This window comes from Rousettus aegyptiacus, unplaced genomic scaffold, assembly GCF_014176215.1.
Source record: "Rousettus aegyptiacus isolate mRouAeg1 unplaced genomic scaffold, mRouAeg1.p scaffold_m13_p_5, whole genome shotgun sequence".
Classification (NCBI taxonomy): domain Eukaryota; kingdom Metazoa; phylum Chordata; class Mammalia; order Chiroptera; family Pteropodidae; genus Rousettus; species Rousettus aegyptiacus.
Window position 1 is genome coordinate 24,191,297 of NW_023416308.1, and position 254,553 is coordinate 24,445,849.

The 254,553-nt window shown below is 40.1% G+C and overlaps 13 protein-coding genes, 1 long non-coding RNA gene, 1 other non-coding gene and 2 pseudogenes across 29 annotated transcripts; 10 read left to right on the forward strand and 7 right to left on the reverse strand.

Moving 5' to 3' along the window:
• The first annotated feature begins 15,755 nt into the window (after positions 1–15,755).
• Positions 15,756–16,697, forward strand: LOC118602882 (olfactory receptor 8B12-like). Its single transcript, XM_036221220.1, has one exon. It carries the CDS (start codon positions 15,762–15,764, stop codon positions 16,695–16,697), a length of 936 nt encoding a protein of 311 aa, XP_036077113.1. The 5' UTR covers positions 15,756–15,761.
• Positions 16,698–20,494: 3,797 nt separating this feature from the next.
• LOC107505947 (olfactory receptor 8B12-like) lies at positions 20,495–21,433 on the forward strand. The gene has a single exon (XM_016136378.2). It carries the CDS (start codon positions 20,498–20,500, stop codon positions 21,431–21,433), a length of 936 nt encoding a protein of 311 aa, XP_015991864.2. The 5' UTR covers positions 20,495–20,497.
• Positions 21,434–29,749: 8,316 nt separating this feature from the next.
• LOC107500057 (olfactory receptor 8B12-like) lies at positions 29,750–30,688 on the reverse strand. The gene has a single exon (XM_016124876.1). The coding sequence runs from the start codon at positions 30,683–30,685 to the stop codon at positions 29,750–29,752; it is 936 nt and encodes a 311-aa protein (XP_015980362.1). The 5' UTR covers positions 30,686–30,688.
• A 17,878-nt stretch (positions 30,689–48,566) lies between these two features.
• Positions 48,567–49,627, forward strand: LOC107500052 (olfactory receptor 8A1-like). The gene has a single exon (XM_016124861.2). It carries the CDS (start codon positions 48,698–48,700, stop codon positions 49,625–49,627), a length of 930 nt encoding a protein of 309 aa, XP_015980347.2. The 5' UTR covers positions 48,567–48,697.
• Positions 49,628–80,324: 30,697 nt separating this feature from the next.
• Positions 80,325–87,890, reverse strand: LOC118602823. Its single transcript, XR_004950858.1, has 2 exons — positions 83,430–87,890; positions 80,325–82,681 (listed from the first exon to the last, which is right to left on the reverse strand). It is a non-coding gene; the product is annotated as an uncharacterized LOC118602823 (long non-coding RNA).
• On the forward strand, positions 82,448–88,707 carry PANX3 (pannexin 3). Its single transcript, XM_016124917.2, has 4 exons — positions 82,448–82,663; positions 83,899–84,041; positions 86,196–86,410; positions 87,855–88,707. The coding sequence occupies exons 1-4, from the start codon at positions 82,483–82,485 to the stop codon at positions 88,492–88,494; spliced, it is 1,179 nt and encodes a 392-aa protein (XP_015980403.2). The 5' UTR covers positions 82,448–82,482; the 3' UTR covers positions 88,495–88,707.
• A 3,264-nt stretch (positions 88,708–91,971) lies between these two features.
• On the forward strand, positions 91,972–99,877 carry TBRG1 (transforming growth factor beta regulator 1). Its single transcript, XM_016124916.2, has 9 exons — positions 91,972–92,278; positions 93,882–93,952; positions 94,573–94,805; positions 95,364–95,500; positions 95,783–95,929; positions 96,483–96,580; positions 96,844–96,954; positions 97,370–97,512; positions 98,177–99,877. Exons 1-9 carry the CDS (start codon positions 92,129–92,131, stop codon positions 98,320–98,322), a joined length of 1,236 nt encoding a protein of 411 aa, XP_015980402.2. The 5' UTR covers positions 91,972–92,128; the 3' UTR covers positions 98,323–99,877.
• Positions 99,878–101,149: 1,272 nt separating this feature from the next.
• On the reverse strand, positions 101,150–134,049 carry SIAE (sialic acid acetylesterase). 4 transcript variants are annotated; one of them, XM_016124912.2, is made up of 10 exons: positions 133,938–134,049; positions 130,224–130,385; positions 124,079–124,254; positions 115,492–115,630; positions 112,003–112,180; positions 110,498–110,607; positions 109,791–109,924; positions 104,911–105,068; positions 103,767–103,962; positions 101,150–102,385 (listed from the first exon to the last, which is right to left on the reverse strand). In XM_016124912.2, exons 1-10 carry the CDS (start codon positions 134,002–134,004, stop codon positions 102,134–102,136), a joined length of 1,572 nt encoding a protein of 523 aa, XP_015980398.2. In that variant the 5' UTR covers positions 134,005–134,049; the 3' UTR covers positions 101,150–102,133. The 4 variants fall into 4 exon arrangements, with proteins under 4 accessions (XP_015980398.2, XP_015980399.2, XP_015980400.2 ...); XM_016124913.2 differs by lacking the exon at positions 133,938–134,049 and adding an exon at positions 130,644–130,794; XM_016124914.2 differs by lacking the exon at positions 133,938–134,049 and adding an exon at positions 126,653–128,513 and having other exon boundaries at positions 130,224–130,315.
• A 132-nt stretch (positions 134,050–134,181) lies between these two features.
• Positions 134,182–147,033, forward strand: SPA17 (sperm autoantigenic protein 17). Its single transcript, XM_016124856.2, has 5 exons — positions 134,182–134,273; positions 135,351–135,528; positions 139,899–139,969; positions 141,943–142,011; positions 146,723–147,033. Exons 2-5 carry the CDS (start codon positions 135,375–135,377, stop codon positions 146,858–146,860), a joined length of 432 nt encoding a protein of 143 aa, XP_015980342.1. The 5' UTR covers positions 134,182–134,273; positions 135,351–135,374; the 3' UTR covers positions 146,861–147,033.
• A 7,765-nt stretch (positions 147,034–154,798) lies between these two features.
• Positions 154,799–155,831, reverse strand: LOC107500058 (annotated as a pseudogene).
• A 4,238-nt stretch (positions 155,832–160,069) lies between these two features.
• LOC118603611 lies at positions 160,070–160,188 on the forward strand. Its single transcript, XR_004951230.1, has one exon. It is a non-coding gene; the product is annotated as a 5S ribosomal RNA (ribosomal RNA).
• A 15,403-nt stretch (positions 160,189–175,591) lies between these two features.
• On the forward strand, positions 175,592–175,707 carry LOC118603450 (annotated as a pseudogene).
• A 9,119-nt stretch (positions 175,708–184,826) lies between these two features.
• Positions 184,827–191,424, forward strand: NRGN (neurogranin). Of its 2 annotated transcripts, XM_016124931.2 has the most exons (4): positions 184,828–185,009; positions 189,711–189,937; positions 190,167–190,184; positions 190,613–191,424. In XM_016124931.2, exons 1-2 carry the CDS (start codon positions 184,995–184,997, stop codon positions 189,930–189,932), a joined length of 237 nt encoding a protein of 78 aa, XP_015980417.1. In that variant the 5' UTR covers positions 184,828–184,994; the 3' UTR covers positions 189,933–189,937; positions 190,167–190,184; positions 190,613–191,424. The 2 variants fall into 2 exon arrangements, with proteins under 2 accessions (XP_036077107.1, XP_015980417.1); XM_036221214.1 differs by lacking the exon at positions 190,167–190,184 and having other exon boundaries at positions 184,827–185,009.
• VSIG2 (V-set and immunoglobulin domain containing 2) lies at positions 191,089–196,646 on the reverse strand. 2 transcript variants are annotated; one of them, XM_016124930.2, is made up of 7 exons: positions 195,682–196,646; positions 195,112–195,275; positions 194,338–194,545; positions 193,415–193,573; positions 192,829–192,948; positions 192,568–192,712; positions 191,089–191,666 (listed from the first exon to the last, which is right to left on the reverse strand). In XM_016124930.2, the coding sequence occupies exons 1-7, from the start codon at positions 195,740–195,742 to the stop codon at positions 191,612–191,614; spliced, it is 912 nt and encodes a 303-aa protein (XP_015980416.2). In that variant the 5' UTR covers positions 195,743–196,646; the 3' UTR covers positions 191,089–191,611. The 2 variants fall into 2 exon arrangements, with proteins under 2 accessions (XP_015980416.2, XP_015980415.2); XM_016124929.2 differs by having other exon boundaries at positions 191,089–191,878.
• Positions 196,647–196,770: 124 nt separating this feature from the next.
• On the reverse strand, positions 196,771–204,961 carry ESAM (endothelial cell adhesion molecule). Of its 2 annotated transcripts, none has more exons than XM_016124926.2 (7): positions 204,748–204,961; positions 201,079–201,266; positions 199,848–200,049; positions 199,497–199,652; positions 198,227–198,349; positions 197,844–197,970; positions 196,771–197,631 (listed from the first exon to the last, which is right to left on the reverse strand). In XM_016124926.2, exons 1-7 carry the CDS (start codon positions 204,815–204,817, stop codon positions 197,316–197,318), a joined length of 1,182 nt encoding a protein of 393 aa, XP_015980412.2. In that variant the 5' UTR covers positions 204,818–204,961; the 3' UTR covers positions 196,771–197,315. The 2 variants fall into 2 exon arrangements, with proteins under 2 accessions (XP_015980412.2, XP_015980413.2); XM_016124927.2 differs by having other exon boundaries at positions 202,116–204,960.
• Positions 204,962–208,947: 3,986 nt separating this feature from the next.
• MSANTD2 (Myb/SANT DNA binding domain containing 2) lies at positions 208,948–237,635 on the reverse strand. 9 transcript variants are annotated; one of them, XM_016124921.2, is made up of 4 exons: positions 236,926–237,618; positions 215,623–215,722; positions 213,814–213,874; positions 208,948–210,467 (listed from the first exon to the last, which is right to left on the reverse strand). In XM_016124921.2, the coding sequence occupies exons 1-4, from the start codon at positions 237,613–237,615 to the stop codon at positions 209,615–209,617; spliced, it is 1,704 nt and encodes a 567-aa protein (XP_015980407.2). In that variant the 5' UTR covers positions 237,616–237,618; the 3' UTR covers positions 208,948–209,614. The 9 variants fall into 9 exon arrangements, 7 of the variants coding, with proteins under 7 accessions (XP_015980407.2, XP_015980406.2, XP_036076821.1 ...); XM_016124920.2 differs by having other exon boundaries at positions 215,623–215,878; XM_036220928.1 differs by lacking the exon at positions 236,926–237,618 and adding an exon at positions 235,739–236,910 and having other exon boundaries at positions 215,623–219,336.
• Positions 237,636–240,430: 2,795 nt separating this feature from the next.
• On the forward strand, positions 240,431–241,538 carry LOC118602945 (thymosin beta-4, Y-chromosomal-like). Its single transcript, XM_036221496.1, has one exon. It carries the CDS (start codon positions 240,889–240,891, stop codon positions 241,099–241,101), a length of 213 nt encoding a protein of 70 aa, XP_036077389.1. The 5' UTR covers positions 240,431–240,888; the 3' UTR covers positions 241,102–241,538.
• The last annotated feature ends 13,015 nt before the right edge of the window (positions 241,539–254,553 follow it).

Below are 254,553 nucleotides of genomic sequence, written 5' to 3' on the forward strand. Positions count from 1 at the left end.
TGCATTGCTCAATGATGCACTCTTCCAGAAAATCCACTTTAAATATAAAGACAGGTAGCTAAAATTATAAGAATGGAAAAAGATATACTATGAAAACATCAATCAAAAGCAAGCTAGATCATCTATGCCATCATTCGGCAAAGGGGACTCCAAAGCAAGGAATATCACTAGAAATAAAGAGGGACATTTCATAATAATAAAGGAACTAATTCATCAAGGTGACATAATATTCCCAAGTGAGTTCGTCTATTAATAGAGTTTCAAAATACAAACTGACAGAACTGAAAGGAGAAGTAGACAAGTTCACCATTAGTTGGAGATTGCAATACTCCTCTTTCATTAATTAACAGAACTAGTGGAAAAATTAGTAAGGACATAGAAAATATTCACAAATTGACATTTTTTAGAACACTCCATCCTGAAGCAGCATAATACACAATCTGTCAAGTGCACATGGAACATTGTTCAGGATAAAACCTATTCTAGTCAATTAAATAAATAACCATACCTTTAAAAAGTTGAAATTATATAAAGTATGTACTCTTACCACAATAGATGTAAACTATAAGTAACTTATGGAGAGGTCCCTGGAAAATCTTCAAATATTTGAAAATCAAACCACATACTTCTAAATAACATATGGGTCAAAGAAGAAGTCACAAATTAAGTTAGCAATTAACATTTTGAATTGAATGAACATGAAGACACAACAGTGAAACTTTTGGGAATGCCGCTAAAGCAATAGAGAAACTTGTCATTAAATGAATATTTTAGAACAGAAGGAAATTCCAAGATCAGTAATCTAGGCTACAGAGAAGCATGGAAATCAATGAAATAGGAAACAGATAAACAGTAGACATAAATCAATTAAACTAAAACTGGTGCCTGAAAAACATCAATTTTATATATCTTTTTATATTATGTTATGTATTATATAATGATTATATATTATATACTTAGATGCGGAGAGAGAAAATGAATTATGTAACACATAGAAGAGCAGAAATAAGATGAGACATCTTGCTGACAATACTGGGACCTAAGACAGAGGGGATTTGACACAGGAGATCAGCAAAGAGAACTCTAGGCTGACAGCCTCAAGTCTGTAGAGTAGTCCAGAAAGGGCAGAGCACAGAGGCCAATAGGAGAGAAATGAAATTGGTACATTGTCCCAAATGTTTGGGCATTTGGAGAATATTGTTAATGGGTATTCAACAGATACTAGGGAGTGTGTGAAAATATAAAGGAGATACTTAGTATTATTGCAATTATTATAATTCCAGGCAAGATTACAAGTGGTTCAAATACTTAAACATAATCAAAAGTACAAAATTCGGATCTACAGTGATGATTCACTGTAAAATTAACAATGATAATGAAGTCTGCATTATCATAGTTTTAATACTCAGACATTAAGTACTGAGAATCAAAAAAATATAACTGTTTCAGGTGAAGAGAGAGAGAAATTTGGGGGAGGAAGAGTTGATAAATCTGTACCTATGTTAAGTGAAGTCGTTCGGCAAATATTTATTAGTAACTATTAAGAGCTAAATCCTCTTATAGGCTACAAGAATGTCTAAATAATGAAAATCTAAAAGAGCACTATGAATATAATGGAGAAACTAGAGGCCAGTACCCGAGGAAACAGATAAAATATTTGAAAGTTTCCTCCTGGCAGTAGAGTTGGGTTTGGGGATGCTTGTCGCAGGTAACTTACATTTTATTATTAAACTTTTAGTAATATTTGAATTTTAAACTGTGTGCATGTATTATTTTTTAAAAATAAAATTGATTAACATACTGTATTCTGTCATATTTTTTATTAGTAGTATTAACAGATCATATTTTTAGATAATGAAGCATAATTGTGTTAAAAATATCTTTGACAGTGAATGTGGTAGTTAAATGTGGAGACTCAGAAGTCAGGCAGAGCTAGGTTAAATTTCAACTCTGTCTTTTACTCTGTGATCTGAAGCAAGTTATATGACCTTTCTGCTTCTAAGCATTCTTGTCTGTAGACAGGGAAAAATAATATCTACCTCATAGTGCACAGTCCCTAACACATAGTATCACATAGAGTATGTGGTTGATATCTATTAGTATTAATTATAACCACAGGTAATAATATCAAACCATTGTTGTCATGGAGATGAAACACAAAAATAACATACCTCTCAGCAGGCATGCACTAATATGTGCAGGAGATGATATTTATAGATATCCTATCTCTGAGATGTATTTCTAAGATGAAAAAAGTAAATTCTTGCTCATTTAATTTCTTCCTCAAATAATTGCTGACATTTTTGTAATCCTTTGTGTACACAATTCTTTCAGAGACCGGTCTCATGTCCCACTCCTGAAATCTTCAGGAAAGGCAGGAATGTACTTACAGCAGAATTATTATTCCCATTTTAGTAATGGGAAACTAAAGTGCCAAGATTTTAGGACTTCCTTAAGGTCACAGACCTTGATAGCGTGTGACTCCGAAACTCAAGCCTTATTATGCTGTCTCTGAATCTGTGCTTTTCCCTCTCCTCTGGTGTGTAGCCTTGTAAGTCTGCTCAGTTATGGCTCTAGGCAATAGGTGGCTGCACAATATTGAAGTTCGCTCTTTATGATATGGGGGTGGGAGGTGGGGGAAGAGGGACGCTACGTTATATTATCTACTCTCCAGGATCGGGGCCAGCAAGATCCAGCCTGCCACCTGTTTTTATGATAAAGGTCCAATGGAACAAGGGTACATCCCTTCCTTTATGCGTGTGGATGCTGCTTTCCTATTGAAGTAGCAGAGCTGAGCAGAGGCAACAGAGATCTTATGGACTGCGCGGCCTAAAACGCATACTGTCTGGTCTCTTCTGGAAACACTTGCCAGTGCCTGTTCTAGGAAACTGAAACTCAGTTACACTGTTACCCGAGGTCACCAGGCTAGTAAAAAGCAGAACTGAGCCTAGAACTCAGGATTTGTGATTATAGGTCTGTTTCATCCTCCACCATACCATGCTGCCTTGCTATAACTTTTCTTTCTGTGACACTTTATTCTTATATTTTAAGTAAACTTAATTTAATACATTAAGGCCAAGGTGGGATCTACTGCTATATTTCCAGAAACATTTTTTTAAATTAAAAATCCAATATGTCAGCATCGTAGAAAAGTAAACATAGAAACAGGCGAAAATAAAATAAGCATATTCTAACTACCAAGAATCAGAAACTACTATGTATATTCTAGCAGATCTTTTTCTTTGTATATATGTGTGTACATATAAAGGCATAAATATACTTCTTTTTTTAACTCAAAGTGAGCATACCATACATATTGTTTTATAACCTGTTTTCATGTCCAGCATTAAAAGACCGACTCAGCAACAACAATAATGTTCCTTGTACTTGTGATACTGAAGACGAGGAAACCTGTGCTATCATAAACTTTATGCCATTAATTACTGGCATGGGGATATTTAACTTTTTAATAACTAGTAAGAGCAAGGATTTTGAATTGCATTTCAATTTTTGAAAAAGAGATACCCTATTATCTAGATAGTGATAATAGATTTAAAAGTTATTTTACATATCTCCTTCCATCAAATCTCAGTCTCCTACAATGATAAGAAACAGAAAATCTACTTAAAAGAATCATTACCAGCAATCAAAATTTGTTATAAAACAGAGTACTGTTGCCAAGCAGAGTTTGTTCTTGCCGTTTGGTGTGAACACGTCTTCTATTGCATAGAAAATTGTGGGCAACAGAAAGATAACTTTTATTCCGGCAATCTTCCAGACAATTTATACATGATCCACAAATTTCATAGCAGTTGCTAAAAATCTTACCAGTGGTTTTATCAGGTTTTCCAGAAGCTCAGAATTGCTGCTCATGGCTACACTCGGAATTACATAGTCATATACAATTATATTTCTTTTTCAAGGGAGGAAAAGGCACTGTGAGAAGGGGGCATATATGCTTGAAAATATCAAAGATTTGCATTACAAATGGGAATTCATGGAAGACATTTTGTTCTCATCTCACACAATTGCTTTAAGACTAGACTTGAATACCTCCGTTGAGGAAAACTGGAACACCGTTACCTGGAAATCTTAGGTGGTACTTTGTTTTCAGTGATAGAGAAATAAATATCAGAAAGTAGGAAGCCACGAGGTTTACATCTATTTCCAGTCAAGGGGCCAACCCAGTCAGAGAAACGGGTCGCTGAGATTGGGAGCTCTGGTTTGTTTATATAGGGACGGAACCTCTCCTGGGATGTAGCCACTCCAGAGACCGTGTTTACACTTGTGTTCCAAAAGATGCTTTGCTTCCCAGGTGTGCTCATTTGTCTCTGTTGGAAGAGTTACCCTGCAACCTGGGAAGCTCGGTGCCTAATTCCAGCCCTGGGACATCTTTAGCTCCATCATCATTATCATCGTTACCATGACCACTTTAGTCATTACCATCAGGATCTTCATCACCTTCACCAACATCATCAACTTTGTCATCAGTCACCACCATCATGGTCAGGGTTTATCATTAGTTTTTGAACGTTACGTACAAGAACTATATTTGTAATCTTTATGACTCTATTTTACATCTTTGTGTATTGGATATTTCTCCAAAAATTGTAAATTCATTGAATTTACAAAACAGAAACCTGCTAATCTTTTTAACTGTTCTGTTTTATTGGAACAGATGAACTTTATATTAAAAGAACATAATAAAACATGCTTAGTTTTATTATTTCATTTATTTTTTCAGCCTTATTGAGATATGAGTAACAAAAATTTTATGTACTTCAGTTGTGTATGTGATTTTTTAAGGGTACCATGTAATGATTTGATATACATATATACTGTGAAATGATTACCATGATCAAGCTAATTAACATATCCATCACCTCAGATAGTTAACGTTTTCATTTTACTTAACTTAAATCTACTCTCAGAGTAAATCTTAAGTATACAAGAGTATTGTTAGCTATAGTCACCATGCTGTACACTAGATTCTGAGAATTTGAATTCTTATAATTGTACGTTTGTACTTTTGAGCAACATCTCCCCCATTTCCCCCATCCCATTACATCCCTGGAAAGCGCCATGCTAAGATTTACAAGGAAATAAATATTTAATGCTACCTATGTCTATTTGGTAATTTTGGTTATCTGATGCTTGATGTCTAATAGATTCCTTAGGAAGATCATGGCAAGAAGATCACCTGAGTTTTTACCAGTTAATAAGCAGTGTGTCTTCAGCTTTTACAATTGAAATCATATAAGCTATATAAAAATTAATCATCCTTGGTTCATATTTAATTTTTTTATTGTCTCAAATCTATTATTCCATTTTCTTCTTCTGCAAAGCATTGTTGTCAAAACATTACGATTTTTCCCCTTATTCGTTAATTGGTATTTTTGCATGGGTGCCCAAAGCTCTTTACATTTTCTTAAAGGTTCGATAATTTTATTAGAATATAGTTTGCTGGTTTTCATTCTGAGTCAGTATTCTTTTGGTATGCTGTGCTCCTCGTTGGTACATGCATCAATCCTTTTTTCTTTCTTTCTTTCTTTTTTTTTTTAACTCGTGAGAATTTTCTTAAATTCTACTTTTTAGTATTTGTTCTGTTCCCTTGCTTTTGTTATCTTTTGGGGTCTGCTATTCTGTATATATTGGATTATCTTTGTCTAACTTTGAAGTTAAAAACTTCTCTTGAATTCTTTCTTTTCTTTTGATTTTAAATTGTCCCTCCTTTTCCACGTGTTTTTTTCTTAAGGGATTATTTATTTGTTTATATCCTCTTCTATTATTTTAGTTTAGTCTTCATTTCCAAAATATTTTTTCTTTAACTTCTAATTATTTCCAGTGTTCTGTCACCTAAATTATGAGTTTTTGTACATTCTGATTTATATTGCTCTTTCATATCTTGTAGTATTTTTCTAAATTATTTTAGTGCACTTTGAAACAACGTTGGAGTGTTCATGTGTTTTGTAGGCATGTCTTTTGACTATACTTTTCTTTTTCTGTCTTTTTTCTTTCCATTTATATAACTTTTTTCTGTTCTCTGCTCTCTCCCCTCTCACTCCTATTTTTTAGAAAATTTTTTCTCACATGCATATTTTGTCATAGAATAACTTTATATTGGCATTGAAAACCTAGATACTTTTGCTCATTTTAAGAATCTCTCTATTGTCACTGTGGTATGTAGTTTGGATTATATTTTCAGAAATTTCTTATCAGTGTGGGGTTTTGCGCTGGAGAAGAGTTGTGGATGATTAGACTTGACTTGTGAGGCATAGACTGCTGCAGCCCCTTCAGACCTGTCCTTGGGCTCATACTCACCTGTTATGGGAGTGTGTTAAACCCCTCCCAGTTTCTGCTGCAATTCTCAGTCTAGCCTGCTAAGATTTCCTATGAATAATTTTTAGTCATTTTAGGAATTTCAAGTTTGTCTGATGCCGTCTTGCCTTTTTTGTTTTCTCTTGCACAATTATTGATAGCATGCATATTTTATAATTTTTGATTGTTTATTTCTATCTGCTGGCATTTTCAGACTCATGGTCTGATTACAGGAAACATGGTAGCGTGAAAGACGTCCCCAGATCTCTCCCCTTGAAACAAAAATGAGCTGAACATCTAAAACTCAGTACAAATAACACCCAAACTGCACACCAGCATGCCTGAGAGTGGGATCTGTGTATAAGAACCACGGGTCAGAATCCTGGGTGTTGGGAGGTGGACTGGGAGCAATAAAGAAGCTGCCTTTCACAGCCTCCGGAGCTCCCTGCAGGAGGAGGAGGAGAGAAGAAGGAGCGGTGAATCCCCTAAAGAGCCCTACCTGGGAGTGCTGTGAGCTCCCCGCGGCCGGTGGCGGGGCCCAGTCATCAGGGCAAAAGACAGAGAAGTGGGATGGCAGAAAAACAACAGTCGATTTTTACCGGCCGCGGTTGCAAAATATGGCTGAGCCACAGGCCCCAACCCCCAGCCCAAAGGACCCCTCCCCCTTATGCCCTCCGAGACTAAACACTGCGGAGCCCAGGGGGGTCTGAGCAAATGCTACCGAAACTGTTGCTAACACTGACTGGGACTGAAACTGAGGGTAGATGAACAGAGCAAAGAGATTGAAACCCTCAGAAAGAAGCAAATGGACCTTCTGGAGATGAACACCACACTACAAGAGTTGAAAAATGAAATAGCAATCTTGGGAAAAAGAGTTGACTGAATGGAGGAAAGGATCAGTATATCGAAGATGGAAATCTAGAAATAAATCAGAAGGAAGACGAGAGAAACCAAAGAATAAATAACAATGAAAGAGGAATTTAAGAACTAGCTGATACCATCAGGAGAGGAAACATAATAATGGGCATCATTGAAGGCAAGAAAAAGGAATACGGACTAGAAAGCATTTTCAGATAAATAATTGACTAGAATTTCTGAACTCTAAGGAAGGAGCTGGAGCTTGGGATTCAAGAACTCAATAGAACACTCAATTATTTCAACCCAAAAAGGCCTTCACCAAGACATATTGTATTAATAGCATCAAAAATCTACGACAAAGACAGAATTCTCAGGGCAGCCAAGGAGAAACAAACAGTAACTTGCAAAGGAAAACCCATTAGATTATCCTTGGACTTCTCAGCACAAACATTACAAGCCAGTAAGGAATGGAATCAAATATTTAATTATTAAGTGAAAGGAACTACCAGCCAAGAATAATGTATCCCGCTAAGCTCTCCTTTAGATACGAAGGAGAAATAAAGATCTTTTCAGGCATACAAAAATTGAGGGAATTCTCCACTATGAGGCCTGCACTACGGGAAATACTGAAAGGGGTCAGCTCACCTAAAACAAAATGACAAAAAACAAACAAACAAACAAACAAAAAACATAATTAGGAGTAAAGTGACTATCAGGCAAATAGAAGCAGAGGAGTGCAACCCTGACTAAGAACAAGGCATTATAAGCTTAAATAATAAGAAGAGAATTGCTATGGCAATATAGTAATGAAGATAGTTCAGCATACATAGGGACAAATTGAGATAACAATGACTGAAAAAGGGAGGATTCCAAGATCCAGATTCGCAAAGGGGAATGGAGATAAGGCATGTGCAGAAGAAAATGGATTACTGTATATATATAAATATTCTTCACATATTCACAATGGTAACCACACACCAAAGATTTAGACTAAAGTATAGAACATAAAACAAGAAGAACCAGAGGCAAAGCCCACAGAAGCCAACCAAAATAAAGAAAACAGAAACACAAGGACAAGGAAGCAATGGAAACACTGAGTTACCAGAAAACAAAAGATAAAATGACTATAAGAAGGGCTCATTTTTCAATAATCACCCTAAATGTAAATGGACTGAACTCACCAATGAAAAGGCGCAGAGTTGCAGAATGGATCCAAAACCAAAACCCAACCATGCGCTGCCTCCAGGAGACACATCTCAGTTCCAAAGACAAATGTAGACTCAAAGTGAAAGGGTGAAAGATGGTATTTCAAGCAAATGGCATTCAGAGAAAAGCAGGAGTAGCGGTACTAATATCGGATGAAACAGACTTCAAAATAAAAAAGGTAAAAAACGATGCTGAGGGACACTTCATAATGATAAATGGAATCACGCACCATGGAGACATAACACTTATTAATATCTATGCTCCCAATCAGGGAGTCCAAAATGTGTAAAGCAATTACTAACAGAACTAAGGGGAGAAACAGACCAAAAGACTATTGTAGTAGGGGACCTAAATACCCCACTGTCAGATATGCACAGGTCATCTAAACAGAAAATCAATAAGGAAATAGCATGCTTAAATGACACATTAGACCAACTGGACATAATCATGTGGTATTTGTCTTTCTCTATCCTATTTATTTCATTCGGTGCAATACTCCTGAAGTCCCTCGAGGAAATATCTTTTTCCATCCCCTTCCTTTTAGTCTGGCTTTGTGTAGTAGGTGTCCAGAGGCACAAGTCTGAGAGGGGTTCAGCTGCAGGTCAAGTGTCTTTTAGCTGAAGTGAGTCTCTTGTAGGCCGCATATGTAGAGGTCTTGTTTTCTTATCATTCAGTCACCCTGTCTTTTGGTTGGAGCACTTAATTCTTTTCTATTTGCCTCCGATAAGGAACAAATCCTCAAAATATACAAAGAACTCATACAACTCAACAACAAAAGAAGTAAACAATCCAATTAAAAAATGGGCAGAGGACCTGAACAGACATTTCTCCCAAGAAGACATGCAAACAGATCTATGAAAAGATGCTCAACTTCATTGGCTGTTAAGGAAATGCAAATCAAAACCACGATGAAGATCTGGTATCGACAGGACAAGGAATAACAAATGTCAGAGAGGTTGTGAGGGAAAAGGAACCTTAAAGCACTGCTAGTGGAAATGTAAATTGGTACAGCCGCTATGTAAAACAGTATGGCAGGTCCTCAAAAAAGCTAAGAATAGAATTACAGTGGGACCCAGAAATTCCTCTTCTGGGTATCTACCCCCCAAATTAAAAACATTTATCCATAAAGATATATGCACCTCGATGTTCATTGCACGTTATTCATGAGAGCCAAGACATGGAGATAATTGAAGTGCCTTTCATTATATTTTTGGATCAAGAAGGTGTGGAACATATATACGATAAAATATTACTCAGCCATAAAAAAGATTAAATACTGCCATTTGATACAACATGGATGGATCTTGAGATTACCCTGCTAAGCAAAATAAATCAGACAGAAAAAATCAAGAACCATATGATTTCACTCATATGTGAGATAAAAAACTGAAAGCAACAAATGAAAAAGAAAACAAACAGACTCATGGACATAGACAATAGTTTAATGGTCAGCAGGGGAAAAATAGGGGAGTGGGGAAAGAAGATAAGAGGAAAACGGTCAAATATATGGAAACAAAATATGTCTGAAAGTAAAAGCATCCAGTCTCGAGGTGGCTTCTTGCGGGTGTCCGTAGTTGTAGGATTTCTGTTCAGTTATTATCACTTTGCACGGCATTGTTCCACAGAACAGTGTCAGTGCCACTGAAAATGCAGCACTCATTTACATTATGGCCATCTGATCGCATTTATATTCCAAGAGGAAACTTTCTTTTTGTATACTCTAAAGGTAAAATTTGGGGGATATGTTTTAAAATGTATTATGTACCTGGGGTTTCAGAACTTTTTACAGACTTTTTAAATTTTTCATATAATAATCCAATTGGTAACATGATCTTAAACTTTTTTATCAGATTTTGTATGACGTGATGGCCTTCTATGCTTCAGTATGCCTTGTGATTGATGTATTATTGTGAGGAAACAAAATATGTTTAAAAATAAAAAAACCCAGGATATAAACCCCTTTTCTAATGATAAGTACATTTGAACCTGAGTGTTATCACAGTATTTTCGTCAGGATATGTTACCCGCTTGTTTCTTAAAACTCTGTCTTCCAGGGGAAAAATAATAAGGTTGAATCATCTTATTCAAAATATTTCTTGAGAAAATAACTAAGCATCTGAATATTAGGGATATAAAAATTTAGATAATTCATATCTCAAGGAATATTTGAATTCAGTGCCTTAGTAGTATTCTCAGAACAGTTGACTTTTTCTTAACATACGTAATTTTTTGTACTTAAATATTCTAAAGAAAGCTGACATTTACTCTTGACAAATAAAACATATCTACATATTTACTAAGAAGTGTTTAAATCGCTTTAACTTTTCTTTTTACAAATTTTCATTTTAAGAAACATTTTATCAAAATTAGTTCATTTAATTATACATTTGAATTATTTTAAGACAGGTAAATTACCAGTATTTTTCATACAACAAAATGTTTAACTTAGCCTGTGTCAGATTCGGAACTGTGTTTTTTAAAGAAGTTGTGTAAGTTGCAAAGAAAATCTTTCGTTTCATAGCACAGTCTATCTGGACAAATACTTTACATTCGACATTAGCATTTGAAATTCACAGATGTCTTAGCCTTTTGAAACTTTAGTAAAGTAATAAGAATCACAGAAAAAGCCCTGAACTTTCTTCTCAGGATTAGTAATGCCCAAGTGCTGGAAGGTGAAAACAGGAGTCAGCAAGTCCCCGAAGGCAAGTAGCCTGTCAAGCAGAGCCCAGCCAGTGCCACAGCCTTAAATGCTAAGCAGGGAGAATGTCAACCCAGAAGCTCTGTGATGCGATGCGATGCGATGCGATGCGATGCGATGCGATGTGATGTGATGTGATGTGATGTGATGTGATGTGAGTGGTGGATTTTTATGGCCACAACATATCAAAACTCTGTATAAAACAGCTACCCTACCCTTTGATAAAGTTACTTTTAAATGCCAGATTAGTTGTTGGAGTGTTTTTAAAAATCCCTGGAATTATGGGTTTGCAATGTGGATTATCATCGTTCTATGTTAAATGCCAGCACATTGCATTCAGCAAGTTCTTGAGGAACATCTAGAACTTTTTTCATCATTCCAATAGGTGTGAGAGTGTTAGTGTGCCCAAAAGCTATAGGATTAAGAGCTTCCTTTGAAGAAACTTTTAATCTGGTTGGAGTTTGTGGATATGGTCTTGAAATAATCAGCGAATGGTATCAGGCTGTATGAGGCTAATGACGGTAAGAATAATATAGGAAAATAAGTGAATAGGCTTGCAAGAGAACCCATGAGCTTCAGGGAAGTATTTAGTCTTCCCCTCTACCCCCCAATCCCTTGGGCCTTTGGTAACGTTATTTATTCCTTATTCTTGAAATTTTCTCTACCTTTGACCCGTGAGACATTTTATAAACTCAACTAGTATTTACTAACACTGGAGTATAATTTCGTCCTGCAAATTTGATAGTGTTATCATCCTGTTTTTTAGGTTGGGACACTGAGTTTTAATTAGTTTAAGTAACTTTTGTAGTTTCACACAGGAAATAAGCAATACATTTGAGGTTTAAGTCTACCTTTGTTTTCTTCAATTTTTGCTCTTAATTGCTATACTTGCCTTTTTTGACATTTTCCTTCATCAATTTCCTTCTTCCATTACCCACTTCTTAGCATTTTTAAAAGGTTCAAATCTTACCCTTGACTACTCTGTCTTTAAACACTCGTGCTTGAAGCAATTTTCCCATCTTTCTGTGATCACCTCTATTCAGATAATTTCCCGGTTTGTATCCTAATCTCTTTCACTGATCTCTGAATTTTAATTTTCTACTTTTTGTTCTATGTGGTTTGGAAGCCCTTGCAGCATCTAATGATCTTGTCTGAATTCTAGCTCTTTACCCCTCCTCCTCCTCATTTTTCCATATCTCTCACCCTGCACCAGTTTCCTTGGGCATGAAAACTTAGCCAGATTTGATTTGTGTCTCTCCCTCTCTGTTGTTCTCTTTCAAACCGTAGAGATACAAAATCCTGTTTGGCATTTCATCATAATATCATAATATATGGTCCTGTCCATCTTTTTCTGTTTCTACTGCTTGTGTAAAGTTTTCAGTTTCTGTTCTAGCCCATTCTGAAACTACTCTTATCCGAGGATATAGGTAAGACTATTACTATAATAAATAATGTATTGTATTTATTTAATAAAAATTAAAGAATAAAAATAACATGCATAAAGCATGTACTTTAAAAACAATGATAATAATTAATAATAATAAAAAAGAATTGCTTTTTGTATCCTCTGCGTGCCAGAGGTGCATGATTTACTCATTAAAACAACCCTTGAAGTTGAAGTTATTTTCCTCATCTTAAGGTTAAAAAATTGGAAACTCATAGAAAGGTTAAACACATTTCCCAAGATCACACAGATCCCAGGTAGCAGAACCGAGATTTCTGCTGAGGTCTATCAGAGTCCAAAGTTCACGCTCTGACTACTACTTCTCCTTCAAATAGGATATATATCAGGGTGAAAAGGGAGCTACTAATTTTTCTGGGATAGTAGGCACCAACTGGGACTGCCCTAGGAAAACTAGGACTCTGAATAACTTAATGAGTTCTAGATTTTGCTTCCTCATCATTGGTTGTACCCCGGTAAATAAGGGAGAGGTAGAGAGCACATCTTCTTTTGGATAAAGGAAAATGTGTTCGCCCGGGGACTCCTCTTTGAAATATTCTGAAATAGGTTGGATACTCAAGAAAGGGGCTTAATAGAAAATGGAACTAAAGACATAAATTTGAGTCGTTTACATGGTGGGATTGCTGAAGACATGAAACACATGAGCTCATCAATTATTTAAGGAAACAGAAACAATATGGAAATTTAAGAACCGAACCCTGAGAAATGTGAAATATATAAGGACGGAAATAGGAAGAAGAGCCTATAGACTGTAATCTTCTTTCTGGCATGAACCATGGTTGTGTGTGTGTGTGTTTTCCTGAGCCTCACGTATTATATTGCCAAATACATTTATTAAAATCAACTCAACATTAACTATTATACAGATCCATATGACTCTTTAAAAATGAACTTAATTCTACTTTCTTGGGAGGGCAGCAGACCTCTTTCACATGAGCCCTCTCAGCTGCCATTTCTTCTCTCCAACCAGGTTTGTGCTTCTTAATGAAGCTGAGAATACTGTGATATGTGGGGATTAGTTTGGTCCCATACTTGTGCAACTTCAGTCATCTACCAAAAGTCTCAGCCTTAATGCATATATTTAAGACATATGTGCAAAATCTTCTTATCAAGTGAACATCTTCACATGTCTCATAATGTGACATATATATTATATAGTTAAAGTTAGAAATAAATAAATAAGTCATTTTCTAGGGATTCGAGATTTGGAAATGTGACAGCATTGCACAAATGCAAAGACAATATAATTTTTGTTGTTGTTCTCCGCATTTACTAGAGCAAGGCATCAGATAACATGACTTTAAAGAAGACCTGCTTTATTAGTAGTTATTAAATAAAATACCTTCCTGAGAACTGTTTTGACAATGTGTGTAGTTTACAGAAGCCAGGACTGGCATCTGGAGACAAAATTGGGGGATGTCGGTAACATATTAAGTACCCGTAAAGTTTGGAGTTGGAGAAACCAGAGTTTGACTCAAGTTTCCAGAACCTATAAGCTGTGTGTGCTCCTCACTTTTAAAGTGGAGATTAACAGGTCTAACCTACCAGGTTGTGAGAAATAAATGTAAAATTATTCGTGCATTCACTTTGTATCCTTCAGACGAGGGTGACGAGTCACAGACTTTGGTATACAGTAAGTGCTCAATAAAAGATAGCAAAAAGTATGTTCCCCCCAGTACTTGGTTCTTAATTGTGTTTAAAATGATGTAACCTGGATGAGAAGATAGGGCATTAAAAGCCCTCTCAAGTACTATCAAGGGCATAAACAAACACTTCTTCCTTAGGGAAGGTGGTCTCTGGAGAGGCGCTCCTAAGGGAGCCTCTGTAACTAGATCACCGAGGTCTCCAATCCAGAAGAAAACTTTCCAGTCTCCGGTTATCCATGAGTGTTATAAAGATGCTATCTCATCCGTGGGAACTGCACAGGAGGCTCATGACAAAGCCATTGTCAGAAATCATTTTCTTCAGCTCAGCAGGAGAACCAAGGCAACCGAGAGGTTTTGATTTTGAAAGGAGGAAAGCAGAAGCAGAGAGTTCTGAGCTCTGAGTCTTCACCTTGTTTTTACCAGGACCATTGGAGTCCCCATGAAAGAGATGGATGGGAGCCAGTAGAGTACGTAACTGTGACTCCAAGCAGGAGGGTGAGTGCTTGCTTGGCCTGGTTTGTCCTGTAGCAGAGTGGTTAAATCTCAATCCCCGAGAGCCAGACTGCCCGAGTTCACCTTCTACTGTAACTTAGAAGCACTGCGTCTGGTGCAAGTCCTTAGACCCATAGTCCTCATGTATAAAACGGGTTTAATCATAATCCCCCAGCGTGTTTAGAACGGTGCCTATTGCATAGTTAGTGCTCAGTAACTTCCTTTTGTTTTCTTTTTTCTTAGCTTTAATGAGTTTATATTATTACTCCAGTATAATAGTTTTTATTTTATTTTTCGATTATATTTGACATAAAATCTTGTACTATATTATTAATTTCAGGTGTACTAAATAGTGATTAGACATTCATACAACTTTTGAAGTGATCACTTCAAGAAATATGGTACCCATCTAACACCATACATAGTTATTGCAATAATATTGCAATATTATATTTCCTATTTGTACTTTACAACCCCATGGCTATTTTGTAACTACCAATTGGTACTTCTTAATCTCTTGCCCTTTTTCACCCTGCCCCGCAACCCACCTCCCATCTGGCAACCATCAAAATGTTTATTACTCCAGTATTACTTTAACTTAATAATTCTACAGCCATTCCAGCTAAAGATTCTGGGCCACACGAGTCCATTTTTCTGCTCTGACCAGCACTGACCAAAGGTGGAAGGTCTATGCAGGGTTAAATGGCTTCCACTTCTCAACAACGCTCGGAGAGGGGCCCCAGGCCTTACAAACTTGATCAGGGTTGTAGAGGGCAAGAAGTACTTACTAGAAGAGGGCCACAGTGAGGTGGCAGGATCATCCCAGCTGAGCTTTCTGAACATCCTCCTCAGTTGGACCAGCCCTTACACTGGAGGAAATTGGAACTCTCTTCCCACAGACAGTTACTAGGATGGATGGTTCAAGGCACTTGGGACCGTAGAAACAGATGCAGGTACGTGGAAATCCATCTTCTTTAAGTTCAAAATTCTCTGTTTAAATGCCATTCTCAGGAATGGGTTTTCCCCCCTCTTCCTCTGAGCAGTTCTTTTCTTTTTCCCTCCCAGATCCTCCCAGAGGAGAATGGCTGCAGACAATGATTCCTCTGTGACAGAATTTATCCTCGCAGGCTTAACGGACCAGCCAGGACTCCGGATCCCCCTCTTCTTCCTGTTTCTAGGTTTCTACCTGCTCACCGTAGTGGGGAACCTGGGCTTGATGACACTGGTTGGGCTGAACTCTCACCTTCATATTCCCATGTACTTTTTTCTCTTCAACTTGTCCTTCATAGATTTTAGTTTCTCTACTGCCATCGTCCCCAAAATGCTTATAAGTTTTGTCTCAAAGAAGAATATCATCTCCTATGCAGGGTGTATGACTCAGCTCTTTTTCTTCTGTTTCTTTGTCATTTCTGAATCCTTCATTCTGTCAGCGATGGCATATGACCGCTATGTTGCCATCTGTAAACCACTGTTGTACATGGTCACCATGTCTCCTCGGGTGTGTTTATTCCTTTTGTTGGGTGTCTATGGGATGGGGATTTTGGGGGCTACAGCTCATACAGGAAATATAGGGTTTCTGACCTTTTGTGCTGACAACCTCGTCAATCATTATATGTGTGACATTCTTCCCCTCCTTGAACTCTCCTGCAATAGCTCTTACATCAATTTACTGGTGGTCTTCATTGCTGTGACCATTTGCATTGGGGTGCCTATTGTTGCCATTTTTATCTCTTATGGTTTTATTATTTCCAGCATTTTTTACATTAGCTCCACCGAAGGCAGGTCCAAGGCCTTCAGTACCTGCAGTTCCCACGTAATTGCAGTTTCACTTTTCTTTGGGTCCGGAGCTTTCATGTACCTCAAACCGCCTTCTATTATACCCCTTGACCAGGGAAAAGTGTCTTCTCTGTTCTATACCATTGTCGTGCCCATGTTCAACCCATTAATCTATAGCCTGAGGAATAAGGACGTCAAATGTGCCCTGAAGAAAACCTTAGGCAGAATAACTTTCTCTTGAAAAGAAACAATATTAGAAGCTGAGAGAATGGATGAGAATTTTTTAATTATAGTGTTGTTATTATTGTTACTATTTTTAATTAGGAATCCAAACTTCTTGCTTTTCTACACTGTGTATAGAGGAAATTTGAACTCTCTTCCCCAAATCGATTTACTCTCTCTCACCCTCATCCCCCGACTGTTCCTTCTTTATTTTATGAAAATAGTTTCTATAACTATAGGGTATCCAATATTGAATATGGCTTAGGAATTATTTAACATAGTGCTTTTATATAATACTCACTCCTTGAAGACTGAGAAATATTTGCATGTTGTTCGAGAATATAAAACTACCTGGTGACAGATCTGGGACTGAAATCCCAGCTTGAATCCCAATCCAATTTGTCTTCTTTTATGTCGTGGTTTCTTGCCTCATCATTTTTTGGGGGAGAAGATTTCATTTCACACATTAATTGATATAGCACATCTAAATTATGAATATAGTCACGGTAATTTCATGCTACTTTTCACAGGATAATTTTACTACATCATATCTTGCAAGAGAGTAGGAGGTGAAATTTTTTGTGAAGTTGGTCTTGGCAAAATGGCAAGATCAGTATTGCATGAATTTTGTAGTGTGCAAGTGAGAAGTTTATTAGATTTCACATAGAGGCAAGTATGGTGACCACTGATTTGTTAAGCGGAGCACTAGGGACACAGTTTAGTATATTAGGACTTCTAGGGTAGAGAAGTGTAATTTTATGGGGAATAAAGATGTTGGCTGAGATAGAATTTGAAATCTTATTTCAAGGGTTATCTTGGATGTGGTCCAAAATAATTGAGAGCTGCACTATCCAATACGGTGGCCACTAGCCATATACGGTACTGAGCATGTAAAACGTGGTCATCCAAGCGGAACCATACTGTGAGTTGCAAAGTTAGTGTAATATACACACTGAATCACTGAAGAATATAAAAAATGTAAAATACATCATTGATGCTGTTTTACTTGATTATATGCTGAAATGACAACATTTTGGATCTATTATGTTAAATAAAATACATTAAAATAAATTTATCTGTTTAGGTTTTTTTAAAATCTATCTATTAGAAAGTTTAGAATTATGTATGTGGTTTGAATTCTATTTCCGTTGGATGACACTTGGTCCGGAGGATGTAACAAGAGCACCAGATGGTTGTGGGTACATAATTATCAGGGCAGCCCCAAGTCATTGCTTATTAGGAGGCAATTGAAATAGAATTTTCAGGCATCGCAGATAGCATTGATATCCTAATAATGGGGCTTATGGTGAAGAGATGATGATCTCAGGATAAGTTCATAAAACGACCATATGAGGTAATGGGAAATAGGGCTTTATAGTCAAAAATCAAAAGAACAATTTTTTGTCTAAACTCAGTATCATTGGTAAAATTTATTTGAGAAGCAATGACATGTGAAGTGCTGAGGAAATGTTCTGATTTACACGCTTTTCCTTAGGAAAGTTTACATCTACTGGGAAGTAGGAGAAGTTTGAGAAAATGTTTAGTTTTGACTTTTGATTCTGTTCAATGTTGCCAAAAAGAAAAGAATAAGCATCAAGGGGGAGGATTGGGATCAGCTTGAGTAGATTCCTGATTTCGAGGAACGTAGAATTTAGGAGCGGGGTTGATGTGCTGGATATGCGGTACAATGTAGGTATGAAAGAAAACTTCTTTTGAAAATTTTGAAGTCTAACTTTCATATAGCAAAGTGAACAAATCTTAAGTGTATGGCTCATTAAACTTTTGCACACATGTGTAACTGCAACCTAGACCAAGATGTAAAACACTTCTATTTACTTTAGAAGTTTTCCTCTTGCTCCTTTCCAGGAAATACTAGAGCAAGGCATCAGATAACATGGCTTTAAAGAAGACCTGCTTTATTAGTAGTTATTAAATAAAATACCTTCCTGAGAACTGTTTTGACAATGTGTGTAGTTTACAGAAGCCAGGACTGGCATCTGGAGACAAAATTGGGTGATGTCAGTAACATATTAAGTACCCGTAAAGTTTGGAGTTGGACAAACCAGAGTTTGACTCAAGTTTCCAGAACCTATAAGCTGTGTGTGCTCCTCACTTTTAAAGTGGAGATTAACAGGTCTAACCTACCAGGTTGTGAGAAATAAATGTAAAATTATTCGTGCATTCACTTTGTATCCTTCAGATGAGGGTGACGAGTCACAGACTTTGGTATACAGTAAGTGCTCAATAAAAGATAGCAAAAAGTATGTTCCCCCCAGTACTTGGTTCTTAATTGTGTTTAAAATGATGTAACCTGGATGAGAAGATAGGGCATTAAAAGCCCTCTCAAGTACTATCAAGGGCATAAACAAACACTTCTTCCTTAGGGAAGGTGGTCTCTGGAGAGGCGCTCCTAAGGGAGCCTCTGTAACTAGATCACCGAGGTCTCCAATCCAGAAGAAAACTTTCCAGTCTCCGGTTATCCATGAGTGTTATAAAGATGCTATCTCATCCGTGGGAACTGCACAGGAGGCTCATGACAAAGCCACTGTCAGAAATCATTTTCTTCAGCTCAGCAGGAGAACCAAGGCAACCGAGAGGTTTTGATTTTGAAAGGAGGAAAGCAGAAGCGGAGGGCTCTGAGCTCTGAGTCTTCACCTTGTTTTTACCAGGACCATTGGAGTCCCCATGAAAGAGATGGATGGGAGCCAGTAGAGTACGTAACTGTGACTCCAAGCAGGAGGGTGAGTGCTTGCTTGGCCTGGTTTGTCCTGTAGCAGAGTGGTTAAATCTCAATCCCCGAGAGCCAGACTGCCCGAGTTCACCTTCTACTGTAACTAAGAAGCACTGCATCTGGTGCAAGTCCTTAGACCCATAGTCCTCATGTATAAAACGGGTTTAATCATAATCCCCCAGCGTGTTTAGAACGGTGCCTCTTGCATAGTTAGTGCTCAGTAACTTCCTTTTGTTTTCTTTTTTCTTAGCTTTAATGAGTTTATATTATTACTCCAGTATAATAGTTTTTATTTTATTTTTCGATTATACTTGACATAAAATCTTGTACTATATTATTAATTTCAGGTGTACTAAATAGTGATTAGACATTCATACAACTTTTGAAGTGATCACTTCAAGAAATATGGTACCCATCTAACACCATACATAGTTATTGCAATAATATTGCAATATTATATTTCCTATTTGTACTTTACAACCCCATGGCTATTTTGTAACTACCAATTGGTACTTCTTAATCTCTTGCCCTTTTTCACCCTGCCCCGCAACCCACCTCCCATCTGCCAACCATCAAAATGTTTATTACTCCAGTATTACTTTAACTTAATAATTCTACAGCCATTCCAGCTAAAGATTCTGGGCCACACGAGTCCATTTTTCTGCTCTGACCAGCACTGACCAAAGGTGGAAGGTCTATGCAGGGTTAAATGGCTTCCACTTCTCAACAACGCTCGGAGAGGGGCCCCAGGCCTTACAAACTTGATCAGGGTTGTAGAGGGCAAGAAGTACTTACTAGAAGAGGGCCACAGTGAGGTGGCAGGATCATCCCAGCTGAGCTTTCTGAACATCCTCCTCAGTTGGACCAGCCCTTACACTGGAGGAAATTGGAACTCTCTTCCCACAGACAGTTACTAGGATGGATGGTTCAAGGCACTTGGGACCGTAAAAACAGATGCAGGTACGTGGAAATCCATCTTCTTTAAGTTCAAAATTCTCTGTTTAAATGCCATTCTCAGGAATGGGTTTTCCCCCCTCTTCCTCTGAGCAGTTCTTTTCTTTTTCCCTCCCAGATCCCTCCAGAGGAGAATGGCTGCAGACAATGATTCCTCTGTGACAGAATTTATCCTCGCAGGCTTAACGGACCAGCCAGGACTCCGGATCCCCCTCTTCTTCCTGTTTCTAGGTTTCTACCTGCTCACCGTAGTGGGGAACCTGGGCTTGATGACACTGGTTGGGCTGAACTCTCACCTTCATATTCCCATGTACTTTTTTCTCTTCAACTTGTCCTTCATAGATTTTAGTTTCTCTACTGCCATCGTCCCCAAAATGCTTATAAGTTTTGTCTCAAAGAAGAATATCATCTCCTATGCAGGGTGTATGACTCAGCTCTTTTTCTTCTGTTTCTTTGTCTTTTCTGAATCCTTCATTCTGTCAGCGATGGCGTATGACCGCTATGTTGCCATCTGTAAACCACTGTTGTACATGGTCACCATGTCTCCTCGGGTGTGTTTTTTCATTTTGTTGAGTGTCTATGGGATGGGGATTTTGGGGGCTACAGCTCATACAGGAAATATAGGGTTTCTGACCTTTTGTGCTGACAACCTCGTCAATCATTATATGTGTGACATTCTTCCCCTCCTTGAACTCTCCTGCAATAGCTCTTACATCAATTTACTGGTGGTCTTCATTGTTGTGACCATTGGGATTGGGGTGCCTATTGTTGCCATTTTTATCTCTTATGGTTTTATTATTTCCAGCATTTTTTACATTAGCTCCACCGAAGGCAGGTCCAAGGCCTTCAGTACCTGCAGTTCCCACGTAATTGCAGTTTCACTTTTCTTTGGGTCCGGAGCTTTCATGTACCTCAAACCGCCTTCTATTATACCCCTTGACCAGGGAAAAGTGTCTTCTCTGTTCTATACCATTGTCGTGCCCATGTTCAACCCATTAATCTATAGCCTGAGGAATAAGGACGTCAAATGTGCCCTGAAGAAAACCTTAGGCAGAATAACTTTCTCTTGAAAAGAAACAATATTAGAAGCTGAGAGAATGGATGAGAATTTTTTAATTATAGTGTTGTTATTATTGTTACTATTTTTAATTAGGAATCCAAACTTCTTGCTTTTCTACACTGTGTATAGAGGAAATTTGAACTCTCTTCCCCAAATCGATTTACTCTCTCTCACCCTCATCCCCCGACTGTTCCTTCTTTATTTTATGAAAATAGTTTCTATAACTATAGGGTATCCAATATTGAATATGGCTTAGGAATTATTTAACATAGTGCTTTTATATAATACTCACTCCTTGAAGACTGAGAAATATTTGCATGTTGTTCGAGAATATAAAACTACCTGGTGACAGATCTGGGACTGAAATCCCAGCTTGAATCCCAATCCAATTTGTCTTCTTTTATGTCGTGGTTTCTTGCCTCATCATTTTTTGGGGGAGAAGATTTCATTTCACACATTAATTGATATAGCACATCTAAATTATGAATATAGTCACGGTAATTTCATGCTACTTTTCACAGGATAATTTTACTACATCATATCTTGCAAGAGAGTAGGAGGTGAAATTTTTTGTGAAGTTGGTCTTGGCAAAATGGCAAGATCAGTATTGCATGAATTTTGTAGTGTGCAAGTGAGAAGTTTATTAGATTTCACATAGAGGCAAGTATGGTGACCACTGATTTGTTAAGCGGAGCAGTAGGGACACAGGTTAGTGAATTAGGACTTCTAGGGTAGAGAAGTGTAATTTTATGGGGAATAAAGATGTTGGCTGAGATAGAATTTGAAATCTTATTTCAAGGGTTATCTTGGATGTGGTCCAAAATAATTGAGAGCTGCATTATCCAATATGGTGGCCACTAGCCATATATGGTACTGAGCATGTAAAACGTGGTCATCCAAGCGGAACCATACTGTGAGTTGCAAAGTTAGTGTAATATACACACTGAATCTCTGAAGAATAAAAAAAATGTAAAATACATCATTGATGCTGTTTTACTTGATTATATGCTGAAATGACAACATTTTGGATCTATTATGTTAAATAAAATATATTAAAATAAATTTATCTGTTTAGGTTTTTTTAAAATCTATCTATCAGAAAGTTTAGAATTATGTATGTGGTTTGAATTCTATTTCCGTTGGATGACACTTGGTCCGGAGGATGTAACAAGAGCACCAGATGGTTGTGGGTACATAATTATCAGGGCAGCCCCAAGTCATTGCTTATTAGGAGGCAATTGAAATAGAATTTTCAGGCATCGCAGATAGACTCGATATCCTAATAATGGGGCTTATGGTGAAGAGATGATGATCTCAGGATAAGTTCATAAATCGACCATATGAGGTAATGGGAAATAGGGCTTTATAGTCAAAAATCAAAAGAACAATTTTTTGTCTAAACTCAGTATCATTGGTAAAATTTATTTGAGAAGCAATGACATGTGAAGTGCTGAGGAAATGTTCTGATTTACACGCTTTTCCTTAGGAAAGTTTACATCTACTGGGAAGTAGGAGAAGTTTGAGAAAATGTTTAGTTTTGACTTTTGATTCTGTTCAATGTTGCCAAAAAGAAAAGAATAAGCATCAAGGGGGAGGATTGGGATCAGCTTGAGTAGATTCCTGATTTCGAGGAACGTAGAATTTAGGAGCGGGGTTGATGTGCTGGATATGCGGTACAATGTAGGTATGAAAGAAAACTTCTTTTGAAAATTTTGAAGTCTAACTTTCATTTAGCAAAGTGAACAAATCTTAAGTGTATGGCTCATTAAACTTTTGCACACATGTGTAACTGCAACCTAGACCAAGATGTAAAACACTTCTATTTACTTTAGAAGTTTTCCTCTTGCTCCTTTCCAGGAAATACTAGAGCAAGGCATCAGATAACATGGCTTTAAAGAAGACCTGCTTTATTAGTAGTTATTAAATAAAATACCTTCCTGAGAACTGTTTTGACAATGTGTGTAGTTTACAGAAGCCAGGACTGGCATCTGGAGACAAAATTGGGGGATGTCAGTAACATATTAAGTACCCGTAAAGTTTGGAGTTGGAGAAACCAGAGTTTGACTCAAGTTTCCAGAACCTATAAGCTGTGTGTGCTCCTCACTTTTAAAGTGGAGATTAACAGGTCTAACCTACCAGGTTGTGAGAAATAAATGTAAAATTATTCGTGCATTCACTTTGTATCCTTCAGACGAGGGTGACGAGTCACAGACTTTGGTATACAGTAAGTGCTCAATAAAAGATAGCAAAAAGTATGTTCCCCCCAGTACTTGGTTCTTAATTGTGTTTAAAATGATGTAACCTGGATGAGAAGATAGGGCATTAAAAGCCCTCTCAAGTACTATCAAGGGCATAAACAAACACTTCTTCCTTAGGGAAGGTGGTCTCTGGAGAGGCGCTCCTAAGGGAGCCTCTGTAACTAGATCACCGAGGTCTCCAATCCAGAAGAAAACTTTCCAGTCTCCGGTTATCCATGAGTGTTATAAAGATGCTATCTCATCCGTGGGAACTGCACAGGAGGCTCATGACAAAGCCACTGTCAGAAATCATTTTCTTCAGCTCAGCAGGAGAACCAAGGCAACCGAGAGGTTTTGATTTTGAAAGGAGGAAAGCAGAAGCAGAGGGCTCTGAACTCTGAGTCTTCACCTTGTTTTTACCAGGACCATTTGAGTCCCCATGAAAGAGATGGATGGGAGCCAGTAGAGTACGTAACTGTGACTCCAAGGAGGAGGGCGAGTGCCTCCCTGGCCTAGTTTTTCCTGTAGCAGAGTGGTTAAAAACTCACCCCCTGAGAGCCAGACTGCCTGAGTTCACCTTCTACTGTAACTTAGAAGCACTGCGTCTGGTGCAAGTCCTTAGACCCGTATCCTCATCTGTAAAATGGGTTTAATCATAATGCCCCAGCGTGTTTAGAACGGTGCCTATTGTGTAGTTAGTGCCTAGTAACTGTTCCTTTTGTTTTCTCTTTTTCTTAGCCACTTTATCTTTTTGCTTCCATTTTTTTTCCCCCTTGTATTTATGTTTGTTATTTTAGTTGGTGGCATTCTATGATTTTTCTCTCTGTTCCCTCTTTATTTATGTTAAGTGTCCTAGTTCTGAATTGTTTTGTGTGGTTTCCATTAAGTTTATGCAAAAGCCATTTCATATACAGAGTAGTCTTTTTTTTTTTCTGTGCGCATCTTACCTCTATTCTCTTTTGCAAATTCAGACCTTTACCCTCTCCCCTTTTCTGTTTTTGTTATCTCAAATTACCCCTATTTATGCTGTGAGTTCCTTTCTTTGTCACAGTAGCTATTTCTCCTTCTCTTTTAAAAATGTTTTTACCTCCTTTAACCATTATGTAATATTTAAGTTTATAATACCCTATTCTAAATAGGGGTTGCAATTTCCTGTTGCTGCCTGTATGTTAGTCATCTGACTCATTGTTTGTATCTTTTTACTTTTTTGTTTCAGGTAGAATGATCCCCGTCATATTTCCTGTAACGCACACCTTGTGTTGAAAAATTCCCTCATTATACTATCACTATAATATGATGCGTATGCCTGGAAGTTCATTAAGTTCATCATTATAACAATCTGAATTCTGGGAACGAACATGTGCAGAAAGCAAATGATGAATCACATTATAAAGCTTCTATAATTCAGACAGTGTGGTGTTGGCTTATGAATAGACTGACAGATCAATAGAACATAAAGGCTAAACAAGAAATAGCCCAAGTACCTTGAAACTTAGTATGTAATGAAGGTGGCAGGTCAGATCAGTAGGGAAAAGATGGACTTTTTTATAATGGTGATAGAACAATTGGACAACCATATGGAAAAAGATAAAATTAGATCCCTTTCTCACACCATACACTGGTAAAATGTCTAAAAAGATCAGATATCTAAATGTAAAAAATAAAATCATACATTCATTGTGAAAAAAGTGAATGACTTTTTTTATAACCTGAGAGGAGAAAAAACAGTTCTAACTATGAATTAAATACCAGAAACAATAAAATATTAATAAGTTCAATTAAAAAATTTTATTATAAGAAAAGTTAAAAGCCAAATCACAAATTAGGAAAAAATATGCAACTTATACCTCAGACAAAAAAACTAATATACCTAATATACAGTCCTCCTAAAAATTGAGATCAAAATCCAACAGAAAAGTGGAAAAGGTATGAAGAGACAGTCCATATAAGGAGTAGTAGTAATACCAACAATCATTGAATACATGAAAACATACCCCACATTGCTCAAAAATAAATAAATGCAAATTACCACAATACTTAAAAAAACAATTTTTCAAATTTGGGTCAGAAAGAGTGACTCCTTCCACCTGGTTGGAAAATTTGAAAAAATTGAGCATATACCATGTTCGAGAGACTGTAAGAAAGTAGGCACTCCCACTTGTTTTCTGAAGGGAAAATAAATGTCAATTCTTCTCCAAAGATCCACAGATTCAGTACAATCCCAGTCACAATCTCAGCAGGATTTTTTGTAGGAACTTATAAGCTGATTCTAAAATTCATATGAAAATGTAAAGGGTTAAATAACCAAAACAATTTTGAGAGAGGAGAATGAAGGTAGAGGACTTATACTAACTGATTTTGAAAATTATTATAAAACTATAATAATCAAACTGTATGGTATTGTCAAGATAGACAAATAGATGAAAGAAACAGAATATAGAGAACAGAAACAAACAGACACAGATATAATCAATATACTTATAAACTCTTATGTATCATCCAGGAGAAATGAAAAGATATGTCCATACAAAGACTTGTACATGAATGTTCATAAAAGTTTTGTTTGGGATAGCAAAAACAACCCAAAACAACCCAAATATCCATCAACAAGTAAATGGATAAATAATAGTAGTATATTCATATAATGGAATATTACTCAGCAATAAAAAATAATTACTAATAGATGTTACAGCATGGAAGAAACCGAAAATACTTATACTAAATGGAAGAAACAAGACAAAAATGAGTACATACTGTATGATTCTATTTACATAAAAATCTTGAGAACGAAAACAAAGGAGTAACAGAAAGCAGATTAGTTGTTGCCTAGAAGGGTAGAAGGGCTGGTGGTGGAAGGAGGCAGTAGGGACAAAATTTTGGTGATAGTTTTATGAGTGTACATATGTCAAACTATATCAAAATCAATACTTTGAATATTTGTATTAAAATATGTTAATTATATCTTTTTAAAACTCTTTCAAAAACATAAAATAGATAAATAAACAAATACATGTTTATTGACTTAAAAATACTTGTAATCCTAGAAACTTCAGCCTCAAGAGTTCTGCCCCTACAAAGCATCAGCCGAATAGAGGTAGAGGTAATTCACCCATAAGGTGAAGCTGGAAGATTAGGAGACCCCAAATGTTGGCAGAGCCAACTGTCATGGATTCGCTATGTCATCTTTCTCTTCTTTTTGCTTCAGAAAGAATAGCAAATGATCTCTTAAATAGGACATAACACGAACTATAAAAGGCAAAGTTGATAAATCAAACTTCCTTAAAATTAAGAACATTGGCTATCAAAAGATACCGTTAAGAATAAGCAAAGCATAGTTTGGGAGAAGGTAGATAAAGAGAGATAGAGATGGGGATGGAGATGGAGATGAAATAGAGATATCTGTGTGAGTATGTATATATTATCAATAGATACACATACGTTGTATATAAATGCACATGTACATACACAATACACATATATGGATGTATATATGTATTTTTAGTTTTATCAAATCAATAGGGAAACAACTAACAACCCAATTTTTAAAATGGATTTGAATACATACTTCACAGAAGATATCTAAAATATATAATATATAATATAATAAAATATATAAATATATCAGAAGTTGTTCAACATCATTACTCATCAGGAAAATAAAACAAAAAGACATTCTACTTCACATATCAGAATTAAAAAAAAATATTTTTTTGGTATGGGTTAAAACAGGGTTAAAAATACCAAATGTTAACAAGGATATCGAGCAACTGGAAACCTTGGACATTGTTGATAACAATGCAAATTAATCTAACTATTTTGAAAACAGTTTGGTAATGTTTATAAAAGCTAAACAGGATACTTTATTTTCCAACAGATCCACATCTAAGTATAATCTGAAAGAAACGTTTGCTTACTTCAACCAAAATACACGTTCAATAGTATTTCCAAAAGCTTTATTAACAATAGATAAAAACTTGAAACCATATAACTAGTCATCAACAGGCTAAATAAGTACATATTTATATAAGGAAATATTCCACAGAAATATAAAATAATAATCTATCCATATATACAGCCATGTAGATGAATATAGTAGGCTTTATGCTGAGGAAGAGAAGCCAGGAACAATAGAGTAAATGTTTATATGAAGTTCAAATACAGACAAAACTAGTCTATGATACTGTACATCAGAATAGTGGATAGTTCTGTGGGAAGGGGATTGAGGGCCAGTAGTATTTCCTGGAAAGGAGCAAGAGGAAAACTTCTAAAGTAAATAGAAGTGTTTTACATCTTGGTCTAGGTTGCAGTTACACATGTGTGCAAAAGTTTAATGAGCCATACACTTAAGATTTGTTCACTTTGCTATATGAAAGTTAGACTTCAAAATTTTCAAAAGAAGTTTTCTTTCATACCTACATTGTACCGCATATCCAGCACATCAACCCCGCTCCTAAATTCTACGTTCCTCGAAATCAGGAATCTACTCAAGCTGATCCCAATCCTCCCCCTTGATGCTTATTCTTTTCTTTTTGGCAACATTGAACAGAATCAAAAGTCAAAACTAAACATTTTCTCAAACTTCTCCTACTTCCCAGTAGATGTAAACTTTCCTAAGGAAAAGCGTGTAAATCAGAACATTTCCTCAGCACTTCACATGTCATTGCTTCTCAAATAAATTTTACCAATGATACTGAGTTTAGACAAAAAATTGTTCTTTTGATTTTTGACTATAAAGCCCTATTTCCCATTACCTCATATGGTCGTTTTATGAACTTATCCTGAGATCATCATCTCTTCACCATAAGCCCCATTATTAGGATATCAAGGCTATCTGCGATGCCTGAAAATTCTATTTCAATTGCCTCCTAATAAGCAATGACTTGGGGCTGCCTTGATAATTATGTACCCACAACCATCTGGTGCTCTTGTTACATCCTCCGGACCAAGTGTCATCCAACGGAAATAGAATTCAAACCACATACATAATTCTAAACTTTCTAATAGATAGATTTTAAAAAAACCTAAACAGATAAATTTATTTTAATGTATTTTATTTAACATAATAGATCCAAAATGTTATCATTTCAGCATATAATCAAGTAAAAAAGCATCAATGAGATATTTTACATTATTTTTTATATTCTTCAGTGATTCAGTGTGTGCATTACACTAACTTTGCAACTCACAGTATGGTTCCGCTTGGATGACCACGTTTTACATGCTCAGTACCATATATGGCTAGTGGCCACCGTATTGGATAGTGCAGCTCTCAATTATTTTGGACCACATCCAAGATAACCCTTGAAATGAGATTTCAAATTCTATCTCAGCCAACATCTTTATTCCCCATAAAATTACACTTCTCTACCCTAGAAGTCCTAATATACTAACCTGTGTCCCTACTGCTCCGCTTAACAAATCAGTGGTCACCATACTTGCCTCTATGTGAAATCTAATAAACTTCTCACTTGCACACTACAAAATTCATGCAATACTGATCTTGTCATTTTGCCAAGACCAACTTCACAAAAACTTTCACCTCCTACTCTCTTGCAAGATGTGATATCGTAAAATTATCCTGTGAAAAGTAGCATGAAATTACCGTGACTATATTCATAATTTAGATGTGCTATATCAATTAATGTGTGAAATGAAATCTTCTCCCCCAAAAAATGATGAGGCAAGAAACCACGACATAAAAGAAGACAAATTGGATTGGGATTCAAGCTGGGATTTCAGTCCCAGATCTGTCACCAGGTAGTTTTATATTCTCGAACAACATGCAAATATTTCTCAGTCTTCAAGGAGTGAGTATTATATAAAAGCACTATGTTAAATAATTCCTAAGTCATATTCAATATTGGATACTCTATAGTTATAGAAACTATTTTCATAAAATAAAGAAGGAACAGTCGGGGGATGAGGGTGAGAGAGAGTAAATCGATTTGGGGAAGAGAGTTCAAATTTCCTCTATACACAGTGTAGAAAAGCAAGAAGTTTGGATTCCTAATTAAAAATAGTAACAATAATAACAACACTATAATTAAAAAATTCTCATCCATTCTCTCAGCTTCTAATATTGTTTCTTTTCAAGAGAAAGTTATTCTGCCTAAGGTTTTCTTCAGGGCACATTTGACGTCCTTATTCCTCAGGCTATAGATTAATGGGTTGAACATGGGCACGACAATGGTATAGAACAGAGAAGACACTTTTCCCTGGTCAAGGGGTATAATAGAAGGCGGTTTGAGGTACATGAAAGCTCCGGACCCAAAGAAAAGTGAAACTGCAATTACGTGGGAACTGCAGGTACTGAAGGTTTTGGACCTGCCTTCGGTGGAGCTAATGTAAAAAATGCTGGAAATAATAAAACCATAAGAGATAAAAATGGCAACAATAGGCACCCCAATCCCAATGGTCGCAGCAATGAAGACCACCAGTAAATTGATGTAAGAGCTATTGCAGGAGAGTTCAAGGAGGGGAAGAATGTCACACATATAATGATTGACGAGGTTGTCAGCACAAAAGGTCAGAAACCCTATATTTCCTGTATGAGCTGTAGCCCCCAAAATCCCCATCCCATAGACACTCAACAAAAGGAAAAAACACACCCGAGGAGACATGGTGACCATGTACAACAGTGGTTTACAGATGGCAACATAGCGGTCATACGCCATCGCTGACAGAATGAAGGATTCAGAAAAGACAAAGAAACAGAAGAAAAAGAGCTGAGTCATACACCCTGCATAGGAGATGATATTCTTCTTTGAGACAAAACTTATAAGCATTTTGGGGACGATGGCAGTAGAGAAACTAAAATCTATGAAGGACAAGTTGAAGAGAAAAAAGTACATGGGAATATGAAGGTGAGAGTTCAGCCCAACCAGTGTCATCAAGCCCAGGTTCCCCACTACGGTGAGCAGGTAGAAACCTAGAAACAGGAAGAAGAGGGGGATCCGGAGTCCTGGCTGGTCCGTTAAGCCTGCGAGGATAAATTCTGTCACAGAGGAATCATTGTCTGCAGCCATTCTCCTCTGGAGGGATCTGGGAGGGAAAAAGAAAAGAACTGCTCAGAGGAAGAGGGGGGAAAACCCATTCCTGAGAATGGCATTTAAACAGAGAATTTTGAACTTAAAGAAGATGGATTTCCACGTACCTGCATCTGTTTTTACGGTCCCAAGTGCCTTGAACCATCCATCCTAGTAACTGTCTGTGGGAAGAGAGTTCCAATTTCCTCCAGTGTAAGGGCTGGTCCAACTGAGGAGGATGTTCAGAAAGCTCAGCTGGGATGATCCTGCCACCTCACTGTGGCCCTCTTCTAGTAAGTACTTCTTGCCCTCTACAACCCTGATCAAGTTTGTAAGGCCTGGGGCCCCTCTCCGAGCGTTGTTGAGAGGTGGAAGCCATTTAACCCTGCATAGACCTTCCACCTTTGGTCAGTGCTGGTCAGAGCAGAAAAATGGACTCGTGTGGCCCAGAATCTTTAGCTGGAATGGCTGTAGAATTATTAAGTTAAGGTAATACTGGAGTAATAAACATTTTGATGGTTAGCAGATGGGAGGTGGGTTGCGGGGCAGGGTGAAAAAGGGCAAGAGATTAAGAAGTACCAATTGGTAGTTACAAAATAGCCATGGGGTTGTAAAGTACAAATAGGAAATATAATATTGCAATATTATTGCAATAACTATGTATGGTGTTAGATGGGTACCATATTTCTTGAAGTGATCACTTCAAAAGTTGTATGAATGTCTAATCACTATTTAGTACACCTGAAATTAATAATATAGTACAAGATTTTATGTCAAGTATAATCGAAAAATAAAATAAAAACTATTATACTGGAGTAATAATATAAACTCATTAAAGCTAAGAAAAAAGAAAACAAAAGGAAGTTACTGAGCACTAACTATGCAAGAGGCACCGTTCTAAACACGCTGGGGGATTATGATTAAACCCGTTTTATACATGAGGACTATGGGTCTAAGGACTTGCACCAGACGCAGTGCTTCTAAGTTACAGTAGAAGGTGAACTCGGGCAGTCTGGCTCTCGGGGATTGAGATTTAACCACTCTGCTACAGGACAAACCAGGCCAAGCAAGCACTCACCCTCCTGCTTGGAGTCACAGTTACGTACTCTACTGGCTCCCATCCATCTCTTTCATGGGGACTCCAATGGTCCTGGTAAAAACAAGGTGAAGACTCAGAGCTCAGAACCCTCCGCTTCTGCTTTCCTCCTTTCAAAATCAAAACCTCTCGGTTGCCTTGGTTCTCCTGCTGAGCTGAAGAAAATGATTTCTGACAGTGGCTTTGTCATGAGCCTCCTGTCCAGTTCCCATGGATGAGATAGCATCTTTATAACACTCATGGATAACTGGAGACTGGAAAGTTTTCTTCTGGATTGGAGACCTCGGTGATCTAGTTACAGAGGCTCCCTTAGGAGCGTCTCTCCAGAGACCACCTTCCCTAAGGAAGAAGTGTTTGTTTATGCCCTTGATAGTACTTGAGAGGGCTTTTAATGCCCTATCTTCTCATCCAGGTTACATCATTTTAAACACAATTAAGAACCAAGTACTGGGGGGAACATACTTTTTGCTATCTTTTATTGAGCACTTACTGTATACCAAAGTCTGTGACTCGTCACCCTCATCTGAAGGATACAAAGTGAATGCACGAATAATTTTACATTTATTTCTCACAACCTGGTAGGTTAGACCTGTTAATCTCCACTTTAAAAGTGAGGAGCACACACAGCTTATAGGTTCTGGAAACTTGAGTCAAACTCTGGTTTCTCCAACTCCAAACTTTACGGGTACTTAATATGTTACCGACATCACCCAATTTTGTCTCAGATGCCAGTCCTGGCTTCTGTAAACTACACACATTGTCAAAACAGTTCTCAGGAAGGTATTTTATTTAATAACTACTAATAAAGCAGGTCTTCTTTAAAGTCATGTTATCTGATGCCTTGCTCTAGTAAATGCGGAGAACAACAACAAAAATTATATTGTCTTTGCATTTGTGCAATGCTGTCACATTTCCAAATCTCAAATCCCTTGAAAATGACTTATTTATTTATTTCTAACTTTAACTATATAATATATATGTCATATTATGAGACATGTGAAGATGTTCACTTGATAAGAAGATTTTGCACATATGTCTTAAATATATGCATTAAGGCTGAGACTTTTGGTAGATGACTGAAGTCGCACAAGTATGGGACCAAACTAATCCCCACATATCACATTATTCTCAGCTTCATTAAGAAGCACAAACCTGGTTGGAGAGAAGAAATGGCAGCTGAGAGGGCTCATGTGAAAGAGGTCTGCTGCCCTCCCAAGAAAGTAGAATTAAGTTCATTTTTAAAGAGTCATATGGATCTGTATAATAGTTAATGTTGAGTTGATTTTAATAAATGTATTTGGCAATATAATACATGAGGCTCAGGAAAACACACACACACACAACCATGGTTCATGCCAGAAAGAAGATTACAGTCTATAGGCTCTTCTTCCTATTTCCGTCCTTATATATTTCACATTTCTCAGGGTTCGGTTCTTAAATTTCCATATTGTTTCTGTTTCCTTAAATAATTGATGAGCTCATGTGTTTCATGTCTTCAGCAATCCCACCATGTAAACGACTCAAATTTATGTCTTCAGTTCCATTTTCTATTAAGCCCCTTTCTTGAGTATCCAACCTATTTCAGAATATTTCAAAGAGGAGTCCCCGGGCGAACACATTTTCCTTTATCCAAAAGAAGATGTGCTCTCTACCTCTCCCTTATTTACCGGGGTACAACCAATGATGAGGAAGCAAAATCTAGAACTCATTAAGTTATTCAGAGTCCTAGTTTTCCTAGGGCAGTCCCAGTTGGTGCCTACTATCCCAGAAAAATTAGTAGCTCCCTTTTCACCCAGATATATATCCTATTTGAAGGAGAAGTAGTAGTCAGAGCATGAACTTTGGACTCTGATAGACCTCAGCAGAAATCCTGGTTCTGCTACTTGGGATCTGTGTGATCTTGGGAAATGTGTTTAACCTTTCTATGAGTTTCCAATTTTTTAACCTTAAGATGAGGAAAATAACTTCAACTTCAAGGGTTGTTTTAATGAGTAAATCATGCACCTCTGGCACGCAGAGGATACAAAAAGCAATTCTTTTTTATTATTATTAATTATTATCATTGTTTTTAAAGTACATGCTTTATGCATGTTATTTTTATTCTTTAATTTTTATTAAATAAATACAATACATTATTTATTATAGTAATAGTCTTACCTATATCCTCGGATAAGAGTAGTTTCAGAATGGGCTAGAACAGAAACTGAAAACTTTACACAAGCAGTAGAAACAGAAAAAGATGGACAGGACCATATATTATGATATTATGAAGAAATGCCAAACAGGATTTTGTATCTCTATGGTTTGAAAGAGAACAACAGAGAGGGAGAGACACAAATCGAATTTGGCTAAGTTTTCATGCCCAAGGAAACTGGTGCAGGATGAGAGATATGGAAAAATGAGGAGGAGGAGGGGTAAAGAGCTAGAATTCAGACAAGATCATTAGATGCTGCAAGGGCTTCCAAACCACATAGAACAAAAAGTAGAAAATTAAAATTCAGAGATCAGTGAAAGAGATTAGGATACAAACCGGGAAATTATCTGAATAGAGGTGATCACAAAAAGATGGGAAAATTGCTTCAAGCACGAGTGTTTAAAGACAGAATAGTCAAGGGTAAGATTTGAACCTTTTAAAAATGCTAAGAAGTGGGTAATGGAAGAAGGAAATTGATGAAGGAAAATGTCAAAAAAGGCAAGTATAGCAATTAAGAGCAAAAATTGAAGAAAACAAAGGTAGAATTAAACCTCAAATGTATTGCTTATTTCCTGTGTGAAACTACAAAAGTTACTTAAACTAATTAAAACTCAGTGTCCCAACCTGAAAAACAGGATGATAACACTATCAAATTTGCAGGACGAAATTATACTCCAGTGTTAGTAAATACTAGTTGAGTTTATAAAATGTCTCACGGGTCAAAGGTAGAGAAAATTTCAAGAATAAGGAATAAATAACGTTACCAAAGGCCCAAGGGATTGGGGGGTAGAGGGGAAGACTAAATACTTCCCTGAAGCTCATGGGTTCTCTTGCAAGCCTATTCACTTATTTTCCTGTATTATTCTTACTGTCATTAGCCTCATACAGCCTTATACCATTCGCTGATTATTTCAAGACCACATCCACAAACTCCAACCAGATTAAAAGTTTCTTCAAAGGAAGCTCTTAATCCTATAGCTTTTGGGCACACTAACACTCTCACTACCTATTGGAATGATGAAAAAAGTTATAGATGTTCCTCAAGAACTTGCTGAATGCAATGTGCTGGCATTTAACATAGAACGATGATAATCCACATTGCAAACCCATAATTCCAGGGATTTTTAAAAACACTCCAACAACTAATCTGGCATTTAAAAGTAACTTTATTAAAGGTTAGGGTAGCTGTTTTATACAGAGTTTTGATATGTTGTGGCCATAAAAATCCACCACTCACATCACATCACATCACATCACATCACATCACATCACATCACATCACATCACATCACAGAGCTTCTGGGTTGACATTCTCCCTGCTTAGCATTTAAGGCTGTGGCACTGGCTGGGCTCTGCTTGACAGGCTACTTGCCTTCGGGGACTCGCTGATTCCTGTTTTCACCTTCCAGCACTTGGGCATTACTAATCCTGAGAAGAAAGTTCAGGGCTTTTTCTGTGATTCTTATTACTTTACTAAAGTTTCAAAAGGCTAAGACATCTGTGAATTTCAAATGCAAATGTCGAATGTAAAGTATTTGTCCAGATAGACTGTGCTATGAAATGAAAGATTTTCTTTGCAACTTACACAACTTCTTTAAAAAACACAGTTCCGAATCTGACACAGGCTAAGTTAAACATTTTGTTGTATGAAAAATACTGGTAATTTACCTGTCTTAAAATAATTCAAACGTATAATTAAATGAACTAATTTTGATGAAATGTTTCTTAAAATGAAAATTTGTAAAAAGAAAAGTTAAAGCGATTTAAACACTTCTTAGTAAATATGTAGATATGTTTTATTTGTCAAGAATAAATGTCAGCTTTCTTTAGAATATTTAAGTACAAAAAATTACGTATGTTAAGAAAAAGTCAACTGTTCTGAGAATACTACTAAGGCACTGAATTCAAATATTCCTTGAGATATGAATTATCTAAATTTTTATATCCCTAATATTCAGATGCTTAGTTATTTTCTCAAGAAATATTTTGAATAAGATGATTCAACCTTATTATTTTTCCCCTGGAAGACAGAGTTTTAAGAAACAAGCGGGTAACATATCCTGACGAAAATACTGTGATAACACTCAGGTTCAAATGTACTTATCATTAGAAAAGGGGTTTATATCCTGGGTTTTTTTATTTTTAAACATATTTTGTTTCCTCACAATAATACATCAATCACAAGGCATACTGAAGCATAGAAGGCCATCACGTCATACAAAATCTGATAAAAAAGTTTAAGATCATGTTACCAATTGGATTATTATATGAAAAATTTAAAAAGTCTGTAAAAAGTTCTGAAACCCCAGGTACATAATACATTTTAAAACATATCCCCCAAATTTTACCTTTAGAGTATACAAAAAGAAAGGTTCCTCTTGGAATATAAATGCGATCAGCTGGCCATAATGTAAATGAGTGCTGCATTTTCAGTGGCACTGACACTGTTCTGTGGAACAATGCCGTGCAAAGTGACAATAACTGAACAGAAATTCTACAACTACGGACACCCGCAAGAAGCCACCTCGAGACTGGATGCTTTTACTTTCAGACATATTTTGTTTCCATATATTTGACCGTTTTCCTCTTATCTTCTTTCCCCACTCCCCTATTTTTCCCCTGCTGACCATTAAACTATTGTCTATGTCCATGAGTCTGTTTGTTTTCTTTTTCATTTGTTGCTTTCAGTTTTTTATCTCACATATGAGTGAAATCATATGGTTCTTGATTTTTTCTGTCTGATTTATTTTGCTTAGCAGGGTAATCTCAAGATCCATCCATGTTGTATCAAATGGCAGTATTTAATCTTTTTTATGGCTGAGTAATATTTTATCGTATATATGTTCCACACCTTCTTGATCCAAAAATATAATGAAAGGCACTTCAATTATCTCCATGTCTTGGCTCTCATGAATAACGTGCAATGAACATCGAGGTGCATATATCTTTATGGATAAATGTTTTTAATTTTGGGGGTAGATACCCAGAAGAGGAATTTCTGGGTCCCACTGTAATTCTATTCTTAGCTTTTTTGAGGACCTGCCATATTGTTTTACATAGCGGCTATACCAATTTACATTTCCACTAGCAGTGCTTTAAGGTTCCTTTTCCCTCACAACCTCTCTGACATTTGTTATTCCTTGTCCTGTCGATACCAGATCTTCATCGTGGTTTTGATTTGCATTTCCTTAACAGCCAATGAAGTTGAGCATCTTTTCATAGATCTGTTTGCATGTCTTCTTGGGAGAAATGTCTGTTCAGGTCCTGTGCCCATTTTTTAATTGGATTGTTTACTTCTTTTGTTGTTGAGTTGTATGAGTTCTTTGTATATTTTGAGGATTTGTTCCTTATCAGAGGCAAATAGAAAAGAATTAAGTGCTCCAACCAAAAGACAGGGTGACTGAATGATAAGAAAACAAGACCTCTACATATGCGGCCTACAAGAGACTCACTTCAGCAAAAAGACACTTGACCTGCAGCTGAACCCCTCTCAGACTTGTGCCTCTGGACACCTACTACACAAAGCCAGACTAAAAGGAAGGGGATGGAAAAAGATATTTCCTCGAGGGACTTCAGGAGTATTACACGAATGAAATAAATAGGATAGAGAAAGACAAATACCACATGATTATGTCCAGTTGGTCTAATGTGTCATTTAAGCATGCTATTTCCTTATTGATTTTCTGTTTAGATGACCTGTGCATATCTGACAGTGGGGTATTTAGGTCCCCTACTACAATAGTCTTTTGGTCTGTTTCTCCCCTTAGTTCTGTTAGTAATTGCTTTACATATTTTGGACTCCCTGATTGGGAGCATAGATATTAATAAGTGTTATGTCTCCATGGTGCGTGATTCCATTTATCATTATGAAGTGTCCCTCAGCATCGTTTTTTACCTTTTTTATTTTGAAGTCTGTTTCATCCGATATTAGTACCGCTACTCCTGCTTTTCTCTGAATGCCATTTGCTTGAAATACCATCTTTCACCCTTTCACTTTGAGTCTACATTTGTCTTTGGAACTGAGATGTGTCTCCTGGAGGCAGCGCATGGTTGGGTTTTGGTTTTGGATCCATTCTGCAACTCTGCGCCTTTTCATTGGTGAGTTCAGTCCATTTACATTTAGGGTGATTATTGAAAAATGAGCCCTTCTTATAGTCATTTTATCTTTTGCTTTCTGGTAACTCAGTGTTTCCATTGCTTCCTTGTCCTTGTGTTTCTGTTTTCTTTATTTTGGTTGGCTTCTGTGGGTTTTGCCTCTGGTTCTTCTTGGTTTATGTTCTATACTTTAGTCTAAATCTTTGGTGTGTGGTTACCATTGTGACTATGTAAAGAATATTTATATATATACAATCATCCATTTTCTTCTGCACATGCCTTATCTCCATTCCCCTTTGCGAATCTGGATCTTGGAATCCTCCCTTTTTCAGTCATTGTTATCTCAATTTGTCCCTATGTATGCTGAAGTATCTTCATTACTATATTGCCATAGCAATTCTCTTCTTATTATTTAAGCTTATAATGCCTTGTTCTTAGTCAGGGTTGCACTCCTCTGCTTCTATTTGCCTGATAGTCACTTTACTCCTAATTATGTTTTTTGTTTGTTTGTTTGTTTGTTTGTTGTCATTTTGTTTTAGGTGAGCTGACCCCTTTCAGTATTTCCCGTAGTGCAGGCCTCATAGTGGAGAATTCCCTCAATTTTTGTATGCCTGGAAAGATCTTTATTTCTCCTTCGTATCTAAAGGAGAGCTTAGCGGGATACATTATTCTTGGCTGGCAGTTCCTTTCACTTAATAATTAAATATTTGATTCCATTCCTTACTGTCTTGTAATGTTTGTGCTGAGAAGTCCAAGGATAATCTAATGGGTTTTCCTTTGCAAGTTACTGTTTGTTTCTCCTTGGCTGCCCTGAGAATTCTGTCTTTGTCGTAGATTTTTGATGCTATTAATACAATATGTCTTGGTGAAGGCCTTTTTGGGTTGAAATAATTGAGTGTTCTATTGAGTTCTTGAATCCCAAGCTCCAGCTCCTTCCTTAGAGTTCAGAAATTCTAGTCAATTATTTATCTGAAAATGCTTTCTAGTCCGTATTCCTTTTTCTTGCCTTCAATGATGCCCATTATTATGTTTCCTCTCCTGATGGTATCAGCTAGTTCTTAAATTCCTCTTTCATTGTTATTTATTCTTTGGTTTCTCTCGTCTTCCTTCTGATTTATTTCTAGATTTCCGTCTTCGATATACTGATCCTTTCCTCCATTCAGTCAACTCTTTTTCCCAAGATTGCTATTTCATTTTTCAACTCTTGTAGTGTGGTGTTCATCTCCAGAAGGTCCATTTGCTTCTTTCTGAGGGTTTCAATCTCTTTGCTCTGTTCATCTACCCTCAGTTTCAGTCCCAGTCAGTGTTAGCAACAGTTTCGGTAGCATTTGCTCAGACCCCCCTGGGCTCCGCAGTGTTTAGTCTCGGAGGGCATAAGGGGGAGGGGTCCTTTGGGCTGGGGGTTGGGGCCTGTGGCTCAGCCATATTTTGCAACCGCGGCCGGTAAAAATCGACTGTTGTTTTTCTGCCCTCCCACTTCTCTGTCTTTTGCCCTGATGACTGGGCCCCGCCACCGGCCGCGGGGAGCTCACAGCACTCCCAGGTAGGGCTCTTTAGGGGATTCACCGCTCCTTCTTCTCTCCTCCTCCTCCTGCAGGGAGCTCCGGAGGCTGTGAAAGGCAGCTTCTTTATTGCTCCCAGTCCACCTCCCAACACCCAGGATTCTGACCCGTGGTTCTTATACACAGATCCCACTCTCAGGCATGCTGGTGTGCAGTTTGGGTGTTATTTGTACTGAGTTTTAGATGTTCAGCTCATTTTTGTTTCAAGGGGAGAGATCTGGGGACGTCTTTCACGCTACCATGTTTCCTGTAATCAGACCATGAGTCTGAAAATGCCAGCAGATAGAAATAAACAATCAAAAATTATAAAATATGCATGCTATCAATAATTGTGCAAGAGAAAACAAAAGAGGCAAGACGGCATCAGACAAACTTGAAATTCCTAAAATGACTAAAAATTATTCATAGGAAATCTTAGCAGGCTAGACTGAGAATTGCAGCAGAAACTGGGAGGGGTTTAACACACTCCCATAACAGGTGAGTATGAGCCCAAGGACAGGTCTGAAGGGGCTGCAGCAGTCTATGCCTCACAAGTCAAGTCTAATCATCCACAACTCTTCTCCAGCGCAAAACCCCACACTGATAAGAAATTTCTGAAAATATAATCCAAACTACATACCACAGTGACAATAGAGAGATTCTTAAAATGAGCAAAAGTATCTAGGTTTTCAAAGCTGACATTAACTTATTCTATGACAAAATGTGCATGTGAGAAAAAATTTTCTAAAAAAAATAGGAGTGAGAGGGGAGAGAGCATAGAACAGAAAAAAGTTATACAAAGGGAAAGAAAAAAGACAGAAAAAGAAAAGTATAGTCAAAAGACATGCCTACAAAACACATGAACACTCCAAACTTGTTTCAAAATGCACTAAAATAATTTAGAAAAATACTACAAGATATGAAAGAGCAATATAAATCAGAATGTACAAAAACTCATAATTTAGGTGACAGAACACTGGAAATAATTAGAAGTTAAAGAAAAAATATTTTGGAAATGAAGACTAAACTAAAATAATAGAAGAGGAAATAAACAAATAAATAATCCCTTAAGAAAAATACACGTGGAAAAGGAGGGACAATTTAAAATCAAAAGAAAAGAAAGAATTCAAGAGAAATTTTTAACTTCAAAGTGAGACAAAGATAATCCAATATATACAGAATAGCAGACCCCAAAAGATAACAAAAGCAAGGGAACAGAAGAAATACTAAAAAGTAGAATTTAAGAAAATTCTCCTGAGTTAAAGAAAAAAGAAAGAAAGAAAGAAAAAAGGATTTATGCATGTAGCAACGAGGGACACAGCATACCAAAAAAATACTGACTCAGAATGAAAACCAGCAAACTATATTCTAATAAAATTATCGAACCTTTAAGAAAATGTAAAGAGCTTTGGGCACCCATGCAAAAATACCAATTAACGAATAAGGGGAAAAATCGTAATGTTTTGACAACAATGCTTTGCAGAAGAAGAAAATGGAATAATAGATTTGAGACAATAAAAAAATTAAATATGAACCAAGGATGATTAATTTTTATATAGCTTATATGATTTCAATTGTAAAAGCTGAAGACACACTGCTTATTAACTGGTAAAAACTCAGGTGATCTCTTGCCATGATCTTCCTAAGGAATCTATTAGACATCAAGCATCAGATAACCAAAATTACCAAATAGACATAGGTAGCATTAAATATTTATTTCCTTGTAAATCTTAGCATGGCGCTTTCCAGGGATGTAATGGGATGGGGGAAATGGGGGAGATGTTGCTCAAAAGTACAAACGTACAATTATAAGAATTCAAATTCTCAGAATCTAGTGTACAGCATGGTGACTATAGCTAACAATACTCTTGTATACTTAAGATTTACTCTGAGAGTAGATTTAAGTTAAGTAAAATGAAAACGTTAACTATCTGAGGTGATGGATATGTTAATTAGCTTGATCATGGTAATCATTTCACAGTATATATGTATATCAAATCATTACATGGTACCCTTAAAAAATCACATACACAACTGAAGTACATAAAATTTTTGTTACTCATATCTCAATAAGGCTGAAAAAATAAATGAAATAATCAAACTAAGCATGTTTTATTATGTTCTTTTAATATAAAGTTCATCTGTTCCAATAAAACAGAACAGTTAAAAAGATTAGCAGGTTTCTGTTTTGTAAATTCAATGAATTTACAATTTTTGGAGAAATATCCAATACACAAAGATGTAAAATAGAGTCCTTTTAATTATAAAGATTACAAATATAGTTCTTGTACATAAAGTTCAAAAACTAATGATAAACACTGACCATGATGGTGGTGACTGATGACAAAGTTGATGATGTTGGTGAAGGTGATGAAGATCCTGATGGTAATGACTAAAGTGGTCATGGTAACGATGATAATGATGATGGAGCTAAAGATGTCCCAGGGCTGGAATTAGGCACCGAGCTTCCCAGGTTGCAGGGTAACTCTTCCAACAGAGACAAATGAGCACACCTGGGAAGCAAAGCATCTTTTGGAACACAAGTGTAAACACGGTCTCTGGAGTGGCTACATCCCAGGAGAGGTTCCGTCCCTATATAAACAAACCAGAGCTCCCAATCTCAGCGACCCGTTTCTCTGACTGGGTTGGCCCCTTGACTGGAAATAGATGTAAACCTCGTGGCTTCCTACTTTCTGATATTTATTTCTCTATCACTGAAAACAAAGTACCACCTAAGATTTCCAGGTAACGGTGTTCCAGTTTTCCTCAACGGAGGTATTCAAGTCTAGTCTTAAAGCAATTGTGTGAGATGAGAACAAAATGTCTTCCATGAATTCCCATTTGTAATGCAAATCTTTGATATATACTATTTTCAAGCATATATGCCCCCTTCTCACAGTGCCTTTTCCTCCCTTGAAAAAGAAATATAATTGTATATGACTATGTAATTCCGAGTGTAGCCATGAGCAGCAATTCTGAGCTTCTGGAAAACCTGATAAAACCACTGGTAAGATTTTTAGCAACTGCTATGAAATTTGTGGATCATGTATAAATTGTCTAGAAGATTGCCGGAATAAAAGTTATCTTTCTGTTGCCCACAATTTTCTATGCAATAGAAGACGTGTTCACACCAAACGGCAAGAACAAACTCTGCTTGGCAACAGTACTCTGTTTTATAACAAATTTTGATTGCTGGTAATGATTCTTTTAAGTAGATTTTCTGTTTCTTATCATTGTAGGAGACTGAGATTTGATGGAAGGAGATATGTAAAATAACTTTTAAATCTATTATCACTATCTAGATAATAGGGTATCTCTTTTTCAAAAATTGAAATGCAATTCAAAATCCTTGCTCTTACTAGTTATTAAAAAGTTAAATATCCCCCTGCCAGTAATTAATGGCATAAAGTTTATGATAGCACAGGTTTCCTCGTCTTCAGTATCACAAGTACAAGGAACATTATTGTTGTTGCTGAGTCGGTCTTTTAATGCTGGACACGAAAACAGGTTATAAAACAATATGTATGGTATGCTCACTTTGAGTTAAAAAAAGAAGTATATTTATGCCTTTATATGTACACACATATATACAAAGAAAAAGATCTGCTAGAATATACATAGTAGTTTCTGATTCTTGGTAGTTAGAATATGCTTATTTTATTTTCGCCTGTTTCTATGTTTACTTTTCTACGATGCTGACATATTGGATTTTTAATTTAAAAAAATGTTTCTGGAAATATAGCAGTAGATCCCACCTTGGCCTTAATGTATTAAATTAAGTTTACTTAAAATATAAGAATAAAGTGTCACAGAAAGAAAAGTTATAGCAAGGCAGCATGGTATGGTGGAGGATGAAACAGACCTATAATCACAAATCCTGGGTTCTAGGCTCAGTTCTGCTTTTTACTAGCCTGGTGATCTCGGGTAACAGTGTAACTGAGTTTCAGTTTCCTAGAACAGGCACTGGCAAGTGTTTCCAGAAGAGACCAGACAGTATGCGCTTTAGGCCGCGCAGTCCATAAGATCTCTGTTGCCTCTGCTCAGCTCTGCTACTTCAATAGGAAAGCAGCATCCACACGCATAAAGGAAGGGATGTACCCTTGTTCCATTGGACCTTTATCATAAAAACAGGTGGCAGGCTGGATCTTGCTGGCCTCTATCCTGGAGAGTAGATAATATAACGTAGCGTCCCTCTTCCCCCACCTCCCACCCCCATATCATAAAGAGCAAACTTCAATATTGTGCAGCCACCTATTGCCTAGAGCCATAACTGAGCAGACTTACAAGGCTACACACCAGAGGAGAGGGAAAAGCACAGATTCAGAGACAGCATAATAAGGCTTGAGTTTCGGAGTCACACGCTATCAAGGTCTGTGACCTTAAGGAAGTCCTAAAATCTTGGCACTTTAGTTTCCCATTACTAAAATGGGAATAATAATTCTGCTGTAAGTACATTCCTGCCTTTCCTGAAGATTTCAGGAGTGGGACATGAGACCGGTCTCTGAAAGAATTGTGTACACAAAGGATTACAAAAATGTCAGCAATTATTTGAGGAAGAAATTAAATTAGCAAGAATTTACTTTTTTCATCTTAGAAATACATCTCAGAGATAGGATATCTATAAATATCATCTCCTGCACATATTAGTGCATGCCTGCTGAGAGGTATGTTATTTTTGTGTTTCATCTCCATGACAACAATAGTTTGATATTATTACCTGTGGTTATAATTAATACTAATAGATATCAACCACATACTCTATGTGATACTATGTGTTAGGGACTGTGCACTATGAGGTAGATATTATTTTTCCCTGTCTACAGACAAGAATGCTTAGAAGCAGAAAGGTCATATAACTTGCTTCAGATCACAGAGTAAAAGACAGAGTTGAAATTTAACCTAGCTCTGTCTGACTTCTGAGTCTCCACCTTTAACTACCACATTCACTGTCAAAGATATTTTTAACACAATTATGCTTCATTATCTAAAAATATGATCTGTTAATACCACTAATAAAAAATATGACAGATTGTGGTATGTTAATCCATTTTATTTTTTAAACATAATACATGCACACAGTTTAAAATTCAAATATTACTACAAGTTCAATAATAAAAAGTAAGTTACCTGTCACAAGCATCCCCAAGCCCAACTCTAGTGCCAGGAGGAAACTTTCAAATCTTTAATCTGTTTCCTCTGGTATTGGCCTCTAGTTTCTCCATTATATTCATAGTGCTCTTTTAGATTTTCATTATTTAGACATTCTTGTAGCCTATAAGAGGATTTAGCTCTTAATAGTTACTAATAAATATTTGCCGAACGACTTCACTTAACATAGGTACAGATTTATCAACTCTTCCTCCCCCAAATTTCTCTCTCTCTTCTCCTGAAACAGTTATATTTTTTTGATTCTCAGTACTTAATGTCTGAGTATTAAAACTATGATAATGCAGATTTCATTATCATTGTTAATTTTACAGTGAATCATCACTGTAGATCCGAATTTTGTACTTTTGATTATGTTTAAGTATTTGAACCACTTGTAATCTTGCCTGGAATTATAATAATTGCAATAATACTAAGTATCTCCTTTATATTTTCACACACTCCCTAGTATCTGTTGAATACCCATTAACAATATTCTCCAAATGCCCAAACATTTGGGACAATGTACCAATTTCATTTCTCTCCTATTGGCCTCTGTGCTCTGCCCTTTCTGGACTACTCTACAGACTTGAGGCTGTCAGCCTAGAGTTCTCTTTGCTGATCTCCTGTGTCAAATCCCCTCTGTCTTAGGTCCCAGTATTGTCAGCAAGATGTCTCATCTTATTTCTGCTCTTCTATGTGTTACATAATTCATTTTCTCTCTCCGCATCTAAGTATATAATATATAATAATTATATAATACACAACATAATATAAAAAGATATATAAAATTGATGTTTTTCAGGCACCAGTTTTAGTTTAATTGATTTATGTCTACTGTTTATCTGTTTCCTATTTCATTGATTTCCATGCTTCTCTGTAGCCTAGATTACTGATCTTGGAATTTCCTTCTGTTCTAAAATATTCATTTAATGACAAGTTTCTCTATTGCTTTAGCGGCATTCCCAAAAGTTTCACTGTTGTGTCTTCATGTTCATTCAATTCAAAATGTTAATTGCTAACTTAATTTGTGACTTCTTCTTTGACCCATATGTTATTTAGAAGTATGTGGTTTGATTTTCAAATATTTGAAGATTTTCCAGGGACCTCTCCATAAGTTACTTATAGTTTACATCTATTGTGGTAAGAGTACATACTTTATATAATTTCAACTTTTTAAAGGTATGGTTATTTATTTAATTGACTAGAATAGGTTTTATCCTGAACGATGTTCCATGTGCACTTGACAGATTGTGTATTATGCTGCTTCAGGATGGAGTGTTCTAAAAAATGTCAATTTGTGAATATTTTCTATGACCTTACTAATTTTTCCACTAGTTCTATTAATTAATGAAAGAGGAGTATTGCAATCTCCAACTAATGGTGAACTTGTCTACTTCTCCTTTCAGTTCTGTCAGTTTGTATTTTGAAACTCTATTAATAGACGAACTCACTTGGGAATATTATGTCACCTTGATGAATTAGTTCCTTTATTATTATGAAATGTCCCTCTTTATTTCTAGTGATATTCCTTGCTTTGGAGTCCCCTTTGCCGAATGATGGCATAGATGATCTAGCTTGCTTTTGATTGATGTTTTCATAGTATATCTTTTTCCATTCTTATAATTTTAGCTACCTGTCTTTATATTTAAAGTGGATTTTCTGGAAGAGTGCATCATTGAGCAATGCATTTTATCCAACATGACAATCTCTGTGTTTTAAGTGGAACATTTAAAGCATTGGCATTTAATTCTATTATCAATATGGCTGAGCTGAAGTCCAACATCTTGCCATAGGTTCTCTATTTCTACTGACTGCTTTTATTCCACTTTTTCCTTTTCTTGCCTTTTTTTTTTTTTTTGGACTGTTTTTGACTACTATATTTCGTCCCGAGTATTGGATTGTTAACTATAGCTCTTTTTCATTACTTGGCTGTTCCACGCTTTACAATATTCATCTCTTCTGGATTCGCTTCCCGGAGTGTGGCATGGAAGTTCTAGGCAGGGAATGTGGTGCAATCATTGGGCTCCTATTGTTTGTTTTCCTCTTCTTAGGAATCACTTAGGTGCCGCTGTTGTCAAATGCATTGAAAAGTTTGTTTCAGACACTTTGTCTGATTTTCTAGTTGTTGATGCAAATACAGTTCCAGTCAAGTTCATTCCTCATGGGGAGAAATAGAAATCCACTCACGACCTTTCAATTATTTTGAATGACTATATTTTTGAAATCCTTCAGATTAAAAAATTATATTTTTCACTCATATGGAACTTTTCTTTGATCTCCCATGAGTTAGAATAATAAAGACTAAAGATTAGAGTCATTTTAAGGCCATTCATCTAATGACCGATCTTGTTTAGAACTTGGGAAACTTCAGCCCTTGTCAGGCAGGTGACCTGCAAGGGGCTTGCACTCACCACCAGACAATTACTCAACGGAATCTCCCAAATTACTTCTAGCTAGCTACTTATGAGAAGCAAAATACTACCTGCTTATTAAATTATGTTTTCTTCTGTTTTGTTTTGTTTCGTTTTTCCTTATTAGGTAGAAAGGACAAATGAAGGAAAATCATCACAAGACAATGCAATACCCAGGGACAGGAGTTGCTTCTCAAGACCAACTTTAAACTGCCATTTTGACTTAACTACACCAACATTCCTGTCAGGGAGTTACTTTGGCATCTACGTATAACTACGATCAGCTACACATCTTCTCTGCATTGATTATAAGTTGACTCTAAAAACAGATATATAATAAGTAGTAACTTGAAAATCAACAACAAAGAAATATGGTGAGGCAATAAGAAAGACAATAATTATTCAGAGGATACATTTGATGTGAGGAGTGAAAGTGGCCACAGTTAAAGTGACTACTAAGGACACCTGGATTTAAAGGTATGCAAACAGGGGGATGAGGTAAAATATCCATTTCCCACTTAGATCATTTTGCTCTTGATTTGTAAATTGCATTATATTCTAGTTCTACTTCTACCTACTTACTCCTAATCCTGATCCAACCTGAACTTTTCTTCCTTCCTCTCAGCAATCAATCTCGAACTGTTTATTTCTCGGTAGCTTTATTTTTTCTCAGGACAAACTGAATCTAATGCCTATTTTTCAAGCTACAAAATAAACATAAAATTTGAAAAGAAAATCTCACTATGAACAAAAACCAAACCTTCACTGTCTTTACTGAACTTTACCACCTGCCCAGAAACATAGAGCTCAATGCCCAGAAAATGCCATGAATCAATAAATCAGAATTACTATATGTAGGAACCTGACATTATTTTTTCAAGCTTCCCAGGTGACTATCATGTGCAACTCAAACTAAGAATAACTACCCTAGAACCCCAGATGCAGTAAAATATTAGGACAAAGTCCAGATATCTAATGAAAATTCACATTTGTGTAGCAACTGAATATTTGGAAAATATTTCCATGTATATTATTCCATTATATATATATACATATATATGTGTATGTATATATATATATTAACTTTGGGAATTGATCTTATAATTCCATTTTATTCTCAATGTGGAAATTGATTTGTCACTCAGTAATATATTGGTTTGAGATAAGGTGGCCACACGTTTTCATTTTATGGGTAATATTTTGGGATTGTCTCGATGGCGAAGGGGAGCTGCTTTCTCAAACCTATAAATAAAACATATTAGTACTCGACTCTATGATACTTGAGGAACAGGAAGGTGATAAAAGCTCCAGGAGGGGCCCTCTTTTACTTCATTTCCTCTAAACCACACCCACATTGTCTGAATTCTAGAAAACATTAGAGGGAGTACAGAGACAAACAATCAGGAAAGAGTTCAAGATCACTCACTCAGAAACAGAAGTTGGTAACTGGCCTCATCAGAGAAGCTCATATATAGCCTTTCATAGGCTCTTCTCTTTTATCCCCACAGGGCTCCCAAACAAAAGACAATGGCTGCAGAAAATCACTCCACGGTGACAAAATTCATTCTCAAGGGATTAACAAATCGTCCAGAGCTCCAGCTCCCCCTCTTCCTCCTGTTCCTTGTGATCTACTCAGTCACCATGATAGGGAACCTGGGTATGATAACACTGATTTGTCTGAATGCTCAGCTTCACACCCCCATGTACTACTTCCTCAGCAATCTGTCATTCGTGGATCTCTGCTACTCCTCTGTCATTACCCCTAAAATGCTGGTGAACTTTGTGTCAGAGGAGAATATCATCCCCTATGCCGGGTGCATGGTCCAGCTCTACTTCTTCCTTGTGTTTGTCATTGCTGAAAGTTACATGCTGATGGTGATGGCCTATGACCGCTATGTCGCCATCTGCAGGCCTTTGCTTTACAACATCATCATGTCTCATCACGTCTGCTCCCTGATGGTGATTGTGGTCTACCTCATGGGGTTCATTGGCTCAACAATTGAAGTTAGCCTCATATTAAAACTGCCCTATTGTGAGGTCCTCATCAGTCATTACTTCTGTGACGTCCTCCCGCTCATGAAGCTCTCCTGCACCAGCACCCATGATATTGAGATGACAGTGTTCTTTGTGGCTGGATTTAACGTTGCAGTCACCAGCATAACAATCATTGTTTCCTATGCCTTCATCCTCTCCAGCATCCTCCGCATCAGCACCACAGAGGGAAGGTCCAAAGCCTTTAGCACCTGCAGCTCCCACCTTGCAGCTGTGGGGTTATTTTATGGGTCTGTTTCGTTCATGTACTTAAAACCCTCCACAGCCAGTTCTCTGGCCCAGGAGAATGTGGCCTCTGTGTTCTACACCACAGTGATCCCCATGCTGAACCCCTTCATCTACAGCTTGAGGAACAAGGAGGTAAAGGCTGCCATGCAGAAAACACTGAGGAGAAAAATGTTTTGATGCAAATGTCTTGATTCTTTCTCAATTTTAAAATTAAGTTGTTATAAATACCAACAGGAAGCCCTCCCCGTGAGTGCCCAGCCATGGTTGGGAACAATCACACTCTCTACACGGTTGGTTAAATATCTCCTTTTCTTCTTCTCTCTTCCTTCCGCCTCTCTCTCTAATCTCATTGCTGTTTGAAGCCCGTTGATTTCCAGCTCATCTCTTCTTTCATTTGGGATCCATTTTCTGTATCTTGAGCCCTTTGGTGAACATTTACTAACTTAATTGAAATTTAACATAAATGTTAAACTTTCAGCATTGAGTTTGAGAGTCATTCATTATTTCTCAACCCAGTTCTTACTTTTGTGCACTTAGGCATGCACAAGGCAAGGAGAGGTGATTTTGAAAGTCACCAAGAAGTAGTAAACAGTCCCTTTATCATCTAGACTCTTCCTCGTCTCTTTCATTCCTTTCTACTTATTCCTGCCCAAGAACTTCTACATGATTCTGTTATGTAATTTTCTTAGTAACAATAAAAATACTACTAGCTGCTAACATGGGTTTGGGTGTTTATCCTGAGTCATGTAACTCTTGTAAATGCTTTATATGCAATATTTCAATTATACCTCACAACAAATTGGTACAATTGCTATCCCCATTTCAAAGACATAGAAACTTGGTTTAGTCACTTGCTCAATCAGAGCTGCAAAACAAAGACACTAAGATTTAAACCCAAGCCTAAGTGACTCCAGAGCCCATACTCCTGGCTCTAAATCATGATTCACTTTGCCTTTTGAGCAGCTTGTTCAGCCTGCTTAATTATTCTTTTCCAATTTCAAATGCTTCTTGAAAATAATTTCTCAGACCCTCATATTTTATCAACCACCCTAGCCTCTTCCCACATACAGGCGACTTCTTCAAGATGACTAAGGAAAGATTACACTAAGGAAAGAGTGACCAACTCGATCTGGTTTTAGAACCGAAAGCCCCACATCTTGGGAAACCCCTCAGTCTCAAACAAACCAGGATGCTTGTTCATCCTATATTTACACATGCTGCAGAAATCTCTTGTCCTGTTTAAATAATTGATAGATCTACTGCCAATAAAGTCAATGGTATGGGACAGTTTCTCCCTGCTCTCTTGTTTATAAGGATATCAAGGATACTTGTTTTAGACTCAGCTGCCGATATAGTGCAAAAGAATTGATGACACTCTCTTACCATTTCTAGCTATTTTTGGTATACTATTGTATCAGTCAGTGGTTTATTATGGGAAACAGAAATAACTCTAGTTTCCTCAAGTAGAAAGAGATTTCATACTTGCTTACAGTTTTTGAATGATTGGTGAAGGAATGAGGAAGCCCCCAAAGTGATTCCACAATAGATATGAGCTCCCGCTGCCACTGTGACCCCTGCTACCACGAAAAATGCCTCTCACATTCACAAACCTGGTAACTAGACAACAGAACCCTGGTTTGAGCATCACATGGAAACTTGTTAGAAATGCAAATTTTGGGACCCAGTTCCACATCTACAGAATTACTGGGTGGGGTCCAGCAATCTGTTTTAAAAAGTCCTCAGGTGATTCTGATACGTACTGAAGCAAGAGAACCATCTCATTGCCACCTTTCAAATCTCACACAAATGCATTCAATTAGTGCTACAAGGCCACAAGAGATAACGTGATTTTTAGCTTTTTGACCTGACTATGAAGTAGGTAGAAGGGATATTGAGAGAGCTACTATATCCATTTTTTTTTTACTGACCTTCCTCCAGCAAGAGCTGAAACTTCTGCCACTATAGAGTCCTCTAATTAGAAGAATATGTAGGAAAATACCTTCGTTATCTAAAGAGTATAAAAAAAAAATTAGGATTTTTGTTCAGCAAAGGATAGCAGGGATAGAGTTAACAGAAATATAACAAAATAGAAGAAGATATCTAACTAGCATGCATATATTAGAAATTTCAACATCAACAAAAAATAAAATGGGCACGGTATATAGAACAATTTATAAAAGAGATACCCTAAAGTGCTACCTAGCATATGAGGAGATGTTCAAACTTTTTACTAATCAGAGAAATGCAAAATAAAACAGAATGTGTCTTTATACCCACCATTGGGTAAATAGGTAAACTGTAGTGAAGAATTTGCAGCAGTTAGAAGCAAAGGATTAGCTATAAGCAACAGAGCTTAGCACTACAGTGCTATGTGAAAAAAAAAATTAGAAAGATAATGAGATATAAAACACACTGATACTTACGTATATTAAAGTTGCATATATACAAACCAGAGGGGAAAAAAAGCATATTTAGAAAGAAAAAAACAACTGATAAAATACACATTAGGAAGGTTAGAGTGATTACTCAGAGAAATAAGATTGAATGGAAGTAGGGAGTGGGAAAAAGAGAAACAGAAAAAAATAACTTTTCCAGCCCCACCCCAGGTACATACCAGTCAACACACCCAAGAAGCCCTGAGTCAGAGCTGGCCACTGATCTGCTGGACAGGGAGACCAGCAGGCCTACCCTCAACATTGTGGAGCCTGGGGAAAGACCCTCTAAATATTTAGAAGTTAAAAATCAAGCTAACAAAATGCTATTTTTTCTTCCTACCTTGACAAATATACCTTCATAAAAGTAGAAGGCCCCGTTTAAATTTAGAAATCACAGAACTCTAACAGCTCCATACCAGAACTCAGTACGAATGTCAATGTAAGACTGTCCAAGCCTGCAGAAAATGTTTACGAGTTTATTTGGGCCCAAACTGACAATTGCCAGGAAGCAAGGTCTCAAATGCTCCTTTGTAGTTTCTTTTATGTCTTTGATATTAAGGAGGAAATGGTAAAACAGATTACAGGAAGGTGGGAGAAAGCAAAATGGGGATTGGGTTACAGGACAGTTAACAACATTATGTGCAATCTTGAGGATGGTCACACCCTTGAGGGGTATTACTTTAGACTTTTTAAAGGTGTGTCAACCTAGATGCACAAAAGCAATGGAGAGAGCTGGCTTAAACCTTTCACTACAGATGTTATAGACGTGGGTAGGGGGAGTACGGGGCCAGCGGGGGGGGGGGGGGGGGGGGGGGGGGGGGGGAGGGGAGGCACGGGGCATGACTACTCACCATGACAGGCCCAGTTAGGAATTTATGACTTATTACAGCATCCCTTTTTCATCCACACTCTCATATTACAGTTCAAAAAGCATCTTTTTTTTTCTTAGAGTGAATTCAAATTTATATGCAGAGGTCCATTCTTTATGGGAAAGTCATATTAAGTTCAAGACAAATTTTATTTCAGCCTTAGGGTTTCTTTTCCCCCTTATTATGAGTTTGGCATAGTGTTTTCTTTAAAAAGAGAGCAAGGCTATGTGAGTGTGTATTTCGTAAACTTCTTATTCAGATTTTATTTCAATAAGATACGGGCACAATGGAGCATTCTCTCAACATGTGTCCTCTGAGATGTATACTCAGTCTAAACCTCAAAGGACCGCTTTCTTTTTTGCCTATTTTAGTTTACAATACTGTATTGTATACTTAAAAATTTGCTATGAGGGTAGATCTTATGTTGTGTTCTTATCACAAAAAAAAAAAAAAATCTTTTTTTAAAATAAAAAGACCAGGAAGAAACTTTTGGAGGTGATGGTTATGTTTATGGCAAAGATTGTGGTGATGGTTTCGTGTGTATATTTATCTCCAAACTCACCACACTGTATACCTTAAATACATACAGCTTTTTGTATGTTAATCATACCTTGATTGTGCGGTTCTTTAAAAAAGAAGCATCTTAGCATTCAATATCAATTAATGTTCACAATCTTGTGAGGTTATCTACATACTCTTTACAAATAAGAAATATGGAGCTAAATGATTTGTCCCAAAATGTGGAATAGATAAAGACCACGAACAGGCAAAGGCTATTTATTCAGAGCTTGCCATATAGCAAGGGAGCTGGCCACCTTGATCTTACTTGCCTTTGGCAGAGACTCATAAACAAGAAGAGTGTTGGGAAGAAAGGGAAGCTTCAGGTGTACTAGGATGGCAGGTTGCTAACAGGGAAGCAGGAGGTGGGCTGAAATAGGGGCATCCTTCATGATTGCTCTGGGGAACATATTCTGCTTCCTCTGGTTGGTCCCAAATTGGAAGTAGGGGCAAAAAACAGGGAAGCTGGCAGTCAATGGGGAGTTAAGCCCATTCTGGCCTAATTATTGCAGAGGTTTGGCTTTACAGGATGTTTGCTCTAGAGGTCATGGGTAAGAATTCTATTTTTACACAAGGTCTAGCTGTTATTTGTTTTCATATTCAGTTTCCCAAAAGTCACACCGTGAAAAACTGGTATTACCATTCCTGATATTTTGCCTGCAGCTTTCAAATTTTGTGCTCTTTCCATTTCTGTACATTACCATACATTCCAGAGCTTGTCTGAAGGATCCAATGTAATTGAAATAGCTTGGGAAAAGTCCAGGGAGAAGGCACAGGAAGGAAGGCCTTTAGCATCACTGACTGCACAGCAGTTTGGGAATAGGAACTACAGTCCAGAGCTAAAGCTTTCATTGGGAAAAAGAATAAAATACAAGTGTAACAATTCCAGGCAGTCTAGGGGCTCCATTCTCATTCCAAACCACAAAATGAGAGCTTTCTGTATATTTAGGCCAATGCTGCACCAATTACATAATGTTGCTGCCCACAGCCTGTTTCCCCATCACCATGCTGGGATTTTCTCATCTGTGAGAGTTTAGCACAAAGCAGTGGGGTTCCACTGGCTCGGGGACAGCTCAGGGTAAGCAGCCCAGTACCAGTCTCAGTTGAAACAGGATCCTCCTCCAGCAAAGACCACCTCAAAGCCAAGTTCCTCTTGAATAAGCAGGGCCTGGCCAGTTATTTAAAGAAACATCTCCTGTTCCTGGCTTAGATAACTGCTCAGAGCTGGCTGCCTGAAACCCATTGGGTCCTGGCCCTGCCCGTCCTGGGATCCCTCCTGCTGTCTTTGTCCCACCTGCAACCCCAGTATCTTGTTGTTAGTACACACAGCTGCAGAGCACATGTCCTCAGAGGCCCTTGTGCCCAACGAAAAGTCTTGTTCACAGCGGTGGGCTTCCCTCTGCTGCTGTTGTCCCTGGCCCAGGAGTTCTCCAGTGTGTTGCTGCTACTACACAGTGCAGTGGAGGGGCCTCCACAGCCTGATTCCTCCCTCTCCATGGGGCTTGGATGTTATTAGATGTTTCATTACTTTGGGCTGGTCTGGGAGCAATGAAACAAGCAGACAAAGCATGTGCTTAGGCACCAGCCAATCAGGGCACCAAAAAAATTTTGAAAAACACTTCCAAAGTTTTTAAATAGTAATAATAATGATTTAAAAAAAAAAAACTAGAAGAAAACTACTTTAATTGCAGAACGTATGTAATCTTTAAGACATTTCAAATTTTAAAACTTTATTTTGAATTTCATATGGCTGATGGAGAGTTATCTTTGTAATGGTTTTAGGGCCTAGGACTCCAATATAATCAAGACAGGCTGTCAACCACACTCTGAGAAACACTGCTTTAGATAAAGGGTGTCCATGTAAACTGCTTTATCGGTATGTATAATTTTTTAAGATTTGCAGTTTCCCCAGGAAGTCCTCCAACCTCCTAACAAAAGAGGGAGAAAGGAGCGCACGAAGAATTTGGCCATGAGACTGGCTGCCAACATTCTAAGAAGCTGACAGAAGAGAGAGCATCGGGGTGTCACAATTTAGTACACACACTTGTACTTAATCCCCATCTTTTCAAAAGAGAACTTTCTCAATGGTGCTTGGTGTTCTGAGTACATAAGCTGCAGTTAGTATAGCTGTAGGTAATAGAACCTAGCAGCAGCCTCCTATAGCTCAAACTGTATGGGCTTTGCAGCCAGACTGCCCTAAATACAAATTCTGATGTCTTCATTAACTGCAAAAACGAAGAGGTGGCCTGCTTGGTACTTCCGCTGTAGAGTAAAAGTGTTACCAGTGTCCATCGCCTAAGGGACAAGTGGATTCTCATGCAGGAATCCAACCTCGTAAGAAGAGGAGTGCAGATGGAGACAGAGGACCTGGCTTTCCTTTCTGGACTTTGAGAGTAGACATGTCTGAGAGTGGACATCGAGGGTAGAGGAAGGCCTCTGCCACAGGAGCTGGGTGTGGAAACCGCTGAGGGGATCCACAGCTGACAACTTTTTTACGTTATCCCATAAGACATATTCTGTAGACATGCTCCAAATTTATTTCCCTTTGTCATCGCCTAGCCTTTAATACAGTCGTGCTGAAACCTTCTGGCCTTATCTCGATGTGCACCATAGGGCAATATGCTATTGTCATCTGTCCAGTGTTGAGGGAAAACTCAGGGCCTCATGCGTTGGTGGATTGACATTAACGAGAAGAGCCAAGGGAAGAGAGGGAAATCTTCAGGACAGAGTTTGGGTCCTTTGGTCCAATGACCTCTCTCTACTTTGATAGTCAAACTCAGTTCCAAATTGAATATGGTGGGTTTATTTTAGGAAAAATGGCTTTTCTCCCTTTCCCCCTCTCCCACAGAAGATTCATGGAGTACATACACAGCAATGACAATGCAGCACTTGAAAACACTATTCAGCTGTAAAAAAGAAGAAAATCCTACCATTTGTGACAACATGGATGGATAGAGCTCAAGGGCATTATGCCGAATGAAATGTCAGAGAAAGACAAATACCGTGTGATCTCACTTATATGTGGAATCCAAAATTAAAAAAGCAACAACAATGAGCTAATAGACACAAAGAACAAACAGACTAGTGGTTGTCAGAGGTGGCGGGTGGGGTGAGGGTGGGTAAAATGGGCAAAAGGGGTCAATAGGTATAAACTTCCAGTTAAATGGGGATGTAAGTACTGAGCATGGTGACAATAGTTAATAATACTGTATTGTATATTTGAAAGTTGTTAAGAATGTACTTAAAAGTTCTCATCAAAGAAAAAAATTGTAACTATGTGTGATGATGGATGTTAACTAGACTTATTGTGGTCATCATTTTGCAATCTATACCTATATTGAATCATTATATTGTACGCCTGAAACTAAACTGATGTATGTCAGTTATATCTCAATAAAAAAAATTTCAATTGTTAAAAAAAAGCACATGAAAGAAAAGGAAATATTTCTGTTTATTAAGATAATTATTAAATCATCCATTCATTAAATCATAAAATTGACAAGTATTTATCAAAATCATTCTTTCTAGCTACATGATCAGAAAAAAGTTTTCTGTCACTAGAGACACATAAAAATAGTAGATAAATAACAATAAAGCAACTTTTTATTAAATGGTATGGTTGGCAGGAAAGTTGCTGTGAGAGCAAAAAAACAATTTAAGAACACAGGAAGCCGGCAGTGTAAATGAAGCTATGGCGTAGGCGTCCGGTGTTGACTGGGGGTGTCTGCCACTCCCTGGAGGCGGGAGCCTCTGTTTTCATAGGTGAGGGGCGAGAGACAAAGCCTGGGGCCCAGGCAGCGTGGAAGGTGGGCTTCAAGGCCATGTCATCTCCCCACCTCCCTCATAAACCTGTGCTCAGAGACGGTGAAATCTGTGTGAATGAACTAGAAAAGTTTCCCCACACAGAGACATGGTGAAGCTGCCAGCTGGTCCCAGCCTTGGCTCCTGCTGGATGGAGCAGGGGACAAAGAGAAACCCTGTCACTGAGGGTCCCTAAACATAGTCTGCACTCACATGTGAATGGCCTGGAATTCACACTGCCTCCTGATTTGTGAAACCCCGTGCCAAATATTTATTATAGAGAGATCCTAGGTGTTATTGTTTTTAATGATTTACAAGTGTCAGGGCTCCAAAGGGAAGTCAGGGTTGTGTGAAAGCACTAAATGGGGGAAAGTGGAATGAGTTTCCAAGGTCAGGGACAGCATCTCGGAGGGGGTGAGATTCAGTGATCTGTAGGATAACAAGGTATAGTCTATATTTGGCTTCCCATCTTCAGAACCTCCTTCTCTGCCTAGAGAATCTGCCCTTGTTTCTTAGTTGATCCTCCACTCCCTCATGGTAGCTGGTAAGACCAGACACTTGCTTCCTGGGCCCCTAAAAGACTGGAGGGACACTCGACCTCAGCCAATCAGATGCTCCCACTCAAGACTTTATTTCTGAAGCAAGTGGTACAAAGAAACAAGGAGAATTTTGCGTCCACAAGGGAAAGAAAGAAGACAATATCTTGCAACCAGTTGTGTAACATAGTGGTGTCTACATAGGAAATGTCCGAACTTGTAGAGAATTTTAAAAGTTTATTTGGGCCGAACTGATTACAATTGCGGGAAAGTGAAATCTCAATGGATTAAGAAAATGCTCCAGAGAATGGCAGCCTTGCAGCTTGTTTTATACATTAGAATCAAAGAGGAGATGTAAGGAGGGTTACATGAAATCACTGGTAGTAGATTAAGGGGGTAGAAGAAAGCAAAGTGGGGAAATATCTGGGCTGGATAAAATGTAAAACAGAGAGACACATACTTCTCTTACATTAGTGGATACAGGAGAGTTATTAATTCATGTTTACAGCACATAGAGATCATCTGTGGGGCACAAGATAACCATGAGGGGTTCTGTGGTCTTGGGCTCTGGTGCAGTGGGTTATGCTTGGAGAGGTCTGAAAAGAAGGGGTTACTCTGATGTCCCATGAGTATGTTATCTTAAATGCAATGAATGAATGAACAAATGAATGAATGAATAAACAGGCTTACTTAAGGTAAAGATTGACCTTTGTCAAAAAAGTTACAGGCCCAGCATGTGACTACCTGCCATGACCTACTTTTAGTTTAACATTTTTATGTTCAGACCATTCTTATATAGTTAATTGTGGTCCCTGAGTTTGTAGGGCCTGCTATGCTGGCCTCCCCCGAGTTTGTCAGGTTTAGAGTATGGCCTTTTTCTCATCCACAGCAGTGTCAGGTGGGGCCAATGGTAATAACCAGTGGCCGGTGCTACTTAAAATGTTATATTCCTTACTTGCAGCCTTAGCTGTGATTCTAGCCACCTAGCCTAATTTCCTAAACCCAGTTCTCGAGGCTTCTCTACAGTTCTGTGAATTACCCCATCTTGTCAATAAATTTCTTTCCTGCTGAAGTTAACTGGAGTCATATTGTTTTTCACAGCTAAGCACCGTCACTGGCTATAATAGAAGCTAGCCAGATGGAGCTCCAGAGGTAAGGGTGTGGGGAGAAGAGGATCCCAGGCAGGAGAGCAGCTCTCTTATACCCTGTGATTGGTCATAAATTCCTCCATCATCTTCCTGGAAAAGTAATAACAGCCCTTTCTTCTTGCATCCACGATAATACGCAAAATTTACAAGGAACCTTCTTAAATAATTTAACACATCCCCCAAATTATTTCCAAAATCAAATAAAGGAATGACATTATTAGAGTTTATATGTGTAACATGTGGTGTAGTAAACAGTCACTGTTAGAGACCTTTCATGTGACACACCTGCACACACACTCATGTGCACACACCCTTTGTTGTCTTTAAGGTGCTTTATGTAATCAATGCAGGGAGTAACTCATTGCTCATTTTATAAAATTTATTTTATGGTTTTGTTTTTAAATGATTATAACTTATAACAAATTATGTACCTTTGCTTTTAGACAGAGAACTGGCCATACCTTTACTTATTTTATACTCAATCTTCAGAAACCATGTCTTATTTTTTAACATCATTGCTGTGGAAATACATGATCAGGTTTATAATATGCTAAGAACTCAATGTTCTGAGTCCTGAATGGTAAGTATGGTAAGCAGTAGAAGACGTAGGGGGGTTTTCAGGCAGAGAAGAAAACATAAAGAAACAGAAATGGAGGTAGAAAAAAACAAAAACCCATATTTATGGAAAGGTAGGTGATATGGTTGTGCTAAAGACTGAAATAGGAGAACTTTGGGGAAGGGTGGCATAATTGTTCATTTTATGTGTCAATTTGGCTCTATCCTGTTAGGTGGAAATGTGGCTTTGTTATCTTTATTTGGGATTAAGTGTGGTTCAAGGAGATGTGTATGTATGCCAAGCTGAAAATGGGTGAACTGTGACAGTTTGGCTAGGCAATGGTATCCAGTTGTTTGGTCAATATTAGTCTGGCTGTGGATGTATTTTCTAGCTGTGGTTAACATTGATGACCAGCTGACTTTAAGTAAAACAGATTATCCTTCATAATGTGAGTGGACCTCGTGCAATCAGCTGAAGGCCTAGACAGCAAAGAAGTTTCCCTGGGGAAGAAATTCTGCCTCAGAACTATAACACAGAATCCTGCCTGAGTTTCCAGCCTGCTGGCCTGCCCTATGGGTTTGAGATTAAAAACTACAACATCAACTCTTACCTAAACTCCCAAGATGCTGGCCTGCCCTACAAATTTTAGGTGTACCAGCTCCCACAATCACGTGAGCTAATTCCTTAAAACAAATCTCTCTATAGATAGATATATCCTGTTAGTTCTGTTTCTAACTGATACAAGTGGTTACAGGTGATAAATAGCCAATCTCCCCTCCACACCCTGAGTGGGGAATGAATTGAGAAAAAAGACAAAAGCAGGTAAGATCAACCTAAATACTGAAGAAGCAGATAGGAGGACATAGCCTAGAACCGCAGCTACAAAAGAACCCTAACTCCCTCACTGACTTCCCAGATTAATTTACCAAACTAGACACAACAGAGTTGGCAGCAGTAGGTCTTACCTACAAAGGGAGAGCACTCTGCAGAGGAGACTCCTGAGGACAGGCCTGTCCTAAAAAGAGAAGGCTCAGTGGGCTAGGCCATACTCCACCAGGGCTGTCTCCCAGTCTTAACACTTGGGAGTCACTGTTCTCTCTTGGGGATGTGAACAACAAAAAAAAGGTGTTCTTCTATTCACCATTCTGGGGCACAGAAGAAATAGGTATCCAGTGATACAGAACTGGTCTGCTTTTGGCCGGAGCTTATGGGCCCATTCACAGATGGAGCAATCATTTGCCCACAGCAGATTCCCTTCTTGTCACATTTAAAAGACTTGCTTATAAAGTTCTACTAAATATAATTAGGTGTTATGTTACTACTGAGCGACACCTTTAATTTTTAAAGCACTCCCAAGAAATAATTAGGAAACCTTAAGACACATCTTCTAAAAAGGGCCATTTCCCTTGTGGCCTCGCTGCTTCTCTCTACTGGGCAAATTCGGATCTGCTGCTGGAGCCCATGTGCAATTTTGAGGTAAATATGCAAAGGGTGTCTCAAGTCAAGAGCAGTCCAGAGAACTTCCAGCCCAATTTGGGAGCCTCTTGGTGGCTTGCTCTCCAAACAACCTAAGTGACCTCTAAAAGATGAAGAGTGGGATTTCCAATCAAGATGACAGAGTAGGTAAATACTGTGCTTGCCTCCTCTCACAGTCACATCAAAATCATAAGTAAACTACAGACAGCCATCATTGAGAATCTCCTGAAGTCTAGCTGACTAGAAGTCCTACAATTAAGGATATACAGAAGAAACCACTTTTGAGACCTGTAGGAGGGATGGAGACATGGAAGGGGCTGGTCCCATACCATGTGTGGAGGTTAAAAATCGAGAGAGATATCTCAATTTGCAGAGGTTTCCCCAGAGAAGGAAGGGGTCCCCGCTCCACACCAGGCTCCCCAGCCCAGTGTTTCAATGCTGGGAACAGAAGTCCCCACAACTTGTGGCTGTGAAAACGAGTGGAGATTGCAGCTGAGTGAGACGAACAGCTGCTGGAATCCCAGACAGCCCTCTTAAAAGGCCCACAAACAGACTTGCCGATGGACTCACTTACTCAGATCTCCAGAGCTGGGACAGCAGCTCAAAAGGCACCAGGGACATACAAGGAGGAACTGAATTGTCTGGCTTCAGCACAAGGGCTGGAGGGGCGATTTTCTCCCAGACAGAAGTGCTGGTAGAATCTATTGTTTCTTTGTTGAGCCCTCCCCTCTCCCAGCGTGCAGTCACAGGTGGCCACCATATATGAGTCTCCATGAACCTGGATAACACTAGTTGTCCTACCATGGTGATTCCCTGAGACTCTACCCCACTCAACCTGTGGTCCTACCCAAGCTGTTTCCAATAGCTTTTCCATACAAACCTCCTGTCTTGGCTCATGCTGATGACTTTTCCGAAAGCTCTCAAAGGTTCCCAAACCCCAAACAGGTAGCATCTGGCCTTGGAATGCTTGGTACTCTCCCTGAGCAGACCCAAGCCTGGCTCTAGTGACAGCCAGCCTCAGTTTATGGCTTGGCCTCTCTAGGCACCTCTAAGCACAGTGTGACTGGCAGCCATCTGGGATTACTTGGTAGCTCATCTTGGTTGGCCCCGGGAAGGGCATAGGCTGCAGCTGAACTTGAACCACTCTTAGGAGGCCCTGGAACCTCCTCATACTCTTACTCAGTGGCCAGCTTTCGACCCAGCCAGAGGACCACCCAGGGCTGTATCTGAGGTGAACACACACAACGGGCAGACTGGGCAGGCACCAGAGTCCTGCTAAAGGAAATGCTGCTCTGTAGGGTCAGCCCTTCACCAGTCAGTCTTCACGACGAATCAGCCCGAAGCTCAGTTACTTTAAATGAAAAAGGATTAAGTGCTCCAATCAAAAGATAGGGTGATCAAATATGTAAGAAAACAAAATCCTTACATATGCTTCATACAAGACACTCACTTCAGATTGAAAGACACACAGAGACTGATAGTAAAGTGATACAAAGGCTGTAACAAGAGACAAAGAAGAACACAGTAATCCCACTTCTGGATATTTATCTGAAGAAACTCAAAACAATACTTGAAAGGGACACATGCATCCAAATGTTCATTGCAGCATTATTTACGGTGGTCAAGATGTGGAAGCACTCTGGCTGTTCACCAATGGATGAATAGATAAAGAAGAGGTTGTATATGTATACAATAGAATATCACTCAGACATAAAATAGAATAAAATCTTGCCATCTGCAACTATGTGGATGGACCTAGATGGTATTGTGCTGAGTGCACTAAGTCAGACAGATAATGACAAAATAAACAAATAAATAAATCAGAAACAAACTCATAGACACAGAGAACATTTGGATGGTTGCCAGATGGGAGGGGGGATGAGGGAAGAAGGTATAAAAGGTAAAGGGATTAGGAAGTACAAATTGGTAGTTTCAAAATAATCTTGAGAATGTAGAGCATAAGGAATATAGCCAATAATATTGTAATAACTATGTATGGTGTCAGATGGGCAAATGAGTATTAGATTTATTGGGATGATCACGTTGAAAGTTATATAAACGTCTAATCGCCATGTTGTACACCTGAAATTAATATAATATTGTATGCCAATTGTATTTGAAAAATAAAAAATTTAGAAAAACAATTTTAAAAATAAATAAATAAATAAATAAAAGAGGAAGAGTGGAAGCCGCTCTGGAGCAGCCCATCAGCATTTCCTACTTCTAGGAGACCTCAGAGCTCAGAGTGAAGACACGGCGCATTGCTCCACCGCTGTTTGTGGGAGAAAAGAACAGTGATGTGGACCTACCAGTCTGAACATCCCTGTCCCGTGGGCTGCTGGGAAAGACAAATACACCAGACCTCGGCAGATGAGTGTTTAGTGCCCAGGACCCATAGGGCAGAGCAAACCTGTATTTGGTGAGTCAGGGAGGATAAGGAGTCCTCACTATGGTGAGTGAAGCATGGGAGCTAGAAAAGTAGAGGCAGGAAGGAATACATGGAGTGAGGCAGGAATCATTTTCCTGCTCCCTGGTGACCTTTCCATATACAGTTGGGCCACAATTAGTGGCTGGCGGGAAATAAAAACAAGATTGAGCTCCCAGATTTGGGGCTGGTAAGAGGCAAGGTTAGAGTCCGGGTCAAGGAAATTGAGGGTTTGCCGAGAAAACTAAGACAATATTCCTCAGAGTTCCAGTAGAAACCAGCACATTCAAATCACATGATTTACTCTAGAGATTGCAAGAGAATTTCTGAGGTACGTGAATGCTGGAGAAGAGGGGAAGGGTGAGCAGGAGAGAAAAAGAAGAAAGAGGAAGAAGAGCAAGCGACCAGAATTAAGTGGAATCTGCAGGTACTGAACCTTTTACCTGCTCTCATCAAAGATGACATTTAGGCTGATAAAGTGAAGGAAAACATGTGCTAAAGATCCTGAGACTGGGAACTACAAGGTGAACGCCCATGACTACAAAACTCACCAGCTGTGGCATAGGTGCTAATTTAGGAGAGAACTGGGGGAAGGCTCACCTATAAAAGCTCACGCTGTTGTGATCACAAAACTTGGCCAGTCCACGCCTCCTGGTCAAGCCATGGCTCTAGCAAACATTGTAACACAGGAACCAAGAATGAGCAAAAAAGAATCCTTTTAGAATGAATATAGCCTCAATAGTGACCATGGGCCACTGGTATCAAAACACAATGGTCACCAATGACAAAGAAAAGAATAAATAAAAAAGATCTAAGTCACGCACCTCACATAGATGATGATGATTAAAATTTCCATTATCATTTTGGGTGAAATGAAAAATGAATGGAAAAGATCTATGAATGACAAGCTAAGATTAAAAAAGAACACTGGGCATTGAGTGACTCAGGAGTGCTGAAGCCCTGGCTTCCTAAGATCAGGAAAGAGTATCCTGTGGCTCTTTTCTGTGTGTGAATGGAGCAGAAAACTAGTAGTCATGACTGAGCCATCATCTTCTGGAGAGTTTAGAGAAGAAGAACCTTATTAGATATAGAACCAGTTCCTTACTTCCAGAATGAGAATTTCTATCACCATATCAAGAGAATAGCTAGTCTTCATGTGAGGTGGTAATGTCTATCTCTTTCCACACCTAAGACTGCCCTTCTCTTATAGATTCATCTGCAGGTTTGAAGTGTCCACAGGTTCTCAGCCCCTCAGCGCATAACACCAGTCCAGGCTGAGCTGCTATAGGCTGTGCACAAGAATCCAGTCCTCACAACATCTCAGAGAGATTCAGTAGTTACTCAGACTGCTCATAACTTGGCCTGAACCAGGCACAAAGACTAAGTCCTGGGAAGAGACCGAGAGACATCATGATCTCCCCTCCCCTGATTCGGTCTCCTCCACCCCAGATCCAAACAAGGGGAGAGGACAAATCCAAACCAAAGCCCAAATTTAAAACATTCCACTGTATGAATCTAGGTGAATAAGGAAAAGAAGATACATGGGATACAGCCACTCTCTCACTGGCATCATCAGAGCTGGGCCTTACAGTCCCTTCTCTCCTGAGCCTAGAAGAGAACAAGCTTAGATACTGGAGGAAGGGACATACTGAACTCAGGTCTGTCTTTTCTCTGTTAGGCCAGGAAAAGAAAAGCCTAGTCCCTTTGTTTCTACATTATCCTGTCAGGAATTCTGAGCTAAACACCACAATTTCTGATGAAGGCTGTGCCCAGAGGATCCTCTCCAACTGAAGAAGGGAGGCATCATTTGTCCATATCATCGTGGCCATCTTAGATTTTTAAAAGAGTCTGATCTCACTTGTAGGTATACCAGAGGCCTAAGTAGTAATCAGGAGGAGGTTCTCTTGAATACTCTCCTAGAGTTTTAGAAAACAAGAAATTGTGGCCTTTGATTCATGCATGAACCACACTATAATTACTACCATGCATAATTTCACTTCAGCCCTGGCACTGCTTACCCTGAGAACAGAGGAGAGAGGCGTCTACTCTATCCCCTCCCCCATTTGGCTCTGGAGCCCAAGATTGGTGCTGAGAGTTTGCATGAGGGCTCTTTTATAAAGATGATCAAAATTTAGTAACACAGTTTGTGAACCTGGAAATTGGGCAGGGTGTTAACATTCTCCACATGACAGAGTCTAGTGCTCGCTTTTCTTTTCCTTTTGAAAATAAATATACATATATTACATATAAATATGTATGTATATTATATGTGTATGTGTATATATTCTTCCATTAAATTGTATATATGTGTATATATAAATATGTATATCTATATATACATATTTACACATAAATGTTTCTAATAAAAAGGAGATAGCATTTAAAAATCAAAAAAATCTATGTCACCCCAATAAATTTAATTTTTAAAAAATCGGCAAAGACCTAAACATCCTCAATGTCAGTTCAGACAGGATGACTTCTTCAGCTACTGCCACCTGGTGGCGACATGCCTGAAATTCAAGGACAAGAATCAACGTGCTCAGGCACTCCTAGCTCAGGAAAGATTTGACAATAGGACGGCAAATTCTAAAACACATAGAAAACTCAGATTTTGATTTACAAGTACACCTGTACAGAACTTGTGTTGCGGTACTAGGCATAAAGAGAGAGATGGGCAAGAAATGATATAATTTATTTTAAAACGAAGACCAGCCCTTGAATATAGACCGAAAGAGAAGACGTAAGTATACATCACTGTTTTAATTTTTTTTTAAATAAAAGAAATAAGAGAGAGAAAGGGCATTGGAATATTTTAAGGGTAGTGAAGGTATGCTTATGTTTGTACAATGAAGAAAAGAGTTAGCAGAGAATATTGAAGATACAAGAAAAAATGTAAATTTGAGAATTTGAAATACCTGAAGGGATAGGAGGGGGCAAGACCAAGAAGACATGAAAAGACACTTAACCAAATTCAATACTATTCATTATTTTAATATATTAAATGAAATAGAAATTAATAGATAATTATTAGCGTGACATTAAAACATGTGTTAATAAAAACATGTGTTGCTGTTATGGGCTGAATTGTGCCCATGCTCCCAAATTTCACAGGTCAAAGCCCTAACCTCCAGTACCTTAGATGTGACTATTTAAAGACAGGGCTTTTAAATAGGTGATTAAGTTACAGCGAGGCTGTTAGGAGATCTAACAAACAGGAAGACATTACATATTCTCGGATTGGAAGACTCAGCCAAAATATATTAATTCTATGTTTGTTTACAAATATAACATAATAAAAATAGCAACAGTTTTTCTTCTGGAGGAATACAAATTGATTATAAAGTTTAAATGAAAGAATAAAGAAACGAGAATATCATGGAAGCCTGAGGGGAAAAGCACACACAATGCGTAGAAGCTAACCAACCCTAACAGATTTGAAAATATTATAAAGCTCCCATAATTAAAACAGGGTGGTGTTAGCACATGAATAAAATGATAGACCAGCGGAAAAGAATGTAAAACTCACATACAGACCTATGAACAAGTAAAAATTTAATATTTGATAAAGGTAGCATCTTAAATCAGTAGGGAAAAAAGTTTTCATTTTTTTAATTGGTGATCGTACAACTGAATAGCCATATGAAAAATAATAAAATTAGATCCATTTCTTACACCATAAATAGTATAAATTTCAAATATATTTAAATACGTATATTTATATCTCAGACAAAAAGCTAGTCTTTAATACAAAGAGCTTCTTTAAAATGAGAATAAAAATACCTACAACCCAAGAGGAAAATGGGCAAAAGATATGAATAGAAATTTCAGAGAAAATATAAATAAGGATGGTTTTTAAACATATGAAAAGATGCTCAACATTTTTCATATGAGAAATGGACAGTAAAACTACAGAAAAGATATTTCAAGAAAAAGCCAGTTGAGATTTTCTTTTCCAACCATGAGAGAATTAACAAGGTTCAGACTTCACCTCTGCTTTTAAACAACTAGAAAAATAGACTATATAAAACAACTATTTTCAGAGATTGTCAAAAGGAACGAAAAGACTCTAATTCCAGGGGAGAAAGGAAAACAAACATGATCACCCTGACTTTCTTCCTAGAAGCATTTTAAACAGGGAAGCAGGGTAAAGGGAAGCAACAGAGCTTGGGGGTCTCCCTAAACTGAGAAGGGGGATGCTGGAGGAGGGAGCCCCAATCAGACAGAACCTATGAAGCACAGACAAAACCAGTTACCAGGGAGCAATAAGCAAAACAATTCCAGAGTCACACAGCCTGGCATCATTTAAATTCTCACAAGCCAGAGTGAAGAAATTCCAATAAATACACATGGCACACCCTGGGCTATTCTAGATATACCCTATAAAAGCTTTTTAAAAACTTCAAAAGGATCAAACTAATCCTCAAAGTGCGTAAAAGCCTACCAGATGAAAGCCCAACATACTTCAAAGGAATACAATAAAATCCAGCACTAAACAACAAAGAATCTATAATATCCACATCCAATGAAAAATTAATTGATATGAAAAAGCATGAAAATGTGACTTATAACCAGAAAGAAAAGAAGTCAAGAGAAACAGTCCAGAAATGACAAAAAATAATAAAATTGGAAGATAATGACTTTAATGATTAGCTATTACAAATATACTCAATATGCTCAATAATTTAAAGAAAAAAGGAAGATAATGTTACAAGAAATGGAAGATATAAAAAATCCAAATGGAACATCTAACTATTAAAAATATATAATACCTTAGTAGAAAAAAATCACTTGATGATATTAATATCAATTAGACATTAAAGAAGAAAATATCAATGCGCTTGAAGACATAACCACAGAAACTATCTAAACTGAAATACAAAGAGAAAAAAACTGACAAAAAATGAATAGAGCCTATGGAACAATACCAAGCAGGTGTGATTTGAGTCTCAGAGTGAAAAAGAGGGAAAGAGAAAAACATTTAAAGAAATAATGGCTAAAACTTTTTCAAATTAGATAAAAACTATATACCCAGAGATTCAAAAGTTTCAATGAATCTACAAGCAGAATAAACACAAATAGAACTACACAAAGCTATATCATAATCAAATTGCTGAATATCAATTATAAAGAGAACACTTTAAAAGAGAACACTTTTTTAAAAAAAGTGATGCAGCAAGACTAAAAAAGCATATTAGACACAGAGGAACAAAGATAAGAATAATTACAGACATATCATCAGTAATAAAATAAAACAAGTAATAAGATAATGGAATGACATCCTTAAAGTGCAGAAGGAAAAAAGTGTCAATTTAGAATTCCCTATTCAGTGGAAATGTTTTTCAGAATTGAAGGTAAAATAAAGGCTTCTTCATCCAAACAAAAGCTTAGAGAATCTGTTGCCATATCACTGCACTCTAAGAAATTTTAAGAGAAATTCTTTAGGCATAAAAAAAAGATAATAGATGTAGATTTGAGGAGCCCTTGAAATTGTAAAAAATAACTTTTGAGATATGATATAAATGTAAACTTGGAGGGCACCTAAAATTGTAAATGTGTGGATAAATATAAAGATTATTTTTCTCAATTTTTAATACCCTTAAAAAATCTGAATAATATTTACAGTTAAAACTATAGAAACATTAAATCATTATTTAATCAAAATTATAATTGACTATATTAGAATGCTATTAAAAGTAGTATTATAGTGTAGATATATATGGAAATATGTAGAGTGAGATATTTAAGAGAGTCATATCTTCCATAAAAGGAAGTACATAAAAAGCAGGAAGCCAGTTACTTAGTTAATAAAAACAAAAGAGGTGATACCATAAAAAGAAAAAAAATGAAAAATATTGAAAATAGTTGTCTCTGATGAGGGGGATTTGGAATGGAAACAAGAGGCAAAAACGATTATTTTTTGTTGCAAGTCTTGTAAAATTATTGCTATTTGTACATGCATAATTTTGATACTTATAAAAAAGTATAACAATTTTAAAAACAAAATATAAAAAATAAAAGCCATATGAAACTAATAAACTCAATGACCAAAGTTATGTGGAAGATGGAAGTCAGTGGATATCAAAGAAGCTAAATAATGCTAAGTTTATTGAACTATTTGAGAAGATGAGGAAAACACCGAAAAAATTTAGACCTTGTTAGAAAAGTATTATGTACATATGTATTAAAATGTTACCATAATCAATAAATTTGTAGAAATACCAAAAAATCGTAATAATAAAGCAAGGAAAGATGGTAGAAAGGGAGAGGTATGGACTGTAATTTTAATTAGAGTGGTGAGGTTAGCCCTCATGATGATGGTGATATTTGTATAGACACTTAAAAGAAAAGCTAGAGTTGTGCTCAGTAATATGAACTACTCTAATGTCGTATTGGGCAAACATGAAACATCCCTCCCAGGCAATACGTTTTATCATGCACTTTAGTAACCATACCTTAACCTGAAGCACTGGCTCTAAGGGAGAAAATTTCAGATATAGTGAGAGTTTAGAGGAGCTAAAGGCCTTTCTGAGCATTTTAAGGAATCCGAAGTCATGTAATGAAGGTACCTATGTACATCAATTCTGTTTTCCAAACACCTAGCTCTGGCTGCCCTAAATTCCATTTCTTTTGTAATTGGCTTCAGAAAAGGATCTGATGAACTTATTCCTTCAAGGATGAATAAGGCTGGTATGTGACCACCTGTACTCCAGATTCCATGTTAGGGATACTTTTATTTTAATAAGGCAGGCTTTTTAGCCAAAGCAATCTCAACTTGAAGAAATTCAACCTTAGTGAGCAAGAGGGTTAGATATATTTTCAGTCAGAGTTAAGGGCTAAAGTCCCCTTGGAGAAGTTACAAAATCATAACATAAAGGCTGAAACCCATTTTCTTCAAGGCCTATTTATGAATATATGTACACACATCAATAATTGCTGGTCTTTCTCTGTAGCCATTCAACCATGACTCAGCAGTGATGGTGCCTAGCTTATAGATTTTCACTTAGAATTTTAGTACATCCTTCAGTATCATTAATAAATACCATCCTTGTCCTCGATCCCACTGCTCAAATTTTACAAATAGAGGAAAACAATTCATTAAAACTGACTTCAAATAAGCCCCATAAGGCAGACTCTCCTTGGGACTCAGATGCAAGTAAGACCTCAGGGGTTCATTAAAAGTTGACTTTTCTCTGAGAACCATCTTGTCCAGATGATGCAACACCAGCAAAAGTTGCTCTGAGTTGCTGTCTCTTCAAAGATTGTGCCATGGAGGCTGCATTTCGAATACATTTCAAAGGTATTAAAGCACTCCCTTTTTAAAAAAAAAAAAATTATTTTTACTTTTTATTGAAGTAAAATTCACCATTTAAGCATTTTAAAGTATAATGCTATGACTTTTAGTACCTTCACAATGCTGTACAAACACTCACATTATGTTAATTCAGAACATTCCAGCATCTCAAAAAGAAACCCCATGCCCATAAGCAGTCACTCCTATTCCTTCCTAGCCCCAGTCTCTGCAACCACTAATTTGCTTTCGGTCTCTATTGATTTACCTATTCTGTCATTTCCTATAAATGGAATCATACAATAATATATGGCCTCCTGTGCCTGGCTTCTTTCACACACAATGTTTTCAAGGTTTGTTCATGTCGTGTCATGTATCACTACATCATTCCTTTTAATGGCTGAATAACAGTCCATTTACGAATATACTCCGTTTTGTTTCTCTGTGAGTCAGTTGATGAACATTTGAGTTGTTCCAATTTTGGAACTACTAACAATAATGATGCCCAAGGTCAGCCAGCGGTGAGAGCTTAGGGTCTCCTCAGCGTTGTGCCCAGGGGATGTGTGTGGCCCTTTAGGTTCCCAGGAATATGTGTGAACTTATTTCCCTAAGCATCTCATTCCCTAGTCTTTCCACCTAAGCTTTTGGTTGTTTGCCCCAACCGCTACCCCTTGTCCCAGGTGGCAGTGACTCAACACATTTGCCTTTAAACATTTTCAACAAATGGCCTTCTCCCCTGTAGCCAATTCAGCCCTGGGAGAGTTCCAGGTTAGGCAAAATAGAGGCAAGCCCTTTGAGTGGGTCTTTCAGAGAGCCACCAGAAAGGTCAAAACAAACAACCACCATTCTTGGAGGATAAGGTCTGTGGTGCTCCCTTCCGCACTGGCGCTTATACCAGGAATGCAGGCTGTTGTCTCCAAAGCCAATACTTAGCTGGGAGCTGGAGATGCGTCCAGGATAAGTTAAAATGCCACAAAACTCTTACCGAGAGTCAGCTTTTTTCCTTGATTGTGTTTTCCTGGTTGCTGCCAGCTTTTAATTAGTATCCAGAGTTCCAAGAAAGTTGATTTTGAAAGGTCTTGCCAGTTTGTTCATTGCTTTTCTGGACAGAAGGACTTTGGGAGGTCCCTACTCTGCCATTTTGGCTGATGTCACTTTCAAATCATCCTTTCACTCAGAAATATCCCAGTTGAATGGCAAATTATATGGTCCCACTAAGTACTCAGAGAATAAACTTTGGAATCAGTCTGATCTCAATACAAATCCTGGCTCGGCCACTTCCTAGCTGGATGACAGGCAGTGGTAAAAATTTTTAACCTCTCTCTGAACTTCAAATCTCTTATTTTAAAATAAGGATAATAAATACAACTCAAAGATTTGTAGTTATGAATAAATGGTGTGATTTATGGCCATTTATGGCACCATAATTTAAGGCATAAAGTTTATGATGCAACGTAAACTTTTCTGTCTTTACTGCTAATTGGAAGTCTAAAGAACATGGTTAGGGCAGGTATTATTGGTGGGGATGGTGGGGGAATCATACGAAACCATGTATTTAAAAATGCAGTATGAAAAAGCAAGTTATAAACAGTATATATAATATGGTCTCATTTCAAGGTCAGTGAAAAAGGGCCTAGGGATTAGGAGTACAAATGGATAGTTACAAAATAAACATAGAGATATAAAGTATAGCATAAGGAAAATAGTCAACAATGCTGTAATAAATATGTAAGGGGAAAGAGAGGTGTAGATTTAGTGGGGTGATCACTTTGTGAGTTACATAGATCTTTAATTACTATGCTGTACAACTGAAACTAATATATTATTGTATGCCAACTATAATCGAAAAAAAAATTCATTGAATTGTACGATATAAATACGAGCAACTAATTGTCCATTATGTTTCAATAAAGCTGTAAAAAAAATAAAATAAAGAATTCCACACAGGCAAGCCCTTAAAAAAAAACAAAAAGGAAGAACCACTGAGCTAGAGGCAAAGTAAAAAAAGCACAGGCTCTTCGGGTTCAAGTTCCAAGTCACCTCTCTCAGTTTCATGTCCTTGGGCAAATTTCTAAATCTATCTGCACTTGAGTTTCTTCACCAATTAAAAAAATATATAGTTCTTCCTAATAAATACCATCTGCCCCCAAGATTTTTATGAGGATTAAGTGATTTAAATTTGTGAAAGGAATGCATAAACTCTACTAAATTATGCAAATAGCATTAATTATATAAGTTAAGCAACTAAAGTAGCTTGAATTTAAATTATTTTTATTTTAGGAAGTACACAGATGTCTGTCAGTTTAGATTCCCAATAATGAAGATCCATGCTTTTACAAAGCATGTCTGCAATTTGAGTACTTTGCCATTGTGGAGGTAATAATGCCTTGGTTAAATACCATGATGTGAATATGTAAATAATAATAAACAACACAAGCTTTAACATTTATTGAATACTTACTATTTATCAGATATTGTAATAATTTAAACCTCACAATCCTATGAAGTAACTGCTGTAATAATTCCCAATTTGGAGCTAAGGAAGCTTACCCTTCAGATGGTCAAATAACTTGTTCAGGCTCTCACAGTAAAGATCAGAAGCAGGGTTTCTCAGTAATATATATGCAATGCTATTTGTTGATTCATCTAATTTAGATATTATTCCTTGATTCAGAGCCTGGAATAGTATCTAACCCATAATAGTTATTATGAGTTATTTGCTAAGGGAATTAATTACTGCCAATTAGATTTGACTGGGATTTAGTTTACATTCCCGAACCCCCATTTCTTCTCTCCTTTCTTCCCAATATAGGTACATCACAATATTCATTTCTCAGTGCTTAATATTTACTGTATTATAATTATGTTTCTTCACTTGCTCTATTTTAATTTTTCCAGGATGAATACTGTCTCCATAACTTTCTATGTGCCTCTTAATATTTCTACAAAATCCATTTTCCAGAGTAGACTATAATACGAGAAAAGGAAGTTAAGGACAGACTTCTTGAGACCCCAATACAAAGGGTACACAGAGAAGTGGGACCTAGTTCTCCACTCAAATCATTTTCTCTTTTTATCTGTAAGAATGTTATATTTCTAGTTCCACATATTTCTAACCCTGACCAACCTCAATTTTCCCAAGGTCCTCTGAGCACAGAAGGAGCAATAGAGCTCATCTTTTTTTTTTCCTTAGTTTTCTTATTTTACTCAGGATAAACTACATTCCAAGCCTAATTTACCCAATTTTTTAAGCTACAGAATTATTCTGATTCCCCAGTTTTTCAAGCTACAAAACCTTCAGTCGATATAATCTAATTGTTCTTTAGTAGAACACTGCCTCCTGTCTAGAGTCACAGATGCTGGCTTTTCAGCAATCGGGGCGTAAGCCCAACTACCAATCTATTGGATTCAATTTTATGTGTAATGTGAACATAGTTATTGGCTTAAATACACAAAGTGCTAGCTCCTATTTCTTTTCCCCTTTTGTTTTCAGTACATATACCCACAAACATATATACATATAATTTTTCATAAGTACATAACTGTAATAACATACATTGGTTTTTTTGTGGGTGTTTACAATTCCATGTTCTTTATTCTTTCCCTTCGTCTTTGACTACATTGTACCTGCACCATACACAGGCCACATGTAGGCGCCTAAAACAGTTTCTTCATGGTCTTCCAACTTTAACATCTGTGTGCATTAAAGTTCAATTAGTCAAGTTCCACTGATACACATTGCCTGCTGGGGTGCACACTGTCATCCCTTTGGAAAGGTTTCTCAGGAACCACCACAAGATGCTCTCACCCCAACTACTGCCCTTTGATTTAGCTGGTAACTAACCTCCCCAAAGTGGGAAGACATCTGTTTTGTTGGATCATAGAGCTTCAAGTCCAGTGAAAACCTAGAGTCAGATTCCAGATGCCTGATGACAACTCACATTTCTATAACAACTGAGCATTTCAAAAAATATTTCCGAATGCATTATCCCATCCTGGGCTTACAAATACACCTTAGGAGTTGATATTTTTCACTCCTCATTTTCTAGAAGAACATGATTTGTCATTTAGTGAGTAGTATAATCACACCTTAGATTCGGGATAATGTCAGCTTCACATTATTATGTTCCAGTGAATATTTTGGAATTGCCTATATGAATAAGTTTCTGAAGCAAAATACATGTCCAAACCCAAGAAGTGAAGCACAAAAATTTTATCTCTAAATATATGAAAAAGTTGCAGGTAGTAGAAACTATAGGCATTGCCCATTTCCTCTAACCATGCTGATCTCTGAAACATTGCCTGGCTGGTCTGACTCCCGAAAGACATTAGCAGTAGTAAGATGAGTAAAAAAGGAAACAGTTAAGTTGGGAGAGATACTCATGCCTGGCCTGACTGTAAGCCTCCCATCTAGAAGAGAATGGCTGCAGAAATCGCTCTACAGTGACAGATTCTCAGGGAAGCAACAGGCTCCAGCTTTCCTTCTTCTAGAGAGCACCATGGTAGGATGCCTGGTCTTGACTGCTCTAAGTTTCCTTAAGTCTCAGCTTCACACTCCTATGTACTACTTTATCAGAAATTCATCATTTGTGTATTTCTGCAACTGCTTTATTATAATCCCTATAATACTGATGAATTTTTTTGTCAGAGAAGAACATTATTTCTTTTGAGATGGCATGTCATAGCTATACTTCTTGCTTGTATTTGTCATGGCTGAGGGTGACATACTGATCAATGACTACTATGTCATCATATCTCATCAAGTCAGCTCTCTGTTGGTTGTAGTATTTGTAAGGGAGCTGATTGATTCAATAACAATGTGCCCTGTATTAAAACTGTCCTTTTGTGAGTTATTTATCAGTCATTACTTTTCTCATCTATTAGTATATATGATATTGATATGACAATTTTCTTTTTGACTTGACTCCACATTGGAGTTACTAGATTAACAGTCCTTGTTTCCTATGGCTTTTCTCTCCAGCATCCTCCAAATAAGCTCCATAGAGATCAGGTCCAAAGCACTCAGCAGAAGTTCTGGGATTTTTCTATGGGTCTGATGCATTCATGCTCCTCCCTGTTCTCTCTCAGATCGCTTGCTCTAGGAGAAGCCAGCTGCTATGTAGTGAGAACACTCAATTAGCTCTATGGAGGGGGTTATGTGGTGAGAAAGTAAGGCTGTCTGCCACACTGAAGACTTTTTCCAACTGTCATGTGAGTGATCCATCTGGGACATAAATCCTCTAGCCGTAGTCAAGCCTTCAGATGACTGCAGCCCCAGCCAATGTCTTGACTTTAACCTTGTGAGAGATTCAGAGCCAGAGCAACCTAGCTAGGCTGCTACCAAGCTCTAACCTGCAGAAGCTGGAAGATCATAATGGTTATTGCTTTAAGCTGTGAAGCTTAATTTTTTACACAGAAATGATGAATGCACATACAAAGAGAGACTCAGCTCATTAATTAGCAAGAAAAATACAAGTTAAAATAACAATATATGACTTTACACCAATAGCTCTCAAACATTTTAGTCTCAGGACCCTTTTTCATTCTTAAAAAAAAATCAAGGACCCCAAAGAGCTTTTATATATGTGAGTTATATCACTTTGTATTTATCATGTTAGAAATTAAAACTAAAAACCTTCAAATATTTATTCATGTATTTTAAAATAAAAATAATAAACTGATTACATGTTAACATAAATATTTTTGTAAAAAACAAATATATTTTCCAACAAAAAACGTGTGTGTGCATGTGAGAGAGAGAGAGAACAAGACAAGGATACCCACTATCACTACTTGCCCTGAAGGTCTTAAGCAGTGCAATAAGGTAAGAAAAAGAAATAAAAGGTATAAAGATTAGAAAATAAATTGTCATTTTTCATAGATGACATGGTTGAGTAGCTAGAAATCCATAACAATTTACAACCAATTAGAATCAATATATGAATTTAACAACTTTGCTGGATAAAATATCAATATAAAAAGTCATTTATATTTCCAAATATTAGCAACAGACAATTAGTTAATCAAACTGTTAACAATAGTAACAAGAAACATCAAATATAGGAATAAATCATAACAAAAAATGTATGATACCCACACTGAAAACTAAAAATCACTAGGAAAAGAAATTAAAGACCTAAAGAAATGAATATATTGTGTTCATGAATTTGAAAACTCGATACTGTAAGGATATCAATTTTCCCCAAATTATGCTATAGATTTTACAGTTCCAAAATTTTTAGGGAAAAATTTCCCCTAACTTTGTTAAGCTGATTATAAAATTCATATAGGAATGCAAAATGTCAAGAATAGCCAGAACAATTTAAAAGAACAATAAAACTGGGACTTTTATACTACATGTGAAAAGAGGTTAATAGTAGTTAAGATTATCTAGTATTGGTACAAAAATAGACAAATTGTCACTTGATTTATAAAAACAGCAAACTGTATCACAATGAGAAATAATGATCACTTTAATAAATTATCCTGAGTTAACTGGATATCACATGGAAAATAATGTAGCTTGACCCCTATCTTATGTGTCTGTTACATCTATAGAGTTGGCTCCATGAATGAGCAATGTCCACAATGTCCTATCTTCAACATCCCTGCTCAGCTCCTGTAGGCTCAGGTCTATAGCTTCTTTTCTGAAGTCAATCAATCTGATATTTGGTCTTCCTCTTTTCCTGCTGCCTTGTTTTTTTTTTTTTTTTCCAGCATAACTGTCTTTTCCAAAGAACACTGCATTTTCATGACGTGCCTGACATAGGGCAGTTTCAGTTTTGTTATGTTTGTCTCCAGCAATGTTTCATAGTTAATTTGCTCTAGAAACCACTTTTTTGTCTTTCTGGTGGTCCAAGGTATCTCTGCCAACACCGTACTTTAAATGAATCAATTTTTTCCCTATCAACCTTTTTCACTGTCCAGCTTTCACATTGTACATAGTAATTGGGAACATGAGAGTGTGGATGATTTTAGCCTTGAACGCTAATCCTTTAATTCCTATATAATCCCTATTTCTAGTCTCTAATTCCTATCTCATCCCATATGTTAAAAAACCAATTCTAAATGGACTGCAGATCAACATGATGCAGGTAAAACAAAAATATTTTAGAGAACAGCTAGGAAAAACTTTTAAAACATTGGAATAACCAAAAGTTTCTTAAATAGGATATAAAGCACTACCCATAAAAGAAAAAAAAAATTGATATATTGACAAATTTATGAATTTCTGGTCACTAAAAGACACCATTAAGGGAATGAAAAGTCAACCAACAGAGTGGGAGAAAATACAAATAAAATATATATCTGGTAATGATTTCATATGCAGACTATAAAAAGAACTTCCATAAATCAATAATCAAAAGACAACTCAACAGAAGAGCAGAAAAATTACTTCAACATACACTTCATAAAAGAGGATATCCAAATGGTCAAGGTGGCCAACTGCATTCGTCATCAGAGAAATCCAAATTAAAATTTCAATCCAATGTTATTACATACTTTCCAAAATGGTTCATTTTTTTTAATTGGAAAAACATAATGGTAAGGATGTGAAGCAAATAGGACTCTCACACGTTGTTGATGAAAATGTAAATTAATATAATCACTTGGAAAACTAATAAAGATGAACATATGCAAAGAATTATGGCCCAGCAACCCAATATACCGATTCTCACTGGTATATAACCAACAGATATGTGTACATATAGTCATCATAAGACACAAATTAGAATGTTCACAGTATCGTTATTTTGTAATAGTCAGAAACTAGAAGCCCAGTTGTCCATCGGTTGGTGAATGGATAAACAAATTGTTGTATTTCGGTACAATAAAAGAAATGGAAATCTGATATACACAACAACATGGACAAATCTCACAAATATGCTGAGCAGACATGAATAGGAAGAATTACAACATTAAAATATCCATACTACCAAAAGCAATCTACACAGTCAATGCAATCTCTATCAAAATATCAATGACATTTTTCACAGAACTAGAACAAACAATCCTAAAATTTATATGGAACAAGAAAAAAGAAAACACCTAAATAGCCAATGTAATCTTGAAAAAGAAAAACAAAGTTGGAGGTACCATGCTACCTGACATCAAACTGCACTACGAGTCTATAGCAATCCAAACGGCATGGCACTGGCATAAAACAGACACATAGATCAACGGAACAAAATAGCTCATGAATAAGCCCACACCTATGTGGTCAATTAATTCATGAAAAATGAGACTAGAATGGGGTAAAGACAGACTCTTCAATAACTGGTGTTGAGAAAACTGGGCAGATACATGCAGAAAAAGAAAAAGGAAACTAGACCACTTTTGTACACCAAGAATAAACTCAAAATGGATTAAAGACTTAAATGTAAGACCTGAAACCATAAAACCCTTAGAAGAAAACAAATAGTAAATTCTTTGACATCACTCTTTGTAATTTTTTTTGTGTGTGTGGGGGGGGGGGGATATGTCTCCTTGGGCAAGAGGAACAAACAAACAAAATAAACAACAGGACTACGTCAAACTAAAAAGGTTTTGCATAACAACGAAAATCATCAACAAAATGAAAAGACAACCTACCAACTGGGAGAAGATAATCGCCAATGATACAAATAACAATGAGCTAAGACTCAAAATATATAAAGAACTCATATAACTTAACACCAAAAGGAAAAAAAAAAAACAACAACAATAAAAAAATGGGCAGAAGACCTGAATAGACATCTCTCCAAAGAGGCCATACAGATGTCCAATAGACATATGAAAAGATGATCAAGGTCACTAATCATCAGAGAAATACAAATTAAACCACAATGGAATTTCACTTCACAGCTGTCATGATGGCTATCATCAAGAAATCAACAAACAACAAATGTTTGCGAGGAATCAACAAACAACAAATGTTTGCGAGGATGTGAAGAAAAGGAAACCATCAGGCACTGTTGGTAGGATTGCAAATTGGTGCAGTCGCTATGGAAAACAGTATGGAGATTACGTAAAAAATTAAAAATAGAACTACCATAAGACCCAGCAATCCCACTTCTGGGTATTTATCTGAAGACACTAATTCGAAAAGATATATGCATCCCTATGTTCATTGCAGCATTATTTACAATAGCCAAGATATGGAAGTAACCTAAATGTCCATCAATAGACAATTAGATAAAGAAGATGTAGTACATATATACAAGGAAATATTACTCGGTCACAAAAAATAATGAAATCTTACATTTGTGACAACACAGATGGTCCTAAAGGGTATTATGCTAAGTAAAATAAGTCAGACAGAGAAAGACGAATACCATATGATTTCACCTACATGTGGAATCTAAAAAACAAAATAAGCAAAACAGAAACTTATACATACAGAGAACAAACTGATAGTTGCCAGATGGTAGGGGGCTGGATGAAAAAAATGAAGGGATTAAGAAACACAAATTAATTGTTACAAAGTAGTCACGGGGATGTAAAGTATAGCATAGGGAGTGTAGACGATAATATTGAAATAACTATGCATGGTGTCAGGTGGGTACTAGACTTAGATAATATTGAAATAACTATGCATGGTGTCAGGTGGGTACTAGACTTATCGAGAGGATCATCTTGTGAGTTACATAGATGTCTAATCACTATGCTGTCCACCTGAAACTAATAGAAAATCAAATGTCAACTGTAACTGAAAAATTAAAAAATAAATAATAAAAGTTCCACATGAATTAGCAGGAATTGAAAACAATGTTTGTTGAGCAGAGAATACAGACACAAAAAAATGCATACATGTGATTTAATTTACATTAATTCCAAAAACAAGCAATAAAATGCATGATTCTCATAAATATGATATAGAGCAAAAGAAGTCCAACACAAAAGAATGTATACATATGGTTCCACTTCCATAAAGTATAATGAGGCAAAACTAATCTATACTCTTAGAAGTTTAGGTAATGATTACCCTTTAGGAAATGTTATTACAAAGTTATTACAAAGCAGCACGGAGGTAGCTTACAGGGAGTTAGTAACATTCCATGTCCTGATCAGACAAAAATTGATTGAACTGTACACTTATGGTATGTGCATATGACTGTATGTATATTATACTTCAATAAAAATGTAAACTAATTTTTAAAAACAAAAGAAAAAACATGCATGCAAGCTAATAATAAACATTTGGCAAAAACACAGATAATGAAAAGATACATAAGTGAAAGTGTGGAGGGGATAAAGGAGAATGAAATAAAGGATCCCTTCTCCTGCTCCCAAGCCGGGGTCACTCCAGTTAGCACACTCAGGGCGGTTCTGCATCAGAGTTGGCCTCTAGCCTAGAAACGGAGAGAGAGGCAGGTCTAGCCTAAATATTTGTTGGCCTAGGAAAAACAGTTCAATAGAGGTCCACATACCATATATCTAAACAATTAAACATTATAAGTAAAGCTAGCAAAGTATTAAATATGTTCTATCTACCTACCTTGACTTATTTAGACACACACGTCCCTTCATAATGATCAGGAATGCTAGGTATGAATTTAGAATCCTGACTCCCCAAGCCCCTTCTTCTCAATCCAGCTAAGTCCCATGTTGCAAGAAGCCTCACAATCGCATTTACAGGCACCCCAGAACTTCTAAATTCCATCCAAACCTCCACAATGAGCCACTCCTTAGTCCCAGGGGTGCACATCAGCAGCAAGATCTGCCCATGGGAGGATGCACCTGAGGAAGAGGCCTGTTCAAGCCTTGGATGTAGGTTGGGGCCAACTAGGCAGGGAATTACAGCATCCCATCTAGACCAGAGTGGTCTAGAGCAGGTATGGAGGCTCTGAATGGGCACATACCCTTGGCCCCATGGGCTCTTTACCTTGTGGGAAGGCCACAGCCAAAGAGGACCAGTGTGAGGGAAAAGGTCAGGGACTCCTTTGCCATGTCTCAGGGCAAGTGCCCTATGCCCCAGTGTTTGTTTTCCACTGACCCAACACCATCGAATGGAAGTAAGCGTTGATATTTGCCATACAATGTACAGTTTACAAAGTGTGTTCACATATTACTCTTAATCAATCCTCACAATCTTGTAAGATTGCAGTATAATGCCATTTGAGAGATAAGAATACTGAGCTAAAAGTGACTTCCCGAAGTCACACAATAAAAGCAAACCAAAAAACAGAGTACTGCTAGGTCTCCAGTGGAAGATGTTCCCCTCCAAATTTCAAAGGTCATGTTCTTTCCACTACTCAATACTTCCATCCATCCCTCAGCCTTCTAAAGAACTGATGGGCACTAAAAAAAAAAAAAAAAAGAAAAAAATTGTAAATATATGAAAATTGTAAATATGTGGTTAAAATATTTTAGAAAAATACCAGAGGCAAGGAAGGAAATTTAACACCAAATACAGAGTCCTTTCTGGGAAAGATCCTGGGCCCAAAGCGAAACTCATCACTGGAACAAAGAAAATAGTATACAGGAACAGCAATCCTAGCTGAGTCTTGGGGATTCCATTCCCACTCCAAACCACAAAATTAGGGCCTTCAACACAATTAAGCAACCTCCACCCAAATTCCACACCAATTACATGAGGGAGGGGCCCTTCTCTCCACCACCCCACCAAAAATACTTTATTAATGAGAGGGCAGCATAAAGCCACCAGCCTCCATCTGCTCAGGGACAATCCAGAGAGCAGGCTGGCACCAGCCCCAGCTAACATTCGACCCTCCTCCAGCGAGAAACCACTAAGCTATGCCTCCCTTTAATTACTAGGTATCTGGTTCAGAGTTTGGACAGTTATTTAGAGAACCAGTGCCTGCTCCTAGTACAGATGTATGCAAGGCTGGGGCTGCAGGCACTATCTGCTCAAAGCCAGCTGCCTGAAGCTGCATTCTCCTCACTCTACCATCTGGGGACCCATCCTGCCACCTCTGCACCCCAAAGCTCAGAATCATCATGTCGCTCGCACATACAGCTGCAGAGTACATGCTGTCAGACGCCCTGCTGCCCGATCGCAGGGGCCCCCGCCTCAAAGGACTGCGCCTGGAGCTTCCCTTGGACCGCATGGTCAAGTTTGTAGCTGTGGGCTTCCCCTTGCTGTTGATGTCCCTGTCATTTGCTCAGGAGTTCTCCTCCGGTAAGTGGCTTCCAAGACCTAGTGTATAGGAGAGACTCCGCTTTGTTTCACTCTTTACATGGGCTCCAAAGCAAGGCAGCCCCCACACTGTCTAGGTATCATGACTGGTCTGGGCGCTCATTACCCATGAGTTTAGGGCACCAGCAAAAGACAGGTACCAAAAATTTTTAAAGTTTCCAAATATTGCAATGAAAAAGTTTAAATTTCAGTATTCATATATTTTATGTTGCTGCAATAATTAAACTTTAATTTTGATTTTACACAAATGAGAAAGATTGGGGCCCCATAATCTTTTCAGGACCTAGACCCTCTAAGGTCTTGGTCATCCATGCTTTAGATAGGTCTCTTATCCTCTTACAGCCTTCCTCCAGCTCCCCACCTTAAGTTATTGACTTAAGAATATATGTTAAGTGCCATGACTTACATGTTTCAGACCTTCTTTATAGGTGCTGAATAAACTCATTCCTTCCTCTCCACATACACAAATATTAACAAACACATGTAGGAAGTGTTCTAGGTGCTATGTTAACTCAGCAACTCTGCCACCTCTATTAAAGAGAAGGTGGATTTCCCAATGTATTTTCTGGCTGTGTGATTAGCTTACACATTTCCCAAGGAAGTATGTCAACCTCTCAATTGCCTCTTCATTTACCCACAAGATGGGGAGTACTGGTTCCCATTTCTGCCTCTTTCTAGAGAATGATGGGAAAACCAAAAACCAGAGAATCTCCTTCCCACACCCACCTTTCCTTCTAGTATCACTCACCCATCATTTTTCTTGATTTGGGCTCAAAAGTCCAGGCAATTCATCCTTTAAATTTTAGAACCTAGGAGACATCACCACCAAACTGTGAGCCTTCCGGTGCCAAACTGCAAGGGTGTAGGATGTCCCACCCATCACCTTCCCACACATACTCCCACTCCCTACCCACTGCTGCCTGCCTGACTGAGTCCAGAGGGAGGGGCTCACAAAGAACTGGCAGGCATCAAAGGCAAGTAAGTCAGTGCACAAACAGGCCTGGGCCAAGGACTGGAGTGCTTTCCCATCATGCCTGTCCTGACATGGCATTGCCAAACCCAGAAAACGGGGGCATGAGAAGAGGAAAGTGGTCCCAGGTACAGAAATTGGCAGAGTTGTGGAGGGGATGCCTAGAAAGCTCTTAGCTGAATGTCCCCGAATTCTCATTCGTCACTCCAACTCAGAGCGCTGCCTCAAAGCTGTATTCCTGTTCTAGGCTCTCCCATCAGCTGTTTCTCTCCTAGTAACTTCAGCATCCGACAGGCTGCCTATGTGGACAGTTCCTGCTGGGACTCACTGATTCACCATGAACAGGATGAGCTTGGCCAGTACAAGCTGAAATCTCTTTGGCCTCACAAGGTAAGGTAGGCTAGGACTGTCAGGCCAGCTTGATGGCCAAATGGAGTGGGATGGAAATGCATCATTATATTCCCTCTTGCCTCTTTGCTACCCATCCCCTTTCATATGGTCATTGATTTACATGTTTCAGACATTCTTCAAATATTTTTGAGTTCCCACTTTTATTGGAGTATAAGCTTTGTGCTGATAGATGATGTTTGTTGACCAGCAGCCTTCAGTGTAAGGAGGTTCCTTGGGTCATTTCATGGGGGAAAACCTCAATTTATCAGTATCTGTAATCCTTTCTTTTGGTCTGGTCAATTTTCCCAAGATCCTTAATTTGTGTGGAGGGGGCAGTTGTTATTAAGCTTTGCTACCAACCCAAGTGCAGAATTACACTGGTTTAATGTTTCCAAGGAGTAAACCACAGCCTTCTGCCAGGGGAGGAACAGGGTAGTCGTGTGAGTGCACCATGTTACAGAAAAGACCTGCTGGACTGTTGCTTCAATATTCCTGTTTTCAGCCCCACCTGCAGCCCCACTTTCAGATGTACCTGATATCTCTAATTCCTGAGTCTTCCTGGTTCTTTGGCACAAAACGGTCTGCTTGCTCCTGCCTCAACTCCCCCTCCACTCTCAGGCTGGTATCGTCTATCATGCAACTGCTTTCCAGTTTTCAACATTTTGTTGCTCTTGTCTCCTTTCCTGTTCTCTTTGTCCTTATAGGATTATGTTTTGTTTTGTTTTTTATCTCATTGTCATTCCAGTGGGGTTTCATGAGGGAGCAGAAGTCATACATATGTCCAATTCACAATGTTTAATCAGATGTCACTGATAACATTGTAATTATGACAATTTACAAACCTCAAAACACCACAGTTCTAGAACTCAGACAAAACCAGAGACTTAAAGCAAAAAGTTCACAAGGTCTCTGTCACTGGAAGTATGTAAGCAGGATCTGGAAAGGCAACAAGATCAAGATATTGAAGAGGGAATTTATATGTCAGAAAAGAGTCAAATCTCTAGGGGTGAAGAGTTTGTTTTTAAGGAATATCATTTTATAAACAGGTGCAAAAAGGTTCTAGATTTCTCTAGCATGACTTTCACCACCTCTTTTTAGTTCAGAAGCGCGCTCTCTCTCTCACACACACACACACGTGCGCGCGTGCACACACACACACACACACATCTCTTTCTCCTCTACCTTGATACAACCAAATATGTGTCCTTCCTCTTTTTCTTTAAACTCTCTTCTAAAATACAAAGCACTCCTGGTTCAGAGAATCTGTAGCCAAGTAGCCAATAAGGGAATAAGTCCCAAAACAAGACTGCCAAGTTCCAAGTCCTCCTCACTCATCTGCTAGATGTGAAATCCTGTGTAGGTTAATATTGTCATGCTTCAGTTTGATTGTAACATAGAGACACTAACAGTACCTACCTGATAGCACCCTTGTGAAGAGCAAATGAAACAATGCATGTTAAGCACCTAACACAAACATAGCTTTAAAAACTGTGGGCAGAATAATACACCTTACTCCATTAGGTATAGTATGATGCAGAAACATAATAAGTCCCTTATCTCAGGTAGCACAGGAGAGAAGGCAGGGAAGGAAATGGGATTTGGCCTCTTCTCTGGAAGGTTTGAGTAAGTCAGCAATGTTGGGCCCCTGGTTGGACTTTGAAAGCTAATAGACTTTGAATGTCTGGTGATGAGAACAGTCAGAAAGAAAAGTGAAACACTGAGAATAAACACACTCTTCCCTGGAATACCATGACCACTGCTGGCCATGATTTCTATGGCTATCCAGGCTAACATGCATAGAGAATGGGGAACACTCTCGCTCTCTCTGTGCTGTCCCTCCCTCCTTCCCTCTCTTCCCTCTTTCTTGCCTTTCTTCCTTCCTCACACTCTCCCTCTCTTTCTGCCTCTTGCCTCTCCTTCCTGGGTTCCCATATAGACCCCAGATCAGAAAAATGGAGGTAGGGAGCATGAAGAGCCACCATCTGTCCTCCTGGGCCTCATTATATTAAGCCAGGTCAGTTGAGAGTCTTAGGTCCTGGGCCTGAGGCAGCTCATCCCCCTTCTGAGGCAACAGCCCTTCACGAAGGGATCTCTCCATCTCCGCAAGGCCCCAGCACCCTGGGCCTCCCTCCTCAGCTCACTCTCGCCCTACAGGCCCTCCCCTATTCCCTCCTGGCCCTGGCCGTGGTCATGTACCTGCCAGTTCTGCTGTGGCAGTATGCAGCTGTGCCGGCCCTCAGCTCAGATCTGCTGTTCATCATCAGTGAACTGGACAAATCCTATAACCGCTCCATCCGCCTGGTGCAGCACATGGTGAAGATCAAGCTCAAGAGCTCAGACCCCCATGTTTTTTGGGATGAACTGGAGAAGTGAGTTGTTTCTTCCACTCCTTTCCAAAGGACTCCATCAAACATTAAAGTGATAGCCGTGCTGAGTGATCTTTAAACTATCCTCTATACCAACCTTCTCACGAGTGTAAAGTGCTTAACACATCCTCTCGTTAAATGTCTATGATTTCCGTACAGAAGAGAAAGGACTCTACCTCCAGTTTACAGATGAACACACTGAGTCACACAGGGATTAATCTCTCTACTTTCACATGCCATTCCCCTGCTCAGAAACTTTGAATATGTCTACAGAAAATATCTATGTTCTCCCAAATATTTTTCCAAGGCCTTCTATACAGTCACCAACTGCTTTTCAAACTTCTAATAAGTGACAGAAATTTCCCACCCTACCTAGACAGTCTCCTTTTCTCCTGAACAAGTCATCCATCGATTTTAGCATTCATCCATCATTTTTGAGTCCTAGGTACTGTTCTGAGTGCCTTAGATACGTGTGTGTATGTGTAGGTTGGGTCGGGGCAGAGGGGGTTGTGCCAAGATGAGGAGGAAACGAAACTACACCTACCTATGTGAGGCTTATACTCTATCAAGAGAAAACAGACAAGAGAAATCATAACACTTAAATGAATTACATGGTATGAAGGGGGAAAAAGTAAAGCAGAACAAGATGGGGTCGGGCAGGAAAGCTGAGAGGCTATAAAGTGGTGCAGTTTTAAATAGGGTGGCCAGGGTGGGCCCCATGAGGAGGACAGTGGAGCTAAGATTTGAAACCATATTTTGGTTTCAATCTCGTGTTTATGTACTCTATCTTTCTGAACCCTATCTACCTTTTAAAGGCCAACTCTAAGACAATGTTCTCCATAACTCTAGCCCACAGTTATCCTCTCCTAACTTATAACTACCATGGTTTGTATTCCTCATTTTAACATCAAATCAAGCCCAATATTAATGTTTGCATCTTTTATCTGCCTCTTCTCCACAAGCCAGACTTTTTCTTAAGAGACAGGCTTACATGTACCTGAACACTACAGCTCTCGACAAATACTCGTTAGCACACTTACTTTTATAAAATTGAATTTGCCTAAAAACCATAGAGTATACAGACGAGAACCAGAATGGGTTTATTTAGACTCCCAATCCATTGTTAACTTAATAAGCCTTACTGCTTCCTAAGGATCCTACTTCAGCTTACAGGTTTCATCTTCTATGATGGGCAGAAATCCAGTATGACCATTTATTATTCACTGACCATTCACTGGTTTTAACGCACTGCACTCACTGCTTGGAGAATTAGATATACTGACACACCTTTTGGGAAGAGGGTGGTTATGCTCAGAGAAGGCAGATAGATTTTCATGAGTTGAGAATGACATGCTGGATACACAGATTCTGTTACTTTCCACATGGCTCTTTCAGGATATGATTCTGATATGGTCCCTCCTCACCTTGCATTTCTTCCCCTGCCCAGGGCTCGGAAAGAACGATACTTTGAATTTCCGTTGCTGGAGCGGTACCTGGCATGTAAGCAGCGCTCACATTCACTAGTGGCCACCTACCTCCTGCGGAACTCCCTCTTGCTCCTCTTCACCTCAGCCACCTACCTGTACCTTGGCCACTTCCACCTGGATATCTTCTTCCAAAAAGAATTCAGCTGTTCTGTCAAGACAGGGCTGCTAAGCGATGAGACCTACATCCCTGATTTCATCACATGCAGGCTGACCTCCCTGTCTGTTTTCCAGGTTGTCAGTCTCTCCAGCATAGCAATATACACCTTACTGGTTCCAGTGATAATCTACAACCTCACACGGCTATGTCGGTGGGACAAACGACTCCTGTCCGTCTATGAGATGCTCCCAGCATTTGACCTCCTCAGCAGAAAGATGCTGGGGTGCCCCATGAATGACCTCAATGTGATCCTTCTTTTCCTCCGAGCCAACATCTCTGAGCTCATCTCTTTTAGCTGGTTAAGTGTCTTATGTGTGTTAAAGGACACCACCACCCAGAAGCACAACATTGACACCATGGTCGATTTCATGACTTTACTGGCTGGCTTAGAACCCTCAAAACCTAAACACCTCACTCACCAGGTGTGTGATGAAAACCCATAGTCGAGACATCATGGAGCAAGAAATTTTATGGAAGTAAAAATCTCTTGCCTTCCTTATGAGCCTCACACATTTATACAAAAATGACCATTTCAGAATTGCTAAGCTTGGATTCAGCTGAATCATATATCCTCTATCATGTTCTGAAGGTTAAAAGATACAATCAACACATGGAAACCAATCTGAAAGTTAGATCTGAAGAGTCAAAGAACTAAAAAGTTAGGTCTAGAAAATAATATGAAGATAGAAGAAAAATCTACAACTAAAATAAAGTTTAGAAGAAGGAAGATTTCTAAATAAAGAAGGTTATAAAGGCTATTTATGGAGGCAGGTTATTCTCACTGTTCACTCCATGGCCACAGGACACGCACTCAGGTTATCCTGAAGAGCAAGTGAATTTATTTGGTAAGAGAATAAAGATATGAAATCTCTGGAAACCCTTCGGTGAGGCCTGACGTCTTACAAATTTGCCCAGCTTGCTATGTGGAAAACATCAACCTTGCTCAGGCCCTCTGTGGCCTGCAAAGTGGGCAGGAGATAATGAAGGCAGAAACTTGTATCTGCAATTTGGGCTTAAGGACGGTGTAGAACAAGGCCAGGCCAGGCATCTGCCATGGAACCATGAGGTGTGCAGATATACGTTTCATTTTCATCATCTAAATCAGGGACTCCCTCAACCAAGGGTTGGGATTATGAGCTGTAGACTCCTTCACAACTCTTAATGGACCCAGGTGTGCTTTTAATACACTAAGCGGGGCTATAACTCGACTTGCAGTCAATCACTGGAGAGCAACCACTTAAATACTGTTGAGTCCCTTCTCTCCTCTGACTCACTGCCCCATCTTAGCTGCTAACTCCCATTCCTCTGTCTGTGTTTAAGGGAACCCTGATCTGACTCCAAAGGCCACATTCAGCCCACAATACCATGCTGTCAATATTTCTTTTTAGTGGTGCACATTATTACATTCTTTTTCATGTAAGTAAGTAGAAAAATTATGTTGCTCCTAACAAATTTAGATTAATTTACCTAAAATGAGCAAAAGGGCAGACACACAGGCATTCATCAATGGCTTCCTATTGTTATTGGGTAAAAGTCAAACTGTTCAGTTGGTACACAAGACCTTTCACTATTCAAATACTGCCTACTTCTTCAGTCCTCTTGCCTCTCTCCACATACATTTTTCACTCTAATCAACTACTTGCTATGCTTCTCATGATACTAAGCCTTTGAAGATGCTGGCCCCACTGCCCAAGATGGCCTCCTGTTCTTCACAGGACTGACCACTACCTCTCCTTCAGAGTCAGCCTAGGCACATTTCTTTCAAGAAGCCTTCCCTCTCTCCTCCCCACCTCCCTAACTGGGCACTGCCATATTATCCAACACCTACCTCTGAGATAAAACTTATTACACTGTATTAATACTGCCCCTTTATTTGCTTGGCTTTCCCTCTTAAATAAGTTTCCTAAACATTCTGCCATAATAAGCACTAAATAAATATTCTTCTGAATAAATAACTGAATGAATGAGTTGCTTGGTAATATTACATTGTGTGGAGCCTATAAATAAGCCTGTATGAAAAAACCTTTGGGCACAAAGATGCACTTTGCAGCAACTGATGATCAAAAGGTCAAACATGAAAAGAATTATGTAAGATTATTATGCCTTAATTGAAATATTAAGCGGCCATTTTAGATTGTTTATAAAGAAGTCAAAATGACATTGCAAAATACCTATAGTGAGCCAAATAGAAATACTATATTCAGTATGATCTAACCTATTAAAGATGCATGAAAGTACACATACTAACATGTTAAAAATGGTTCACTCCATGTAGCAGCATTATGGATTTTTTAAATCTTTGTACTATATTTTCTAAATTTCTAAAATTTGCATGAAATGTTTTATTGTAAGGAAATGTTTCTACTGAAGAACAAACAATAAACATTTAATGCAAATTCTACTGAAATCCACAGGCCAGGGCAGCTTGCAAACTAAGGCAAATGATAGCACTATTCCTCCCATTATGTCTATGCATATAAAGAGGTATAATGAAAATAAAGTCAGATCACAAAGACTGAAAAGACAAAATACAGCCGTAGAGCAAATAAACTGGGAGATAAACAAATAGGGGTTAAAAACAAAATAAAACTCTTCCTATCACTCAAAACTATCTCTTTTCAGGCTCAAGGTAAAGTGCTACTCTTTAGTATCAAAGATATGAATGTGGACATTTTGTAGGCTGATAACATTTCTGGCAGTTTCCAAAAATGAATCTATATGGCTGCCTTGAGTATGTTTGTGGAAACACACGGCACTATGAAGAGGTGATCTGTTAAAACCCAACCAGGTCCAACAAGGGCAGTTTACAACACAGATGGACATAAAAGAACTTTTATAAACCTTCTCTCTGCATTAAAACCATAATGTCAAGACCTTATCACTGCTTTTACAATTTTCTGAAATGAAATACTGGGTCGGAATTTTTGAACTCTGTATTACTTATATTGACATTAGATTTTCTCCAATTTAATGAACAATATTAACTATGTACATATTTTAATTTCCATATACATCTCTAGAAGTCTAAAATTTTCATATAAAACAGTAACTGTATTTTATATCAGTAGTGAACTCTTACTTACTTCTATTACTCTACAGTATACAGTTTTCAGAGAAAAAATTCTGTGGACCAGAGACTCACTCAGCTAGTTAGTGGCATTGCTGGAAGAATGAATACAAAGCTCTGCCTTCCAGGCTAGTGCATTTATCAATATTGCATCCTAAAGAAATGTCTATCCTTCTTATTTCATTTTAGATAGACCTTGATTATGAAGTTAAGAGCTACACATACGTATAGGTACAGAAGCATATTTTTGGTGTCATCGGGCAAACAATGACTGAGTGACTGCTTTCTGCTACCGTGTTATTAAAGTTGCTTGTTAAACCTTCCATCTTCTCTACTATAGTCTGACCTGAGAACAGAGGCTTCCCCTCCCCCCAAACAGCACTGCAGTCCGGCTCCAAGTAAAATCACAGCTTAATGGAAACATTTATGCCAGCTACATAAGGGAGGGAAGCCAGGGAAGCCAGGAAAGCGGCAGCACCAGCACTTGCGTTCAAGCGGGTCCTAGTTCGGGAAGGCCAGGAGTGTGAAAGCTGCTGTTGACCGCAGTGGGCTGCGGGAGTGTGTGTGAGACTCGCAATGGAAAGGTTTTTGCCGGTCCCTGCCTCAGCTCAGCAAGCACATTCCTTAGCTAACCACGCGCAAACAAATCACAGCCGGTCACACGGGTCGCTTCCGGCCGCCAGCCTGCCCTGTGTCCCCTCCTCTTGGCTGAAGACCCGCAAGGCCAAGACTACCCCACGCTCACGACCTGGAAGTTGCGCGTCTGCGTCATGACGTAATTTCCGGGAAGGGTCACTTCCGAGGCAGACGCGGAAGTGCAGGGAGGCACAGGGAGCCGGCTCGAGTCTGGGGTTCCTGGCTCAGCCACGTGCCTTGGGAACGTTCTGGAGAGGTCGGTTCCTCAAGGCCCGATTCGCCCAGTGCAGACCCGACGAGTCCAGCGCCCTGCCGCCCCTCGGCACGGTGTCGATGCCGGCCGCGCCTGGGAGGCCCCGCAACGGGGCCGGGCCATGAGCCTTCCTGGCGGCCTGCCCCCATCGCTGCGAGCCCCGGCGCAGTCCGGCAAGGTCAGGATGAAAAAGCTCCCGAAGAGGAGCCAGAACGAGAAGTACCGACTCAAGTACCTGCGACTGCGCAAAGCCGCCAAAGCCACGGTGTTTGTGAGTCTGACGCCGTTCGGCCCTTTGCCTCGACACTGTCCAAATTCGCGAAATCTTTCCCCAGACCGTCCCCCTTCCCAGAGTGGCACGACTAATAGTGTTAGCTTTTGCAGAATACATCACTTCCCGGTAGCCTTGTGTCCTTGGACTGATTATGTGATTTCTATAATCCTGTTTCTTCATCTGTCATTAAGAACTAATAACTACCTTGCGAAGTTGTGAAGATTCGGTGAGGGGAGTGCTTGGTACCTAGATTTGCCAATAAATTTTAGCCATTGTTATTGCAGAACTCTTGAAAATGCCTTTGATTCTCAAGAGAAACCTGAGAATGAGTCATTGTTTTTAAAATGATAACACTGAAGCCCAGAGAGATGATTAGCCTAAGGGCACTGTGTCAGAACCCTGACTCCAACTTAGACACCCTAAATCTAGTTTCATTACTTCCACTACACAGCCTGTATGCCGAGCACCCTATGTACCCACCCATGTGTCCCTAAATAGACACATGAAGTTTTCAATAATTTACTCCCTTCTAAAATCACTTGAGTCTCCCACCTGTTACTGCGTTCATTTATTGAAGCAGCGCTGGGTTTATTGGATGAATAAACTGGTTTGCCGGCCACACTTTGTGCTGAGATGTTCTGACTCGCTCAAGCTTGCCTCAGTGCTTGGAAATAAGGAGTGTAGTCCTCAGAGGTCCTTCCATGTCTGAAGTGCCACCTTACCTCTTCTTTCTAACAGAAAACTCGAACATCTCTTAGCTTTTTTGGAAGCATAAGGAAAGGTTTGGAAGTTAGAACAGTCATTCCAAAAACATTTATTTAGCACTTGCTGTGTGCGCTGGAGAGAAATAAGAAAAGTAGAATTAAGAGGATTTGATATCTAATTGACTGTTACTTTTCTTTTATTCTCAGGGGTACACAAAGCTTGAAGCCTATGTTATTAGGGAGACTTTGGTTCCATTGAGTACATGAAGGTTTTGTAGAAAAGGGATATTTTTTTGTGCATTCAGGTCCTACCTATGGAACACCCAGATTGGCGTATTCCCTTCAGGACTGATGCTTGGCAAACAGATTGAGTCATCAGTAAAGAAAGACAATACTTGAATACATATAAGTAGATTGAGTAAGAATTGTAGATACTGAAGTTGGTCTGGTTCCATCCAGTTTTTCTCTTTAAGGTTCATATTGTATGAGATGCTTTGGGTTAGACTGGTTTTGTAAGCTCCCCAAGAGTCAAGGTACTTAGGAATGGATATTCCACATATTCATAAGGATTGAATTTAAGCATCTATGCATTTAAGCAGTATGCCTTTTTTTCTGCCTAAGGCTACCCTAATAGGGTAACTGTACATCTTGGTTTGCCTAGAACAGCCCTAGTTTGCCATATTGTACTAGCATAATCATTAATAGTGCCCGCTTTTTACTCAAAAGACTCCAGTTTTGACCAATTCTGTAATTACCCTGCCCATAGTAAAACCTGACTCTACCTATACGTAGGTTCTTTTATAGTTTGCAAAAAAGACATCTTTGGTTTGAAATTTAACTCTTCTCAGCACTTCGATCTTGTATTCATTTTATGTGATTACAATTTTTTCTTAAAGGAAAATGCTGCTATTTGTGATGAAATTGCTCGTCTTGAGGAAAAATTTCTTAAAGCAAAAGAAGAAAGACGGTGAGCTATGACTTTGTTTTGTGTTCAGAACCACATTTTTGGTGATTGATGTGGCAGTATTGCTCCATGGGTTTTTCTCCAGTGGGATTTTTGTGCATTGCACACAATAATCAAGTACAAAGAAACTCACAACCTATCGTATTGGTTCCTATTTACCCAGGTCATTTTGGACCACAGTGATGACACAGATCCTCTATTCATCTTTCTGACAAAGCCCTTTTACCATAACTAATAAGTAATCTAATTATAACTCCCCAATTATAAAAGCCAAAAAATAAAAGAAACTCTCTCATTCTGCAGATGTTTATTATGAACCACTCTGTGCAAAGCACAGCAGGTGTATGTATGTATGTAGTTCATGGTATATGCCTTCTAGAAGCCTACCACCTTCCAACATCAAGGTAGAGAAACCCTCCAGATGCAAAGAGATACACTACACTTCTTTATCCTTTGCTTCTTGAGTTTGTCCTCTGGAGCTTCATTATTCCCAGGCTCCAGTAAAAATGTTTTTATGAGTGTAATAATCTTTGTTTATAGTTCTGGCTTTTCCCAGCACTTCAGTAAAACACTGACTTGACATGAAACAGAAGTTCATACTTCTGCTTCCTTTTATTCATTAGGTACTTGCTAAAGAAGCTCCTCCAGCTTCAGGCTCTCACTGAAGGGGAAGTACAGGCTGCAGCTCCTTCCCACAGCTCCAGTTTGCCCCTGACTTATGGTGTGGCCAGTTCTGTGGGAACGCTACAGGGAGCTGTGCCCATTTCTGGGCCTAGCACTGGGGCTGAGGAACCATTTGGGAAGAAATCCAAGAAGGAGAAAAAAGAAAAAGGCAAAGAGAACAACAAACTGGAAGGTACATTGGTATTATCCCAGTAGCTCAGTGACTAATGACAAAGACCTGGTACTAACTAGTAGACACACATGACCACAGATATACTTAAACTCTCATCTGGTCCTTAAGCAGCCATAATAGCCCTTGAAAAACAAGTGTGTTGGAGCTACCTTGGATGGAGGAATTCCACTTAGACCTGGTTAAATATGAAGGCCTCCCCCTTCTTCCCTAGTCCCAATGCTGGGTTACTTTCAGTTCAGTCTTTCCTACAGGTAGGGAAATGAGGTAGGTGGCCTTTTGAGTACACTGCTGGCTTGGGAAATTTCTGATCTTAAAAGTGAAGTAAGAGGCCTTAACAAGGCTTTAGGTAGGTCCTAAGCAATAATACTAAAATTGGTCACTACCAGATGGGTGGGTTAGAAAGATACTCAGGGCTTTGGGGAACAGTCCCATGTGCCCATTCAGTGAGCATGTAGAACCGGGATTGGCTTATTGCTCTTAGCATTCATGTGTAAAATTTTCCCTTCACCTCAGCACTGGGAGGGGCCTAAAGTGGGTGACCCCAGATTTGCGTTTCAGTTCTGAAGAAAACATCCAAGAAAAAGAAAATGGAGGGAGGTGCTCGCACGCTGGTTCAGCCCATTGCCCTGGATCCCTCAGGACGGCCTGTGTTCCCCATCGGACTGGGGGGTCTAACAGTATATAGCCTGGGGGAGGTGAGTGAGACCAGCGATATATAGAGAGGAGAATCAGAGCAATGGGAATGGGGTTGAGCCTTCCCTCCTAGTTCCCATAAGCAGCAGCCCCTTGCTGATCCAGACCAACCCCAGAAAATCTCCAGCCCCTAGGAACCAGGTCGGTTTTGATTGCCTACACTCTGTGTGTGATTTGAGTCACTCTTTGTAGCCCTAGAGTGGTTCCAAAGGCTACCTACGGTATGCTGGACTTCTCGATCCTCCAGTGACCTTAATTGCATGTTGGGGGAATCTTTTTTATAGATCATCACCGACCGACCTGGCTTCCATGATGAAAGTGCCATCTACCCTGTGGGCTACTGCAGTACTCGAATATATGCCAGCATGAAGTGCCCAGACCAAAAGTGTCTCTATACCTGTCAGATCAAGGATGGTGGTGTGCAACCCCAGGTATTTTTCATTGCAAAAATTCATTGAACGTTATTGAAAATTGGTCAAAGAATTTAGTTGGCTACATAGCACTTGTTACAAAAATACTTTCTTGGCAGAAATTCCTCACTATTAGTATACTTTTGATTTAATGGTTTCTCTTTATAGTCAAGGTATTTTGCAATTCAAAAAATAAAATAAAGTGAAATTGGCCTGTACTCCTCCTATATAAGGTTGACCTCAGATTACATGGAGAATGATCTCATTTGTTTTAAAAAATACCATTTGTATCTGTAAGTGGATAGGAAAGGGTCTAGAAAGACATAACAAATTAAGTGTTGACCTCTGGAGAGCAGTCAGACCAGGAGTATAGAACTGGAACAATCAAAAGACTGTCTCTGTTTTTTTGGATTTGTTTGAATTTTTAACAGCACTGTTAGGAAATTGCAACCACCTCCTAGTATGGATTATATCAGATGCTTCAAGTTGCAGAGTGAAGAATAGTTATAGGAGTAGTATGACTTTACTTCTTCCTCCTTGAAGATTGCTTTCATGGCTCCTTTATCTTTCTCAGTTTGAAATTGTTCCGGAAGATGACCCCCAGAATGCCATTGTCAGCTCTTCCGCAAATGCCTGTCATGCAGAACTGCTCAGGGCCATAAGTGCTACTATGTAAGTTAACCAAAAGCTTGAAGACAGGCTAAAAAGATCATTTTTGGTATACTTTTGGTACCTTTTCTCTTGCTTTTAATGAGTGGAGATCCCTTATTTTATAGAATGCTGTCCTGCATCCTTCGGGTATCTTAGCAACTAGAGTCTCCAGAGTATCCAAGTCAAGAAAGCTTACTCTGGGTGTTCCTGCCCACATTCTATCCTTCAACCCATCCTCTTCTCCCTTTAAGCTCTCGAACTAAAATTCTCCCTCTTTTATTTAGGGGGAAACTAACGTCTAACCTGCTTCCATCTGGAGCTGATTTTTTTGGGTTTTCTCATCCAACTATCCACAACCTGATCCAGAGCTGTCCAGGAGCTCGAAAATGTGTCAAGTAAGTGTGGTCACATCCATTCCCTTGAGAAAAGCTCCTTGATCAATGGGCCAGGAACCTAAACTGCTTTGCTCATTCATACTTACTGGGCTGCTTCTGTCCACAAGACATGCTTGCTCCTCAACAAGTGTGCCTCAGTATCAGTCCTCTTAGCCCTCTGGACAGGTGAGCAGAAGCCATTATCCCATTGTACTATAATTATCATTTTCTGTGTGTACCATGACAGCCAAGGAAGCCCTGTAGAATAATGTGTCACTAAAGAATGCTATCTATCTTTTTGTAGTCTTTTTGTTAGTTAATATGTTTTTAGATGGATATGGGAGATATTTACAGAAAAAAAGCCTGATCCCTTTGAGGTGAGAATGGGTTGTAGATAACAGACAGCTCTTGATAATGATTCCTGTTGATCCTGCAGCTACCAATGGGTGAAATTTGACGTGTGCAAACCTGGAGATGGGCAACTGCCCCAAGGACTTCCGGAGAATGATGCAGCTATAAGTTTTGAAGCCTTTCAGAGACAGACCTTTGACGAAGAACATAATGATCCCATTCTGCAGGGTATTTTTTCATTTTACCTTTCTGACTTGAAAATTAACCATTTTTAGGCAACCTTCCATCTTTATTTATAGCTCAGTACCTCAGATATCTAGGCAGTAAGTGATACAAGCTTTCAACCATGGAGAGTCCTGAGTCAGGAGGACCTGCTGCCCTGTGTAGCTATCCAGCGGTCCTTGCATAAGTCACAGGGCCTGGCTGTGGTCATAGTAAGGCAGGGCCCACTGAGAAACTAGGGCTTCTCATTTTTTATGTAAGTAAGACCAAATAAGAACTCCAGAAGAGAGTTTACTATGCAGGGCTAAGATTCCAAGTGAGGTAAAGAGGATCAGGGCTTAGGGTTAGTCCTGCCTCTGTTCCACGGATTTCCTACCACGAATGGGTGGAGTGATCAGGGAATCCAGCACTGGGATCATATAGGAAGATTTCTGGACTGGAAATAAGAAATCAGAATTAACATTCTCAGTCTTCCCTAATATCATAACCCTTGGCAAGTCACTTCTGTTTCAGCCAGTTTTCTTCTTTGTAAAAGTAAGTATCTGTCCTATCTTAGAAAAGAGAGACAAAGTTGGGCTGACGGGTATAAGGGTGTTAAGGAGTTGAAAACAAATATGTATCTGATCAGTCTCCCAGGCAACATTGGAACTTAAGGAATTTTTTTCCCCAGGATCCTTGGACCTCCCAGAGCTTCACCCTACAGCCTTCGTGTCATCTTATCAGCCCATGTTCCTGACACATGAACCTTTGGTAGATAGTCACCTACAACACTTGAAGTCTCCCTCGCAGTGTAGCCCAGCACAGTCTTCAGATTGAAGAAGGAATCAGATGCCATGTCATTTTCATCAGGATGACTTTTTTTAACTTAAACAAACTTAGACTATACGGAAGAAGGCAGTAATTCAGGAGTGAGGAAAATATTAAATTAACATTTTGTCATGGAGGTTCCCATGGTGATAGTTCTCCCTAAGAAAAACTTCACCTGCTTTATTTTTAGTAATAAATTTCTCTTGACAGTTCTGCTTATTTTCATCTTGTTGTAATTAGGATATAATCTGTTTTGCTTATCTCTGCCTGTGGTAAACTTAAGTCTTTATTAACCAGAGTAAGAGATGGCTGCTGACTCATGAAGGAGTTAGAAAGATTCTGACAACCTACCCTTGATTCTGAGCCTACTTCAAGGTATATTGAAGTCTCAGCATCTACCCCAAATGGCTGTTTTAATGTCAGTATCATCAAAATTAAATCCTGCTCATCACCAAACTGGAGAGTCCAGTCCAAGGCACACTTTGTCATTTTCTTCACGTTACACATCCTTCAAGGGGATCAAAAGGTCCTCTTTAACCCTTTCTACATCCTCTTTCTGGTTCCTTATTGGAGAATATGCTTTTAGCTAAATACATTGAAAGCACATGATAACACGAAGTTACACAGGATTGGCTCCCATCTCCATAACAGACTCACCTTGTCATTTCATTAACCGTGTAACAGCATAACTCTGCATTCAGTGCGACTGAGTTATTTGGACCCTGCTTGTGGCATTAAGGTGGAAGCTAAAATTGACCACTCCACAGCAGCTGGTTGGATGGCATCAAGAGCAGCCCAGCAAGGATCCACCCAGGTACCACAGCTGGAATTGGAAGGAACAAAAGGACTCCAGAAGTAGAAGAATGGGGAAAGAGTGCTGAGGACGGGATTGTTACTGTGCTACAATTCATAACGGGACAGACGACACAAATGGGATTAGCGTTTCATAGGAATGAATGAATCTGGCCAGCGGAGGGAGGGGCTCAGACAGCAGCATTCAGAGTATACCATACTGGCCACCATAAAATATCAGAAGCTAAAGTAACATTAATTTTATGACTATAATCTTTTTATAAGTTTGTATAGCTTTTACAGTACAAACAAAATTTGGTTAGTGGTAAATCAAGGGTGGAAGGGGTATTACTCAAAGCTGTTACCATTTTAGTATTTTGTTTCTCCATAAGCTGACTGAACATATCTGCACTTATACAGAAATGGTATCAGCTGCTTTTATCATATAGCACATATCCTTCCATTCTATTACAGCTTGAGTAAAACATGAAAATTTTTTAATAAGTGTGCTGTTTAATGAGTATTCACTTTATAGCTCTCGTAGAATGGAAAGAACCCATTAGTTCTTAAACTTAAGGAGTCAAGATCTACATCTTTAAAATTAAATAATTAGTACATACTGGAATGCATCGCATGTTGCAAGGTTGAAAATTTTGTTTCAACTATAGTGTGTATATGTATATCACACGTATTCACGTGTATGGGGATAGATGGAATAATGTCAAATGTTTTTCCTGTGAATCGTTTTTTAAAATGTGAGAAATAACCGCTATATTATACTTATATCTTTTCATCTGCTGGTGAAAGATTTTTAAAATGTGACAACATCCAGTGTCAATGAGAATGACATAAAAGGGATGTTGAACCCTATAGGAGGGTTAAGCTGTAGGTATCAAAATTTTAAACACATTTATCTTTAACTTATTCCACATTAAACACCCTATGGAAATTAAGTATGGTGTGCTGTTTGCAAGTAACAGCACAGTATTAGTTTAATAGTGAAAAACTGGAAAAAACCCATATATATATCCAATAATGGGAAATTGGTTAAAGTATGGGGTTCCCACAAACTGAAACACTAAATCTATATATCAGTTTATACATGAAAATTATTTTGTTAGCATAAGTCAAAAACATTACAAAATAATATACCATGTACGTGTAAAATATAACCCCAACAAATCAAGTGATTGATCACTCAACTATTAAGTGTATCTCCCTAAATGATGAATTTGGGGTGACTTTACTTGCTTACACTTTTTGTTAGTGTCCAAATGTTCTACAGTGATTATAAACTTCATTTTTCAGTTATTTCAAAATGTTATTTCATTGGAGAAATGAGCTGACTTCCCACAGAATGTTTTAAATTATTCAACCATTAAAAAGAAATTAACTTTCACATGACTTTTCATTAAAATATCCACTCCCTAAACCTAACTTTTCAGATCGTGTGCACTTGGTTATTGGGGATGAAAGGAACCTGGACTTCTTAGCTAGCTCTCATTTAGAAAGTAAAAGTTACAGTAAGCTAAGATTATTTTATTATTGAAGAAAAATATTTTTATATAAATTTAGTGTAGCCTAAGTATACAGTGATTAGAAAGCCTACAGTAGTGCACAGTAATGTTCTAGGCCTTCATAGTCATTCTCCATTCACTCCACTGACTCACCTGGAGCAACTTCCAGTCCTGCAAGCTCCATTCATGCTAAGTGCCCTGTACAGGTGTACCATTTTATTTTTATAATATTTTTACCATATCTCTTACATGTTTATGTTTAGATACACAAATACTATTGTGCTCCAATTGCTTACAGTGTTTAATGCAGTAACATGCTATACTGGCTTGTAGCCCAGGAGCAATAGGCTATAGCATACCGCTGAGGTACAGCAAGTTACACCACCTAGGCTTGTGTAAGTGTGCTCACTGTGTGATGTTAACATGACAAAATCACCTAGTGATGCATTTCTCAGAATGTATCCCGGTTGTTAAGTGACGCATGACTGTATACTTTGATTTCTAACTTCTAATAGACAACACAGTTATTAAGTGCCATTAGCTGTTTTTAATCAACCAATAAACAGCATTATGATTCTTAACAGTACACACAAAAGCCCTCTTTCACATTTGTCTCATCTGGATTATTTTTTAAATGCTTATCTTGTAGCTTTGCTCTCAGTCTTCTTCTTCCATCTGGATTATCCTTTGTATAGTTATTAAACCTCTTACCTTTAAAGAGCCTGGGATTTATATTTAACTCTCGATGACCTGTTTCCCTCTCAGTGACCTCTACTGTCACATTTTCCTAAGCTTGTGATCTCCCTGCCCTGTTACTGGCAACATGAGTGCCTTCCTGGGTTACCACCTTGCCCTCTCTCTTCATCCTTAAGGCGGGCCCTTAGCACCTCCCCAAAGGCCTGCCCATGGTTCTGCTTTGTTGGCTTTCAACATTCATATAATCACGATTTAGGCTGAGGGAGTAGAACTGTTTATAGGGTAGGGCTATCTTCAGTTATCTGAAAGATAAAGTCATGTAGTGGAAGAAAGATTTCAGTTCCACACAAGGGAAAACTGTTGGGAAAAGCTATGTAAAGATTCAATAACCGCTTGTCAGATTTTGTAAAAAAACAAACAAACAAAAACACGTAAACATCAGCCTACATGGCCTCAAAAGGTCTTCCAACACTATGTTCCACAATTTTGGATGTAAGAAGACAAAATGTTAGATGTTTCACTCCCAATAGTGAGGAAGCTCAATTATGAATGACACAGGTTCAATTTGCTTGCAGTTGGGAATGAGTCCAATACCAACTCCAGCCTAACTAGAGGACAAAAGGTGGGCACTTTGGTGTCTACTGGCCCTGTTCATCTCAGGATATATAAACAGCCATGTGTGTGCTGGGAGCCGTCCAACAAGGCTTTTCTGTTTATTTCCTTTAAAAGCAACGTGTGTTATCACTTAAACTCCTAAATGCCCAAATCCAAAGGTTCTACACTTACATCTAAGATATGATCAAACTGCAACTAAATCATTGAGCAACTTTGCTGTGGTGTCCAGGCATCTGGTTTGTAATGAAAGCAGTGAAGGGAGGAGCCGGCAGGGTACTGCTGGGGTGGTACAGGGGACACTGTTTATATTCACAAGGCCATGTGGTCCAGGCATAGCGGAAAGCAACCAGAGTGCCTTGACAAGAACTGATATTCAGGGCCAGGCTCTGGGTGGAGAAAGTGTTCATAGGAACTGGAAGCCACTTGCACTGATGGTCATCACAACATGAGATCTAATAAGAGAGTCACAAATAAGAAAGGTCAGGTCAAGTGGAAGGATGTTCCTAGAGGCTGGGAACTGCTCTTTTGGACTATAATGGCGAAAAGGAGCCACTCTAAGACAAGGAACCACTTCCTACAATAACCAGAGCAAATGTGAGTCCAGGCTGGGTCTGGTCAACACAGCCACAGGTTAACAGTAAGTGTTCATGTGATGAGATAAATAAACCAATAAATAAGACCTAAATTACTGAGAGAGACAGGAGGCACAATCACAACCCGTATTTGGGGAATGCTCCCCGAAATCCTTGCTGTCACCCTTCCGCCAAATGGCAAAGCAGGAGTCTGAGTAAGCGAAGCAGTCCAACTGCTGCTCCCCTTTGGCACTCCCAAGGAGCTGAGGAATGAAGGGGCACAAAAGGACTGGATAATAAGCCTTCTCAAGTCAGAAAGCAACCAGGGAGGGGAACATAAACGATCCAGTACCCAAAGATTAAATTCTGACCTGACCCCAACTAAGATTACGGGTCCAGATGATGGACATGCTGCCAGCAATTAACTAAAGCAGAGAACACGGAATGCAGAAACTTCTTGGGAGCTAGAATTCACCTAAAACCCAGTGTCCAGAAGCTAAGTCCTGCCAAACACATGAGGCAAGTGGATATTATAGTCAGGATTCAGGAGGAGAAGCTGCCCAGATAAACTCCCATGTGATTAAAGTTTGTTTTAAAAATTCTTTTGTCTCCTCCAGTGCCCTCTTTTCATATACCTCCCACCCCAGCCTAATGGCCTCATGATTCATAGACTCTCATATAAATGTTCCATCTGTGAATGCCTCCCCCCACCCCCCAACTATAGAAGACCCCTACAGAACCTCTTTAATAGTCTCAAGTTCCACCGTGCGATGATCCTTGCTAGGTACTAGAAGAAAGTAGTTTCATTACATTAATTCACACTAAGTTACAAATCACTAAGCTTAAGACTCAAAGGAGACACTAAACTCAAAAGAATATCGGAATTTGGGATACTGTGATATAAGAGGCATCCAAGGGCAAGGGAAATATTCTGGAACGAGGATCCTTTCAATAGGTAACATAAATAAAACTGCAAGCCCTGCCCAGAGCCAGGACGGTTGCTCTGGGAGGGAAACTACAAAAGGAATATTGCACCAATATGGACTCGTTTTCCCTTCCTTGAGTGTCCTGTTTATCAAAATTGCCTCTAAGCAAATGAATTAACAGCTGCTTGTTTGTCCCTCTGAGACAAACTCAGCGTCCCCACCAACCAAGACCTGCCTCACCATCATGTTACAATTAAAGAGATGGGCTTTGCTGTGGAGGACACCCTGACTTTCAACACAGAAGGAACCCCTATTGTTTCTGCTCTTCCTCTCACCTCAAATATCTTGTCGTCTTGCCTCTGCACCTGGATTTGCTGGGAATACCTGATGTTGAGCAGCCCCTTGTCAGCCAAGAGCTCTATCTTCTCAGGCAGTGGTCCTTGAAAAATCAGCTGCTTCTCACCATAAGCCACAGCACGGGCCCCCAAGTGCAGCCTATAGGCTACAGTTTGTTTATCTCGAGGGTGAACACTAGAGGATAAACAAGTAGAGAATTCTGAGTTTAAGTGCAACAAAAATCACATTTCTAAAAAAGGAAATAAAATGTAAAGCACCCTTTAAGAAGGTGAGAATAAAGTTGATGTAATCTAATAGCCGGTGACCAGTGGCTAGTCAACTAAAAAGAAATTGTGAATGGGGCTCTGGGCCTTCTATGGGTTGGAAACCTTGAAATAACAGATGATTTGGAAGGAAGAAATAAAGTGGGGACAGAGGGTGAGTGGGCACTGGAACTAACCTAGCAGAGCTAACTCCTAAGACTGTTCTTACCAACATATCCTATTTCATCTGAATCAGCTCTTCATTACTTGGTCCACTCCAGGTTTTATTTATTCATTCAATAAATATTCATTCATTCAAAAAGCAAGAAATACTAGTTCAAGCTCCTCCTATAACCCAGACACTGTGTGTTGGGCTGCATTTCACATTTGAAAGCCCCTCGTATCCTACAGCTAGCAGGTGGTAGTTATGGGGGCCACTCACAAATACTCTGTTGCTCCTTTTCTCGGTCTATCCCTTTTCCTGTTCTCTTTGAAGCCGGGCACGGCTACATGCCTGCTTTGGACAATGCAATGTGGGCAGAAGTGACTTGTGTTGCTTCCAGGGGGAGCATTTAATTGCCAATGTGGGACTTTAAGGGGCCTGTGGAAGCAAAGATCAACTCGGTGCCTCTGTTGACCTCTGGACACATAGTGTGAACAAGAAATAAATTTCTTTTGCATCAAGGCACTGAGATGGTGGGGTTTTTTTATTATTATTATTACTGCAGCACATCGCAGTATAAATGATTGATAATGCTTCTGAGGTCCAATTTTTATACTATCTACTGTCTGCCCCTGCACGAGTGAACATCACAGGGAAGGCCACAGACAAGGAACATATATTATTGTTATTCAAACAAAGCCCAAGAAGCACCAATACCTGCCAAAAGGCGAGTTCCTGTCACCGAGATCCATAGCAACAGCCATGAAAGTGTTGGGCATCCTTAGGTTGGGGACATAGCCAAAGTCTGCTGTTTGATGCCAACGGATCTGGGGAAGTTGATCATTTGACACTGCACCAGCCAAAACTGAAGACAACTAGAAAGCAAAGAGATAGTTACATCAGAATTTTATTGCATCAGAATCCTACACCAGTCCTTTTCACGAGCAGACTCTGGTTCTGCTGCACTCACTTGTTCAAATGTTCATTCAACAAGTGTTTACTGAGCTTCTCACTCTATGGCAGAATCCCTCTCATCCCACATGCCACAGTGTAATTCTGCAACCCCTCTCATCACGAGGCGTAGGCTATGTCTCCTCCCATTGAATCTGGGCTAAATTTGTGATGTTCTCTGATCAGTGGAATGCTCAGAAGTGATGTTGGGCAGCTTCTGAGTCCTTGCCTTAAGATTTCATTTTCCTGGAACCCTGAGATGGCCAGGTTAAAAGGAAAAAAAAAGGTAGCTACCCTGCTAGAGGAACAAATTGCAGAGAGGTGCCTTGGAAGCTGGAAGCTCATGAGGGAGAGAGGCACTAATGTCCCAGCAATCCCAGCAGAGGGGTCAGTCATGTGAATTCTAGATCCTTCAGTTCAAAATGCAGCCACATGCACAAGCCCACTGATACCACATTTGGCAGAGGGAAAGCCATCCCAGTTGAGCTTGCCTGGCCAACCCATGGTACCATTGCAAAAACAACGGGGTTGATGTTTTAAACCACTAGGTTTTGAGGTAGTTGGTTGCAAAGCAATAGGTAACGACATTCGTATACAACACAGGGGTAGGCACTGCAGAAAAGCAAAGGGGAATCTGCCCTTGAGTTTGGGTAAATTGCATCAAAGACCCCAATTCTTTATCCCTTCCTATATCCACACCCTCTTGCTATATGGCTTTCTGGTTTCTCCCATTAAGAGAAAGAGCATATTTCCCCCACCACTTGATTTGGGCTCAGCCATGTGGTTTGCTTTGGCCAACAGATGAAACAGAAGTTACGATGTGTCAAGACTCGTCTTAAGCTGCTAAATACACAGTACTTTGTTATGCAGTAATAGAAAACTAATATTTAGGGAAAGAACTTTTCAGGCAGAAGGAAAAGGAAATGATGGGCCCTGGGAAGGGATTATACTTAGTGTGCTTAATTAAAGCAAGGGAGCCAGTGTGGCTGAAGTGGTGTAAGCAAGGCACAGATAATCAGGAGATGAGTCAGATGGTAACAGAAGCAGGGGCAGACCATATATGGCTGGTTGACCTCATAAGGAGAAACCAATGAAGCTCTCTGATATGATGGACACTTCAAAGGATCACTTTAACTGGTATATTGAGACTATCCTAAAGGGGGAGAAAATATAGAAGCAGGAAGACCAGTAAGGAGGCAATAATCCAAGGAACAGGTGACAGTGGCTTAGATTATTGTAGGAGCAGGCAGAATCTATATACAGTGAGTAGAGACAATTTGCTTTCATCTAGGCTAAAAGCTGATAGACTCCTATTCCTGCAAAGGACAGAGGCTTCCAGAAAAATTTTTTACTATTACTATGGTGCCTGTGGTCCTATTTCTTCCTTCCTTACTTCTCCAATTTAGATAGCACCTTATTCTTAGCCCTAGTTCCAGCCAATGAGAGGCGTTGACCTATAATCTCTTTACAAACCATGCTCTAACAGTAGGTCTAACCACAAACTGGGAAACGGTCTGGTAGAGCAACCACATTGTCTCCAGACTCCATTCCAAAAGTTCTGTCTCTATCAGAGGAGCTGCATTAGGAACAGACTCTTCTTCCTAGTCATTATTCACACAGCTCAGGAAACACCTGAGATCATCCCTACACATGTGGCTAAGTGAAGCTTTGAATGCAGGACTTTTTCTGCTTCTTGAGTTGTTCCAGAAAGACTAGAAAATCATCAGAAAGACACTGGAGAGGCTGCAGTAGTAGCAGAAAGGATATGGAACTAACGTAATAGTATAATATGGAACGTAGAGGATATTTCCAATTCTCTTATTAAAATCTCTTGTGCAAAATGCCTTTAATCTACAAAGTGATTAGACTCTTATGAAAACTAGAAAACAGAATAGAAAGATCTGTGAATCACCCCATTTGCTCCTTCATGACACCCAGAAGACTGAAAGTGGAACAGTGTTCACCAGTCAGTGCCACGATGAGAATTGTAGCAACAAAGCTACCAGAAAGATCTAGGATAAGTACAAGCCTGAAGCGCAACCAGGAGACATGCTAACAACAACCACTCAAGCCAAGGAAGTTTTCTCAAAATGGCAGTTTGCTGAGAATTCCTGCAGCAATTCTCCATTCCATTTCACTGGTTGCATTACTACATACTGGCCACATGGAGGCACCAGCATACTCTACAACCAAATGCATTCCTGTGTTTTTCTGATATAGTAGGAGCGCTGTTCAGTCTCCCACAGTGATTAGCAGAAATAGTTCTACTAATGAGGGCATATAATAGCCAAAGAGGGTGACCACCTTCAGAGGATTTGACAAATAACATATTGTAGTTTGCAATCTGTTCCAATGGTCCTCTAAACCCCTTCTAAGAAAGCACAGTCCTAGGGACACCAGTCTCCTGCTCTCTTTTCCTCTCAGGTTTTAAATTACCTCTCTACAAATAACTCAAACACATGTGTCTGGCCCTGGTCTCTCCACTGAGCTGGAATCCTTCATCTCTGTGCTCCATTACCACGACCATCCTTTCAAATCCAACACTTCTCTAAAGCCAATTCATCTTTCCTTACAGACCAACTGTCCCTCCAGATTTTCTGACTTCTCTCACTAATAATAACAAACATTATCTGGCATGTGCCAGGCTTTACATGAATTAACTCATTTAATACTTAAAATAACAAAGAGGTTCTTGTTCAAAATCACATAACTAAAGAAGTGTTGGAGCTGGGAAGTGAATCCAGGCAGACTAGTTAGTTCCAGATCCATGCTCTGAACCATAACACAGTCATGTTTGATATCTCCTTTGAGGCAGATGTCAATAATCCCAGTTTCCACAAGTAACAAATATATTTTTGATGATGAAGAGTTAAAACCCAGAGGCTAAGCGGCTTCTACTAAACTGTATGACTCAGTGCAAGGACCAGGTCTTTAATTCATGCCGGGCTTCTAGCACCTCACACAGTTCATGGCATATACATATAATAAGCATTTGGCACATACTTCTGGTTTGAATTGCTGAAGTCACATTCAAAGCACCATGTACACAGGCCAAGAGACAAAAAAAATACCTCAAAATCCAAATGTAGTTTCCACTAACAGTTAACACAGAGCTGGTGACAGGAGTTGCTATTTTGATAATAGTGAGCAGAATAATCTTGTTTCAAAGTCAAAATAAATATAAGAAAGAAAATGATTGTAAAGTAATTATAAGTGCAAAGAGTGTCTATAAAAATCTCTACCCAAAAATAGTATGGTGAAGTAGGACAAGGTAGAGGAGATGGGTGGGTGGAGGGAAGAAGAAATCCATGGACATTCAAAGGTAGCTGTCTGAAAGTATCACGCCCAAGTCAAATATTAAGCCCATTCCACTACGTTATGAGTTGGGCCTTGTTTTTATAACATCTTACTTGTTTAATTTCCTATGTTCTATAAAAGTCAGAACTACCATCTTAATAAAAAGTCTAGGTCTTGGAGGGCTCATGAACAGGCGAGGCAAATTATAAACTTCGTTAAATATGTTTATTTATTCTTTTTAGGCAATGCTGAGAACGAAATCTTTCTGACATTACCACTAATTAAAAGTATGGTTTCTCTTCGTATATTTTTTTATTCATGTGTTAGGCCATATATAATACATCCCAACTAATTAGGTACTGGGGATATAAAAATATGGTCATATGTGCAACCTACATTTAAGTAAAAAGAGAAGAGAGGGTGCTACAAAATCACTGATCTGGGGAAAGGTGTTCCTAACTCAGGCTTTGGATAGTCACAGAAGGCTTCCTAACTGATATCCAGACTTAGACCTAAAGGATGCTTAAAGTAGCTAGGAAAGTATGGGATTGAAAGATTGTTCCAGGCAAAGAGCATGCACGATGGGCTGGGAGTGAGAGAACAAGGGTCATTCTAAGGAGTGGCAGGGATAACACCAAGTTAGGGAAGGTGTGGAGAAGTGGACAGTCTCGCATATCATTGCTAAGAGTATACGTTTATACGAATCCATACATTTCTACGGAGAAACTAGATACTATGTTCAAAGCCTTAAAAAGTATTTAATTTAACTTAGCAATTTCATTTCTGGGAATTTATCTTATGGAAATAATTAAGCATGTACTTAATGACTTAGCTATAAGAAATATAAACATGCTACTGCTTATTAAAGCAAAATGTTTAAAGCAATCTTCTATTGAAGACTAGTGAAATAAATTATAATACAACCATACCTTAGAATACTCTGCAATCATTATAAATTGTGCCTAAGATTAATATTTATTGCATGAAAAAATGTTCGCAATAAGACATTAATGAGAAAAGCAAAAAATGGTGTAGTACTATGGTATGGATCCTATTTCAAAAAATACTAGAGTAGAAAAGTCTGCTATTTCTGAATTGTGGAATTACATGTTGTTAGCTTCTCTTTTTTTGCACATCTTTTAAATATTTCTTTAATGAACAGGGAATGCTTTTAAATAAGAAGAAATATTAATTATCCCATCAGTGAACTGAGATGAATTAAGTCTTACATTCAGTACTTGACCAGCTGGCTATGAGGACAACAAAAAGGAATATGAATTTCAGGAAAGAGATCTTAACAGCACATCCCCACGCCGAGGTCCATACACCCTCTTAGCCTCAATACTTACCTGAACAAATCCGAACGGGAAGAGCCGCTCTGTCTGCCCCTGGGAGCCATGGTGGAAGGTTTGGCGCCAGTCTTCAATGAGTGCAGGGAATGTGCAATTGTACAGGTCTCTGTTAAAATTTACATTGGACTCCCCTGAAAACAGTCCAGGTTGTGAGAGGAGTTTGGCGTAGATGCAAAAATGGCCACACATTACTTCCCAACCTCTATCCAGGCCCTTACGAGTGGGCCTTCCTGTAGTCTCTCTGGATTGGCCTTGTGACTTGCTCGGACCAATAGGGCATCAGCACATGTGATGTAAGCAGAGGCTTGAAAAGTGCTTCAGTTTGGGGATTTGCTCTTTCTTGATACACGTGGAGCCCTGAAACTGTTATGTAAACAGGTGAGTCTGAACTAGCCTGCTGAAGGATGGGAGGCCACATGAGAACCATGATACTCCAGGAGATGGATAGCTCCCAGCCAACACACATGAGGGAGAGAATATCCTAGGTCATCCAGCCATCAGATAAACTGTCAGGTAGCCAAAGACACCTAAGAGATCCCAGTAGAAATTAGCTGAAGCAGCCCAAAGAGAAAAACTATCCTGTTATCCCACAAAATAGTGAACTAAGTAAAATTATTTTTGTTTTATGTCACTAAATTCTAGGATGGTTTGTTATGCAGCGAAGCTAACTGATACAATGGAGAAACAACAAATTGAAAACTCACCCTGGTACCATATCACACCTTTCAGAGTCATATTACTTAGTGGATGGATCATGGCATTCCAAAGAACAGAGTATTCACTGGGACCAGTTACGGAATCAGATGGAATGAACCTGAAATCAATAAGAAGCATAAGAGTGTCACAAGACAGCTAGTAATTGATCACATTATGATCCCTAAGCTGGACGTCTATCCAGCTTTCACTTGGGGTAAACTTCCAATGAAAGCAACACAGAATTAAATTGAATCACTCTGCTTCACATGTAAACATGTGAACACTATCTGAATTTCACCTCCAGGTTCTTCCCAGGATAAGTGTATTCGTTTTCTGTGAGTTTGGAGTGGGCCATCCCAGTTTCCAGATAAGGTCATTAAAACCAGAGAGAAGGAATGTTTTATTATGAGTCTCTCACACAGGCAATAAATTTATTTTACTAGTATTCAATGGATAGACACAAGATTGTTTTAGGCTTTTTGATTAATAAGCAGTAACATGATTCTTTCTTATAGCTTAATCATTGTATACTGGCATAAGTGTTTCCTTAAGATAAATTCAGAAATGAAATTGCTGGGTCAGAAGGAACCTTTTTTAAGGCTTTGAACATGTTCCTAAATTTCTCTGTAGAATACTTGTGTGAATTTATACTCGCAGCAGCTGTGTAAGAGAACGCCCACTTCCCCAAACCCTTGGAATTGTCCCTTCCATGTCCTCTGAGATCTGGGAAGCCTGGCTTCAGATTCCTCCTGTTCTACCACAGGAATCTTTCTGTTCCAAAGTTGAATGTTTTCACTTCCCCACAGGCATGCCTTTACCCAAGCTAAATCAAGAGCTCAAGTCTACCCTCTTCCCAGAATCGATAAGGTCTGTGAAAGCAGTTCATATATTGTTAACCTGTTAGTATTAATAACAGGACTTTATTAACCAGCCCTTTTCCACACCCCACCCCCGCCACCAAGGAGTCTTCCTGATCCAGCTTTTTTTAAGTATGCTTTCATAATCAGTATACTATATATTTCTTTGATTACATATATATTTGTTCTTCCTGTTGGACTGTTTGTTCTTAAAGGCAATATAGCACAGTGGTTAAGAACACAGACATTAAAGTCAGACTTTGCCACTTACTAGTGTCTCCATGGGCAAGTTACTAAACCTCTCTCAGACGTAGTATCTTTAGCCACAGTATGTTAAGAGCATCTGCATTCCAAGAGGTTGCTGTGAGTACTAAATGAGTTAATATAAACTGCTTAAAACATTTTCCAGCATAAAGCTTTCAGTAAGTATTAGCTACTATTATTATTAAGAAAAAGAACTGCAATTGCTTCTTGACACATTCTCAGATGACTGCTGTGATGACGACAGTAAAAAATAATACCTTACCTATGCCTGGAATAAGTTAATATATTTTCAGACATTCAACACATACTTGACTCCCCAAAAGAGACCAGGATTCTTCTCCCTTATATAATGTTCTAGAAGGCTTTCTTTTGGACTGGAGATCCTTTCTTACCCTTGCCTATGAACCCCACAGGCTTTCAGCGATCTTCCAGATGACCAGGCTTCAATGGGTGTCCCACCCCACGAGGAGGAGATCAGCCCAATGGGATACCGCAGAGTGTCATAGAGGTAACGCCCGAAGAGCCAGCACACTGCTGACATGTACTCAAATTTTCCATGGCCTAAGTTTTCTGTTTAGAGAAACAGTTGAAGAAAAAGAGTCAGGGAAAAAGTAGATGGATACAAACTGTAGGTACAAGATTGGTTTAGGTGAGAAGAATGGGTGGGAGTCATCTTTGGGTTCCTTTATGAGACTCCAAAAGTAGGATGAGATTGAGAAGCAACTGTCTTATTAGCAGAGTCAAAGCTCCCTAGCCAGGCAAGTAGGCTCCTCCCCTGCTCTCCCACCAGTTACAGGCTCCTCAGAATCTAGGAATAGTTAAGTCCTCCTCAACAGGGGAGAAGCAGAAAGGCCACTGGGCCCCCATACTACCTCGCCTACGCTTCTCCTCTTACATCACCATTCGTCCCCACTCAGCTCTGCAGAAGGGAATAAGCAAGGAGGGAACATATCCAGAAGAAATGGTTTTTTTCCTGCGTAGTTTTATACCCATTTTTACAGCTGTGCTAATGAAAACATGGACATATAAGTGATAGGAAGTTTGGCCAAAAGGGAAAGCAACAAAAACCAGAACCAGTGTTTAAATTTTCAGTATAGTCTAGCTCACCTGTCCATTTAGTCCAGTAACTGACACAGACTACCAGACCAGAACAGGCAATTTCCACATTAGAAGAAAGCTGATGAAGAGGGGAACGTGCACACACACCATTGATAGGATCATTCAACTTAATATTTATTAAAGAACTAGTATGTATAAGTCATTGGCTTGGCACTTGATCCAGATTCAAAACAGCTCTGGCACTCAAAAAGCTGATAGTGTAATAGTGGAATTTCAAATCCATTTCAAATCAATTAAAATTGATTAAATACCTATTAAGTGCCAGGCACTTCTAGATGGTAGGGATACAGTAAAGAGATATGGAGAAATATGGAACTTCTTCTCATAGGTCTTATATTTAATGAAACATATGGTAAAATACGGTTAAGTGCCTCAAGAGGTAAAAACGTGTTAAGGGGTTGAAAATGCAAAAGAATATCAAATGAAAGGCAGATCATTAAAAGCCTAATGTAGACTGACTTCCTCCCCGGTGCTTCCACAATACTCCGCACTTAGTGTTTCCCTTAACCCACTATACCATTAGCTACTTCAAAGCAAGGACTTCATTCTATTTAGTGTCTGGAACCTAAAAGAGAGCCAATAGATGCTCGCTGGCTGGTGTTGAGTGGCTGTAGGTGGCTGGTATAAAGCTGGATTCGTTGACGGGCAGGTAGAGAGAAAAAGTAAGAGGGAAGATATAGGAGGTGGGGAGGTCTTGAAGGACAGACAGGAGTTTAATAAGCAGAGCTGGCATTCTAGGCAAAAGACACAATATATAAAAAGGTACAGAAGACAGAAAAAAATTTTGAAAATGTTTGACTGATGCATAAGTTACAAAAGGAAGATAAGACTGGAAGGGAGGCGAGAGTCACACTAGGGAGTAAAGAAGATAGAAAGCCAATTGAAAATGCTCTTGAAAATGAGATGATGTGTAGGACAGCTCTCCAGAGATGTCCACATCCTACTGTCTATAACCTGTGAATATGTTATCTTTCATGGCTAAAAGGACTTTGTAGATGTGATTGGGGTTAAGGACCTTAAGATAGGAGATGGTCCTGAATTATCCAGGTGGGCCAAATCTAATTACGAGTCCTTAAAATAAAGGAACCTTCCCAGCTGCAGACAGAGAGATCTGACAACAGAAGAGGCAGCAGAGACTGCCTGCGAACCGTGAGAGAGACTTGGCCTACTGTGCTCTTCCCCACATACCTGCACTACCTCACCTCTTACAGGTTATTACTAAAACGTTGCCTTTCTCATTGGGACTTCCATGGCCACTCCAAGCTGGAAACCACTACCCATCCCAGTCACAGGGGTCCCTATTGCCACCCCCCTTGCCTGATATATTTTATTTATTTTGTCTCATTAGCATTCATCACCAATCTAAACTATTCCTTATACCCCCAAATTCATTTGGTTTCTGAGTTCGGAGAGTGAAAGCGAGCTGATAGCAAGGTAAAATAAACACATTATCCAAATCTAATTGATTCCCGAGTTTTGAATAACATGTAGTGAGAGTTCATAGACCAAAAGACTGATCCAAAAATTTTTCCAAAATAAATTTAGTTCCTAAGTTCTTATAGGGAGAGTTCAGATATGGTGATAATGAAGAGTATCAGATACTTCGTAGACAACTTAGTAATTTTATTATTTGTTTTCTATATTCCCCTGCAAGCTCCATGAGATCAGGTGTTCTTGCTGGTTTTATTCACTGCTATGCCCCTAGCACTGAGACCAGGGCCTAGCACATAGCGGGCACTGAAATATTTGTTAAATGAATTAACACTTGAAAATGTAGGAGCAACTGGGGTTATCAAAGGTAAAGCACGTACGGATCAAAAAGAAAAGGGACTAGAAAGAGCACAAGGGACCACATTTGGTGGAAGGGACTGAAGAAAGCAAAGACACGGGCAGAGGGTAGACAGAAAAGGAGACTAGGGAAAGGAAGGACCATGCAAGCGAAGAAGAATGTGCAGTTCCTAAAAGGGCTGGTCGACAGTGTCGAATGCTGCAGAGGCACCTAGAGTGTGAAATTAGAACAGCAGTCACCCTGAGGTGAACAAGTTGTTGAAATGGAAGCAGAAGGGTTAAAGAGTGAAGACGCAGAAAGGCAGTGAAAAGAATGAAAACAAATGATGGTCTAGAAAGGTTTAACCAACCGAAGAGGAAAGTTAAGGCCTTTTGAGAAGGGTGCTATGTTTAGTTTTGCATTGTTTCATTATAATAAAAAAAAAAAAAGCTAAACTCTGAGAGTAGGGACTATGTTGGTCTTGTCCACTGCTATCTCCTTGGAGCCTACCACAGAGCTTCACTGCAGAGACAGGAAATAAAGACTTCCTGTTGAATGGGCAGTGGGTTGAAAGAACAAAACTTGAGGGACAAACAAAGGCCCTGGAGGAAGTAAGAGCCTGCATCAGAGGTAGCCATGAGAGGACACCAGTCAGTTGTGTTCAGACATGGGAACAAAGGAAGAAAGAACAAGAGAACAAAGAATCAAGGTGTTGAAGAGAGATGCTGGCAGAGCTCCTGCTGAATGGCTTCCATGTGTTCAGTGAAGCCAAAGGAAGAGTCATCTGCTGCTCATAGCAAGGAGGACTCCCTGGTGTTGTCCTGGGAAAAAATTTATGGAATAGCTACCTTCAGGAATGGGGCGGAGAGTCAATAAAATATGAAAAAGGGATAGTTAAATTATAATAGATAAGAACCAAATTCAGGATTTCAGATTCCACCTGGGGCACTAATTCTCTACATAAGAGATGGCACATGCTCCAGCAGTCACTTACCTGAGGTGGGCTTAGACCACCGCAAGTCAACCTCAGCAAGGTCCTCCAGCTCCTGTTCTGCCTGGATGAGAGACACGGAGAGGATGCGGACAGACTGATAGGCAGTGGTGTTAGACAGCTCCCTTGTAGCATTAAATATCTAGAAAAGAAAGAGGAATATAATTTCTTATACCTATCTGGTTGGTGGGTAGTTAACTATCCTACTGCCTTTTAAACACTACCAACCTTTGAGCTCCTTCTGAGGTTTCAACATGCCAAGATCAAATGAATAACCGAAACCAGTGATGGGCTGGTTTGAGTCACCTTGATCCACCATGACCAACAGAGACCGTGATGAACCATGTCCCCAGAGAAGGCAGGAATGCAATGGAACCTGATGTCTCAAGTTGCAAATATGTATCAGATGAGAGGAGCTATGGGGTGGTTTTGGCTAAAGATCAACTCTCAGACCACTGCAGTATCTTGGAACAAAAATACTTCTATTCAGAAAAAATATCTGATAATATAAAGCCATGGCACTGACTTGTTTCAAAAATGGAGTCCGAATGCCGTGTGTGTGCGTGTGTGCGCGCACACATGAGCGTGCAGGCGGGGTGGTTAGATCTGTGTAATCCATACCACATAGGAGAAGAGTATTCAAAAGCAACATGATCATTGGAACTACTAAAACATATTGAAATCAGTCTCAAAATGCTTACATTCTCACCTGGGTCCCAGCAAATCACCAAAGAAAAGCTTGGGAGACATGGCAATCTGAAAGGCAACATTTAGGGTGGCTGCTGAAAACAGCCTCAAGAAACTAGACAAAGAAAAGGATCTATCCAAAGACATATCGCTTTTTCCGAAATCACTGTATGAACCCTTGTCCGTTGCCCAGAGAATAACAGGAAGGGCCTGGGGTTTTGATGAACAAGAATGTATATATTCTACTGAGCAGATTTGCTATTTGTCCTATTGAGCATCATTCCTCTATGAGCTTACAAATAAGTTCCACTTCCTTTAATTCTGATTTTTTTAGTTACTTTTTTATTTTAAAAAGAAGATATCATATTGTTTTTACTTTGTTTTGTCTTCTATCTCCCTGAATTATTGTGGTTTTCTCAAAACAAAGGGCTAACAGGAGCATCAGGAAGACCAGTTATCACTGGCCTCAGGGAACAAGCTCTCCAGCTGAGGCAGGACTGCTGGGCGAGATACACAGGAGGCTGGATACCTTCCATTGGCGGCTAGCCGCAGAGTGTGCAGCTGGTTCCCTTTCCCTCCCGCCCACTACAGAGAATACAGCTGGCCTTCCAGCCCACAGTGTAAGAGAAATGGTGGAGCAGCCAGAAGGCCCCACAGAGCATTTCACTGAAACCAGGCTGCCCCCTGAATCACCTCTTGACTTGCCACGGAGCCTGCTGTGACCAATAAGATAGCCAGATGCAAATAACTGGCTCTTTTGGTCACAATGGGAGCCACAGCCAGAAATGCTCCCTGGGCAACAGCAGCTCTATCTAGCCTGTCAGGGTTACTTGTCTTCCCACTATCGGGGCACAGATTACATACGGACTCAAAAAATTCCACTGGAAATCCAGCTCTGTTTGTTCAGGATCTTGCCTGGCAAGTTTCATGTAAAATAAACATTAAAGAGTAAGGACAGGCTAATGCACTCACAGTATTTTCTGGCAGGGAAATTATTTTTCAGCACCAAGTACCTGTAAAGAGTTGCCTCTCCTGAAGTTCAGTTCTTCACTAAGCACTAAGGATCGTCTGTTGCTTCCATGGAAACGGTGGATGGAACTGCTTCCATTCTCTCCACCCACACTAGCTTCCGTACTGACTGGGAACTCAAGTGTCTCATCACATGAGATGCCAGCTTGGGGCGGCAGCATGGGTGAACACGCTACTTGTCTTTTAGACCCGCCGCGAACACTGTAGAGTACTGCAAGGCCAACAGAGTCGGGGTGGTTGGCGTTCTTCTATATTGTTACAGCTTACAGAACTGGATCCAAAACACTGGCTGAAAAACTTCCATTTTCAAACTCACATTTGAGTATTATTTCAAGTCAAAACTTGAAAGCCACAGAAAGTGTTAACAAAAAATGGGGGTGGGGAAAATTCTCGCTGAACCCAACAATTCTGAAATTAGTAGCCTTTTCCCAGTATCGCCAAGCCTTTCTGATGGAAGCATTCCTTGGGGATATTGGCAGCAAACTTAGGAATAAAGAGATTTCAGGAAGATTTTCATTTAAATGACACTTGGTTTCCCTGCTGATGAAAGGGGAAGGCTTATTCCATCTGCTGAGATCAAATTTCATCTCATCAAACACCTCAGTGTAATTATTTTTCTACCAAGTATTTAAATGAGGATGTAAATGAATACCGAGGTATTGGAAGTCATTAAGGCTGCTGTGGCTGAGAGGAAGCACTGCTGCCTCCCTAGGGACCTGCAGTTCGCCATCAAAGCAGCTGCTCACCGGTGTTCATTTTGTAACCTTTATACCACATTCTTAAATTAATGAAGAAACGTCAAGAATCTATTTCCTCAGAGAATCTTGGCATGGGGTCTGCACAGGGAGCAAAGCCTGTCTATGAGAGAGAGAGAGAGAGAGAGAGAGAGAGAGAGAGAGAGAGAGAGAGAGAGAGTGTCTGTGTGTGTGTGTGTGTGTGTCTGTGTGTGTGTATGCACGCATGTGCACATGCACATAAGCACACTAAAGGACATAGGAAAACTTAAAAGAATTAGAATTCTGTAAGTCATTTTACCTTCTATTACAGTATAATATAGCAGTTTTAAAGTTGAGGAGATAACTATAAATAAGCCATCCACCCATAACTCCTATGAATCGTTTACTGTACTACCAAACCATCTCTTCTGGATTTTAATTTCTCTACTTGTAAAGTAGGAATGTGAAGATTGCCAAGATATTGAAAACTGGGTTTCCTGTCTAACACTGGCCATCTTCTTCTGAGCTTAACTAGAAATATCCAAATCTTAAGACCTACCCTGTCTTAGGAGGCGACAGATGAACATTTAGACTTTTCTCCATTTATAAACATCTCACTCAGTATTATAAATAACACTCAATTTTAAAATTCCACTTTACCCTAACGACAAGATGGGCATACAATCTGCCATTTCCTTCATTTGAATGTGAAGAGTGGTAGGTTATAGTGGAAATCTTATCTCCTCAGAAAAGTCAAATGGCAGAGGGAAGGAAAAAGAGACACCGAGTGTGTATGTGGTGGGGGAAGTCTTTAGGGGAAAAGGAGCAAAAGGAAAAACAAGAGTCACATACAGCACCCTATGATCAAAAATAAAGTTCTACAGAATGTTAAGAGAGTGGAAAACTTGGCTTTCGGTACTGTCAGCACTTAAAATGCTGTCATACAAACTAAGTGCATGACTTAGAACCAAAAAATAAAAAAATTAACACTTGGCTGTGTCAGATGGAATCTTTTTTCTATTTCCCTATATCTCATGCAGTCTTTGTTTAATACAGAAGATGCTAAAGAGTAAATTCTAGGCAGAAAGAATGTGTTCACTCTTAACAATCAAAATCTGCTTTCGCTTGACAGAAAATGGGATAAGATCCACTGGCATAGATTGCTATTGAGAACCTGACTGTGTAAATACAAATAGATCTGGTCCATGCCTTTCTGTGCAAACAGAGAAGTGCAATTAAAGCATTAGGAAAGTACTGTTTTCCTTAATGAGTTAACAGCAATCCCACTTCTATACAAAATCATGCTTTCTATCAAGAGCTAAAACTTTAATTTTGCTTCCATTTACTTATGTTAAAAGGGAGCCCAGTTAAAGTTCACGTTAATAAACATTTAAATTCAAAAGGTTTCCATATAATTAAGTAGGGCAGGAAGCAAGAGTAAATAAAACACTGGTTAGGAAATCATAAATGCAAGAATTTAGATTTTGAATTAGAAAACTAATATTGAAATGAAGTAGATACGTTCAGAGTAGAATATTTTTAGTAGCATTATTTAGTAATCAGTTAAAAAAGAAGAAATTATAAGGGGTAGAAGCAATAAAAGCAGAATAAGAAACTATAAAGTATGTGAAAGACTCAATTTCATAAATTTTTTTAAAAAAGAAATTGAGATTATGGTCTAGTTGTAGAGATTTTTAAATCTCAAATTTAAGTATTTCTCAAAGTCAGAAATAGATAATGAAAGAAAGACAGGAAAATAAAAATCAACTTGAGAAGATACTGAGTTTTAAAGAGCTAGGGAAGACAATAATCTTTTCAAGTTCTTAACCAGTTAAAGGAAACAAATCAAAGTACACAGAATATTTTAATGCCAATCTATAATGCAAATTATTAATTCCTAAGATACTCATTTATATTCTTACCACTTTATATGTCACTTTATTTTAAACTGACCTTTGATAAATACTTAAGAGATTAGTTAAGTAAATGCCAAGTTCCTGTTTTTAAAACTTTCTTTTAAAAATTATAGTTATTTCGTGCCCATTATAAAAAAAAAAAAAATCAGAAAATACAGGTAAGCAATGAAAACCAATCCCAATTTCAAATGGGCCAAAGAGCTTATGTCGTGCTAATTTGGCACTCTGATAATAATTGAAAATATTTACTGATATTTCAACAATATTTTAGGCTGATAAAGTTTAAATATGTCTATGAACTAGCTATTACATTGTCCAGCCCCGATCCTAATTTAAATGAAACAATGGTCTCCCTTACTTTTATTTTTACATCAGATAGCTGCCACTAAACAAACACAGCAATGATGATTGAGAGGCCCAAAGTACTAAACCCGTCATACCCTATTCAGAAATTGACTCTCTTTATTCTAGACTGTTTTTGTGTTAATTAGAAAGTAGAGTTGATCCCTGAAAGAAATTCGAGTGCTAAAGCTATACATAGCACCATTGTTTTTGTTCTACTATGGCTGCCTTGCTAAAATACCAAACTATTAAGAGGCTTGCTAAAGAGACCTCACTCACAGCCTATAAGAGGGGCCGTATCTATCCTCTAACAGCAATAGAGACAGGAATACTTCAAGGTGAGTTTCATCACTAACAAAGATATCAGCAAGTCAGCATTCTCCAGATCTGTCCTGTCTGATTCTCCAGGACAGATCTGTGCATGCCCCATCCCTACTTAGGAGCATATATAGTGAGTGCTCTTGCTCCCAACACTCTAGCAGGGAGAAAAGAGTCCAGTGATGCCCTGTATATTTATTATAAAGAAGAAAAAAATACTAGGTTCTCAAAATATAAGAAGAGTTAATTTTCAAAGGTAATGACTATAATAGAGAAAAAATAATGGACACAACAAAAAAATCATAGGCAATGAAAAAGCTGAGCAAAAAAAAAAAAGTCATCACTGGCCTATTAGTTATTCTTTCTGTGTAAAAAAATATATATACACGTCTTAATTTGGTATATGAATATTTATATATCAATTTGATGTATGACACCTAATTTAAATATTAAGATGTCTGCAGCTTACCTTGAGATAGTTCGCCCTCCCAAAAAAAGTTAAATCAAATGTGGCAAAATATTAACAACTATCAATCTAGGTGATGGGTATATAGGTGTTCATAAGTTTCTTAACTTTTGTGTTTAAAATTTTTCATAATGAAAAATTGAAAAAATAATGACCTTATAGCTAGACAGCAATTTTCAATTTATAGTGGCCTTTTAGAGATAAACAAAATAATTTGCTCTTCCATTATGACCCTGTATATGTTAGGTCAAATATAATCACTGTGTCATAAAAACTAAGCCTCAGACATGTAACAAAATTCAATATACTTTCATGATAAAACCTTTCAACTAGAAACAGAGGAAAACTTCCTCAATATGATAAAAAGGTATTTATGAAAAGCCCACAGGTAACATAATCCTCAGTAGTTAAAAACTGAAAGCTTTCCCCCTGAGACCAGGAACAACACACAAGGGTATCTGCTCTCACCACTGCTACTCATCATGGTACTGGAAGTTCAAGCCGGAGCTATTAGAAAAGAAAAAAGAAGTAATATGCGTCCAGATTGGGGGGAGGGGAGGAAAAACTATCTCTATCCAACAGATGATATGCTTCTATACATGGAAATTCCCAAAGAATCCACAAGAAAGCTACTAGAGCTATTAAATGAATTTAGCAAAGTTTCAGGGTACAAGATCAACATGCAAAAATTATTTATTTCTTTATAACAGCAATGTACAATCCTAAGAGGAAATTAAGAAAGAAATCCTATTTATAATAGCATCTAAAAGAATTAAATACTTGGAAATAATAAATTGAAGCAAGGAGGTAAAAGACTTGTACACTGGAAAACTATAAAATATTGCTGAAAAATATTAAAGATCTAAATTAATTGAAAGACATCCCATGTTAATAGGAATTAAAATGTCAGTACTATCCAAAGCAATCTACAGATTAAAACACAACATCTATTAAAATTCAACAGCCTTTTTTTCAAAAATGAAAAGCATATCCTCTCATTCATAAGGAATTGCAAAGGGCCATGATGTTAGCCAAAACAATCTTGAAAAAGAAGAATGAAGCTGGAGGACTCGCCCTTAATTTTGAAACTCACTACAAAACTATAGTAATTAAAACAGTATGGTACTGGCATAAGGCGAGACATATAAACCAACAGAATAAAATAGAAAGCCCAGAAACGAACCCTCATATACACAGTTACTGATTACTAAAAAGCATGCCAAGACCACTCAATGGGGAAAGGACAGTCTTTTCAATAAATGGTGCTAGGAGATTGGAATATCCACTTGCAAAAAAATGAAGTTAGATCCTCACCTTACACCATATACCAAAATTGACCCAAAAAGGTCAAAGACCTAAACTTAAGAGCTAACACTATAAAGCTTTGGGAAAATCTTCATGACACCAAATCTGGCAACAATTTCATGAATATGACGCCAAAAGCATAGACAACAAAAGACAAAATACATCAATTGGACTTCATCAAAATAAAAAACTTTGTGTATCAAAAGATACCATCAAGAATGTGAAATGACAACCTACAGAATAGGAGAAAATATTTTCAAATCATATATCTGACAAATAATTAGTACTTAAAATATGTAAAGAATTCCTACAATTTCACAACATATAACCCAAATTAAAAACGGGCAAAGGACTTGAAAAGATATTTGTCCAAGAAGTTTTACAAATGTCTAATAAGCATTTGAAATAATACTCAACATCATTCTTTAGGGAAATGCAAATCAAAACCACAATGAGATACCACTTCACACATACTAATATGGCTAAAATAAAAATTTTTTAAAAATGAAAGTGACACATTTTAGTGAAGATGTAGAGAAATTGAAACCTTTGCATATTGCTGGTTGGAATGTAAAACGGTGGAGCCACTGTGGAAAATGGTTTGGTGGTTCCTGGAAAGTTAAACATCGAACTAACAGATGACCCAGCAATTCCATTCATAGGTATATATCCAAAAGAATTGAAAACAGGGACCAGAACAGATATCTGCATACCAATGTTCATAACAGCACTATTTACAATAGCCAAGAGGTAGAAACAATCCAGATGTCCACCAACAAATGAATGGATAAACAAAATGTAGCATATACAGTAGAATTCAGCCATAAAAAGAAATAAAATTTTGTTATGCACTACAACATGTTTGAAAACATCATGCTTAATAAGGTAAGTCAGACATAAAAGGACATATATGATTCCATTTATATGAGGAACTAGAATGGGCAAATTAGTAGAAAGAAAGCAGAGAGGTTACCGGAGGCTGGAGGACAGAAAAAGGGGATGTTATTGCTTAACAGCATTTATGCTGGGAATGATGGAAAAGTTTTGAGTATAGATAGGGTGATGGGTACACACAGCATTATGAATATATTTAATGCCACTGACCTGTACACTTACCAATGGTTAAAATATTATATTCACTTAAACACTAATTTTTTTAAAAAGCGAGTTTTAAAGACAAAATTTTGAAAATATCAGGTGATTTGTCATACCCTAGTAAAAAGCAAAGTCGACATCCAGTCTCAATTTTTCAATCTCCAAGACAACAAAAAACATATAGACTATTAGCTGCTCAGCATTAAAACAGAATTGAATTGCTTTGATTTCCTAGGCTCTCTCCTGAAGCTCAACGTCTAACACCAATCCAAAAGAAGAGTTATCTACTTTGTCTTCAATTTGTTATGAAATCTCCATCACCATAGGATGTGCTCCCGCTTCTGCCTTTAGCTTAGCCCTGGAAGATGAGAAAAGAATGCCTGGCACACGGACAGCACACTTGCCGTGATTAAGAAAGCAGGTTCTGGAGTCACATTACCAGTTTCTATCCTGGCTCCACTATTAACTGTGGCCTTAGTCAAGTTATTTAACCTCAGTGGGCCAGTTTCTTAACCTGTGAGATGTTAGTAACAGTACTTACTTCATAAAGTTGTTAAATCAAATTAACTAATATGTGAAAAGCACTTAGAACAGATCTTGGCACATGGTAAAAAAGAAGGTTTCTATCTCCTTCTCTTCCTTACGCCTTCCTCCTCCTCCTCCTCTTCTTCTTCATTATCAACATTATTTATTATCACTGAGACTCTGCAAATTACCTGTAAAACCGTCATCTGCATGTTACTTTGCCCACTGCAAAGCCAGACATCTCCAAATAAGACATCATGAACTCTCAGAGTTAAGTTCATTTTCCCAAATGTCTGTTGCGCCATCACTTCATAAGGTCCACCAGGCTTCATAGGATCCAGCACCACCATCCAGCTATTGGAGTATGCTGAAATAATAACAAGGCTTCAGGGAATTAATCAATTAATTAACTAAAATGAAATGAAAGCCCAACCCCATCATGCATCATACTCATCTGTGGCTATTCCCAGCTTCAGTGATGAACTGAAGTCCAAGTTTTGAAAATCAGCTGAATAAAAAAGCAGCAGCATTTCTATCATTAATCTGTGTCAATCTCTCTTTACTTTTACTGAAGCATTTATGAGAAAAATTAATTACCCAGTTATAATCCTACATGAGGATAGACAAAAACAAAAAGAGATTGAAATTCAAGGAAGTTTAACTAAAAACAAAACAGAAATTCTTATTATACTATCCAACTGTCAATATTAACATAATCATAATCTAATAGTTACACATTACCCCAAATGTGAGCACAGGTTAGAGAAACTCGTTTATAATCTGAAACTTCCCCCTATTTCATGGTATCATTCTTGTCATCAATCCCCCCCACCTTCTCCCCACATTGCTACTACCAAGGATTAATACTAGCAGTGATTCTGGCTTCTCCTATCACCAGTTAAACAGGTGAGTGGAGAAAGTGACACATAAAGAAACCGTGGGAGGCATATAAATTAATCTCGCTATGAAGAAGATATTTAGACTTGTCCAGTTAATTATTTTCATAGAGTTATTTATCAGACTTAAGGTTTTCAGACTCAGTTAAGGAGATGAAAAGCTACCCAAGACCCTATTTCAGAAATTCACAGCATATTTCTTAGGAACCACCCCCCCTACCACCCACTTTCCTACCTTCCACCCACTCACACCACTGCCTCTGCAAACATCATATTCAGAAACTTAAGGAAAATGTCTTCAAAATGGCAAAATTATGCCTAGGAGAACCAAACAACATGAACAAAGTTTAAAAAATGAGAGTGAGAAAATCATAGACAAAATAGAGAAGGGATCATTTAAAAAAAAATATTCTTGGGACAATGCAGAAGAATATGAACTAATTTTTAAGTTGTGCCCATCAGATCAATGTAAACTCAAAGAGAAAGAATTGTTAGAACTGGAAATGAAGCATCATCCTAAGGTATTATACCAGTCTATAAAAAAAATTATAAAAATACTATCCAAGTGACAACTGTGCTAAACGGTGTGCTAAGTTTTTTCTAATCAGCAAAAGCTAAGCAGAAGCAATAGAAGTCTGGATGCTCAAAAGGAGATTAGTAAAAGCTCAAAGCATAAAGGATTGCTCAGTTTGGGGAAAAATGTCCAAAACCCTCAAAGCATCAGTGGCATGTTTGCTTCTTTCAAAACACAACTGATAGAGCTTGCTCCTTCCAGCCCTTAGAGGTTAATTAAGACCAGGACCAATTGTTCGCTATTGTTTTTATACCATTAATAGCTAGACATCAACATATCAAACATATAATTCACCTAAGCAGAAAAATCACTGTTTTGAAAATAGTGGGCAGCTAGTACAGATTGTGTCGCACAGGTGCATGTGCTCCGTATGGCTCACACTTCTGAGCAGGCAGACACTCCAATCTGTCCCAAATGCAGCCTTGCCAAGGTCTTTCCAGGCTTCTTGCACTGACATATCTTACTGGAGCTCTGTCCTTCTGCCACCAACATTACTCATTTATAATGATAAGGTCAACCTCCAGAAAACCTAAGACGGGACTATATTTTATCCTACGACTACGCAATCCACTCCTCGTCACTGCTGTTAACTCGGTATTTACACCACGTCTCAATCCAGACAAGTGAAGAAAACTACCTTCACCAGAGCTCCTGAAAGTTTTGCTGCCCAGCAATAAAACGACAAATAAGGGAAAATGGACATCTGGGCAAAATATGATAATACCATCCTACTGTGGTCAGAGAATGAGCTCCTTCCATGGAATGAAGAGAACTACAATCAAGGCCTGAGCCTTATTCCTGAGAACTGTCTTCCCAAGGAAACCCCTTGGCTCTCTTGAAGACCCTGGAAAACTTCCTTCTGTTCTAGTACTCAAGTTCTTTTAGTTTCTAGCTTTTTCCCTCTCCCATTTGACAGTAATGAGTGTTAAGTGAAATTAACTGCCAGGCAAGGAAGGTAAAATCAGATCCACTACAAAGGTTACTAATGGTCAAACTAACACAGAAACAATTAATTTAAAACAATGAGGATTTACTCCCATGTAAGTATATACAAAGGAGAGCAGGCCCTGTAAAGACTGTTTCTTAGACCAAAGGCAAGGGTGGTATTATAAAAGCAGAAGTCACCACATTCCACAAGAATTGCTTAGTCCTTGGCCTGTTGGTTTAGGACTGGTTGGTTGAAGTGGAGCTCACCACAGGATGGCAAAATTCGGTTACAGTTTTAGTTTTTAGACACTGTGTTGACTCACCAAGCCCATTAGGTTGAGTCCAAATAATAAAACTGTGTCACTAACCACAAAGAGTTGAAGTTCACCATCCAGCTGGCTTCCTGCTGATCCTGGTGGGCTTTCTGAGCAACAGTTGCTCTGGTTCCTTCTTCTGAGCCCTAATCACTTGCTATTTTGTAAGTTCATTTCCCAATCCAGGCCCAGGTTTCGGTAGATTTTCATCATATTCAAATTTCTTCCTCGCATTCTTTCTTCTCTCATCTAGGAAAATTCATCTTCTCCTTTCGTTATTCAGCGACTTATTAGAGTGCTTACTACATGCCAGGCACTCCATCAAGTAAATGGCAGAAACAGCCCCTCTCCAGGTTATACTGATAAGAAAGTCTTGAAAACTGACTAGGGCTTAGTGTTTCCTGTGTAACAGTTAACATACCTGGTGGCCTATTTCTTACTGTTCTTCTCTTCACAGTCCAGCCAAGGGCACAGGTAAAAAAACTACCTCCATTTCTCTGTCTCCCTGACCAACTCCATCTCAAAATGGGAAGAACAAACAAAGGGAAAAAAATTAAAATAATCTGTCTAGAGACATGGTTAGTCATAAAGTGCTTTCCTTTTTCTTTTTTGCTATTCGCATCAGATGTTAATTATTTTTCAGGTTGTTGTGCCAAATCTCAGATGCCAAGAACAGAAAAAGGAAAATTACCCATGACCTTTTCCTTCCCAAGAGGAAAAACTAGAGCCAGAAGAAAGTGCCCTAGTCACTTCTTCCACTATAAAACCCTGGCACCTCACCAGCTGCAATCTGGTTCAGTGGTTTGTGGTAGTGACTTGAAGGTAAAAAAGGCTTTACTGCCTGATGTCCCTTTCCAACCTGCATTTATTCTGTATAAAGTCCATCTCCACCCCCACCAAATATAAATGTAAAAAAAAAAAAAGCTTACTTTTCTGTCAGTAAAACTGTTGATGCAAGTTACTTAAACTGCAGCATGCTGTGACAGGCACACCCTAAGATGACCCCCAATAAATTACACCCTTGTATAATCCCCTCCCCTCGAATGCAGGCAGAATCTGTGATTTGCTTCTAAGAAACAGAAAATTGCAAAGGGGATGAAATGTCATTCTCATGATTAGGTTACATTATATGGAAAAGATAAAGGGGTTTTGCAAATGTGATTAAAGTCCTTAATCAGTTGACTTTAAGTTAATAAAAAGGGAGATTACCCTTAGTGGGCCTGACATAATAAGGAGTCCTTTAAAAGAGCATCTAGAGGTCAGAGACTAGAAGCAGCAGAGATGCGGCCATGAATCCTATAGGCACAAGGAAATGAATCTGCCAGCAGCCTGAGGGAGCTTGGAAGTGGATAGTTTCCCAGTTGAGCCTCTGGATGAGTACATGGTCTGGCTGACACATCTAGATTTCAGCCTGTGAGATTCTGAGGAGAGCACCCAGCTAAATGATGGCCAGGCTTCAGATCTACAGAAATAGTGAGATAGGAAAAGTGGGTCGTTTTAAGCACCTAAGTTTGTGGTAATTTATTATGTAGCACAGAAAATGTGCATGCATACTAACACTGCAACCAGGAGCTTTTTATTTTCCTAAAAGGTTTAGGCTTTTTTGTATTTTTCTAAATTAGAGAAAATATATTTATTTACCTCAATCATGATGACAAAATCAGGCAGACACACCTTGATTTTATCACCCACATGTGCATGCCCCACGTGTATCACAGTAAGAGGATATATGTTATTCTCCCCTTTTATTCCTTGTGTCTGAATCATCATCCATCATTTGACAACATGGTTTGAACAGGCCCAGCACCTGAATATAGTCCCAATCATCCCTCAGGTTTTAATTTTCTCAATGCTTATGTGTCAGTCTGCTGGACAAAAACCTTTATATTGTTAAATTCCACTTAGTTGTAGGCACCTAGGGGATTAGAGGTAATAAGTTAAATATTAATAGTGATAGAGTGGCAAACTGAGGTCATCGAGCTGAAAAATCCCAGAGTCCTCATTAATATTTAAATAGACGTCAACCCTTCAATATAGGCTGCAGTATCTCCTTTGAGAAACATTTTCTTTCCTGCTCTGTGAAATTTTCTACATGTCCGACTTCTTTATTCCAAATAACACTTTATCCATTTTGCTTCATGGGTAGGACAGAGCGAGATGCCCACTGAAATAGGTTTGTGAAGCTATACAAACTAAAATACCCTTGTTCTCTATCAAGCAAATATAGAAAGTCAAACAAATAGATCTACCCACTCCCCTGCCACCACTATTATTATCTCTTCTAAACTGAGGCTTCCTTGTAGGGCCTCTCTGCTCATGAAGGCTGCTAATTCTCACCTTCTTGACCATCCTCTACCTTGGGTCAAGCGACTACCTTGGGTCAAGCCTTCATTGTCTATTGCCTGAATATCATAATAGCCTGCTAACATGTCCCACGACCTCTAGTCTGATCAATCTTCAATGCAACTTCCACAATGTTGCCAGAATAATCTTTCTAAAATACAAATCTGATTGTGTTATTTTGCTGCTTAGAATCCATTGATCCAAAATAGAGTACCCATATCTTAGCCATGACAGACAAGCCTACCTTTCCAACCTTGTTTCTTGTCATCCAGCCACCAGTCACATATCCCAGTGTTCCAGACAAGCCCACCTATTCGCCATTTCTCCAATGCTCACTTGTGCCTCCATGCCTTTTCCCAGGCTAGTTAGCCCTATTCATCTTTCAAAATAAAACTTAGACCAAGTTAATTACTCCTAATTAAGCACTCCCATCGCACCCTGTACTTCCTTCCTCTCTGTGGCATTTTTCACAATTAACTGTAATTGCTTATTATTTTTCTGTCTCCTCTCTTAACTTACAAACTTTGTTAGGGAAGAGACGACATCTGTTTTGCTCATCACTGTATCATCAGTACCTAACACAGTATCTGATACATAGTAGCCACTCAATAGATATTTGAGTGACTAAAACAACAACAACAATAAATATTTGTTCAGTACTTATTGTGTGCCAGGCACATTTCTGAGTACTTCATATGCGTTCATTCATTTAATCCCAACAAAAATCCCAAATATTATTATCTTGCTTTACAAATAAATAAATAGGGACACAGAGATAATAAATAATATGTCCAAGGCTACACAGCCATTAAGCGAGAGAGTCAGGAACTGAACCTAGACAGTGAATTCCAGAGCCTGGGTTCTTACCCACTCCTCCACATTGCCTCTCTTTTATATATAATTCAGTTCAAATGCCACCTTCTGTGCAAACCTTCCCTTACCATCCAATCTGAGGTAGATGTTTCTCTTCCATATCCCAAAACACCCCACACACACCTTCATCATAGCAATTATCACACTGCAATACAGAACTTAGTGTCTATTCCCATTAATCCATCAGCTCCTTGAGGACAGGGACCTTGATAACAGTCTTAGTTTCCTCTGCATCCTAGTGCCTAGCACATAGTAAACTGTCAAATAATTTTTAGGTATGTATGTACGTACGTATGGATGGATGGATGGATGGATCAATACCCTGAACTGGAGCATAAACATTCATTTTCAGATAATCCAGCAGGTGGCAGAAGAAGACAAAAGCTGAACAGAGCACGGGCTGCCTTACCTTTCACATGGGTCACTTTCTTCATGATGATTTCCTGATCCTGGCAAAGAGTCACTGTCACTGTGGCTCCAGATATGCCGTAACCCCAAATCACTGCCCCTGCAGGCTCCTTCTGCAGCACCATGTAATCATCGATGTATGAAGCAAATTGGAAACCAACACCTAAAAAATTTCGCAAACACTTAGAAGTCATCACCGGGAAGATTCATCACTGATTGAATCTGGTTAAACAACAAGCAACATACAGTCTTCATACAAAAGAATTTGATTATACTCCGTCCTTTTACTCTTCTAAAACTATATTTTATTCCTCCTAATTAGGTAGGCAACATAATAAGAATAGTTTCCAACAATATGCATCACAGTACAAGACCAATAAGGAAAATGCAAAGAGCCTAGGGCAATCAATGTGCTACAGACCTCTTCCTCTTCAGAGCTCTTGATCTCCTTTGCTCTCAGGCTTGGCCCTAATGTTTGACTCTCTCCCCTCAAATCATTAAAATGCTCCTTTTAAGCACCCCCACAGATGGTGTTTATGAGAAAAATAAACCACCTCCTTCCCCTACTTTCCATAACCACACCCACTCATCTAGCTGGGAATAAAGAAGCCTGCCTCTCCCCAACACAGCCCTCCTCTAATCTTTTTTACCCCTTTCCATCCTACCAGTGTGAATTTCCCTCAAATAACTCCCCTTATTGTTTTTTTGACAACCCACTGACAATTCTAAATAAGCATTTATGAATATCTGCGACAAGTCTGCTTCCTTCTAAGGTAAATTCAGATAAATTATGATGCAAAAAATGTCAGTCAGAGAGGTCAAAATGTCTGAACAAAGGTCTTTTGTCCCCATTTTACCCATTTCTTGAGGTGAATTATGCAAAAAGAACAAGAGGAAGAGCACTGGAAACTGTGGATTCTATTTTAGAGTCACTAACAAGACTGAATAAGAACTCACTTTAACAAGATCATTCCTATTTTTAACATCCAGCCTATATTGAAGTATTTTATTAATAACAAGCATCTATCCAAATTATCTCAGTGAGTTTCTCATCAAAACTTAAAATGGGGGGAAAAAAAGTTACATCCCAGTTGGTCTGAAAAAAAAAAAGACAAAAATCCCTAGAACAAAATAATTAACAAAATTAAGATTTTTAAAAAGAGTTTTAAACAAAAATGATAGGCAGGAAAGAGAATCAGACCTAACGAGGCTGGCTGACATTTTCCTCCCTGGAAGCTGCAAATGATGACAACCCCTTAGGCTACACTTAACAGAGCAGTACAGCTAATGGGGCCACCTACACAGACTCGGTGGCCTATTTGTCCTGTGCTTCAAATAACAGTCCCAGTACCTCAACATCCTTAGCTCTCTCTTATGAGTTAGTCCCATCATGAAACCTACATGACAGTCAAAATTCATCCAGAAGGGCGACTGGGCTGAAGATGCACGGCTGGCAGGAGCAAAAGGCTCTAAGAGACACCTGGAATTGCAAAAGCACATTGGCAGCCTGCTAGAGGGAAAAGAAGCACGAGTGTGGGAAGGCCTTGTCTTGGGTTAGTGCTAATCTTACGGAACAAAACTGAAAACCAAAGGCCTAAGAGCTAAGCTGAGAGAAGGTGGGGGTGGGGGAATGGAGGGAAGAAAACTGGCTGCCGCTGGCATATGAGCTCATGCAAGTGGAGGGCTCTAGCTGTGTGCAGCCACTGTCTCAGAGGCGGGTGGAAACACTATTCCAAGTCAGTCTGTTTTCTGCAACACACATTTACTGACATAACTATTTGTGTATGGCTTATTCTAAGTTGAAAAATTTTAGAGGTGGAAAGTATCTTTTACACTCTGGGGTATAATCACAGTTATTTACTAATCGACAGACTGAGTAGATTAGGTAATTTTTAAAAAATAGCTTGAATATTAATTAATTCGACAAATATTTATTGATGCCTATGTGCAAGGCACCATTTAGAGGACTGAAGATATAACAATGAAAGAAAAACAAACAAAAAAAAACAGACAAACCTTGCCAGCAGGGAATTTACATTCTATTGGGGAGCTTACTTGTGGCAGGCACAATGCTAAACACACTGTAGACATTAAATTTCTTTGACCTCAAATGACATAGATAGTTTATGACAAGACTGGAAACCAAACCACTTTATTTCAAAGTTACTTCAATTTCCATTCTATCACAGCTGAAAACATGGTGAAACCAAATAAAAGTCATATTTCCTGTCTTTTATAAAGCTCACATTCCAAGCTGAGTAGACAGCGGAACACTACCAAGAAATGGAGCAATGGACAAAGCACGGGAACAAGAACAGAGGCGGGACTAGTAACTGTTTTTGTTAAACGCAAGATACTTATGCTTAACGTTTGAATTTTTTTTTTTTAACTCTTCAAATTTTCCTTCATTTGGGTGGGGTAGAAAAATAGGAATTGGCATTCTGGGGAAGAGACCATTATTAAAAGTAGATTGACAAAATTAGGACAGTGGGTACATCTGGTGAGGAACCGGTGCATTGGTGAGGAACACCAGGGAATCCCGATAAAACTATCAATGTTCTAGTTCTTAGGTTGGGCACAGCAGCCATAGGTGTTTATTTTATTGTTTCGTTACACATATCTTTCTTCATCTCAAATATCACATAATAAACAACAGCATAAACAGTGATTTGAAGGAAAAAAATACCAGGATATGCAACTAAATAAGAAGGAAAATTTATACCGTTAATCAATGAAAAATATAGTCAGTGTTAATGAAGGTGATGTAACAATATGACCTAAAGGTAAAGATAAAATACTGACAGACTTTAACAGAAAAACTAATAAAATAATAGCCCTACTCTGTTCTTGGACTCAAAGGTCTCTGTGTGGGACTGAGAGTCAGAGAAAGATTGGTTTACACTTTTGTTAAACCCTGAAAAGCTACCTATGCTCTGCAATTTGTCTGAATCTTGGTACTTTTGGAGTTCCCAGGTAGAGCATAAGTCATTTTTCTGCACTCCGCTGCTGCACTTTAACTTTCATTTAACAGGGATCTTCGTGGTTCACCATTTGAGTGCTCGAAAAAATACATAGATCCAACATCATCACTTTAATACTGCATTAGCAGATTCCATTTTCTAATTTCTCCATGGTTATAACTCAGTGTCCAGCCTGGTATATTCAAATGACAGGATCTCACCTGGACAATAGTCAGAGTGAGTCACCCTCCTCCCCGATGCCACACATATTATCCGAGCAATACCTATGAATTGCACCAGAAACCGAAGCTGAGACTCAAAATATTCTGAGCTAGTGAGGGGGTTGTACTTCTTAGCCCCAATCACCACTTAAACTAGTAAAATTTAATTCCTTGCCTGAAGGGTACCACTGAGGGGGCGGTACTGAAATGTTTTGGATGACTCAGTTACCTGTTTCCAAATATCTAACTGGCTTCGCTCCTCCTCTTGGAGTTCCCCTACAGTTATTCAAAGACCCCGAGGGCCTCTCCACTCAGATAAACCCAACTCTCCCTCCACCCAAAGCGCGGCATCCTAACAGCCGTGGACGCGAGGGAGGAAGCGGAAGGGCTCGGACTCAAGCCCAGCAGAATCTGCAGCCCAGGCCTCGGTCGCAGACCTCTTCCGGGACCTTAAGAGGGGTGCTGGTGGGGGTCCTTCGAGCACGCGGGATGTCGGAGCCCGCACAGGGGTCGGGCCGAGCTGGGCCGCCTCACCTGCACTCGTGTGGGCCCGCTGTATTAATGGCAGCACCAGCCCCAATACAAACACCAGGACCACCATGTTTACCAGGATCCGCCTCCGGGCTCAGGCCTCCAGACGCGAACACTAGGCGGGGGCGGGGCCTGGAGGGGGCGGGGATGTGGGCGGGGCAGGCCCGACTCCACCCTTCCAGGCCGTGCCGTCCGCAAAGCCGTCTCAGGGCCGTACCTCTCCCCTTCTCAGCCGCCGTAGTTGAGTGAGGAAAAAAAAAAAAAAAAAAAAAACGGTTCCCCAGCAACGAGAAAAAACAACTGGAATCATCCCGTCAACAGCTCTGGGAGAACCAAGAGGTGAGGCGGCTTACCCCACTTCCTCTCCCAAACCGAGACCTCACCTTTCCCCTTCGCCTCTCATATTCCATCAGGATCCCTGATACATTCCGGGAACACTGGGGCAGATTGGGAGCCCAGGCAGCCGGTTCTGAAGTCCCAGATCCTCGACGTCCTGCCCCCTCCAACCGCCCTCCGCTCCCCAGATCGTTTCAGGTTCTAACCATGCCTTTTCACAACCCTGAAGGATTCAATGCCTCATCTCATGTTCCCTCGAAAAAAACAAACAACCCAAAAAAAAAAAAAAAAACTCTTCAGATCTGACCTCATGAAACCGTCTAGTCCACCCTTTGAGAACCCTATGTACTCTCACGAAAAGGCCAGGGCCCTGAGTGTTATTTGCATACTCCGTAGTCCAACCCGCTGCTCGGTCCAGTATTAATCTAGCCCTAGTATTCCAAGACAGGAAGACAAGACTTGGTCAGGACAAAACCAGAAAATATAAGAATCCCAAAACTTTGGAGGCAGAGAGTACAAAATCTTGACTGGCCCTACCCCTACCCTACCGCTCTCACTGCCCCTTCCAGAGTACATAGGCGTTTTGAAGCATCACATATAGGTCATGCTTCAGAAGTGGAAGCTAAAGAAAAGACTGAGTGTCAAACTTCTGCATTCAACAAATTAATTTCTAGAATCAGGACTAGTTCTTACTTTTTAAAATTTTAGACCTTATACAGGGTCTTCTCAGCAATTTATGATGAATTTTTAATAATTATTCTAAAATCCCGTGAGATAACAAAAATTAAATTCACTTTTTAAATACAGACATAGGGACAGAAAGAAAAAATGCATAGTATAATAGTGAAAAACCTGTGATTTTTGTAATTAAAAAATGATTTGGCCTATTAAATGGGTCCGTATTTGTAATCTAATTAATAATGGAGAATTCAAAACTCTTAAAGGAATGGACTTGGATTGTGATGGTGAAAAAAATATTGAAGTCAAATATATTTGGGACTCAGAAAGAATTTGTTGCCATAGTTGTGATTAAGTAAAATCAGACAAATTTAAAGACGGTACTCTTTAATGAATCTCTAGGTTCAATAGACATTTCCTTCCAAGATGTCGATTCCATTCTCCAACACCCAGTACCGAATTCCACAAGGATTTGGAAATCTTCTTGAAGGACTGACTTGTGAGATTCTGAGGGAGCAACCGGACAATATCCCAGCTTTTGCAGCAGCATATTTTAAAAATCTTCTAGAGAAAAGAGAGGGTAAGCTTTTTAAAAATAGGCTTTTTTTTTTTTTTAAATAAGAGACTAAGAAGTTGGTTATGGTGAAAATTGCATAGGGTCGTCTCGATTCCACAGAAAGCTTTTCTGAGGCAAGTAGCTTCAAATAACAGTTCTTGCTATTTGAAATATGTGCCTTTTTAACAGTTCTCTTAAATCATGTTAATTCACATTATTGAAGATTATCACTTTTTTACCCAGACCTTCTTTGATGTTTCTCATGGACACACTGGTGGAAGGAGACCTCAAGAAATTGTGTAGTCTAGCTTTCCATTTTCTAGCTGTTCCCATGCATCCCAGGCAGTTGAGTGTCTATGTTTACTGGGAGGAGAGTTTGTGGTTTTTACATTTTGACTTTTCTTACTTGAAAGTATTATAAAAAACAATTCTTTACTTTTTAGGTTAAGTAAATTGGTATTTTCTGGAAGATATTAAACTGTCCTATAGTAAAGGTACAGAGAAAAACTGCTTTAAAAAGTGAATTTCCAGCTTAGGAAGAGAATTTATATTTTTCCTCTGTACTCCCAAGGTCTCATTCTGCCCAGAGACTAAGATTCAGGCTAACAGTAACTCTATGGTTAAGAACCATAGCAGAGATTTTTCACTTCCATAAATAAAATTTCCAAATTCCCAGCCTTGAAGGTTCATGACTATCAAGACCTGACTCAATGGTCAAAATAGGAACTATTAGAGCTATAAGTTTTTATTAAAAACCTATTCTTCATTAGAACAATCATTTTGTATAGGCTTTTATCATTACTTTTGACTATAGTATTCCAAAAGAGTGGTAAAGGTGACTAGAAATAGCCACAAGCAAATAAACATCCCACTTTAAATCACTTTATAAAGAGTGGAAACCTACCACAGGCTTGAATTGAAACAACTCCCATACACGCTACACAGCTCTGTCCCCTTGTCGTCTTTGCTCTACCATGGCAGAGCTCAAAGTCTCTGCCAGGTTCCTGAATCTTGGTCTTTTCCATATCCAGTCACTGTGAATATTTGTTGCACAATCTGAAACCTAAGTGCCACTGAAAAAGGTAAGAGGTGAATTATAATGAACACTAATTTAATTTTGTTATTATAACTTTAATTTTAAAATTTATAAGTAATTTTGGACCTGAGAAACATCCCATTACAAAAACATTTGAGTCATCATTACTGGATCATGACAATTAAAGCAATTAGTGATGGAGAGTAATGGTCACAGAATACTAGCTCTCTAACTAATAAAAAAAAAAAATGGGTAAAACTATTTGAAACAATGTTAAGTACCACACTCATTTAACTCATGTAAACCAAAGGTGAATTATCCAACTGATACAAGTATTAGAATTTAGTCTCTTCAAAAGGGAAGAATAAAGTCCTCTAGGCCAGTCTCACACAATGCAAGAATTTCCTTACAGTAATTACTAATCTTAATTTTTACTTATGTGACAGGAAACATGTAAGTATATGAAATAAAATCTCTAGGGAAAAGATGGGCTTTTTATTAAATGGTGTGATAAAGAGAGAAAGAGAAAATTGGATCTATTCTTTACATCATACACCAGGATAAGTTCCAAATTGATTGGAGATTTAAATATTTTTTAAAATGAAACCATACAAATACTGAAAGAAAACATGGATAAATTTATCATATAAAAGAGGAAAAAATTTTCCTAGCTAAGTACCTATAATTAGTTTAAAAATCCAAGAGCAATTTGAGAAAAGATGAATAAAATTGACATTATTACATGACAAAAATTCCCATAATGAAAATAAAACTACAAATGACAAACAGGAAAACTATTTGCAATTTATATCATAACCAGTTAGTAAACCTAATAAATAAAAGAGCTTGTAAAAACAGTGAAGAAAAAACCAACAACCCTGTAAAAACACTGGGCAAATGATATCAGCAAACAATTCACACAAAAATAAATGCGAATGGCCCTTAACATATTAAAACATACTCAGACTAACCTGTGATAATAGAAGCCTATATCAAAACTACACTGAAGTACCACCACCCACCACCAACAACCCCACTCATCAGATTGGCGAAAGCCCAAGTTTGCCAATTTATTCTAGGCAGGGCTAAAGGGAAATAGGCACTCATACACATTGCTGGAGGAAAAACAAAATGATACAACCCTAAGTAGGGGGAAATGGCAATATTTATCAAAATTATATACGCATTGAACCTTTGATACAGAAATTCACTTCCTCACTTTTTTCGTTGCATTGTTATTTGAGGAAGCAACCAACTATCCATAATAAGGAAATTTGTTGAATAAACTAGAATACATCCACATAATGGAATGATACACAGCATTAAAAAAAAAAACAAAAAACAAAAAACAATCTGTATGATACTATGGCATGACCTTCAAGATATATTAAGTGAAAAAAGTTAAGGTAGGTGGAAAAAAATGTGTTTAGTATGCTACTAATTATCTAACAAAGGGTATTGATATGAATACAGAAGTGTTCATTTATATTTTTTAATGGAAGAATAAATCTTTAAAATAACATTTACCTCTGGGGGAAAAGGAACAGAGTGGAGGAAACCAGAAGCTAGATTTCTCTGAATACATCTTGAATTTGAAATTATAAATGTTTAAAAAAGTTATAAGAAAGAATTAAATTTTAAAATTGTTAAATAATTCCTAAAATTTACAGGATAAACTTGAACACCTTGCCATACCATAAAGTTAGGAAACTGTCGAATATTACTAGAGCTGTTTCCAAAAGACTCAAAGACATCTGAGCCCCTGAATAAGTCCCTACTGGCCAGCTTTGGACAATGAGAGCATAACAAGAATAATAAATGCAATGGATTGAAATTTGTTCAACTTGTTTAACATTCCTGAGTTTGTGATTTAAGAAAAAAAAAAAAAAAAAGCTCCTTGAGAGGATCCTAAGAAACCAACTGATTATTCTGAAAACTGGTAAATAAAGGGAAAGAATCAAAACTTTAACCTGCCTTTCCTGTAAAAACTGCATTTCAGGGTAACCAAATAATTGATGAGAGAAAGTTTTTCTTTATTAGGTACTCTAGAAATAAAGAAGCAATAACCAAATTAGAACATTGCCATTTTGCAACCTCTAAAGAAATTATTTAAGCAGTCATCAGTAATGGGCCCATAAAAATTATAAAGACAACCAGATATTATACATCTACTGATAGAATTATACTGCACTACCTATACTCTTGCCAAAACAAAACAAAACAAAACAAAACCTGAATCAGATCAAACTATAGATGTAACTAGTAGTCTACAGAAAATTCAAAAGCACAGGAACTTATTAAACATCATCATGGGAATGGTATCCAAAATATTTAGACTGTGGAAAACTCCAAAGAAAAAAAATGACCTAATTTCCTCAACAAATAAATTGCAAGGGAAATATGCAGAGTGAGAGATAGGGACCTTTCAATTAAAGAGATTTAAAAGACATAATAAAAGGCTGGATGTGCCCATCATTTGGGTCCTGACTTGGACAAAGCAACCGTAAAAAAAATTAAAAATTAAAAAATATTAGAAAATGGATGAAATTTGGATAGTTGATAGTAAGGAATTATTGTTAGTATTTTAGGCGATAATGGTATTGTGGCTTTATATCTTAGAGATGTATACTGAAATATGTATCTGTAGATAGTATAATATGATGCTTGGGATTTGCTTCAAAATAATCAGAAGAAAGGGCAGGAAAGTGAATGAAGTTTTAGATAAGATAAATCGTGAATTTATAATAGTTGAATCTGAGTAATGTGCACATGGAAATTTGTTATATTATTCTCTACTTTTAAGGTTGAAATTCGTCATATTTAAAAGCAAAAGAAAAGTTCTCTTTAAATATAAATACTTCTCCCTGCCTATGTCAACTGACTATATAATATGCCTCATTTAAAAAACAAAAACAACAACAAAACCTAGCCTTCATTTTTCTAAACTTCTTTACTATTTAGAATTTATTTTTACACATTTTCTTGTGTTTGCTAATTTGTTTATAAGTTTCTATACTTATATTTAAGTATTGACATTTCTGCTCTCTCTCCTGCCTCCCTCGCTCTCACTCTCTCACTCTCTCCCATTTTATTGTAAATTTTATGAAGGCAGCAATTACAGTTTTTACTGCCTTTGTACATATACGCAGTGGTTCATCTAATGTTTAATTCATCATCATATACTTAATGTACACTGGTTAAGTCTTCAGTGCTAGGCTGTGTACAATATCAGTAAGATTTTCAACTGGCAGTAATGAACCTGTGATTTGAAAAAAAGAAAAAAACTTCTTTGTGTTACTATTCTAGATTTACTTTAATGAACTCAAAATAAATCTAAAATTATATTTTTATTATTTAGAAACCAACTTCGATCCAGCAGAATGGGGGGCTAAGGTTGATGACCGCTTCTATAACAACCATGCATTCAAGGTATGGTCCTGTGAAGCTATTGGATTTGGTTATTTCTTCTCTCTGTCTCCAAAACATAAATTATTGAGATCTCCCCAGAATCACGAAAATTGTGAGAGGCATCACAAATATCTTATTAAACTTTTTTTATTATAAATTATTGGGGTGACATTGATTAACAAAATTTAGTAAGTTTTAAGTGGACGATTCAACAGTATGTCATATGTATTCACTACCCATAGTTAAATTTCTTTCCATCACCACATATTTGATCCTTTTTACTCATATCTACCTCTATTCTTCCCCCTCTTCCCTCTGGTAACCACTGGTCCCTGTCCATGTCCATGAGTTTGTTTTTCTTGTTTATTTGTTGCTTTTAGATTTATATACCACATATGAGTGATATGTGGTTTTCAGCTTTTTCCTATCTGGCTTATTTCTTATTAAACCTTTTAATTGTCCTGTTCTTTCTGACTTCTGAAGTATCTGAATTGCATACAGATACCTAGTTTAAATTTTAAAATGGTCAACAGGAAGAATATACATGATAATTATAGAATAGTTACTCTCATTTATTCTTCAAATTTTATTGAGCCTTATGGTACTTGAAAGTAGCAGATAATAAATATTTGTCAGATTAATTAATTGGACAGTTTGTCCAGTTATTTAATTATCACTGACATCTTACAAAAGACCAATTAGAATTAAAGATAGTAATGATACATAGAGTTTTCTCTAAAAAGCTTATCTGTTCAGAGGATGAACCTATATTTTCTTTAGTAGCATTCTTAGAACTAGCCTTTCTCAAACAGGGTTCCTCAAAACAATTAAGGCCTAAGCTGAAGGCATACATTGCACGTAAGGAATCAGTGTCTCTCCTTTGTATCTAGAATGCTTCTAGTTATGTACCATCCTTGGGAGAGTTGAGACAATAGTCACTCGAAATATTCTGTGTTGTGTGGTCCAAATAAGGAATACTGGTTTGAGAAAGGCTGTGTGGGAATCCAGCATCTCTAGCATCAACTTGAGCTTGGTGGAAATTCAGTCACAGTCCCTACCCCAGCCCTACAAATCAGAAGATGAATTTTAACAAGATCCCCAGAGTAAATTGTAGTTACATTAAAGTCTGAGAAAGCTCCACTCTAGACAACTGTGATAAAACATAGGCCACAAAGCACTAACAGACATTTGAATTAAAAGGAATTAACAAAGTTCAAGTTTTGATGAAGTTCCACAGTAGATTTGGGGAATTTCCTAGGGAAATATCTGTCATTCATGAGTTCAAAAATGAAATTTCACCCATTTGTGCCTGTCAGATATGGGGGTGTTCTGTTTATTTCCATTTAACTAGGTTCTTTGTGTTCATGTTTTATTGAAATCAAAGGAAAATGTTGAAAATTTTAAAATATTTGTGTCATATAGCCATTTCAGGTGTTTTCTTCTCTTGAATTCTAAAGGTTTTATTTGATTAGCTTATATGTTCTTTCTGTTTTATGGATTAAGAAAGCTTTTTCCATACGTTGTGAATTAGCAATGTGATATTTGGAGGAAGATTTCAATAACCATGACTTAGTTTTTAATCTACAGACTTCATTAAAGTCAACTTGACTTCGCACTATGCATCATAATGACATTTATTTTGTTTCTATTTTAGAAACTATTGGCACTTCTTCTCTATACTTTGTTCATGATTCATTACAGCATCTTATCAATTTTTATATATGACAGTGGTTTGTTTTTAGTATAAAACAATGTCACATATATTCTAAAAGCAAAAGAACAAACTTTTTTTTAACCAATTCATTAGTCTTTAATATTTACTTACGCATATTCTCTTGAGAGTTTTCATTTTTTTTTCCAACCTACTTTCCTTGTATTTAATTCCTGCTACTTCTCAATAACTTAAAGTAATATTTAATTGCCTGTAAGCAGTTTGATCTAAGACTTAACTGTTTTGGAAACATTGCCTCTTTGGTCCTCTCCCCTCTCTCCAGGAGCAAGAACCACCTGAGAAGGAAAACTCTCAGACATCTGTGAAGGAGGATATGTCAGTCACAACCTTAGTAAGTTATATTTTCCATGTACTATTGGATTCCCAGGAAGAATGATATCACTCAGTTTAAAATTATACTCTAAATATGAATGTAGTCTGTTATCCATATAGCTAATATTATGATTTTGCTTTCTAGATAACTAATATTCGTGATAAACTAACTGGTGGATCATTTTTAGCCATGCCTCTTATAAAGGAAAATCATTCTCCCCCTTAAAAATAAAATCTTATTTCTTGAGATTGTCAACAGATAGAAAAATCTCCCCAAGGGGAAGAACAGGCAGAACTCAAGCCTCAGTTTTTTTTTTTTAAACAAAAATATGTGTTGTTAAATTGTTTATATATTTTGTAGCAATTTTTAAATATATTTAATAATTTTTATTTTTTAGTTGCACTTGACATGCAATATTGTTTCAGGTATATAACATAGTGATTAGACATTTATGTAACTTACAAAGCGATTGCCCCGATAATCTAGTACCTATCTGACATGATATTTAGTTATTACAATATTATTGATGCTATATTCCTGATGCTATACTTTACAGCCTCATGACTAATTTTGTAACACCAATTTGTACTCCCTTCCCCGTTTTCACCCCTCCCCAAGCCTCCTCCCATCTGGCAACCGTCAGAATGTTCTCTGTACCTATGAGTATCTGTTATATTTGTTTATTTTGTTCTTTGGATTCCACATGTAAGTGAAATTATATGGCATTTGTCATGTCTGACTTACTTCACCCAACACAATACTCTCTAGATCTATCCACATTGTTGCAGATGACAAAATTTCATTCTTTCTAGGGCTAAGTAATATTCTATTTTATATATGTACCACTTCTTTATCCACTTCTCTATTGATGGATGCTTAGGTTGCTTCCATATCTTGGCTATAGTAAATAATGCTGCAATGAAAATATGAATGCATATGTCTTTACAGATTGATGTTTTGAGTTTCTTCAAATAAATGCCCAGAAGTGAGATTACTGACTCCTTCTTTGTTTCTTGCTATACTCTTTGTTTTAAAGTCTATTTTGTGTAAGTATTGCTACTCCAGCTTTTTTTCCATTTTCATTTTCATGAAATATCTTTTTCTATCTCTTTACTTTCAGTCTGTATGTATCTTTCAATCTGAAGTGAGTCTCTTGCAGGCAGCATATGTAAGAGTCTTGTTTTCTTATCCATTCAAACACCCTATGTTTTTTGATTGGACTATTTACTCCATTTACATTTAAAGTAATTATTGATAGATATGTAGTAATTATCATTTTACTATTTCTATTTTTCATCATTTTTCTTTTTCTTAAAGAAGTCTCTTTAACATTTCTTGTAATACTGGTTTGGTGGTGATGAACTCCTTTAGCTTTTAATTGTCTGGAAAGCTCTTTATCTGTCCTTCGATTTGAAAGAATAGCTTTCCTGGGTACAGTAAAATGGTTGTAGATCCTTGCTTTTCACCACTTTGACTATTTCATGCCAGTTCCTTCTGGGCTACATAGTTTCTGTTGAGAAATCAGCACACAGTCTTATGGGAGCTCCCTTGTAAAGTACCTAATTGCTTTTCTCCTGCTGCTTTTAAGATTCTCTCTTTGTCTTTAACCTTCACATTTTAATTATGATGTGTCTTGGTGTGTGCCTCTATGAGTCCATCTTGTTTGGGACTCTCTGCACTTCCTCAGCTTATATGTCTATTTCCTTCACCAGGTTAGGGAAGTTTTCAGTCATTATTTCTTAAAATAGGTTTCAATTCCTTGTTCTCTCTCTTCTCCCTCTGGTACCCCTATGATGTGAATGCTTGAGGACCCTTAACCTATCCTGATTTTTTTTTGGATTTTTTTTTTCTCGTTGCTGTTCCAGTTGGGTGTTTTCTGCTACTTTCTCTGATTCAATCCTCTGCTTCACTTAGTCTACTGTTGATTCCATTTAATGTAGTCTTCATTTTAGTTATTGTATTCTTCATTTCTGACTGATTCTTTTTTATGCTTTCTGTCTTCATTTTTATGTTTTCTATCTTTTTGTTAAATTTCTCATTGAGTTCACCTACTCTTCTCCTAAGTTCATTGAGCATCCTTATAACCAAAGTTCATTGAGCATCCTTATAACCAGTGTTTTGAACTCTGCATCTAGTATATTGCTTGTCTCCATTTTGGTGAAGTCTTTTTCTGGAGCTTTGTTCTATTTTTTCACATGAGACAGGCTGTTTTGTGTCCCCATTTTGGCTGTCTCCCTGTGTTTGTTTCTATATATTAGGTAGGGTTGCTATGTCTCCCAGTCTTAGTAGAGTAGCTTTGTGTAGTAGGTTTGCTGGGGGGCCCAGTGGCACAGTCTTGCTTCGTCACCTTACTTCCTACCCAATAGGGTGTAACTTTTCCCTATAAGCTTTGTAAATTATTCCACAAATATATCAATACAACTCAGTCAGCCTAACATTGGCATAAGATATAGTGGGAGGTCAGGGAAGATGGAGGAAGTGTTTTTTCCTTACATCCTTAATCGATGCCCATACATGGATTTTCATGAGTTTGAGATGAGATCCCATTGATTTCCAACTTCAGAATAATTCATTTGCCCATATTGGAGCATCATCTCAGAGGATTTTATGCCATTTTGTTTGCATTTTAAAAGTTTAAGAGCTAGATTTACCTAATTGTTTATGATAAGGGGAGAGGGAGGTGAACAACCTAAAGGTCGGCAAATGAGAGACTGAGTAAATAAATCAAAGTAAATCAATACAATGTAATACAATGGTGTCATTAAATAAAAAATAGGCATGATCGCAAGATGGCAGAGTAGATAAATGCTATATTAGTCTCTTCCCATGACTGCCTTAAAATTACAACTGAGTTATAGAACACTCAACCCAGAGAACCATCTGAAGACTAGCCAAACAAAACTCCTATAACTAAGGATATAAAGAAGGGGCTACATTGAGACTGGTAGGAGGGGCGAAGACATGAAATGGGCTGGCCCTGCATCTGCATGTGGCAGTCGAGCAACAGGAGGGGTATTTTGGCTGTGGAGGTCCCCTTGGAGGAGCAAGTTCCTTCAGCCCCACACTGGTGCTCTCAAGTTCAGGGATTCAGTGCCAAGAAGAGGAGGCCCCACAAAATATGGCTGTAAAAATCAGTAAGAATTCTGACCATCTGGGTGAGATGTAAGGATGCTGGAAACCCAGACATCCCCTTAAAGAGCCCACACACAGATTCACTTGCTCATGGGCTTCAGCAGAGGGATAGCAGCTTAGGAGTTGCCAGAGACATACAGAGAAAGATTGAGTTGTTTGGCTTTGAGGCTAGGGCTCAAGGGACAGCCACCATTAACCCTGTATTGAGCCCTCTTCCTGTGCAGCGCTCAAGTGGGTGCCATCTTGCCTGTGTTGAGCCTTCCCCCTAAACAGCCAAATCTGAATCTGCATTAGTCTGGTGAACTTTGCTTGCTCTACCCTGGTGATTCCCTGGGACCCTACCCCACCCAACTCTTAACTTGCCAGAGGCATATTCATAGCTGGGCAACCAGCCCCACCCCTTCCTCTTTGTTGGAGGCTCTTTCAGCAGAATCAACAGTCCCCTGTGCATGCCTATCAGAATGGCTATCATCAGTGAATTAAAAAACAAGTGTTGGTGAGGATGTGGAAAAAAGGGAATCCTCATGCACTGTTCGTGGGATTGCAAATTGGTACAGCCGCTATGGAAAACAGTTGGGAGGTTCTTCAAAAAATAATAAAGAAAACTATCTTATGATCCACCAAGCGCACTATGTATAGTGCCAGGTGCTACTATACTAATCAACAGGATCACTTCATAAATTATATAAATGTCTAACCACTAAGCAGTATACCTGAAACTAATATTAAATAATACTGAATGTCGACTTTAATTGAAAAATTTTTAAAAAATTTTTAAAAATGGGCAGTGTTATACACTAAATAACATAGATGAAGAGAACAGAGACATGTTATTACCTGGAAAAAGTAGTTGCAGAACATTCTGAATAGTATGATCTCATTTTTAAAATGAAAAGGCATATATGTACCCATCTGAGTACTTCATCTGTAGAGAAATTTTGGAAGGATATATACATTCAACCTATAATAATGGTCACCTCTTAGGGGTAGGATTTGGGAAGGGGTAGAAAACTTTTACTACCAGTGATATTTAAGTTTTTAAATGAATATGTATCACTTATAATTTAAAAATATATATTAAAAGCTGTATGTCTATTGAATTATACCTTAAGATCTATGCATTTCACTGTCTTTCAATTATACCTAAATTTAAAAAACAAAAAAGAAGCTATTTACTAAAGTCAAACCAAGCATGTTAAAACTGACATTATTGGACCAAATGAACTTCTCTCTGGCACTCAACTTTAAAAGTGTGTTTTTGGTTAACTATACTTCAAGGATTCTTACTAATCCCCCTCCCCGCCCCTCCAAAAATGTTACTGCTTGGAAACTGTTAAATAGGAGATATTCTGGGGAGAAAAAGTTGGCAGCGATGATTTATTGCAGAGGCATATTAAAGAATAGCAAAACAAAATACCTGCTATTTTGGCATTTACCATTTGGTACATATACAACATGACAATATATAAAATTTCCTCGGGAAGCAACAGATCTCAGTTGTTACATCCCTAAATTGATTAAATTTATGCGCTATTTGTATGGAATCAAAATACTGTATGGGATGTTTACAGAGTCTCTTTTTCTCCTTTTCACGAAGGAGTCTTCTGAAGAAGATAAACGGGAGAAATCTGCTGTAAAAATTCAAGCAGCCTTCCGGGGATACTTAGCCAGAGAAATGGTGAAGAAAATGAAAAAAGGTAATCTTCAAGAAGAGACAACACAGGAAAACAACTGAGGAAACTGGTTTTGACCCCCAGAAACATGAAAAAAATAATCCAAATCCATCAACCTTGTTGTGATTGTCGTTTTTTTCCTTAGTAAGGGAGATTTGATGTAGTGAAATAACATTTGTTGCTGTTGTGAAAATCTGTCATGAGCATTTGTTTAATAAACATGCCATTGAACACATGCCTCTTGAAGATTTCTCTGAGATCATAAGTCTTATTTATCTTCTCCCAAGTCCATGTATAGAGATCCATGGACTTAGAATTATAGAACTGGAGTATCTTGAGTTTTCAGAGATCTCAGAGGTTATGTGGTCTAATCCTTTCTATCATGTCCCTGAAAAATAGTCTTTTAGCCCCAGCTTCACTCCTAATGATAGAGAATTTAACTGCCTTTCAAGGGTAGTTCATTTAGTTTTTGAATAACTCCAATTATTAGCAAGATAAGCTGGGTCAAAAATCTGCCTCCCTGTAACTTTTCGTTTATCATGCCTGCATTCAATCACTTATTGAAAAATGTATCAAGCATAATTCATGTGCTGGGATTTAGAAACGAATATTTGTTCTTACATTTATGCAACCAACAGGTTTTTTTAATTATCTTGCTCTCCAGAATGACACAGAGTAAGACGAATAACATATTTGAAAAAACTGAAAGCTATAATAACATCAGACTCTTTTTTTTTTTTTAGCCAAAACTTCCCACCTTTCTTTAATGTATAAATGGTAATATCTTCATCACAAACTCAAAAACTTTTTTTAGTAAATCATCAAGCCCCAGTGCCTTATTTTTAAAAAGTTCAGTCTCTCCTTTTTAAGGCCTCCCAACCCTCGAACATTCAAGAAACTTCAAGATCCATGTCTTAGGCCAAAAGAAAATAGAAAGAAAATGGATTCTTTCCATTTAATTAATGCTGTTGCCTTCTACTATGAGATAGCATAGTCCAGCAGACTGATGTAATGTCCTGGCTGATTCAGATATCCATCTGCACTGCTGTGGATGCCCCAGGCTTTGGCTCTAGCATTACACCTCTCAGTTCACAGTCACACCGCCCATTGTTCCCCAATGCTCAATAATACGCCTACATGGCTTGGTCTGGAGGAGCTTCTAAAACCAGTCGTATGTTGTGTATAACAAGTGGTCTACTGCAAGCACTTAGCTCTTAGTCTTAGCTCAAACTTTTTTTTTCTGCAAAGCAGTGTTATTTGAGGTGCCCCATTACCCTTCCTTGTCACTGAGTCCTTACCAGGTTCTACAAAAGAAGTTTAAGTATTCTCCTCAAATACAGATAATTTATGCTGATGCTTTCAAGATCGTGGCATTCTTTAATATCCACTCACCTCTGGGCAGTCATCCCCCTTTTAGGGTCTTTACTGGCATTAGAAAGCTGCATATTAGCTAAACACAAGTTTCTAATATCCACCGGACCCCTTTCTCCCGTCTTAACTGCTCCCTCTCCCAGGCTCGGGGAAAAAAAATCAACTCTCCTCAAGGATTCTGGCTGCTCATTCCCCTATTGCATTCAAAGCACCAGCATCCAACCCCCTTTCTCCTCAAAAAAAAAAAAAAAAAAAAAAAAAGCCATCCTACTTGGGGATTATCAATGGGACCCAGAATCAATGCAAAGACTTAGCTTCCCTGTCCTGAAAAGAAGACCAGAAAAGAAAAAGATTTTTCCCCCAGGGAAAAAGAAAGATACTGGTTAGTTTTTTCAATAATGCTATACATATTAAGTAATTCACAGTGTGCTTTCCAGTACACACACACACACACACACACACACACACACACACACACACACATCTAGTGGTGATGTTTTTGGTAAACGAGGAAAAGGAAGAGAAGGTAGGAAAGAATAGATGTGATATAACAACACATTGGAAAATACTTTGTTAACACTGATTTTCTTTTTCTCTCTCCACTTGCTCCTTCTCAATCTCCTTTGCTGGTAACTCTTCAACCCCCAACTACTAAATGCTAAAGTATCCCCAGGCTCAGTCCTTGGACCTTTTTTCAAGTAACCCACTTACTTGTTGATCTCATCTAGTCTCATGGCTTTAAAAGCCATCTATACACTGATTACTCCCAGATGTATACCTGTATATATTGGACCTTCCTCCACTTCAACTCCAAACTTGCGTATTCAGCTGCCTACTTAACATCCCTATTTGGATGTCTGTAGGCAACTCAGACTTAGCATGTCAAATAACATGTTATTACTCCTGATCACAGCTCCTGATGTTACTCCTCAAATCTTTAATTTCCCTCGTTTTTTCCATCTCAGAAAATGACCATTTTATTCTTCTGTTTGTTCAAGCCCCAAACCTAGAATTAATCCTCAATTTATCTCTTTCTCTCACATGCCATTATAATCTAACAACAAAACCTGTGAGCTCTGTCTGCATAATATGCCCAGAATCTGACCATCCTGGTCCTAGTTCCCATCATTTCTGGTGAATTATTGCAATTACCTTTATATTAGTCAATCATTGACACATTAATGCTACACAATCTATCCCAAAGTCAGTGATTGAAAACAAACTTTTTTTCTCATATGTCTATGGATCAGAAGTACTTAAGCTGAGCTAGGCTGGACTCCAGGCTCGAGATTAGGTTCAGGTCTGTTCTAAGCTGAGAGTTTGTGGGTTGGCTGGGAAAGGTCTGCTTCAGGCTGTGAGCCCAAGAGTAAACTAATACCTCTGTTTCATGTGTCCTATTCAAAGCCCATGTTGAAATGCTATCTAAGGCATGTTCTTACGGTGGTCACAAAAGCAAAAATGGAAGAATATTTCAAGCTTTTGTTCATTATTCTTCTGCTGACATCCCGTTCACCAAAGAAAGTCATTTGACCAAGCCCAAAGTCAATAAGTGAGGAAATACACTGCTCACCATGCGACCATAGTAAAGGCCACGTATATGTATAATATTACCACAGGGTAGTGAAAAATTGTGAAGAACCAATATGTCAGTCTACTACAGTTTACTCTCTTGGTTATAATGATTCATAATTATAATTATTTGTATATTTGTAAATATACAAAATACATTCACTCTTATCCCAAGATCTCCAAAAGTTCCATCAAATCCCTGAAATGTAGGATCTACATTAGGTCGAGATATGGCTCTTGTCAATGTAGAGACCTGTAAATTAAAAGACCAAGTATTTTCTTCTCACACACCCAACATACAACAAATGATGGACAGGGACAATATAACCGCCCACACAAAATACTCTCGTTCAAAAAGGGAATAATGAAAGCAAACAGCAGTCACTGATCTATAGCAATTATTAAATCCCACTGAGCAAAGGTTTCAGGTTTTCCTATTTGGGAAGGTGGGATAACGTTCCATGATTAGGCATTCATTCCCCTCCCTAAGAATAACTCTTCGGTCTATTCTCTTGGTTCCAGCTCTTGGTTCCACAGTCTAGGAAATCATTTTTCCATCATCTTCCACAGTTACCTGGAAAATGAAATATGTCATTATTGGTGGATAAGTGAGTTTCTCAACCTGATTCCTGACTATAGAAAATTGGGAGCCCAAAGGTCTGTTTACATTTTGCACATCCTCAGTCTCATTTAGTTGTTGGTAGTGCTCTTGCTTATGGATTTCTTAAAAACTTTGTGAGTTTTCCATGTGTTTGACTCCAGTCAACTCTATGTGTCAAAAGCTGCACCTACAATTTCTTTCACTATGTGCCTCCCTCTCTATCCCTAGATTTAATTCTATTAAAAGGTGTGACAAATTGGAACTAATATTTCAATTTACTAAAGCCTCATAACTGTCATAAGTAGTCTCCCTGCTTCTACCCTTTTCTCCTTTCAACATAGCAGCCGGAGTGTCCTATTATAGTTTAAATCATATCATGCCACTCTTCTGCTTAAAACCTCCAATGGCTTTTCATCTCACTCAGAGTGAAAACATAGTCTTCATAATGGTCTACAAAGTTTTATGTGGATCTTCCCTCCTGTTATCTCTCTAACCCATTTCTCTTATCTTTTTTATTTTTCTCCTAAGTTCTGAATACCATCTAATATATCTTGTTTTCTGCCCACTTCCTCCTCCTAGAATGTATGCCTCATGAGGATAGATATTTGCTATTTTGTTCACTGCCTAGTGTCTTTCTTACACATAGCAGGAAAGAGTGAACCATTTCTAGTGGCTCATACAGAAGTGGGTGGAACCCTAACAAATATCTTCTTCCATCCAATTAGCTTTGATTGAGTTATACATCCATCACTTAAGGAATCATTTGAGACCAGAAGAAAAGAATATGCTAATTAGCTTGTACCTATCATCATCAGAACTTGCCTGTAGAGTAGGAGGTCAGTTCTGCCCAAAAAACTGACTGAAAATCAAGAAAGTTTGAAGACCCTTTTAAGATATAGAGTAATATTGTCAGGAGGAAGGAATAGTGGGTGCTGGGCAGGTAACCAGCAAATACCCACCACAATACTTTAATCACCACATGGCTTCTCACTACACTGAACTGTTTATTAAATTATTTATTGAAACAAAAGGCTAAGGAAGTCTCAGGAATGAAAGGAAAAGGTTAAAACAGCAAATGAGAGGTTAACATAGACATGTAGAGCTTTGAGTAGCCTGCTACATAAATTGCACTGTTAATGGTGCCCTGTACAGTTGTTCATTGCAAACAGGGGACTTTCCAAAAAGAGCTTTGGAGTCTAGGAGAATATGAAAAATCATGCAGGAAAGAACTTAACCTGTTTTTAAAATACATGCCAAATTTGCTCTGTGGGATGCTAAGTGTGAGTTTGTGAACATGAATTTTTCATGAGACTTTCTTATCAATAGTGTACCTATAAAAAAGGAGTTTTCAGTCCAAATCATCAATCAGTCCTTTTTAGTAAATGTTAATCTAACATAAGATGCCAGGGACCTGCTCTCTTTTGCATTGTGATAGGAGCTTGTTGATGTCACTAAGTGGGAGATGAACCCATAAGAATCTGAATCATTGTTGTCCTTCTGCCTCTAAACTTATAACATCATTCACTTCTGTTATTGTCCTCAAGACAACTAAATAATGACTTCCCTAATTTCTCAATAAAATCATCCCAGTAAGTTTCTTTCTAGTCTTCAAAATAATTTGAATTTTCTAACATTTAGAAACATTTCACCAGGTATCATATTTTCTTCAAACTGTGGATTTTCTCTTGTAAAATGATTCCCCTGTTCTTGTTTTATGGGAGGGAGAGGAGGTTATCCAGGAGCCGGGTATGAATTTCCTACATGCAGCTCTCTTGGCTTGAGAATAGTTCTAAAGATCAGGTTATGCATGTAGAACTAGAACTCTGGCTCTTCATTTTTAGTCCAATTTTACCTCTCCCATACATCTATCTGTAAGGAACATGTAATGATGACCCATTTTGTATCAATTTGTGATGTGAATAAATTCATTTCTGAGCTGAAGTTCTTTGACAAATATAGCTACTGGGATTGACAATTATTTATGCCTGTGAGGCTCTCAGAGAGCCTGAACAGGCAAGATACAATACTTCAGAATGTGAAATTATTTTTGTGAATGAAATGTGCTTGGGAGTAAGCAGTCTGTTGTGTAGAGCCAAAAACTAAAAGCTGGGTGGTGATGTTACTGTAACTAAAATCTCCAGAGCCTCATGCTCATTACCAATCACCTCGGCAAAGGATTGTCAACACTTCGAGACCAAGAGATCACCACAGAAAGTGCATAAACATACTATCCCAAATGGTCAGATATAATGGAGAAAGTGTGAAGTCTGCCATTATTCTATCCCTGAAGACATCTGTGTCAAAGGCTTCTGACCAAGAACTAAGGCATTTTATTACCAAGAAATAGGGCTCAGTTTGATAAAACAGTCATTAAACCAGATTTGGGATCTATCAGAAGAAAACGGCTTTTGAAGTCCTTGAAGCACTAGAAAATGTGCTTGCCCGGAGACTTAACAAGCAAACTAAGAAAACATGGCCACTGGTAGGAAAACATGATCACTGCAGTGCTATCCCAATAATGAGTTTAGAGTCCCTTGCTTTTAGATTGCTTCAGTAATGTAGTGAAGGTTATGGTGTGCCGCTCCCAACCCACTCCCCTCTTTTTCAGGCCTAAAGGCAACTTTCTTGCTAGGAATTGCCTTCAGCATTAGGGAGCTGCCTCATCCTGGGTTTCACCCTCCCAGGAGACAGTTTGCATCTAATGACTAGCCACTGCCATGGTACAAGGGCTTGGCTTGGCCCCTACCTCAGACTGAAACAACTCTGCAGGAACATCTCATCTCTCAGCCATAGTATTTATTACAGTTCAACTTCATCCTCTATCTAGTCCTCCTTCCCTGCCATCCCTATAGGTGTTCCCAAATTTACTCTTCAAAAAACCACCTCTACTCAAACTCTCAAAACCATTGGTCTCAAAACCCATTTCCAGGAACCTGCTCTATGATAGGTAAGTTGAAAATCTCCGACATATCTGCACGTTTAAAAATTCTTTGCTTTCTCTAATGTCATCTACATGAAAATTCGGTGATGGACATACCTACTGATCTGGGGCTAATCTATAACAGAAAAGTATGTATTTCTATTCTCTAAATTAATTATAATTACCAAAATTCCAAATAGTAATACTATGTACTGAACTGTGTCTACTCCAAAATTCATGTGTTGAAGCCCTAACCCCCAATATGATAGTATTTGGATAAGGGGCCTTTGGGAGATAGTTAGGTTTAGATGAGATAATGAGGCTGGGATCTTCATGATGGAATTAGTGCCCTTATAAGAAAAGACACTAGAGATTCATTCTCTCTCTCTCTCTCTCTCTCTCTCTCTCTCTCTCTCTCTCTCTTTCTCTCTCTCTCTCTTCTCTTCTCTGTGTGTGTGTGTCTCTTGAAGTAGAGTGGCAATGGTCACTTGGCTGCCACTTTTGGCCTCATATCAGATTTTTCTGTGGTGGCCTTTTTAAAAAACTTCTATTTATACATATTTAATTAGAATAGGAATAAACCAAAATGAAGGGAAAATGAGGATAAAATGTCAATGCCATTTTGTTTGCAGGGAGGAGTCAGAAAATGAAACAAATTACCAGGACAGCATTCTATAACTATCCCAAAGTAGCTAGGTTACATAATGTAAGAGAAAAATATCAAAATTAGGTATTATCCCACTTAATCTACAGATAAAACCAGCGAGTCAAATGCTTATCCTGCTTAGTAGAAGAATTTTTACATTAAATATATAGTGATTCATTTCTCAGAAAATGATACCAATAACTTTTAGAAGGAGGAAGTTTCCATTACACAATGACCAGAAAATCCCGAATGCAACTAAGCAGCTATGCTGCAGCTCAGTGTACCATTAAATTGTTCTAGGCTAGTGTACATTTCAGTTTAATATAGAACTGCATTGTGGTTTTTAGAAAGGCAGCAATAGTTACATTTTAGCTTTTATTCTAAATGCTTAACATAGTGAAGGTGACAGTTCAAGCGTATTAATTGAAGGTAGTCAAAATTTAATGATAATCAACACAATCTCTTGCAACCTACATACACTGTATAATGCTTACCTGGAATGAAACCAGTGTTATTTAATTGGTGTTTTACAGACATGCACTATACACAGAGAAAAAGAACTAAAAAAAAAAACTATCAAAAGCAATCATTCTAAATGTACTATGGTAACACAGTCAAAATGCAAATATACCATAGAACTAAAGTAATATGACCAGCACTACTTGATACCTAGGATAAAAGTGACTGGTTCTAACACAAAACTAAGCCTGCATCAGTCATTCTAATGATAATGGCTTGTAAAAAGCATTAGGTTTCCAGTAGAGAAACTATTCTGTGAAAGTCAATAAATCTTTTCAAAGTTTCATATCTGTAAAACCAGGATAAGGCTACAACTAACTTGAGGTCTGAACATGGTATCAGATCAAACAGTAAGATTCCCAGGCATCATGCAAGATAGAAGGGCCTCATGCAGCATATGCTCTCTGGCTCGTGGAAAGCTTCATGTGCATAATATAGTTAAGTTGCCAAAGAAGTAAACTGGAGAAGTTCAGCGAAGTTTCCTTTGTGCCATGACTTTTAAACCTCAGGAATGGTGTAGTTCATCAGGCTTTTCATAATGCTTGGTGTCATCCATTTAATAATATGTTCAAAGATGAAAGCTGGCATAATCGTAATAGTAACTACAGTCCCAGATGTTGACAATACATCTGAAATTTGAGAATTCTTAAATCCAATGACATTCTGTCTGTCAATTTCACAGATGTTATGTTCTGTGAGAAAACCATTTCTGGCTGCAGAACTATCTTTCACTATGGGTGTTATTTTTCCACTTTTAAAGATAAAACCAGCATGTCCAGTACTATCCTTATGCACAGGAATTATGCGTTCAAAGGGCCTGTCACAAATAGTCATAGTAATCTTCTCTCCAAAAGCCTGTTTGAGCACCTTGTGGGTATTATCAGAGGTCCAGCCTGCACAGTACTCCCCATTGATCTGGAGTACTTTGTCTCAAATCTCAGGCCAACCAATGAGGCTGGAGAATTTGCCTGGACTAGCTGAACAAATATACCATTATCTACTGATGTAAGCCTGAGCCCAATTTTTCCATCTTGATCCTTTACACAAAACGACTTCACAAATCCCTTGCTGAATTTCTGCTCTATGAATTCCAACATCATTACCATTACAGGAGCCACCATGTAGTTCATACTGGAAGGTCTTGCTACCGACTGCCCCTGAGTTGGTGCTCCAGGGACATGCCATATGTGCATGTATTCCTTCTTCATTTAAACTCAGGCCCCTGTACTGAGACAGCTCTGGACACAATTTAGGATAGAAATTTCCATCTTGAGAGATGGGAGCAGAAGCTTCGGACAAAATTGCTGGGTCGGCAGGGTTTGCAGAAAAGGCACTTTGAGCCTGAATTACTTTGTCTACCTTCAGGTTTCCAAGAGATGGGTACAGAGACATTTTTGCAGGATTTTTCTAGGCGCCGCCACTGCCACCTCCCAAGTCTGTGCCACCACCACTGGCACAGACTCCCAAGACCCCTGTGATGGCGATTTCTTGACTTTCCAGTATCACTTCCACCTTGTCCCCCCTTTCTACTACTACCTATCTTTTCTTTTGGTTTCTATCCTTCATAAACACAAACCAAAAGTTGATCTCACTCTACAGATAAATCCGGATTGACTTAAGCCAATCAGCACCTTCCAATTCCCATCAGGCCCTCATTGTTTCAGAATCAGACATGGAATGTAGGCTCATCTAATTAGAGTAAGAGCGTTGTTGGGTGGGGGTGGAGGGAGCAGGGAGGTAAGATTTCACTCCACTACCCTGAAGACATTTGGCAATGTCTGCAGACATTTTTGCTTGTCACGACTCAGTGTAGGGGTGGGGAGTGCTGTTGATACCTAATGGGTAGAAGTCAGGGACACTTCTTAACATCCTACCATGCTCAGGGCAGACCACCTCCACCTACAAGAAAAAATTATCCAGCCTGAATGCCACTAGTATCAAGGGTAAGAAACACTGAATTAGACATCAAAAACTCATTACAAAGGAGAACAAGCTTAGAATAAAGCTGACCCAGTAGGAAGGAGAAGAAAAACACAGAAAGACAGAGTATCTGTTCCTTTAGTGATCATGTCAATGACCTACCAAATCGAAGCTGAAGTCTGAGGACTTTCCACTTGTATGAGCCGATAAATCCCTTTCATTTCTAATAGTTCTCAGCTGTAACTGATATTCCTCTAAGCCTGTGAGTCCTGCATAAAATGATGAAAAGGAGAAATATAGATATGAAGAAAAAGTAGAAGAGAGGAAAGGACACAAGGTAGTGACTAGAGGAAGCAGCTGGAGATGCAGAGAAGACAAGATGCTGTCCACAGTTTGGTCTTTTTGACCTACCAGTTGGAAGTTACTATAATTAACATTGTAGAGGATGAAAGAAGATATAAATCATAATCCTTTCCTCAAGGGAATATAGATATTTATTGAGGAGGTAAGACATACATTCACAAAAAGAGTACAGAAAAGATGCAAAAGAATTTTTTAAATACCACATAAAAACACAAACCATAAAAGAAACATCTGATAATTATAATCACATTAAAATTTAAAATTTTCATATATCAAAAAACACCATAAGCAAAGTGAAAAACACAGCACAGAATGAGAGGAGGTATTTGCAATTCAAAATGCATAAAATTAACAAAAGATTAGTATCCAGAATATAACTCCTACTCAGTATAAAACCTTTGCATAAAAATGGTAAACATTAAATTCATAATAGTGATTACTGTGAGAGGAATGGAAGATATCAAGTATATATGTTTTATTTCTTTTTAAAAATCTGAGGCAAATAAGACAATGAATGAAGATAAAAAAGACAATTTGATGAAGATGGGTGGTAGAAACATGAAGGTTTTTAAATATTATCCTCTATTCTTATCTATATGCTTCAAATATGTTTTATAAAATACTTTTAATGAATTCCAACAAATAATTAAGTAGAAGAAATTAGAAAAATGGGCAAAAAAAATTTGAGAAGAGGAAACCTAAGTCTAATAGACATGTAAAAATGGTGTTCAGCCTCCCCATAAGAAAAATATAAATTGAGCAATAATGAGATACAATTTTTCATTCATAGATTGGCAATATTTTAAAGTTTGACAATACGAAGTGAATGATGTGGAGCTCATACTGCTCTTGGGAATCAATGTAAATTGGCTAATAAACTTATTGATGATAAGCATACCTATTAGTATTTAAGAAGATCAATATATAATATCCCTCTCTTTTCAACCCAAATTCTGAACCATTTGAGAGAAACTAAGGAGAAAAATTAGAATCAAAAGATAGTGTTTAGAAACAGAATATTTAGATGGGACTATAACTGAATTTGATCAATAATTAATATAGGTTAGAAATATATAATGTGATTATCTCTCACACATAAATACATTTGCTATCTGGACTTTGTGTCTCCTCACTTTAGAGAATGAGAATGTATTTTTAAGAGGATGGAAACAGTTGAGTTTGTGGTTGTACGGAAGTTCAGACATCCTTAGTAGGGTGTACATAAATCTGAGTAGCTAAAAGGGTAGACCAGTTACCGAGCTATTGTTCCTCAGACACAAGCCCATCTTCTAGTTGGCTTTTGACGCTGAGATTGGGCTCCGCACACCACATTTCTCCTTTGCCAGCTGGATCTCTTTAGGGATCTGACAAAAAGGGAGAGACTTCAAGGCTGGAGCAGGAGGATGGCACATACTCCTTTATGTTTAACTTCCCATTGGCTTCCTATGCCTGCTGATGCAACTCAACATTGCTTCTTCCTCATTCCAGAGCAGTTCAGTCCAGGAGCAGTTGAATCCAGCTTTCCAATACTCATAGCCAACCTCATTATGTGTTCAGTCCAGGAGCAGCTGAATTCAGCTTTCCAACACTCAGAGCCAGCCTTCTCATGTTCCCTCAGAGACACAAGCCCCAGCCAAGCAGTGCTCCTTGTTAGAGGTCTGACTTTCAGCTCTCTGAGGCTTGTTCACTAAGCTTCTAAGTTTTAGTAAGCCCAGCTTCTTCTCTTCATTCTTCCAAGCCTAGAAGAGGTAGTAGCTATGTCCTACAATTTTCTATCTCCGTAATAGCTGAGTTTTCTCTTTTAGCTTTTTCAGTCACCATGTTAACAAATTTTTATGCCTGATTAACAGTTCTTTATATTAAATTCTATTAATATAAGTATAGTGGTTTCTGTCCCCTGATTAGATGGTAACTAATTCAGATAGAAATCAAAATACCAGATTTTTTTTTTTTTTTTAACTTAGAAGGATAGATTTGAGACTTCTGGGTTAAGATAAAAGACTGAACACATGCATCTAATTCTGTATTTTCTAAAAACTGTATTAAAACAAGAAAAAATGAATTTTTAAAATTAAAACATGGTTAGTACAACAGAAAGTGAGACAAAATAAACAAATTTTGGAAGCTATTAACCAGATTCAGTAGAATGCAGAGAGCCAAATCCCAAAGGAGAAAGGCTGAGAATCAACACAATTCGTGCCACAAAAGGCACAAAATGCACAGGAATAGGCAGTATCACCTAGTCTGGAACTAGAGGTAAAGGGAGAAAGCTAAAATAAAAACAAAAACAAAAACAAAAACAAAAAATGGTGTAAAAGCTGCTTGAGAAGCAATGAGATCCTTAGATTTATTTTCCACCTCTTGCCACTGGAAACCTGCCCCACATCCCATTCTAGCAGAACTCTGGAGGTTTACAATCTAGAGCAAATAGAATAGCCTTTAGATTGGCAGATAGCAGACCCATTTGAGGAAAGAAGCACCAGGCTCAAATAAAATTATGAGTGGCCATGTGCATATTGAATCATGAGTCCAGAGACTTCCAGCCCTCCTTCCCAGTCATTACCCAAGCACGGGTAGAAAGATTCTAACCTTCCAAATGAGATATTGGAAGGTCCTTCTCTGAAGAGTCTAACCTACATAACTGACATTGAGGGTTCTCAACAAATAGCCCATCAAACCACTTTGAAATTCAAAGTTAGCAAGACTATCCACATGCCAGAGAGCATGATCCAGTCAGTTTACTGGTTCCTCATTCTTAAATAAAATCACTCTTAATCAGCCAAGGATTATGAGACACAGACATTTGGGCAACGTCGCTAACATAGAAAACAGAGTTTTAAACATTTTATTTGTTAACTTAGTGAGACTGACTATGCAATGGGAAGAAGTCTTAAAAAAAAAAAAAGGATCATTGATATCCATATAGAGAGGAGAGATATTATATTGAATTTAAGAAGGAGAAACATTCAGAAAATGAAAAAAAGAGCTCTTAGAAATGTCAGACTCGGTAGCAGAATTTTAAAACTCAATGGAATTTGGCAGTTTCTCAAAAAGTTAAACATAGAATTGCCATATGACCCAGCAATTCCACTGCTAGGTGTATAACCAGAAGAGAATTGAAAACATATGTTTACATGGAAACTTGTACATGAATGTTCATAGCAGCATTATTCATAATAACCCCAAAGTAGAATCATCTCAAATGTTTGTCAACTGATTAAGAAACATCCCAAATGTTCATCAACTGATTACTAGATAAACAAGATGTGGTATAGCCATACGATAGAATATTATTCTGGCATAAAGAGGAATGAAGTATTGTGACATACTAGAACACAGATGAATCTTAAAAATAATATGCTGTCTATGGCCATGCCACCCTGAACAAGCCTGATCCCATCTGATCTCAGAAGCTAAGCAGGGTTGGGCCTGGTTAGTACTTGGATGGGAGACCACCTAGGAAGATTAGGTGCTGCAGGTATTAAAAAATTTTTTTTTAAATTAAAAATAAGGGATTGTAAGTTGACAAGGTCCTTGCAATCTGTAAGGTCAACCAAGGGTTACCTCTCCTAATAATAATAATAATAATAATAATAATAATAATAATAATAAAAGTATGCTGAGTGAAAGAAACCAGACACGAAAGGCCATATACTATAGGATTGTATTTATATAAAATGTTTAGAATAAGTAAATCCATAGAGACAGAAAATAGATTAGTGATTTTCAGGGGATAGGGGTAGGAGGGAATTGAGATTAACTGCTAATAGGAACAGGATTTCTTTTGTAGTTGTTAGAAATGTTCTAGAATTTGATAGTGGCGATGGTTGCACAACATAGTGAATATACTAAAAATCACTGAAACATACACTTTGAAGTGGTGAATTGTATGTTACATAAAGCATATCTAAATTTTAAAATGTTATTAAAATAGAACTCGGTAGAAAGATTGAAGGAAAAAGTTGAGGAAATGTTCCAGAAAGAAGACTTAAAAATACAAAGATGGAAAATAGGAGAGAAAAAATTAGAAATTTAAGGAAAAGAAGAGCAGTAGGAAAACTAAATAGGGTAAATTATTAATTAAATAATTCTAGAAGCATTTCCAGAACTGAAGGACATAATTTCCAGACTGAAAGGACCCTGTTAGTGTCTATAGCAATAGATGAAATTAATTCCACTGAAAGGCACATGGAGAAAATTTGTGACTATTTGAGGACCAAAAGAAGAAGATTCTACTAAATGAGAAGGGAGTGGGGCCAGTGAAACGACAGGTCACATGTAAAAGAGAAGAGATCAGAAGAATTTCAAATCTCTCACTAGCTACATTGAACTGGAAATTCCTTTGAACTTCTGAAGGAATTATTGCAGCAGAATTCTCTCCTCCACCAAACTACTGTAGAAGTAGGAGGATAAAACAAAGACATTTTCAGACACGCAAAGTGTATTGGATATTTTCCACTTTCCTTTCCAGACCTTCATCCTGCTTTGTGCACTAGGAGAACTGTTTTAGCGGCCTGCCTCAATGGCTCCTTTGCCTTCCAGTTTAGATAATAAGAGAGCAAGGGAATGATATTTATTCCCCTTGCCTTTTCTTAGTTTCTATGGATTGTTTATCCCTCTACCAAAGGCCACAGCTCTTGCTAAAAATCCTCTCCCATAGCTACTCTCTCCACATCCTAGTAACTTCTTCTTCCTTGAGCCTGTAAGCCTACCATCATGTAGTTATTGATTCACTAATGATGCATATCCACCACTCAAGGGTCTTAAAGCAACCACTTGTTCTCATAGATCTGCAGGTCAGCTATACAAGTTGGCTGATTTAGGTTGGGCTCAATCGGGTATCTTTATTTCACACTTTGGTATGCTATGCTACTCACCATAGGTTTATGGGGTAGCTGGAGCAACTCTGCTCCACATATCTCTCATCCTTCTTGGACTAGTATGTATATTTCTCTCATGACGGTGGCAGAGGCTCATGCAAACAAACAAAAACATGTGATCCCTCTTAAGCTTGGAACTGGCATGCTCTCACTTCTACACACTTCTACATTGGCCAAAACATCATGTGACCAAGCCTAACAATGAGAATCAAGAAAGTACACTCAACCCATAATGAAAACATGAAAGGGTATGGATAAAGATAGGTATGAAAAATTAATCTCAGTTATGCAATCTACCAGCCCTACCTTCATCTTTACGAATAGTCCCTTTATTAATCTACTTCAATTACATTATTTGAGTGTGTCATGTGTTGCTTTATAGTCTCTAGACTGATGTAATAATAGATATCAAGAAGGGCCCAAGAAAACAGTCCCTAAAACAGGATTCTGATATTCTATTACTGTCATATTTAAGAAGCACACAATGAACCTCCAGGAGAAAATGGGATAATGGTAATTCATGGTATTCAGTGCCATCACAGTGACTCAACTTATCATTGGTGGTGACAAGAAATAAAGTTCAGGTGGAAGGCAATAGAAATAAAGTGACTGTGGTACTTAGTTACCATGGCGACAATAGTGATTACAAAGATTGTGAAGTCAGCTGGCTGCTTCCGATGGCTCCAAAGAGAGTAAACAAGGAAAAGAACATATTGAAAGGCTTGAATAACCAACTCAGAACCAGGTGGAAAATGAGAAATTCTCTATGGTAACTCTAAAAGACTTCTCCTATAGTCTCTGGACTGATATGGATGAGGACCAAGTCTAGAAAATGATTTTAATGGTTGCAGAGTTGCAAACTCAATTAAATACTCGCATCCTTCCATTTTAGTCTCTTATAATAAGCTGAGGGTATTGATGGGAAAGAAATGGGATCCCAAGATATGTGATAAGACATTTGTGCAGACACAGATGAGACTGAGAACTTAAATGTGCAAATCCTCTTAAGCCTCCCTGAATATCCTACAACCCCATTCACATTGAATAAAAACCTTTCAATAACTATGCCGAGGAAATTCAATTTTCCTCAGGAACCATCTCCACTATCCTCATTGCTTCCAGATCCTCAAGGAGAGTTAAATGGCAACATAGCTCAGATTGTAAAACATAAGACCTAGGCCCAGAGGAGACAGACTATATGCTAAAAGGGTTATAGGACTTCGTGGTCTTGTATCAACAGGTGTCTGGGGAGCATGTATTTAAGCAGATTCTAAGGGACTTAGACCAAGAAGTTATGCTTAAGAACATAACTTAAGACCTGATTACCTAATTTTTTTAAATGAGTGCACACTGGGAATTAAGATTTAATGTCATGGTTTAAACATTTGGGAAGTGGTATTAATAGTCAACTAGGTTGACCAATCTCAACAGTAAGCTACAGCCAGTAATAACAAAATGACAAAACTTCCCTGGCATACTATAGACAGAGAACAAGTCTAACTGCTAAAGAACATGAATACCAAAATTGATCTATTACAAGCAACATGTTCGACCACACCCTAGCCATATTCCCTCAGGAGGTCTGGGGATGCTCTGTTCTTCCAGGCATTAAGAAATGAATTGAACTGACCCTAATTCTAAAACCTGAAATGCCACCTTGGTTCAATAATCAGAGAATGAAAGTCAGGTAAGAGATGGAGTTTTCTTCTAAGTCCAGTGGGACCATGGATCTATTTCATGGTTCCCAGTTTCAGGAGGCATATATGAAATAGATATACTTAGCAACTGGAAGAATCTTCTTATTGGTTTCCTAGTCCATGGACTGGAGTCTATTATGGCCAGAAGAGAGGCCTAGAACTGTCCTACCCCAACATACTATCCCCTACCAAGCTAGCAACCCAAGAGCAAACCCATTATCCTGGAGGAATTACAGAGTTAGTGCCACCATTAAAGACTTGAAAGAGGCAGAGGTGTGATTCCAACCACATTCCCATTTAACTTCCCTCCTGGCTCTTGCAAAAAGCAGATGGTCTTGGAGAATAGCTGTAGATTATCACACACTTAATCGGTGGTGCCATTTGCAGCTGATCGTAAGTGTGGTAACTTTGCTGGAGGAAAACAACAGGAGCACTGGGAAGCTGGTATGCAGATATTAGCCTAACAAATTCTCTCCCACTCCTCATTCTTATCACCAAAGATAACAGAAGCAATTTGACTTCACTGTGGCAGGAACGACAGTATACCTTCACTGTTAATGCTCCTGCTCTTTGCAATAACAGAGTCTGGAGAAAACTTGATTGTCTTGATATCCTATAGAACATCATACCAGTCCATTACATCAGTACCATGATAGAAAGCTCAAGGGCTTGCCACATTAGCAAAATTCCTAAGGATCTAGTGGTCTAGTTCATGTCAGGATGTACTCTCTAAAGTAATAGACAATAGGTTACATCTACCCACACACACACTCAAAAAGAAAAAGGCAGAGCGTTTGGCAGGACTCTTTGGATTTAAAGGCAACACATTGCACATGAGTGTGTCGCTCCTACCCATTTATCAGAAATTCATAACAAGGCTGCTGGTTTTGAGTGAGGTCTAGACAAAAAAAGATTTTGCAAGGCTTCTGAGCGAGCTGTCCTGGCACTTTTAATTGTATAGGACAAAGCTGATCAATGATATGTGGGTGGGGCAGACAGTGTATTCTCCACAAAGATTATTTTGCAAAGCTATGGTCAAGGAAAGCTTTTGGTGGAGGGTAGGGGAAGAGGTCTGCAGTGGTATGTTGTAAAGGAAGGATGAGTTCATCCTAGTCAGAGAAACAACTAAAGGCTCATGTATTTGCATTTAGCTTTATTTCAACAACCCCAGTCTCAGGAAGAAGTATCATTCTTTAACTAGAGAGATCACACAAAGCTCAGAGCTCCCTGTCCTCTGGTGACACAACCAGGATTAGGCACCATGGGCGTGCTGCTACCCAAATTCTTCCAAATCCCAACGTAATCGGCTGAGCATTTTAGTTGTCTTTGCCTGCAGCGCCACCTCTGGCTAAAATGGTATCAGGCAGTGACCCAAAATGGGGAAAAAGAATATGATGTCCTGGGTAAACCTGCACAATGTAGTGGCTATGGCCACTGATATATGCAAGGACGATCTTTTAAAACTGTTTTTTAAAACCACCGTCCCTTTTTCCGAGCAGAGTATGGCTGTCCTAGAGGTGGTTTCTCTCTGGGCTCGTCCCTAACGTCGGCACTCAGAGGCCGCAGGGAGGGAAGGAGTGGAAAGGGCACCCTGTTAGTCTCGCCTTCCCTCTGGCTGCGGCGATGCCACTTGGCCCCGTCTCCCTGAGAGTTGTCAGCGTCCAGCGAACAGTCAGTGGACCTCGGGTCTCATTTTGCGACCAGCAGAGAGGAATCGAGACTCCGCCCTTGCCCTTGTCCGGATCTCTCCAGAGAGAAAGGGATCAGAACCCTAACTGCCAGTCGGTGCTGCAATGGCCCGGGAGGCCGGAACTCAGTGAATCCAATCAGGGCGCCCCCTTCGTGGTGGGGACGCGGGAAGGGGGTCGGTTTGGAGAGCTGCAGGGGCTGGGCGGCTGAGCTTCATTCCAGCTCCTGCTAGGAGGAAAAAGGGCAGACTTTCCCACGCTGCCTGCCCTTCCCCGAGGGGCCGGGGCCCCTCGCAGCAGGGCCACCGCCCTGGACAGAGAGCCAGCATGGGGACATTGGGGACAGTGAGGGATAGTAGGGAAAGTGGGGACAGCAGAGTGGCTGAGCATTCCCGGTGAGGCCTCAGGGGAGCAAGGACGGCTCCCTTTGCGCGGGCGCTGTCCTGGGCGGAGATGATGGGTGGTGCAAGCCTCAGGCAGTGTTACGACTTGTTTCTCCTCTACCACACAATGGGCGGCGGCTTTTTTACTGTCGTGGTTAGCATGTGGCAGGCAGCCTTGCCCTCCCTCCCTGTACCCTGGGCAGCCCACTCACGACCGGGACCGCGGAGACCTGGGTCTCCAGCAAGCCTCCGCTCTGTCCCCACTTCCCCTACCCATCCCCGGGACTGTACGGTCGGGAAGGGGCGGGCAATGCTAAGGTACTAATTGTATTAATGAAAATGGCAAACACATCCTTTCCATCTGGCAGCACAAAAGGAGAGAGAAGCAATTACCCACTACTGGAGAGCTACAATATTTGTCAGGTTTAGCCATAAAACTAATATCCCCAATTACTAGAGCCTCGCTAATGAGATGAATACAAATTGCTTTTCTTGGTTGCAAAAGGAAGAACCTGTCGCATAAAACCCAAAGTGCATCTTTTGCAGGAATCTCTGCCACTGAGATATGTACTTTCTATGTCTGAGGATTCAGGGTAGTAAAGCTGGAGACAATGTTGGATGGTTGGTCACACACACCCTGACACTGCAAACTGGGATGGTGTGTATGGCAATGTCTCCAGAGGGCTCTGAACAATCCCCAGACCCGCAGGACCAGATAGCAGCCAAGGACCCCACGCACCCCTGGAGACCCAGTCACTTTTGCCACACCATCTGTGCAGCCTTCCAGGTCTCCCGCAGCAAGTGGTTGTAGCCCACTTATGGCCAGATATTTCTGCAATTTCCGACATTTTTTTCCTTTAAGAAATTTGTATATAGCAAAAGCTGGGTTTGCTTTAGGCAGAGCATATGCTTCATATTTATTGGAATAAGGTTTCTAGTTCCTTCGCATTCTGTTCACTGATATTCCGTATGTTAAAAATATCTCCGCTTTTCCTCCTGATACTCAGTAGTAGGCAGTCACAGTTTTCCTCTGTAGTTTTTCTGGGTAGAAACCAGAACCTGCTCTCCGCAGCTCAGGGGAGTATTCTGTACCTTTGGAGAGGATGACCTGATTTCCCACCCAAGAAGAAAAATACTATTTTCTTACTCTCCACCAGTTTCACAGATAACAATATCAGCCAGCCTGATTCCAGAGAGCGAATACCCTTATTTTAGAAATGAAAAAGCTAAGGCCAAACACTTTGTCTCTCACTTAGGGATTCTGAATTCTGATTCTTCTTGCAAATCTACAGTATATTCAATGTAGGAAGCAAAAGAGGATCTGAACACTGACTGCAGTGAGTCTCAGGACTCAAGGAGATTGCAGATAAGCTCAGCAGGTGCACTCTTCCCAGCAGGAGTGGGCTGTAATCCCCTGAGGACCTCACATACTGAGACCACAGCTGTAACAGTGATTTCCCGGAGGTCCTATGGGGTTTGGGGGGGTTGGGGAGGGGAGGTAGCCAACATCCCTGCGAAGCCCCCAAGAGATGCGGGGAGCTACTGTCTCAGCAATGGGAAATGACTTTCATGAAAACTCCAGCAACAAGAGAACAATGAATAAGCCAGAACTGCACATATTTAAAAAACAGAATTTGGAGTTAAAATAGTACAATTAATATCCAAACTCGTGTGTGTGTGTGTGTGTGTGTGAGAGAGAGAGAGAGAGAGAGAGAGAGAGAGAGAGAGAGAGAGAGAGAGAGAGAAGAGAGAAGAGAGAAGAGAGGAAAGCAGAGAGACTGAGATGGTGGGGTGGGCAGATGTTTACAACTAAGAGATGTCCTTGGAAGAGATCTCGATTGAATGTGCCCTCACCTGCTGCAAGAGTAGGATAGAGATTAAGTTGCCAAGGTCAAAGCTGACTCTACTTTACTGGCCCCAACAGCCCCTGGGAAGACCTTTCCCCTCAAATCCATTTTTATGAATGACTTCAGCTTGTTTCCTTGTCCAAACTAGGAAGCTGTCCAGACCTGGGCTATAGGTTATGGCTAGGTAGACCCACTAGCAGATCAGGTACCCACCCTGGATCCCGACCTGACTTCTCTGGTCCTGGCCTCAAAAAGATTCTGTAAGAAGACCAAACTTAGGAACTCTTCGTATTTCCAATATTCTTTTATAAGCTGGTCATTTTTTACATAAAATGCCTTTTCTCGCATAAACAACACATTTGTTCATTCACTTGACAATTATTTAGAGAGTGACTACTATACCCAGTGGTGGAGACACAATGGTGAAAAACAGACACAGAGGTCACATTCCCAAATCAGTCCATTAAAAAAGCTATGTAATCAATAATGACACTACTTTTCGTGTGCGGGAGAATTGCATTCTGAGCCCCATCTTGGACTACCTGGAAAATAGCATTCCCTGCCTTGGCAATAGCAGTAGAAACTCCCACCTGGTCCCTGAGCAACTGCAGCCACAAGTAAGAAGCGCAAAAAGCACTACGCATTGAGTGCCTGCTGTATGTCTGGCTGTGCTAGCATCTCACGTTCAACTATGAGATACGATTCCACGAGACAGAAACATGCTCTCGGTTTACAGATGAAGAATCCAATTCTCAGGAGCCAAGTAAGTTGCTTAAGGTCATACAGTGACTTAGTGACTAAGCTAGATTTTGGTCCCAGGCTGGTGACACCAAAACCCATGTTCTTTCTTCAAGCCACCAACCGACTCCCTCAGTTAGGGCTTTGGCCCAGAAGGGGCAACTTGAGAAGGCAGGGACTGAGGGCATCTTTCCTGGGCTTTGGCCACAGGATGCCACAGGGCCGTGGGGAAGTGAAGCACACAGATGCACAGATCACTCGTCATCAGTGATTCTGAAACGAAGCCCTGAGTACAGCAGCTGTTTCTCCAACATGGCGCGTCGCTGTAATCCACCCCACTGCCTACCCTGGAATCCTCACAATGGATCATGTACATAAGTCACCAGGACTCATCTGGAGCTAAGAACCCTTATTTTCCCTGTGTGTTTTCTGGGGGAGACGTTGTAGGCAGAAGGAAGTAATAAGAGCCGCTTCTGTAATAGGAAAGCACACTGCCTGGGGCACGGACTTCTCTCCCCGTGGGAGCCAGGAAGCCAGGATTCCAGGGTTCTGTTCCAAGTCCTACCACACTTGGACCTGTCCCCTTGACCAAGTCACCCCACCTTCTCCTGTTTCTTCCCATATCATGTCAATAGGGTAATGCTCTCCCTGCCCTGTCCCACTGAGAGACCCCATGGAATGCCTGTGCTTAGAAACCACCAGCTGTGTGCGCCCTGAGTAACATCCTTCTGTTTCTGCCCTAGCTAATGCCTCTTTCACCTTCAGGTGATTACTGTCTATGGCACTATACAGGGGTGGCCCTACTTATCTCTCAAATGTCTTTAGACTTATTTGATTGACTAAGATGACTGTTTCCTCACCACCACCCCAGGGGCCCAACAAGGTTATCCTGACTTCTAATTGCTTAGGTGAGTGCAGAGGAGAGCCAACAGCAGCTTCAACTTAAAATGGAATGACTCTCAGCCTGGGTACCTGATTTCTGGTTCTTCCTCTGCCACTAATCAGATCTGTGTTCTGGGAAAGTCATTTACCTCTCTAGACCTGTTTCTTCATTTGTAACAGAAGATTAAACCAAGTGTCTTTAAGAGTCTTTGCAGTTTCCTGATTTTGATCCCCTTATCTTGGAATCTGAGCCATCTTACACTTCCTTTTATTTCATAACTTTAGGAATGATAAGGCTCCGTGGGTTGATCCAAATGGACACGTAGAGACATGCACACAAAACCAGGCCCCTCTCAATTATGCACCTGGTTAGACCCCTAGTGTCAGTTTCTGAGAGGCACCAGTCCTACCACTGACATCAGGAGATGTCTTAAACTAGGGCAACTGCTGTCTCCCCGACTCTATACCTTCTCCCCAGCACGCAACCCTTTGCCCCAGTCCAGTTCATGGAGGGTTTCTTCTGCACAGCAAGTGGCTTCCAACCAGACGGGTCATCTCTGAAGTTAGAGGGGCAAAGCTGTAACAGGAGATTTCCTCACCCCAGCCATCTGCATCACAGCCCCAGGACAGTTTTGCTCTGCTCCACACGCCCTGCGTGGGCTGGCTCCTGTTGCTAGGAGAACCTGACCATTTGCATTTCCGCTGCTTTTATTTAGATCAGCAGCCGCACTGCTGCAGGAACACAGGGTATTTTAAGAAAGACAGGAAAGGGAAGGGTGCGGGGGAACACCTAGCATGGGACCTCCTTCCCAAGTGCCTCCAAAACACTCACACCAAGGTGGCGCCCAACCCAGACCCCCGCCCCACTCAGGCCTCTTGCCTCCTCTTCCATGAACAGCACCATCTCTGGGGCCTGACACCTTCACAAGCACCTTTAAGTACAAGAACTAAACAACAAAATCTTCTTCCAAGAAAAAGGTCAGGCCTTGTGTTCAACCTAACACACACAGAGCGCCAGTTTCCCCACCCGAATGCAACAAATAGAAATACTCCTAGATTCCATAGCAATTCTCCAACCATGCTAAACACCTGATCTCCACAGATGGCTCATGTTTTCTCCTTTCTCCTTGCCCCTTCTCCCCAGTCACTGTCCTGAAGGTGAGGACTTGACTTTTCCTTCAAGGCCTTGAACAAACCATTGTTACCTTCCCAGATCCTCCTTCGTTCTATTCATCTCTCCCTCCTTATTCTAAAAATATGGCACCTTATCACTATTATCTTTGTTTCAGACCCCCACTAGACAATGAACTACTAGAAGCCAATGTCTATGCAATTTTTATTTTTTAATCCCCTTCTTACCTCTAGAATAGTTGGCTCACAGTAGATGCTCATTAACGCTTTTTAAAACTTGTTCATCCACATCAAACACATATTGAGCTCTACCAAGAGTTGTATGTGATGGGTAATCACAAAACATTCCCTATCTTTAAGGAGCTCTTAGAACAGTGGGGGAAGACGAGTAAACAATTTTAAACTATGTGATGAAAGTTGTAATGAAGATATGTTCAGAACTGCAAGAACTTTCCTGAGGCAGAGGTGAGAGTGGGGTGGAGTGTGAGCAAGGGAAATCGGAATAATTTCATGGTGCTGACTCATGAAGAGGATTAAAACCACACCATGAGATGACCACTCCAAAAAGATGGAACACCTTGTGCAAAGGCACAAAGACCTCAGAGAAATGAACTGAATTGAGTTGACCACCAGGTCCTTAACCAGTGGAATCTCACACTGGTCCAATTCATTTCTCTGACACTCACACTCCAGACCCATCCCTATTTACATCTTTTCTTAAGAAATAAAAACGTCTTCTCTCTCCTCAGGCACCAATTCCAAGCTGTGAGGAGCAAAGTGCTGCCAGGGAAAAAGACAATTATGAGACACCAAACAGAGCTGTTTGTAGACACACACAAAGCCCCCTGGAGGGCCATGTTCCTCAATGGAACAATCACCCATTTATTTAGCCTCCTTTCAAATAGCCACCCTTTTCAGAGGCTAAGCCTGCCAACCTCACACAGGAGGACCAGCCTCTGAGGACCAGTTGTGAACTCAGAAGTGGCCGATGGGACTAGAGACAAAGTGGGCACCTGGACGCTCAGCCTTTTTCTTTGGTCAGCTTTGTCTGGGCAGTGCACAAGAAAACCTGGAGAGATGGTAAGATCTGTGCCCCACCCTCCAAATCCAACATTCTTGACCTTTAGTGAGACAGAGACTGCAGCAATTTCTAGTTGTCTGCCATTCTCTCCTTTTCTCATAAACAGAAAAACCAATTTTATGTGTGGAGTTGCTATATGATCCGCTCAAGGACCATATCTCCCACCTGGTTTCGAAGGCGAGTGTAGATAGCAAAATGAAAGTGGATTTCTGGGATAGCCCATTAATAGGGGAACAGAAAAGTGAAGTGCAGCTTTTTTGCCCCCTTCTCCCTCCCTATCTTTCTCCTGCTTCCTGCCTAGAAGGCAGATGTTTAGCTAAGGCTCTAGCCACCGTCTTGAACCGTGAGGTGAACTCAAAGATGGGTACCACATGCTGAGGGAGGCACTGTGGAGCATCATACCAGCTCTGATAGAAATTCACAATATTCTCCAAAACGTTATGTATGTGCACACACACAGTTTTGCAAACAATTTCCAGGGTGTCATGAACACCCAAGTCAGTGCATACATCGCAGGTTAAGAACCCTGCCTTAGGATGGATGGTGCCAGGTGGGTACTAGACTTTTTTAGGAGGATCATTTGGTAAATTACATAAATCTCTAATTACTATGCTGTACACCTGAAACTAACATAATATTGAATGTCAACTGCAATTGAAAAATTAAAAAAAAAGAACTCTGCCCTAGAGATGCAAGGAGAGCCAGCTCCACCCCAAATTCTTAGATCACTCTTGCTAAAGTGGGGAGGGACTAGGACTGAGTTGTGGCCATCCCCTGTAGTCTGATGAACCCTCTTCCTCTCCCTCAAATTCCAGCACTCTTGCCTCATTCCTCAGAATGGTTCTGAAGCAGGGCTCCCACCCATCTTCCCTCACCTCCTCTCCTTCCCTCTCCCCAGCTATTTACCCTGGGCTGCCAATCCCACTCCAAAGTCACTTTATACCAGGAAGGAAATTAGCATTTGTGTTGGGACAGAAAGTGTCACTGCTCAGCTCTCACTGTCATTCTGCTCTTAATTAATATCTAACCTTGGAGAGATTGTGCAGCAGACGGAAGTGGCTGATGGGAGAACGCAGCCCGGGCTGGCTCTCCTTTTCAACGCTGCCTCCCCCACTTCCGCCTCCTCTCCCAGTACCTGCAGACCCTGAAGGACCCAGACAGCCCCATGGGAAGTGAGAAGGAGCGGCAGGGACCCTCTATTGTACTTTCGAATTTGCTCCCTCCAATGTCTTGTCTAGAGAAACTTGCGGCAACAAAATGAGAGCAGCTGGAGCCCAGAACCTGGTTCCTGGTGCCCAGAGCGAACCCAGGCCTGGCCTGCCTGGAAGAATGAAGAGACAGGAGATGGGGGAAAGAAAGCAATGCAAATGTGCCCCTCAACAGATTATATTTAATGCACTATTTTTAGTTGCCTTCAATCCCTCGGGGCTGTCAGGGCGGTTGCAGCCCCACTCCCCCGGGATAGGAAATGACAGGCATTATTACCCAGCCCAGAAGACTGGTGCAGTGCGTGGTGAGTGGGGGAGGTGCTGCCTTGCCAGCTCCAAAATTTGGAAACTTAACTTCCAACGGGAAATTGAGGACACTGAAAAAGATCAGGCTACATACAGAAGGCCCACATGACCCCTCCTCCGTTCCCAGCCGGCCTGCCAGACCATCCTCAAATACACGTCCACTGGGCCCAGACCAGGAGTGTGGGAGTCTCCTCAGTCACCAACCGGCTCCAAAAGTAGGTTATACAACACCCCTCACTGCCAAGTTCTTCCTTCTCTCTAATCTTAGCCCTGCCTTCGGTCTAAGCCTGTTTCCCCTTGCTCGGCATGCAGAGGCATAGGAGAAGAGCTGGTCACCATCCCCCAGCAAGATAGCCTTTCTTTGTCTCAATAAAATGATTCCGTTTCCTCTGGGCCTTCGCTTCTCCAACCTGAGTCATTCCAGTTTCTTTAACCTTACCACACATGTCATGATTTTAGCTCATCTTGTCACTCCTCTAACCCTGCTCTAAAAATATCCCCAAGTTCCTCCTTGGAAGCTGAACAGAAACTGGCCCTTCTCCATGAAGCACCTGAGCATCAATTTGAATGGAAGAACTTATCACGTACTGTCTCAAAGAGGTCTTTTACTTGCCTTAGTTACCTTGCCTCTCCATAGGATCAAACTCTCCTGACACGTCATATCCTCGACTTCTGTGACCTCCCTCGCCCCAGCTATGTGCATGACTTATAAGAAGTGCTGCATACATTTTCATTGTGTTTAGGTTTAAATGAGATGAATATGTAAAATTTTTCAGCGAAGTAGTTATCATTTACTTCGTGGTGTCTAAGTGGTAGTTTTTATTATTGTGGTGCATGCTAGACCTCTGGACAATGCTTGTTTTCTAAACCATAGCACACTATTCTATTCATTCATTTCATAAATATTTACTGAGTTCCTACTACATATCAGGCACCGAGGTAGATGCTGAAATGTCAAAATAAAAGACCACATCCTGGTTCTATAGGTGTTCATAGCCTGGCGAGGAAGATGAAATGTAAACAATTACTAAGCAGTGCGGTATCTGCTGGTAAAGTGCCAGGGGAATATGGACAAGGAGGGGACTGACCACAACTCCGTACTATCCTGATGCCACTTATTAGACATTGATGTGGACATGTTTGTGACTGCCAGCGACCCGTCTTCGGGCTGGCCCAGTCCACATTGTCCTGGAGTGTTTGTCAGTATCATCTGCACACAGCAAAGAAGGGCCAGGCAGAATCCTTTTTCACAAAATTTGGCATATGAATGCAAAGAGATACAGTCTCCTTTTCTTTGGTAGTTTTGGGCCTGTCTGCAGCCTTCTCACCAGTCTGAGGGGTAACCTAACACAGAGAGACTCGGGGAAGCACTGCTGAAAGACGGCAAGAGAAGTGGAGACCTGACAGCACCTGCAAGTCTGGCCATGCCGACCCAGTTAAGTGGCCCAAGAAATCGTTGTTTTTTAAGTTAGTAACTCCAGAATAAAACAGAAGCCTGAAGAACATCTTCAATACCAAGATGCCCTTTCCTGGAAGGGAGTAAAGGGATAGAATCCCAGCTCTGCTGCCTACCACCTGTGTGGCCTTGTTCAAGTTCCTTAGCCTCTCTGTTTACCCACGTTTCTTGTCTGTAAAACATGGATAACAGTATTTCCTTCATGAGACTATTGTAAGCATTACATGACATAAAGTACTGAGATGGGCATACATTACTCAGCCTGGTTGGGAAGAGCCCCCTTTCTTCTGCTCTTCCCCCACTCTAATTGAAGGGTTCTGGAGGGCACTGCCAATCATATAATTCAGCTGCCACACGTTTGTGCCACAGGCTAGGTCAATTATAATACTTCATCCTCATAGCCACAGGGACTGGTATAGGGATGGGCAGGCAGCCCAGGTCTGGTTTATCAGACACCTTGTCTTAGAATTCCGAAATTATTATTAATGAAGTTGGGATCAAAGAATGATATTTCCTCTTTGGTCCCAAGGCTATAATGATTTAACGTTAGAGCTGCCTGAAGCCCTGATTCCCATATTATGGAGATGACAGCATTAGGCAGAAGAAAGCAGAGACAAGAGATAAAAAAGGAAGAAGAGAGTCTTGATAAGATTTTGTATTCCTGGATCTCGTTTTTCCTGAAGCTTCACCTCTGCCCTGGCAGTGACTTATGCTTTTACGCTAATAGAAGTTAGATTTCTATTCCTTATGACTGAGAGAGTTTTGATCAATACTTCAAAAAGTGTAAAGCAGATTGCACATAAGAAATGCTCATAATAAATATTTGGCACAGAAAGTGCTCCCAATAAAATAATTTTAGATCTTCTAGACTAATGAAATTTCTAGTTTAAGGTAAATTCAGAAGTCCTTGTATATATGTACTGGTTTACAATAATGATAATGGATAATAATAAGTGCCCTCCCAGTGTTTCAGAGTTTTCTCCTTAGAGGTACAAGTCATTCCCATGTACTAGTGAAAAGTAATGCCCATTTTAAAGGAGACGAGCCTATTTTAGCCAAAGAACTGGCAGAGAATCTTTGTCCCGAAAATATCTAATTGACCCTTCAGAATATCAGCACAAGTAGGTGGGCAACTGCATATGTATATATATATATGGGCTATGAGTGTGGTCTGCAGGAGTGGTGAGGAGGGGAGCCACGGGCTGAAAGAGCTCTCTAAAGGCTGTACAAACAAGAGATTCTGGATGAAGATCCACTCTGCCTGAGATCTCTTTCCTTCCAGTGCTAACCTAGGAGAATTTTTATTTTTATTAAAAGAAGTGGGTTGTTTTTTCATTGGGTGGTCTGATCTGTTTAATCCCAGTTCCCTTGAATAAATTTATGTGTTAATGACTTCTGCCTACCCAGCTAATCCAATGACCTGTTAAGACCAGACTTTTGCTCCCATTTATTTAAAAATCGAAGATCTACCACCTATCACTTTTTAAAAACCAATAGAGGACGTGGTTCCATAGTGTAGCAGTTAGCACATCTGCTTTACACACAGAAAGTCCTGGGGTTCACTCCCCAGTGGAGCCACAATCCATGGTCTACCGCCATGCCACCCTGAACAAGCCCGATGTCTAATCTCGGAAGCTAAGCAGGGTCGGGCCTGGTTAGTACTTGGATGGGAGACCACCTAGGAAGACCAGGTGCTGTAGGCATAGGTTAAAAATATACATAAAAATAAAATAATAATAATAAATAACTAAATAAAAACCAATAGAGACCAGCCATGTGGCTAGAGATAAAATGCCCAAACCCATCCAGTCCTCCTCTATCTCTGAGTTCTCATCTCTGTCTTAAAGGAATTTTTCTTAATCGTCAGTAAGTCTAATTATAGCAAGCCCACACACCAGACATGGGACAACTGGGAGAGGTTGATGTGATAGAAATGCTGAGAGAGAAGAGGGGACAAAGGCTTTGAGCGTGACTATAGGAACTATAAATGGTCATTTAGAATCCTACCATGGTTCCTTCAATTCAGCAGAGCCAATCCAGAACACCTAATTAGGAAGGCAAACTGCACGAGACCGCATAAACTCACGTCCAAATTATCAACTGTTCCAACCCAGAATTCTCAAAGTCTGTCATCAAAGAATCCAGGAATATAACCTGTATGTGCAGTGCCCAACTTGTCAAAATGATAGGTATGTTGATCTGATACACTCGAACACCTCTTATATTATTTTGGCATATTAGGAATCTATTTGTGTAATTCTTATAGAAAGCCTGAATGATAAGGGCTTAAATATACAAAAGTTTTTTCCTCACTGTTTTATCATTTGCTGTTGCTTCGCGTCAAAAGATAACTGATGCAGCTATCAAGTCTGTATTCAAGGCAGAAATAAGGGGGACTGGTGGTGCCAGCTGTGTCTGCCTCTTCCTATCTGGAAAGCAAAAGATTCCTGGAAGATCTCTCAGCAGAAATCTGCTTATATCTCATTGGCCACATCTGGGTCTTGTGACTCACCCTCGCTGTCATAAGAGCTGAAAAAGTAGAAACAGGCTTAGACTGATTATGAAGCATTGTCAAGTCTGGACTCCTGACCGTCCCAACAAAAGCACAGTTCTGTTAGCAAGCAAGAAGAGGGAATGCATGGATCTTGGCTTAGGTAACCAGCAGTGTATACCAGCATGGTTTTAAGATCTACACATCCTCACATAATATCCCAAATGTGGAATTTTCTTGTTGTTATGAACTGACACATGTTTAGCAAAATCGTAAAGCGGCCCAGCTCAACCATCTTGTTCCCAGGAGAACAGAAAGCACTCTCTCTTCTTTAGGGACCAAGCTTTATATTCTTTCACTTCTGAAGAACACCTACTAAATAGGATTATGTCTACTGTACTGATCTTGGTCTCCTAGGTAGGTATATGTGAACATGTATCACCTATAGAAAGACTATTTAAAAACCTTAAGCCTTCAGGGTCAAAAGGACAGAGCAGTTTTACCTAGCATGCTCTCTAAGCAGCAGGAACATTTCAACTAACAATCCAATCCAAAAACAGCTCATGTTCCAGCACTCCCCACCCTCACCCCACTCCAACACACAATCCCACGACAGGCAAAGCAGAAATAACAAAAGTATATCAGCCTAAATAACTATTGGTACTCACCTCCTTAAACTTAAATGCTCCACCCAAATGACAGAAGAACAAAAGCTTGTAGTTATTAACCCTTGACTTACCAGTGCCTCAGTCTGATGAAAAAGAAAAAAAAAAAAGTCGAACAGAGCAGACATTATTTCCCAGGGTTAGAGCCAAGGTTAATCTGGGTAGAACTACTCAAGGACATTTGACCAACTGACCAAATTCCTATGTCATGATGTAGTCCCAAGGGTGTGTGACATGTCTTTCATGTTGAGCGGTGTCCTTGAAGAAGCTTTCTCTTGCAGGTGGCTGCCACCCATGCCCTACAATAGCTGAGTTCTAATATCTGTTCACCTATATCGTGGCCATATTGGATGACAAACTACTAGGACAATTATGTCAAGGTCTCCTTCCTTTTGAAGTCCAAAGGTAAGAGACCTTTCTATACCAATGTTTAACCATTTTCGCTGAAGGTAATAGGAAAATTCAGAAGAAGATGATGGTTGGTAACACAATCTCTAGCCAGATGGCCAATCTGTCTTGGTTTAAAGAAAGTGATGGGCTCTCAATTCCTTATAAATGGCAGCGGCAGGCTGGTCTTCATCCACCCAATGTGCTGCTGTGCTGCTGGTTTGACCTGGCAGGCAGAAGTCATTAACACATAAACTTCAGAAGAATTAAAATCAACTGTCGGACCACCCACTTTTAAAATAAAAATAAAACCTTCCAAGATCATCAATGGAAAGAGACTCCAAGTGGGACAGAGCGACACCACGACTTTGACTCTCATCTTCCGAAGGCCAGCTTCCTGTTGAGATGTCTCACTAATGACTGCTGCCACCAAGCTGGCTGTTCTACCACGGGCTCCCTCGTCTAAGACCAAGTATAAAACTCTTCCTTAAAGGTCCCCCGGCTAGAGATTGCATAGCTAAGATAAAGTTGAAATGCTTAACCAAGGTAAAGGAAGAAAATAATAAAACAGAAATAGAAACATTAAATGAGATAAAATGGTTTACAGGCATAGATCCTTCCCAGGCTCTCAGGCTCTCTCATATTCTGCCTCTCATACTGCTCCTATGAAGCAGGGTCACCTCATGTGTGTATAAACATATAAATATGTGTCTATATGTCTCAGCTCCTCAGAATGGAAGCCCCGACTGAATCTCAGAGAGGTGAGGACTTGCTTCCCTATTTAAGGCCCACCTACTGAGTTCTTGCTAAAGATGTACCTGGGCCTCTAACAGAATTATGGCCCCTGCCAATTAGATCAAGCCTGACCACAGAAATATGCACTTTTCCTTACCCCTCGCTCCCTCTTGACAATATTATTTATTTACTCCCTTATTAAGTCCATCATTCAAAAAATATTTATTTAGTATCTACCATATCCCCAACATTGAGCTAAGGCTACAGTGTTAAAAATAAAATAAAATAAAATAAAATAAAATAAAATAAAATAAAATAAAATAAAATAAAATAAAATAAAATAAAATAAACTTTTGGGGGGCTGGGAGAATGGGGTGAAGCATTAAAGAAGTACAAATTAGTAGTTGAAAGATGGTCACGGGGATGGGGAGGATGGTGTAGGGAATGCAGTTAGCATTAATATATTGGCTAGATGGGAAACCAGAGGAGAGAAGGAGCAATTAGGGGGATCATTTTATAAACTATATAAGTGTCTAACCAATGCACTGTATACTTGAAACTAATAATAATTCAAAAAGCTCTAATCTCTTTCTTTATGGAGTTACCATGCCAGTCTAATAAACATATGCTCTAAAAATAAGTATTAAAGAGTCCTTATATTTCAGAGACACATACTTAAATATTAATGAATAAAATGATAATGGGGGAATCATTAGGAATACAGATTAAATAAATTTGGTGATGAGCTGAGAATTATTGAATGTGAATGATGGATACAGTGGAGTTCATATACTACCTTATTCATTTGCATATGTTTAAATTTTTCTTTATAAAAAGTTTTAAAAAGTATTAATACACAGCAATAATTGCTAGATGCCAAACGAATGTCAGCCATGGCCAGTGAATCCAGATCAAAACCACTATTCAATGCTCTCAGATTAAAATGTCAGCCTGGAGGAGTGTGGGGGTGGAATACTGACCCCCACACTGACATGCTCCAAGAGACATTCATTCTGGATGATTGTAAGAGGGTCTCCATCTCATGAATAACAACTTTCCCCCTTCTGCACTGAGGCAGACAATGATGGGGAGAATGGCCTAAACTCCACTTGATATACATTGCTGGTAGAACCAGGAATTTCTATTATCTGACTGCCTGGCTGAACCACAAAAGGAGAATGAGTCTTAAAATGGACTAAGGAATAAGATAAGAATTATACTTCATATAAGTCTTTTTATAAAAACCAATTAAAACAAGCATTTGTCTGGACCGAAATCGAGGTGGTTATTAGGTTTGTATTAGAATTTCTCATTAAAATATGAACAAAGTGGTTGTTACCTTGTTATAAAAGTGATAGTGTTGGTCCTAACAGACAGGATGTGTGGTACAGAACAAGTACCACTTGTCTGAGGCAATGAGAAACAAGTTGCAGCCCACCTCCAGGACTTTGACCTACTCTGAGACACGGAGAAAAAGGAGGTGGAGGGGGAGGAAGCAGACACCTGACACACCAGTAGGAGGAGCAAGGGGTAGGTGTGTGTTAGAGCTCCGAAGAATAGCAAGACTGTGCAGCAAACATGAGCACACATCTGGTGTGTACCTGGAGGTCCTGGCAGGCTCCAATTTGTCACCATAGATAAAGTCAGAGTGTTGAACTTTAGACATGAAATGCTGTGTGAGGGGAAGAAGACTGGGACTGCAGTCCTTGAGGCCTTTCTGAACTGCGGTAGTATAAGCTAACGGTGACACTAAATTCAGTGCCTGGCTTACAACACTTGCCATGCTTGAAATATCTTTCTGCCCGTTCCCAGCCCTCTCTACATCTCTGTATCCTATTCTTCCTCCAAACCATCTTCATTGAGGAAGCCTTCCTTGATCATCTAAATTCTCAATCATTTCTCCCACACCTCAACTCCCAAGTTTACTGTCTGCACCATTCATTTGTATCTATCACTTATTATTTTAGGAGATATAAATATATCTCATACATATATATGTATATATATATGTACACACACATATGTGCTTCTATCAATAAACTATAAGATCCAAGAGAGAAGAGACTATGTCTGATTTGTAAGCACTTAACCCATTCCATCTACCCTAGTGCAAGGCTGAGAGTAGTACATAGCAGTTTAGAGGTGAAAAGACACAGAATTCAAAGTCAGAACTCCTACATTTTAGCCCTAATTTTGCAATTCACTGGAGTCCTAATTGGACAAGTCACAAGTCACTTAACCTCTCTAGGCTTTGTTTCCTCTTCAGGAAAGGAGTTAAAAATACCCCCGTGTTAAGTGAAATAAGTTAGACAGAGAAAGACAAATACTATATGATTTCACTCACACGTGGAATTTAAATAACAAAATAAATGAACAAACAAAACGGAAACAGACTCATAGGTACAGAGAACAAACTGATGGTTACCGGATGGGAAGAAGGTTGGAAGGCTGGGTGAAAAGGTCAAAGAATTAAGAAGCGCAGCTTGGGAGTTACAAAAACAGTCACAGGGACGTAAAGCACAGCATAGGGAATATAGTCAATAATCAATAATATTATAATAGCTATGTATGGTGTCAGAGGGGTAATAGACTTATCAGGGGAGATCACTCTGCAAATTATATAAATGTCTAACCACTACGCTACACACCTGAAACCAATATAAAATAATATTGAATGCCAACTATAATCGAAAATTTTTAAAAAATAAAAATAAATAAATTAAAATATTAATGCCCCATGCACAGTTCTCAAGAGCACCAAATTAAATCATGGACATGGAAGCACTTTGTAAAGCACTATTTGGTTTTGGGATAAGGTTACTATTCTGCTCTGAGTTTTAATCTGGACTCATCCATTTAATGACTGTGTAGCCTTGGGCAAGTTACTAATCCCTAGAAGCCTTCACTTCCTCATCTGAAAAATAGGAGAGGTGATGCCAGCTCACAGGGTCATTGTAAGAGTTACATGAAATCACATATACGATTAGACTTGCACAGCACATGGCACTCCGTAGTTGATCGGAAGCGTGGGCTCCTTCCTCCATCTTACCAAGCATATTATATTAAGCTTTCATATTGTGACCCTAGCAGCACCCTGCACAGAGTAGAAGTTCAGAAATATTTACTCTTCTGAATAATACTGCTAACGATAATGATGCTGATGATGACTAACAAGGACTGTTGGTAAAGATGAGTTATTAGTCACCTAATGTCCAGCAAGTCCGATTTTATATTTGAAGGCACGCATTGAGTGGTGTACTTCTCCCCCTCTCCCTTATGACATCTGGGTGAGGGTGGGAGGAGGCCTCCAGTCTGGCAGAGGCCCCTTTAAAAATGTGCCCGGGCTCCTCCTCTGCCAACCAAGTTGCTAAAAATACTACTATAGCAAAAGCTGAAATGTTTGCACAGAAAACAGAATTTTCTGCTACCTCCATCCCTTCCACTCAAATGGGTAAAATCCTAACCCAAGAAGCCCCCATATGAGCTTGCCCAGAGGCACAAGTCTCTTCTGATCATGGAGTCCCTCTGTGGGCTTGAGCTGGGATGTTATGTTCAGAACATGCCTACTCCCAAGGGAAGCCACAAGTATTGGCAAATAGCTTGCCATGTGTAGTAGCTTTTTTCTCTGCTTACAAGGACCAACTCTCTCTAAATCCCCTCCATCTGTGGCAAGAAAGATCTGTATTGGACCTCAGAAGCTTCCCACTAATCCATCTTTTATCCTCTCTTTTGTCTAACCACCTCCTCTTCTGCCCACCTGGGCTTCTAGTCAATTTCCTCCTCCTCGGTGCTCCCTGCAGGATCCAGTCCACCCACCCACATGCCCAGCTCCCTCTCCGACCTGGCCCTTCAAAAGCTTATTTCCCTTCCAGGCTTGTAGTGTTTTTCCTTCAATATCTGTAGGGGCTGAGAGTTTTTGAGATTCCAAGGGTCAAGGAGGGCAATGACAGACCCAAGCCCAGCTGGTTAATAGGTAATGTTCCAAAAGCTGACCTTGGCATCCAGGCCCGAGGCCAAGCAGTCCTCTGTGGGGAGTGTCATCGCGCGCGCACTGCTCTGCCAAGGTCCAGAGCCTCATAGAATGACGCAGCCTGTTTCTCAGAGCAGCAGACCCAGGCATTCTGCTCTGCTCCCTATCCCTTTTCCTAGCTCATCCATTTGAGAATCAGAGGCTCAGAGGTTCATCCAGCCCACCTTGCTGATAAACCTTGTCCAGAAGAGGAACCCCTTACCAGGGGAAGTATATGTCCCAGATGCGTGATGGAGGAGGGGTCCACTGCTGTGTGTGTCTTTGGATGTCCATGTGTAGCAACATGCCCACAATGAATGTGTGGATGTGTGTGTGTGTGTGTGTGCACGCGCATTCTGGGTCTACCTGTATATGCCATTTAAATGAGGCCGTACATGTTGCTACTCGTGCCTCTGGATATTTGAGTTTGTGAATTTCTGTCTTTTCATTCCTGTCTCTGCCTTCCTCTCTGTCTACCTTTTCCTCACCTCAGAGCCTGCCCATCCCCCAGGGCAAGCTCTGTGGCCAGTTTTGCGTAGGCGCCTCAAGTGGGCTATTGCTGAAATGGCTGTTTTGCGAATGGAACTGACAGTCACTGTATCTGTTTCTCCCATAGGCCCGCCAGTGTTCAGAGACACCCTCTCCCTACACAAAGGTGTCTTTTAGGAAGAGGGAAGGGCTGTGCTGCCTGTGTGGGAGTTTGGGGGGAGGCTTGTTGTAAAGATACCCCCCCCCTCCGGCTCTGACCAGCAGGAAGAGGGCCCAGAGGCAGCACAGGCTGCAGAGGGACGTTGCCTAGCAACTTGGGAGACTTTACTGCAAACTCACTAAATCCCGAATTCCTCAGCTCTAATTTGGGAAGAGAAAAGCAGAGTCCAGGCCTCATATCCACTCTGGCCCTGATTTACTCCTTTTTTCTCTCCTCTGGATTCTGGAGTTGAAGTCCAACAGGAACGGGCACAACTTAAGGACCCAGATGTGCACATCATTTAGGCAAGGGCCTGAGTTCCCCCGACACACTGCCATTTGGTGGAAGTGGGGGATGGAGAATGTGCCAGAGACAGATTGGGGAACAGATTTTCAGCTATAAGGTGGGTGGGTCCCAAATATGCTGAGAGAGACACCCCTACACCCCAAGCCCTGGAACCTGCCAGCATCCAGCTCAACTTGGAGGCCCAAGCTGGCTAACCTTGTCCTCATCAGGAGTGGCCACTGGAATTTCCTTCCCACTCATTTTCCATTTGCCAAGCAAAGCCCATGGCAAAAACGTTCGGGTAGGAAGGAAACTACGGGTTCACTGAAGTGCTGTTTTTGGATCCCCAGTCCCAACCAGAGCCTCAGTTCCTCTCCTTGTTCTGCTTTAGTCAACAGGCCTGAGTAGCACCCATTCTTTCTTCCTTCTCTCCCGTGGGACCTTAGCTGAAAAAGAATTTCCTTTTAGTTTTCTCAGATATGGTCCACCTCATCCACATAACATGCCACAGTCAGCTCTAGAACCTTGACAGGCTAGGGGAGATGAGCCACCAGAAAAGTGGTGGCTGCTCCTTCTAGATGATCCTCCCATATCTCCCCTTCCCAGCCTCTCACCAAGCCCACATCCTTCCTCCATCATGGACCCAAAGAGCCATGACTTTAGATATTTCCCTCTACTAAGGTTTAGGATATTTGTCTTCCCAGGGGCAAGGGTGAGAGTGGCCAGTTTTTGTCTTATTCTGAAGCATTGGATCAAGAGGTTAGGGAGCCTCTGGTATGGGGGTGGGAGGGAAAGGTCAAGTCAATATCCATATAAAAATACATACAAAATTGGTGCTGCACACATATGACTTTGTTTGGAGCAGGACATACAAAGAGATACAAGGATAGACAATAGATATGTAATGCAGACATCTCGGGTAGGGTGATTGCTTATGTGCACGCGCATGCGTCTGCGTTTATCTGCTCAGTGTGTGTACAAGGTCTGTGTAGTTATTTTTGCAGGTTGTGTCTGTAGTGTCTGCATATTTATGTGCACATTTCAGTGAGCCTGGGAAAATTGTATACGAACACGTAAGCTTGTGAGCTTTTGTGTTTGTGTATTCACCACCAGGTTGTGTAACCTACAGCATTCTCCATTCCACAGCAGAGTGCTGACAGGACTTTTTAACTTCACCTCTGGGGCTTCTGTTTGAGGATTGAGGGGGAGAGAAGCTAAAGGGAGCCCTATTCGGGACTCTGGCTAGGTTGTGGAAGTGTGGGAAGATGGTGAAGGGTGCGTGGTTTTCCATATATCGGTGGGAGGGTGTTGTGCCCAGATGTGAGCGTGTTCGTGCCCGGGATGTCAGGAGCCTCCACACCTTCCTGGCAGTCCGCCGCCTCAGCAGCAAGGGGTTGGATTTGGGAGGACGCGTGTGTAGGAGGAGTGGATGGAAGTGTGGGGGCGAAGGGGTTGCGGCAGGAGCAGGAGCGCGGCGGAGAGGGCGTGGTCATCCCTCTAGTCTCCCCGCCCACTCTGCCCGAGACGGCTCCTGATTGGTTTCACGACTGCAGGGCTCAGGTTACATTCGCGAGCAGAGCGGAGCGCGGGAGAGCGGACGCGAGAGCTCTGCAGAGGGCTTGGCGCGGGTCGGCGGGCGCCGCTCAGCCCCCGAGTCCCCAACCCGGCACAACACAGACTCGGCCCCGCCCTGCGCCAGCTCTGCCCAGCCGAGGACTCCCAACACCAGCATGGACTGCTGCACCGTAAGTTAGAGGGCCTGAGGGATGGGCCAACCTGTTTGGTCGGGGAATGGGCTCCCGAGAACCCCCTGGAGGATGAGTGAAGGAGGGAAGTGAGTCCAAAGATCGAGGAGTAATAAGGGTGCCCGTTGAGACGCGGTGGTGGTGGTGGCGGTGGCGGTGGCGGTGGCGGCGGCGGCGGCGGCGGTGGTGGTGGATGGCACGCGCCTGACTTGGAAACCCTGGGAAAATGCACCCCAACTCGCGGGGGCGTCTGGGAGCCCATCCGCCAGGCAGTCTGGGTTGGACTGGGAGCTCGGCAGGGCTCTGCAGCAGGAAAGCTGCAGATTAGAGGAAAAGAGAAACTTCCCCCTAGAGAGACTGAAAACCGTCGCCTAGCGATGCCGAGGTGACTCCCTTCTGACTCCTTTTTCCTGGCTTTCTGCCTCCAACTCATTCTTCATCCCACTGCCGCCGCCGTCGGTGGGAGGAGAGCATGATCCTCCGGACCCCGGTGGCCTGTATGGTGCAGGGCGGGATAGTCAGTTTATATCGGTTAGCTTCCTAGTGATGATGAGCAGCAAAGAGCCTAGTCGGTGAGGTTCGGCGAGGTTCTGGGGAGGTGCTGGCCAGGTCCGCAACGCCTTCTAGCCCTTTAGGGTGCTGGGTGACCGCGAGAGATCCCTGCTGGTGAGGGAAGGAAGTGTCTGCAATTTGTCAGCGCCCACGGAGACCTGGATGCGCAAGTGCCTAACGACAAAGAAGGTTGCTGTCAAGGGAACTCGGGTTTGAAAGTGCCTGGCTCACTCAAGGAGTACAGTGATCACACATACATAAAATTTATTTTATATATGTAAAGTCCCTGCATCTCAGCCATTCGGTCAATCCAGCTAATGATACAAGAGTTTATGACTTTGCCTGCTCCCCGCCCTCTACCCTATGGCTTACAAAAGAAAACAAAAAGTGAGATTCGGAAGGAGAAGATAGCCCAGATTATAAGAGGTGAGACTTCCTTATGTCTGAGTACCAAGAGGCAGAAAGAACTTAAAGGCAAGTCATTGTGGTATCATTATTTTAACTCATTAATATCAATAAGTCAATCCGTGAATGCTTAGCATATACCTAACACTTTATATTTAATCATCACAAGGGCCCTGTGAGGTCGCTATTATTTTCCCCATTTTATAGATGAGCAAACTGAGGTTTAGAAAGATTAAAGGATTTGTCCCAGGAGGCACAGCTTCCAAGTGTAAGGACAGGATTTGAACATAGCCTTGTCTGGTTGAAATACTTTACTTCTCCTCTGCATATTTACTATTTTTTTCCTCATTATAAAGGTACTATGCGCGTAATAGGAAAATATAAAAATTAAAGAAACATGTTAATCCTTTACAATCCCACCCCCTGGAGAAAACCCTGATAACATATCTGCTTCCAGTCTTTTCCCGTTATTCTCCAGGAAGCCATTTTTGGTTATGAAAGGAGGAATGGGTTCTTAATGGAGGTTCTTGGACTCTACTGAAGAAGAGCTCCTCACCGCCTCCCCACCGCCCCGCAGTATTTTCTAAAGTAGAGAAAATAAATGGATGGAGGGTTCTGTATATGAGTATGGGGGACACGATATTGCTGAGATGGTAAGAATGATGGGGAAGGGAAGGCAGGAGGCATGGTCTGTAGAAAGAGGTGAGAGAGGAAAGAATCCAAGAGGCCAAGAAAGGAATGTAACTTGTCTCTGCTGGTACCTGCAGGAGTAATTAGGGTAGAATATTGGGTCCCGGCCTATAAGGCCCTGGTCTGCCCTGACCATGCTCTTCAGTGCCCAGGAAGCCAAACTGAGTGATTGGTAGGCATGACTGGAATGAGTGTTCCCTAAAGAAAGGAGAAGCTGCTCACCTAACAGTATAGAAGAGGCAAATACACAATTATTCCATTGGCACAGGGCCCTGGGACACCTCCTACAGTGTATTCTGTACACAGGAGCCTTCTCCTTTCAGGCCCTGTCCTAGGTCTTTAGTGCTAAAGGTCTGAGCAAGAGACAACAACATTGTCAGACTGCATAGGGGAGCAAGAAGAGAGAGAAGGGGTGACCGAGCAGAAGGTTGGAGCAAGGCTGGTACTTAGCCTCTTCCTACCCCATCCCCATTCTTTGGAGGGCTGGGCTCAGTGCTGGAAGGGAGCTGGAACATGTAGAGAGAACAGAATGCATCTGGGCAACTAGGGGCAGGTTCCTGTTTATCTTTCATTCTAGGGACTCTAACCTAGTTCTGCCTTACCTCCTTCTTTCCCCTTGGTAAGGAGGCTCAAAGAGAAATGAGAAGGGAACAGATCTTTTTTTTTTTTTTTTTTTTTTTTTTAAGAGACAGAGCTATTGATTCAAATGTACCAGTTTCTGGTATAGATAAAAAGATAATAGATAGATAGATAGATAGATAGATAGATAGATAGATGCGCACACACAACTTTTCTGCGTTCACTGAATATGAAAGGCAAAGAAACATTTTTAGGGAGATCCTACTCCTTTCTTTTGCTTAGTCTAGTTGATTTGATCCAGCTGAACTCAAAAGAAAGAATTACCTTCCCTGGGTGGTTAATTGCACAGGCTTCTGAATCCTACTACTAGAATCTGTCAATTCCGTGACCTTGAGTAAGTTGCAAAGTGACTGAGGCTGTTTCTTGACCTGTGAAATAGGGATTAAATGGGGTAATGTGTGCAAAGTGCTTAGCACAGGGCCAGGCATAACATAAGCAGTAGGCAAGGATAATTCTTAAACTTTAAGGATTTGGGAGCTGAAGAAGACTTTTTTTATCTAGGCCAAATTCTAATTGCACTTGAAGAAACTGATACCCTCAGAGGTGAAGTCATGTGCCCATCTGGGACCAGAAGCCATGGTTCCTGTTTTGCCTACCAGTGCACTTTCTACCTTCATGCATGTCCCTCCCCCAAAAGCCCCCTAGTTCATATGGAGTTCTCAGGCACATACCATCAAATCTGACTTTTAAAGGCACTAGCCCAGGCACCATGACCCTTCCTGGGTTCCTTTTACTTTTCCTCCAGTTCTGCCTGTGGACAGGCTGCCTAGCAGCTCTGCCCTGAGGATTCAGCTGGAGGGAGGGGAGCTGATTCTGGGGAGGAGTGGCATGCTGGGGGTGGCTTTCCCTGTTCTTCCAGGTTTCCATTCTGGATCCAGCTGGGGTGGGTGGTGACAGTAGGTCAGCCTTAGCGTGGTTGGGAAAATAAACCCCTTCCTCAGCTCAACTTCTACAGCTGCCAGCTGAGGAAATGTGGGTCTGGAATGGTCGCTTTGATCATTGTTCTCTTTTGAGGAGAAGCTTCACATTGTTCCCTGAGAATGTCCTAAGAAAGTCTTGAGCTCTGAGAATCAAGAAACCAAAAAAGTGTTGCTTCAGTTTGTAGGTGGGGAATAAGATGTCAGGAAGAGAGCATTAGACCAAAGGATGACAACAAGTGTGCCGGGCCCTCCACAACCACACTGGCCTCTTAATAACTCATTTTAACTGCATTTAACTCAATTGTGGGCATCTCGAGCACACACCGAAGAACTATGAACCCAGGAAATGATGACAGCCTTAGGAAGCACAATGAGGGAAGGCATTTGTGAACCAGTGCTCAGGTCTAACTGGGGTTTAGACCTGTGCTCCCAAGGCAACCTGGTTGGGGCAGTAATCACTGAAGCCGCTCTCATACCCATCCCACTTCTGCGAACTGGATGGGGAAATGAATATAACTGAATAACTATGTGATACCTTGGCCATCTCGTACCCAGAAAGCAAAAGAAACTAAAAGCAGTGGAAGTCTACAGGCCAAAAACTGAGAGCAAATTCTTTGAAGCCAGAGGGTCATATCCAAAGAGAAACAGCCTTTTAATTGCACAGTAACCATCTGCATCCCAACCCAAATTAACTGCTGTGAGCAACACAGCAGTTAGGGGCTGAGGCCCTGTCTATGCCACAGCCTTGCCTTTGAAATCAGTACTGTCAGTTCCCTGCCCCTTCCTCTCCGCTGGGGCAGGCTGCAGGAGAAACAGAAACCTGAGACATGGAGGAGGGTCTGATTTTTATTAGGCTGAACCATATGAAATTGTTTTTACATGACCACTTTGGCCTACAAAAACAATTTCACATCAATTTATTATATAAAAGAACTGTAGTAATAGCTACTGTTTATTGAACAGCTAGATTGTGCCAGAAACTTTATGCATATCATGTTGTTTATTCTTCCCTACGACCTACAGAGGTAGATATTATCCTGATTTCAGAAGGATCCCTTCTGAGCTGGGGTACATCTGAGGACAGGGGAAAGGCAACCACATTCAGAAGTTCCTGTCATTGTTCACTTTGCTCCTCCAACCCCCACCCCTCTCCACTCATCTGGGCAGCTCTTTCAACTCGGCCGATGGCCATGGGCCTTTGGCTCACTTGGGGCTATCTGACTGTCTTGCATGACTGTCTTGGATCCCCTCCCACCAGGCACTTCTCTTTCCTGAGTTGGAACACAGTTGTATCCACCTGAACCTGAACCTTCCTTTTTGCCTGCGGCTGCCCAGGAGGGATACACGCACACCAGCGCCCCGCTCTGCCTTAGCCCTTCTGTTGCACTTCCCACTCCCGCGTCGCCCTCATCTCAACCTCCAAGGCTTACTCCTACCCCACCCTCGCGGAGTTTTGGCCCAGTCACCCCACAAGTACCCCTGCCCCACCCCCCAGGAGAGCGCCTGCTCCAAGCCCGACGACGACATTCTAGACATCCCGCTGGACGATCCTGGTGCCAATGCTGCCGCTGCCAAAATCCAGGCGAGTTTCCGGGGCCACATGGCGAGGAAGAAGATCAAAAGCGGAGAACGTGGCCGGAAGGGCCCGGGCCCCGGGGGGCCTGGCGGAGCTGGGGGCGCCCGGGGAGGCGCGGGCGGCTGCCCCAGCGGAGACTAGGCCAGGTGAGCAGGTCCTTTCCCAGCCCCGGGATCCGTTGAGAGTTCCCGAGCTCCTGCTCCACCTCCGAAGGAGCAAGTAAGACAGAGGGCGGGCTGGGAGTGGAGAGGGGCGTGGGGAGCTAAGGCTGGGAGACTGGAAATCTGAGTCGGGAGGTGGTGGGGAGCTGAGGGCGCTGCGGGTCTGAGAGCTCATCTGTTTCTCCACCCTCTCTTCTGCACTCTCGGACCGAAGCACTGAGCATATTCTAAGGTAATGAATACGACCCCAAAGTGGCGGGGTAGAAACCCTGAGTGGGAGGAAAGGACCCAGTCCCCACCCCTTCCTTCTGCCTGCTGTCACCCCCTCCTAGCCGGGGAAAATGCACCACGCGCCTGCGGGGTTTCTGATACGTCCAAGACTCTCGAGGTTGCGACGGGGACATACCTGGACTAAAACAGATACGCAGTCACCCCGTTTGTCTGCATGACCCCGGCCAGGGCCTCTCAGCGCACTGCAGCACACACACGTACCGGCCGTACCGGCCGCGGCTGGGTTCAGCTTAGTGGCTTGTGGCAGGGGACGGGTTCAGGGTGCCTGGGGCCCCCTGGAGCTCCTGCCCTAGTGTCCCGGTCCAGGAGAAGGGGAGGGGGAGAGGAAGTACCGGAGAGGGCAGGTGCTCAGACCTTCTCTGTCCTCAGTTCCCGAGGAGAGATGGATGCCGCGTCCCCTTCGCGATGAGGAGACTTCCCTGCCGTGTTTGTGACCCTCTCCTTCCCGCCAACCTGCCAGCTTCAGGAGCCTCCCTGCGTTCCCAGAGACCCTGTCCCAGGCAAGCTCCTTCGAGGAGTGGCTAAGTCTGTGCCGTTTTAGTTAGTTCATTCTAGTATGGTCCCCGTTCGCCCTCCCTCCTTACCCTAGCACCAAACCTCGCGCTCCCCAATCGCCCCTCTCCCCGCACCAGCATGCAACTCCGCCTCCGCAGCCTCCCAACGCTCCCACGCGTGCACCGCGGAGGGCGCCCTAGCCTCTGCGTTGCCGGACGACACCCACTTAAAAAAAAAAAAAAAAAGAAAAGTCCTTTCTTTGTGTGCACAGCTAAAGGGGCGGGGGCTTCGTCTCATTGCTGTTTCCGCCCCCGACCCTCCCCAGAACTTTGGATTTGGGGCAGAGAGAAGGGAAGAGAGTTTTTACGGTATCGGATACCCCTCGCTCTGATGGGAACGGAAATCCCTATTTCACCACCCAGCCCCCTGCCCCACGACTGCGCGTAAACCGCTCTTCCCTCTCCCCGAGGTACCGGAGAGCCACCCCCACCCCCAGCTCTCTTGTTATGCAAATACAGAGCACCCGGGAGGCTCGGTGGGAGGAGTCTGCCGTAGCCAACTCCTGCCCTTCTGGCCCAATCCCGCCGGGCTCCTGGGGCTGTGGCCGGAAGGTTTTTTTTATCTCCGTATGTGCATGTGACTGTGCCGGGTTGGAATGTGAACAATAAAGAGGAATGTCCAAGTGTTCTGAGGGTGCCAAAAGGGAGGGTGCTTGGGTGCACAAGGCCACCAGTTGAAACTTGAACACGTCTACTCCGACCAAACGAAAATGTGGAGAGGGAAGGAGAAAGAGGGAAAGGGACCTCGGTTAAAACCTACCCTTTGGAGCCAAGCAAACTTCCCTCCTACAGCATCACCTCTGGGACTACAAGCTCATTCCTTCCCTACTGGTAATACTCTTTGGATTGCCCAGAAGAATTTGTTGTACCTGCAGAAAGAAGAGGGAGACAATATGGCACCCAAAGGCTTTAATTGTTGGTGTTCCCCGTTAGGGATCAAGAAGGGTATCAGACAACCATAGGGAGCTTGGACTTGGTGGTAGTCACAGTGCTGGCAGAGGGGGGCCTCTCCAGGAGCCCGCTGCTGGAATCAGCCCTCACAGAAGTCTGCTCAGAAATCCCGGGAGCGATGGCATCTTCTCTAATAGACATAAACACATTCTTAGTGGAGGCTGGGGGCATCCCTTAGAGGACAGGACACCCCTCTAACCTGGGAACTTTTACACTTTTCCGTGCCTAGGAATCATTTGTGGTTAAAATGAAGATTCCAGGTCCCATCACCCCCCAACACATACAGATTCTACTTCAGGATATGTAGGAAGTTGACTGAATGTGAATGTTAACAAGCTCCCTCTCAGTGATTTCTGCCCAGTTCACTGGAGGACCATACTTGGAGAAATTTTACTCTGGTCCCTATCCTGGACCCCACGACTGATAGGTGAAGTGGATGACAACGGCAGCTTTTGCTTCTCCTTGCTGCCCTACACAGAACAACTTAGCTGAGTGCCCAGGGCAAATCCAACTCCTGGCATCCACATCCTGTTGATGTATATGAAAATGCCTTAAAAACTGAAAAGTGAAAATTCTTTGAAGTATGAGGAAGGTGAGGGCAAATTTGAGCCCACTCTTCCTGTGCACTGCTCACACACTCAAAAGCACGGGCTATACTGCTGCCCCACCACCACCACCACCACCACCAAATCCCAGGGCTGAGTGACACTCCTTACACCCAAACACCCCAAAGATGTCAGAGTTTATGGACCGACATCACCTACCCTTACCCCAAACCCTTTATTCCCTCTCCGCACCAACCCTCACCCTCCTGCTCACCGAAGGTCACTACCCCAGTATGTCTCCTTAGGCTTCCTCCTCCTCTCTTTCTGGAACCTTATGAGGCATAATGCAACGACGAACAGGAACAGCAGGCCCAGGAGCACCCCGATCACAGCCCCAGCCACTCGGCCTTTGGAAGGGTCTAAGAATATGTGGGTTCCTCAGAGCTGCAGACCCTCCTTGGACTCCCCCTCAGATAATTTCATTCCACCTCCACAACCCAGGCCTGCCAGCCTGGTGTCTGCCCAGCATCCCTACCGGTCACAGAGAGGGTCATTTCACAGGATGCACTGCCCATCTGGTTGGTGGCCACACAGCGGTAGGTGCCCGAGGAGGCCACGGAGAGATTGGTGAGGATGAGCTGGCCAGAAACCTCATCTAAAGGGTAAGGAGGAAGTATTCCATCAGTACTTTGACTCAAAGTGAGCACCTACTAGGACAAGAGCATATTTCTCTTACAATTATCCTGTCAGGAAGGGGCCAACCTCATTTTATTAGTAGGAAAACTGGCTCAAAGAAGGAAGGTAATTGAAGTGACCCAGAGAGGAAGTGCCAAAGCAGCTGCCTTTTCAGGGGAGAGGAAGACTGCACACACATGAAAGGTTAAGAAACTGGCAGTGGAATTGAGGTAGGGTGCTTACTGGCTGATGTTTGCTTCCTGATTGGGGCAGGGTAGGGTGAGGCGGGGGGCGGGGGAAGGCTTCATTGCTAGAAACTATCCCCTGGGGTGGCTCTAAGTTGACCAAGGGTTTTTCTAAGCCACTTGCCTTCCTTTTAGAAGACCCGAGTTGAGAGCCCAGATTTACCCAGATCCTGAGTCCCCTCTTGATGTCCTAGCCCTTACCTTGCACCATGCTGCCAGGAGAAGGTGTTGGAAAAGATCCAAGGCGGATCCAGTTGTACACTGGCTTGGGGGCTCCCTCAGAAGAGCTGCACCTGAGCGCAGCAGAGCCTCCCACAGAGATTCTGCCAGTCTGACTGCACAAGGGGCTACTGGGGGCCACTGCAAAAGTCACAGAAAGAACCTTAGCAATCTTCTAACCCCATCCCCATTAAGTGTTAGATTTCCTGCTTCAATATAGCTACCAAATAGCAGTCCACTTCTGTTACACACCACTGCATCCCCAGGAAATGGTTTCCACTACTGGAAATTCTGATTGTTAGAAAAATCTTCCATGTGTTGGGCTGCAAACTGTTAATATCCACCCATTGGCCCCAATTCCTGCCCTCTGAGCCCGCAAAGAGAAATGAAAACTCTCTCCTCCACAGGCCAGCTCCTCAGATCCGTGAATGTAGCTGTCATACACCACATCCTAAGTCTTGTCTCTCCCATCTAAACATCCCCAGCCTATTTAATAGTTCCTTCTGTTTGCTCATCTCCAAGTAGGCTCTAGTTTGGGGTGAGAGGAAAGCTCTGAACACGAAGTTGGGGCTTATCGGTAGGGACCCTAGTTCCTTTAATGGCCATTCCCCTCCTCTGCCACTGACCTGAGGAGGGACAGAATCTGAGCTACAAATGGGAAGTTCTCCCACAGATGAAGCTGTTGGGGGCATGACTCACCCTTTATGTAGGACCCTTGTTACTAGAGATGAAGGAGGAGCACTCTTTGTGGAGGGAGGAACAGGGATGTGACTGGATTAGAACACTTTAGAAAGGAGGTAATTTCCCTTGGGGTCCCTGGTTGAGGTGGTGTGCTTGGGTGGGCAATCAGTATATGGAGGATTTAGCGGGGCCAGCAGGGTATGTGGGTCCCTGGCCTGCCTTACCCAGGACAGTAAGGTTAATTAGTCCCAACCCATTGGTGTAGAAATCTGGTGGGTTGTTAACATGGCAGAGGTAGGTTCCAGTATCCAAGAGGTGAACATCACTCAGTTTCAGAGTGGCCACTCCTCCTGTGGGGGGATTCTGAAGAAGGCTGGCTCTCTTTGCCTTAGAACCAGTTGGATACAGATGTCCATTGGTAAAGTACAGGATCTGGGGAGAAGCAGAAGACACATCTACACCTTTTCCTGCCTGGCATCAACTCTACAATCCTTTCTCAAAAGGCTGCTCCCTTACACCAGCCAAGGAAGCTGATACTCTGTAACCAGAATCATGAAACTCTGTCTCCAAATACCATTCCTTCCCAGGTGCTAAATGAACCAGATTCATTGTTTTCAGCTAAGTATGGCTCTCAATTTGGAAAAAAAATAATACAAATATTCCTGGAAGGGGCAGCATTTTATACTACTGTCAATTACAACAGCTGAGCATCGATGGGTTTGTTAACTGAAGCTGGGACTGCACTAACAGGGAAGCTGCATACGGGAGCCATGAGAGAGGAAGGCAGGTATACAGAGCCACACATAGGATCTGAGCTTACGAAGCCTTCAGTCCCCGAGTCCACTTATTTTTTTTTTTATCCAAGGTTTCTGATCTCCCAACACACACTCCAGTCCTTGCTCCTCATCCTGGATGGGCCCCCTAGGAGTTCTTGCCTCCGTAGGCCTACCTGACCATAGGCCGGAGGTCCCCCCCACCCCCACCCGCTTTCGGCTCACTGGATGAGCAGCAGAGATGGGCTCTCCAGGCTGCACAAAGCTCCACTCCAGGGCGAAGTTGTCTGTCACCGACGTGCTGTAACTGCAGGTCAGCTCAGCGGTCTTGCCCACCGGTGTGCTCAGGGGCTCGGCGGGCACATGCACCTCCACGGCTGGTCCCAGGGCTGGGGACGCACAGAGAGGGGTCCTCAGAAGGCCAGCCAGGGGCCTCAAATTCAAGCGGTCTGGAGCCCAGTCCACCCGGATTCCACAAGGAGACTGGGGGCTCCCTCCCTCGACCCCTCCCTTTTCAAAACCTGAGGTTCCGGCAGGGAGGAGCGCACAACTTAGCTGGTTTAGTGGGTAAAAGGACTAGACTGGCCAGGTATGAGGGTGTGTTTGTCGGAGAGAGGAAAACAAAGGTTCTGCGGTCGTTCAACCTCCCGGGAAGACAATTTCTCAAATGGCTCGCGCGCCCTGTCTTAGCCCTACAGGCCTTGGACGCCCCCCTCCCCCGCCCACTCCCACCCCGCGCGCCCCGCCCCGACACTGGCTTCCCGCAGTCCCACAGCACCCGGGTCCCCTCCTCACCAGTCATGCAGATCAAGCCCAGCAGTGCTCGGTACAGCAAAGGCCCCAGCAGCCGGGCCATGTCTGCTTTCTGGTGTCTGTGGTCTTGTGTCCCTGTAGAGGAAAGCAAGGTGGTGCCCACAGGGCAGCCTCCTCGTGCTGGGCAGGGGAGAAACTGGCTATCTCAGAGCAAACAAGGGGAGAGGCGGGTGCCCTTGGGTAAGGAAATGCCCCTCCCTCCTCCAGGCCCAGTTCTGGAACCATTCTAGCCCTACTCCCTTCTTCCACCCTCTTCCCCCCAATTTCTGAAACTGTCAGGCCCTGGGTAAAGGGCTGGGCTGGGGGGTTGGACACCTGAAGGGAAAGGGTCAGAATTGCAACCTCTGTAGGGAAAATGCCTTAGAGGAAGAGGTTTGAGCAACCTGAGAGCTGGCAAATGACATCACTGCTCGGAGGCCTCACAGAGAAAATTTTTTCTGACCCCTTCAGAGATACTTGTTCCTTCCAAGCCCCCTCTCTTCTGTCTGATAGCCCTTCTCTGGTGCTTTTAGCACCCTTGCCTGAGATAGGATTTTCCATGGAAACTGCCACTGCCTCCCCACTCCTAGAGCCACTCCCCCTTACGGGCAGAGAAACAGACTAGGAGGAGCGCGCCCCCCCTTGGTAGGACAGGGCAGGGCAGCGTTGGGGTATACACCTGCCACCACATTCTATGCCCAGCTCTCCCACAGTACAGGGGGAGAGCACCGCTGGCTGGGTAAGATGTGTTTGTTAAGGGTTTTGTGGTCTGGAAGAGGGGAGCCACGCTCGAAGAGGAAGCCAGAGATTATGTGTATGCACGCCAAGCCCTGAGCACCCGGGCTTCAGCAGAAAGGGCACCAATTTCATTGCCTTGCTGCTCAGAATGGGTTAGGGTCTTCCCAGTTTTGGGCTCTCCCCCACCACCTGACAGCAAATGACCCCTTTAAACACTCTAGAAGAGCTATCTTAAGCCAGTAAGGTAGAGGCTGTGTGGAGCTTTCCTGGTGCACAGCCTGGGTAGGGGGCCTCCTTGCATCGTCCTCAACTTCTCCTGGGAATTCCAAGTTTGAAAAGGTGATTTGACCATCATTTTCCATACAAACATAATGTATATTTATTGCAATTTGTAAAATAAAAACAAAAACATGAATTTCAAGTTAGTTTAACAAATATCTTCCCTATCCCCTGCCCCAACAAAACCCAACCAAACCAGCAGGACAGGTTATATTCATGCAGGGAGCCGGGGCAGGAGTGAAGGATGGTGTTAGATAAAAGTGGGGTACAGGTCAAGGGGGCCTGGAGGACTCATTGGGAGTCCCCATGAGGCCTGGAGGTGTGTGTGTGTGTGGGGGGGGCATGTAGCCAATCTCAGCAGCCTTCCTCTGCAGTTTTAAAGGGGCCCCGGAGGGGATCAAAGCTTTTTCTAATCCCAATTCCGTTTCTCTTCTTCTTCCCCCCGAAGTTTGGGTCTTAACTGAGGCCCAATTTTATCATAGTAAAGAAAGATGGGGGCTGAAGACTAGAGATCTGGAGGGTGCACCCCCCAGACTTAGGCCTCTGTGCTAGGGTAACCCCTATAGTGACCCCTATAGGAAGGAGAGAAACTAGATGGCTCTGCCCAAGTGGCGGGGCCATCACACCAGAGACCCAGCCTGACTCTGGGTGGGCACCATTATAGGGACAGCACCCATGCGGCCCAGAGTAGAGGAAGGGACCCCGCCAGGGATAGGGGCTATTGGCTCGGGAGGGGCTCTATCTGTCCTGAGAAGCTTTGGTGAGGGCCCCGCCTGACTGGAGAGGCTGGGTGTGGGGGTCAATGCACCAGGTCTGGGAGGGCCATGGGGCGGCCTGAGGGCTCGTGCGGAGGTGACAGAGGAAAGGGTCCCATTCTTGGAGATCGTGTCTGAGCCCTTGGCCCAAGGCAGGGTCCGGGGAGCGATGGCATCCTCCCTAGTTATCAAAGAAGTAACGATGTCAGAAACTGGAAGCGGGAAAGTTTCTACATGCATTCTCTTATTCGCCCCTCCTCCCACTTCAACTCCTCTCTCTTAAAAGCAATGATGTTTCAACCACAGCTCACTCTTTCATTAGATAAGAGCTGCCTGAATTCCCAGCTTCTGTAAGGGGAGAGCCCCATCTGGCCAGAGACCAGGGACACTTACTTGATATCATTGGCCTGCTCCTCCAGCGCCTTGCTCCGGCGTTCATACAAGAGGACCATTGCAGCCAGCAGCCCTAATCCAACCAGGGTGCCCACAACAGCTCCTGCAACCACTGCAGCCCCAGGCCCTGGAAAAACATTGGTGCCAGAGGGAAACACTCAGCTGTTCCCTACCCCTCTCCAACCCCGCTACCCCACTGCCATCATACACATTTTCTCTTTTTCTCTATTCAGAAGAGGTGGCTATCAAGCAGAAAATGGTCACTGACCAGGACAAGTTCTTTGCCCTGTTACAATGAGAAGCCTCCCCGCTCTCTTGCAACTCCACCCCCACCACTGACCAACCTTCTCCTTAACCCTAACTGACACTTACCCCTAACTGACCTGTGCTCACTTCCAGGGTCACGTTGCACTGGGCACTGCCCACCTCATTGTGGGCCTTGCATATATAGACTCCAGACATGGAAGCAGAAAGGTTTTTGAGGTTTAAAGATCCACGGATGGCATCTGTGGACACAATTTAGCCGTCAGGCCAAGGATCCTCTTTCCTATGAAGAAGGAAAAAAAACAAAAAAAAAAAAAAAAACCTGCCCCTCCTCTGGAGTGTCCTCTTTGACTCTCTGGGAGACTCAGCTGTCTGTTCACTATTTCCACTGCTCCGTGTCCCCAACTAATTTCAAAAGGAGACTAAAGAGTAAGTGACGCCCAGAAAAGACAAATTATGATTTTTACTTTTGTTTCTGAAGGGCAGAGTGGTGTGAGAGAAAGAATATCAGGCTAGGAATGAGAAAACCAGAACAGGCCATGTGATTTTAAGCAAGTTACTTGCTATCCCAGGGTCCCAATTTCTTCATCTGTAAAATGGAGTAATATGATCTGCTGGATGGTGTTGGAAGGATTATACGAAATAATCATTATAACCATTAAATTTTATTGGCTGCTTATTGTACACCAAAAACTAAGTTCTTTACATGTACTAACTTATGAAGATTTCACAACAAACCTATGAGGTAAGCACTACATTAAAAAAAAAAAACTTTTATTATAAAATGGTCAAATGAAAAGTAGAAGAGGAACAAAATGAAAATTCACCTAGATTCAACAATTGCTAACATTTTGCTATATTTATTTCATTACCCTTTCTCTTTTTTTTTCTGAAACATTTTAAAATAAATACTTCAGCATGAATCTCCAAAAAATAAAGACACTGCCCCACATAACCACAATACCATCATCATACCTGATAAATTAAAAATTCTCTAACAGCACCTAATATTTCAAACTAAAAATGTTCCATCGATTATATCTCATGAAAGTTGAAAAACAAAAAGTTCCAACTGCCCGCAAATGACTTTTATAGCTGATGGTTCAAATCAGGGCTATTGATATCCTCATTTTATAAATGAGGAAATAGATGTACCAAGTTGCAGATTGTCTAGCTCCAGAGCCCCCATAGTAACATGGTTCCACAGCATGTGAAAGCACCCAGCACATGTCTGTACCTGGCAGGCCCTTTCTCCACACCCCACCCCACACACCCTCCTCCTAGTCCCTAGTACTCTCCAACACTACCTTCCCTTTTCCCCCAGGCCCTCTGGTATCTGTCTTTTCCCTACCCCAGCCACTGTCTCAGTGGTCTCTAGAAGTCTCTCACCTAAAACTGGTGCAAAGAAAACCTGGGAAGACGGGGGTGGCCGCTCCCACTGGTATTGGGCAACAGGCTTACTCCTTGGGGACCGGCAGCTCAGGGTCACATTGGTCCCCACACGGGGCACGCCCAGGAGGTGGCAGGATGGAGGAGCTGGAGGAACTGGAGGAGGGGAGACAGGTTAAAAACTCACACCCAACGGACCAACAGACACTCCCCCAAACTCACACACATACCCTTCTGTCACTGTTTGCCCCTCCTCCAACCTTTACACTCAGCCATTTGCGACAGGGACCTGCCTGACCTGACCTCCCATGGGGGTGGGGAGGTATTGGAACGTGTGTGCTTCTTACTTACCCAGCACACTGAGTTCTAAGGTTTTGCTCCTGTGGCCCTTGCTTTTGCCTTGACTGTCTTGCACATTCACAGAACAGCGATAGTACCCGGAGTCTTTCTCCTGGAGGCCCTGCAGCCGCAGGGACACATTCCGGGAAGGCATGGGGTAGACCAGGGATACTCCAGGCTGGCTTGACAGAACCCCACTGATGTACGCCGCCACCTGATGTGGGCATAATGCCTCCCAGTTATTACATGCACACACTGTGCCCCAGCCTCAGCCAGTCCCTCTCCCCCAAACTGACGATCCTCAAATGCTCCTCCCCTACACCCATCCCTCTAACCTGTACCAGCTCCCCATTCACCCTTGTCTCCCAAGCCACCCTTTCACTACCCCCATGCCCCAGGTCCTCTTCACCAGAATGATTCTTGATCCCCTATACATTGCCTCTTCATTTCCCACTTGGAATGTTTAGAAAGGTGGCATAATGGGTGAGGAATAATGTAAATAGAAATTATGTATAAAAGAATCTTAGATTGCAGGGGCAGATCCAAAATTTAAAAAGATCTTTTGTCTTCTTCTTCTCGATGCCCCCTCCCTTTCCCAGCCAAATATATAAGTTCTAAATCTACCCTTGCAATCTAAGTTTCTTGCATACATACCCCCTATTTATTAAATGACCTCTTGAACACACTTTCTCAAGCTTTGAAGGGAGCCATGCAAGTAAGGAGCTCTGAAAATTAAGTGTCCTTGGCATCTGGGTGGATTTGCCTCTGGCTTTAAGTGTGATGACAGGGAGGAGGATTATGGGAGGAGTCTACCCCCCCTTGCCTCTCAAGGTAGGGATAAGGGGCAGTGGGACTGATATTCATTTGGAAGAGAAGTGGCCTGTGATAGCGGTCAAAGCGGAGAATGTGAAAACAGGAAGATGACCAACTTTTGAAAGTTGTGTGATACTGGCCCTAACCCTTCCCACCTCAACCCCCAAATCTTCGTGACTCCCACAGCAAAGTAAAATACCTCTACTTTTCAGTGTTTTGTGTGCTGGATTTCTAGGGAAAGTTGGAGAAGAGAATTCTTTTGGGACGCATCCAATATTGGAACAAAATTGAACTGGTGAGCAGGACCTTGCTTTCGCTGAAACTTCTTCCTGTCCCCTATTTCCTTGCCAATCAGTTCCCATGTTGCCAGCTGTTCCCTCTGCCCCCACTGGGCGCAGCTAGCCTGGGCTTAGATGCCTTCCTCCCTCACCTGGTTCAGTTCCTTCCCCTCCTGTTCCAAGAACCACATCACGGTGAGCATCTCCGGCGGCTGGCCTGAAGACACCTCCCCTCGAAAGGAGTACCATGCCGGGAGCACCACTTCCGCTCCCTCCACTACCTGCAGCCTGGTGAGGCCCCGGGGCACATGCAGTTCGAGCTGGGCGCGCGCAGCGGGCGCTGGGGACGAGAGCAGAGCGAAGCGGTGTGAGCGCTGACCTGCCCATCCCGGTGGAAGAGAGGGTCAGGAAATCCCGCCAATGGGAAGAACAACCTCCTGGCGGTCCGGCCTCTGGAAGTTCTGGAAGTTCGAAGACCTCCCGGGGACCCTAACCTAGTGCCCGCTTTCAACGTCATCAGTGCTTATTCTCCGTAACCTCAGCCTTTTGAGTTTGTAGCGGGAAGAACACATTTCTGTGCTTTTTTTTTTTTTTTTGTATCCAAGGACGCAGACTTCAGAGCACCAAAAAGAGAAGGCAGCTTTCGAGCAAGAAGGGGAAGACAAACAAGAGATATGGCAGGGCTAATACTTTTGATCTACACTCTGCTGTAAGTCTCCTTGCTTTCCCAGTTTCCCCAGGCGGGGAGCCAGGATGGAGGGAGTGACGAGGTTGGTCAAGATAGGAGTGTTCCTCGCTCCTTCGTTCTCGATCAGAGGCGCTAGGGGTTGGGAAGCCGCCTGTTACCGAGTAACCCGCCGCTCCTTCTGAACTGCCAGGAGTATAGACTGGAGCGGCCGAGTGACTGCTGTGCTTCCGACCCCCTGCTCAGCCCCGACAAATGCGCGCCCCAGGAAAGAGGAGGGTTGGGACCCAGTAAGTTTCCACGTGCCCATTTGGGGGTCTAGGCCGTCTGGGAGGGTCCTTTGATGTTGCAGGGAATCTTGGCAGAGCTGGGACTGGAATGATGGTCCCCAACGAACAAGTACAAAGTTGGGTCTGTGTGGGTCCAGGAGACAGACTGGGGTGTTGGTTTCAAGGAGGGGACTACCGAATCAATGCTTGCACCGTGGCGTTCAGAAACACTCACTTTTTGCCCTTCGGAGAGGCAATGGGCGGCCGAGTTCTAAGCCATTTAACGGAATAACCTCGGGCTTGTACCCGGCGGTCCTGAAGATGCTGGCTGCCCTAGGCTTCAGCCTCGCTCCTCTTGGTCCTCGGCGCTCCGCAACGTCACCTCCGAGTGGCGACCCGGCGGCCAACGCACGGAGAGAGGCCGCAGACCCGCCAGGCTCTCCGCCCTCCTGGAGCTGAGCTGAAGGCCTCTGAGGCCCGGAGCAAACCCAGCCAGGATGCACGCCCCGCCAACCGCTTCCCGCTGCGCGTCTTTGCTGAACCCCTACCCCTACTCCTTGGCCTTTGCAGCACCCCCTTTCCCATTTCCTGGCAGGTCCCTATGGACCGGGCAGGAAACTTGTGCCCAGCGATAAGCTAGAAGACAATGACAGGGGATGGGGGCGCTAGGCCGGAGGCTCCACAGACGGAAATAACCTCCGCCTCAAGGAGCTCGAAGCCCCAGAGGATCCGGGCTTTAATGGCGGAGGCCTGGACGACCAGAGGCCTGCGGGCGGGGCAGCTTCTCCCGGATTTTCTGCTGCGCTCCGGGCGGCCAGGAATTTCCTACGGGAAGCCCGCAGTACCGCCCTCAGCGACCTTCCCCAGGTCCTCACGTGTAATTTTACTTTGCAAAAAGTGAGAGGGGGCGGGGGCGGGGCGGGGGGTGGTGGTGGTGGCGGTTAAGATAGTAATGGACTCACTTCTGGGCAAATGCTCCCTGTCCCACCCCCAGTCAGAAATCAGGAGCTGAAGAGGCCCGAGGCTTCCACCTTCTGTCCTGGGTGTCCGCTGGAGCAGAGGCCCCCAGCTCTTGGTCCCTTTTCACTCCCAGGGTCCATGGTGCCATAGGGGGAGAAGGGGTGGCTGGGTCTGGGCGAAGGAGACTTGAGCAGCCCAAGAAAGGGACCCTCTGGCCCACTCCCCAGAGTGAAGAAGCAGGCAGGGGTTGAAGGAGAACGAAAATGGGCCTGCTCCCCAGGGCTACTATTTTTAGTCTCCTTCTTTCTCTGAGAAACTCCCCCCGCGGGCTTCTCACGCCCCAGGGGCAGCAGCGCTGGGCCACGGAGGAGTGCGAAACACAAGGGCCTCGCTGAGTCCTGGCGGGCAGAGCCAGTGCCGGTCCCAGCGCTGTGGTCCCTAGCGCCATTTAACCCTCGAGGTGCCAGGGGAGCTCGGCGATCCCCCTTGAGCCTGGGCCGTCACTATAAAAAGTGAGGCTCAGAGTTAGGAAAAAGGAGGGGTTACAGGAGAGCTGCAGACGATTCCCAGGCAGCCAACTTGCATTTTAGTCCCTTGCTTCATAGACCTCCAGCAGGAAGGGGGATGGGGCAGTTGGGGGCAGAAGAAGAAAGGAAAGAGGCACTGAGGTTTAAGAGGGGGTAGGGCTGATAAGCCGAGGGATCCTGGAACAGACTCACCAAATCTATAGGGGCAGGAAGCTGTCCAGGCTTTGGTGCGACTGGCGAGGTTCTCTTGAGTCCCACTTTGCATGGGGACCCTAATGCTTTATGCCTCAATACCCTTGCAGCTCAGACCAGGCTAAACCCGACACAGAGTTAGGCGTTCCCTATTTCTGTCCCCATCACTGTGGCTCAATTTCATTCTACATTTTTCCAAGCCTTACTTGCCCTGGCGACTTAACAAGCTGAGAAAAATGAATTCAAGCTGACCTTGCCTAACTCCCTTCACTCCCACCTGGTGTGACACCCGCTCTTCACGTCATCTCTCCTTGAAGAGAGATGGCAAGAAAGCCCAGGAGGTAGCAACGGAACAGGCTTAGTTCCTGCTGGGTTCTTTTCTTCCCTAACTTCACATTAGGCCACTTCCAGCTCCTGGGGGCTCCTGGAAGCCCTCAACACTCCTCGAGCACTTGTTCTAAGGAGGCACTCTTCCTCTCTGACTCTTTGAGGCCCTCCTCTCTATTTTTCTTTGTCCCTTTGGCTCTGGAAAAAAATGAGGGTGATGGACCTCTGGGTGGGGGGGTGTCTCAATTCTGCTCTTCTAGGCATTCAAACCCCTCCCCCATTTCCTGTATCCCAAATGACCTCACGGTTGCGCTCCCGGGCACCTCCCTTGATTCCCAGGGCAGGAAGCAGGAGGAGGGGGCAAGAGGCAGGATCTGTGCTGGGGAATTGACGTGAAGAGCGGGTGTCACACCGAGGACCAGGAATTCCCCAAGGGCTCTAGTGCATGAGCTTGTTGGGTGGGGGTGGGAGAGAAGAAGTTAAGTCCTTAAGCTCTTTAGCCAGTGTCTCATCTAGCAGCTCAGCTCATCTGGCTCTGCTGGGTGGAGGTAGGGAGTGGAGGGTGAGGAATGGTTCCACTAACTCACCCCAAAGGTCTGTCTACCCGGTGGATGCTCTAACCCTCGCCGCCACTACATACACCCACAACCAAAGCGGGAGCTGTCCCCAAACAGTTGGGATAGAGTCAGCACCATCAGTCAAGCCTTGGCGGCAAGAAGAGAGAGCTTGTGCGTGTGTTTGGGGCGGGGGTCGGGAATCCCGTCCCACCCAATTCCTCATCGGGCTCCACCCCAGCTCCCTCAGGGTCAGAGTCAACCCATCTCCCATCTCAAGTTCCCTCTGGTCCCAGGTTTCACTCACCAAGGGTACTCAGCCCCAGGAACAAAACCCGCAGCAGGTTGATCACAGGGGACCCCAGCAGGGACACCATGGCCTTCCCTGGCCCCGACAGAGTCAGGGGTAACGGCTCCGGGTCACACTGACCGACAGGTGCCGAGGTCACTCGACGGCCGGAGCAGGCGCGGGAGCAGGGCCACTGATACCGAGAGCGGCTCTAGCCAGAGTCTGTGCGTGTGTGCGCCGGTGGCAGGGTGGGGACCGAAGGGGACAGGGGGCGGGGCATTCTAGGGGGCGGAGAGGTCGCCGTCCTTCCGGGCGGGGCGCCGTCCTTCCATGAGCTGGGACGCGAGACCTGGCGACCTCCACCCGGTGAGCACGAAGGGTGTGGTCGGGTGAGCCGGGCGCGCTACTAGCATCCTGGGGTAGGGAAAGAGAAGGGTCCTGACGGTCACGGTGCAGCCACAACCTCTCCCTCCGCTGGGTGGGTCGGAGGAAAACGGAAGGGAGGGAGGTTTGGGGATGCCCCATTTTCCAGGGACCACCCGCACAGCGTACACAGACGGGCTTTGGCCCAACTAACTGGCTCCGAGCCTAACTCCGGCGGCCTTCCTGAAGGAGGAAGAGGGGAGCCGCATTTTCCCCAGCCATTCCGGCTCTGCAGTGTGTGTGTGTGTGGCGGGGTGGGGGGGGAAGAGGTGAGGTGGGAAGGGGTGAGGTGGGGAGGGGAGGTCGGCGGGGAAGGGGCCAGCGGTGTGCCGACAGCGATCTGCTGCCCGAAAGGACCACTTTCCCTGGCAGTGGATAGGGGTGGGGGGCGTGGTGGGGCCGCGGGAGCTGCGCTGAGCGGCTGGTCAGGGGTGGGTTCCGGCCCACCATGCCCCTACCCCCGCCTCTGCCGCGCCCCCGCAGCCCGAGGCCGGCCCGCAGGAAGCCAGCAAAGGACTATTGACGTGGAGACACCGAGACATCTTTGCCTGTGTCCAGCGAGGGGGAGAGTTCGCAGCAGGTACTCAGGACCGCCCTATACCCAATCCCAACTGGGTTTTGTGCCTCGTTCCCCCAGCTGGGGAAAGATTGGCGTGAGGACGCCCCTAGAGTAGAAAGGAAACTTGAGGCAACACGAGCCGGGGTCCCAGCTGTTCACCTCTGCAATCATCCCATGGGCCTTATGCTGCCTGGGAAGGAGGGGGCTGCAGGGAGACTGGACAGAGCCCTTCCATGGCTTTATCCCCCGTGTCTTCACAGCCTCCGACCCCTCCTTGGGCCAGCTCTGATCCTAATTCCCAGGACTAGATCTCATTCGCGCGAATTTAATTTAACCGCCCCTCCCCCGCCATCTGCGCCCCCTGGCGGCCGCGGCCCCCTGACAGAAGCGCACGCACCTGTTCCTGCTTCTTCGTCCTACAGCTAAAACAAGGATGCTCCAAACATCCAGGCAGAGCTCAATCTTCGCGCAAAGGCGGCGACTGGCAGAAAGCATAACCACGAATTCCTGGCGCTGCCTGCTCTGGGTGGCAGTTGACTAGGAAGAAAAGCAGCTAGGTCTCCTGGATTCATTTACTGCAAACAGTTCTGCTCTAACACTGAGTGTGTACCTTATGCTTGCACTGCACTACAGACCCTCCCAGCTGCTGCTTCCTAGTGTGACTTGCCTGACTGCTCTTCAGATACTTGCCAGGCAGTGGCTTTGAGAAATGCCATGCAAACACTACACTTCCAGTGCAAACCCTAAAATCTAAAACGTGGCAGCTCAGTGACAGCAAAGGCAACAGAAATAGATAACTGCCAGTCTCACACCCTAATGCAGGTACTTACGAACTTGGAACTGTCAAGTACGTTGTGTGTGTGTGTGTGTGTGTGTGTGTGTGTGTGTGTCTGTGTGTGTGTGGTGGGAGTGGGGGGGGGAGGTAGGGAGGAGGCTATTGGTTTGGTTTTTCCATTCTACCACACTCAATTTTTTCTTGACTTTAGCCTGCATTGTTAAACCACTCACTTGTAAACATCCCTCCTTTGTTTCCATACCAGGGTTAAGTCATCCTCAATAAGTATCTCCTTCCCAGAAACGCAATACAACCTCTCGGTCATATATCCCAGGAATACCAAAGCATCCAATTACACAGGCTGTACCCATCCTTAAGTGCTTCGTAAGGTATAGCCTCAACATTCATTCTCTGTAACTAACGTTTCCTTCAGAATTTGGATCCCAAATAATTTGCAAAATTGGAAAGTGAAGCTGCAACTCAAGATTTATAGGCAGTAAAAGTTTCCATGTGACACAAGGCCGGTCCCTTTAGCATTCTCTCACTGCCCTAACCCCAATCAAAGAACTTCGACCCTGTCTCCTATTCCCACCATTTCTTCTGACCCCAAAGCAATGATAGAAATTAGCACAGCAGCCTCATTACTTTGTTGTTGCCAAGATGCATTTCAGGATGCACATTGCTCTCCACTCTTGTGTAAAATAAGAACATCGTCACAGATGACCTGCGAGTGACCTGGGAACTGCCTGCATAACCATGTTGTGTGCAAGAGCTAAGTCCATAGTTCCTTATGTTAAGAGACTTGCAGGATACTAGTGTTTCTCCCAATCATACCCCATCTTATTTCTGTGAAGTATTTCTAATGCTTTTTTATGTTTGAATATAGAGTCTCCTTCCCCCTTACATCAGTTTTAAGGCTTACATTTTGTTTTTAGCCATGCTCATCTGACACCCTGCTGTCCTCTTTTCTGGAATGTTCTCGCCAAAAAGACTGGATAAGTCGGTATCAGCAAGCTACTTTCTCTCCAAGTCTCCATTTCCCAATGTTCAGCTTTGTCCTCGTACCCTCCCAAATCACCCATCTCAAGCCCACTGATGAAATCATGGACTGGATCAGTCTTTGCCATCTTCCCCATGCTGCTCACAGTGGTCTGACAGTGATGTGAAGTAAATTTAAAACATCTCACTAAATGTTCACAAAATGCTCTGCCCTAGCTAAGTACTTAACAGCAATGCCAAGTAGGATCGAGAAAAAAAAAAAAATGCACAAAGCGAAACATTAGTTTTGGGGTTGGTCAATAGCAAAGTTTTAGGGATGATGTGCAGTACTCCTGGTAATAATGCTTTTTTTCTGCAGCACTTAGCACTAAATACTGTGAGATTATTGCTACAAAATGGTCAGGGGAACCTCAGCCTGTAGAACTGTAATTCCAGGTTCCAAAGAAGAGCAAACACATGAGAATTTCCTAAGGCCCATAACCTGCAGACTGCCCAGAGAGAAGAGGGGCTATACTCAAACATTCTACAATATTTGTACTTTCCCTGACTGGCACCCATTTTTAGCAGCTCACATTAGAAAACAGCCAACTCCATAAACCTAGACTCAAATGACATTAATAAAAATCATCCCAACGATTATAAGCTCTCTAGCCATTAGAAACATAAGCATCATCCAATCAAGAAGTATGAGAATGAGAAAACCACTGATCTGAGACCATTTCAGATAGCGGGAAATAAAAATATCTATCTATATATATATAGATATATAATATCTATGTATATATGTTTTTTATCAATATGCAATTTTATCTTCAATAGTATAGATAAATGGGGAGAATTATAGCTCTCACTTGGATTTGCAGTCTTTTTCAAGTAGAGCACCTGAGAGATGTTAGAGAATCACTAAAGATAAATAACCAATCTAACAAGTCCTCACTATGACACCAAAGTGATCCCTGACTACCCTACTAGTAAGCTGACTCGTAGCCAAGAGTACTAACATCTAAGTGGAGTGCTAGCTGACCCACAAAAATCTCTGAAAGATCTAAATTTAATAGTTACCTTCCTAATGGATCTCGCAATTGCCTATCCAACAGATCACTTAAAAGCCTTTTAGGGTGCTTTCTGTTGGATCTTTTCCCTTTTTATATGTGGCTGGATGACATCAATTTTCCCCTTTCTCTTTGAGAGAGTTGCCCCTGATTGCTGAGTGTAAAAATGAGGAATGAAAATCTCTTATACATTAATATACTTAGGGTCAGAAGGAATATCTTAGTCATTTTTTTTTAAAGAAATACAAAATGAAATGTCCAATTATCTTTGGTACACTCTGACAAGAAGTAATGACATTGGTTGGTGGGGTGCGGAGAGAAGAAGAAAGTGAAGGTATCCTGCTCTGTAAGTCAGCACAGTCCCACTGCCAGCACGGCCACACTCTGTCACAAAAAGTTCAACTAGTACGCCAAGAGGCCAGGAAGTACTTTAATTTTCTTTCTTTAAAGTTTAACGGCAACACAACGGTAAAGTTGGTACATCACAGAAACAAAGGTCTTTGCAGGCAACACTGATTGGAAATAGCAAAACACTGGGTTGGTGAAAAAAATGAAACTCTAAATTATATACAATAGTAGCTAAAGGTGATATTGAAAAACAGTCTTATTTACTGTGACTCAAGATTTAACTTGCCATTATCTATTGCTTATTTATTCAGGGTTGCAAATAATACTTATATAGAGACATAGACATGTGTAAAAATGAAATATTGTGAAAAAAATACAATTTTTCAATTTCATATGAAACTCAAAGTATAAGTTTTGTCCAATATGGAATGTACCTACATTTGTTTATATTAGGGCTCTAATATCCATTTTTTTGTTTTTAAAAAAGAAACAGCTGACCCACCATGCAAGTTCGCTGTATATCTTGTTTGCTCAAAATGAGCATTTTCAGGTGAGGTCTGTTTTGTTTGCTCAAAGTCTACCGTGATTCTTTAGAAGTTGTACTGGCCCAGTCGTGGAGAGTTTCAATGAAGAGTCTGGTGGCAGCATCTGAATGAGGGACAGTCAGGGCAATGGGAAGTGAGTATAGAAGAGGGAGGTAAGAGCCCGAATCCTTATGAAGGATGACATTCAGTTGTTAAATTTTAAGGGGTATCCGATGGCTTTTTCCAGGCACTCAACTAAAGAGCCGGCAGAAAGAAAATCCCTCTCTACTTCCACAAACTTGATGTAAATGGATTTGGGGGAAACTCCAGGGTCCACGATACAGTTCTGAGACAAAAACCCATTAATACCAACCCAATCTTTGCTGAAGGTTTTGGTATTTGCTTGGAAGTGTAAAAATAAGCACTGCTGCAGAGTCCTGACCTCAGCAATCCCGAGGTAGCAATAGATAATTCGGGTGGGTTCTATTTCCACCTGTAGCGAGGCTTGTGCTGAAAGGGTTTCCAAGTCAACTCGGCCCTCCTTTCCTGGCTCCAGGGAACTCGACTCCATGTGGGGTGAGGAGGGCCTCTCAATACATTCTTCATAGCCAATGGCATAAAGGCCTGGGCTTTTGGGAATGCCTCCTGGCAATAGATACTGAACGACGTTCCCACCGGTTGGTTTGGAGTGGGCAATGGGTATCCAGTCAATTTCCATGTGCAGCTCCAGGCACCTAGCTTCGCTAATAGTGATCTCTAAAAACTTGTAGTAAACATTTTTCCAGTTCATTTTTTGCACACGGGTCATAATGATCCGTCCCTCAGGTTTCTCAGAGTTGAAGTACTCCCGGAGTCGCTTGCCAAGGGGCACCTGGGAGCTGATCTCAGCATAATGGTAGCGGATATCTTCTTTCCAACGGGTGTTGTAACCAATTCCAAAAATGGCCAGTTTATTGGAAAGATGAAGCCTTGAAAAATCTGTCCAGCTCTGAAACAGTTCCCATTTCAACTGTACTGATTCCAAAATCTGTACAATATTTTGCATGATGTCTCTCTTCCTAGAAAGAGAAATGAAAGTCAAATTCCACAGATGCCCAGATCAGCACCGTCCAACAGAACTTTCTGCAATGATAGAAATAGTCTATATCTGTGCTGTCCACTATGGTAGCCATTAGCACTTAAAATGTGGCTAGTGTGAGTGAGGTATTAAATTTTTAATTACAATTTGAAATTACATTTAAATCAACACAGTACAGGTCTAGATAATCATAGTATTATGATCTGAGAAACACCCCTAGGAAGCCTCTAGGAATTAATGATACACTGCTTTCCATATAGTCTGGCTGTACTAATCTTAGTAACTATTGATACATAAGACCACAGGACTTAAGAAACCCAAGGAATATGATTTTTTTTTAAGTGGCTATTATAATGCGCATAATGGACTTCAGACCTAACTACCAAAAGCAGGGGAAGGATGCTATCTTCAGAAAGGTACCCAGTATCACTTAAAATAATGAACAGTTAATTTCTAACCTAGAAATTCTGAACATTCAATAATTTTGGCTCATACATGCTTGCCAGGAAAATAGACAACTAATTATAAGTAATAACCTGATGCAAAAACAAAATGACATTTTCTTCTATTTGTCTGAAATTCATTACTACTCCCAAATTTAAAAGAACTGTTAGTTTAACAGAATTACTGAGAATTCAGATGTAAAAGGTCGATACTAGGGTTAGCTTTAAAGAGATAAAAATTCAAGATGATGAATTGAGACTTCTAGAAAATATTTTAAAAGGGAAGCAAAAGTAAAGAAATTTCAATTTTGATTTGGATTGTTAATAATTAAGACAGAAAATACAGGAAATTCTTGTTGCACGTGCTGCTTAACTCATAATTTTAACTGACACCTCAGGATGATACGTATATCTATGAAGATATGTAATTACAAGTTTGCTTCTCAGGTATGACAAAACTTTTATATTGGAAGATTGAAGTTTGTTAAATATTAACTTAGCAACAAATTATTACCCTCTACATCAATTACAGACTTAAGCTATAAAAATACTCAACTACATATAATCCAATATATGCAAGAAAGAGGGTGTGTGTGCTGGTTTACTAACAGTTTCTGGGGAGGAGACACCCTGGAAACCTATTAAATTCTCACGTCTTCCAGGGGAAAAGTTTTTGGAACAAATTGGGAAATCTTCCATGCAGTCATTCTCAGTTTGTCCTCTTACTCTCCTTGACTTTCTTTGGGAGATGACAAAGAGCTAATCAGTTGCTTCTTGGAGCCAAAAACTGTCCTGGATTTACCCTCTGCCTTTAAGTGTCTCGAAAGCTTTTCAAGTGTCAGAGTGGCCATCTAGATGAAATCACGGCATTCCTGAGGACTTGTCCCTCTTTCTCAGAGGACACAAAACACTTGATTGCTTTTCTAGTGTTTATACTGTGGTGCTTGTGAGGCTAAGATAATAGCATCATGTTTCTGCATGGCATGGGTCTTTCATAGCCACCATCCTCCCTTTCCTCTTTTGAAATATTTTACTCATCTCGAGTAAAGGCTAAGGAGGTGGCATGAGGGGCAGTGATTTTATCTGTTTTGCTCACTGATGTATCCCAATGCCTGACATACAGTAGGTACAGTAGATATATAGGTGTTAAATGAGCAGAATAGGTGACTCTTCTTCATGAATGAAGGATGGTTATTTTACTACAGGTTATGTCTGCTAGTTCAGGTTGATCCCACCTGCAACACACGTATAGAGAAAAAAAAATCCAATGCCTAAATGAATTCTTTTATTCACCACTATCATGGCCCTAAATCATCAGTAAGAAATACTGCTGAGGAAACTGTCGCACTGGAAAATATATTATCTATTAGCAACTTCTCTAAAACCTCTCACCCCGTGAGCTGAAACGTGGAGAAGGGGCAGCACAGGCTGAATATTTCTGCAGAGCATCAGTTTCCTGCCCTGCTGATATGACCTCAGCCTGAAACTCCCTAAGCTTAAGACTCATTACCAGCTTTTTGAAGCTGTGGGGAACAATGAAAACTAGACCTAGTTCCTGCAATGGTCCTTAAGAACTACGATATTTCCTGATTTCTAAAGTTCCAACCACAGGAACAGTTCAGGTGGTTTGAGGTTGGTGACACCAGTTCTGTAAAGTTTGAATTCACCACCAGTTTTATCTACTGGGCCTCCCCTGCAGGTCCTGAGTGGTTACAGGGAGAGATGGGACATTTTATTGAAAGATATGATGGCCTCTTTAAAAAACAGGGGTCAGAAGGTATGGACTTGTAATAACTCATTAAAAAAAAAATGCTCATCCAAGTTCCCTTTCCTTCGGGATATTTTGATGTCACAATTTAAAAAAGAGACCTAACTCCCAACAAGAGATGGCCTCAAACTTACTGATCAGGGTCTAAACTTCTTTTTTTGAGAAGTAGGAAATGGTTACAATTTGGGAGAACAATTCTTGATCTCTAAACTTTCACCTTCACCCCAGACATGGAATCAGCTGACACTGGGAATTCTTTGGTTCCAGAGATACTCTGAAAAAGGAACGAGCATTTCAAAGGGGGGCGGGGTGGGGGGGCAGGGGGGTGGTTTGCTGAATGAAAACAACTAACAATATTTCTGTCACAGTCCTCTCCACCTTGCCTCCGTTTTTACTTTTTATCCACCATCTCTCAAACATCAGGATCACACGTATGGAATAACGTATACCAGAATAAGTGGGTGCTATGACTGCTCAAAGTTTACCAGGTACAAAAAATGGTGGTCTTCGTTTTCTTACTTTTACGTCTTTGCATATATTCTCCTCAATAATTAAATTTGATCAGAGACTTACTTAAAAGTTATTTAAAAGAACTTCAAACATTACATAACTGGAAACTCAGAGAACTGCAATGTCCTTACAAAAGAGATAACGCTAAACCCTCAGGGGAAAGATCGGGTGATGCAAGCCAGTAGAACGACCCTGGCTTCGATTTTTTTAGTCCTTCTTCCAGCAACTGCTTTCTTTCCCAAATGTACAAATGCGTCATCTGAGAGCTTGCTTTTTTCCCCCAAAATGTAATAAGAAATGTAAATGTCCCTGTAGCCTTCCTATCATTTCACCTCACCCCAGATAAACTCAGGGCCCTGTGATTCATCTTCAAAGTCTTATTTAAACACCCAAGTATCTACATCCACACACAGGTAAACGTGCTTATTTTCATGTTACGTATTTACTACTTCTTGTTGCATACAAAATTCTAAGCATTTTAGATGAGCCGCTGGAGAACTTAAGCTAAGAAGATGAGGAAGGATTACTTAAACACCAGAGGAAGCGCCTTCCCAACAGTCATTAAACTTAAATATGCTTTGTAGAAAGGTGAAACATCTACTTACTGTGCTTCTTCAGAAGATTCTTGTTTTATTTTTAATGTTCTCTTTGTGACAGGTATTTCATCTGAAAAATGAAGTTTTTGAAACATTATATTTTCCTAAGTGGTAACATACATTTATGTAGATACATAGCTATACATATGTTTACTGTTCATTCCATACTTTCCAATTTGAGGACTTAATTCTAGTTTCAAACACTGCCCAATGCCAGATTTATAAATATAACTCTTACATAATGAGATGCATACATTTATATGCAAGATCAGAAACCAGCTCTACAAGTATAAAATTCTTCAAGGTCACCAGTAGATTTCTAGCCAGGAGCTTAAAGCTTAATTTCACTGCAAACATCATTTTTAAAGGAACAAGAATAATTCTGCAGTATTTAGATTTTCTAGGTAGGTTTTACAGAGCAATTATTCCACCAGTATCAGGATCAACATACTCTGCATGTTATTTTTTTCCAAAGGTTTGGGTGACTTAACTCTTTCCAGCAAAACCAGAGTTATGGGATGCCTAACTAATGTAGACCTTATTACTGTTTTAAAATTAAGAGGTAGTGATCACTTAGCATCTGCCCTTTTTATTCTTCCAATCTTTAAGTCTCTCTCTCACATCGTGCTAGTTTTACAGTTTCATAGCTCTTGTTCTGTCTCTCCTAATATTTGAGAGAGATATATATATTTAAAACAGCATTCATAAGAAATACTAGCATTTAATCCTGTTTCTTTTGAATTAGCATGTCTTAGTCGGCAGGAATTCTGTAAAACAATGCCCCGGGAGTTTTATCTTGAGGTGGGGAAGCACACTGATGGTGCCATTCCTACTATATTTCCTTGGGGGTTGCCGGAGGACCTCACTGGGGAGTAACAACAGTGACTTATAAGTGAATACTCATCATGCAAATTGCTATAAATGTACAGTGGCTGTGGGGGAAGGCAGATAAGGGTAAAGAGGGTCAAATATATGGTGATGGAAGGAAATTTAACTTTGGGTGGTGAACACACAATGCAATATACATATGACATATTATTGAATCGTATACTTGAAATCTATATAATTTTATTAATCAACGTTACCCCAATAAATTTAATTTAAAAAAATGTATAATGGTTGCAGCAGAAACTTGATTAGTACTTCCAAATTATGAAAATCAAAGTTGGACCATTTACTACAAAAAGCAACTATATATACTCTCTTAATTAGGCCACACAAATTTAGATTTGATGGCCAGTTCTATTTTCCATTTTTAATGCTAAGACTGTCGATAAAATCATTCTAGCTAGAGTTGGGATGGGATCTTTTACAAAGTTTGAAGGAGTATAATTGCTGATAAAGCTCAAACATGAGCTCTTTTCAAGATAAACTGAGGCTTCCCTTTATTTCTTGTTCAGACTGAAGTCTGGGAGGGGACCTTTTCCAAATCACAAAGAGAAAAGAAAAAGTATTTGGGATAAGGGAAGGAAAAGATAGTTACATTTGTAGCAGTTGAGCCAAGAGTCAGTAAGTGGCAGTCATCTTAGAACTAGGAGGTGCAGGATATTTTAAATTGCATAGGATTCTCTCACTGGGCTTCCTTTGCAGCTTACAATTAGGAATTCTGTATCTTTGGAAGTTTGCTGGTACCCAAATCACCAAATGACCAACACCAAGCATTAGCAGGCAGTTTAAGGCGAAACCAAGGATGCCCCAAGTGTTCCAAATAGACGGCTATATGCCTTGTGCTGACAGTGGTATCAGTACTAGTCCCGGTGCACATATAAAGATATATGTATACACACATAAGAGTAGCATATATAGCGGCTTTCTTACCCAATTCCTGATCTGTTGGGTAGCCATGGAGATCCTGACTGTGGTTTCCCCAGTCCTCCTGTGAATACTCCTCCATAGTGCTGCCATCTGACTCCAGCTCCTGGTACAAGCCACTACTGTTAATAAGTACAGGCTGGCAGGGCTGAGCATCCCATCCTCCCTGACCAAACACCTGTTCCAACTGTTCAAATGTGTAACTGCTCTTTCTTTTCCCAACACCATGTTCTTTCACCCGACTGTAACACCTGCGAAGGGTCTAAGACACAAAGTCTTTTGTTATTCCTTTAAAGCTGTACTTCCTCTTCCAGGTACGGACCACAGATATTAATTACTATTAGACAGACATAGACAGACAAACACAGACACATTGTTACAGGAATGCTAGATTTCAAATTCATTATTATATTAGAAAAAAAACTAATTTAGCATTTACTCAAACATGTTATAATTCAAACATTATTTTGCAATTAATTATCCATTAAACAACAAGAAACATTACAACATTATTGCATATACCCCATACAAAGTTTATGCCCCCTCCCCCACTTAAAAAGAATAAGGGGGGGAAAAAAAAAGAAAACAAGAAATACCAGCCAGCCAATAGGATGCACACCTGCCACAGAAGAGAAAGAGCTGCTGTTGTGCCAGAATTTGGAAAAAGTGGGGAAGGGAGGACAGAGAAGAATTTCCCAAAGCAAAGAATATGACCTTCCTTATTCCTGATTAAGAAGGAATACAGGGTAAAAACAATTTCCTAGACGAATCAGCTAGTAAAACATACTACTTCCGTAGTCTGTATTCCTTGCTAACTCACTCTATCTTTGGAAAAGTTGCTAAAGGAGGTCAAATCAATAAATGCTACAGATGCCCAATCTCAAACATCCATGATCAAGAAACAGTACACTAATACCTATGTCTAAGAATAAATCAATAAGACTAGTCTATCCTCCAACTCAAACTCCCAGCTAAACAAACCAATAAATGAGGCCAATAATTTCTTTTTTGGGGGGAAAGTGAAGTGGAGGGGTGCTATTTCACTTCTCTTCCTGCCTTGCGGCACACAGCAAATAAATATCATTATGCAAGTCCAAAGATAAAACCTAGATAGTTTTATTATCTTGCACAACACTAAGACTTAATGGATATGCATTAGCCAGACTATAATTTTCTCCTAAATGTGAAATTAATTTCCATAAGCCAATATATCACCTGTTCTCACCAAAACTAAAACAACTTGAAAAACTTTATAGAGCCTCCATGAAAGTTCAGTATCTTTCAATTACAGCTGACAAACTACAAGAAGACACTCTGTCAAATACTTGGCAGATCTGTCCCCTGATGCCAGAAACCCACAGGGGCAAAAGGAATGAAAGCATGACACGTATGATGATCTCCCTCAGACAGAAACGGGGAAGTGATTAGTGATACCCCATCCTAAAACCAGCCAGCGTAAGCACCTTCCTCATTTTCCCTCTCAAGACGCCTCAAATGACGCCTTCAAGAACTGAGGTTTCTCATAATATACTCTTTGTAAAGGACAGTCACAAGTACATAACACAAAACTCTCTAGAGCAAATCCAAAATGAACTTGGGAAATGTGTCGCTGGCAGCCTTTCCAGTGGAAGGAGACCAATGCCTGCAGCCGATCTCGTTAGGCTTTCTGCATGCTCCCCTTTCCCAGTGCCCTCTGCTATCCTTGCAGGGATTGGAGCTGGAATGGCAAACATCTCTTGCCAATTTATTTTTATCTCACAACGTCTAGTTGCTGCCTCCAAGAACACCCCAACCACTCTTTTTGACTCTTCCAAGGACCGTAAATGGAGAGTCCCAGCCTTGTCCCTTTCACCCTTCCAAGGCCATAAATGGACATGGAAACCAAGCCGCCGCTCACTACTGACTGGCTGCCATAGAGAAAAGCATTCAGCACACGGGAGGGCCCGGTCAGCTCTGTCACTGAGGGTTACTTCAGAAGCCAAGGAATACAACTAACGTTCCTTTGAAGAAAGGTGCCACACTTATCAGGACATGACATAGGCATCAGCAAAGCCACCAATCTCTGACAATATACATGGTGGGAAACCACAGAAGAGATTTACTTTTTTTGAAACCATCAAATTGAGCTTAAAATTTCACTCACTGGGCTTATGTAATTGTGAATGCGAAAACTAGTAACATCTAATGATTTTAGATATGAAAGAAGTCAGATGATATATTTTATATTTCTTTGTAATGAACTTGTATAATACACTTTAATAGTTAATATGCTGATATGTAAAATATCTATTAGGGATCTGAAGGAAAATGTTTGATAATTTTAAATCCCTATGATAAAATTTGATGTATTTAAATAATGTTTGAAAGATTTCCAAATTGATTTTAACTCTCTCAAAACATGAACACACATGAGGTGACTTCTGGGTTCAGTAAAGACCACTGATCCAAGGAAAGGTTGTTTAATTAGGACATGTAAACTAAGATAGAAAAAAAATAAGAACTCAAACTGCTACTGTACGAAACACCGGGATTGAGTTAAACTTTAGAAATGGGTAAAAAGGACATACGGAGATCTTCCAATTCTTATCACCCATAATAAATCAAACAAGTTACACTTTCTACACTCTAAATGATTAACCAAAGTAAACAGTTAAATGATTGTGTATCTGTGTCAACAATCCTAAATAAATCAACTTAAAAACCTACTCTAAATTTGAAATTAAGATAATGCTCCAGAATCTAGGAAAAACTGAACTCTCACCTCCCATTTCAGACAGCTGCACCAAACCCAACAAGAACCTCAGTTAAGCTTTTCTTGGAGAATCATTTCCTGTTTCCTGTTCAGCACAAAAACCTTGCTTCCCTTCCTACTTCCTTTACCTCACTCATCTTAGAAATTTATAATGACTTAAGCTCTAGCATGTTTTATAAAAATTAAGATCTCAAGGGGGAAAGAATTTGCTTAAAATGATTAAAGACTATTCTATTCACAATTAAGAACACTTTTCTTATTGTTAGAGATTTCCATGGTAAACTGAGGTTACTGTCTCCTCCCTGGGGGAAGAGCTGTGAGCTACTGCATCTTGAATGAGGTCATAGGGATAGAGGGCAGGAAGAGTCAAGAAAATCTGAATGGAAGAACTGAAGTGTAGGTAACAACTTGATTAGGTGGTCAAATCAGAGGAGTTCATAGGTATTTGATTGGGAAGAAATGCCAGGTGAATGCTTACTAAATCCACCGTGCCAAATGTTTAATGACTACAAAAGGAAAAGAACCAGAGAAAAGACTTGAAAGATGTCCCATTACCAAAGCAGGGAGAAAAATAAGATGGCTGACAACTGACAATTTATAGACAGAAGGAAAGTTTGGCTAAAGTTTAAGATTAGAGTGAAAAGAAATGAGAGAATAAAGAAGACATTCATTGTGGATGAATGTAAGGGGAGTCTACGGGGGAGGGGGCAGGTAAACAAAGGCAGGAGTTTTAGATGGGCAGGATTGGGGGTTCAACGGCAGCAATGCAGAGAAAGACCCAGGGTTACAGTACACGTAACATTAAATACAGTGCACAATGCAGCTATCTTGCCAAAGTAAGTAAATCCAGTATTGGGTTGTATAAGCAGAGGAATCACATGTAAGCTATGAAGGTGGCTCTTCCTCTCTATTCAGCACCGGTGAGGCCACAGCTGGAGCACAGCATTCAGTTCTGGGCATCGAACCAGCTACAAGAGAGGGAAATTGTAGAGTTCAGAAAAGGGCAAATAATATAATGAAAGGCTTGGAAAATAAGATCTGTAAGTAGGGCCAGTGGTTTCATCAAAGCCCTTTCTGACATTATATAAGCTACTTTTGGGGTAAAAATAAGGTTTCTTTTGCTTCAGTGTCCTCCAATTTCTCCTTTGACTGTCAGGAAGTGGGAAGAATTGAATTCTTCCGTGGTAAGGCAAGGTAGGAAGCAAACTACGCAAATCGCATGGGCATATGCCAGCCAATTCTGCTACTGGCTCAATCATTTTCTCAAAATTTGCCCCATTTCATGTAATCATAAAATAAGCACCATGACAAAACCACTGTTCTAACAGAACTGACTACAGGTGGGACAGGGTATATACCAAGGAAGAATAGAAATAAGGCATAATAGCTATATAAACGTGTTGTGTGGAAAACACTGGCATGATCAGTCTAAGATGTCAGATGAAAAAACAAAGTCCAACTGCAGGGAGGACAGCTTGGTTATAAACAGCAGGAAACAATGTTATAAGAAAAAAAAAAAAAAGCAGTGAAACAGATTTTCAAATGTAGTTGTCAAGCTGGCCACACTAGAAATAGATTACATAGTTTATCTTAAGCCTCTGCCAACTAAATATGATAAATTTGAGATTATCTTTTAATGTAGATGATTAAATAAAGAACACACTTATTTGCAAACAAAGTCTTAAAAATCACATATTATATTCCACAAGAGATAAGGGAAATTACACTGGGAACAAATCTCCACTGACTGACTGTTGAAAACAATAACTAAGCCTAAGTAGATGTGTATTTTGAAGCCAAAAAAATAAAAAAATAAAATGGTCTTTGTGAAAGAGATCTATCTTCTTCTTTTAAACTAAATTACCACTTTATTTTAACTGTTACAACAAGCTGCTTAGTTAATTGAGACGACAAAACAATACCAGAGTTTATTTCAGTATCTTTAAGAAAGATTCAAAACCTCTTTAAATTCATTTTATTTTCTTACTATGAGCACAAAGATAGGAAAGAAAAAAAATCTTAAAGTAAATAAATACATTTCTGCATTCTGTAAGAGGAATATTAAGAATATAGTATAAATTACTACATATATCCGCACACAGAGAAATGTAACTAATAATTAGGAAGTTATCTAAGGCAAAACCCACCCAGGGCAGCAGAACTTTTACTACCTATATTCTTAGGGTTTCTATAATTAAAATCTTGCAAACCGACTTGCCAAACACCTAAATCCTTTAAAACCAAATGAAAACCCCAACAAAACAAAACACAAAAATACAGCACTCTCTTTACACACCCCCAGTTCTTAGAGTTAAGTAGAAAGTTTTGGCAAGTGGAAAATCTATTCTTAAAATTTTCTTTTCCTCTCCAGAGCAGAAGTTCTTAACTGTTTTGGGTCATGGATCCCCTCCCCAGAAATATGCACATGTAAAACCGTTCCACACAATTTCAAGGGGAACATAGACTCTGAAGAGCCATACAAAAACTTTGGGTTAAAAAACTCTGCTCTGTACTGTGTGGTTGTTTCTTCCATAAAAGAACACAACAGGTATTAGCTAGTAACCCTAAAATAAAGGAGGCTTAATTCAAGTCTTTGGTTTTACAAGAGATTCTAGCAATTGGGACATCCAATCTAAGTTCAATTTACCCAGTTTACGCAGTATTCTGCTCATTTAGATAAAGCAGCATTAATGTTTTCTTTAAGAGGTAAATTAGCCAAACTCCAGTTTCTTGAAAGACACATATAAGGATATCAATTTACTCTTTACAAAAATATAGCACTTTTTTTTCTATTTCCTGAGGAAGAAATCATCTTTTGAAGAGGCAATTAAGCAGTATTAAACAATTCATAACTTATGCTGATTATCTGTTCCAATTATATCACATAGTATTGATCATTATCAGATTAACCTATCAATATAGATGCTAGATAAATTCCCAAGGCAACCACTTAAAACAGAGAAATTCACACATCTAGAAACAAGTAAGTATGGAAAGTAAGTCGTCTTGACTACCTTTCCTTGGAAGTCACAATGCCAAATATCTCTTTTATAAAACTTTCTATAACATTCTGATTGACAAGGTGTGGGGAGAGCTGCTTAAAGCTCTAATTGCAAATCAGGTTCCAGCTTTCAAAACATTATTTTGAATGAAAAAAATTTTGAATGAAAAAAAAAAGCCCTTAGAGATCATCTAGTCTAACCAGCTCACTTAACAAACAAGGAGCCAAGACTCCAAGACAAATAAGCATTCCTTCAAAAGGGATTTGGCATATAAAAATTACTGAATGCCACCCACAAAATGTTAATGTTTCCTAAGAGAGCTATTCTGCTAGACTGAGCTCCATGAGACAGGGACTGTGCTGTCTTGTTCACTGTGTCCTTGAGTGCAGAATAGTGCCTATTGCACAATGACTGTTCAATGTACTAAATAAATGAATTAAGGTAATTTTAAAGTAGTTATAAATCACTATCAAGAAGATCAAATTTTTCTTAGCGAAGAAAATCAGGAAACTCATTTAAGCACAATGGTAGATTTTATTTATAAAAATCAATAAATCTAAGGTGGGTTGGGGTCCTAAAATCTTTTAAAAAGCAGGAGCAGAAAAGGGTATAAAACATAGATACAGCTATAACTAGCAAAGTGAATTAATATCTTTGTAATAAAGGAGGACTAGTGGCAGAAGGCAAGGCTGTTTTAAAACTATCTGCCATTCTTGCTGTTATATTTTTCTTCAGGGAATGGGCTTCACCTGCCAAATGGAGCTCTGTAGCCCTGTCCAAACTTTACTACTTCTTATGCTTTACAAATTAAATAAAATATTAAAAACAGAAAGTAGTTCTGTCAAAGATAGAAAAGGAAAACACTGGAATTGTTTCCTGGATTTTAATAACGTCAAACAGAAGAATGACCACCAGAAACCAAGATCTTACCTCTCTGGAGCCCCGGTCTCTGTGGGGAACTGTCCGGGACTGAATTCATTCCAACTCTGGCTATCAACGACCCACTTTTGTATCTATAACTGGTCAGTACTGTCTTCGTGAGGAAGAGATTCTTGCATAGAACAAATAATTCAGGAAATTGTGATTCTCAATGAGTATCAACTCTTTAAGTTTCTGGGTTCCTCCATGCTAGCAGCTGAGGGTCTTGCCTCAAGGAGGACAATACTAATTGTGAAAAAACAAACATCTTCCATTGCTCCAGGAACTATGTTCATGTGGCCATAAAGCTTTTAAGCCCACACTGAGGGTAAGTCATACAGGGGTAATCATATGATAGCTCAAACTGGCAGCGACATTATACAAGGCACACCTAGCATGAATGGTCATGTTTAAGGGCTTCTTTGGGATACAAGAGTCCTTCTAGATGTGGAATCCTCAAGTGTCTTTCTATTCAGAACAAGACAGGTCAAAAAGCTAGGGTATAGTGAACTACCTATTTCAGACATAAGCAGCAACAGGTAGTTCACAGTCATCAAAGACAGTCAGATAACACTTTGTCTAGAACTTTTTCCCATAAAAGGGGGGGGGGAATTAGTTATTTGGTAAAGAACTGACTTGAATTAGAGGGTATTTTCATTTGACCTTCTGTATCACCTCTGAAGTTGCTAAGGTAGCAGCTCTCTTGACTGTTTCTCAGTACTTCACACCTTGGGGCACCACCTCGAGATGGTATTTGGACATTAAAAATATTACTTTTTATTAGTATGTGATAACTAAAAATCACATTCAAGAGAATTATCTAAAGTATTTCTAGGATAGCAGGGTAGAATCATTCATCTTCAAAGGCCTCCCATACAAACACCCTGCCTTATGTGCTAATTGTTCCATAATCAATCATGTCTAAACATGAAGAATTACTCATGCACACATATACATGCACAAATTACCAAAAAAATACAGAAAGAAAACCTCACACAGCTTTACAATACTGTATTGCTTCCCACACACAAAGGTATTTTCTATTCATCAGACCAATGTTTAAAAGGGAAATTGCAGGTTCCCTGCTCCCACACCGATACATAGGCTACTCTATTTCTTTCATATGCCGTCCATGTGCTTTTCAGTTTTATAGTTATTTTCTTATTAAAAACTACCATCCATAATGCACAGATAACCTATAATAACAGATTTCTTTTTCATTAAGTAAATTTTATGTATTTGGTTGTGGAAAAGAAATAATCCTGACACTTGGATAAAGTCATCTAAAAAGTAAGTTTATTAGAAATTTTCCATCAAGATATCTGGGTCTTAGCATTAAGATTCAGTCAATTGTTTAAAAAAAGTGGGGTTTTTTTTGCCTTTACATGATGTATTCTATAGGTATAAGTGCATGAAAAGAACGCATCTTCATATTCTGTCACATATCCTTTCTAGAAAAAACTGAAAATAAGCACATTTTAAGTTTCTGCATCTGTCCTTGGTCAACCTGAATTTATTTAGAAAGTTGTTAGAAAGTTGGGCAATCGTAACACTTTTTATAGCTCATTTGGTAGCATTTTTATATTTTATTCTTACCTTTATGAGGATTGCTAAAAGTAATGGCCATATGAAAAAATGTCTGTACCTTTTACAAAACTCAAACATTTTCCATATGCGGCTCAATGTCCCATGTAAGGAAGGTAAATCATAACTACCATTTCCTCAGTGCCTACTGTGTGCTGAGATTTAGGCCAAGGACTTCACAGTTATTATCCCTAATGTTTACAATAATGTTAAGAGAGGGTCACAGAAAACAGACACTGAAGGAGACTGTGTGCAGGAGGTTTACTTGCCAGCGACTGAGAGGAGCAGGACTGGGCAGACAAAGAAGCTGAAGCAAGACACAGAGTTGCAATGGGGGCCTCAGCTAATCCCAAAATGAGGTATGGAACCTGGACAACCCTTCAGAGTCATCCTGAATTAAGGCAAGGAGGCTGTACCTTTGCATTTCAGCGATGACCAGTCAGTGGATTCATGAGGCCACTGGAGAGGGAGCCTGAGCTTGGGGGAGACGGCTCCCTTGGGCAAAGGGAAATGTGGGAGGAATCCAATCAGAAGCCATCATCAATCAGCGCTGTTGGGCAGCTGAGGGGACTAAGTTGTGTCTCATTCCTGGAGGAGGGGTCTGGGCAGTGCATCTATCACAGTATGTACAGAAGACACGTGATGCATCCTCATTTGACAGAAAAGAGAACTAAGAGAAAGCGGTATATCCAAGATCACTATTAGAGTGTTTAACGTAAGCAAATCTTAGGTTTCAAAACTAGGACCTGGTATGCTTCTCTTCACTTCAGTAGCAGACATTGAAAAGTATAGTCACCGAATTTGCCTTTTTGCCCTAGTTGCTGAGAAGTTCATAGCTTTTTTTTAAATATACAGATGAAGATATTTAACTGAATTACTACTGTACTCCCTGCACTGACTTCTTATTTTCTGATTCTATTTTTAGCTTTCTTCACATGCATATCCTTTTGGGGGGACATATTTGTTTCATATTTTATGAAAATAGTCCATCTCCTTCCCATTATCTCTCAGGAGAAGAGTACCAAACCATTTACACATGAAGTGAACAATGGTAGCATAAGGTAATGGACACTCCATAGCTACACTCCATCAGCCACAACCTTATCTGCTTTTATTGTTAAAAAAATAATTCTACTTTGTAAACACTTCTCCTATAATTCAAACTGATTTCCTTCAAGAGGAGTTGTGGTCCAAAAAATATCATTTATATAAACTTTGAATTAACCACTGAGTTTTCTACAATAAAACTTTTATTTATGTTTCAACACTGGTTTTAAATTCTTCCATGGGACTTCCAAATCAGAGTTTCTCATTGAGTTTATAATCTTAGGACACTGTGAATTATTTACAAAAATTTTAAAAATCTGTGTTTTCATTTCCATGATAACATGTATAAGCAGGATGATGTCCATTTGGGTGTTGCTATGTGATTTTGGTATTGCATTTATGACTGTTTAATCACACTGTTGCCAAAATTTTCAAAATTTAATAAAGGTGGGTTAATGATTCATAAGGGGACAATATACTCAAGTGGTTAAGAGCTTGGAGTTGGATTGCTTCTAGCTTCCTCACCTGCTAGCTTTGTGACATTAGACAAATCTTGTGCCTCATTCATAGATTTGTTGTGTTAAATGAAAAAATGTAAGTAGAGCATTTAAAGCAGTGTCTGCCTAATAAGCTGCATTCAGTAAATGTTAGCCATTATTATTATTATGAAATGTCACACCAGTGCTATGAAGACCAAGATGCCTTATGAACAAAGGTTAATTCAAGTAGAGAAAAAGTTAACAGCAAAGTTTTATCACAAAGTACATGGCAGGAATAGAAAATTCAAAGAAACTTACTGTAGCACTCTGTGTCAAGAATCTTGTTTGGATAAGTGACTAAGTTTCAGCTAAACCATGTCCTTCAATATTAAAGGAATACTAGCTTGATTTTTAGTTTTATTAGTACTTGAAGTGTTTTATAAAGTTGTTTTTGTTTGAGAACATGTGAGATTTATAATTAAAGGTGTTTATACCTTGATTTAGGTTTGTTACATATTAAGTAACTCATAGTTCTATACATGTTTGCCCACACATTATTCAAGTTTCAGAAATATTTGGCAATATCACCACAGTTTCTTCAACTTTTTGGGCATATTTCTTCTTTTATAGAAAAAAGCCAATCATTTAACCATTTTTCAAAAGTTTACAGTCTTGGCAGGAATATGGTGACTAAAACAATGACATATAAATAAAGGGAGAAAAAAAAGGAATCCAGAGTGAGGATTCAGCCTTGCTCACAAGACGCAGGAGGCAGGTAAAACTTAGCATGATCAAGTAAGGAGTATGAATGACGCAAATATTTTCTTGGAGTTTGATATTACAAAAAGCATGCAGACTTCTCATTCATTTTTTGGTGCATAAAAATTTACTGGAATTCAAATCAAGATCCCCCATCACTTTTTTTAAAAAAATAACATTTTATGGATATGTGGATATGCTACAATTAAAATTTTCCCCCTAATTATTCCTCTTAATTTTGTAATGTGGTTTATATTACTTAAGAAAAATATTTTATACTGCTCTAAAATTGGCACAACTCTGATCTCTCAACGTCCAACTATTAATTGTGTTTCCTAATCTGCACAAGAGAGAAAGAACATTATCTGATTTTGCTGAAGACTGACCTTGGGGACCCAGCACGGGGTGCTCATTTTCTAATAAGTGAATTAATACTAACATATTGACGCTGTACTTTGCTGCTTCGTGGGGCAACTGGACATACCGCAATAAAAAGGTATAACACAAAATTATGTAAATCATTCTTAATAAAGCAAACGCAAATAAATTTCTATTTTTTATACATAACGAAAGGTAGAGAGCTCAAATTTCCTAAGGTCGATAAGGCTGATATCAAGGAATATCATATTTGAGCGGTTTTCTAGTTGTGTTGTTTTGAATTACTACATTTTAAATATCATATTGTTTTCTATCAGAATGTAAGCTCTTTGAAAGCAGAAATTTTTTTTTTTCCAGTTTTGTTCACTGACATATTCCCAGAACCTATCAATGCCTGGCATGCAGAAGCAGCTCAAAAGATTTTTGCTAAATGAATAAATAAATAAAATAAATAAAGATTCCCGAAGGTTGTATATGAAAGTTGAGAGATCAAATAAAAGGTCGAAATACTTTTTGACCTATCATACTCTTCTTTCTAAATCACAAACCAGCTCCTCCCATTTAGAGAAAAGTATTTGCAAATTTAAAACAATAATAATAAAAGCAGTTTTTGGTAGATATAAACTTTATTCTGGTTTTATTAACATCAATTACAAACATAATTGAGTTATTTGGATAAATGAAGTAATCTGAAACTAGATAGTAAAAAACAATAGTGTGAGTTTCAAAAAAAAATTCAGGCTATTACAACACAGTAGTCTTACATAGGCTGAAAAATGCAACTGAAAAACGTATCTAAGTAAATAACTTCCATTCTATTGTATCAATTTATATTGAGTGAAGCATTACTTGGTAGCTCAAAATATGTAATTTAAGAACACAGCCAAGAACACATATATAGAAATAAAATGATGGCTGTTATTCCTAAAATGTCTGCAAATAAACACAGGTTTGTATTTTCCTAAGGAATAACAGCACATCCCACTAAGTGACAAGATAACACTCACTTGATTAGTGCCAAAAAAAAAAAAATTTCCATTGGCTCTCGAGGACTCTCTCAACTACAAATAGGTAAGAATTATACAGATGTAAAGACATGCCTTTTTCGAAAATGCAGACATTTTTCAATATTCAGAACAATAGGGGAAAGGGAGACTCCGCATAAATTACAAACTCCAGATAATTTGTAACATATGCACGGAAGGCACAGATTCATTAAGCCTTCATTTTGAACACTGAATGAAGTTTCTGCAATGGCGAATAGCAGGCAGAACACATTGCATGAACCCCACGATAAAATTAAAGAATACCTAATCATCATGGCAATCCCAACAATCGTTTAACGTCTAAAGCTCTTTATGGTACTGGTCTTTGTGTATGAAACTCAGGAAGTTTTTTTCTCCCATTTTTAAAAAACACTTTTAAACATTACACAGATATAACCTTCCAAAGGGTGAAAAAAAATGCTATTCTACCTTAACTTAGTGACATGAGCATATACTTCAGAGTGCCCTGTTACAACTAACATTTAAAAATTTTAGATCTGAATTTTAGTTCTTACCCTCTTGTAGTGTTGAGAGAGGGGGGAAAAAAAAAAAGGCAGGATGATCGCTTCTTAAGACTGGGGAGAAGATAAGAATCCTGAAAGAGTCTGTACAGACTCCTAAGAGGTAACATAGGCAGGACTGTTTTAGTTGGATCTCACTGGGTTCTAGAACCAACACAAAAAACTTAAGCTATGAAGTATTGTGATGATCCTTGAGGATACAACAGAGAATCCTCTGTGTAAGTTGGCAGAGCAGTAAAATTGAGTTGTGTGACAAGTTAAAACAAATGGCCCCACTGATATTCATAAATCTAAAATCAATTCTCTCCATTTTCCTTGGCACTGCTTTATTTCAGTGCTTGTCTAGCTTACTGCAAGAAGCCTCTAAATGATCTCTGTGCTTCCAGTCTTACCTTTCCGATTCATTTTCCAGTTCTAGAACCTGACTAACCCATGTTACCTGCCCACTCCGCCACTTACAATTCTTTGATGACTAAGATGAAGTTCAAATTCCTTAGCACATCATTTGACCTCTTGTTTATGTGTCCAGTTTCATTTCTTCCCATTTCCCACTTCCTTTCACCCTTGTTTCTCAAACCCTAGGCTCCAGCTATCTAGAACTGCACAGTATAAGACACTTCACCAGCATACCTGGGACATGACTGGTTCCTCTTTTTCCTAACTACAGGTTATAACCCATTAGTGGGCTGGGAAATCAATTTTTGTGGGCTGTGACCACCCTTCTCAATATCCCAAGTGGGAGATGAAGACACAATGTATAGGGGATCAAGAACCATCTGATGAAGAGGACCCAGGAGTGGTGAGAGGGTGGCTTGGGAGACAGGGGTGAATGGGGTGAATGGGGAGCTGGTACAGGTTAGAGGGATGGGTGTAGGGGAGGAGCATTTGAGGATCGTCAGTTTGGGGGAGAGGGACTGGCTGAGGCTGGGGCACAGTGCGTGCATGTAATAACTGGGAGGCATTATGCCCACATCAGGTGGCGGCGTACATCAGTGGGGTTCTGTCAAGCCAGCCTGGAGTATCCCTGGTCTACCCTATGCCTTCCCGGAATGTGTCCCTGCGGCTGCAGGGCCTCCAGGAAAAAGACTCCGGGTACTATCACTGTTCTGTGAATGTGCAAGACGGTCAAGGCATAAAGCGGAGCCATAGCAGCAAAACCTTAGAACTCAGTGTGCTGGGTAAGTGAGAAGCACACACGTTCCAATACCTCCCCACCCCCATGGAAGATCAGGTCAGGCAGGTCCCTGTCCAAATGGCTGAGTGTAAAGGTTGGAGGAGGGGCAAACAGTGACAGAAGGGTATGTGTGTGAGTTTGGGGGACTGTCTGTTGGTCTGTTGGGTGTGTTTTTAACCTGTCTCCCCTCCTCCAGTTCCTCCAGCTCCTCCATCCTGCCACCTCCTGGGTGTGCCCCGTGTGGGGACCAACTTGACCCTGAGCTGCAGGTTCCAAAGGAGTAAGCCTGTTGCCCAATACCAGTGGGAATGGCCACCCCCGTCTTCCCAGGTTTTCTTTATACCAGTTTTAGGTGTGGGACTTCTGGAGACCACTGAGACAGTGGCTGGGGTAGGGGGAAGATGAGAGGTACCAGAGGGCATAGGGGGAAAGGGAAGGCAGTGCTGGAGAATACTGGGGATAGGGAGGAGGGCGCATGGGGTGGGGTGTGGAGAAAAGGCCTGCCAGGTACAGGCATGTGCTGTGTGCTTTCACATGCTGTGTAACTATGTTACTAAAGAGGATATATGGCCTAGTGGTTCAGGAGCTAGATTACCTGTGTTTCAATAAAATAGAACACACCAGAGTGCACTGTACATAGTTATGTATGTATTATGTAGATCGTTAATATTTATAAAGCACTTAGAATACAGTAAATGCTACTTAAGTGTGAGGTATAATCATTATTATTTTGTGACAGTTGTTTCAGTTATACATATATTTTATGAGAGTTCTAGGTCACGGTAAAATATATTTCTTCTTGTATGTTCAAAATATCCATTGCTTTTATTTTTCATTTCTAGTATATAAATTAATGAATGAGATATATAATGGTTATTTGCACAATTGCTATTCAACAGTACAAAACAGTCATTTATCAAAACATATATAAATTATCTAGAATTGGTATGTCCACTATACTGTTATTCCAAAACTATCTGCTCTATCCTTTTGCATGTTTCTTTATGATACCACCAATCACTCATCTGTAGCTTCTAAGTCATATACCTTCACCAAATGCCATGCACTTTTGAACTAGCTGATTATAAATTTTTTGGAACTACATTATTTGGATGCTTCCACTTTGGATTCTTGGACAAAATGTATTTTCCTGTATTTGAAGTTTGTACCATTTTAAGTTGCACTGTCCCTGGGCTTTTTAACCTCAACTGCTCATTGGTCTCTACACCTTGCCTAATTCAGGCCCACTTTACCTTCAAGATCCACCTCCTCAAGGCCTGTGACGCGTCCTTCCTGTGTGCTCCTGTAGCATCATGAGCTTAATGTGAACACAATACACAAACCTTGCTCACAATATAGTAGCTGGAGCTTTAGTATTTAGTAGTCTGACTCCTCTACTGGAAGGTGAACACCTGGATGGTAAGTGGTATACTGCTGTACTTCTAGGGCCTACTGCAGGAAGCACTCCTATTTATTGGTGAATAATTAAAAAAAAAATAAAGTCCTTATTTAAAACCTTAGTATTTATAGAAACCTAGATATTAATCTGTCAATTGAGTATGATGAAAGGGAATACGCAAGATCTCCAACTCCTCCTATTGATGCTTGGATTTTAGCCAAGAGTTAAGTTCCACACTTCTCCCATTTCCTAACGGCAGTGGAATTCAAGGGCCTACTTAATCAGTCAAGAAAGATATTGAAAAGATGCTCAGATTTCTAAAGCAGTGGTCTTCAACTGGGGTCCCCATATGTATTCTTTAAAATCTTATGGATTCCTGTCATTCCCAGTCTTGTAAATATTTTTTAGGTGTGAAACTTGACTCTTTTAGAATAACCGAAGCAATATAGATTAGTAATAGTGTTTATTTTAAATTAAGTAAAATACTGTTTCATTATCAACATTTTCAAGATACATTTGATAAAACTTACAGGTAAGAACTTTGGGTGGATTTTTCAGATTCAAAGTACATTATTCAATAAATTTTACAGTCAATCCTCGTCTTCATCTCCCACTAGATTTAATATTTTCTATACCCTGTTAACTTCCTGTAAACTTTCAAAGATATGATAAAAATAATTTAATGTCAGCTTAAAAATGTTGAGAGAGTACATGGATTTCAAAATTCACTTGGGAATACATAAGCAAAAAAGTTTGAAGACCATTATTTCCAAGCTGCTCTGGCCAATACAATAGCTATGAGCCACGTATGGCTATTTAAATTTAAATTAATTAAAATTAAATAAAATTACAGATTCAGTTTCAAGGCTTACTAGCCACATTTCAAGTGTTCAATAGCCACATATGGCTAGTGACTACTGTGCAGTGGCTGTTGGACAGTGCTGATACAGAAAACTCATATCATCACAGAAAGTGCTATTGGACAGTACTGTCGTAGAAAACCAAGAATATGATACTGTTTGCCCCAGCCAACTGAGGTTATCATACTTTATTCCTTGCACTAAAAGCTCTTCCTCCTAGAATGGTGGACTCTTCTTGGCTTCTATCAAGGTTCCTGCTACTCAGGGATTAAGTGACAGGGAGGGCAAGAGCTCCCCAAAGAGGTTTGAGGGTGCAGCCAAGAGAATCCTTTCATAATAAAGACTTCTTTCACATTCTGAATAACAACTTTTACCCTACACTACTATTCGATATGATAGACACTAATGGCATGTGGCTATTTAAAATTAAAACAATTAAAATTAAACTCAGAAGTCTAGTTATTCAGTTTCAACATGCTCTTGTTAGATGCCTTAGCTCCAAAACTGAAAGCTTGAATATAAGTGTACAGTTGGTAATGTAAGTCTATAATCATGCACAGCTTAAGGATGGGGAACCATCCTGAGAAACACATTGTTAGGTGATTTCCAGTGCACTTACACAAACCTAGATGGTACAGCCTACTACACACTACAATAGCCTATTACCAATAATAATATACACCACCGTCATATATGCAACCGCACCACAGTCATGCACCACATAACGACCGAATGTCGTTACGTGGTGCATGACTGTATTCTTTTAAGATATACATCAAGCCTGTCAGATTCACAAGCCGACAAGTGAACTACAATGCACATGCTTTCAAGTGACAGGGGCTTGGAAACAACAGAAACTGAATATGTAAAAAACCAAAGGAAACAAATCTGACTTAATGTTTCTAATGAACAATTTGAGTGGTATACCATATTTCTTGGAAATCTTTCAACTATAATGCAAAGGAAAAGTCTTGTCTGCAAACACGAGAGAAAGTCTTCAGGGATGGGCAGAGTCTATTAAAATGCTTATACAGAAACAGAGATCTCTTTCGGCTCAAGTTGTCTTTACCCTATTGATGCTCACAAATAATGAAAAGGATTGACAGCAAAAATAAGACAAAATATACTATACTGTGATTTGTCTGCTAAAGTACTAAATTTCTTACAAAGATTATGACAATTACTGATGAATAAATCTAAGCCATGTCCCTAAAATTTAATCATTGTGTTTGCTGGGCAGAAAACTCCCTACTACTTTTAAATCCTTCTGATGAGCACCAGCACTGATCCAGCAAAGACACATGTTTTAGGTCATGCAATCACCTTGCATTTCATATTCGGGCCAAGCTAGAAGAACACATCTGTTTCAAAAACATAAAGCCAACTCTAAAGAGGCAAATTTTTGGAGGAAACCCAAAAATATGGGACTTGAGAATGAATTTTGCAGAGCACCAGATTCACTGATGGAAGTGTGAATACAGCATGTGGCTCAGAAGTTAATGTGTTCATGAATTCCAAGTCCAGAGAGATCTTTAAACTACTACAGTACAGTCTGTGATGGAATCTCTCCCCACTTTGAAGTTATCACACTTATTGTCTGCTTTCATATGACACTAAGTCATTTTAGTATATGACACTTAATCAAGTACTGCATTGTACACCATCCCTTGTACAGCTTTTTAACTCTGATGTGCATATACAGACTTCGACTGCCCTGTAAGCTCTCGGAATGTATATTATAGTTCTTTTATTTACCCTAACACCGAGCAGACAGCCCTACATACAATAAGTACTCAAGTGTTTGCTGAATGGAGATATGAAGAAAAAGCCTATACTAAAGGAAAGAAGTCATGTAATAACTTGACAGAAAATCATCTATTTGTTTACCTGGCTCCAAAATTAGGATGGAATTGTTAGCACACAAATTTTCTTCTGGCAAACAAAAATAAATCAACAAAACATCAAAACCAAACACTAATCTGTGCAGCAACAGTCTCGAACACATCCATTGTATTTAAATGACTGAATAAATATCAATAACTGGACATGTCAGACTTAAAAATGAAAACTCTCTGCAGCAATAAACACATGTTTATATTTGACTTTAAGTTTAAATCCTGTGTGCTTAGAAATATACATGTTCACTTGGCTAGTATTTAGAATTGTACTCTGGTGGCAAAATCCAAGAGCTATTAATTCAATTTCAATGTTTACAATTTTAATACTTGCACTGTATAGATAAGAGGACTGAGGCACAGTCCAGAGAAGGGAAGTGGTGTGCTTAAGGTTATTCAGGAAGGTGATCAGGGAAGAGGCTGAGATAAGACTCAGTTTTCTGATGCCTTCATATGATGGGATGAAAGCTACTACATCAACATGCTGAAACTATGATTAAGTGAAAGTTTCATGAAAAAAACTGAAGTTACTATATATCTCTTCTCTCCCTTCAAACTCAGAAGAAATTATTTACTGAGTTTTAATAACTAAATTTTGGTAGGTATTTCATGTACATCAGACGACAGATATAACTGACACACATGGTATTCTTCCCTGTGAGCCTCTGACATGAGTTCGCATTTAAATGAGCTACATTACATTAGTCTGCACAAGAATTCCTCACCGTATCTTACTGCACTACTGTTTCTATTTTGTAAAATCTAAAAGAAAAAGAATTATTAAATTTCTTTTTGCAATTGTCATCAACACAATAAAGTGAAGGAGTTCTGAATCACTTGTTCTAAATTGGTATTTTTGAAACTGGGATCTAAAGATTTATTTTTAGAGGGTTGGGGTTCTCTGAGAATTTTTTTAAAGTTGTGTTGTTATTTTCATAAACATAATCTGGATTACGTGGACATCCACTTAATTCTGTAGGGCTATGATTTCAGTGAGCATATCAGCTTCTATGCTTAAGATTACATTCATACTAAGTCTTCTAGAGGAACAGAGCTTAGTTTTCAATGCGGTATTTTTCAAACTGGGTTTCAAAGTCTGTTTTTGGGTTAAAGTTTGAGTAACACTGCTCTAGATTTTTAATACTTTCCAAAATTCTCCTCTAGACTTTATTTGGGGAATTTAATAAATAAGTATTCAGTACTTACTACGTGCTAAGCACTGGAGACACTATAGAGAATGAAAACAGAACTTGTCCTTACAGAGCTTGTAATACTGGCAGGAAAGATCAACAATTAATGAAGAAGTCTGTTCCTTGGTTGAAATAACTTAAGGAGTAGAACATTTAAAAAAGTTATCTTTCCTCCTTGTCAACTGCTACTATGGATCAGAGAACTCATTATCATCATCTACATATTCTCAAAATGTTCTAAGAGCTTGAGATCAATTTGATCTTATCTGTTTGGGGACAGGTAATTGATCCTCTTAAAAATTCTTCAGAGCAGCTCAATTTCCTTTTCTTGCTTTGGGTTATGTTTCTCATAGCTGGACAAAGATGCAACCCAACTAGACATTTCCTGGTGATTTGAGAAACAATTTTATAGAAACATTTACATCCAGTGAAGTCTTGATAGAAAAACACTTTTTCTCTTTGATTGGGAAATGTCTATGGACAAAAATCGAGTAAGCTAAAATAGTTACAATGCCTGAGGTACAATTCTAAACTCAAGACAACTTCATAGAGAGATGCTAATCAGCAAAAACTCCCCTCAAAATTGAACCTTCATGACCTTGAATAAACAGTGAATGAGATTCAGAGAACAGTGGCTACTACTAGCTATTACAATCGACCCTTTAACAATGCCAGGGTTAGAAGCACCAATGCTCAATGCAGTTTGATAATTGGACAATAATCCTTGACTCCCCAAAAACCTCGACTAAACTCAGGCCTTCCGGATTCAACCAACCACAGATGGGAATGCAAAAATTCCGTTTCAATCGAGATTGGTTGAATCCACGAAGGAGAAACCCGAAAATATGGAGGGCTGACTATTTATTTATGGAAAACAAGAACAAAACAAGACAAAAAAACGTGGTTAAGTGAAGCCGCACAGTTCAAATCTGTGTTGTTCAAGGGTCAATTATACTTTAATCCTGTGTATAAACTACTATTTTAATGACATCTCTGTTTTAAAAAGGGAGGAGGGACATAAGACCCAAAGGTACATGTTATCAGGTAAACCTATTTAATACTGTAATTGAGAAATGGGTACCAAATTTCTTGAACAATCGTTAATAGGTTTGAAATACCTTAGGTTCTGGACTGCGTTTTCTAACAATGTCCCCAGACGAACACTACTTGAACCAAGACCTCTCGAACTTTGGAGCAATCTCCTCCTTCAGTGTGATTATGATTGTTCTTACTGGGTTTTTAGTCCCCAAGGAGCTCTGAAAAAAAAAAAATGCCTTCCCTACCAGAAAAGAAATACACAGATACTGTAACTATGAACAAGTAGTTTGGTGAAAACCAGGAGAAAGAATCCCACCAGAATCCTTTAGTAGACACCGTGGTGAGGGAACTGTCCTGTCTAAAACACAACTTCGCATCTGTTTATAATACAAATTTGAACGCCTAGACTAAAAGTCAGTAGAAAGAGCAAACGATATGCCGGCTGGTGGTAAAATTTCTCGCCCAAATTAAGCCTCTGTATTTAAACATTCAGGTACACAGGATAGCCAGATGCACACAGAGAGCTTTGCTTCTCACCACATCCGGCACAATGAAGCAGGGAAAAAGTAGCTTTCATGAAGGAGCTTAGACGGAAATATACTTCAAACCAATCAAACTCTGGAGGCATCGACACTCCAAATTCCAGACCAACTCTCAACCAAGCTAACTCCACGATAACAATGCACGATCTAGCTCCAATCAAGCATTTCCGATTCTCCAAAGCATCTCCAGTCTTACTTATCCTTCAGAGCTCAAGTTAGAAGCAAGGCGATTGACACAAAGGCCAGTCGTCCGAAAGCTTTTTGTGTGGCTCTGCCACTGCACTCCCTTGAAAATTCCTAAACTGGGGACCCACTGGCCCCCCTCTGCTACCTGTCCTCGACCCAGCCCCAGACGGTAAGCCTCGGCCTGGGCGCCCCTCTGCCTGGAACAAAGCGAGGCCCGGGCGGTGGGGAGACGCGCCCGGGCTCGGGGACGCCCACGCGCACAAGCAGAAACCACCAACTTCAGAGCGCAGGAACGTCTTCCATTGGCAAGAAAGAGGGGCGGCGGCAGGCACGCCCAACTTCAAACTCAGGAAACCTACGGGCTGGCGGCCATCTGGAAAAAAACCCTTTCCCAGGGAGAGAAGAAAAAGGCGGAGAGATGCGAGTCGCCCACAGGGCCACGGAGGAAGCCCAGGGCTCGGACCGGCCCCGCCCCCGAGGCCCGTTCCCTGCCTCCTCTCTGCCTCGGGTTCGCAGCCCCGGGCCGAGCGGCCGGTTACCTTGATGCGCTCCCGGCACTGGGACGGGGTCCGCTCGTAGCCCAGCTCAGCCAGGGCTCGGGACACGCGTTCGTACATTGCCGGCCCGGGGGCCTTGCTGCCGAACACCGTGCCAGCTCCCTCCAGCTGCTGGTACCGCGCCTCCACCAGCCGCTCGTTGCCCCACACTGCGATGAGTGCATTGGTTTCGGCCGGCGTCCACGACATGCCGCGGCAGGCGGCGGCGGGGGCTCCCCAGGACGAGGCGGCGCTGCGGCCCCCCAGCCCGAGACCCCCGGACGCCGCTGCCCCCGAGCCCGCCGCACTGCCCGGCCCGAGCGGGGAGGCGCCCCGAGGTGTGGAAGGGTCAGACAGCGAAGGATTCCCGTCGCTCAGGCCACCGGGAGAGGCTGGGGAGAGCACCTCCATTTTCGGGATTTTGAGCGGCGAGTTGGCGGGCCGCTCGGAGCCACAGGGCGCAGCCATCTTCCTAGCGGCCGCCACTGCACCGCCCGGAAGTGACGCGTCCGCGCTTCCGGCCGCCGTGGTCTCCGCGGTCGCGCGGTTTGGGTCCCCAGCTATCAGGCACGGGCTGTCGGCTCCCTGCGGCCTCTCTTCGCGCGCCCGTCGGCGTCTACCATTCCTCTCCCGGGCTGAGGGCCGGGGAGGGGGCGCTCCGGAGCCCCGCGCGGAGGAGAAGGGCGGGGGCATGAAGGTTCCTCTGTGCAGACGGAGCAGAGCCACCCCACTTCCTCTCCAGTCTCAGCCCCCGGGAGGGAGGGCGCTGCGCGGGGCCGCGGTTAAGGGGGACTGGACCATCGCGCTCGTCTCTGCCTCTTTCGGCCGCGCCTACCCCCAGCCTCGCCCGGGCGTAGGGCGGACGTCCAGGAGGAGAGTTTTCGGAGGTCTATCCAGGGAGGCGCCGGGGCTGGAGTGCGAGCATCTGTGGGGAGGCTTGAAAAAGCAGGTGTCCTGTAGCTTCTCAAGAAACCCGAACGCTTTATTTAAAGAACAGCAACTGAGATTCCAATTATGACAGATTTTCCAGTCAGTCTGGGTGGATGTGACTGTTTGTAAAAGAATTAGATGCCTATTGCGCTTGTTCAGTTTGTCTATAGCTTACATATGTTCGAACTCGAATCCAGCAGAAAAGTTGATTTCCAATACCAGTGTCCATTCTCCCTGATTTGGAAGTTGAATCATTTTCCCACTTTTTCATAGTCTTCACTGTAAGGAGAGTAAAAAGAAGACCTGGATTATGACAGCTCTTGTGATCTCTCGTAATTAGTGTATTAATCGCTCCAGAACCCTCCTGAAAGTACTGCAACTTAATGAACATGAGCACACCAAATCCAATACATAGCCATAAGACATTTCAAGTAAAAAAATCTAATAGTTTATCTTGGACCTTTAACTTAAAAACCTCAGCGGGTTTTTTTTTTTTTCAAATTTGAATAAGCTATGCAACACTTTTTAAAATAGCAAACATGTGAGGTTAAAAAAAATGGAGCTGAGATCAGCTATATTTTTAACTCTGGTGGTTGTTGGAAAGCCAAAAGAATAAGCAATAGGGATAAAGTAGAGGAGTTGATTATCTTCATATGTCAAATTAAAATTCCACCATAGATTCTAAGCTACCAGTATGAAGAAGCATAAAGAAGTTCCAGACAGAAAGATACAGTCTAGCATCTTGGTAAAGAATAGAGATTCTGGAGTTAGAATGCTGGGCTTCAAATTCCAGTTCTGTGATCTCTGCCAACTTAACCAACCTCTCAGTACCTTGGTTTCTTCATCTATAAGATGAGGACCTCCCAGCATTCTTGTGAGAATTAAATGAGTTAATAATATAGGTTAAGTCCTTAGAATGGTGCCTGGTTCACAGTTAACATTGTGTGAGCATGAACTATTATCTCACTTTGCCTGTGCTCTAGTTAATAGAATCTTCTCTTTGTCACTTTCTGGCCACCACTGGTTTTTAGTGTTCTCATTTTCAGTTCTCTTAATGGCTCTAGTGGAATTTCAAACACCCTTCAAAGCAAATTCACTCTCAAGTTTTTTAACATCATATATAGTGTGTTTGAAAGAGTCATGCCTAAGTCATACACTAAATCGGAGACTCCAAAGAATTTTAAAATCACCACTTATCCTGCTTTTGTACAAACCTAACAAACATCTCCCTTCTTTTGTTAATTCTGGGTAATTCTCAAATCAACTCTGACTGGTGTGTGAACCCTTCCTAGAAAAAGTGAGTTGACTAAGAAGTCTCCCCACAAACTTATTTTTCTAAACATTTCTATATACCCCACTTTATTCCCACACCCATCAATCTACTCAATAAAGAAAGTTGTATCGAAAAGAAAATTTCCAGTAATATCCTAAAGTTAAAACTAAGTCCATTATGTAGAAGCTATTAATACATATTACATATTATAGAGGCGTGATATAGACAGCCAGGATCATGTGTTTATCATGTTGGCTTACCATGGCCCATCTTGAATTCCAGGGTTTGTGTTGTGCTTGTTCAAGACTCCATTGTTCAGTCAGAATTTGTGGAATGGCTACTGTGTTTGAAGTAATATGCTATACCTTTTATTGTAGATCTAAACGATAGTCTTGAATTGATAAAAAATCTATTTGAGAGAGAATGTATGGAATGTCTCAAAAATAATGTGCAAAAGGGTACAGAACAATACACACTATACTATTCTACCTGTAAACTATCAGCTATGCTTCTTAATAGTATCATCCCCTCATCCATATCCTCCACAGTCTGTATCAAGTGTTTGTTTTCTCAGCTCTTTTATGAAACTACTCCTAAAAGAAGTCCTCCATCTAATACCCACTCACACAACTTTGCACTTCATATTAATGTTTTGTTTTAAAAGCTAATTCTGTTGCATATTTTCTTGCTATGTTTTATGACTCTCAGCATATTTGTTGCTTTGTCTGATTTTCTTCACATTCCACATCAAGTCCTGTTATCTTTACCTCTAAAATGTTTCCTAAATCTGACTATATCTCAACCTTCATCCAAGCCTCCGTCATGTCTTTACTGGACAACTGGACTTCCTGCTCGTACATTGCCTGCCTACACAGTAGACAAAGTAAATTTGGTTTTTAAAAAATGTTTCCTTATGGAATGTATATAGAAGAATACATAAAACACATATGTGCAACTATTACATGAATTATTGTAAAGCAAATACTATGTAACAACCATCCAGGTCAAGAAGTAGAATACAGCCAGCTCTAGATCCCCTGCCCCACAACCCCATCCCAGTGTTAACCCGTATCTCCCTCATCCAGATAACCACTGTCCTGACTTGCCTCTCTTTACAGTTTATCACTGTTTTTTTTTTAATGCATCAATCAAAGTTTTCTCTGGTTTTAAATGTTTTATAGATGAAATGTATTCTGTGTCTGGATTATTTCATTCAAAATTATGTTTTTAATTAAGATTCATCTTTATGAGGCTGTAGTTTATTCATTTTGTTGCTGTAACATTCTCTATTTTATGAATATATCACATTTTATTTATCCACCCTACTGTTGAATTTTGGGGTTGTCTCTAATTTAGAATATTATGAGTAATGTTGCTATAAACATTCCCATACATGTCTCCCGGTGCATATGTGCAAGTATTCTAAAGACTGTACACCTTCCTCCCTCTCTCTGTCTCTCCCTTTTCTTCTTCCTTCTTTCCATGTGGATACCCAGTTATGCCAGCTCTGTTTACTAAAGAGACCATTCTTTCTTTCCCTCTTTGGCAGTGCCATCTTTGACATAAATCAATGTCCAGATGTGCATGGGTCTTTTTTGGAGCTCTTCTTTTACGTTGATCTGTCTATTCGTTTTCCTACTTGTGTTCCTTGTGGCATTATCGCACTTCCTAATAATGTGTCACACTGTATTTATGATGTCTCATGTTAAGTAGAGAAGGTCCCACATCTTCCTCCTCTTCCTTTTCTTCCTCCTCCTTCAAGAATGGCTTTCAACTCTGGGACCACCACTGAGCAGATTGGACTCGCTTGTTCTCCTCCTCACTCTGCTTCCTCTGCAACCATGTCTGACAAACCCAGTATAGTTGGGATCGAGAAATTCAATAAGTCAAAACTGAAGAAGACAGAAATGCAAGAGAAAAATCCGCTGTTATCAAAAGAAATTATTGAACAGGAGAAGCAAGCGGACGATTCATAATGAGGCACGTACCGCCCATGTGCACTGTACATTCCACTAGTGTTACCTTCTTATTTTACTCCTTTTAGCTGTTTAACTTTGTAAGATGCAAAGAGGTTGGATCAAGTTTAAATGACTGTGCTGCCCCTTTTTCACATCCAAGAATTACTGACAGTGAAGGATACACCTGTCTCCGACCTGCCTGGCTGGCTGGCAGGGAAGGAGAAGAACTTGTGTGTTGGTGTAGGCAGACCTGGGTGTGACAATAATGAAATCTAGAGTAAAACCAAGCTGGCCCAAGGTGTGCTGCAGGCTGGAACATGCAGTTTAATCAGAATGCCATTTTTTTTATTGTAGTTCAAATGATTTTAATTATTGGAATGCGTAATTTTTTAAATATGCAAATGAATAGTTTTAAAACCTAAAAAAAAAAATGGCTTGCTATTCTTGATCCTTCACATTTCTATGTACATTTTAAAATTAGCTTGTCGAATTCTACAGAAAAAGCTGTGGGAACTTTGACTGGTATTATACCGAATCTATGGACCAATTTGAGAAAAACTGACATCTTTATAATAATCGGTCTTACAATACTTGAATATGATATATCCATTTATTTAGTATTTCACTTCAATAAAGTTTTATAGTTTTCTGCATTAAATTCTTACACATTTTTTGTTGAATTTATTCCTAGGTAATTGGTATAGTTTAGCACTTGTAAATGATATGATGTTATAACTTTATTTTCTAATTGTTTTTACTGCTGCAGTAGCCCCCCTCATCAGCATTTTCACTTTCTGTGGTTTCAATTACCATGGTCAACCACAGTCTGAAAATATTAAATGGAAAATTTCAGAAATAAACAATTCATAAGTTTTAAATTGTACAACATTCTGAGTAGCCTAATGAACTCTCACAGCATCTCACTCTGTCCTGCTCAGGGCATGACTCATCCTTGTGTCTGGTGAATCCAGGCTGTAGATGCTCCCCATGGGTTAGTCACATAGGAGCCCTCTGAATTAGTAGATCAACTGTCTGTCATGGTATCTAAGTACTTGTGTTCAAGTCACCCTTATTTTCCTTAATAATGGCCCCGAAGCTCAAGAATAGTGATGCTGGCAATTTAAATATAACAAAGAGGCTGTAAAGTGCTGCTTTTTAACAAAAAAAGTGAAAGTTCTTGACTTAAGGAAAGAAAAAATTGTATGCTCAGGTCAAAGATCTATAGTACAAATGAATCTTCTATCTATGAAATTGTGAAGAAGGGAAAAAAATTCGTGCTAGTTTGGCTGTAGCACCTCAAACTGCAAAAGGTATGGCCACAGTGCATGATGCATGCTTAGTGAAGACGGGAAAGATATTAAATTTGTGGGTGGAAAACATAAACAGAAAATGTATTCTGATCAATGGCAATGTGTTGCGCCAGAAAGCATTGAGCCTATAAAATTTTAGCAAGGGATCAGTGAAACGAATGGTACTGCACCATTTACCACAAATAAGGGATGATTACAATAAGACTTATTTGGGGGTGCCATATTTATAAAACTTTTATTACAGCATATTGTTATAATTGTTTTATTAGTTATTGTTGTTAATCTCTTACTGTGCCTAGTTTATGAATTAAACATCATAGGTCTCTATGTATAGGAAAAAACATAGTATATACAGGGTTGGGTACTATCCATGGTTTCAAGCGTCCACTGGGGTCTTGGCATGTATGGCACATATTGGCATGTGTGCACACTATCTGACACTTTTCCAATAAGAAATTGAGTCTGTGTTCACTCTCTGTGGACTTGGGTAAATCTTTGTGACCATCTCAGTGAATCAAATGTGGTTCAAATGACACTGACTTTCCAGGCTAGGTTTGGAAATACCCTGAAGTTTTTCTTGTGATACTTACTCTGGAAACCTTTAGATTCCATGTAAGAAGTTGGGCTACCTTAAATGTACACAGAGAGATGAGAGAGACAGAGACAGAGACACATAGACAGAGATGCACAGACACAGGGAGGCAGAGAGAGAGCAACAAGGAGCCAGGAATGCTCCTTTCAGCCTCCAGTGGTTTGTCTTGCTAGTCCAGATTCTAGACATGTGAATGAAGAAACTTTGAGATGATCCCAATCCCAGCCACCACCTAACTGCAACCACATGAGAGACTTAGCAAGAGCTCTTAGCTAACCCCAGGCACCTCCAGAATTATGAGTAAAATAAATGTTCTACACTATTAACTTTTAGAGTGTTTTGTTATACAGCAATGGGTAATTGGAACAATGATCTAAATCCTTTTCTATCTACTGCACCAACCTCAACTTCTACCATAAATATACTCTAGCCACACTAGCTTTGTATCTGTCCTATCAAACAAGACAAGCTTTTTTTTTTTTTTTTTTTTGATTGGGGGCCTTTGGCTTTGTATATCCTTACCTGAGAACATTCTTATCTTAGTTATTCAAGTGATAGCCTCTTCCTCATAATTCATCTCCTCAAAAGTCACCTCCCTTTAGAGAAGCCTTTACTGCCTATTACATTACTATTTTATTTTGTTGACACACATTTTCTGAAATCATTTATTTGTGCATGTTATCTTTTCTTTCATGTATTTATTGTCTGCCATCTTCCTCTATAACTAATCATCATAAGCTATTTGAACCCAATAATTTTGTCCATTTTGTTCACTCTCAATAGATCCAGCACTTAAAATAGTGCCAAATAAGCTTTCACCATTGACCAAGATGGAGTAACATGGACTGGACATACCCACCTATCTTTAATAACTAGAAAACCAGAAAAAGTATATAAAACAACGCTTTCAACACACAGAGCATCAGACAATGAAGGACAGTGAACCCTGAGAGGTGGAATTTAAAGTAATGGTTTCACAGGTATATGTATATGTTATAGATTATCACATTGTACACTTTAAATATGTACAGGTCATTGTATGTTAATTATAGCTCAATAAAGCTGTTATAAAAAATATAGTTCCAGGTAAATAGTAGGCATTCAATAAACACTTATGGACTGGCCATCGACTTTCTTGGACTGTGATTTCTTAGTAGTTAGAGATTGATTTTCTATACACATTTATGTAATACCCAGCAAAGTACTGTGTCAGAACAAGTATTCAAATACTGTTTTATAAATATTATCACAAAACACTTATTACATGTCCATTAGATTAATGTCATTTAAGTGGGACAAAAGGTAATATATTTTTCCTGATGAAATGTCTAACTTCATTACCAATTTAAAAAATACTAGTTAAAATAATGAAAAACTATTTTTAACCTTTCAATTTGCAAATCATTTTAAATGATAGCATAAGCATGAGTTATTTTTAGATTCAGAGGGAAAAAGAAAGCTACTTCCATTTCTAAAGCGTTTTATAGTACTGAGTTGACAAGAGGCTGGGGAAATAGGTGCTCTCTCCTACAGTGGTTATGAGGATGTAAACTGGGAGAAATTTTTTGCGGAACAATTTTTACAAATAGCCAAAGGTTCAAAAACATAAGAACCATTTGATTCAGCTATTCTCCTCCTAGCAATGTATATCAAAAAAATAAGATTGCACACAAAGATTTAGTTACAAAATTGTTCATCTCTACATTGTGTAGAATACCAACAATTAGAATGGACCTATAAAGCCAACAATTAGAATGGACCTATAGAGACTGGTTAAGTGAACACTGCTATATTCATTCCATGAAATACTCTGACAGGAAAAGTGATGTAGTAAATGAATTAACTTAGAGAGATGTTTACAATATTTTTGTTAATCAATAACAGGAAGCTTGTTAAGAAAATGAAACTACAAGCCACAGATTGAGAAAAAAAAAACATTTGAAAAACACATATCTGATAAAGGAATTGTATCTAAAATATAGAATGGACACTTAAAACAACAAAAAACCAAGCAACCCAATTATAAAATGGGCAAAAGATCTGAACAGAACTTCAGCAAAGAAGATATACCATTGGAAAATATACATATGAAGAGATGCTCAATGTCATATGTCATTGGAGAATTGCAAATTGAAACAACGAATACCTCTACACACCTATTAGATTGGCTAAAATCCCAAACATAGACAATGCTAAATGCTGACAAGGATGTGGAACAACAGGAACTCTCATTTATTGTTGGTGGAAATGCAAAATGGTACAGCCACTTACAAACCTAAATGTAGTCTTACCATACTATCCAGCAATCATGCTTATGCTCATACAAAAACCTGCACATGAAGGCTTATAACAGCTTTATTCATAACTGCCTCAGACAAGAAGTAACCAGGAAGTCCTTCAACAGCTGAATGGAAAAACAAACTGGTACATCTACATGATGGAATATTATTCAACAAATAAAGGAAACGAGCTATCAAGCTATGAAAAAACACAGGGAAATGCACATTGCTAAGTGAGAGATACCAGTCTGAAAAGACTATATACTGTATGATTCTAACTTATGTTTTGGAAAAGGCAAAACTATAGAGACAAAAATTAGTTATTGCCAGAGGTTCAGCGGGAAGGGAGAAAGGGATGAATAGATGGAACACAGGGGATTTTTGGGTCAGTGAAACTATTCTGTATGATACTGGCATACACACATGGATACATGACATTATGCATGTGTCAAAGCCTATATAACTCTACAACAAAGAGCTAGCACAAATGTAAACTATGGACTTTATTAATAATAATGTATCAATACTAGTTCATCAATGTAACCAAGGTATCACAGGAAAGCAAAATGTTAATAATAGGGGAAACTGTGGTGTGGAGGGTGGAACTCTGTACTTTCTGCTCAATGTTTCTGTAAACCTAAAACCGCTCTAAAAAAAAAAGTTTATTAATAATTTTTTTTTACAAATAGGCCTACATACATTTATTAATTTTTTACAAGGTTGAAATAATATGTGACAGGTTTTAATACTGGTTATAGCTGATGCTGGTTTTAAGTTTTGTTTTTTATCTTCATTTTCTTACAAAGAAAGGGTGGCTTTATGATATTTAAAAGAATAAAAAATCAGTTATGTAAAAAAGAAATGTTGGAAGAAATTATGCAATAATCTTTTCTCTCTCCCACTGCTGTAGCATCTGTGGGACACTGTAACACTAAAGGTAGGCAGTATCAATTTATTTCCAAATGGGTACATAAAGAACACCTCATAGGAAAGTGTGAAGCATAAAAAGATAGCAATGAAGTGAATTTGCATGGAGCCTGGTACATACCAAATATTTAATAAAAGATAACGATTGCTATTTCCTCTCATCTGCACACTGCTAAGGAAGGTCTCCCTTCAGGACTAATCTCATCATGCCCTTTACCTGTTTAAGTCACCCACCACAAGAAGCCCTGGAATCCCAGGACATCCTAAATGCCTTGGAATTTAATGCCCACGGGGCCTCTACAAATTCTCTTCTCTGATTCTATTACCCAGTTCTCCAAATACATGTCCTCTGGTGTTTGTGATTGCTGATCAGAAAGCCTCCCTTTGTCTTCAATCTCTTCTCTGACCATTCTATACACCTTTTTGCTCTAACTCAGCTTTAACTGCTCTCAGGTCTCCCTTCAGCCCTTGTAAATGAGGGCTATTGTCTCTCAACTCACTTCTTTCTCTTTCTATTTATAGTACTCATTGGCAAAATCGTAATTTTGTTTAGATCTGTCTGCCTACTGCACACCTGTACTGCATAATAACTGGTAGTTGGAGAAAAGCACAAAACCAGGCTGACCGGTCTGCCTTGCAATTAAATGTGATCACTGACCTCAGGTGGTCCCTTGACATGGTTCAGCAATCATTTCATTTCTCTCATTCATTCTCTCATTCTCCTGTATGACTATTTTATGCCTTCGTTGGTCTCACACTAAATTGTAAGGAAAAGATTCAACTTTCCTTTTTTCTTTTTCTTTTTGCGTCTGGATATCCAGTTGTCCTACACTATTCGTAGGAAAGTCTATCCTTTCCCAATCGAATTGTCTTGTCCTCCTTGTCAAATATCAATTGCTTATAAATGTGAGGGTTTATTTCTAGACTCTCAGTTCTCTTCTATTGATCTATATGTCTGTCACTATGCCATTATCACACTGTTTTCATTCCTGTAGCATTACAATTAGTTCTGAAATTGTGAAGAGCAAGTTCTCCTACTTTATTCTCATTTGATTGTTTTGGCTCTTCTGGGTCCCTTTTCCATATGAATTTTAACATCAGCTTGTTAAGTTATGCACAAAAAAATAAAAAATAAAAAAGCCAGCTAGGATTTTGATAGGGATTTCATTGAATCTGGAGATCAATTTGGGGACAATTGCCAATTGAACAATATTATATCTTCCAAACGATGAACATAATTATTTTCCATTTATTGAGGTCTTCTTTAATTCCTTTCAAGAATTTTTGTGGTTTTCAAAGTATACATTTTATACCTCTTTTGTTAAATATTTTCCTAGATATTCTATTCTTTTTAATGTTACTCTAAATAAAATTATTTTTTAAATTTCATTTTCAGATTGTTTATTACTAGAGTCTAGAAATACTACTGATGTAACTGATCTTGTAGTATACGACTTTGTTGAACTTGTTTATTAGTCCTGATAATTTTTTAGTGAATTCTTTATGATTTTTGGTATACAAGAGCATGCCATCTAAAATCAGAGATCGTCCTTTCTAATCTGGGTGACTTTTACTTCCCTAAGTACCTTGGCCAGAACCTCTAGTAAATTGTTAAACAGAAATGGCAAGGATGTATATCCTTGTCTTATTCTGATTTTAGGGGCAAAGCATTCAGTCTTTCACCAGTTAGGATGGTGTTAGCTGTGAGCGTTTTGTAGATGATATCCTTTACCAGGTCGAGGAAATTCTCTACAGTTCCTAGTTTATTGCGTATCTTTATCATGAAAGAATACTAGAGTGCTGGATTTTGTCAAATGCTTATTCAGCCTTTATTGAAATGATCATGTGATTGTTGTCCTGCTATTGATATAGTGAGTTATATTAATTGGCTTTCAAATTTATTTAAACAACTTTGCATTTTTTGGAACAAATCCCATATTGTTATGATGTATAATCTCTTCTATGCGTTGCTGAATTTAGTTTATTAGTATTGTGGGGTTTTTGTTTTTGTTTTTGTTTGATTTTTACATTTATATTCACACTCAACTGTTAGGCTCCACTAATTGCCAGCTGACTGCTCTACTGTTTTGGATAATGACATGGGGCACAAATTACTCCACAGTCTTAATCAGTTAAATCTCATCCTCTCTGCAGGGTAGTTTCTGAGGTCAGTCTATGAGGTTCATCCTGCTCCTAGGAGGACTGTTCTTAAGCTGTCTCTTCCCCTAGTTCTCTCTGGTAAACTTGGAGGCCTACAGTTCAGTTTATTATCCTCATGGAGCTACCAGCCTCCTTTTAATTGCTCAGCACAAAAATCTTCAGCGTTTTCAAGAGTGCTCTTAGGTTTGAACTTCTTCACCCTCTGTTCCAAATAAAGTCAGTTCCCTTAGGGGAAAGCTTTGGCCTTCTCTGTTCTTCTGGCCTACCTCTCCCCCTGGGCAAATTCTCTGCACTATTACTTCAGAGCTGGTGGCAGGGATAGGGGTTCACTGTCTTAGAGTGACCTGCCTCTGCTGGGCACTGGGTGGGTGTGGGAAGCTTCTGGTCTTCTTGGCTTGCCTCTTGCCAAATAGAATCTATGTGCTATGAGTGAACTGGGCTGAGGGCAATTGGACCCCAGTATTCTAGGCCTGTCATGGCTGGATAGAGCTTCTGACCGACGAATGGGGGGCTAGTGAAAAAAGAGAGGGCTCTACCTCTCAGCGGCACTTCTTTGGAATTTAATCTTTACAACACATAGTTTGAAGGTATGAGAAATGCCGGGGCCTGCCCTGCACAGAGAGATAACATAGCCCTTGACTGGGTACTGGTGGGAAGAAAGCCCTGTCTTCATGACCATGCTGCCCAGAGCAGTTTCTATCATGCAGATTTCTGGGGAAGCAGGCCAGAGAGAGGACGGGTGTGACTTAAGTGCCACAAACCTACTTGTTCAAAACGAGATTTAGTACAGTCTTGAATAAATATTTCTCCATTTGCTGTATGCCCTTAGGACAATTAACAGGTACTTAAAAGTTGTTTTTTAAAAACTAGTGTTTACCAATTAGGGTTGTTTCACTGGCAAAAGAGTCTTCAGAACTTTTCACACTGCCTATTAATAGACAACTGGATAGAGAAGTTGTGGTATATATAATGGAATAATACTAGGCCATAAAAAATAAACTCTTACTATTTGCAACAACATGGATGGACCTAGAGGGTATAATGCTAAAGCAAGTAAGTCAGAAAAAGACAAATACCATATAATTTCATTTATATGTGGAATCTAAAGAACAAAATTAACAAAACAAAAACAGACTCAAAGATAAAGAGAACTAACTGGTGATTGCCAGATGAGAGGGGGGATCAGGAAGAAAAAGGTGAAGGGGTTAAGAAGTACAAATTGGTAGTTACAAAATAGGCACAGGGTTGTAAAGTACAGCATAGGGAATATAGCCAATAATATTGTAATGACTATGTATAGCGCCAGGTGGGTACTAGACTAATAGGGTATCACTTTACAAATTATATAAATGTCTAAAGACTAGGCTGTGCACCTGAGACTAGTATACAATAACACTGAACATCAACTCTAATAGAAAAATACAAATCAAACAAATTTTTAAAAGAAAAGAAAGCTGCAGTGTAGACCTCAAGATTCCACTGCATGGGCCATGTCTGCCACAGTTAATGTCCCCAGAGGCAGGTCTTAACCAATGATGGAGGAAGAGTCAGTGGGTAAATGTTCCAATTTTCTCACTCACTTGGGGTAACTATGAGGTATGTCCTACACCAGTTGCAAGGGTTCTCTGATGGGCTTAAATCTCAGTTACAACTCACTTTTTGTTGGCTTTCTTCCTTTCTTTCCCAGTCATAGACGTCAACACAGTTTAATTTATTGATGGTCATTAACGGCCTAGAACCAGGGCATAATCTTCCAGGTAAACGTTTAACTTTGGAGCATTAGTAGATGACTCACTAATTTTTTTCTTCCCTTCTATGCACACTGTCCCAGCTGGCTGGTAGCTTTTAAGATCATATACTCAGACACAGGTACAAATAAATTCACATATATTACTTGCAATGTGTGATGGTTTACATAAGGGCTTCCTAGTACAAATGGAGTTGTTAATTTTGCATCTCAAATTAGTTCCTGCATATCCAGCACCTAAAGCAAATTGTTTTGTGAAAAAAGTTTCCAAGCATGACCTGGTAATTGGTGTAATGGATTTTCAATGAAGGGTGAAGTACCATGCTATGTGTGCCCTGCAGGCATTCCATAAATGTTTTGATTGACTGTTAACAACCCACATAGAAAAAAATAGGTACTATCTCAATCGTCTTATTTTTTTTCTCATAGTCTCTGTCTATGGTGCAGATATCTATAAACACTTAAGGTGAACAAGGGGGCTGCTGTAGTAAAGGAGAATTACCTAATGAAACTCTGAGTTGGGGAGTTTTACCCAGTCTAAGATTGTTGGTGTGTACTTGAGATCTGCTCACCCCTAGATGAGTGAAGAAGGAGGCCTCACGCTGTTCAGCTGAGAGAAGTAGCGACTCCATAGGCTAAAAGAGTAATGTCCCACCTATGTTAGAGAACTTGGTATTGGTACAGACAATTCCCTGTTTTCTGTGTGAGTTATAGATCTGCTCTGACCTTGTCATTGCTGTGGATACCGCTATATTGTCCATATCTGTTGTACATACACTAGAGATAAGAAGGGTGTGTAAAACAGAGACATCTTTACTTATTTTTTTCCCAAAACATTAATTGAGCCCTGCGATTATTTTTATGTATATATATGAATGTATGTATGAATGTGTGTAGGTATGTATATTGTTATACATGTGTAGCTCTTGCTATAGGTATTATGTGTATGATTTATATTTTGTTATATGTTGAATATCATCTGAGGATTGCAATCACTTGGGGGCATATATGCCCATTAGATCGCAAATTGGAATTTAGTAAGAACTGTGCCTGAGTGGATTCGAAAGCTAGAATAAAGGTTTTGTTTTTCCTTTGAGGAAAGTTCCATATGGGCAACAGAACAAAGAACTCTTGGGAGTTTAGAATACAAGAGGGTGCCTGCAGATACACGCTGGAGAAAGAAGTCAGACGACATGCAGGTAACGTGGCCCAGGGCTGCCACGTATTCCTGTGGAACCAGAAACCTCCGGTTTGAAGTTACATTCTTTGGATTTTTCTGGTTAAGTAAGCAGGAAAAAATCCTTTATTTCCATCAAAGTAAAAAGTACAAATAATCTTCAAGCAAGATCATCAAAATAATCAATAACACAATTAACAGTTAAGAGAGCATTTACATATCAGGTTTAAATACTTTGAATTAAGCACATAACGCCCAAATCAAGAAGGCTGACAACTTTCACACTGAGGAAAAGCAGTGACTCATAGTAAACACACGACTTCTGGGAAAAAGGAGCTGACATTCACAGGGCAGTAAACCAAAGAGAAAAGTTGTCACTAGGTTAGAGAACTGATAGGAGCTCTGAGAAGCATCACAGTGAAATGTCATTGTAACTCAATAATTTCCTTGGAGATCTGCTCATCTCAAAAACAATATAAATCAGCAGTACAAATTCTCATAAAACTAGAAAAGTCCTCTAAGGCCTGACACCTTGGAGCTTACATAAAGACTGAGTTTTCATTTTTCTTTTCTTTACTCTTCTCTAAATTAAATACAATTCAGTTTTTTGTTTGTTTATTACATTTCTGACTTTATAACTGAAGCTTTAAAGTGAAGAAGAGAAAATGGAGTTAGACACAAACGAACTGCAGGGAGAATCTCCTAGGTGTGCTGCTCCTTTGAAGTTTTAAACAAGAAATCTTTTATTTCAAGAATGACACGGTGCTTACTGGAATAGCCTAATTATCACCGAGGAAGGAAGGCACATCCGTGCCATATGAGAGCTTTCTCCCTTTTGAAAATGTTACCATCTCTCTCTATCTCTTTCTCTCTTAAACACACACTCTAATCAAATTGGGGAATTCTCTGAATATGCAGATAATGGCATTTATTTTGGCAAGAATTTGTGCAATTTGTTAAAAGAAAGATAAGGTATGGCATTTATAAACAATTGTAATTATAATTTGTCTCAACAGATGCAGGAAGCAGATTTTTCTTCATCGTTAAAATATGGCTTCGTGGTTTCCCGACATTTGGGTGTCGTACACTTCTCATCTGGAAACCAGACTGGGTCACTTGTACGTGGAAAGTTATGATAACTTATGATCAGACCACATTCCCGTATTAAAAGAAATCTCTATTACTGGATTCTCCTTTTGAGACACCAAATAGACTAGGGAGTTACTAAAAATGGAGGGGACCATACTGCGAACACAACTCTACCTTATGAATTGTCTCTGGAAAAATTAACTGCAGCGAGAAAACACACTGTCTGTTAAATGAAATGTAATAAATGAGATTCATCAGGCAGGTACAGCTGCCTCCCAAGATCCTGTAACCCAGCAGAGTACAGATGAGACATATGTCCTCTGTATATACAGTGTGCTACTACCTACCACCAGGACCCAATGAGTGCCCATTTCCTGTTTCAGCATCAGAGCACCAAAAGCAAAGATTCCAGGTGGGAGCAATAACATTGTTTTACCTATTACTGAGAATGGAGAGCTCAACCTAAAGGTACCAAAAATGCCCTTTTGCATTTCTTGACTAATACTTATAGGTAACATGAAAACACAAGTTCACATGAACAGTACTATTTCAGTTTTTAAATACAAGGAGGCAAGACAGTTGGAATATCTATCACCTAGAGTAATTGTTGAGGATTTAATTAGACAATGATTGCAATGCACTTAGCACAAAGTACCAAGAAACAATAACGACTACAAATACCTTTATCGTAACACATTTGGAAATTTCTGGTCTTCATGATTGGAGCAAAGACCCCCCCTGCATGCTGGTAAACTGTTTAGACAAACAGCTAAAGTCAAGTATTGAACTCAAGTCCCAGTGAGCTACATTTTATAAAAGCCCTATTTATGGGTTTGCACAGGCATCTTTCTAACATCATCCCATCTCGACAACATTTTAAGTGGCAAGAAAAGCTACAGCAGCACCTCTCTCACCATGGCTATTCCTACCCCTTCCTTTCCTTACCAAAGAGGGGGGCACACCCTGGGCGAAGCGGAACTCATCTGAGCTTGGCTGCTGGCGAATAATGGGAAAGGGCCTTGGGAAAGGAGGATGAGACAGGAAGCCAATCTCCCCTGGTTCTGCCAGAATTGTGTGTGCTAAGCAGTGCCACTGCATCAGATGGTGGGCAAAGGTGTGAACTGAGCACTCGGTATCATGTTAATGTGTAATGTAATATCAGGAGATGGTATAAAGTCAAGTGTTATCCCATGCTAGGTGCTCAATTACTACTGAGAATTCACCTGCTGGAACTTTAGGAAGGATTAGTTCATTATTAGGGCCTTGTTCGGGGGTGGGAGCAAGGGAGTGATTTGTTCTGATCTCAGGAAAGAAAAGTGAGTAGTATGGGCATCAGGAGCCCAAACCTATGTGTGAGCACTGTGGCTGAGAGGGGCTCAGGGTAAAGGTCCTTTAAGGGACACAAAAACGTGGACACCAAAGGGTTGGTGAGGAACACGAGTTCACCTCCTCCACAGTTTAGCCTGGACCCAAGCCAGCCTGCTTTGACAGCCTTTCATTTTATTTATAAACTAGTGGTTATGGAGGAGAATCAGACTTTCCTCTTACAGAGGCCCCAACCTTTTTTGCACCAGGGACCAGTGCTCTAATGAAGATCTGATGCCTGAGGATCTGAGGTGGAGCTGAGGTGGTGATGCTAGCCCTGGGGAGTGACGACAAATACAAATGAATGTTTGCTTTCTTACCCGCCGTTCGCCTTCTGCTCTGCAGCCCAGTCCCTAACAGGCCATAAACCAGTACCAGTCCGTGGCTTGGGAGTTGGGGACCCCTGCCATAGCCATTTCCTTTGCTTAAGCAAAGGGGAAAAAAGAACAGTGTCATACAAAGCTGAATGTCACCCTAGCGAACTCTGCTAATTTTTAATGTGATACCACTGGTAAATTCAAGTAAAACCAAGCAGTCTTGAGCCCTGGGTTGCCTGGGATAGGACACAGGTAGTTAACATCCGGGAGTGAACTCAGGCTGCAGAGTCAGAAAAACCTGGGTAGGAGTCTTGGCTACACTGTTTATTGACCGCAGGAGCCTGGCCAAGATGCTTCACATCTCTGGCCTTGCCTTCTTTCTTTTTTTGATTCTTTTATTCAAGAACAGTTGGGTTTACTTCAAGAGCAGATTTGAAACTCTTGCCTGAGGCCCGAATACTGCAGTAATTTTATCAAGAAGAGACAATTTCCTACACTGTCAAATAT

What these genes read in the sequence shown, in the direction of transcription:
- LOC118602882 (XM_036221220.1), top strand. Translation starts at nt 15,762, where the DNA reads ATGGCTGCAGACAATGATTCCTCTGTGACAGAATTTATCCTCGCAGGC.
- LOC107505947 (XM_016136378.2), top strand. Translation starts at nt 20,498, where the DNA reads ATGGCTGCAGACAATGATTCCTCTGTGACAGAATTTATCCTCGCAGGC.
- LOC107500057 (XM_016124876.1), bottom strand. Translation starts at nt 30,685, where the DNA reads ATGGCTGCAGACAATGATTCCTCTGTGACAGAATTTATCCTCGCAGGC.
- LOC107500052 (XM_016124861.2), top strand. Translation starts at nt 48,698, where the DNA reads ATGGCTGCAGAAAATCACTCCACGGTGACAAAATTCATTCTCAAGGGA.
- PANX3 (XM_016124917.2), top strand. Translation starts at nt 82,483, where the DNA reads ATGTCGCTCGCACATACAGCTGCAGAGTACATGCTGTCAGACGCCCTG. An exon ending in TGCTCAGGAGTTCTCCTCCG is followed by an intron (nt 82,664 to 83,898) that starts GTAAGTGGCTTC and finishes TTCCTGTTCTAG; the next exon opens with GCTCTCCCATCAGCTGTTTC. An exon ending in TTTTGGGATGAACTGGAGAA is followed by an intron (nt 86,411 to 87,854) that starts GTGAGTTGTTTC and finishes TCCCCTGCCCAG; the next exon opens with GGCTCGGAAAGAACGATACT.
- TBRG1 (XM_016124916.2), top strand. Translation starts at nt 92,129, where the DNA reads ATGAGCCTTCCTGGCGGCCTGCCCCCATCGCTGCGAGCCCCGGCGCAG. An exon ending in CCGCCAAAGCCACGGTGTTT is followed by an intron (nt 92,279 to 93,881) that starts GTGAGTCTGACG and finishes TTTTTCTTAAAG; the next exon opens with GAAAATGCTGCTATTTGTGA. An exon ending in ATGGTGGTGTGCAACCCCAG is followed by an intron (nt 95,930 to 96,482) that starts GTATTTTTCATT and finishes TATCTTTCTCAG; the next exon opens with TTTGAAATTGTTCCGGAAGA.
- SIAE (XM_016124912.2), bottom strand. Translation starts at nt 134,004, where the DNA reads ATGGTGGTCCTGGTGTTTGTATTGGGGCTGGTGCTGCCATTAATACAG. An exon ending in GAAAGTGACCCATGTGAAAG is followed by an intron (nt 124,255 to 130,223) that starts GTAAGGCAGCCC and finishes TTATTATTTCAG; the next exon opens with CATACTCCAATAGCTGGATG. An exon ending in AAGACGACAAGATATTTGAG is followed by an intron (nt 102,386 to 103,766) that starts GTGAGAGGAAGA and finishes CTCTCTTATTAG; the next exon opens with ATCTCATGTTGTGATGACCA.
- SPA17 (XM_016124856.2), top strand. Translation starts at nt 135,375, where the DNA reads ATGTCGATTCCATTCTCCAACACCCAGTACCGAATTCCACAAGGATTT. An exon ending in TCTTCTAGAGAAAAGAGAGG is followed by an intron (nt 135,529 to 139,898) that starts GTAAGCTTTTTA and finishes TTTATTATTTAG; the next exon opens with AAACCAACTTCGATCCAGCA. An exon ending in ATAACAACCATGCATTCAAG is followed by an intron (nt 139,970 to 141,942) that starts GTATGGTCCTGT and finishes CCCTCTCTCCAG; the next exon opens with GAGCAAGAACCACCTGAGAA.
- VSIG2 (XM_016124929.2), bottom strand. Translation starts at nt 195,742, where the DNA reads ATGGCCCGGCTGCTGGGGCCTTTGCTGTACCGAGCACTGCTGGGCTTG. An exon ending in AATTAACCTTACTGTCCTGG is followed by an intron (nt 193,574 to 194,337) that starts GTAAGGCAGGCC and finishes TGACTTTTGCAG; the next exon opens with TGGCCCCCAGTAGCCCCTTG. An exon ending in AATGACCCTCTCTGTGACCG is followed by an intron (nt 192,713 to 192,828) that starts GTAGGGATGCTG and finishes ACATATTCTTAG; the next exon opens with ACCCTTCCAAAGGCCGAGTG.
- ESAM (XM_016124926.2), bottom strand. Translation starts at nt 204,817, where the DNA reads ATGGTGTCCCTGCTGGGGTCCCCTGTGATCAACCTGCTGCGGGTTTTG. An exon ending in TTTCTTTGCACCAGTTTTAG is followed by an intron (nt 198,350 to 199,496) that starts GTGAGAGACTTC and finishes TTGTGTCCACAG; the next exon opens with ATGCCATCCGTGGATCTTTA. An exon ending in GAGCAGGCCAATGATATCAA is followed by an intron (nt 197,632 to 197,843) that starts GTAAGTGTCCCT and finishes TTTGATAACTAG; the next exon opens with GGAGGATGCCATCGCTCCCC.
- MSANTD2 (XM_016124920.2), bottom strand. Translation starts at nt 237,615, where the DNA reads ATGCCCCCGCCCTTCTCCTCCGCGCGGGGCTCCGGAGCGCCCCCTCCC. An exon ending in AGTGCCGGGAGCGCATCAAG is followed by an intron (nt 215,879 to 236,925) that starts GTAACCGGCCGC and finishes TTTGTGTCTTAG; the next exon opens with ACCCTTCGCAGGTGTTACAG. An exon ending in GAATCTTCTGAAGAAGCACA is followed by an intron (nt 210,468 to 213,813) that starts GTAAGTAGATGT and finishes TTCTCTTTCTAG; the next exon opens with GAAGAGAGACATCATGCAAA.
- LOC118602945 (XM_036221496.1), top strand. Translation starts at nt 240,889, where the DNA reads ATGGCTTTCAACTCTGGGACCACCACTGAGCAGATTGGACTCGCTTGT.